Source organism: Polypterus senegalus, chromosome 10 (genome assembly GCF_016835505.1).
Source record: "Polypterus senegalus isolate Bchr_013 chromosome 10, ASM1683550v1, whole genome shotgun sequence".
Lineage (NCBI taxonomy): Eukaryota > Metazoa > Chordata > Cladistia > Polypteriformes > Polypteridae > Polypterus > Polypterus senegalus.
Genome location: NC_053163.1, coordinates 11,338,148 through 11,626,505, shown reverse-complemented (window position 1 = coordinate 11,626,505; position 288,358 = coordinate 11,338,148). Strand labels below are relative to the sequence as shown.

Genomic DNA, 288,358 nt, shown 5'->3' with positions numbered 1-288,358 from the left:
CCGGTAAAGTGGACGACTTTGTGGACAGAACGCTCCCAATGCACAATTCATATCAGAGGACTCATGTTTTTAACATCGCTAGGTAAAGAACCCACTAGAGCCTTGGAGATCTGCATACAAAGGGTCCACGCCACGTGCTAAATGCAATTCCTGTACTTTCGTTTCTATTATTCGACACGTTCTCGACATTTGATCCAGCTTCAGAAAGACTCCTTGACAGAAGGACATTTCTCTTTAAATATGCCCTCCAATACTGAATGGCTATGCACCGTTTGTTCAAACTGGGCCTGATAACAATGATCACCCCAAAACAAGATGAGGTACAGAGTTCCAGCCCTGCTCCAGTTGTGGCCCTTCCTTACTCTGGTTGCCACCAAGATTCTTTTCTTGTTTAGGCGAAGAGGCAATAGTCATGTCACTAAAACGCATGTGGTTATTTTCAGGTGACAACATTAAGTAACTGCAGAAGGCATGTCTGTCTCTATACATTTTCCTCACAAATCTAATCCCGTGTGAATCCATGGTCAAAAACTGCCGACATTGTGTGGTGACAGGGACTTTACAGAAAGCTTATCCCGTTTGATTAAGAATATAATAATATTTTTAAAGCATCACTTTGCTTGTTTTTTAAACAATTTCCAATGAATCAACCTACACAAAGAATCGCCAGCTTGGAGCTCAGGACCCTCTGGGTAAAGACCGCCATCTAAGAAGGCCTGTTGCGTGGTGCTGCCCCCTTGTGTCTAGAGGTGTCACCGCAGATTGGCATAATGGCTGAGGTTTTCAAAAATAAACCCAAGATTCATGATGTAAATCACACCAAGCCAATCATGTAGCCTGTCTGAGCTCAGAATAAACCTTATTATAATAAGCATGGAAAAGGTCTTGGGTTGGTGTTCACTATGGTAAGGGGCTTTATAAAATAAGGTTTTCTTTCTATTGGCTATTGAACAGGATCCCTGGGTTTTCCACAGATATATGAAAAAGTGAAAGAAGTTCATTCTGGTTCTTCAGCCCCCTGTTGTTCTGGTGCTATGGTGAATAATTGACATTGGGGAATTTCCACCTCCTAGTGGCCTCTTGTTGCACATCTTGTCATCTGGAGTGCAGGACAGAGAAAAGCCAATCTGAAGCGACTGACGTCGGGTTTGATTACTGCCTTATCACTTACGACTGCAGACTCCTGACATTTCCTTGTCCTCTTGTGTGTTTCAATCCTTTTCTACAGTATTTCTTTCATTTCTTCGATGCTCTACCTTGTTATCCTGTTGCTTTATATTGTTTGTAAAACACCATGTGATGGTGCTATGAAAGATGCCATATAAAATAAAGTTTGAATGACTGATTTATGGCGTGACTGGCATTCTAAAACAGTTAGGAAGCCTTCAAGTGGACCTTCCTGTGCCTAGCAAACCGCATCAGAGTCAAGTAATGAAGAAGCCACATCAATATTACCAAGTAAGTGACATTAAATGGGCTTCAAAATAGAGTGAAAGGGGTGTAGTGCCACGTCATGGATCTGAGTTCAAATCCTATTCAAGGTCATTGTCAATGTGGAGTTTGCATGTTCTCCCATTGTCCTTACAGGTTTTCCTCTCACTTCTCAAAGGCACGTTGGTTATGTTCATTGTTGATTCTAAATTGGACCTGTGGCCCCCTAATAAACAAAGGTGCCAAAGCAATTCTTCAATGCCATTTTTGGTTCCTAAAAGACCCATCCATAAGAAGGTTTTTAAAAAGAACTTTTATTTATTTAGATTCTTAACAGGCTCCATACAGTAAAGAATCATAAATAGATGGTAACAGATTTGTTAAATACCAATGGGTCATGACTCTAAAAGGATTCACAAAGCACACATACAGTAACTCAGGCAAAGTACCAAGTTTTCATAATCTGTTAGCATCCTGTTAGGCAGTATATGATACAATAAAAATTTCATTTTTTTTCAACATATTTGGAAATTTTTCTTTCATTAGAACCTTTTTGAATATTAGAACAATTTAGATGAGAACAGAACATTCAGTCCAACAAAGCTGGACAGTCCTATCCACTCCACAAAAAAACATCAAGTCGAGTTTTGAAGGCCAATGAAGTCCTCCTCTCCACCACACTACTTACTTGCTGGTGTCTGTGGTTCTCCTTGTAAAGAAGCTCTTCCTAATGTTTGTGCAAAATTTACCCTTAACAGGTTTGCAGTTGTGTCCCCGTGTTCTTGATGAACTTATTTTCAAGTCCCAGTCTTGATCCACTGGACTAATTCCCTTCAGAACTGTAAACACCTCAATCGTGTCTCCTCTTAATCTTTTTCTGGTTTAACTGTAAAGACTTTTTTAGTCTTTCTTCATAATTTATCTCCTGTAGTGTTGGAATCAGCCTAGTCTCTCTTCTCTGGACTTTCTGTAGTGCTGCTAGGTCCTTTATTGTAGTATGGAGACCAAAACTGCATATAGGACTCCAGATGAGGCCTCACCAGTGTGTTACAAAACTTGAGCAGAACCTCCTGTGACTTGTACTCCACACATCAGGGCGCTATATAGCCTGACATTCTGTTAGTCTTCTTCATGGCTTCTGATCTCTGTCTAGCAGTTGATAGTATCAAGTCCACTATGACTACCAAGTCCTTTAATCTTTCCTCATAATTCATCCTCTATAGCCTTAGAATCAGCCTAGTCACTCTTCTCTGGACATTATCCAGTGCTCCTATGTCCTTTTTGTAGCTTGGAGATCACAACTGCCTACAGTATTCCAGATGAGGCCTCACCAGTGTGTTATAAAGGTTGATCAGAACCTCCTTGTGACTTGTACTCCACACGTCAAGGCACTATATAACCTGACATTCTGTTAGCCTTCTTAATGGCTTCTGAACACTGTCTGGAAGTCCACTAAGACTCCTAAATCCTTCTCATAAGATTGGACTTTTGATTTTCACACCTCCCATTGTGTATTCCATTCTAACATATTTAGTTCTTGAGTGTAATACTTTACATTTACTGACATTAAATTTCATCTGCCATAAATCTGCCCAAATCTTCATGCTTTCCAAGTCCTTCTGTGGTGACTCAATGGATTCCAGGTTATCTGTCAAACCACATAGCATGGTATCATCTGCAAACATAAGCAGCTTGTTATTTATATTCTTATCCAAATCATTTATATATATTAAAAAGAGTAGCGGTCCCAGCACTGACCCCTGCTGGACACCACTCTTAACATCACCCAATTCTGATAAGGTTCCTCGTTCCATCACCCACTGCTTCCTGTGTCTGAGCCACTTTTACACCCATCTGAATACCACACCTTGAACTCCTACTTCTTTTTTTGTATACAGATAACCCCACCTAGAATGAAACTGTGTTTTGTCACACAATAGTTCTAGGAGGAATCACATAACCCAGTAAAGAACCATAAAGAGCCATTAAAGAACCAGAATTTTTAAGTGTGTGTGGGTTTGTGGGTGAGCCGGCTCTGAGATAGATTGGTGCTTTGCCCTGGACTGATTCCTGCTGCTAGGATTGGCCCCAAAAACCCTAAATTGGATGAAGCCTTTTGAGAAGGTTATCCATCATTCATCCAACCCGCTATATCCTAATACAGGGGTCTGCTGGAGCCAATCCCAGCCAGCACAGGGTGCAAGGCAGGAACAAACCTTGGGTAGGGCACCAGCCCACCGCAGGGTATACACACACACGGGACAATTTAGGATCGCCAATGCACCTAACCTGTATGTCTTTGGACTGTGGGAGGAAACCAGAGCACCAGGAGGAGACCCACACAGACACGGGGAGAACATGCAAACTCCATGCAGGGAGGACCCGGGAAGCAAACCCTCATCTCCTTACTGCGAGGCAGCAGCGCTACCCATTGCGCCACCGTGCCGCCCGAGAAGGTTATCTAATGTTATTTTGAGAAGAATATATGCTTGACGCTGGGGCAGCAACCACTGCCTCCTGAAAATCTGAGAGAAGTCAGAGATACTCATTGTGATGTTATTGCCTCCAATAACTGAGAACAGAAAAATAAATCATTATATTTATAGACTAGCTGTGCCCCGCGGCTCTGCCCGCATATTAGTTAAAAAGCTCCCCACTCCTGATGTCATGCTTCCCCCTCACCTTGGCCCGCAACCTCTGTCTCTGAATAGCGCAAATATTTCTCTCCTGCAAGTGAACTTTGATTCTTAGTGCGACGAGAGAAGTCTCAAAATCAACCAGAATGTTCAAGCAAATTATAGAAAAGAAAAACAATCTAAATCAATCCTTTCTTTGGCTATCCTTACAGTCATGGATTCAAACAAGTACAGTGATTCTGAACCAAACATGATGTTGTCATTTTAGGACTCCTGAGATGCGTTGTGGACACTAAGGAATTTTGTGAGGAAAGCAGAACAGGAGATGTAAAACAGACAAAGGTGCAAATTTATAGTCAGAGGCCAGGAGAAATGTGAAAACCCAAAACTGCAGTCAATTAAACAGAAATAAGGAGTCTTTAAACCAGCACCTCTGTCTTTTTGCCCCTAAGTTTCTTAGAAAGCACTTCTTTGATGCGAATGCTGCCATTTTACACCAGAAGGCAAACACCGCGTCACCAGCAGCTTGTGATAGCAAATGATCCGAGTGGTGAAAATGACATGGAAGGGACAAAAATGTCACACAATGGCATCCAAAGCAGTAAAACAAACAAACAAAAAAAAAATGGCTGCAAGTCTAAGTGAGTTAAACAACCTCCTGTTTTTAATATAATTTTTACTTCTAATTGGGGATAAACCCCACAGTCAGTGTTGAAGATCTGTGTTTCTCTTACCCCAATTGAACTTATTTTATCATCATCCATGGGAAAAAATTGGCTTTCATGGGTTGCTTTTTTGGGCTACTTTTTTTTTTTTTTTAAATGACTAGGTATTTTGGACTATTTTCAACCCCCTTCTATGGTTTTCTTACCATATTTTTCATCCACCTGGCACCACATCCCTTCCTATTTACATTTCTATATGTTCTTTACTGCTGTAAAATCTCAGCCCCAAGGGGGTTTGATGGAATGTGCCTAACCTTCTAACTTTAAATAGATAGATAGATAGATAGATAGATAGATAGATAGATAGATAGATAGATAGATAGATAGATAGATAGATACTAGAACAATTTTTTCTTGTATAGCCCAAAATCACACATTGAATGCCACAATAGACTTTAACTTTTTGACACCAATCCCCTCGCCCCAGCCTTGACTCTCTTTAAGAAGACAAAGAAAAAACTGAAAAAAAAAACAATAAGAAAAACAACAATGATATTTATTTCATACGCAAAGTGCTTTACATGATTACAAAGAAATAACTGCAAAAAAATAGAAAAACAAATTTAAACTAGGTAAGAACAATAATAAATAACATACAAAAAATTACAGACTGATGTATAATATCTTCAGAAAGTATTCAGATCCTTCACTTTTTCATCACTTTGTTATGCTTCAGCCTTGCGCTAAAATCATTTCAGTTCGTTTTTAACTTCACCGGACAGCACTCAATACCCCACAATGTCAAAGAAAAAATAGGATATATTGGAATTGTTTGCAAATTTATTTTAAAAAAAACACGATGAATTAGTGTCAGAACCATGTCCGGTTTTCGGGATGAGCAGATGGAAGTTATTGCATTCTTAGTTTTGTCAGTTTTTTCATACTTCAGATAATAGCGAAACACACATTACTGAACAAGAGGGTGCGGATTAGTAGAATATTTTTGCACATGTTTAGTGATCTTCATAGTTGGGGCGGACACCACAATTTTCATTCTTGATTATCTCTCACAGCTTTAAGTCGTTAAAGCCGACTTAATTTTAAGAAAATCAGACGTTATTTAGGTCAGACATATAGGCGGGGGACGTAGCTTGTGGCTTTGCTTAATGTGCGCGGCGGGAGTGGAGGTGGAGGGAGGTGATTGGCGTTTGGCAGTGCCGGCAAGACGGCTGCGCGTGCATGTCCGCAGAAACAGATGTGCGCGCCCCCGGCTTTACTTTGCACGCATGCGCCCGTAGCAGTCGATCCTGACATCTCCACTTCCGTTCTTATCCAGGATTGACCTGTGGTTCTGCTAGCATGGGCAATACGCAGAGAAGATTTGCTGTTGCTTTCCGACTCGAAATGCCTGGCTAAACAGTAAACTAACATTTTAATAGCTGGGAATCTCCTGATCCGGATTAAATCCTTACTGCAGAGGAGAGTTGGACATCCACCAGTGGCCAGCAACCCGGCTAGTTCAACAACGGGCGGGACACAGTCACAAGATTTCGGCACTGTCGGCGGTGGGCCACCAGCTGAGCTGATTATTATGGACGTCCTTCAAGGTAAAAATCAACGAAATTAAGTGAACTCAAAGCTGATTGTTTGAAAACCCATCCGTCTGTTAACACTTAATTATGAAATGACCTTAGATATTGCCATATACCTGCTATTTTCCCGGTGAGGAAGGTTAAAAGTGTTGGTTCAGTTTTGATTTATTACATTTTAGTACTATTGATTTATAGCATTTTAAAATTGTGCTTTATAATTATATGAACTGCATGGAAAAAGTTGTATACCCTACTCTATCTATCTATCTATCTATCTATCTATCTATCTATCTATCAATTCCAAATTCTTCTCTTGCACTCCCTTTAGTGGCTATGTCTCAGCATATTGCTGGTCTTATGACTGTCTTAAAAACCTCAGTGTTAACCTTCACCTTAATTCTTTCATCGCACAATACTCCCTTCCAATTGTTCCATCCACACTGCACTCCATGGTTTATCTCTGCATCTAGATTTCCATCTTAGGCTACCACTGATCCTCAATGTTTAAACCTATCCACTCTATTCAATAGCTCCTCCTGAAGGTTATGAATCCTGCCTGATTATCATTAGTCCTCATATACTGTCATCTTCCTTTCTATCTTCAACCCTCTATCTTCCAAAGCCCTTCTGCATTCTTCCAACTTCCTCTCCATTTCCTCTTTTCTGGTGCTACACAAGACAGTGTAATCAGCAAAATGTATGAACCAGAAGGAACGGTCTTTTATCCCACAACTCAATTCATCCATAACCAGATCAAAGAGGTAAGGACTTAAAGAAGATCCCTGGTGCAGACCTTGCCTAACTGGAATCTTGTCTGTTACCCCAACACTGCCTTTAACCTGAGTCCTCATTTCTTCATACATATCCGCGACAAAGCACACATACCTCTCTTGTCCTCCTTTCTCTCTCATGCACCTCCAGACCTTTTGATGTGGCACGCTATCATAAGCCTTCTGTAAATCAATCTCTCTATAGATATAAAATCCAACGTCCATCTGTCTGTCTGTCTGTTTGCATGTCCGTCCGCTTTTCACGAGAGAACTACTTAACAGATTTAGATTTTTTTTTTTGTATAATCTACTTGAACATTCCGATAGATTCTGCAAGTATTATAGTTCGGTAGCAGCACCAATTTATTCACACAAATCCGAGAGAGGCTGTGGGTCAAAGGGAGGAAGGGCAGGACCTCGGGAGTAGGGGGCTGTGTGGGGCCCATCCTCACTCACATGCCAGTCTCCGTTTGATTTGTTCTACCTCTCGCCACATGGTGGAGCGTACCATGCCTCTGCTTAACTAGCGATACCTGTTTGTTCAGCAGACAAAGAGTAATGTTTGATATTTTTGAGAGAGAGATCAGAGCTACGTGTGTCTTAGAGGGTTCCTGCTCATTGGCAGAGATATCACGGCCACGTGCTTTTCTCCCCATGCGGGGGACACTCTCCCATCAGAGCTGAACACAATCAGATACAGTGACAACATTTAATGGTAGAGCGTACCTACCTTACGCTGATAGCAAAACCAGAAATATTGTATATTGAGAGACCCTCGGATGTGAAAGCTGTCGATATAAATTCTTATTGATACAAATTATTACATTTTTTTTAAATTGATTTTTCAAGTTTGTTCTGATTCACTACTACTTGGGTGGAGCCATGGGGGACAGCTAGTAAACAATAAATTAACTTGGAATTTTCACCAAACAGTCCTTTCTATTTTGATTATTACAATTATAGACTTTGATCCTTCTGTTTTTATTTACATAATTATGATATGCTTTGTACTTGGATTTTAAAGATGATCTAAAGCCCTATTAGGGTAGGATTAGTTTTACACTCAGAGGTGGGGTAGAGTAATTATTATAAGAGGATGCTGAAATTTAAGTTCCACCCAAATCGCTCATGTCATTAACTTCTTACAGTCCACATGCTCACATCTCAGTGGAGATTATGGAGCCTTTTTCTTTCTGTAAAAAAATCAGTAACAAATATTGTGTATCTTATGAAGACATGTCTATCTCAGTAATTTTTCCATGTGTAAACAACTTAGACATTGCCAAACATTTTTTGTTTGTATATATAGAACTTAAACAAGCTTAATCTACTCATACCAGGTTGGCACTAACTCTCTTTGGCAGATTGGCCCTTTCCAGTTATCTTGTTATTAAATAAAACATCTATTGGGTATCGGGCTGCCACAAAGTTAGAGCAGTTGTTGTGAATTCACCATACATGGAGAAGGAAACCCTTAGAAAAGCCTGATCACAACTCTCACTTGTCTGTGGAAAACATGAAAAGAAGAATCTCCAGGTGAGCTTCCTCATCAAATAGTGAAAACTCTGCTCTAGCTTATCATCTACTAAAACATTGTCTATCTGCTTCTACAAAATGACAACTTTTTAAAATTATGAATTTTTATTTTTGTTGAAAATGTGTATACGTTTTTGGACACTTTTGTATTTCCAACGTGGCACATGTATTTGTTTATAAGGTGGTAATTTAGCAGATTTTGGTAAATGGTTAACAATAATAGCAATAAAAGGAAATATGGCCAAATATTGACCAAATATACTAACCAAATGTGCAATGTTTTACATTTTTCCGATGTGCAAATCACCTTCATTTTGTGAGACAATTTTCTTAAAATACAACTGATGGAAAATATTACAGTTAAACAAAATAAATGGGAAATGCTAACAGCACACATGAATGTAGGATTGCACTGTCTAAATAATCTATCTTATTTTATTGTTACCTTTATTTGTAAGGCGTATTGGACCTTTATCCTTCACTTTGATATTAAGGTGTCATAATGATTTTCATAGTCAATGCTGCACTTTTTTATTCTAGATAACAAGGAGGTTTCTGACAATGAGGCTGAAGAGGTGGAAGTAGTTCATATAAAACAGGAAGGCACTGATCAGCTGTTCTGCACGACCCTCCAGAGGGCAGTACACCGTATCCTTTCTACAGGAGAAGCTGTCATTAAGCAGAACTTCTATCACAGTAGTAAAGAAATTACCACCGTGGACTTGACCCGACATGCAGATGTCGAACCACAGAGGAAATTAGCCCCCGTTAAACAAGAGGATTGTGGACAGGAGCCCATCTGTGTTGAAAATGAGCCTGGTGAATGGAAACTTGTTGCCATTAAGGAAGAAATCACTGAACTGACTTCAAGTCTTATAAAGGAGGAGATGAGTGAATTGGAATATGGTCCCCCTAAAGAGGAAATTGGTGGGGTGAGAATTAACCGATCCACAAAAGGCATGTCAGAGTGGACGCCTGTGAGAATTAAAGAGGAAGCCCTAGAGACTGAAGTCTCCTCTTTATGTAGCACACCAGAGCCTTCTGACAATGTAAATCTAGAAAATGGAAATGATCCTGTTTATGTCCAGCCTCAGACTAGTCAAGCCCCACAAACCAAACGGACAAAAAAGAAGAGGCGAGTCATTGAGGATGAGAAGCACCATTGTGCTGAATGTGGTAAACATTTCACAAAGAAGACTGGCTTAAGGATCCACCAGAGAATTCATACTGGGGAGAAGCCATATCAGTGCACTGAGTGTGGGATGAGCTTTAGTGGCTTAGCCAAACTCAAAAGACACCAAGCAACCCACACTGGACAGAAACCACACCTTTGTTCTGAATGTGGGAAAGGGTTCATCACTTTGACAGAACTCAGAACTCACAGGCGGATTCACTCAGAGTCAAGGCCATTTATTTGCATGAAATGTGGAAAGACTTTCAGTCGAGTGACTGCTCTGAGACTCCATCAGATAATTCACACCGGAAACAATACAAATAGTTACATTAATTGTGAGGAACCCGAGGTTAGTGTAGAATTTCTTCAGAAACACCAGACAGAGCAAATGAAAGAGAGAGCGCATGTCTGCTCCTGAATGTGGAAGAGGCTTCTTTACCGCAGCAGAACTGCGATCGCACCACAGAATTCACACAGAGCAGAGGCCACACATCTGTCCTGAATGTGGAAAAGGCTTCTTCACTTCATCGGAAATCAAGCGGCACCAGAGAGTCCACACGGGCGAGAAGCCAAATGTCTGCTCAGAATGTGGGAAGGGTTTCTTCACTTCGTCAGAACTTAAGAGACATTTGAGGATTCACACAGAGGAGAAGCCACACATCTGTCCCGCCTGTGGGAAGGGATTTATAGGTTTACCTCATTTGATGTCACACTTGAGAATCCATACCGGAGAAAGGCCACACCTCTGCCCCAACTGTCCTAAGGGATTTGGAACAGCAGCAGAGCTGAAGAGGCATCAGAAATTCCATACTGGGGAGAAACCATTTGTTTGTCCTGAATGTGGGAAGGGCTTCATTACTTCAACAGATCTCAGAACGCACCAACGGGTCCACACAGGTGAGAGACCATATGTTTGTACTGAGTGCGGAAAGACGTTCCATCGTATCTCCAACTTCAAAGCACATCAGAGGACACATGCCGAGGAAAAGACATATGGCTGCACCGAATGTGGTAAAACATTCACTACTTTATTATATCTTAAGCGCCACAAAAGGATCCACACAGGTGAGAAGCCACATGTGTGTCCCGAGTGTGGAAAGGGCTTCATAACCTCCTCGGAACTTAAAACTCACCGACGTGTCCACACAGGGGAGAAGCCCTACAAATGTACCGATTGTGATAAGAACTTCAGCCAGATCAACAACTTGAAGATACACCAGAGGACTCACACTGGTGAGAAGCCATATTTGTGCCCACAGTGTGGGAAAGATTTCATAAGTTTGGCCCAGTTCCAGTCGCACCTCAAAACACACTCTGGGGAAAAGCCCTACATGTGTTCCGAGTGTCCAAAGAGATTCAGCAAAGCTGCTGGCCTGAGAAGACACCAGAAAGTCCACAGCGGAGAGAGGCCTCATCTCTGTGCTGACTGTGGTAAGGGCTTTTTTAATCTGTCAGATCTGAGAAGACATCAGAGGATTCACACTGGGGAGAAACCACACACGTGTTTGGAGTGTGGGAAGACTTTTGTCATTTTGGAGCACCTCAGGAAACACAAGAGAATCCACTCAGGTGAGAAGCCGCATGTCTGTCCTGCATGTGGGAAAGGATTCATTACATCGTCGGAGCTAAAGGTGCACCATCGTATTCATACTGGAGAGAAGCCACACCTCTGTCCTGACTGTGGGAAAGGGTTCATTAGTTCCTCAGAATTAAACCGACACCGGAAACTTCATGGGAAAGAGAAACTTCATGGGTGCCCAGAGTGTGGCAGAACCTTCATCGTTTTAGAATATTTGAAAAAGCATCAGCGGATTCACCGAGGTGAAAGAAGGCACCCTCTAAAGGGAAAAAGCACAACATCAAGCTTGTGAAACACCAGCAACTGATAATTAGGTGACTGATTTTAGAATGTACTGAAATATCGATAAGGCCTAGCATTATCCATGTTGGGTCAAACTAACTTAACCATAATCAAAAGTCCCAAAACAGTGAGCTATTGGTTGTATTTTGCCAGTTTTCACCTGGTGCATAAAGGTGCTCTTGGCATGATTTTATGTGTGTTTTTTTGTTTTTTTTTTCCACACTGAACAGACAGACAGTGAGTCGCAGTACAGTAGCTGTCTGTCAAAATATTGCAAAAAATGTACAAAACATATTTTCTCCATTTCATGTGTCTAACATAACACAGAACATATTCATAAGTAGCCATTAAGAAACATAAATGATTATGCAGTGTAGTATTTTCCATCTTTTTTTAAAATACTATATGTTCTATATATATGAGAGAGAGACGGATGCAACAAGGAAACATGATGATATTAATCTTCTAATCAGACGTCTTGTTGTGTATATTTGAGCAGATTGAATCAGTTGCATTGTGCAGTCAGCACGGGATCATCCTACGATCTCATCTTAATACGTATCGTAAGAAAGACGCTATATAGCGCCTGACCCAACACAGACTGGACACGGGAGGCACATGTAAAAGAAAAAGAATTTTATTACTCTTCAGCTGGAGGGCACGTCTTCCCCGTACTCCCCCCAGCCGCAACTCAGTCCCAAACACCTGTACAGCACAAGCACTCTTCTCTTCCTTGGCACCACCACTCCTCCCTCGCAACCTTGTCCTCCTCCACCCGACTCTGGCCGATCAGTGGTGGTTGCTGGCTCCCTTTTATAGGTCACCTGGAAGTGCTCCAGGTGTTTGATCACCAAGATCCGGCGGCACTTCCAGGTGTGACGAATCTGTTGCTCACAAGGGCTCAGGAGTCCCAAACACAGCACCCCCCTGGCGGTACCTGCGGGACCCAACAGGGCTGCCCCCAACTCCAATTCCCAGGGAGCCCTGTGGGAAACCGTGGCACTACACCAGCCCAGGGGGGCGGCCATGTAGCGTCCAGGGGGAGGTATTGCACTGTCCAGGGCTGCTCTCCTTGAATACATTGTTCAGGGGCGTCCCGGCAGGGCATGGACGCCAACCGCCTGCCACAGTATTTATGATAACAAGACTGTCTGTTTATTGCTATCACAGTGTACACTAGCGTACAAGCAGTGAATCGGACTAGCTATAGACTGAGACAAACTGACCGGTAGATAGTGTAGTTGGCAGGATTCTAAACACAGATAGATTGATGTTGCTGTATGAAGCTTGGAGTAGAACAGTAAATTAATTGACTTCACGAGCAGGTCTAACTGATTTAGTATGGGGTTAAAAGATATAAAATAAATAACTGCATGTATCATACAGACTTGTAGGGACGCAAAAGCATAAAGTATAACCATTGCAAAATGTGCTAATTATATACAGTGGGATGCAAAAGTTTGGGCAACCTTGTTAATAGTCATTATTTTCCTGTATAAATCGTTGGTTGCTATGATAAAAAATGTCAGTTAAATATATCATATAGGAGACACACACAGTGATATTTGAGAAGTGAAATGAAGTTTATTGGATTTACAGAAAGTGTGCAATAATTGTTCAAACAAAATCAGGCAGGTGCATAAATTTGGGCACCGTTGTCATTTTATTGATTCCAAAACTTTTAGAACTAATTATTGGAACTCCAATTGGCTTGGTAAGCTCAGTGACCCCTGACCTACATACACAGGTGAATCCTATAATGAGAGAGTATTTAAGGGAGTCAATTGTTAATTTTCTCTGAAGAGTAGCAACATGGGGGTCACAAAACAACTCTCAAATGACCTGAAGACAAAGATTGTTCACCATCATGGTTTAGGGGAAGGATACAGAAAGCTGTCCCAGAGATTGAAGCTGTCTGTTTCCACAGTTAGGAACATAATGAGGAAATGGAAGACCACAGGCTCAGTTCAAGTTAAGGCTCGAAGTGGCAGACCAAGAAAGATTTCGGATAGACAGAAGCGACGAATGGTGAGAACAGTCAGAGTCAACCCACAGAGCAGCACCAAAGACCTACAACATCATCTTGCAGCAGATGGAGTCACTGGCATCGTTCAACCATTCGCACTTTACACAAGGAGATGCTGTATGCGAGAGTGATGAAGAGGAAGCACAAACAGAGCCGCTTGAGGTCTGCTCAAGCACATTTGGACAAGCCAGCTTCATTTTGGAATAAGGTGCTGTGGACTGATGAAACTAAAATTGAGTTATTTGGGCATAACAAGGGGCGTTATGCATGGAGGAAAAAGAACACAGCATTCCAAGAAAAACACCTGCTACCTACAGTAAAATATGGTGGTGGTTCCATCATGCTGTGGGGCTGTGTGGCCAGTGCAGGGACTGGGAATCTTGTCAAAGTTGAGGGACGCATGGATTCCACTCAGTATCAGCAGATTCTGGAGATCAATGTCCAGGAATCAGTGACAAAGCTGAAGCTGCGCCGGGGCTGGATCTTTCAACAAGACAACGACCCGAAACACTGCTCAAAATCCACTAAGGCATTCATACAGAGGAACAAGTACAAAGTTCTGGAATGGCCATCTCAGTCCCCAGACCTGAATATAATTGAAAATCTGTGGTGTGAGTTAAAGAGAGCTGTCCATGCTCGGAAGCCATCAAACCTGAATGAACTAGAGATGTTTTGTAAAGAGGAATGGTCCAAAATACCTTCAACCACAATCCAGACTCTCATTGGAACCTACAGGAAGCGTTTAGAGGCTGTAATTTCTGCAAAAGGCGGATCTACTAAATATTGATTTCATTTCTGTTTTGTGGTGCCCAAATTTATGCACCTGCCTGATTTTGTTTGAACAATTATTGCACACTTTCTGTAAATCCAATAAACTTCATTTCACTTCTCAAATATCACTGTGTGTGTCTCCTATATGATATACACTCACCTAAAGGATTATTAGGAACACCTGTTCAATTTCTCATTAATGCAATTATCTAATCAACCAATCACATGGCAGTTGCTTCAATGCATTTAGGGGTGTGGTCCTGGTCAAGACAATCTCCTGAACTCCAAACTGAATGTCAGAATGGGAAAGAAAGGTGATTTAAGCAATTCTGAGCATGGCAAGGTTGTTGGTGCCAGACGGGCCGGTCTGAGTATTTCACAATCTGCTCAGTTACTGGGATTTTCACGCACAACCATTTCTAGGGTTTACAAAGAATGGTGTGAAAAGGAAAAACATCCAGTATGCGGCAGTCCTGTGGGCGAAAATGCCTTGTTGATGCTAGAGGTCAGAGGAGAATGGGCCGACTGATTCAAGCTGATAGAAGAGCAACTTTGACTGAAATAACCACTCATTACAACCGAGGTATGCAGCAAAGCATTTGTGAAGCCACAACACGCACAACCTTGAGGCGGATGGGCTACAACAGCAGAAGACCCCACCGGGTACCACTCATCTCCACTACAAATAGGAAAAAGAGGCTACAATTTTCACGAGCTCACCAAAATTGGACAGTTGAAGACTGGGAAAATGTGGCCTGGTCTGATGAGTCTCGATTTCTGTTGAGACATTCAAATGGTAGAGTCAGAATTTGGCGTAAACAGAATGAGAACATGGATCCATCATGCCTTGTTACCACTGTGCAGGCTGGTGGTGGTGGTGTAATGGTGTGGGGGATGTTTTCTTAGCACATTTTAGGCCCCTTAGTGCCAATTGGGCATCGTTTAAATGCCATGGGCTACCTGAGCATTGTTTCTGACCATGTCCATCCCTTCATGACCACCATGTACCTATCCTCTGATGGCTACTTCCAGCAGGATAATGCACCATGTCACAAAGCTCGAATCATTTCAAATTGGTTTCTTGAACATGACAATGAGTTCACTGTACTAAAATGGCCCCCACAGTCACCAGATCTCAACCCAATAGAGCATCTTTGGGATGTGGTGGAACGGGAGCTTCGTGCCCTGGATGTGCATCCCACAAATCTCCATCAACTGCAAAATGCTATCCTATCAATATGGGCCAACATTTGTAAAGAATGCTTTCAGCACCTTGTTGAATCAATGCCACGTAGAATTAAGGCAGTTCTGAAGGCGAAAGGGGGTCAAACACCGTATTAGTATGGTGGTCCTAATAATCCTTTAGGTGAGTGTATATAACTGACATTTTTTATCGTAACAACCAACGATTTATACAGGAAAATAATGACTATTAACAAGGTTGCCCAAACTTTTGCATCCCACTGTATATCCTGATTTGGGCAGAACTATATGGTGGTAAAGATTCACTCATAATTACAATGCCTCTAAAACATTTTTAGAAAAATGCTGAATAACGGCAGCGCTGATAGAGACCCCGCAGTGGTAGCGCTGCTGCCTAGTAGTAAGGTGACCAGGGTTCGCTTCCCAGGTCCTCCCTGAGTGGAGTTTGCATGTTCTCCCCGTGTCTGTGTGGGTTTCTTCCGGGTGCTCTGGTTTCCTCCCACAGTCCAAAGACATGCAGGTTAGGTGCATTGGCGATCCTAAATTGTCCCTAATGTGTGCTTGGTCTTGGTCTTCACTTTTACATTAATGAGTCTTTTTCTGTTGATCAGAGTCGAAAAACCCAAATTAAACCCACTTTAATTCAATGTTATATCACAATCAAATGTGGAACCTTCCAAGGAGGTGAATACTTTTAATAGGTACTGCAACTCAGTGTCACAGAGAACAATATGAAATTCACCAAAAATATAATATTGATCAAATACTCCTGCCAAGTGATAAAAAATAAGAATTGTTATATGCATTTGCCATGATTTATTCTTCAGTATTGTTAATTTTGTTAGTAACGTGTGCATTAAAAGACGAAATTAGTTTATTTCATGTCTCATTTCTCTAGAAGTATCTTTGGCGATGTTGTCCAAGTCTGTTATGAATTTTTTTGCATTCTTTACAAATATCAGCCAGCAACTAAGAAGGCATTACATACTTTTTGGTGATGTTTGGATTATTAATGTTATGAGAATAAGCTGCGTGCCTAATAGCTGATGAGTATCAACATTACCAGGTACTTAGCAGCTGGTTATATATACAGTAGATAAATAGATAGGAAAGGCACTATATATCATACATGTCAACAGATAGGGAAGATTTATAGATCTGCAATGGACTTGCACTCTGTCCTGGTGTTGTTCCTACCTTGCACCCTTTGATTGCCAGGATAGGCACCAGCTGCCCTGCAACCATCCCTGGATAAGCAGATTAGGAAGATGGATGGAGATACTATAGATAGATAGACAGAGAGATAGATAGATGGATATCAATTCTGGTATAGAGGGAGGATGCTAGATAGATAGTAGTTTTGATACAGTTGGCAGGATAATAGATAGATAGTACTTTATTTGCCCCAAGAAGGGGCATTAACATTTCAGAAGATAGGGAAATATAATAATCATAATCCCCTTCAATTACAAAGAAGAGGAAAACTTTTGCCTTGTCTAATGATAAGAGAGCAATCCCAGTGAGGCACTATAAACGTGCATTGTCATAGGGATGTAGAAGACTATAGGATGTGAATTTCCCCATGGGATTAATAAAGTATCTATCTATCTATCTATCTATCTATCTATCTATCTAACAACATTTATTTCTATAGCACATTTTCATGCAAACAGTAGCTCAAAGTGCTTTACATAATAAAGAATAGAAAAATAAAAGACACAATAAGAAAATAAAATAAGTCAACATTAATTAACATAGAACAAGAGTAAGGTCCGATGGCCAGGGTGGACAGAAAAAACAAAAAAAAACTCCAGACGGCTGGAGAAAAAATAAAATCTGTAGGGATTCCAGACCATGAGACCACCCAGTCCCCTCTGGGCATTCTACCTAACATAAATGAAACAGTCCTCTTTGGATTTAGAGTTCTCACGGAAGGACTTGATGATGATGATGGTCACGTGGAGTTCTGCCTTTTAATCCATCCATCACTGTTGGAGCATCATGAAGCTTTGAGTAGGTGGAGGTGGCGCAGGCCGCCACCTCAAAGACACCGGAAAAAGACCCAACAGCTATTTTACCATCTTTTCTGTGTTATCAACAAAGCTGAAAAGGGGAGCGATAAAGCTTAATGTGTGATTCCAATAACATGTAGCTATCCAAATCCTTGTCAAGGTGCCATTTACTCATTTTTTTGTTTCTCTTAATTCTGCTATGATAATGGTGCTTTGATCACAGCATTTAAACTTCACATTTACTGGATAAAACTTCTCAGTATCAAAGGTGAACATAGTAAGACAGTTCTAAATTCCTGATGTTTTAGGTGAATGGTTCTGAAATGAGAATTTCGGCTTCTTTTTATTAGCATACTTTGTTACTTACTGGTGCCCCTCAGTTAAAGGGGAATGAAGCACACAGCTGCCCACACTGATGGTAACACCAGAAATGTGATAGGAGTGACAGTGGATTGGTTACACTTGGGCCTGAGCTTCTTCCATTGTTCACCTCAACAGCACTTACAGTACAACTGAGATGCTTTTTTCTGGCCTTGAACAAGTGAAGACTTAATGTCAGATACCGACACCATGAAGAGGCCATTCCATTGTTCTGAGGCCTTTATTACTTCAAAAGATCTTGAAGTGAACCAGAGAATCCATTCTACACAGTGAACATACATTTATGCATATTCTGCATAACCTCCGAAAAATGGGAAAATTCACACAAGAGATATGACGTGTTGTTGAATTGAAAGTATGACTTGGCAGAATTTAAAGATTTAAGAAACATGTTATGCCAGATGGCCATCCGAGAAACTTGGAATCTCTGACCCAATGAGAGGAAAATGACACATTGCACTGCAGAAATGTGGGTTTTCCAATTCACTTGAACTTTCAGGGCTCCACTCATGGTTGCTTTGCTGTAGCTGTCCACAGAATCACAATTCTCTTTATTTTCCTAGCCGAGTTGTTTACTTTTGAAAGTCACATCAGTATTAGTTTAGAGTGATTAATAGTCTGCCTTCCACATCTTTTATTTGCCTGTGGTGATCGCCGTCAGCATTTGCACTCAGTTCAACAAATCTGCTGAAAAAAATTATGCTTAACTGTAGAGATGACAAGGAAGGTGATGAGCAGTGCCTGGACTTCACCAGACTTGGTGTCTGTAGTTCTTCCCAAAGAAATGCATTTTTGTCTCATAAGACCATGCAGAAAATCTTCTTCTTCATGCTCTCCGAGTCCTTTAAATACCATTTGGAAAACTCAAAGTGGACGTTAGCCTCTTATGATAAACATCTAAATGGTTGAGTGTTACTGAGATGGTCATCCTTCTGACAAGTTCTCCCATCTCAGCCAAAGCACTTATAAAACTCTTTTAGAGTGACCATTGTGTTCTTGAGAATATCCAAAAATAATTTTAGGAAACTGAAGCTTAAAAAATCTATTGCTTCTAATCAAAGCAATGACCTAAAGCATACTGTATGTCAAAATCTCCTCTGAAGTACCTTAAGAAACACAAGCTGAAGATTATTGAATGGCCATCAACATCTTGAGGATGTTGAGAACCTGGGGGTACACGAGACACCCTGGGAATATCTTGCAACTGGGAAAGTGGGGGAAAGTGTCCAAAACAAGAATTCAAAGTCTCTGCTTACAAAAAATGGATGCAATTGGTTTTTGCTAAAGGGGGTATTAAAATGCCCAAACATCTGCAAATGCTACCATTTACTCTTTTTATTTTTTATTCTTTTACATTTTAGCAGTACATCAAATAAATCATAGCTGAACATTCACATTTTTGTAAAAATGCATTTTTTGGTTTGTTTATTGACAAAGTTGTTTTTGCTAATTTGTACCTCAAAAAGGTCAACAAACTGAGGTCCAGACTTTTGCATATATATTATTAGATTTCATATATTTATTAAAATGTTTCCCAACATCTGTGCTTTTCTCGTAGGTTATGATTGGTCCTTCACAAGTAAGGCAGTGTGACAGCCAGACTCCCGCATAGAAGAGCAAATGTCTATTGACAGTCGACTCGGAAGCATAGGAGTGGTGTTGGCTTTTCACAGTTCACTTCCTTCCAGTTGCCCATGACATATATCAGTGGGTCATAGGCTTGATACGGGTACTTCGTGAAAGGGATTGGCACACAGATAGAAGGTATTTTCCAAACATCTGCCCGTTTTTTAACTAATTATGATAATTTCAGGATTGTGGGGAACTGGAGTCCATCCAGGCAACATCCACACTCCAGTGGCGTAGCTCAAGTTTGTGCCGCTCGGGGCAGTGCTTCAATTTGCCGCCCTCCAACATATCTGAATACGTTAACCTATTTAAATAGAAAATGTAAATGATGTAGAGAGAAAAATTAAGATACATTTTGCATAGATTTATTCATATATATATACAGTGGTGTGAAAAACTATTTGCCCCCTTCCTGATTTCTTATTCTTTTGCATGTTTGTCCCACAAAATGTTTCTGATCATCAAACACATTTAACCATTAGTGAAATATAACACAAGTAAACACAAAATGCAGTTTTTAAATGATGGTTTTATTATTTAGGGAGAAAAAAAAATCCAAACCTACATGGCCCTGTGTGAAAAAGTAATTGCCCCCTGAACCTAATAACTGGTTGGGCCACCCTTAGCAGCAATAACTGCAATCAAGCGTTTGCGATAACTTGCAATGAGTCTTTTACGGCGCTCTGGAGGAATTTTGGCCCACTCATCTTTGCAGAATTGTTGTAATTCAGCTTTATTTGAGGGTTTTCTAGCATGAACCGCCTTTTTAAGGTCATGCCATAGCATCTCAATTGGATTCAGGTCAGGACTTTGACTAGGCCACTCCAAAGTCTTCATTTTGTTTTTCTTCAGCCATTCAGAGGTGGATTTGCTGGTGTGTTTTGGGTCATTGTCCTGTTGCAGCACCCAAGATCGCTTCAGCTTGAGTTGACGAACAGATGGCGGACATTCTCCTTCAGGATTTTTGGTAGACAGTAGAATTCATGGTTCCATCTATCACAGCAAGCCTTCCAGGTCCTGAAGCAGCAAAACAACCCCAGACCATCACACTACCACCACCATATTTTACTGTTTGTATGATGTTCTTTTTCTGAAATGCTGTGTTCCTTTCACGCCAGATGTAACGGGACATTTGCCTTCCAAAAGTTCAACTTTTGTCTCATCAGTCCACAAGGTATTTTCCCAAAAGTCTTGGCAATCATTGAGATGTTTCTTAGCAAAATTGAGACGAGCCCTAATGTTCTTTTGCTTAACAGTGGTTTGCGTCTTGGAAATCTGCCATGCAGGCCGTTTTGCCCAGTCTCTTTCTTATGGTGGAGTCGTGAACACTGACCTTAATTGAGGCAAGTGAGGCCTGCAGTTCTTTAGACGTTGTCCAGGGGTCTTTTGTGACCTCTCGGATGAGTCGTCTCTGCGCTCTTGGGGTAATTTTGGTCGGCCGGCCACTCCTGGGAAGGTTCACCACTGTTCCATGTTTTTGCCATTTGTGGATAATGGCTCTCACTGTGGTTCACTGGAGTCCCAAAGCTTTAGAAATGGCTTTATAACCTTTACCAGACTGATAGATCTCAATTACTTCTGTTCTCATTTGTTCCTGAATTTCTTCGGATCTTGGCATGATGTCTAGCTTTTGAGGTGCTTTTGGTCTACTTCTCTGTGTCAGGCAGCTCCTATTTAAGTGATTTCTTGATTGAAACAGGTGTGGCAGTAATCAGGCCTGGGGGCTACAGAAATTGAACTCAGGTGTGATACACCACAGTTAGGTTATTTCTTAACATGGGGGCAATTACTTTTTCACACAGGGCCATGTAGGTTTGGATTTTTTTTCTCCCTAAATAATAAAAACCATCATTTAAAAACTGCATTATGTGTTTACTTGTGTTATATTTGACTAATGGTTACATGTGTTTGATGATCAGAAACATTTTGTGTGACAAACATGCAAAAGAATAAGAAATCAGGAAGGGGGCAAATAGTTTTTCACACCACTGTATATAGCAACAGTAATAATTTTTCACATATAATTATTTAAAAGCATCAACAAGACAAGAATATAGTAGAGACACACTGATAAGCCGTGTTCTGATTATTAGTTTAATATATTTACGCTGCGCAAACTAGAACCAGTGTAGTGTACAAGTGATAGCTGGGGATGTTTTCTGCACAGAGCAAGAACGCATTCGGATTGATAACGAGACGAAATTATAAATTGGTTGTGTATCTTCCTTGAAATTATTATCGGTGTAATGTTTATGAATATTTTTGCCTCCATCCATTATCCAACCCACTATATACTAACTACAGGATCATGGGGGTCTGCTGGAGCCAATCCCAGTCAACACAGGGCGCAAGGCAGGAAAGAAACCCCGGGCAGGGCGCCAGCCCACCGCAGGGCACAACACACACACACCAAGGACAATTTAGAATGCACCTAACCTGTGGGAGGAAACCGGAGCAACCGGAGGAGCACGCAGACACGGGGAGAACATGCAAACTCCACGCAGAGAGGACGTGAACCCAGGTCTCTTAACTGCGCTACCCAATGCGCCACCGTGCCGCCCTTTGTTATTGCCTCATAAATTTCAACTGCTATGTGTGATGCCGTCACAGGACGACAGTCTGAAAATGATTTTTGAAGCATTTGTGGATAAAAAATCAAAGAGAATTTTACTTTTTTCATTCATGAGTGATATATTTCCGAACCCTGCTGCTTACACACGAATTGTACTGAGCATTTGGGCCAATAATGCCGAGCCCAAAAATGTGCCGCCCGGGACGGACCGCACCCTCCGCCCTGTCCTAGCTAGGGCACTGCCACATTCATTCATGTCAGACCTGCTTGTTGTCGTAAATTACCCTGACGTGTTGAGTCTTTAGGTGTGTGAGGTGGTGTATCCAGGAGAGGGGTACGTGCTCTCTGGGAATGTGTTCTTAAAGGTCGTAGTCGGATAATGCAGCCCTCCCAGCACGAGATGATAAAACATTGTAGTTGTGGTTTAAAAGAACGTTTTTGTGGGGTGGTCATCATTTGTATGTCCATTTGGAAAGGACTTGGAGGCATTGTTTATATGTAATGTTTTCAGCGGCCTTCCGTCAATTTCGGGACCCCCATCCCCTTATTAAGGTAAAAGTTATCTTGACCTTCGACATTCCTTTGACATTCGGACTTTGAGGTTTCATATCTCCGAAACGAAACTAGCAATGCTATTAAAACCGACCATTCCCACAATTTCTTTAAAAGCGTGCCTTTTTTCCAGTAATGTCCCTTTATTGGTAAAAAAAAACCAAAAACAAAATAGCTCTTAAAACGCAATTAAAGTCCGAAATCGGTCCGAAACGGGTGCAAAATACACGTAAAATCGGCAGCAATGGACCGAAAACTACTGGTGAATTTTGTGACAGTTTTTATATTTTTGTAAACATTATACTGATTATCCATCCATCTATTATCCAGCCCGCTATATCCTAACTACAGGGTCACGGGGGTCCCAGCCAACACAGGGTGCAAGGCAGGAAACAAACCCCGGGCAGGGCGCCAGCCCACCGCAGGAAGCACACACTAGGGACAATTTAGAATCGCCAATGCATCTAACCTGCATGTCTTTGGACTGTGGGAGGAAACCCACGCGGACACGCGGAGAACATGCAAACTCCACGCAGGGAGTACCCGGGGAAGCGAGGCAGCAGCGCTACCCCTTACTGATTATTTTAAAATAATTTTTTAAAAACACATAACTTAAAGTCAGCTGCATAAAGGCGCTAATTCAAAACTGATTTTTTTCCAAGGTCAATGTTACATTGTGCACATTGCAACTCATATTTTGCCTTTTAATTCAATCGAAGACCCTTAAAATGGCCAAATGGCACGTATTTTTAAACACTTTTATTATAATTATTCAATACAACATTATCAAATGTACCATTTATACATTGTATCACTGCAATCTATATAGCAAAATATACATAAAACAAAATATTCTTAGAATAACATAATGCAAAATGACACCAAAAAATACCTGGCGCTACAGCCTCGCTTCACAATCTGTAGGTATTTATTTCAAAATAAAGGACTTCCAATAATAACATGACAGTATTTCATTTTGTAAGGACTCTAATTGCGTTTTCAAATGTATTTTAAATTTTTGCAAATTGGGACATTTTCGGAAAAAGAGAAAACTTGTAAAAAAAAATTGTGCAAAAATGTTTTTTGCATAGTCGTTTTATTTTTTGGTTCAGATATATGAAGGCTCATTCTTGGAAAATCAAACAAAATGTCGAACTGATAAGCTAACTTTACCTTGGTCCCCCCCTTTAGTGCTGTTATAATGGACTATTCCAGTACTGACGCACCGCCGCGCAATTGGAAATGAAGCCCGAAATTAAACTCACACCATAGCGATGGCGACAAGCTTGAAGTGTAGCAGCGTCAATTTCGGGACCAGTACGTAGTCGTACTACAAAACACAAGCTACGAAAAGAAAATGAAAAACAGCTAACAAAGGTAACCACTTTTTATGTAAAATAAACAGCTACTTGATACAAGCCTTTTTTTTGTTTTATTCTTCGAGACTGGGAGTAAATGAGTTTGCGCGTGGCGATTTTATTCGCGATAGATTTCGTTAGCAGTTGTTCCCCGAAAACTGACCTTCGGGTGTCGTTCCGACTCTGGGTACAAATCAGTTTAAATTGTGCAGTTTACAAATGTAAAAAGAAGGACACTAAAGGGGGATTGATAAAAACAGATTTTTCCCGTACTTACCGGACATGCAGCTCAGGTCGCCATCCTTCGTTTTGAATTTGAATTTTCGACTGTTTTTGGCAAAGAGGCATCATAGCGACGAGTTTTCCAAAGTGTCTTTGCTAGATTTTTCCATTGGTCTTTTTGATTTATTTATGTTACTTATTCATTAGCATTATTATTGGCTAATTAACTTGTTTTTCATTTCTTGTAACTATTTCTGTAACATCTTGCAAAGCACTTTAAGCTACAATCTTGGTATGAATATGTGGGTTAAAAAAAATGTTGCTCAGGATTTCTTTCCAAGACTTTGTACACCTATTGTGCGTGTGGCTTCAGTTTCAGTTGTTAGCAGGTCTCTGAACTGCTTGTTGTTCATCTTTTCCCACTTCCATGTTGTTGACTCTAAACAGCTCCTGTCAGACCCGTTTCCCCTCAGATCTTCTTTTACTTTATCCATCCGCCTCCGCTTGGCTTCCCTCCCATTCTCTTCCCCTGTACTTCCATTCCCATCACCCTTTTCCCCCACATATTCACTGTCTGTCCTCATCACATGTCCATACTGCTTTAACCTGATTTCCTGAACTTTCTCTGATAACTCTTCCCACTTTTGCTGTACATCTGATTGGTCTCTTTTTATTATTCTGTCCTTTTTTTTTTTGTAATTCCACACATCCACCTCAACATTCTCAGTTCTGCCACATCAAACATATCTTCTGCTCACCCTTTACTGCCCATGTCTGAGCTCCATACATCATTGCCAGTCTTACCACTGTCTAGTCTGAATCATCATTAATCCTCATATCTTCTGTTTTCCTTCTTTTTACCTTTAGTTCTATTTCTTACAAATCCTTTCTCCATTCTTTCAATTTCCTCTCTTCCGGTGCTACACAACACAATGTCCTCGGCACAAAGCCTGCTCCAGGTGACTGGTGTTTAATCCCACGTGTCAAAATATCCATAATCGGATCAAAGAGGTAAGGACTTCAGGAACATCCCTGGTGCAGACCTACGTGGGATCTCGTCTCTTACTCCAACACATGCTTTTAACCGGAGTTCTCACTCCCTCATAGATATCCTGGATAGTCCTCGCATACTTCTCTGGTCCTCCTTTCTCTCTCATGCACTACCAGACCTCTTGGCGTGGCACTCTATCGTAGACTTTTTCCAAACCAGCAAACATATGAAGAACTGTTTTTCTCCGTACTACTTTATGAGCTGTTGCAATGCAAACTCTACGATGTTTTCCCAAATTTTAATTGTGTGTGACATCCGCTTTATTCTACTATAGTTTCCACAATTTGTGTGACATCCGCTTTATTCTACTATAGTTTCCACAATCTTAACTCTCTCCCTCCTCTTTATAAATGGATACACTCACACTGTTCTTCCACTCCTCTGGTATTCGCTCCTGTGCATAGATCTTCTGCATTAGATCCCACGGCACGTCTACTCCCTCTTCTCCTAAACTCTTCTACTGATATTTCATATGGTCTCGTTGCCTTTGCATTCTTCAAGTCTCCTGTAAAATAATTTTAATCTGAGTCATGGTCATCATTTCACAGAAATAAGGAGTCTCCTGACAGACTGTGGAAGTGACACTGAACTGTATTAGTAAGAAAATTCATGAGAACCCTTTGGAAATCACCATTTTTATGTATTTAAAAAAAAAATATGGTCAGATCTTCAACAAACACAATCCGATTTAGCTAATAACTAGGGGGCGCAACGCACCAGCCACTTTGCGTCTCTGCCTCTCGCATTGCGAAGAGGGGGCTGAATGCATGCTATGGAGATGTGGTTGCTCCTCCGAAGCCCCCTCTTAAACGGTGATAGAATGAGCAACAGTTTATTTACCTCCTCTATGCTCGATCAGTTGGCCTGCTGCTGCTTGTGCCGTGCCGCGTAATCTGCATGTCGTGCAACGCTTCACACATTGAAAAGCCTCTAGAGCAGCTGTCGTCCTTGTCTTGTGGGACGTTAAAGTGTCTCCAAGAAAATTGTGTCTCGACCCAAGAGTTTTTTATTCTGATAGAGAGATGTACAAATTATTGTGCTCTTGTGCAGTACATGTTAAATACATTATTGAAATATTCACAGTGTAGGTAGGGAAGAGTCTGTGAACCCCTAGGCTGATGATTTCAAAAACAGCTGACTGGAGTTCACAAGCCTGGAGTCCAAGATAGGAGGTATGGTTTAGAGATACTTTGACCAACAGGAATAAGACTCGAACATTCTGAGTTTGGTATTCACCATAAAGAATCTACTGACGTGAACATGCCTCGCACAAACTCAAATCTGAGATGAACTACAGTAAAGAATTGTTGGTGTGCATAAAGCTACAAAGGGTTACAAAGTCATTTTTAAAGGTTTGAGATATCCATCAAATTGTGCATAAATGGAGATGATTTAGCACTGTGGCTGTCCTCCCAAGAAGAGGGTGCCCACCTAAATTGACTCAAAGAGAACAATACAGTATGCTCAGTGAGGTAAACCCTGGAGCACCAGCTAAAGGCTTGAAGGATTTACTGGAATGGGAGAACATCTCTGTTCACGAGTCTACCATAAACAAAAATAATAATAATTGGGGGTGGCACAGTGGGTAGCGCTGCTGCCTCGCAGTTAGGAGACACGGGCTTTCTTCCTGGGTCCTCCCTGCATGGAGTTTGCATGTTCTCCCCTTGTCTGCGTCGGTTTCCTCCTACAGTCTAAAGACATGCAGGTTAGGTGCATTGGTGATCCTAAATTATCCCAAGTGTGTGCTTGGGTGTGTGGGTGGCCTGGCGCCCTGCCCAGGGTTTGTTTCCTGGCTTGCGCCCTGTGTTGGCTGGGATTGGCTGCAGCAGAATCCCATGACCCAGTAGTTAGGATATAGCAGGTTGGGGAATGAATGGATGAATAATAATTGGACAGGCATGGCATCCTTGGCAGAACATTGAGATGCTGCTCTCCTAAAAAAAAAAAATACTGCATGCGTGATTTGCCATCTTCACACTCTGCACTGTCATTCGAAAAAACATTTTGTGGACCGATGAAGCTAAGGTTTGTTTTTCTTAGGTGTGGCCCACTCCAAGCACAACTTCAGTAGAGCTGTTCACACCAGACCTACCAAGAATATGGCTGAGCTGAAACAGATCTGTAAGGTGGAACGGCCCAGAGATCTTCCTGTACATTGTGCAGGCCCGATCTGCTGCTCCCAGAAGTGCTTGCTTTAAGGATTGACCACTTATTAATTCCAAAGGCTGGCTGACTTTTCTTTCTATATCAGATTGTGAATGTTGTGGGGTGTTCAATAAGAACATAAAAGATTATAATCGTGTGTTATTAACTTAAAAGATATTTGTCGATAACCCTGACTTAGATGAAGATCACATAAACCCCACTCATTCCAAAGAGTTCACATACTTATTCTTGTCACTGTAATGACTGATGATCCAAGGGAACCACCTTCGATTACCTTCAAATCTATATTACAAATATGCCAGGACTAAAGAAAGACTTCTATACTTTATCGTATTACATTTTTAGTTATTCCGGTGTGCATTCGAGAGGGGTTTGTTGTTTGTCATAATACAGGGCTACAGTCGGTCCATCCATTATCCAGCCCACTATATCCTAACATGGGGTCACAGGGGGTCTTGCTGGAGCCAATCGCAGCCAGCACAGGGCACAAGGCAGGAAACAAACCCCAGGCAGGGCGCTAGTCCACCGTAGGACACAAACACACCACACACTAGGGACATTTTAGGATCACCAGTGCACCTAACCTGCATGTCTTTGGACTGTGGGAGGAAACCCACGCAGACACGGGGAGAACATGCAAACTCCACGCAGGGAGGACCCGGGAAGCGAACCACCCAGGTCTCCTAACCGCGAGGAAGCCTTGCTCAACCACTGTGCTGCCCATGAAAGAGCAGATTGAAAATCTTTTTATTTCAAACCAACTGTACAAGACAGACACACATTCTGCACATCACTGGATAGAGGAAAGTTCAAAGTTAAAAAATTCAACTTCAAGAAGATCTGAGTGACTTCATTTTCATGCAAGATAAGATGGTGTCCGACCTCATTTCCACTTGGAGGTCTGGCGTTACCTGAACACCATTCCATGACGATGGATTCGAAGAGGTGGACAACAAGATCTTGCTCATCATCTATGGCCTTCCCTGGTCTCCAGACCTTACCACCTGTGATTTTTACCTATGGGGGTACATTAAAGAAAGTGTTTGTTCCACCTGTGCCCACTAATCTTCAAGATTTGCGACCTCAAATTGAGGAAGCTGTGAATTCAGTAACTTGGGGACCAATGGACTCGTGAGTGGCAAGAAACGGCCTATCGTTTTGATGTTTGTTACACTTCACGTGGTGCTCATGTTGAATGTATGCAATATTATGGACCATAGGACCAAACTTTGAACTTTCCACTATCCAGTGATGTGCAGAATGTGTTTGTCTTGTACAGTTGGTTTTAAATACATTTTTGTAATGTGCACGTTCATTTTGAATAGCCGTGTATTATTATTCTAATTCTGTCGGTTGCTCCCGATAGGGGTTGCCACAGCAGATGATCGTCTTCCATATCTGCGGGCGGCATGGTGGCGCAGTGGGTAGCACTGCTGCCTCGCAGTTAGGAGACCCGGGTTCACTTCCCAGGTCCTCCCTGCGTGGAGTTTGCATGTTCTCCCTGTGTCTGCATGGGTTTCCTCCCACAGTCCAAAGACATGCAGGTTAGGTGGATTGGTGATTCTAAATTGTCCCGTGTGTGCGTCCTGCGGTGGGCTGGCACCCTGCCCGGAGTTTGTTTCCTGCCTTGACCCTGTGTTGGCTAGGATTGTCTCCAGCAGACCCCTGTGACCCTGTAGTTAGGATAGATGGATTCAACTTCTGTAAAGAGTTAAATTTCTCCCTTAGTGCAAATAATGTTCTTTTATCTATGAGGCTGTCCCCTGGGTAAAGGTATCTAAATAATAACACTACAATAATATTCATCATAATAATCTAGTAGTAGTATTAAATTATGTCATTCAAAAGTGTAGAAATATTGGCCATAAAACCACTTGACATATCAATTAGATTCAGATATTTAAAATATTAACACTCAGTTTCAATGATAACATCTATTTTTTTATATAGAAAAATCAGATTTTCACGTACATTTCAGAAGGTAATAATTCTTCCGTACCTGCTTATGGATCGTCCCCGTCGAGCGTAGACAAGTCACAGACTTTGTCATAACTGTAAATTCTGGACCCCTTCATCAGTATGCGTCACCTCCCGGTGTTTCATGTCTTTGGTAAGACTCCTGGTTTCTCGGGGTTCCTTTCAGATTCCTTTCATCATTAAATTAGTGAACTGCAAGATGGCGGGCCAAACACAACAGTCCAATAATTAAGCAGACAAAAGCAACAGTGACCACAAACACTGGACGCATTGGCTCATTTATTTAAAAATAAAATCGGATAATATATAGGGTGCATTTACTCATTTCTTAACTTTTCAAAATAACCGTGTGTGTCTAACGCAGCCATATATGACAGACTTTTTTTAATGCTGACAGGTGGTTGTAGTGGTTAAAGCTTTGGACAACCCTGAGGTTGTGGGTTCAAATCCTTCTACTGACACTGTGTGACCAGCAGCAAGTCACTAACACCTGCGCATGCTCAGAATGCAAAAAAAAAAAAAAAAAGACTTGAGTGCAACCAGTTCTATTCCAGATATTGTACATTTCCCTGGGAAAAGGCAGGCAGGGTAGTGCAGTGGTTAAGGCTTTGGACTTCAAACTTTAAAGCTGTGGATGTTCAGATCCTACCACTGGCTCTGTGTGACCCTGAGCAAGTCGCTTCACCCACCTGTCCTCCAAACGGAAAAAAAAACAAATGTAACCGATTGTATCTAAAATATCTCTAAGTTACTTTGGATAAAAGTGTCACCCAAATTTAAATATACTGTAAAGGCATTCACCAAATAAGTTGCCTAAATTTGCTTTTTGGGGGGGGGGCAGCACCTTGTATGATCAGTCCGTTAAGAAGATTGTATCCAGTAATAATTATTCTAGTAAACCTTTTGTAAATCAAACACAAATGTTCCTAAATTCATTCGTTATCGCTGATGTAACAGAGAATCACAAAAACGAGTGTTCACAGGAGCATGCAGATAAAATGCTGCGGTAAATGAAATGGATTAACATTTTTAAATGACATGCGCAGTTTGACACGAGGATAGCAGGAAAAGTGAACGCTCAGCGCTGTGCAACGTCCAAAATAAACTTCACAGTCTATTAGCAATACATTTGTCAAAGATGTAAAACTGATCACTATAAATTTGGGGTCTTGTTCACAGAGCGGACAACAAAAGCCCTTACTACAAACCCTAAACTTAAGGTTCGTAGAGGTAAGGCCAGGTACACCAGGGTCCCTAATTTTAAAATTTTAGATTAGGTGCCTAATCTTAAAGTTGAGCCCTAGTGTATTATAATGGTGTCCACTTTTTGAACAATAAATTTGAACAGTAACACTGTTTAAAAATAATAATAATTATCTGATGACGGGATTGCCAAAACCAAATAAAATGTTAAAGTTAAAAAAGTGACACCCAAAGGAAAAAAAAAAAAAAGCTAACTTAATATTAGGAGTGTGGAAAAAGTCACGTTGACACAATAAAAACTTGCAGGTCAGCTGCCATCATTTCAAAAAACATCAGCGCTATTTACTTTAATCAATAGCCTGTAAAAAAAATATGAAAACCAGAACCCCCTCCTTAATTTTAAACGAGGTCAGTGTGCTCACGATTTGTCTTTTACGTTACGTCTGTCAGGTGGTCTTCCCGTTTGATTGTCCTTTATAGTAGACTGTCAGTCCGTTATTATTTATTTATCATAGTGGTTTGTATTTCTACTTACTATAGCATTAGTGAACGGATATGTTCCTGTACATGTATAAAATGAAAAAGCAAACGTTATCATTATTCTAAAACTTTGGAGACACAAAGTATCACATGCACAGCCGTCATCTGGTGCGATTCACTTGTCTGATCCTCCCATTACTGTACCGATGTCCAGTTGTCCATCTTTCTGATTACTTATCGTTATCCTTCCTAAACTTACTGTAATAGGTTTTCTTTCCCTGTGGTTATTTTGTCCATCGGTCTGCGCTGTCTAAATTAGCGCCCAAAAGTGTCAAACTCGGCTCTAAGGGGGCTGCAGGTTTTAGATTCAGCCGCCTTCTCCATTAGTAAACTGCTGCTAATTGAACAGATTAGATTGTCTTTAGTTATCTTTGATTAACGCCTCTTAATTTTTTTTTTTAATAATAAAATATCTAAACAGAAATGAAATGCAAAGTGAGCCAACAACATGGACAACTAAAACGAGCAAACTCAAAATCCAGCCAGTTTTTTAATTAAAAGCTATAGTTCTCCTTGCTAGTCAAACCAGTTATTCAATTGCATGGCTTGTTGTTGCTCATATTCTGCCAGATCAGACATTTTCTTATCTTTTTTTTTTTTTTTTCTGACGGCACCATCTAAAAGATTCAAAGGCCAAAACAGTTCGATATTTCCCAGACGTTCACCTGATAAACGCACAGATGCAAATCTAAGCAGGTTGGCCCGCTTTGCATACCATTATGGTTTGAATTCTGATTAAGGAAAAAACAATTAAGTCTTGAAAGGCAAGTCAGTTAAAATTAGTATCATAAAGGATTCATTTCATTATCAATAGTAATTGGCCAATAATTAACAGGGTTGGTGGAATGAAAATCTGCAGCCAGTGCAGCCCTCCACGATCGGAGCTGGACACCCCCTCTCCTTTACATTCTAAGCTAACGGCAGTCTCAATGTCGATTCAGATGACGCAAGACAAGCGGGGTTCGTCTTGCAGGTTCAGCCCAGTCAATCTGCAGTCTTGTAGTTTCTTTCAAATTTTTGATGACCAATTCTCTTGTGCTTACAGAGCCAAATCAATTGTTCTAAAAGGTCATACATAATGGATCTCCACCGCAACAAAATATTTTCCAACTGCCCGTTAAGAAAAACTGAGCCGAACTTTGAGTCCTGTCCGTTAATGCTTTATAGAAGACACCCAAGCGCTCACTTCTCAACCGATCGTTTTTACAACAGCACATTTTTCATATTCAGAAAAACAACAACATTAAATGGGAACAGGAGAGCATTTGTAAGGAACCAAAAAAATGTGATGCTTGTTGTCCAGTCAAAACGTGTCGCTCCTCAGTTCATTAGAAGCAGCTCGGTGGCCGATTCCACATCCCAGGACTTGGACGAGAGGGCAGCGATGACGGCGTTTCTGTCGAAGCCCATCCCGCAGAGCTTTTCGATGTCCTTAGTGTACTTGGGACTCGAGGGGGGTGCACCGGCGTACACGTGTGCCCAGAGGCGGGCCGTCTGCTTGAACATCTCCGGGTCCTGCTTCAGCTGATTAGCCACCACCGCATCCTGAGGGTCGTCCGGTTCCGCAGCCGCCAGCAGCGCTTGCAACGATAGCAACACCGTCCGGAGGGTCATGGCGGCTGCCCACTGATCCTTGAGAATATCCAAGCAAATCGCGCCGGTCACTGAGCTGATATTGGGATGCCAAATTTTAGTAATAAACCGAACTTTTGGAGGGCTGAACGGATACGGCTCGGGGATTTTGATTTCCAATTGGTACCTCCCTCCTTCGTATGGCGTGTCCGGAGGTCCTGCGATTTCTCCTCTCAGTTCGGTGAAATTTCCGTCCACGAGATCGACCTTGATTTGATTTCGGCTTATCTCCTCGCTCTTGAGGACTTCTTTAAATTCACGTTTAATTCGTTGCACTGCTATATTGGCCATTCTGGTCACTCCGACTCCTTTTCGACAGCTCCGCAGGGGATTCAAAAGCTCAATGTAACAGAAGCCCGGCTCTGCAAACTCCTCGGCTCACAATAACAGATACACCACTCGGTGGCGGCTTCAAACCTCGCTGTCCGCTTGGGACATTTGAGGAGATTCACATTTACCTAACGGTAATTCAGAAGAGCAGCAGACATTCGACAGCCTCTGTGTTGTTACGCTTTGTTCTTCAATCATCTTTCATGTTGCTATACCCATAATGCCGAGTTGTATATTTGCATAATTTATCATATAGAAATTCCCAGACTGTTTCTCTCACCGCTCCGTGCAGGTTTGCTCTCCAAATGCTCAAAGGACTCGCGTTATTTGGGTCAACGCGCCGCGTGATTGGCGGAAGAAGAAAAGCGACGCACTGCGCCATTCATTTACGACGGGAACTCGGGCGTCTTGTATCAAGCACACCAGATTTTTCATTTGGCACATTTTTTATCATCAATTTGAGACTATACATTTTTTTTTCCTGATATCTGCTTATTTTCCCCAAAGGACGCTGCAGTTCTCCTCTCAACTCAACCCCATGCCCGCACGTGTCGTGATTTACAAAACAGAGAAAGCGAGAGATGAAAGGCACTATATAAGATATGGATACTTGGATGTGAAAGGCACAATAGAAAATATAGATGTGATCGGCGCAATCTAAAAGATGGATGGATGTCAACGGTACTATACATCTCTTCTGTACCCCGTTCACATCTTTCTAAGAGACAGATGTAAAAGGCACTATATAATTGATAGATACAGTCTACAACATACAGGTTTATAGATAGACTTTAAAGGAATTATATTACATATGGGTGTGAAAAGCCACAGTGTGGCGTAGTCTTTAAAACTTTGGATTTCAAACCCTTAGGTGCCTTTCACTTTCCTGTGCTCCAGCTGGAACGAACAAAAGAAATTTAACAATTGTATCTCGAATGCTGCAAATCGCCTTGGATAAAAGGTGTCAGGCATGTAATAAATAACAAGATATGAAAAAAAAGATATCAAAGGTAGATATATATCTAGATGGACATATGTGTTTTGGCTCGCACTGGAATGTTTCTACTTGCATTAATTTTAATTCCGGATCGGCGCAATAACTACTGTACAAATTCCATCTTAAGTGCCACCCAAGACAGGAAGCACGAGTCCCTTCATTGGCTCCGGCGTTAATATTCGTCACGTGACCTGTGGGAGGGGCTGATCAAACGGGTACTCGTAGATAAAAGGTCTGAACCGGGAGAGTTACACTGCAACACCAAGCGGTGACAAGCTGGCGCCTGTCCAGTTATTTAAATAAAGTTTCCAACCCAACTTCCGGACTACTTTTCCCAGTTGTGTTTTGTTTACACAAAAAGTATTAATAGGGTACTGGAACACTTCCATAATTAAAAAACGGACATTCAATTGTGTTTATTGCTGTAAAGTTTTGATGTCGTTGATCATATAGTAAATGAACCGTTCTAGAAGCGTATTAGCCAGGTGTAGCTTGTATTCACATTCAGTCAAGACCTGTTATAACATTTAGCTACCTTAGGTGAAGCTGTAAATGTCGCTCTCCAAACACATATAATGTACATGCTTATAGGGCCCCTCTACATTTTGGGGTCATTGTTATACGTTTATTGCAGTTCATGGAATAGAAAAGTTAGGGGTCGTCTTTGTTTCGATTGCATCAAAGTTAGAAGGGCGACCGCCGGAGTTTCAGTTTAGTTTGTATGGCGCTCTTCACTGTTTGAAAGACTCCCAGCTACAATACAGGAACGGCAAAGGTCTGAATCGTCATGTAACCTCAGCAAACACGAACACACAGTATTCCTTTTATTGAGTAAAACGGAAATGACAAAACGCCTTTTTCGCTGAACCTGTGTAAGATGTCAATGAGAAGGATTCTGTATTAGTAAGTGGGTAATGTTTACTTATAATTTTTTTTTTTTAATTATGATACAGATGGCACTTAAACATATTGTCAACTGTGTTTATTATGAGGAATACATATACTCTTCATGACTTTCATCCTGATAATATAGTTACTTTAGAGTCATTTAAGATTGGTTCTTTAAGCATCATTTTATAAAAGCATTAAGGAATAAGCTGATCCCCAAGATGATAAGGTACACATTATACATAACTTACCTCTTTCGTTTTTAAGCTCAAATTTAGGTTGGATTCGATCTGTGGAGTATCATATTCAAACCTTTTTCACTGTTACCTAACATGAAATTCAAATAGTGTGCCTACATATAATTAATCACATTAGCATACCAGTAAAGCATTCCATACAGTGTGTCTGTATATTTTTAATCTATACCTGGTTTAAAAGTATACTTAAATAAGCTTAATGGATGTACCTTCCTCGCTCCTGAAGCCTGGTGAGAATCAAATTTGATTTTACTGTACTGACTTTTTACTCCATCCCTTGCTCAATATCAGTGTTTCCCAAACTCGGTCCTGGGACCCCCTGTGGCTGCAGGTTTTTGTTCCAATCAACTTCTGTTTTTAATTCGACTCCTGGGCTAATTAAGTGATGTGTTATTTCCAAAGTTCTGTGTTTTGGGAACAAAATAGAAATTAGAAAACTAAGCTAGCTATCTATCTATTATATAGTGCCTCTATCTATCTATAACAATATTTTCATCTTGATTTTCATTCTACTTTTCTAGGTGTTCTAATTGTTTCATTCATCCATTATTTACTAATTAGTGGGTCTGACGCTAAAGTAGTTGCAGCCTTTGATTATTTTGTGTTGTCTGCTCTGCTCATTTTTAATTGTCATTAATTAGATACAACGAAGGGAAAAACTGCACAGAGAAAAGAAAGGCAAAATAGAATGAAATCAGTAAATGAGAGTTAAGCATTTAAATCTATGGCAAAAGCAGAAATATTTCTAAATGTTTTTATAAATGTAAAAATCATGCTACTGTGCTTTTCTAAATGTAAAATAAAAGAAAAAATAAGACCAGCTAATTAAATGAGATCAGTGCTATCGGGTGTTGTCACAAAAACCTGCAGCCACAGGGGGTCTCCAGGACCGAAGTTGGGAAACACTGAGGGGGTCTGCTGGAGCCAACACTGGGCACAAGGCAGGAACAAACCCTGGGCAGGGCGCCAGCACACCAAGCACACACTAGGGGCAATTTAGGATCGCCAATGCACCTAACCAGCATGTCTTTGGAGTTTGGGAGGAAACCCACGCAGACACGGGGAGAACATGCAAACTCCACAAAGAGGGAGAACCTAAGAAGCAAACCCAGGTCTCTTTACTGCGAGGCATCAGCGCTACCCATTGCACCACCCTTGCTGTAGATTTATCCATCCATCCATCCATCATCCAACCCAATATATCCTAACTACAGGGTCACAGGGGTCCGCTGGAGCCAATCCCAGCCAACACAGGGCACAAGGCAGGAAACAAACCCTGAGCAGGGCGCCAGCCCACCGCAGGACACACACACAGGGAGGACCTGGGAAGCGAACCCAGGTCTCCTTACTGTGAGGCATCAGCGCTACCCATTGCGCCATCGTGCCACCCTTGCTGTTTTATCCATCATCCAACCCAATATATCCTAACTACAGGGTCACGGGGGTCCACTGGAGCCAATCCCAGCAAACACTGGGCACAAAGCAGGAAACAAACCCCGGGCAGGGTGCCAGCCCACCACAGTGCTGTAGATTCAGTTTTTCTTAATTATTTCAATGGTTCAGAAGTGAGTCCTATTTTTCTTGCCTACATTTGCTGCACTATAAGCTCTCCGATTCTCAAATAAAACTGGGCTCTTCCAAAAGTCAGGGTCTTAACACTTCGCTGTATTGTGTGTTCGGTGTTATAGTTATTTCTTGATAAAGTTAGCTAAGTAAGATGCCAGTTATATGATGAGATAAAATAATTGCAAATGCTAGTTCTTGTTTTCAGATGAAACATCACACTTGCGTGTTTGCAACATACAGTGGTATTTGGTCATAGAAAATGACAATAATTTAGTAAGAAAAAAGAGACCATCCAGGATCAAGGCAAAGCTGTGAGCCATCTCGGCAGAAGCCAGTCGTGGTTTGGACCCTTTTCAGTTGTAATGCACACGGCAGCAGTAACTCGGTGTCTGTGTATTTGGGAAGAAAAGCCTTCATTAAAAACAACAATACACACCCCAGGCACAGGCCGTGATTGACTCCATTACTCTTCAGCTTATCGAGGTGGTAGCGCCAACTGTTACACCAGGATGATGCAATTTGTTTTAGTTTGCAGAGATGCATTCTTTACACAAAAATGAAGAACAGAATCGATTTTTTTTTTTTGTTAACTGCAACTGCCTCTTTAACACAGCATAGAAACAACCCCAGTTTGTCTTTAGTATGCTGCTCAACAAAAGCACCGTTAAAATACGGTTCACGTCCATGTTACATTGCATGTGGAAGGTTACAGTTCTAGAATGTTGTTCAAGAAATTTTAGTAAGAATTGTACTTTAACCCTAATATTTGTAAAGTGTTCTTTCTAATTCATGATTCCTGAAGATGCTTTCATTCTTAATCTTCTTCTTCTTCAGTGGATCATCTGTCTGCATATGGATTTGGCAAAATTTTACACCGGATGCCCTTCTTGACATAACCCTTTATTCTTAATCTAGGCTTCAATTTCTCATCGATCGTCTCTTTGACGTACAAATATACAAATTAAAGCCACCGTCTTGACTTTAGTATTGCCCTCAAAGTACTCTTACTCTGGAAGACGCAATAAAATGACTGTTCCAAAGCATACGTCATGGATTACAAAACCAAAACTCAAATCGCATCAGATTGCACAGTGGTGTCCTTTATAGGCGGCTGTGCATGGCACTACAGTCGGAGTACACAGCATGCATACAAATCAATTAAACATTACATCAAAGTACCTATCTTGTCAAGTCAAGTATTATGTTGAAAATCCACATGGTGACAGATGAATAAGGCCTGTCCTTCAAGGAACAATAACCACAACAAGCTTGAATAGGACAAGAACATCCTGACTGAAAATATGCAGTCCTTTAAAAAGTGTGCAGCCCAAGCACGTTTTCTTATTTTATTGATATACAATATTGCATCACTGTGAGATTTCTTGGTCTTTTTTTGATACTGGTCAACTGAAAACGACTGTTGAAGCAGAAGTAACCACTATGCCAAACTGCAATTTTAAATGCCATATAACAATAAAATGTGAAAACCACAGTAATTAAAAGTAAAGGTCATCCCAGTAGCGACATCCATCTATGACAGTAAAACCAAGCAAAAGAACTGCTTTTTGATTTGTGCTAATGCAGAAATATTGATTACTGTGCAAGTGATACCTGGAAGATGAGCAAATTACTCAATCTTAGAGAAGATCAAACCATTCTGCACTTTACCTACCACGAAATGCATGAAGTTTAGGACATCGTGAGAACAGGCTGTTCACTGCAGAACTGCAGAAATTCAACTCTTAGAAAAATAGTAAAACAGAAAATGAATGGGTGAATGCTATTATGGAAGATAAAGAAATAGTACATGGTGACTGGCAAGACATCATCATCAGGGATGGAGAACTGTTAAATGGTTAATGCCATAATAATATGCAAAATGCAATCAACTGGCAGCATCTGCTGCGGTGGGCTGGTGCCCTGCCCGGGATTTGTTCCTGCCTTGCGCCCTGCGTTGGCCGGGATTGGCTCCAGCAGACCCCGTGACCTTGTAGTTAGGATATAGTGGGTTGGATGATGGATGGATGGCAGCATCTGTGAGCATGTAAAGCATGATAGAAAATGAAGCCCGTTGGTTGGTGTCAAAACTGTGATTTATAGCCTTTGTAAATGACCGGAGTTGTAAACAACACATTACGCTTGATTTAAAACTTAAACTGTTAAGTACACATTATAACTTGTGGAATACCTGGCGTACATTATATAGTTATACATATGATGAAGAAAACACCTTGGCTGTATTCGCCTAATTCATAAAGAATATAGAATTCCTTGCATATGGATATAAATGAGTCTACATGTTTCAAAGAGTTTGCCACGGTCAGTCACAGGAATGCATGAGGCCAACACGACGGGTCTGCTCCACACATTGTCTAAGTCGGTTGCAGTGTGTTGAGTAGTTTACTATTTCTTCACCTCGTCTGAAATTAAAAAAAATAAATAAATAAAAGACACCATTGAAAATGTCTGTCTGTTTTTTTTTCTGAGAGATTTATCAAGATATATCTATTTTTTTAATTTAGATATTTTTCTGTTTTTTATCTCATAAAGCCTGTAAGCTCCTCCACAGTAACTGAAAAGTCACAAAGGAGGGGATGGATTTCGAACTGCAAATTTAACTTGTAACAGGAAATCTTAAACTTTTCAATGTGCCTTTCTTATTCAAGCGAGTTTTGTCAGAGCTCATTTTGCATTCACAGATGAACATGGTGATTAGGGCCACTCCACACACTGACCTGGAACATAACATGCACACGCCATGTCCATTTTAATACATCTTCTGGCACATTTTGTTTTTTGCCAGGTGCCATGACAGAAGTCACTCTGCTTTCCCTGCATGTATTCTCTGGTGTTTCCTGAGGCGACACCTTTGACTAAAGCCCTTCCCACATTCGGGACACCCATATGGCTTCTCTCCTTTGTGAATTCTCTGATGCATTCTCAGGTTGGACATCTGATTGAAGCCTTTGCCACATTCAGTGCAGCTGTACGGCCGCTCCCCCGTGTGGGTCCTCTGATGGGTTTTCAGGTGGGCTATCTGAATGAAGCCCTTCCCACATTCTTTACAACTATACGGCCTTTCGTCTGTGTGGATCCTCTGGTGGATCTTCAGACACTCCAAGGTCGTAAATGTCTTCCCACACTGATCACAACCATAGGGTCTCTCTCCAGTGTGGATCCTCTGGTGTATTCTCAGGTTCGTCATCTGACTGAAGCCCTTCCCACACTCGCTACAGGTATATGGCTTCTCTCCTGTGTGAGTCCGCAGGTGGATCCTCAAGTTGGCAATCTGCACAAATGCTTTCCCACACTCTTTGCAAGAATAGGGTCTTTCTTCTGCATGCGTCCTTTCGTGCATTTTGAACGTCTTGAAGACCGTAAAAGACTTTCCACATTCATTACAACTAAACGGCTTCTCTCCTGTGTGAATGCTCTCGTGTTTTTTGAGAAGGATCTTCTGACTGAAGCTTTTCCCACATTCTGAACAACTGTACGGCCTCTCACCGGTGTGGATTCTCTGGTGTATCCTCAGCCGGGCCAACTGTTTGAAGTCTTTCCCACATTCAGCACAACCATAAGGTCTTTCTTTTGCATGCACTTTCTGGTGCACCTTCAGGCTGGTCAAAAAGCTGAAACTTTTCCCGCAGTCACTGCAAGTGTGTCGATTCTCAGCCGTGTGACACTTTTGGTGATATTTAAGACATTTGACATTATTAAAGTTCTTCCCACATTCAGCACAGCTGTAGACCCTGTCCTCTGTGACGTTCTTCTGGTGTTCTTTCAAGCTGATATTGTGAATAAAGCTTTTCCCACATTCCTGGCAGCTGTAAGGTCTTTCCCCCGTGTGAATGCCTTCGTGTATTTTTAAACTTTTGAAAACGCTGAAGGTTTTTCCGCATTCCGCACAGCAATATGGTTTCTCGCCAGTGTGAGTTCTCTGATGATATATCAGATGGGTCCTTTGATTGAAGCTTTTCCCGCAGTCGGCACAAATGTAGGGTCTCTCAAACGTGTGAGTCCGCTGGTGACTCTTCAGGTGAGTTTTCTGATTGAAACCTTTCCCACAGTCGCTGCAATTATAAGGCTTCTCGGATGTGTGCGTTCTCTGGTGAATTGTCAGGTGCGTCAGCTGAATGAAGCTTTTGTCGCATTCGGCGCAAGTGTACGGCTTCTCGCCCGAATGACTTCTCAGGTGATTTTTCAGGGACGTCATATGACTAAAACACTTCCCACACGTGCTACAACTATAGGGTTTTTCTCCGGTGTGAATTCTCAGGTGATTTCTCAAGTGGGTATTCTGAGCAAAGCTCTTCCCACATTCTGTACAAGTGAAAGGCTTCTCTCCCGTGTGAATTCTCTGATGATTTCTTAGGGCACACAGTTGGCCAAATGCTTTGCCACATTCATTGCAGGAATAATGTCTTTCTTCTGTATGAATTTTCTGATGGTTTCGAAGTGCAGACAATGTACCAAATGACTTTTTACAATCTGGACACCAATGTGGTTTCTCGCCCATTCTGCCCTTTTCTGTTGTTTTCTTCCCCCACTCATTCACTGCAGAGGTTGTCAGGTCCTCGGGGACCACCACAGTACTACTTTGATAAAGTTTCATTAAGTCTTCCTCAGACTTCATGCTAGTGAATGAATCCACTGACTGAGGCTGGCCAAACACATTCTCCGATTTAATGTTTAAAGGAAGGCTTTTCTCATAAGCCTCCTCCTTTATGTGGGCAAATTCCTGTTTGGGAAATTCTTCTTTACAATATGCGGACATTTGCTCCTCTTCGGAACCTCCAGGCATGGCGGCATTCCTTCCTTCACCGTGTCTCACAACTATCGTTTCCTTCAGCAGAGCATCTTCAGTCTGACTCGGTTGAGGAGAATCTTTGGCCGTCTCACTGCACTCCTGCTCCACAAGCTCCTCTTTCATAGCGATGGTTTCATTAGGAAAGTCATCTTTGGCACTGGAACGGGCAATTTCCTTGTTTTCTGCAACAATGAAACATTTTTTTTAGAAAATTAAAATCGTCTGAAATAAGACTTTTTAACTGTTGACTGTTAAACCAACAATATAGAGTGCCTACAAAAAGTATTCACAACACATTCTCAGGCCATGTAACATTTTTAATCTGTTTTATCCAAGTGAGGACTATGGTTAAGATGGAGGCTATCTTGGCAGTACAAGGCTGTAAGGCAGAGATCAACCTCGTTCTGCTTTGGTCCTCAAAGGATACTAAAAATGAATGAGGGAACTGATGGTGGGATTGAGAACTAACAAGCGCACAAGTACCAAAGTGGTCTCCAACATAATTTCATGGCTCTTCCAAGTGAGAGTTGAGAGGTTTACTTACTTTGGCAGTGACGTTCTTTCTATGAAGTCAGTAGATGGATTGGGAGAGCATGGGGGGAATGGGGAGGTCATGAGGTTGCTGGACAGGGGTGTGCGGCGCTCCCGATATTTATGCAAAAGGACGAAGGTCCAAGTCTTTAGAGTCCTGGTGCTTCTTGTCTTGCTATATGGTTGCGAGACATGGACGCTATCCAGTGACCTGAGACGAAGACTGGACTTCTTCATGCGTGTCTCTCCAGAAAATCCTTGGGTACCGTTGGTTTGACTTTGTGTTGCTCTTGGAGTCCCGAATGAGGCACATTACCTGCATTGTGAGGGAGCGTCAGTTACGGCACTACGGCTGTGTGGCGCATTTCCCCGAGGGTGATCCGGCTCATAAGATCCTCATTGTTGGGGACCCAAGTGGCTGGACCAGGCCAAGGGGTCACCCATGTAACACCTGGCTGCAGCAGATAGAGGGTCATTTCCAGAGGGTGGGACTGGACCGCGTGTCTGCCTGGAGGGTTGCCAACTGGGATCCCGAGCTGTTTCGATGTGTAGTGGGTGTGGAAACGTATTGTACCAGTGTAGGCTCCCCAACTTGACTTGACTTCCAAGTCCATCCATTGTCTAACCTGCTGAATCCGAATACAGGGTCACGGGGGTCTGCTTGAGCCAATCCCAGCCAACACAGGGCACAAGGCAGGAACCAATCCCAGGCAGGGTGCCAACCCACCACAGTGACTTCCAAGTCACTTCACAATTTTTTTTTTTTTTTTCTTTAAGATCAATAAAGGATTTTTTTTTGCCATTGAGATTAACATGGAAGGATTTCAGCTTTTGGGATAGCAGGTATAAAAATAAGAAAGAAAGAGAAAGAAGTTCAAAACCACCAGGACTCTTCCTAGAGCTGGCCGGCCATCTAAACTGAGTGATCGGGGGAGAAGGGCCTTAGTCAGGGAGGTGACCAAGAACCAGATGGTCACTCTGTCAGAGGTCCTCTGTGGAGAGAGGAGAACCTTCCAGAAGGACAACCATCTCTGCAGCAATCCACCAATCAGGCCTGTATGGTAGAGTGGCCAGACGGAAGCCACTACTTAGTAAAAGGCACATGGCAGCCCGCCTGGAGTTTGCCAAAAGGCACCTGAAGGACCTTCAGACCATGAGAAACAAAATTCTCTGGTCTGATGAGACAAAGATTGAACTCTTTGGTGTGAATGCCAGGCGTCACGTTTGGAGGAAACCAGGCACCGCTCATCACCAGGTCAATACCATCCCTACAGTAAAGCATGGTGGTGGCAGCATCATGCTGTGGGGATGGAACTGGGAGACTAGTCAGGATAAAGGGAAAGATGACTGCAGCAATGTACAGAGACATCCTGGATGAAAACCTGCTCCAGAGCGCTCATGACCTCAGACTGGGGCGACGGTTCATCTTTCAGCAGGACAACGACCCTAAGCACACAGCCAAGATATCAAAGGAGTGGCTTCAGGACAACTCTGTGAATGTCCTTGAGTGGCCCAGCCAGAGCAGAGCCAGACTTGAATCTGATTGAACATCTCTGGAGAGATCTTAAATTGGCTGTGCACCGACGCTTCCCATCCAACCTGATGGAGCTTGAGAGGTGCTGCAAAGAGCAATGGGCGAAACTGGCCAAGGATAGGTGTGCCAAGCTTATGGCATCATATTCAAAAAGACTTGAGGCTGGAATTGCTGCCAAAGGTGCATCGACAAAGTATTGAGCAAAGGCTGTGAATACTAATGTACATGGGATTTCTCAGTTTTTTTTATTTTCAATAAATTTGCAAAAATCTCAAGTAAACTTTTTTCACGTTGTCATTATGGGGTGTGTTATGTGTAGAATTCTGAGGAACAAAATGAATTTAATCCATTGTGGAATAAGGCTGTAATATAACAAACAGTGGAAAAAGTGAGCGCTGGGAATACTTTCCGGATGCACTGTAAATGCCAGCTTAAGTGAAAAATTAAGGAAAACGTACTAAGTGATTAGAACATAAACACTGACTTAATCAATTTTAATGCAAAAAGATGCAGACTCCGCTGGAGTGGAGAAAAGAAAAGAAGAGCCGCCCAGGAAGCAGCAAGCGTATCAACCTCTGAGCAAACGAATGATAAACGTACAGAGAAAGAAGAGGAAAACTCAGTCAAGTGTATTTGTGCAGTGCGCCATTACTGGCTGTATATCAATACTAACCATTTGTGATGAGCAGTGCAGACACAGGTTTGACACTAAAGGGAATCGGCTATGTTAATATAAAATTCACTTGAGAGCTAATCAATGGAAAAGGCTTAAATGACCAGAAATAATAAAAAAAAGAAAAAGAACAATAATGTCACGCCCACAAATGCTTGCTACATGTCCTTTTAAAAATGTAGCAGACCCATTTTGTAATTTCTGGATTGACACAGAAATTGGGGAAATAACAGCTTGTTTAATAAAGGCAGGAGTCCAGTTAAAAGTAGAAAGTGGGTGGGGATGAACACCGGCAGTTAAGGTGGTCCGCACAACTGAACTTGGAGACCACTTAGTTAAGCCTTTTCACAAATGAATGTGACATTGAAGTAGCGGCTCTGCTTTAAAATTTAGGGTCACTTTCACCGGTGTCCGCACTAATCGTCAGTATCTGTATAACATTTTAAAAAGCAAACTTCACAAAAATACATTTAGATTTTTTTCCCCCCAATATCATTACATGTTACCTTTTTATTTTAACATTGTATTTCAATTTATCTTAAGTGTGTTTAAATGTAAAAATACTAGCGCATATTTCTAAACGGAAGAGTAAAAAAAATCTAATTTAAACAATTCGATCATTTAGCAGAAAGACTGAAACATTAATTTATGAAACCGGTTAGAACGAAAACCCGCTGCCTCAGTAGTGAACTTGAGGACCTCCATATGGTGGTCCAGATCTAATTATGCAATTTTCATTACGCAATAATTTAAGTTTATTACAAAGAAAATCACCCGGAAAATCCCGGACCATCGAGAAGTGTGCGAACTGACGACATGAAGAATCATCTCTGCGCCGAACTGGAATCGTCAGTGTCATGCAGACGATCTGCATAATAAGATCTGGACCACCCTGTAATTTAGACTATAAATTGCGCAGAATTAGAAGCCACGAACATGCCACAGAACTCAGCCCATCATTCGTTGTCTCCCCAAACATTTAAGGGGATTGAGCAGCGGTGCCTCTGAAGGTTTCTTGATACTTCCGAAGATGTGACTGCGTGTGTCACCTGTCACCCTGCCTTGCATCCTTCCGTGGCCACCTTACCTATGCTCCAGCTCCGTTCATCCCGGTAAGCCCCGGTGAGTAACGGGCATCGCTGGATGACCGACATCTCGCTGCTGCTATTATATGCCAAGCTCTCGGGGCGCACGATTCCCGCTTCACAATGGGGCGTTTCTAATTGCATGGTAACTTCCACTGTCCCGTGTTGAAACAAGGTAAGGTCTTCCCGTATGCACTCCAGCCGCGATCCTCCCTTCGTAAAGAGGAACTGGGGCCAGCACGCGTCACGTGACAGTAGCGCTCCGAAGAACCATGCGCTATTTTTTAAAACAAACTTTATTGGCAAGAACGGTACTCGCCGACAAGATTTAAATGTCCTGAACTAAAACAAAACGGTAAATTATTATTAATGTATTATTTTTGTAGTCTCCCCAACAGACGTACTTTGTGTTTGGAATTCGATTTTCCAAAACATTAAAAAAAAAATCTTCAAAAACTCCTGCCAACCAGCACACACAATTTAAAATTGTAAATCCGTTATCTACTTCAGTGGTTCTCAAACGTTTTCTTTCCAGGGATCCTTTAGATCACAAAATGCCTGAACTGTTGAAAGTGAAACTCACTTTCAGATTGTTTTGATTTTGACCTGCACCACGCCACATTTTTTGCATACGGTGATTTAGAGAGATGGTGCGCTTCTCTACGACTGCATAGTTTCTCAATTCTGGGAATGATGGATGACGGGCAGACTCTTATTATTATTATTATCCTGTACATACAAATGTGTCCTGCACTTTGCTTTGATAGCAGTCAATGCTGAGAATGAGTATTCACAAAGCCAAACGCTACATAATTGTCCTCGTATTTTCCGTTCTTGCATGAAGTTGGCTTATTTTCACTTGTCGATGTAGACACTTGACCCGAGATTCTATCCGTTACTTAAGATTTGAGCGACTGAGTAAATCAGCCCCACGAGTGATTGATTGGTGGTGTGACCGACAGCAGTATTTACAATGAGACATACGAGGCTTCACGGTCATTTGTTTCTCGCTCAGAACATTATGGGAGTGACTGGCACAAATTTAAACTTTTGCTCATGTTTGGTGCAAGGAGTCTCGGCCAGTGGCGGTTCTACATTAAATTCCTCCCCGGGCGAGACTCCCTCCCGGCGCCCCCAAAAAAAAAAATAACATGACAAAACTACACATTTTGTACACACCACACGTTTTATTGTAGTAATTCCGTCATTCCGTAACAGACCAATTTTTGCAAAAAATAAATAAATAAACTGCTCATAACTTAATTATACTCTGTACAAACCAATATTATTTAAGAAAAAATATTTAAAATTATTACGAATAATATACAAATAAAATATAGAATAAATCACACTAAAGAAAATTAAACTATTTTACTGCAGAACAGAAAACACAAACTGAAACTAAAATCTGACATTTCTGGCCTTTCTAGATGCAAAGTCATCAATAATGGCATCATATGAGATATGCTCCCCTACTGAATGATTAATGCTTATGACAGCAAGGCCAGTGAGCCGTTCCTGAGACATGGTTGACCTCAGGTATGTCTTGATTAACTTCAGTTTGGAAAAGCTCCTCTCTGCTTGAGCCACAGTCACTGGCAGGGTAAATGCAATCCTGAGAGCAGTCCAAAAGTTGGGGTAGATCTCAGATAGATCCTTATCGTGCATGAAAGTGATAAGCTCAAGGAGGCTCATGGTTTTTGATGGCAGGTGAGGGAAGTTCTTGATTTCCTGCAAAAGCTCTCTACTGTCCAAATCAGAATGCCCTTCGAAGTGCAGTGTGGTACCTAGTGCATTGCACTGCTCTGCCAGCTCCTCATCTGCAAGACTAGGGAAATTTGTCAAAACCCCAAATTTGTTTTCCACATTTTCCAATGTGGTAAATCTCTCCGCGATGGCTGACAGGGCTGCATCAAGAACAACATTGAAGAATCCAATCTCCAACTTCCTAAGGGCATCACTGAAAGGCTCATCATGTGATTCATATGAGAAGTGGCGCTTTGTGGACAACAGAACCCTGCCCAAAAATAACAGAAAATGTAATGGATCTAATGGTTATAATGGGAATTGTATTGGTTTTAATGGTAAGTATAACAGTGTCTGCTGGTATATGATGGATTCTATTGGTGGGTGGGATGGTAAATCCTATTGGAAAAGTGTCCAAAACACACTACAATAAGGAATTTTGTAATAGTTTCACTGGAAAAAAGTTAATGGTTCACAATGGTATTTAATAAAAACCATTAGAATTTCTGTGATGGTTTGTATATTAGGCTTTTCCTGTGTTTTTTTTTTAGCAAGGTAAGCATAGCATGCATCATAAGCAAGAAGGCTAACAAAGTAAGAGTTAACGTTATACCACTAATTGACACAATGACATGAATACCTTAATCATACAGAGAGAATATTGTTGCATACCTTTATCTTTTGCCCGTTTCTCCTCATCATCTTTTCTTTTTTTCCTAAATTGGGCACCTGACAGCTTTGGCCTTTTTCTCTCCATCGCTGTGTTTACTAAGTAATCGGCAATCAACAGATTTCCCATCATCCCCAACGCTGTCACTCACGACCAGAAGTCAAGATTAAACCAATTCACCTCCACATCATAATCATTTTTTATTACCTATTTTTATTAGCCATTTCACACAATTAAATAAATAAATAAAATGTGCCAATTATTGGTCTGTGTTTAAAATATTTTGAATGAAATGTGCGTTATTTGTAAGAAAGTCAGGTGTCACTGACATAGTTTAGCCCCCCTCCTTGTCCGCTTCATTTGGGACAGGTGAACTGTACTCACAGTTGTGCGCCTCCACTAACCCCCACCGCCCCTCATCCCCTCTCCTCTCCGCTCGCTCAGCTTCTGTGCGGCTCCTTCAGCAGCAGGGGCGGCGCAGGTATCATAGATAATAGAAAACCGCTTAGCGGCACAGATGATTTTTTTTTTCCTCCAAGTTCGTGTGCCGCCCCCCACGTGTCATGAAAAAATGCCGCCCTGGGCGGCTGCCCCGTTCGCCCATGCCTAAAACCGCCACTGGTCTCGGCATTTCGTAGAAAGGTTAGTCTTCTCGATTACTGTATTCCCCAGTTAAAAGCCAAAGCTCGGGAGAGAGCGACGCAGAGTGACAGCCAGTCGGATTTTGATTGGCTGTAGGGAAAAGGGGATATGTGGCCGTCACCGCATGCGCAAGTTGCCGTGCTGTCTTGAAACGTTTTTAACGCTTCTTTCGTTTGTTTAGTTAAGAACATTCAAATCGGAGGACACTTGGTGATTGCTTAAAATAAGTGAAACGGGGAATGAAAAGAATAAATAACTAGACTGTTGCTACACCAAGTATAAGTGATTTTTATGAATTACGTATCTATTTTTAACTTTTATTCTATTCCCTTGCCCTGTATCACGTCGGACGCCATTTTATAAAATGGTGATCTAATGGGCCTAGCCATTGATCGTTTATGCCACCTTTACTCCCTCAGTGCTTTTAGAAACTTCCTCTACTTGTTCTGGGGCCAAGGGCATATAGGCTTTGCAGATATTAGGAACTTTTTCTCATGTGCAATCCTACTCCTATTGATATAAAATCAATGAGCTGGTATGGTGGGTGAGCGGCGGGTTAGCCTCTCAAAGATCAGGAGTCTAACGACACTGCTGTCTGAGCTGTCCAAGGTGGCTTCTCTTTGGTCTTGTGTTGCCAACTCTCTCTCTTTCTCTTCAGTTATTTCCCCGCATATCCGTCTGCCTTGCTACAACTGGATATTCCCTCTTTGTCCTTCTCTCCTGTCTTGTGTAGGTTAATAATAATAATGATGATGATGTTGTTGTTGGCATCATCCTGAACTGTTCTATTCCTTCACCTGGAAGTCTTGTTTCCATGATCTCTTTCAGCTGAGCAGATCAACTCCACTGCTTAGACTTGAACTAATGCAATCCAGTTAGTTAAATATGGGAAAAGGTCAGGCCGTGAAAAGCGTTTCCATCAATTTCTGTTTTGTTCATATAAAGTACTTTTTTCCAGCACCTCCTGGCATACTGATATGGCAATACGATATACCATTCGACTTTTCTTGATTTATGCAAGACATTTAGACCCGAAAACTCTTTGTTTTAGGCAAGTTTTGTGAAGGAAATGACTCCTTTATGATAATGAGTAAACCAATTGGTGACTTCAACAAAAATGATCAGAAGGACTTGAAGTTGTGCCAGCCACATCAACTGACCACTGAGGTTTTCACCCCTATTGGAAAATGAGGGATCAAAGTTACTCCTTTTCACAAAATTTTTGAAAAAAAAAAAGGGAATCCGTAGTATCAGCATGTGGAGTGTCTATTTCGAAGTTGCTGGTGACAAATATAATATTTTTAAATATTTGCTTCTTTATCAGTGGTCCTAGCCCCTTCTAAGTGCCACTCCTGGAAGGTTAAAAATGACAAATTTCAAACATAAGCATGTGGGGTATCGTTTTAGACTCGGTGATGTAGAATATATTTTTAATCCTTTAATTAGGATCTAATCCTCTATGGACCTCTTCTCGGAGAGTAAGACATGACACGTTTATATTTACAGTTGAGAGTATTTATCCAACCCGCAATATCCCAACTACACGCAGGTCTGCTGGAGCCAATCCCAGCCAACACAGGGCGCAAGGCAGGAAACAAACCCTGGGCAGGGCGCCAGCCCACCGCAGGGCACACACACCAAGCACAATTTAGAATCGCCAATGCGCCTAACCTGCACGTCTTTGCCTGTGGGAGGAAACCGGAGTACTTGGAGGAAACCCACACAGACACGGGGAGAACCCGGGAATCGAACCATGCCGCCCGGTATTTAGACTTTGAACATTTAAATTGAAGAACACATTTTAATATTACAGATATCTGATGCCTCTATTCTTGTTTATTATGTATTACTACCTCATCAAGTTAATAATTACATTTCTTATGAACGCCCTAAATTAGGTAGGTTTCTGAAAAAACAATCAAAATGATTTGTAGAAGAGGGCAGAATCATTCTTAGCCTTTCAATTTTCTGGTTTAATTTCTTCCCAGATATATTATTAAATCCGATACTTCATAATGAACATCAGTGTAAATGATTCAATTTTATATGGTGAACTAGCCGTCTCCCGCGGCTCCGCCCACGTAGTAACGAAACAGGACAGTGAGGAGGGCCCTGACGTCACGTTTCACCCGCAGCCTCGGTCTCGGATTAGCGCGAATACTGTATATCGCTCCTGCAAGCAAACAGTGACACTCGGCGCAATGAGAGAAGTCGCAAAATCAATTGGAATGTTAAAGCAACTTATAGAAAAAAAACAAAACGATCTAAATCCGTGAAATAGTTCTCTTGTGAAAAGCGGACAGACAGACGGAAGCTGGAAGTTGTATGCATCTATTGAGATGTTTTGTGTTATTTGACTCTCCTTGCTAATTAGCATCTGATTACAAAAAAAACATGAAGAAACAATGGGCTGGGAATCTTAACAAGGGAATAAATAGGAGTGAAATATTGCTTGAGCAATAACTACCTGTAATTAAACCAGCGTTTTCTCAACCTTTAAGTATTTGCGACCCGAGTTTTTATGAGTTTTTTAATCGCCCCAAGGTTTTTAAAACCCTACTAAAATATATTTCCATACTTTTTGCTGCCGATGCACCGCTACAAGTTTTATTATACCTACTTAACTTTTATCGTAATTTATCTAACGCTGTATTTTTCTGGTATCCGAATGTAGTTTAAGTTAATTTGTTTTGGTTTCAATAGATGTATTTTTCATATTTTCGATTCTTTTCTTTTTTTTTCACATCTTCGCGCACCACAGATTGAGAACCGCCGAATTAAACCACTGCAAACCCAAACACCCCCAGCTTCATAGCTTCCTCTTTACGTGCGTGTATTGATGTAGTGCTAGAGAAGGAACACACTGCCATCTAGTGGCTATAGATTTTTTAAAAAATCGGGGAAACGGCCTACAAAAAATATTCACATCAAATATTGTTAAGACCCCCACACCTGCTTATCTATGCACTCAGGTAATCAGCCAATCATGTGGCAGCAGTGCAATGTATTCAGTTCTGCAGATACATGTGAGATGCTTCAGTTAAATTTTACATCAAACACCAGAATGGGGAAAAATGTGATCTGAGGTTTTTTTTGACAATGACAAAATAATACCTGTGGAGTTTAACGTCATGCTGCTCTGGGTGTAGCCTTTAGGCCAGTTGTTCAAAAACTCTGTTGTGGGGACCCCCCGGGGCGGCAGGTTTTTGTTCCAACCAACTTCTGTTTTTTGTTTTGGGGTCAATGAAGAAAGTACAAAAGTACGTGCGTTAATATGTTTTAATAAAAATATCTATATGTATGTTCAACCTGATTTCCATTCTGCTTTTCCATTATTGACTAAATTAGTGGGTCTGACGCTGAAGCAGCTGCAGCCTTTCATCATTGAGTGTTGTTCGCCCGGGTGTCTGCTTTGCTTTGCATTAGGGAGCAGACTACACAGAATAACAGATAAAACAACGGGAAAACAACAAAAAAGAGTTAAGCGTTTAAATCCTATAGCAAATAAACAGACTTCTTTGTAAATGTCTTATGTAAAAATCATACTTGTGTGTTTTTCTGAATGCAGAATAAGAGAAGAGAAAAATGACCAACTAAATAAATGAGATCAGTTATTATAACTTATTGTGAATCTGGTTGAAGTAAAAACCTGCAGCCACAGGGGGTCGCCACAACCGAGTTTGGGAACCACTGCTTTAGGTTAAATGTACTCAATTGACGTGTTTCCATTTTGTGATAATATAAATGCTTCCTGTAAGGAAATTCTTTTTGCAAATGGTCTTCCTACTGTAATTTCTTGGAATAAGATTGTGGGGTCCTGTAACCCCTAACCCACATAGACAGGGAGAGGTTAAAGCCCCAATATAGGTATAATTTTAAGGCCCCCAAAAGTCTAGAAACAGTCCTGGCTCTTCTGAGTTTTGGGAGCCTTCACAGGTAATGTTGTTGACCAGTTTCTTCGCTGCTTCTATCGCCTCTCCCTTCATTTTGTTATACAAACAAACAAAAGCTCTGACAGAGACGGCCCCTTGTTTTGAGTACAGTAACAGTTGCTTACTTTGTTTCCTTTGCTTTTCGTTTTTACTAAAAAACGCATATGAAGAAAATACAATCTTCTTCCTGTTTTGGCTGCTCGCGCGAGAGGTTGCCACAGCGGACCTTCCTCCTCCATCTCTATTACTAACAGCATCTAAGAAAACTCCCATTACACTAGTGTAGAGTGCCACAATTGTCTTTGATTTAGAGTATGGAAAATGTAACACAAGGTTGAACTCCAGGTTAGGGCCCAGGTCTTAAACCCTAACCCTAACCCTAATTTCTCCAGGTATTAAAAATCCCCAGATGCATCGAGAAACATAATTTGGCAAACTCCTTCTAGCTAAACAGTAAAAACAGGCAGTCATGGAGGCAAAAGGGAAAAACGTTTAATATTGAAAACTGGAAGCCCTCCTTCACAGAACCTGAAGCAGGCACCCATGCTGTATGTTAAGAAGAGACCAGACACCTTATTTAGTGTCATCTGCTAACTAAAACGAGCGTTTGGACTAAGTGCTACTCATTTGTACTCCAAAACAAAGTCCTGGAGTTAACACCATCTGATAGCTTCTAATGTATTCTACTTTCATCTGGAATTATCCAAATTCATTCATTCATTGTAATTCATTGATTATTACAATACAGCCCATAGAATTTAACACCATCCTATTGTTTCTAAAGTTCTTGGGTATTTATTCAATTAGTTGTGCATAATTAAACCCAAGAGACTTTTCCTCCGCCATATTCAAAATCAGAGAGGTCTTATATCAACTGACGGTGACCAGGACATAAAGTTAAATGAGCCCGCATTCCTCAAATCTTTTTAGATCAACTGAATCCATCTAAACCAAAATGTCAATGTCTCACGCTGATAGGGAGCTCGAAGGAAATGGTACCAAAGGGAATGGCACGACTGCCTGTCCCCCAGCTCCGGGCTTTTCCCCAGTATGAATTCTCCGATGGCGCTTGAGGTGCTCCAGAGTGATGAAGTTCTTTTCACATTCCCCACAAGTGTATGGTTTCTCTCCAGTATGAATCCTCTGGTGGATCTTGAGACTGCCTAAACGCCGAAAGTTCTTCCCACACGTGTGGCAGCAATATGGCTTCTCGCCCGTGTGAATTCGTAAGTGGATCTTCATGTGCTGGAGGGTGACAAATGCTCTCTGGCACTCAGTGCAGCGGTACGGTTTTTCTCCTGTGTGGATCCGTCGATGGATCTTGAGGCTACTGATCCGTCGGAAGCCCTTGCCACATTCAGGACAAGTATACGGCCTCTCGCCCGTGTGGATCCTCTGGTGCGTTTTTAGGCATTTTAAAGTTATGAACTTTTTCCCACAGTCTGTGCAGCCATAAGGTTTTTCTCCAGAATGAATCCTCTGGTGTAGCTTCAGGCCAGTTATCCTCATGAAGTTTTTTCCACATTCAGTGCATCCATATGGCTTCTCCCCGGTATGGATTCTCTGGTGCCTTTTAAGGTATTCAGAGGTTATGAAACTTTTTCCGCAATCGGTACAGCTGAACGGCTTCTCTCCAGAGTGGATCCTTTGATGGGTCCTAAAGTAAGAGGCTGTTAGGAAGACCTTTCCACATTCAGGACAAAGATGGGGCTTCTCTCCCGAGTGCATTCGCTGATGTCTTTTAAGGTCCGCTGCTGTTCCAAACAGTTTGTGACATTCAGGACAGCTGTGTGGTTTTTCAGTGCTATGGATGTGTCGGTGTGATTTAAGCAAAGTCCGAGCAGTGAAACCCTTTCCACAATCGGGACAGTGATGCACCTTCTCACTTGTGTGAATCCTCTGGTGGTTTCTGAGACTGGTTTTCTTACCAAACATTTTTCCACATTCGGGGCAAACATGAGGTCTGTTGCCATTGTGAATTTTTCTATGTCTTTTAAGACCTTCGGAAGTAACAAAGGATTTGCCACATTCACAGCAGCTATACCGTCTTTCCCTTGAGTGGACTCTCTGGTGCTTTCTAAGGTTTGTTATACGACTGAAGGTCTTGCTGCATTCACCACACCCATAAGGTTTCTCTCCTGTGTGTATTCTCAAATGCTTTTTAACATCAGATATACTAATGAAGCCCTTCCCACATTCCGGACATACATGCGGCCTCTCCCCCGTGTGAGTTCGGTAGTGTTTTTTGAGGTCCGAGGCCATGATAAACCCCTTCCCACATTCCACACATGAATGTGGCTTCTCTCCCGTGTGAGTCTTCTGGTGCCTTCGTAGACCGGATTTCTCCTTGTAACTCTTTCCACATTCTCCACAGAAGAACTTTCTGTTGAGGTCATAAAATAGCTGACGCTGTGCAGCAGTCCATTGGACTGACTGTTCATTAAGATTCCAATTTCGGGGTTCTTTTTGTACATCCTCTTCCATTTGGTAGTTTGGCGTCCATTGTAATCTGCCATCCTCATACGAAATGCCAGTAAAGAAATCTTCACCCTCAGGTTCCACATCAGACATCTCGGATTTTATCTGAACAGGAAGAACCTCTTCCTCATAGAACTCCTCTTTAACACTGACCATTTCATACTCGGGAGCCTCATGTTTATTGAAGAAAAAGTTATTTTCACACATCTCCACTTTAATGGGAGAAGACCCTTCTTCAGAATCCTCGTCTTTAAAGTGATTTGAGTGTTCGTCATTGGTGACTTCTTCTTTAAGGGGGGCCGAAATGTTCTCACACATTTCTTCTTTAATTTGATGCGATTCAGTAGCAACAGGGCCGACATCATTGCTTTCCAATTGCGAGAGGTGCATTGGTGAAAATGTCTCGTGTCTGGTACTGAAGCTGTTTCGAAACAGCCGATGGTCAACTTCTGAAGAGATCTGCTGTAGACATGCATTTGGTTCCCAAATCTCATCTTTGATGGGAAGCTTGTTATATTGGAGCATTTTTTGTGCAGTTTGGAAAAAGCCATTCTTCATATCTGTAGGTAAAAAAAACATACAATCTTGTCAAAGATTTAGATTACATCAACTTTATTAATCCCATGAGTGTAGTGAGAAGTCTTTTATTGGCTAACTAAAAAGATTACAATATGCAAGCTTTCGAGGCAACTCGGGCCCCTTCTTCAGGCAAAGATGTAATCAATCTTTTTAGTTAGCCAATAAACAGTGTCATTTTGCTTGACTTCTCACTACATTCATAATGGCTAACGTGGTACAACACCCTATTAATATTCAGATGCATACAGCAGAAGAAACATAAACAAGGATACAGCCAATAATCAATCAATCGTAAAATTAATAAAAAATAAACTTAACGAGTACATCAAGTGGAAGCTTTGAATTGCCTGACCAGCAGTGGGCAGAATAGACCCCCAAAGGCACTTCTTATTTAGTTGTAATAAATACCCCCAACCAAGACACTCGCTCAACATGTAACTGCACAATACCTCTTTGGAAGCACAGACGCAGCATTTTTCTAAAATACCAAGAGCTTAGAACAAGCATCCTGACTCTAAAGGTCCAGATTGTTCACAGAAATCCGAGAGAATCTTATTTCCTGTGAACAAGATAATCAATTCAAGTACCGTTGTTAGAGGCATTAATAGGCTGTTGACCTGCAACGTAAGTGGTGTGTTTTATAAATGAGCAAACATTCTTCTAGTATATGATCGTGGAATGAGTGGAACTCCCCAAATTCGTTATTGGATTGGTTAACTCTCATACCCTAAACACACACCGATCCTATCCATGTAAGCAATGAGTAGGGCTTGTACAGCCTGTCACTCCTCGGAAGTCTACATAGCAACTCGCTAGCTATGGCGTGAACAATGGGCAAGTGTCCCCGGGTATAACCTACAGCTAAGGCTACCTTTGGTCCCCAAGAATATCGTAGGCCGGCGGTTCTCAACCTGTGGGGCGCGCCCCCCTAGTAACGAAAAAGGGCCGCAAAGATGTGAAAAAAGAAAACAAGCATCGAAAATATGAAAAATACATCTATTGAAACGAAAACAAATTAACTTAAACTACATTCTGATACTAGAAAAATAAATATAGAGTTAGATAAATGTCGATTAAAAGTTAAGTAGGTATAATAAAACTTGTAGCGGTGTATCGGCAGCAAAAAATATAGCAATAAATTTTATTAATTTCAAAAAAATCTTGGGGAGGGGAGCGATTAAAACTGTTATGAAAACTCGGGTCGCAAATACTTAAAGGTTTAGAAAGACTGCCTCACCTCCACGGTGTCCCTGAATATAACCTACAGCAGACCTACTGTAAAAGCGGACACACCTCGATCCCCGAGAATAAGATAGAGACGCACTTGGTTAAAACCACTTCTCCACCGATCACCATGATTTTCACTCTGTTGGTATGTTCCCCTCAATCTGCTAAACCCTGGGACAAAGAGAGTGGTGATCTCCTCACACTTCATTACTTCAGCCACTCTAGATATAAACTCAAAGTTTAAACAAGTGGAAGCAAAGCTGTATTTATTAAAGTAGAATAATAGAAGTAAAAGACAATTTTAGCAAAGTCTGGATATACACGCATTACTGTACACCTCTAGTTTATTATAGGATATTGGAAGAATAAGCGCTTACCCTTTAAGATATTCATTCATTTGTTTTCTAGTACCCGGACTTCTGTCATTTCAAGTTCAAAGGTAGCCTGAGACTCTCCTGGAAGAATCGGCCCAAAGGCAGTAACCAACCATGGATGCCATCACAAGGCACTGTCGGCTCACACACTTATAACCACTAGTACTGGCCAATGTGAAGTTGCTGATTGAGTTGGCATACACAGTAGTCAATCAGTCATTTTGCAACCCACTATATCCTAACACAAGGTCACGTGGGGTCTGCTGGAGCCAATCCCAGCCAGCATAAACAGTAGATCTTCAAAATATGAGTGGAAACATAAGCACCCAGCGAAAACCGTGTGAGCAACCAAACTCCAATCTTATGTTTCAGTCAGGGTCCAAGGGTCAACCAAATGCAGTTTTTATTTCCTTCTTGTGCATTATTTAAACTTGACTTTTTAATGGTACTCCCCTTCTGACCAAATGTTTGGAATACAAAATAAATAAAGCAGCATGTACTGAAATGTAATAAGATTTTTGTAGATAAGATTCCTTTAGTTATCATTTGAAAACTGATTTTGATAAATAGTTCTTATTTTTCGGTCTAAACCATTTGCTAGATATATTCCTATAGCTTTCCCTAACAAATGTAAATTATGATTATTTATTATGCAAGGCAAATTATGGTATTTGGGTTGCATTTCATTTGTTTTTCCAAGTGGAGCAGTGACATGTGAAGTGACTTGAAGGGGACGCAGTGTCATTTGAGAGATTTGAACCCAAATTGTTCATTATTATTATAGGTTATATAGATTTCGACAACCATCATTTCAAAACATTTATAAAATGCATTCCTGACATTACAGATGGATGGAAGGGCTTTAAATAATTGTCTATGCTAAACTCTTGAGGTTTTTTAACATTCATCACAAACTGTTGCAAATGACCTTGACATGAAGGATGATATACAGTATAAACACTGCCATTCTGCATTTGTGCTGTACATCTGATTTTTTTTTTTTCCTGCTTTACATGGCTTATATGTTCTTTTCTATAATGTATCATTAATGTTTAGTTTTTGCCTTGTATTGCTGGGTATTAACTTGTAAACCAATTTATTGATGTGCTTACTGTAATTCTGCCCGATTTTTTTTTTCATTGGGTACCTCTAATTCAGTGTGTTACCATTCCGTCCAGCAAAGACCAATGTTATTTATTCATGTGAGCATTCTTTGCTTTCTTTTACCTGAATGGATTGAACTTTACAGGGTGGTCCAGATCTAATTATGCAGATCCAGATCGTCTGGATGACTTTGACGATTCCAGTTCGGCGCGAAGACGATTCTTCATGTCGTCGGTTCGCACACTTCTCGATGGTCCGGGATTTTTCGGGTGATTTTCTATGTAATAAATTTAATAAGTTATAGCGTAATGACAATTGCATAGTTAGATCTGTGCCACCATATAGAGGTTTATCCACATGGGTCTGTAGTGTATGTGATCGTATGATATTTTGCTGGTGTAATAAATATAATAGCGAAACGGGAGCAAAATGCTCGTAATAACATCCATCGGCGAACTATATACGGACAAGTGAATATTGAAAATACAAAATAAACGGTGGTGCAAATAACATCACTCACATTAATTAAAGAAAAAATCAAAGCGTGTAATGAACAAAAGTAATCTGTTTAACATCTGCTGTCACCGTCTCACCTCCATCCCTGTCCCATTCATCGCACTTGCTCACAGGACGGGACAGCGGACACATCTTTCCTCCTAGTGCTCCGTCAAGTCGGTTGTCAAGCCAGACATCGAGTCCACCCTGGTCTCTTGGATCTGTGGCAACTCCGCTCATGCCAGCCACGGGGGGTGAAGTGATAATCACGCTAGCCCTGCTCACTGGTTGCAGCTGAGATCGGGAGCGGTCCATCGGATTCCGCGACATGACAGGCCACAGACAAGAAGCGCATCCGTCTGGGAGTCGAGCACAGGCAGTCGCGAGGGGGCCGCTTTCTGCTCCTGAACTCGGACACAAACCGGAAGTGGAAAAGAGGGAAAGGGGTGGGCTGCTTTGGACGGATTGCGACTCGCTTTGCGTGCGGATCATAAAGTGACCCGCCGGATTTGAAGTTTCGTGACGTGTCGTTGTACAGTCATAACTGGACACTAAGTAGGCTCAGAGTAATCAGTTTGTTAATAAGCTCACCACGTTTTAGGGACGGATGGACTTTTGTGGCAGTTTGCTTATTAACGACAAGAGCACACAAGTCCTTCATGTCCCTCGGCCAGTTTTATTCCATACAGTACCCACTTTTTTCTTGAGTGGCACGGCGGATGCAATGGTTAGAAACGATGCCGGTGTGTTACAGCGCCCCGAATTACTGTCAGATAAGATTAGCACTTTGTAATTGTTCCTCTTTGGGTTTTTTATACGTTGGGTGTTGTACCGTGTTAGCCGTTATGAATGTAGTGAGAAGTCAAGCAAAATCACCCGTTTTATTGGCTATCTACAAAGATTATAATATGCAAGCTTTCGAGGCAACTCGGGCTCGTCTGAAGAAGGGACTTGAGTAGCCTCGAAAGCTTGCATATTATAATCTACACAAACTCTAGAATTTAATCTTCTGCACATGTGAAAGACACGCATGTTGGAATAATTGGGGATTGTACATTTGCTCAGCTTGGGTCCTATAATGAAATGAGTGCTGGGTTGGTCCTGCCTTATGCCCAAGTGTTGGTATGCTAATTCATTTTCGTAAAACATGCAGTGGGTTGGCACCCTGCCCAGGATTGGTTCCTGCCTTGTGCCCTGTGTTGGCTGGGATTGGCTCCAGCAGACCCCCGTGACCCTGTGTTCGGATTCAGCGGGTTAGAAAATGGATGGATGGACTGGATTATACTGGGCAGCTATACTCGCAGGGGACATTGAGAATCCTTAATATGGATTATGTTTGAACTAGCTATGTAAATTACTGTGTTCAGGGCCGTCTTAACGCATTGGCCCGCTGGGCAGTTCCCCCATAAGTATAGGGGCCCCATGCTAATCCATGTACGTTGTGACTTGCTGTCAATAAATAAATACTACAGTACACTAAACTATGAATATTTGTTGTTGTGTTACATTCGCCTCTGGTTTAGTATCACGGTCACCTCTGCAACCTCACGTGCCGGTCAGTGTACGGATCTCACACGCCACATCACGTAAACGCATATATGTTAACGTCACTTCAACCCAATTTTCTGCAAGGAAATTTTGCAAGTGTTTGTGTTGAAAGCTTGATGAATAATAAATAATTCATAGTAATTTCGTACTGTGCCACCTCTGTCTGTATGGTTTACCAGCTGAGTATCATTTATAGGTTGAATTGTTTGTGTTTTGCAAGGATCATGTTATATTGTTCAATCATTTGTGTTGATTAATCTTTGCTGTACAGCATGTTTCTTAATGTTTAAACACTGATTTTGTTGGAAGTACCACTACAACAGATATGTTTAATTTTGTCAACCATTTACATTAGTATTCCTGCGAGTGGTGGTGTAGGGAGGAGGCCTATAATGCGGTTAAGACGGCCATGACTGTGGTATCCGTTTATAGAGCAGAGGGCCCCGGTGGCTGCAGGTTTTCATTCTAACCATTTTCTTAATTAGTGACCTGTTTTTGCTGTTAATTAAACTCTTTTGAATTAATTGACTTGCTCTTGAAGACTCAGACCCCTTAATTTATTTTTTCCGTTATTAGCAGCCAAACAATAATGAGATATAAAATGTGTGAAAACATGACCAGCAGACTGTGACCATCATACACTATCTGAAAAGAAACAAAGGTGAAGGACTCGGGAGTGTTGATCTGCTCAGGTCCCCAGTGCTCTTAAAAAAGAGAAAATCAACAATTTCAGAAATGTCTGCTATTGCACAATGAGAGCAGAAACAAATTAAATAGTGGGTTTCATTAACAACAAGAATCCGTGCCTAATTAAGCAACTGTTTGGAGTGAAATTGGTTGGAATTTCAGGCCCTGACTTAGTTGGTTTTCTGTCGACTCCTTCACTTCACATTTCATTTCTGTTTGGGCGCCAATTAAGGAAAGAAATGAAGCAATTCAGGGGAACAAATCTTAAAAAAAAAAAAAAAAAGTCAATTAACATGAAAGGAAAAGGAGTTAATTAGCAGCAAAAACGGGTCACCAATTAAGAAAACTGTTAGAATGAAAACCTGCAGACACTGGGGCCCACCAGGACCGGAGTTGGCGACCCCTGTTATAGAGACTTTAACATAAACTGAAATTAATTAATTAAAAAAAAAAAAAAAAATTAAAAATCCAATCTCTTCCAGTACAAGAGAGTTAAAAATATAGTGAATCCAAAGTTGCTCTTTTGTGCATTCATTGTAGAATTGAGATATAAATATTAAAGGAATGCTCAACCTAGAAATAACATATTTTTTTGATGTTACGTATCCCATGTGGCTTGTAATGATGGCCAAGAAATTTTTTTTAATGTCACGTTTTCATGCTGAGTTGAAAGAAAAAAGTGATTATATTGAATAAAGTACTGACCAGTCCAAACACATGCGGGTTAGGTGCACTGGTGATTCTGAATTGTCCCTGGTGTGTGGTTGGTGGTGTGTGTGTGTGTGCCCTGCGGTGGGCTGGCACCCTGCCCCGGGGTTTGTTTCCTGCCTTGTGCCCTGTGTTGGCTGGGATTGGCTCCAGCAGACCCCGTGACCCTGTAGTTAGGATATAGCAAGTTGGATAATGGATGGATGGACTGACCAATGCTGTACAACGGCAAATGAGAAACAACATTGGGCCAAAAAAGAGAAACAAAAAAAAAAACTTGGGTTATTTGTGTCACATAATCCACATGTCACTTATCCAATGTTATGCTCATAACATGCAAAATACACGTATTTATGCTAAAATAGTTAAATCCATACTTCTGCAATAATCAGCCGACATTATTAACCAGAAACTAAAGCCTAATGGGAATGACTTTTTGAAATGAAGACTTTCCCCTTATTTATTGGTCAAGACTCCTGTTTTCAATGCAAAAATCGATCCCATAAGCCTTTAGTTTCCCATTTATGGTAAAGGCTGATTTTTCCCAGAAGTAGTTATTTAATCATATTTTTAGTACAGTGTAGCTGCAGACCTCCAGTGCGCCACTTCATGGAGAAGGTTATCGCTTTGCATTACACACCAGTGTGGTTACACAATACACCTGGTTAAGATTAAGGTTGTGGGAGGATAATCGGACTCAAATAATGATGAACATTGCATAAACCAAGTGACATGAACATTCAATCCAAATGGCCTCCTATAGCCTTTGATGAGTGTCTGGATTCTGGATGGAGGTATTTCTGACTATTCTTCATACAAAATCTCTCCAGTTCAGTTTAATTTGATGGACAGCCTGCTTCAAATCATCCCATTGATTTTCGATGATATTCAAGTCAGCGGACTGTGACGGCCATTCCAGAACATTGTACTTCTCCCTCTGCATGAATGCCTTTGTAGATTTCAATCTGTGTTCCAACCCCTGCATAACTTCAACTTTGTGACTGATGCTTGAACATTATCCTGAAGAATTTGTTAATATTGGGTTGAATTCATCCGACCCTCGACTTTAACAAGGGCCCAGTCCCTGAACTGGCCACACAGCCCCACAGCATGATGGGACCTCCACCAAATTTGACAGGAGGAGGTGTTTGTCTTGGAATGTGGTGTTCTTCCGAAATGCAAAGCGCATTTTGTTCTGACCAAATAACTCCATTTTTGTCTCATCAGTCCAAAACACTTTGTTCCAAAATTAATCTGGCTTCTCTAAATGAGCATTGGCATACAACAAGCGACTCTGTTTGTGGCGCGAGGGCTTCTTTCTCATTTCTTTGGGCAAATTGCGCTGAATTGTAGAACGATGTACAGATACACCATCTGCAGCGAGATGTTCCTGCAGGTCTTTGGAGGTGATCTGTGGGTTGTCTGTCACTATTCTCACAATCCTGCCTCTGCATATGTCGCTCCTGTACTTTTCTTGGCCTACCAGACCTGCTGTGTTGGTTTAACAGCAACTGTGCCTGTGGCCTCCCATTTCCTGATTCCATTCCTTACAGTTGAAACTGACAGTTTAAACCTCTGAGATGGCTTTTTGTAGCCTTCGTCTAAACCAGGAGACTCAACAATCTTTGTTTTCAAATCTTTGAGAGTTGCTTTGAGGATCCCATGCTGTCTGTCACTCTTCAGAGGAGAGTCAAAGGGAAGGAAGCACAACTTGCGACTGACCACCTTAAATACCTTTGACCGCTCATGACTGGACACTCCTGTCTATGAAGTTCAAGGCTTGACAAGCTCATCCCACCAAGTAATCCGCATTGAGCAGCGACAGGCATTCAAATCAGCACAATGATAAGGGGACCCACATTTTTACACAGCCTGTTTTTAACATTTGATTTAATTTCATTCAACTAAATACTGCGTCACTAAAAATCTTTGTTCGGAAAACACCCCAGTACTCCAGGTCCGATGTTCCTAGGAAATGAAATACATACCGCTGTTATCTTTTTTTTGTTGAAAGTACTGTAGAGTCAATTATTATGCAGGCTGAGAGGGGTTCCCAAACATTTTGATATGACTCTGTATGTGTGTGTTTCTGATGATGTTTTAGGTCATATTTATGCAGAAATATAGAAAATTCTAAAGGGTTTACAAACTTTTAAGCACCACTGTGTGTATAAAAAAAAAAAAAAACTTTTTATATATATATAATAAAAAATACAGTAGTTTTTTTTTTTATCAGTTGTGTGTATGTCAATTATGTAACATATTTGTAGAGGCACCAAAGTCAAATTCCTTGTATGCATGCATGCTTGGCCAATAAATGTGATTCTGATACTGATTAAATATTAGCACATAGATTTACATTTTCGAATAAGAAAACTCTCTACTTTTTTTTTTTTTTCGAGAATATGAAATGTATGTATAAACTATAGGATTCTTCCTAATGGGGAAAAAAAAATAAAAAAAATTGGGGTTGGTCTCCCCTCGACTTTCTCCTATATTCCTATATAGAGATGGCTATTTGAGGAGTAAACCGCAAGACAATAATTATATTTTTAGATTATGTACATTTAAAGAACCATCAATAACAAATCCAATTCATAATATATTGAACAATTATTATAAAAGTAAAGTTGAATAAATTGGACTCCTGCAGATGCATGAATAAAAAAGTACCACTTCCGGTTAGCGGAAACCACAAAAGTTGATAGGAATCTGTTTTGTACCGAATTCTTGTATGCAAAATATGGTTGATCTAAGTGAAGCGTACTCAAGTTATCGTGTTTATACACACAGACAGACACACAGACATAATTCCAAAGATGGTATTTTCGGACTCGGAGAGGTCTAAAACGTCTAGATTCATCAAATCTTTGGACGATTACAATACTTTCCCTATACTTCGTATACGAGAAAGTAATAATCAATACAAAGTCTACAAATTTGTAGAGAATTGACAGCTTTTGTTTAATGTTTACAACTATTTGCAATTACTGTTTTAAAATAATGTTTATTTCCTGACATTTTGCTTTATACAGAACTGATGTAAGTTTTCTGTGAAATTGATTTGATATTTCTCTCAATTAACGTTTGGCACGTGCAGCCAATTACAATGCTTTCTTTACAACACATGTCGCGTGAAGTGACGTCACACAGGTGGCGGAAGTGGTTGCATTCTGCCGGAAGTGTAGTTGAAAAGTCGGGTATTAACTTCTGTTCATCTAGTCTGCCCAGTTCGTAGTAATGTAAACCTGCACATAGTATTGTTTGCTCGGCTAGGCATTGGAAGGGGTCTGCTCATAACAAACAGACTGTTGCAGCGACTTAGAAATGGACGAGAGGGTCTCCTCTGGAGTGTTTAAAGAGCAGTTCGCTTTTCTGCGAGCGGCTATAGAGAATGTGCTATGCGAGTTCACCGATTCCGTCGACAAAAGTTTTTCTCATTTTCAACTGGAGATGTGCCGCAAAGAGAAGGAAATTGAAAGCTTGAGGCTGCGCCTCGAGATCTCGCAGTCTGAAGTGAGAGCCGAACGGGGTCACGCGAGCCCGGCGCTCAGAATCCTCACAAGAGGTCCCAACAAAGGGAATGAGAGGGGCGTAGAGCGCACACCGGGGGTCCAGTTGCGGACACCAGTCATCGGCAGGCAAGCAGGCCATAAAGAGGGTGGCCAAGTGAATCAAGAGCTGACATTCAAGAAGAAACCGGCGTTGTTGATCCCAGATCGTCTCACCGGACAGATTTCCAAGTCAGTAGGTTGGATTCAGCGCGAAGACGGTGAGAACGAATTCTTTCAAAGCAATTTTTGTGAAATGGACAGTTAATTGCTTACTTTAAACATCTAGTTTTTCAAACCAATGTGAACTGAGTGTCTGTGTTCAATTGAGGAGTAAACCGCAAGACAATAATTATATTTTTAGATTATGTACATTTAAAGAACCATCAATAACAAATCCAATACATAATATATTGAACAATTATTATAAAAGTTGAATAAATTGGACTCTGCAGATGCATGAATAAAAAAGTACCACTTCCGGTTAGCGGAAACAACAAAAGTTGATAGGAATCTGTTTTGTACCGAATTCTTGTATGCAAAATATGGTTGATCTAAGTGAAGCGTACTCAAGTTATCGTGTTTATACACACAGACAGACACACAGACATAATTCCAAAGATGGTATTTTCGGACTCAGAGGTCTAAAACCTCTAGATTCATCAAATCTTTAAACGATTACAATACTTTCCTATACTTCGTATACGAGAAAGTAATAATCAATAAAAAGTCTACAAATTTGTAGAGAATTGACAGCTTTTGTTTAATGTTTACAACTATTTGCAATTACTGTTTTAAAATAATGTTTTTATTATTTCCTGACAATTTGATTCATACAGAACTGATGTAAGTTTTCTGTGAAATTGATTTGATATTTCTCTCAATTAACGTTTGGCACGTGCAGCCAATTACAATGCTTTCTTTACAACACATGTCGCGTGAAGTGACGTCACACAGGTGGCGGAAGTGGTTGCATTCTGCCGGAAGTGTAGTTGAAAAGTCGGGTATTAACTTCTGTTCATCTAGTCTGCCCAGTTCGTAGTAATGTAAACCTGCACATAGTATTGTTTGCTCGGGTAGGCATTGGAAGGGGTCTGCTCATAACAAACAGACTGTTGCAGCGACTTAGAAATGGACGAGAGGGTCTCCTCCGGAGTGTTTAAAGAGCAGTTCGCTTTTCTGCGAGCGGCTATAGAGAATGTGCTATGCGAGTTCACCGATTCCGTCGACAAAAGTTTTTCTCATTTTCAACTGGAGATGTGCCGCAAAGAGAAGGAAATTGAAAGCTTGAGGCTGCGCCTCGAGATCTCGCAGTCCGAAGTGAGAGCCGAACGGGGTCACGCGAGCCCGGCGCTCAGAATCCTCACAAGAGGTCCCAACAAAGGGAATGAGAGGGGCGTAGAGCGCACACCGGGGGTCCAGCTGCGGACACCAGTCATCGGCAGGCAAGCAGGCTATAAAGAGGGTGGCCAAGTGAATCAAGAGCTGACATTCAAGAAGAAACCGGCGTTGTTGATCCCAGATCGTCTCACCGGACAGATTTCCAAGTCAGTCGGTTGGATTCAGCGCGAAGACGGTGAGAACGAATTCTTTCAAAGCAATTTTTGTAAAATGGACAGTTAATTGCTTACTTTAAACATCTAGTTTTTCAAACCAATGTGAACTGAGTGTCTGTGTTCAATGTATAGCTAAGCGTGCTACACGGTGTGACCGTGAGCAAGTCATTTCAGTGCTGCACTTTGAGCTACATTATTTGTATGAAAATGTGCGATAAATAAATGTTGTTCTCCAAATAGGAAAAGCCAAAAGAAACGTACACAATTGTATCAAAAATGTTGAAAGTCGCCAAATAATAACCACAGGCTAGTTTAGGGAGACGCTATGCATTTAAGTAGTTTAAGAATCCGTGTATCTGATAAAATCATAATTCGAGTTTATTATGTGTTTAATTGCAGTAAAACAAAATGATAGCTTGTGCAAAAGGAATGTGTTTTTTTTTCACCTATTAGGATATGTCTTTATTAAAACATGGCATCTGATCTCGTTCATTAAAAGTATGTATTACAACTATACTTTTTTGTCAGATTTTAACACCTTATACTTTAAATAAAAAAGCCATCCTGAAATTTAGTTTATGTGCGCATATCTCTGGTAGATTTAATATTGTCAGTCACGCCTGTGCATTGGATCACCGCACTGCAACACATGCATGTCTTTTTAGTTGTTCTTTATAGATTTCCGGGTGCTGAATCCAAATTTGACAACCGAATTGCTCGACCATGTCCAGTTTTTCAAGAGATAAATGTTTAAAATATTAAAAACCCAGTATTTTAAAATTAAAAAAACAAATTCAAAGTTCCCAATCTTTTAACCTCATTGATAACTTTGCTGCTAAAATAAAATTGGTAGGCCTTTTAAGCAAGTAATGTAAGCAACTTGCACTGGTTTATGTTCTAGAAATTTAGCAATTTGCTGTCTGGTTTGTTTCTGCAAGCAGTTGATGTACAGTAGTTCCCTTCCACAAAATCATGGCTGCTCCTGTTAGACAGCAGTGGTGGTGTTAATCTTCTGAATGAAAGGCAGTGTTTGGTTTGCTGTGGAGACTCCCCTGCTTTTCTTCATCACTCTCTATTTCTGTTATTTCACCGAGGAATGATTTCCGTTTGTTTACGCTAATGCGGCCTTTACTTTCATTTTTTTTGGCACTTTCAAATTTTCTTACTTTCATTATCGCTAACTAGCTCTGCATGTGCATACTTGGAATATTATTTGAAGTATATCCTCATTCTTAACGTTAGTTGAGATGGAAAACGGTTCTGAATTATTTACAACGTTCTACTTTGTCATCTACTCTGTCTTTTATTTCAGGCCCCAGGTGGTGGTAAATCTCTTGGTACAAAGTCAGATGGTGTTGTGGGGATCTCCTCCCAGTCTGGACCAGGGCATCACTGAGCTCCTGGACAGTCTGAGGTGCAACCTGGTGGCGTGAAAGTGTCAGGAAAGTGTGGTCTCTGAAAAATCACGCCTCTGTACCAGCATAGGGTCCTAGACCCAGGATTTTTGTTGTTTATAATAGAGAGATCTTTCATACTTGGAATATTATTTGAAGTATATCCTCATTCTTAACGTTAGTTGAGATGGAAAACGACTCAAACTCAAGTATTATTTTGTTCCTCTCAAAGACTGATGGGTTATGGACCTTCTATGGCCCTCTCAGGATATGAAAGTGTCACGCAATGACTCATCTCTCGCTTGTTGTATCGCCTCATGCTACCAGTTTTTATAATATATATATATATATATAGTGCAGTGCATCCTGATTAACAACCCCTCTGAAAGTATTCACAGCGCATCACTTTTTCCACATTTTTATGTCACAGCCTTATTCCAAAATGGATTAAATTCATTTTTCCCTCAGAATTCTACACACAACACCCCATAATGACAACGTGAAAAAAGTTTACTTGAGATTTTTGCAAGTTTATTAAAAAAAAAAAAAACTGAGAAAGCACATGTACTGAAGTATTCACAGCCTTTGCTCAACACACACACACACACACACATATATATATATATATATATATATATATATATATATATATATATATATATATATATATATAAACATTCCTTGATTGGCCCCTTAAGGTTTTGTGACAGGAGAATACCCAGAAACTTGAAAAATCTGACATCCCAATGGTGAAGCCATTAATAAAATCGGAGAGCAGGTGACTGCTTTCTAAAATCTATAATCCTCTCCTGAATTTTTTGAATGTTAAAGGTCCAAATTATGATGGCTGCACCACATTGTCAGTAGATGGGCTCATCATTGTTTGAGGCCTATTAATGTGATGTCATCTGTAAATTTACACACACACAACACAAACAAAAGAACTTATAATGATAATGAGTAGCTGGTATCAGTAACAGACTTGTAGGTGGCAATAAGATGGTGAGACCTGACTCGTTGCACCTACTATAAGTTTAAACATTTAAAGGCATTAATATTTGATTATGGCAGATCCAACTTGCTGTGTGTGTGTGTGTGTGTGTATGTATATATGTGTGTGTGTATATATATATATATATCTATCTATCCATCTATCCATCCATCCATCCATCCCAAATTTAGTTTTTAATTTCTATATTGTTCCCGAAACACAGAACTTGAAAAATACGAGTTCATATAATTAGCCCACAGGGGTCTCCAGGACAAGTTTGGGAAGCACTACATTATGGTAATGTTTTGTTATTAATGTTAACGTATTGTCTGACAGATGCCTTTATCTAAGGTGACTTCTGACAATTGAGGTTCATTTGGTTATATTTCTTTTTGTTTTTCTCATTGGAGCACAGGGGGGTATTTTTCGTACGCAGATTACTCGTTTAGCCGGATGTAATAGTTGACGATTTGGCCTGATCCTGGATCTGTCGGTTTTTCGAAACTCTAGCTGGATGTTTTCCTAGCAGCACATCCTAATCCTCAAACCTGCTCAGAGCAGGTTTGTTCTGTGTAAACAAGGATTAGCTCATACACTTATTCAGTGTCCGTGCGTGGAATTCATTCAGTCGTGGCTTCGCCATTCATAAATGAGCGACCAATTGATATCGGTGCGCAAATTATAAGAGAATTTCATATAGAGAGGGTTTTGTGCGATCGGCAAGATCCTTTATTGCTCCCAGAGGAAATTCTTTTCTAAAGATAACGCTTTAGCTGGGAGAGGATTTTGTACCTCAAGCAATTATTAGCACCTTTATATTTGAAGTTAAACTAGGCAAAGTCAGGTTCTCACAACCACACAGACAGTATGCATTGCTATATATCTGGTAAACCAAACACTGCGGTGGGCGAGCACACCGAGCAGGAGCGGAGCCCCCCTAGTATTCCAATATTTACCAGTCTGAAGTATATTCTTGTACTTCACTTTAACCTGTTCCCATGTTCTCCTTGTGCTCACATTTGATCTGGAATTATGACATATTAAATAATTAATCTGACACATAGGAAATGAAACACTGCATTCAGTAAGTACAATGCACACTACTTACGCATTTAATTTGTCGGCCACTTTTTGCCAGCCATCTTTTCTGGTTTGGTCTGCTTTTGCACTGTTACCCCTTGTGCATTTTAAATCTCGAAATTCTTCATATCCTTCGAATAAAAGGTCCTGCTCCGCTTGTGTGGAAAAAATGCGCCAGTTCTTGCGTCATTTTGTTGCAGCCTCTCAAAGACTTGCTGATCATGTTTTCTAGACTCGATATATATGAACTTTTCAATCAGTGCGGGCGCACGTAATCATCTTGGATGATTTCATCCAGCTAAACTAATCTACACAGCTGTGTTTTGAAATTCCAACTAATCCCGGATGAGTTTCACTGGCATTAACTCATCCAAGATGAGGCATCTGATCTCGGATGAGTTAAGCGACGTACGGAAAATACCCCCGCAGGCCTGAGAAGTGAGCTCGCTCGTGGTCACACAGTGTCAGTAGCAGGCTAGCAAATCCAAAGCCTTAAGCACGACACCTCACTGCCTAGCTGTTTTGGGGGGGGTGAAATTTCCATTTTATAAAAAAAAAAAAGACAATACAAAGACGGCATTCGTAGCCCTCATTGTAAGTTGTTTACTAAATGTAATAAAACCACAATATTACCACCAGCTTTTGATACTGTCAGCTAAGGTGATTAATGCACGGTGTTAAGTAAAGCAATACCACATCTTGATTGTATTCATTTGAATATCCTGGTAAATGTGGCTAATCATGTACTCTCTTGACTCAGATCACACTGCAGCCCTCACAAAGACGTTTTCCAAAAGCTGTGAAGTTGGCGCTCCTGTTCGTCTGTCTCCTGATCGTAATGGTTCCAGAGACAAGTGGCCATCATCTGAGTGGAACAGAAAAGACAGCAAAGCGGACAGTCGAGTTCCAACTGCCGAAGAGCTCGTTGACCGCAAACTGGTGTTTATTAAAGAGGAAGGCCAAGAGCAGTGTTCAGGTGACTTTAATGTAGAACTCTTTGGTCAGCAGGCACTGCACCTCAAGGTAGAAGATCCCGAACAAAGCACAGAGTTGGTGTTGAAACACAGCAGACCTGATCAGTCTTTAAGCAGAACACATGGAGAGGATGCAGTCTCTTCTGCAAGTGGCGTAAGAGGTAAGCGAATCCTGTAAGTTTGATTAAACCTTGTCAACAAACTCCATTAATATAATACATTTAAATTACGAATGTGTACATAATAATAATAATTTGCATCTACAGCGCCTTTCACAAACCCAAGGTCGCTTTACATACAGAGTAAAAAAAAAAAGACAAAAGTTCATAGAAGAGGAAAGTTTTCAGTTGAGATTTAAAGGTAGAGAAAGAGGAGCAAACTCGGAGAGACTGAGAAAGAGAGTTCCAGAGTTGAGGGGCCATAACACTGAAGGACCTCCCTGCCCTGCCAGGGTGGAGTGTCTGGTGTGTGGGACAGTCAGATGGCGCTGAGGTGAGGTCGAAGGGAGCAATGGTTGTATAGGGATTTGAAGGTGAGAAGCAGAATCTTGAATTTAATCTTGATGGAACTGGTTTAAAAAACAAGTTCTTTGTGAAAAATAATGTTTTTGGTAGGTGGAAATAAAATTCTAAATGTTAACAGGACAAAAACAACTGGTGAGCAGAGCTGCTCACAAAAGGTTTAGAAATTGGAAGCATTGTTAGTAATGGGTAGTGTGGTGTAGTGGGCAAGAAATTGGACTGTAAAATTCAAGATTGCTACTTTAGTCCAAACTGCTGACTTACTGTGTGAGTCTTTAAAAATCACTTAACTTTCAGTGTTCAAATACAAAAGTACCAGTTACTTTGGATTTGTATTATCAAAATTCTTTTCAAGTCTCTAAGTTATTAATACTGGTTTTGTTTGAGGTTTTTTTGCAACCTGCTTGGGCTCGGATCACATTCAGCAGATTCATAAATGTTAAGCTGTACCCAAATCTGCACCTTCTCTAACCAAGATGGCTTCACGTGCATTAAAACTGCTTTAGGTTCTGCAGAATGTTGCCATTTTAGAGAGCAGATCAGTAAAGTTGAGCCTGTTCTGAGCTCGCCTGTCCATTAAGACCAAAATCAAATTATTTTATTTATTTTATTTTTCCTTTTTCACTGAAACAATCTGATAAAATGGCACTCTCTTTCTCTTTAGTATCACGTAGTTTTAATTAGTAAGAAAAAAATGCTGATATTGTTGGCATATTTTGTATAGAAATTCAACTTATTCGTAAGAAGGGTATTTGCTGATTCTCGTTTCCATTTTCTGTCATCACATATATTGTATTAAGTGCTATGTAACTTTATGATCATTATTTACATTCGTAAAACTTCTGAAAGGACACAACACCTGTGGATTTTCTCCCTTTTTCCTCCATGATCTCAGGTAAGATGAAGGAACTGACCTGTAGGTACAGTATAATTAATATCACTAAATGTAAAATGTTTATGGGTACGGTTCTGGGGTCTTGTTTAGAAAGTGGACACCATCTCCTTCTTGTTGTTTTGTTTTAGACTGGCCTACCCCTACCACAAACCCTGAACTTAAGGTTTGTGGAGTTACGGCCAGGTACCACCAGGGTCCTTAATCTTAAAATTTTAAAGTAGGTGCCTAATCCTAAAAACAAGTGGCATCGGCTTTTCGCCAAGTGGCGTCCTGATCAAAGCACCGTGATGTCCCTACATTGATGGATTAAAGGCCAGAAGTTCACATGACCGTCACCATCAAGTTCTTCCATGAGAACCCTGAACACAATGAGGACTGAAAGTGAGGTCATTTATGTTCGGTAGAATGCCTAGAAGGGGCTGGGTGGCCTCGTGGCTTCTGAACCCCTGCAGATTTTTTTTTCTCCAGCCGTCTGGGGTGTTTTTTTTTTCTCTCCTCCCTGGCCATCGGACCTTACTTTTATTCTATGTTAGTGTTCCCTAATTTTAATTCTTTAGTCTTTTTTTCTGTTCATCATGTAAAGCACTTTGAGCTCCATTTGTATGAAAATGTGCTATTGAAATAAATGTTGTTGTCCACTTTCTGAACAAGAGCCCAGTTCTGATGTATGAAATCAAATCAAACTTTATTCCGTTTTATTGTAAAAGAATTCAGTTTCCTCAGCAATTGGTACTGTAGGTGCATCTTTTCCAGGTTCCCAAAATTAAGCATCTACTGAAGTGGCAAGGTAGGATCCAGCGTAATAAAAGAAATTTCTCTGTCCAATAAAGGATTATTTTTTTTTTTTTTTAAAGGTTTAATGGAATTTTTTTTTAAATAAACAAATCTCAAAATAAGGAGTTAATACACATGCAGAATAAAAAGGGAAAATGGTTGTTTCTCTGTTTCTTTTTGTTCAACTATGGCCGGTAAATTTGCCATTGAAAAAGTAAGTTGGCATCCCTCAATGTTGAGCCCAGATTTAGGAGGATTAGGATTGTCCTCTCTGAATGGCACACAACCAAATAAAGACTTCTAAGAGTTCTGTGGCTTCTTAGTTTATATACTCTACAAAACTGTGCATGTTAATCTGCAGAAAATGAACTGAAAAATGTTTGTTACCTGTAGGCAACTTATTAAATTCTTCTTTTTCCTATTGAAGATGAAGAAGAAAGAGAGGCCTCCTCTGGACTGTCATTCTGTCAGATCTCCCTTCATAATGGTGCACGATACAACCATCAAGAACATGGAAATCACAGCTGTTTGAAAAGTTCTCAATCTGGGGCTCCTAATGTCCAGGGTTCATTTTCACTTGGGTTTGCTCCGTCTCTCGCATGTACACTGGGGCTTGAGGCTGGTGAATCCCAGAAACGCCTCTTCTCGGCTCCTCATTGTGTTACAGAAGCTGTGACCTCGCCAAAGCCTACCCAGAACCGTGCAGAGAGGACGTGGCCTGACTGTGATGAGCATGGGCTTATGCAGAATAACGCGGCACCCAAAAAAAAAATCTACAACTGCCCAGAATGTGGGAAAGGGTTCAGGTGGAAGAGTAAGCTGCGTGAACATCAGACCATGCACTTTGGGGAGAAGCCGTATTTCTGTGCTGTGTGTGGGAAGCGATTCAGTTACAAACGAAGCATTCAGCGTCACCAGGTCCTGCATACTGGGGAGAAATGCCACCCATGCCCCGAGTGTGGCAAGCTGTTTACCACTAAAGAGTATGTTCAGAAGCACCAGATTACTCACACTGGAGAGCATCCTTATCCATGCACCCAGTGTGGGCGGAGGTTCAAAAGTAAGCCCAACCTCAAACAGCACCAGAGAATCCATGGCATAGGGAAGTCCTACTGCTGCAGCAAATGTGGGCGAAGTTTCAAATGGAAGTCGAGTCTCTCGGTTCACCTGAAGGTTCATTCTGCAGAAGTGAGTGAAGCAGCACGGTAGTGAGGTGTCGGTAGTAATACCATTTTGACTTCCGAGGCAACCCTGTCTCCGTGCGACCAGATGTGATTTGTCATCCTAAGTGATGGAGGAGATCGACCCAAATCGGGATCACTTCATTTATCAGCTGCTTCTCTCTCTCTCTCTGCAATTTGCACGTAGCATTTTGGTAATGAGAATTTTCATCAATAATGGACGTGAATTCTTAAATGATGTAGAACACCTTTTTTCCTTGTACTGTAATTTTTAACAGAGTATTTTAAACAGCTTTGCAAGTAACTAACGGCTGTGCTTTCAGTAGCACCTTAACATTGAAGCACAACATCATATATGTTTATCTCCTTTTTCACTCCTTGTTCGTCACACCGCCTTTTGGGTTAAACAAAACTCCTCAACCAGTCCAGTACTAGAGGTAGTAGTAGTAGTAGTGATGTCATGTATATAGTGATATATGTCAACCCGACATGGAACACCTCACAGATGTCGACGAGAATATGTTTAAAATCTCTCCACAGATTAAAATCCTAAATTGTGTCTACACCCGTAATGGCTCCTTTAAACCAATTAGCGTTCCTTTAGTCACTGACGGGCATCTTGAGAGTGTTATGAAAAGTATAAATGTTTTTCTAAAAGGCGGCTCTCTCGGTGCTGAACAGTTTCACGTGTTGAAGGAATCCATTCATTTTCTGAATTGGTTTGAGTTTAACAAATGGTGGTGGTTCACAGGCTGCTGTATGTTTTGCAGATTATGTTGGCAGAACCCTAATTTATGTGCTCCGATGCCCCCACTGCCTACTTCTGTCACAGTTGCCATGGTAACCTGAACTTGAGCTGTACATTTTGAGAAAATGTGTTCTTCACACCAAGGTCTGCTATTCTGTCCTCTGAACAAATGGAAATCGGCCAAACAAGCGGACTGTGTCTCGATTTTAAGTTGAAGCGTACGTTCTGTAGGCCTTTCATCTGTCAGCTTGAAGGCTATCGCACTTTTAATTTATTTGATAGCATTAATAGAACGAATTCCCATCGCCCTATTTGCACCATGAAACACTATTTATTTATTTATTATTTTGTATGGATGTATGTGATTATTTATTTAAAAATCAAATAGACATTAGGAAAGTTTCAACCTGAGAGTGATGGAGTCCATTACTTGGATTCTGGGGCTGTGATTGGGCAGTGCTTAGACCAGGGGGTCCTCAGTCAGAGTCCTGGAGGGCCGCAGCGGCTGCAGGTTTATATTCCAACTTTTTAAAAAACCGTCCGTGCTGATAATGAAACTTGCTATTAAACTATTTAGCTTGTTCATGCTTGCATTCATCCAAGAGCAATTTGAGTTGCACTGTAGAGTTTCCTTCTGTCAGAACATTAGCCAAGTGTTATGTGGACCAGAACAGATTTTAAACTTCACGGTCCTTCCGATTCTCCTCTCATTCGTTTCTAAACATTTTTTTATCACAGATACTTCATGGTAAGCACATGAGCCGGGGTGTTGCTGGTTTATTGGTTATCTGCTTCTCATTATCTAATGTCTGATTAAGAAACTGGGCAACAATTACAACTTAAATGTAGCTTTCTAAAATAGGCAATTTAGGGTTCTGAATGGTAGCAGGCAAGATAACTAAAATTAAGCCCACATAATGTACTGCTTAAGTCGTAAATAAAAAGGTTCTAATTAAGAGATTGGTTAAAGTGAAAACCTCCAGAACTGTAATTGAGGACCTCCAATCTACAAAGGAACTAAAATGTGTCTCTGATGAATAAAAGTACTAACAAGACATCGAGTTAAACACCAGCAAGGACTGAGTTCTAATTCGGGCGCTGGCGGGATTGAAAACCCGTAGCCACTGCGGCCGTCCAGGACCGTGACTGAGGACCCCTGGCTTAGACCCACCACTACCCCCCTCTCCTCCCACATATGTGTGTGGCAGGTGAATTGTTGACCCTTTGTTGGCTCATTATGAGTGAACGTGGCTACAGGTGTGACTGTGCACTGTCAGGGTCTGGTACCCCAAAGCTGGATAGTCGGCCCGTCCCACTTTGAAAATGAATGGTCACATTGTAATGCAAGGGTCTCCAAGTCCAGTCCTGGAGAGCTACCGTGGCTGCAGGTTTTCATTGTAACCCTTTAATTAGTGACCTGATTTTGCTGCTAATTAACTCTTTGCCTTAATTTTAATTGGTGCACATCTTAAGACTCTGGCCATGTGATTTATTTTTCTTCCTTAATTAGCAACCAAACAATATTAAGACACAAAATGAACCAACAAATAAGCAACAACCTGCGTCCATCACACAATAACTGAAAATAAAGAAAAGTGAAGGCCTCAGTACAGTGATCCCTCGCTATATCGCCCTTCGACTTTCGTGGCTTCACTCCATCGCGGATTTTAAATGTAAGCATATCTAAATATATATCACGGATTTTTCGCTGGTTCGCAGATTTCTGCGGACAATGGCTCTTTTAATTTATGCTACACGCTTCCTCAGTTTTTGCCCAGTTGATTTCATACAAGGGATGCTATTGGCGGATGGCTTAGAAGCTACCCAATCAGAGCATGTATTACATATTAACTACAACTCCTCAATGATATAAGATATGCTTCCCGTGCGGTGCTTGATTTTTTGCTTTTCTCTGTCTCTCTCACTCTCTCTGACATTCTCTGCGTCTGACGGAGGGGGTGTGAGCAGAGGGGCTGTTTGCCTAGAGGATACGGACGCTCATCTAAAAAATGCTGCTTTATCGCCATACTTAAAAGCCCAAAAGCACATATTGATTTTTGATTGTTTGCTTTTCTCTCGCACTCTCTCTCTCTCTCTCTCTGAAATTCTCTGCTCCTGAAGAGATCTATTTGCATTCTTTTAATTGTGAGAAACAACTGTCATCTCTGTCTTGTCATGGAGCACAGTTTAAACTTTTGACTAAAGGGTGTTATTTCATGTCTAGAGGGCTCTAATAATGTTAACAGTGTGGGAGAGTTTATAAGGACTTAAAATATATAAAAATAACCATACAAACATATGGTTTCTACTTCGTGGATTTTCATCTATCGCGGGGGGTTCTGGAACGCAACCCCCGTGATCGAGGAGGGATTACTGTAATGTCGATCTGCTCAGGTCCACAAAACATTTTGACAGCCAGCTCTCTTAAAAAAGAAAATCAACAATTTAGGAAATGTCTGCCATGGCGGAATGAGCACCATGGAATTAAATAATGGGTGTAATTAGCAATGAGAGCTGGCTTCAATTTAAACTGAATGAAGGTTGGAGTTTGAGGCCCCAGACTTAGCCGGTCATCTGTTGGCTCACTTCACAGCAAATGTATGTTTAGGTGCCATTTAAGGAAAAAAATCAATTCAGTGGACAGAGTCTCAAGAAAAGTCAATTTAAGTAAAGGGGAATATTTAATTAGCAGCAAAAACTGGTCACTAATTAAGAAAAGAGTTAGGATGAAAACTTGCAGCCACAGTAGCTCTCCAGGACTGGAGTTGGAGACCCCTGTTGTAATGTATAGAAACAAAATGAGCGATCATGGGGGGGGGGAGAATGTCTTGGCGCTGCTGTCTCCCCACTGCAAAGTTCTCGGTGTGAATCCAACTGTCTGTGGGATGTTTGCACACTCGCCCCTCATCTGCCAGGGTTCACCTCTCATATCCCGACGACATGCATGTTTAGGTTAGCTGCCCTTCTAGACATTTCCCAAGGGGAAATTCACATACTCCAGCAGCAGCAGCAGCATACTGATAAAAAACAATATTAAATTAAAGAGTGATAACAATGCAGGTGTAACAGACAATAACTTTGTATAATGTTAACATTTACCCCCCAGGTGGAATTGAAGAGTCGCATAGTGTGGGGTCTCCTCAGTCTGTCAGTGGAGCAGGACGGTGACAGCAGTCTGTTGCTGAAGCTGCTCCTCTGTCTGGAGATGATCTTGTTCAGTGGATTCTCCATGACCGACAGGAGCCTGCTCAGCGCCCGTCGCTCCTCCACGGATGTCAAACTGTCCAGCTCCGTGCCTAAAATAGAGCCTGCCTTCCTCACCAGTTTGTCAAGGTGTGAGGCGTCCCTCTTCTTTATGCTGCCTCCCCAGCACACCACCGCGTATAAGAGGGTGCTTTCACAACCGTCTGATAGAACATCTGCAGCATCTTATTGCAGATGTTGAAGGACGCCAGCCTTCTACGCAAGTATAGTCGGCTCTGACCTTTCTTACACAGAGCATCAGTATTGGCAGTCCAGTCCAATTTGTCATCCAGCTGCACTTCCAGGTATTTATAGGTCTGCACCCTCTGCACAGTCACCTCTGATAATCACAGGGTCCATGAGGGGCCTGGGCCTCCTGAAAATCCACTATCGGTTCCAGAGGGGGCTGGGTGGCCTCGGAACCCCTGCAGATTTTTTTTTTTGTTTTCTTCTGGCCTCCTTGCCATCAGACCTTACTTTTATTCTATGTTAATTAGCATTGCCTAATTTTATTTTTACATTTTTTTCTTTTTCCTCATCCTGTAAAGCACTTTGAGCTCCATCATTTGTATGAAAATGTTCTCTAAAAATAAACGTTTTTCTCTCTCGGATGCTCTCCAATACTGTGACTTGTGATGCACCCAGGTAACACTGCACAATCTCTCCAGTCTCATGGCGCTTGTACATCCTTCGTTTCTCGAGGGTCTCGTGGTGGCCTCCCTTACTCCTCCTCTTCAGATTTTGCAGCTGTGCCTTAGTCTTTCCATTTCTTCCCAACTGCTTAAAACTGGAGACTCGTGACTTGAGAGATCTTCTTGTTTCCAACCACGATTTGTGTTTTTCACTTGAGTTATTTTTTTTTTTGTTGCCCGTCTTGTCTTCGTTATTTAGGCAAGTCCACCATCCTGCCTCACCACAGGTTGTCCCCTCCACATTCAGGTGCCTTTAGACTGCAATCAGTGGAGAGACCCCAGCCAGGTGATATCCACTGACCCAATTCTGGGAGATCTAAAACTAGTTGGCTGCAGCAGTCATGATTTAGGGGTGTCGTTGCCAAGGGGGTGAATACTTAATGGCATCTTTGTATTTCATTTTTGTAATTTAGAGCAGTTTGCAGAGATCTGCTTACATTTTGACATTGAAGGGGCCTTTTCTTTTGTCAAAAAGGCAGATTCAGTCCACTGGGGCTCGTTGTTGTACGGCAATACACTTCTTTTGCTGTCTTCTTCTTTTGGCTGCTCCCGTTAGTGGTCACCACTGCGGATCATCTTCTTTCATATCTCCCTGTCTTCTACATCTTGTTCTGTTACACCCATCATCTGCATGTCCTCTCACCACATCCACAAACCTTCTCTTAGGTCTTCCGCTTCTCCTCTTACCTGGCAGCTCTATCTGTAGTACCCTTGTCTCAATATACCCGGCATCTCTCCTCTGCACATGTCCAAACCAACACAATCTTGCCTCTCTGACTTTGTCTCCCAACCGTCCAACTTGAGCTGACCCACCTAATGTCCTCATTTCTAATCCTGTCCATCCTCGTCAAACCCAATGCACATCTTAACATCTTTAACTCTCCCACCTCCAGCTCTGTCTCCTGCTTAATGGTCCGTGCCACCATCTCCAGCCCAGATAACCTAGCTGGTCTAACTACTGTCCTGTAGCCCTTCCCTTTCACTCTTGCTGATACCTGTCTGTCACAAATCACTCCTGACACTCTTCACCCATTCCACCCTGCCTGCACTCTCTTCTTGACCTCTCTTCCACATTCCCTATTGCTCTGTACTGTTAAGCCCAAGTATTTAAACTCCTCCACCTTCACCAATTCGACTCCTTGCATCCTCACTATGAAAACTTCTTTTGGCTGCTCTTGTCAGGGGTCGCCACAGCGGATCATCTTCTTCCATATCTTTCTGTCCTCTACATCTTGTTCCATTACACCCATCGCCTGCAGGTCCTCTCTCACCATATCATTAAACCTCCTCTTAGGCCTTCCTCCTTTTCTCTCAACTGGCAGTTCTATCCTTAGCATCCTTCTCCCAATATACTCAGGGTGCACATGTCCAAACCAGATCCTCACTATGAAAGCTAAAAGGAGATAAATATTTTAAGGCACATGCTGGCCAAAGCGGGTTCCTGCTTTAAGCCCAAAACCCTGAAGTCGATTAGTTGCTTAGAAAGGGGGCGGATGGCCGAAGGATTTTGAAAATGATCAACGTTCTTGTGTAACTCTATTAACCATCCGTTAGATGGCAGTCAAGACACATCACTCTTTAATTTAATATTGTTTTTTTATCAGTATGCCGCTGCTAGAGTATGTGAATTTCCCCTTGGGAGAATAATAAAGTATCTATCTCTCCATTTAATCCAAATCCTCAACACACTAGTAGGTTTCCATAAATCGTTTCTTTCTGTCGATCTTGGCCACATTTTATTGATGACTTACTTGAGTGCAAGTCGCAATGCCTGCCTGCCTGCCATTTGATGAATACACCGGATTTTAAACTGCCATCTTTGCCAGTTAATTCCCCACCTCCAACTTACTGTGCGATCCTGCAATCCCACGTTCTCCTAATTCATTCTAAGAATATCCTCCATGTATTTTCTAAACCAGCTTAATCCAGTTTTAGATTTATGCAGGGTCGCGGCCTTATCCAGTAGTATAACGTGTGCAGAGCCGGTGCCAGACCTGGACAAGGTGCCAGTCCACCGTCTCCTGCATTCACCAGGCCAGTATAATGCACCCGAAATAGCAGATCGAAATTCCAAACTACTGGAGAAAAAGGACACGTTCAGAGTGCCGGGATAGTCGGACGGCGACGTTAAACGCGGTGCCATCCTAGCTGGTGGTCCTCCTGTTCGTTCGCACCGCTGATCTTAGGCTTTGCACGTTCTGCCCGCAGCCCACTTGATGGTTTTTTATTTATTTTTTTTTTAATATTAATTAACTGTGGATACTGAGAGAGGTGTTGGTCTCATTTACTCTTTACTTTAAAATTGCATTGTTAACTTTTTTGCGGTGACAAGCTAATGAAATGCTTTTCAACATGTTCAGGTTTAAAAACAATATGTTCTGTCGTCTCCGGTCATTTTTTTCTGTTAATGTCTGAAGAATTGCGACAGAGCAACGTAAGTGCTGAATAAGCCGTGGTAGAATAAAAGATGGAAAGACAGGAATATTGGAATAAGCTGCAGTGTATTTACGTCACTTCTTTGTTGCGTATACCCATTTTTCTAAAGCCACATTGTGGTTTTCAAGCGGGTAAATTCTACACTAGGAGCACTGAGGGCAAAGCTGGAGTCGACTGTGGGTGCCAGCTCGTCACATGGCAGGGACATTCACATAATTCACCCATCCAAAGCTGAAACTTGATTCATCCCTGCAAATTGTGGAGAAGATCGATGCTAAATCGTGGAATTTTGGGAACAGAAGCCCTTCAAATTTAAATCAGTGAGAGTTAACACGTGGGTCCACTAGGGGGCGTCAGCCGCACAGACGGAGAAAATTCACTGCTGGGAAAGACGCCAACAGCGCTGACACAAGTGAGCATTCATCAAGTGTGGGGACATCGGAAGTAAAAAGAAACGGAGGAGAGAAAAAATAGGAAATTCAAGTGCGACAGCAAGCACACTAAAGCAGCAGTTTTAGTAATATGTTTATGTACAGTTAGAACTTCACGCACCGAAAAATAAAAATAGAGCAAATGTGGCATTCGATGGAGATGGAAGCCATTATATAATATATGTGAAAAGTACAATATAATTGAACTGATAAACAGATGTGAAAGGCACTATATAGTAGATCTCTGTAAAATGGATTACTGTAACAGACAGTTGTGAAAGGCGCTACCGTATATAATGGGTAAATATGAAAGGTACTATACAGTAGATAGATGTGACAGTTGCTACTTTATATAACATCAATATTTTTGAAAGGCACTATATAGTAGATAGCTGTAAAATGTACAACTATATATAAAGCAAGTTGTGAAAGGCACTATATAGTAGGTAATAGATGTAAAAGTTGCAATTGTATATAATACTGTAGCTCGATAAATGTGATAGACACTAAATAGTAGACCGCTGTAAATTGTACTGTTGTATGTGACAGCTAGACGTGAAAGGCACGATATACTGGTAAATGCATAGCTGTGAAAGGAACAATATAATAGAAAGTTAAACAACAGATCTGGCGGCTGCGAAACAGAAGGATTCCCGATGGATGAGTGACGTAGGAAAGGGCGAGTGTAGCCCTTTTTCATTTAATTCAATCTACGTCAGAATAATTGTGCAAAAAGAGAAGGGGTCTGAATACTTTGGGAATCCACTGTTTCTGTGTACCCTTTGCAGGGTGATTTTTGGAACCGTTTATTTCAAATGAATCCACTAGATAGATTGGCCATAATTAGGGCGGTTTTGAATGCTGTATGTGGTATAAAAATTACGAAACCTGTATAACTACCTCTTATACTAGACCCGCTTAACCCAGCGCAGAGGGCCTTAATATCCATTTGCAATTAATGCTATAATTGAATGTTCCGTCATTTTTCAGTATTTCTGTTTTAAGAGGTAATGACACAGTCGTTTTGTATTTCGCCGTTACGGTAGGTGGCGCTATTTTAAACAACTAACACTAGCACTAATGGGCGGGTTTCCTGGAGCTGTCCTCCTTGTAACGGTAGTCGTAGTGATGTCATTCTCCTTTTTTTTTTTTTTTAAAGATTTTTGTCTTGTAATGTGAGGAGAAAAAAAGGAGAAGCGGCTTGGTAAAGCGGTCCTGGTTTGGAGTCCTGGGCCCGGTCGTGGCCCGTGTGGAGCAGCAGGCTGCATGTTCTTTCCATGTCTTCGTGGGTTTTCCTCCCACATTGCCAAAGACTATAAACAAAGGCTATAAACTGACCACATGTGGCGGCTGAGTGGGCCATTCCCAATGGGGTCAGTCACTCTCCTCCTCGTAACCATACCGACTAAGCAGGTTAGAAAATAGATGGATGTTTCAATAGAGGCACAGAGAGGTTCTCATATTTCTGTTGAGATGGCCGGACGTGTATGCTTCAAGTACAAAGACAGAGTCTGGTGACTGGGATATGTAGCAGCACGAGAAACGGCAGCTGACAAAAATGAACTGCGCGTGTGGGCATTTAACCAGAAGAAAGGGTGAGTCAAGGGGAAAAACTTAGCAAGAGTCGCCTCCAACGGGGGCAGCCCACGACAGGAGCGGGGATAGCGACACGGGCGCGTGCGCGAAGGCGTGTCAGGTTACGTGAGACCGACGCGTCTCCATAGCAACCCTTTTCCGTGTTGATCTTATCGCCAACGAAGGAATGCGAAAGGAATTGCGAAAACCTAAACAGGACTTTCCGCTAAATTAGTTACGATTTACAGAGAAGGAGATGTTCAGCTTACCGTTTGAAGGTGGAATGTGAAATGTGGTGTTTGCATATCTATCAGCCATATTGTGTTCTCTGTCTGTCTGTCAGTTATATAGTGCCATTCCTATCTAGCTATCAATCTGTCGGTCTGTCAACATATATTTTTATATAGTGCCTTTCCTGTCTGTCTATCAGATAGCTAGATAGTAGTGGCACTATATATCTCACTGTCTGTGTCTATCTATTTTATCATTCCTTTCAGAACACTTTTATACAGTGCCTTTCCTGTCTGTCTGTTTCAAGTTTATCTATTATTTAGTGCTATTCATATCTAGCTCTCCATATGTCTGTTTGCATCAAGCGATTCTATAGCGCCCTTCATATCTGTCTTCCTGTTTATATAGTGCCACGCCTATCTAGCTATCTATTTTGCTCTCTGTGTCTATGTATTATATTGTGCCCTTTATATCGATCTTTTATATACTGCCCTATCTGATAATTAATTATAAAGTGCCTTTCCTATCTATTATAGTGCCATTCATATCTAGCTATCTATCTGTCTGTCTGTGTGTCAAGCTATTATATAGTGCCTCTATCTATAGGGTGGTCGAGATCTAATTATGCAATTTTCATTACGCTATAACTTAAGTTTGTTACACAGAAAATCACCTGAAAAATTCCAGATCACCGAGAAGTGTGCGAATTGACAACATGAAGAATCGTTTTTGCGCCGAACTGGAATCATCCCCACATAAATCAGTCATCCAGACAATCTGGACCACCCTGTATATGTCCAATACATAATGCTTTTCATATCTGTCTCTGTATATAGCACCTGTTGTATCTATCTGTATTATATACTACCTTTCATATCTGTCTTTATTATATAGTGCATTTCATATCTTCTGTCTGTTATAGTGCCATTCATATCTGCCTATCTATCTTCCTGTCTGTGTCTGTCTATTATGTAGTGCCATAGATCTCTAGTTATCTGTCTACCATATAGTGCCATTCATATCTCCCAGTCATATTGTGCTGCTGTCTTCTTTTTCTGTCCACCGTGTCGCCTCGTTTCCCAATCACTTTGGCTTAAAAAATCCTCAAGTGCAGCTCAGTTTGCAGAGGTTTGTTGCTACCTCAGATTTTTTTGAATTTTCAGCACATATTGGGGTCCTAAGCTTTCAATAAAGACCATGATCAAGGTTCCAGCCCCAGTGATTTGCAAGTAATCACATTATAGATGAACAGACCTCGGCTTTTTATATATAAAAAGGGCCCTGTCAGATAAGTGAACCAGCTGCCGTGGTGCAATGTCAGAAGCTTTGCCTCAGGTGCTGACATATGAGGTTCGATTGCCGTAAGGGGATACAAAAGTGCGTACACCTGACGAGCCCCAGTAAGGGCGAAACCCGTGTCGGGTCCTCTTTGTATTATTTCACAGATACTTTAATCATATAGATAGATCTAGATAAAACTAGGGATGTAAAACCAAAATCATTGTAAAGATAACCGAGCAAAGGGATCAAAGGCAAAAAAGTTCCACATATCCCAAGCTATAACAAGAGACATAAGTTAGAAATAAAAGGACCGTAGCCAGAAAATCGAGAAGGACTGTAAAAAACTAGCACAAGGTATTTTAGTGAGTATGTGTTACGAGAGACGCAGTCTCTTGCGATTATTGTGAGCAGAAAGGAAGGTCCTAGAGATGAAGAATGTGAATCCAAAACCGTAGACGAGGACAGGCAGAGCTGAAAACCAAGAAGGAAAAGAAAATTTACAGGCAAAATATGAATCAAAATTTGAAGATCAAAACCTTTTGCTAATAGTCGAGATGAGTAGAACGTGTTCACCACGGGACGGCAAATGTGGCGATTACCACCATGTTTATAGCGTTTCTTCCCGTGATGTACAGAATCTAAATAAAAGATACTTGTAACAGTTTTGTTCTTTGCTTTCCCGATCTCTCAAAAACGATTCATTGGTTAAATTTTAAATGTTAAGGAACGTCTCCACAAAAAATTAAAAATTTAATTTGGATCATAACAGGACGTTTAGAGTATTTTTTGGGGTGTTATTGACTTTGGTCTTTTGTTTTTTGCATTTACTCTTTTGGTTTGGTGAAGTTTTGGATTACCTTTTGTTTACTTTGTATTAAAAATTTTCATTCTGTTTTGGTCTTCAGAAGGATTACTTTTGGCCTGGTGCCTGCTGGCTTCCGGGTACGAGGCAACCCCCACATATGATGAGCTGTTCAACTCATCTTGATGTCTAGTTGTGCAAGGTGTCGAGCTCTTTGGGGGTTCCCCTATTTTTGGTCCTAAAGACCCCAAAAGCTCTCATTTGGAGACCATTTTTGGATTATGTTTTGTACAGGAAATGATACCCTTTTGATGAGAGTAAACCAATAGGTGTCTTCAGCAAAATTGATCAGAAGGACTCGATGTTCTGCCTGTCATCTCAACTGACCACATGGGTTCACCCACTTATGGGAGACGAAGGGTCAAAGTTACTCGCATTCACAAAACTCTGAATGGGGAATCAATTATATTGGCTTGTGAAATGTCGTTTTTTGCTGTTTTGATGACGCTGTTCACAAATGTGATTGTATTTTCCATGTTTTGATTCTTAGCGGTGGTCATAGCCCTCAAAGAGCTTGAAGGTTACAACATGACATATTTCAAACATAAGCATGTGAGGTATCAGTTTAGACGGTTTTGAAGTCAGTGACATGAATATGATTTTTTTTATTTTTAATCATGCACTAAGTGTCTAGCCCCCTCCAACCCAAATAAAACTCAATCATAGGATGACGGATGAAATCGTATAAACTGCTATGCGTTTTCACCACTCTGTGGTAACTCATCAATATTCATGAGCAGGGTGGAGCCTTCAACCAAAACACAATGGAGTGTAAACGAGAAGCTGTAAAGCCAGTTTTGCAACAAACTGAAACAAGAGCCACTGGTTGGAATAAAGCGCTAGTGATGACAGTGTGAATTGGTCACCAGATGACGACAAGGATAGTAAAATCAATGCAAACGGCGCACTGTACAACCGAACCGTTGTGATATGCTTGGTGAGTTCAACGAGAAGAAGGACAAGAAGAACATTAGCCCCCTCAGCTCTGTTCACAACACAAACTGTCAGTGGTTGTATTGGGCAGATGCGGAAGTCACAAAGCCTGGTGTTGTGGCAGAATATAATAACAAGGGGTGCGTTGATCGTTCAGTTCGGGCACTGACACTGTACCCCCTCATGCTCAAGCAATGGAAAAAAAATATAAGAAACGTGCACAAAAAAAAAGACATGTCTACTATCTCAATCGTGATGTCGGGCTGTGCGTGTACTAAATCTACATCAGTACAACTGTGGAGACCAGACAGACCTCTTCTGCTGTATTTATGTTGATGTTATGACCACCAGGGGGCATAGCAGCACCCCAAGTCCAAACATGACCACACAGACACAAGTCTCAGTTTGAATAAAAATGTTTACTGTGCACAAATACCTCAATAAGGCTTCTTTATCCACACACCACTCTTCTTCCTTCTCTCTGCCTTGCTCTTCTCTTCCCAGACAAGCTCCACCTCCAACTCCTTTTATCTCAGGCTCAGGAGTACGTCTGGTGCTAGGACAAGGTCCTTTGCAAGCACTTCTGGGTCAGGCAGAGGTCCCATAAAAGTAGGGATTGTATATCCCCATAGCACATCGGGGTGGCATCCACAAAACCCAACAGGGCTCCACTCTGGGACTCCAATTCCCAGCATGCCCTGTGGAAGTCCAGGGACACTACCATCTAACATGATGGATGAAATAAATACTTGAAGTTGCTCTCTCTCCCCTCAATGGATTGGGTAAGGGTCCCCATTCCAACCCAGTCAGGACACAAGTCGATGCGTGCCATCTGTTAATGACATTTTAATACTTCAGGACTACAATTCTGGGACTCCAATTCCCAGCATGCCCTGTGGGAATCCAGGGACACTGCCATCTAACATGATGGATGGGAAAATACTCAAAGTTGCACTCTCACCCCCCATTGTATTGGGTAAGAGTCCCCAGTCCGACCCAGTCGGGAAACAAGCTGATGCGTGCCATCTGTTAGTGACATTTTGATAGTTACATATTTCTGTTGCACTTAACATTTTCTTGTTGGAAAAAAAATTCAATGTTTTTGACTCTATAGAACAAGAAATTTGGCAAACAAGAGGAGACCATTCAGTCCATCAAGCCCATTTGTTTAACTTATAGCTCTATAAGTCCAACCTTGTTGCTGTCAAGTCTAGAGGTCTCTCGAGCATGAAGCTTTTACAAGATTTGAGGCGTTTGGCGACATTGATATGGCCGTAGAGTGGGTGTCTGAGGACCTGTAGTTGCTTTAGGTTTTCCTGCTTACTCGCTACATTTCTTCTTATGTCGGGGGGAGCAAAGCCAGCCAAGATGTAGAGGACATTGACTCGGTTTTAGGCATCCTGTAATGTAGCGCAAGCTTTCATTAAACACAGGTTAGAATTTTTTGGCATGTGATGACCGCTACCAAACTGGTAGCCACTGGCGGTGACCTAGACTGGCCACTATGGAAAAGCCTTAACCACCTGCATACCAGGACTGGCAGATCCAAAGTCCATATTAGCCAAGTGGGGATACACTGACAGCGATCTGTGTGACTGCTGGGAAAGACACACCATGGAACACCTCCTGATCTGCCGATTCCTGGACAAACCATGCCACCAACGGTTCTGGTTTTAAGGACTCGAGAAGAAGAAGAAGCTAATAGCTAAGCTAGCTCAATAGATACATTATTGATCCTTAGTAAAGTTTAAGACAAGCTGTCCCAAAGCAATCCACACTTCTAAAATTACTGCACCAAAACACTTCTGAATTGCAACAGGAATCCTCCGCCAAATCCATTTCTCTCAACGGCCTTGTCGCTTTTCTTTGCCCCTCACAAAAATGTCTCTTTTCGCGGCTTTACTGTTCCGCCCCGCATGCTCTGTCCGCCCCCTCCAGGTCACGTGGCACGCAAAGGCGCGAGGGGAGGAAGTGACCCGCCCTCATTCCAGGACGCTGACGTCATGGCTATTTCTTTTTTTTATGAATGAAAGGAATCCTGGTCGTGAGTAAATTGAGGAAAGGCGAGCTGACACTGTAACTAAACAAGGCGGCCCTGAACCGGAGCGGAGCTTTCAGGACCGAGGCGGCCAACTCACTACGCAGCTACCGCTCCAGTAAGTGACCGCGTCTACCGCTCGTGTGTGCGGCGCGACGCGACGCGACGCGGGCGGCGACGGCAGATGGGAGTGCGAGTCAGGCTGCTGACGCCGTTGTTGACATCGAATTGCTGCTCGGAACGCGGCGTGCGACCTGTTGGACGGGCTGGGGCTGAGGAGCCGACGGCGAACCGCTGAGATGTGCGTGCTTGGTTTTCAGGTGTCGTGCTGTATGTTTGTCTGTTTGTTTGTATTTATGGTGCGCTGCATTCCAGGGTTCACCTTCGCGGCGCTCGCGTAACACGGTTAAGCGTCCCGAGCATGTGACTGGGTGGCAACGGAGCTTGTTTACGGGAAGGAGCAGGGAAAGGCTGCCAAATGGGGTTGCGCTCGGGGCGGGAGAGGGGCAGCGATCGATCAGTACGAGCTTCTGCACGGGGCCAGCATTTGGAATTCGGGAAAGCTACGATGTCAACTTTTCCGCGAGTGCTCTCCCCCACCGGTCAGTAGGAACACTAGTATCAATAATAAAGCAAGCGAATGCAAAGCGTACATGATCATGGATACATAACATGTGGTGGTCGGTCTCCGTAAAAGGCAATGGATTGAAAAGTCCATCTCGTGACGCATTTATTTATTTAAATAGACTTTATAGTTGTGATCGAAGCGAGAAAAGGGTCCAGCAAGGCTGGTAACTTTCACTTCAGTGGCAGCTGAAGAGAAAGGGAAAGGAGTTGCCGATTTCGTAAAGTGGCGAAAGATGAAATGTCACTGCGTGTTGTGTTAGTAGTATGGCTTTTAGTATAGTATAACGGATCGCTGAAAAACAGCCGTCCGGCCGGGATTGGCACCTACGGTCCAGGTCAACTGCAAAAAATAAAGCAGAGCGCAGAAGAGCTCTGGAGCGCTGCCAGTGCGGTGCTTTCTGTTTACTGGGCACGTCATTGATTTTGAGATCACCGTCCAAATAGTCAATAGAAGAGTATTTTTAACATGTTCATTTTCTCCTTGGCTGTCTTCTTTTCATTTTAATAATGTGAATCGCGTGGGTTGGGCGTTTTATGCTGAATCACTGTGAGTTTGGCAGTTATTCCTACAGACTTTGGTTTTTAAAACACACCTCTCACTTCTGCTTCGAGGTGCCCCGCCTCCGTTTTCCGATGGCACTGCCCTCCTCTTCGGAGCGACTCGGGAAAGATCGACCAGCCTTGTCGCCTGCCTGTCGTCTCGGCGAGTTGCAGCCCACCCGGACGGCGGGGGTCCTGCGCGTAGGTCGTTGGAAAACTGACGAAAGGCGTCGTGGTGGTGCTGAGTCATTATCTGTTCAGAACCGGCTTCTCTCTTTTCTTTTTCCATTTTTGAAGTCAACTTTGAAGCCGCCCACCAAACATAGCCTCGTGCGCATGGATAAATAGAACGGCGATTATTTTATACGTGGGAAAACTGCAGAGCGCTGAAACGTTTAAAATTAGCGCACGCGGAGCCGAGGCTGGCGGCAGCCAATCCTGGACGGGACGGCACGGCACGGCAGTTGAGTGTTTTGCAAGATTAATTAGAAACAGCTTATTTAAAGAAAGGAAGAATTGCACAATACTGAATGCTGTCAGCATATATCCTTGGGGGTTTAGATCGTGTAAAGTAAATAAACGTGAGTCATTTTGTGCATTTCTTTTTAAATTTCTGAAGATCTAGGAATTCATATGGATGTTGTAACTTAAGCTTCCTCAATTGCATTTAGTTTAAGTTACTCACCTCGTTTTAATTTGTCTTTGGACGTGTCATGCAGGTTTTTATTCATTGTAATGAAAATGTGTTTTTTATAAAGGAGAAATGGTGCGATGATGTTAACTAGGCGGGTGTGATAAAGCGGGCTGGGTATGTGTATATAATGAATATACATGTGTATCAGATTTCTAAATACTGTTTACATTTCAATCCGTATGTGTGTTTATGTGTGTGTGTGTGTCCCCTTATCAATATGCATGTTAAATATATCCAGATCATTTGGGACTGTAGTATCAAAAATACCTGAAGACTTGCCGCATGTACTCAATATTTGTATTTATATCCATTTCGTGAAATCTCTTTTTTAGTGACGACTTCCAGAAAGCAGCCCCCAACCAAGCGTATTAGAAAAAGACGTTATATTTTTGTCACTACTCAAAGCGTTTTAGAGGGGGAAGCCACTTCAGAAACCACCAATGTGATGTGACGGCAGCCTTTTTTTTTTTTGCGCCATCCATTCGCTATTAGGTGGTAAAGGAATAAAAGCGACAGTAATCAGTTAGGGATGGGGGTGATTAGTGGGCCAAAATGACCAGGCTCAAGTGAACCATTTATCCAGGACATCGGGGAAACACTCTACTTGTTACAAAGGATGTTCAGGGATCTTTTATGACCACCGAGAATTTGGACTTCGGTTTGATATTTCAAATGAAGGAGAGTGCCATTTTTACAGCAAAGTGAGATCCACACGCAGACCACAGGGTAAGCCCCCCACAATACCCTCACCAACACTTCTTCTTGTAGCACTCCCAAGTTTTTCTTAGATGGTCTCCCATCTTAATACTGGTTGGGCCCAGACGTACTTAGCTTCAGGTGGATGACCTTTTCTGCAGTGCTGCTGGTGTGGACCTCTGTCCTTATTGTCACATAGGGAAACTGGCCAAATTATGATTTATTTTATGTACTGAGCACCTTTCCAGTGCTGATGGTGCTAAACAAGCCCGTTAAAGAGTCTGAGTTATACTACTGTTGGTTGTTTATGGTTATATTGGCTGTGCTACACGTCTAAGACAGGATGAAACCCTAGTAATCCCTGTAGACCTTAGCATTAACATTTGCAGTGCAACATCTACTAAAATATATTTTGTAATGTATTTATTAATTTAGTAGTAAAATGCATTGCATTAGTCATTTCAACAAATGACACATTTCCAACTTTTGTAGTAGTTTGGGATGCGTCATCTGTTGGAATGACAAATGCAATGCCCTTTCAGCAAGTATTCAGATCCGTTCAATGTCTGCGCATTTTGCTGTGTTGTGCTAAAATTGCTTTTTTTCCCCTAGTGAAACACTCGACACCCCAGAAAAACAAGATGAAATGGGTTGTTAAGAGTTTTTCGGCAATTTATTTTAAAATAAATAAATATTCTGTTGAGACAGGTATTCAGACCCTTTACTCAGGACCTCGTTGAATTGCCTGGGGTAGTGATTAAGGCCTTTGAGTCTTTTTTGTGTCTGAAGTGACAAGCTCCGCTCACTGGGATTTGCTGCCATTCATCTCTGCAGATCCTCTCAAGCTCCGTCAGTGTAGACGGGAACCATCAGTGGGCAGCTGTTTTCAGGTCTCTTCAGAGATGTATGGTTGGGTTCAGGTCACTCGAGAACGTCTACAAAGCTGATGTGAAGCCACTTCTGTTTTGTCTTTACTTTATGCTTAGGGTTCTGTTGGAAGGTGAATCTTTGGCCCTTCTGAGGTCCAGAGCACTTTGAAGCAGGTTTTCTTTGAGGATGTCTCTGTTTTGCTCCATTCAGTTTTCCCTCAACCCTGTCTAACCTTCCCACTCCCCGACACTGCCTCCACCATCCTTCACTGTTGGACTGGTATTGCACAGGTGGTGAGCGATACCATGATGCTTAGAATGAAGACCAAAAAGTTCAATCTTGGTTTCATCAGATCAGAGAATCTTGTTTTTCTTAGTCGGAGAGTCGTTTAGTAAGCTGGCTTTATACAAACACCTGAGCAGATGTTTTTTGCGCCCTTTAGCCATTCTGCCATTCAGCTTAGATAAGTGGAGTTTCACAGTGGTGGTTATCCTTCTGGAAGTTTCTCTCATCTCCGCAAAGATTTTTTTTTTGTTTAAGACAAAATGACAATCAGGTTCTTGGTCACCACTCTTTATCAGGGCCCTTCTGTCCCAATTGCTCAGTTTGGCCAGGTGACTAATTCTATGAAGAATTGAGGTTGTTTGAAACGTCTTCCATTTAAGAATTATGGAGTCCACTGTGCTCTTGCCTACCTTCCGGGGTGCAGATTTATTTTTGTACACCTCTCCAGATCCCTGCCTTGACACATTTCTATCTCTATGCTCTGCAGCAATTCTTTCAGCCTCATGCCTTGGTTTTTGCTCAATTGCAGGACTTTTTATAGTCAGGCGTGTGCCTGTCTTGGTCTAGGCTCTTGGTGTGTAGCTTCTAGCTGGTAGTTCTCTTTTCAAACTTGTAGCCATCTTGTATTTTGTTCTGAACTCTTCACTTGTGCTGATGAATCTTGTAACCTTGCCCTGTGATATTTACTCCCAAGAATTCTCCCAGAATGATGTCTACTCAGTAATGCTGACCTGTTTTGTAAGTCATTTCGGATAATCAAGAATAAGTAGGCAAATTTTGGCTGCCATGACTTTGAAGAGGGTTAAGCAAGGTTGTAATGGATGGTGATATTGTCCCAATGTTTTTGGAGGAGAATGTAGTATATACATGTCATTTATTAAATAATATGTCATATCCTGTCTGTACACTGGTCATTTGTTATATAACATATATAGATTCATAATTATTATGTTTTTATATTGTACAGGTCTGAAGTGGTTATGGTCCTCTGCAGTTTTTTGTACAGCTTTTTTTTTTTTTGGAATTTTATTAATTTTATTGCAATCATCTCATACAAATCAATCAATTTTTACAAAAAGTAGGATTGAGAACAAGTCGACCCCCACCCCTGAGTGAGAGAGCAAGGCCAACGGAGTAAAACTTAAGGCTTGTAAACACACCTAAATTGATGAGTTTGATAAGCCAATAGAAATGAATGGAGAAGAAAAAGAAATACAGAAATAATTGCTTCCTCTGTGCTTTAAGAGCTTATTCTAAAATATTACAGATTAGATCCTGCCATGTTTTGAAAAAAATCTGTACAGATACTTTAACTGAGTATTTGTTTTTTTCCAATTTCAAATAGTATAAAACATCGGTTTCCCACTGACTTAAAAGAGTAGAGTTAGGATTCTTCCAGTTTAGCAAAATAAGTCTGCGTGTCAAAAGTGTAGTGAATGCAGTCACAGTTTGTTTGTCCTTCTCCACTTTAAACCCATCTGGAAGAACAAACAACACAGCTGTTAATGCATTAGGTGGGATTGTGACACCGAGGCTGTCTGAAAGGTAATTAAAAACTTTGGTCCAGAATGATGTTGAAGTTAATGTGTACAGCTTTTAAAGGTTTTGCACTCAAAATAAGAATGATGGTGTCTTCAACTGGGCATCTGTTTATGGAACAGACCTCTAAAGGCATGTTCCTTTTGTAGACACAGCAAGTTGGATCTGCCATAATCAAATATTAATGCCTTTAAATGTTTAAACTTATAGTAGGTGCAACGAGTCAGGTCTCACCATCTTATTGCCAGCTACAAGTCTGTTACTGATACCAGCTACTCATTATCATTATAAGTTCTTTTGTTTGTTTTGTGTGTGTGTGTGTGTGTAAATTTACAGATGACATCACATTAATAGGCCTCAAACAATGATGAGCCCATCTACTAACACTGTGGTGCAGCCATCATAATTTGGACCTTTAACATTCAAAAAATTCAGGAGAGGATTATAGATTTTAGAAAGCAGTCACCTGCTCTCCGATCATTTGCTATTAATGGCTTCACCATTGGGATGTCAGATTTTTTCAAGTTTCTGGGTATTCTCCTGTCACAAAACCTTAAGTGGGACAATAACATCACATGTATTATTAAGGGCCATTCAAGGAATGTTTTATATATATATATATATATATATATATATATATATATACACAAACCGGATTCCAAAAAAGTTGGGACACTATACAAATCGTGAATAAAAACTGAATGCAATGATGTGGAGGTGCCAACTTCTAATATTTTATTCAGAATAGAACATAAATCACGGAACAAAAGTTTAAACTGAGAAAATGTATCATTTTAAGGGAAAAATATGTTGATTCAGAATTTCATGAAATCCCAAAAAAGTTGGGACAAGGCCATTTTCACCACTGTGTGGCATCTCCCCTTCTTCTTACAACACTCGACAGACGTCTGGGGACCGAGGAGACCAGTTTAGAAATAGGAATGCTCTCCCATTCTTGTCTAATACAGGCCTCTAACTGTTCAATCGTCTTGGGCCTTCTTTGTCGCACCTTCCTCTTTATGATGTGCCAAATGTTCTCTATAGGTGAAAGATCTGGACTGCAGACTGGCCATTTCAGTACCCGGATCCTTCTCCACGCAGCCATGATGTTGTGATTGATGCAGAATGTGGTCTGGCATTATCTTGTTGAAAAATGCAGGGTCTTCCCTGAAAGAGATGACGTCTGGATGGGAGCATATGTTGTTCTAGAACCTGAATATATTTTTCTGCATTGATGGTGCCTTTCCAGACATGCAAGCTGCCCATGCCACACGCACTCATGCAACCCCATACCATCAGAGATGCAGGCTTCTGAACTGAGCGTTGATAACAACTTGGGTTGTCCTTGTCCTCTTTGGTCCGGATGACATGGCGCCCCAGATTTCCAAAAAGAACTTGAATCGTGACTCGCCTGACCACAGAACAGTCTTCCATTTTGCCACACTCCATTTTAAATGATCCCTGGCCCAGTGACAACGCCTGAGCTTGTGGATCTTGCTTAGAAATGGCTTCTTCTTTGCACTGTAGAGTTTCAGCTGGCAACGGCGGATGGCACGGTGGATTGTGTTCACTGACAATGGTTTCTGAAAGTATTCCTGAGCCCATTCTGTGATTTCCTTTACAGTAGCATTCCTGTTTGTGGTGCAGTGTCGTTTAAGGGCCCGGAGATCACGGGCATCCAGTATGGTTTTATGGCCTTGACCTTTACGCACAGAGATTGTTCCAGATTCTCTGAATCTTCGGATGATGTTATGCACAGTTGATGATGATAGATGCAAAGTCTTTGCAATTTTTCGCTGGGTAACACCTTTCTGATATTGCTCCACTATCTTTCTGCGCAACATTGTGGGAATTGGTGATCCTCTACCCATCTTGGCTTCTGAGAGACACTGCCACTCTAAGAAGCTCTTTTTATACCCAATCATGTTGCCAATTGACCTAATTGGTGTTTATTGGTCTTCCAGCTCTTCGTTATGCTCAAATTTACTTTTTCCAGCCTCTTATTGCTACTTGTCCCAACTTTTTTGGGATTTGTTGACACTGTGAAATTTTGAATCAACATATTTTTCCTTTAAAATGATACATTTACTCGGATTAAACGTTTGATCTGTCATCTACGTTCTATTACCAATAAAATATTGACATTTGCCATCTCCACATCATTGCATTCAGTTTTTATTCACAATTTGTTTAGTGTCCCAACTTTTTTGGAATCCGGTTTGTATATATATATATGTGTGTGTGTGTGTGTATATGTGTATTATATAGTTTTACTGTCAAATAATGCAGAGTACGCGTCACGTGTTTCGCCCTTATTTGAGCTCATCAGACGTACACACTCCACTGCATCCCCTCGCGAGGATCAATCCTTGGACGTCAGCGTCGGAGGCGAAGCCCCTTTACGCTGTGCCACGACGTGTGGTTTGTTTATTTGACAGCCTGGAGATCAGACTAATTACATTCATAGCATTCGTAGTCTGAAACATGATCTGATTGTATGGGTGGTTACCTACGAGGTAGCACATGTGGTTGGTCTGCAACTATATAACATTCTATGATCTGCTTCTCGCGACTGAGAGGTATGTTTGCCGATTTGTAGGCCAACCACACGTGTTAACTGGTAGGTAACCACCCATACAATGCTATGAATATATAAGTGTATTTTTTTTTTTTTTTGTAAAGTTTTAATTTTCCCTTAGGGGCATCCTAATTTTACCTAATCTAAAATGATCAGATGTTATGAGCAACTTTACCACCTTCAAGAAAACCCTCCTGTGCAGTGCTGAGTGAGTGTGGTGGGGGGCAGCTTCAGTCCTGGAGGACCTCCATGAGTTCTGCTTTTCAGTTCACCCACTCTGATGATCTGAAAGTAGGCTTCACTAGAAGTGTGTCCAGTGTGGTTTTATATTTTGTATTCATGTTGTAACACATATTTGCAGATGTGTGTCTTGTGTTTTTTCCTCTTAATGTTTTTATGTAAAAATGTTACAATCGAGTAGTAGATTTTTTGAAGATTAGATACTGGGCTTAACAGTCACTCTGGTGTTCAATAATCACAGATGGTCTACTCTGAGCCAAAACCAAAGCAAGTAAATACAGCCCTCTAAGCCATTCCGTATTGTTGACTCCCTTGTTGTGCTTTACATTTGAACCCTCAATTAGGCTAATGTCTTTTTAATACAGCAGAGGTAGTTGACCACCAACAAAGTAAATCACAGTGGTGGTTTAGCCTCCCTGACCCCTCAATGTGAGAGATGAAAACTGCTGAGTCAGTAAATGTGCAGATAAGAAGTGGCCTCATAACTGAGCCAGAATGAACTCTCCCAAACAAGGTTAGCAGGTAATGTTTGTGTTCAGGCCAGCAGTCATAACTCTTGTCAAACCAGCATTCTTCAGAATAGATATGCATACCAAGAAGCAACACATTTATACAGCCTGTATAGCATTTGATTTGGTAAAATGTCAAGGTGTAAAGTTACAACTGGCAGGTAATTTGATTAAAAAAACAAAACAAACGAGGTATAAAGTAACAATTGAAGAGCTTACATGTGGTACTGATGAGTTTGACTTCCAAGAAACTACTGATGCATTTTGCTAGAGCAGCATGAATGTACAAGAATGTGCTTCCCAAACTGTTTATTAGTCACTGGATGACTAGCAAGAGGTCTAAAAAAAAGAAGAGCAACGGACGAGCAGGCAACGCTTTAATAAGCAGATGCTGACGCATAGCTTGTATTTTTAAAAATGGGGTAATCTGTGGTACCGCAATATTTTTGTTGGACTTGTTAGTGAGGTGGAATGAGTTATAAATGAGTTCATAACTACAGTTAAAACCAAAGGTCTGCCACAAAGAGTCAGTAAAGCAGCTCTGTGAAGACGTTACTGTAGGACAGAGGTTAGTGCTACCAACGAATCCAAGTTAGTCTGAATGATGGCATAAAAGAGTAATAGATACCAGTTTTATTATGGTGACCTTCCTTTTCATAATAGTTTAGACACATGGAGTGCAGTACTAGTGCATTTACAGCATATAAATTATAATACAAGTAGGCCTGTTCAATGTTGCTTTCAGTCTGTGCCCAGTGAGATAGGTGGACCTGTTAATCAATTCAAGTGTTTTAGTCAATGGATGATTTACACTGTTACAATGCCTCCCCTCATGACCCAGATTTGGAAATGGAAAGTTTTTTGCTGTAGGTTTAACCCAAAGAGTCAATATTATCCAATGTTGTTTTACTAGCATAGAGAAATTACCATCTATAAAAACGGGCTTAATGGTACAAAAGTAGCTCTGTCTCTTTCAATTGCTTCATGCATTTTCAGACCTCTGTTTAATGGATATGCTAGCCCTTACATCCCTCTTTCTTTGTGCTTCTTGTTTCCTTTCTTTGTTGGACATTCCAGCCTTGGTGTGGATGCCGAATGACGTGATGCCTAGACATAGCCCACATAGTTTACTGCCTTATGCCAGTCCCATGGCTTTGTTCATCTGTCATTCCCATCCCTTTATGGATGTTATATGACCATTACACCCAGGCACAGACGCTGGATGTTTTATCACTTTTATTTATTTATTTATAAATATACCAGCTGTTATACAAGTCTAAGATGGACTGAAATTTAAGTAATCAACATAGACTTCAATAGTAATGTTTGCAGTGCACAATGTAATGCATATGTCTCTATTATATGCCGTTTGGTATAGGATTCGTAAAAGCATTGTTGACGTTTGTGATGTGTTATCTGTTGAAATGACAAAAGCGCAAAAATATTTGTGATGCTCCATGTTTTGGAATGAGAGAATCATGGCAACTGGGCAGACACGAGAGGCACACAGATACTTATTATTTTATTATGGGGCACTAGCTATATTACCTTTGAAAGATGGGTTGAAATCAAATTAATTAATATAAACCTCTGCATTAACGTTTGCAATGCACCATCTATTGAAATGTATTTTGTAATGCATGTAGTAATAAAAATGTTTGTGAAGTGCTATCTGTCATTGACAAATACAGATGTATGCATCTCTGTTATGTCATTTCTAATAATAAAATGTGTTACTACAAATGTTTGTGAAGTGCTATCTGTTGGAATGACAAATACAATGTATGTATCTCTGTTATGTTATTTGCTGTGGGACACAAAAGCAGAGCTAATGTTTGTGATGTGCCATCTGTAGGAAATGACAAATGCAACTCATATGTCTCTGTTTTATGCCATTTGGAATGGAATTCATAAAAGCAATGCTAATGTTTGTGATGTGCCATCTGTTGGAATGGCAAATGCAATGCATTTTATTAGTACACATGTCTGTTATGCGCCTCCTCCAGGAACAGAACATAGCAATATTCGGGCACTAATCCTTTAATTAACGTTGATAGAAATTACAGCATGCATGTCCATCTATTTTTTTTTAATTCATATTCCATGTATGAGTGTGAGTGAGTGTGTGTATGTAGCGTGCTACCTCAGGATGATTCCTGATAGTCCTTGGCCCCCTGCATTGTCGTTCACAAAATGGACTGCCTTGTTTTTTTTCTTGCCTGTCTTACGTCATAGTGTGTGAAATGATCCATATCATACCTTTGATTTCTAAGCTATTTCTTCCAAATAAACAAGTGCAAATGTAAACACCATTGGGTCTTTCTGGGAGCATATGCATTTCAAATTGGTGAATCCAGTACAATTGGGGTATGCATATAAATCTTTAAATGACCGGAGTTCCAATAATTTGTTCTAACCAAAGCATTTATGGGAGACAGGAAGCGGCCTCTGAAAATGACTTTGGGTTTATGCTGACAAATTGTAATCATCTAAACAATGTGCAGAAGCAATTTAAAAAGGCAAATGAAATGTCAGGTGATATTGTAAAAATATACAGTGAATCAAGTGATGCTATCCTCAGACAGTATAATGCACTAGTCAGACTGCATTTGGTGTGCTGTGTGCAGTTCTGGTCATCACACTACAAGATCGACATAACAGCACTTGAAGCTGTGCAGAGGAGAGCAACCAAGTGAATCCCAGGACTTCAGGACATGTCCTACTAACTCTGATTATTAAATGTGTTTAGGCTCGAGCTGAGGAGGCTGAGTGGGGACCTAGCCCAGGTCTTCATAATTCTCAAAAGTTTCATTTAAGTAGGTCCAGCAAAATTCTTTTAGCTTAAGGGTGAATCTCATAATGGAGGACAGCAATAAAAATGAAGGGGAAGTGAATTTAAGACTAAAGCCAGAAAGCACTTCTTTACACAAAGAGTTGAGGAAATCTGAAACAAACTACCAAGGCATGTATTTGAAGTAGAAACCTTGATAACTTTAAAGAAGTGTCTGAATGAGATATTGGCACGGCTTAGGTTTTAGCTAAACAAACAAGCCTGATGGACTGAATGGTCTCCAATCCCGAAAGCCCGTTTGTCAAATGTCTTATGTTATACATTACAGTCTCAAGATGCCCGACTTCTAATGGTTCCTAATAATTAGTTATTTTAATAGGTTTCAACCTTTAGCTGCCAAACCCCAAAACCATGGAATGAGTCACCATCTTCTCTAAGGGATGCTCAGTGAGGTCTCCCTATTTAAGTCCAGGCTGGAGACTCGCTATTTTGTTCTAATGTTCCCCAATTCAAGTCGCTAACTAGCCGCCCATACAGTTAGGTCCATAAATATTTGGACAGAGACAACTTTTTCTAATTTTGGTTCTGTACATTACCACAATGAATTTTAAATGAAACAACTCAGATGCAGTTGAAGTGCAGACTTTCAGCTTTAATTCAGTGGGGTGAACAAAACGATTGCATAAAAATGTGAGGCAACTAAAGCATTTTTTAACACAATCCCTTCATTTCAGGGGCTCAAAAGTAATTGGACAATTGACTCAAAGGCTATTTCATGGGCAGGTGTGGTCAAGTCCGTCGTTATGTCATTATCAATTAAGCAGATAAAAGGCCTGGAGTTGATTTGAGGTGTGGTGCTTGCATGTGGAAGATTTTGCTGTGAACAGACAACATGCGGTCAAAGGAGCTCTCCATGCAGATGAAAGAAGCCATTCTTAAGCTGCGAAAACAGAAAAAAACCCATCTGAGAAATTGCTACAATATTACAAGTGGCAAAATCTACAGTTTGGTACATCCTGAGAAAGAAAGCAAGCACTGGTGAACTCAGCAACAAAAGACCTGGACGTCCAGGAAGACAACAGTGGTGGATGATCACAGAATCATTTCCATGGTGAAGAGAAACCCTTCACAACAGCCAACCAAGTGAACAACACTTGCCAGGGGGTAGGCGTATCGATATCCAAGTCTACCATAAAGAGAAGACTGCATGAAAGTAAATACAGAGGGTGCACTGCAAGGTGCAAGCCACTCATAAGCCTCAAGAATAGAAAGGCTAGATTGGACTTTGCTAAAGAACATCTAAAAAAGCCAGCACAGTTCTGGAAAAACATTCTTTGGACAGATGAAACCAAGATCAACCTCTACCAGAATGATGGCAAGAAAAAAGTATGGAGAAGGCGTGGAACAGCTCATTATCCAAAGCATACCACATCATCTGTAAAACGGTGGAGGCAGGCAGTGTGATGGCTTGGGTGTGCATGGCTGCCAGTGGCACTGGGACACTAGTGTTTATTGATGATGTGACACAGGACAGAAGCAGCCGAATGAATTCTGAGGTGTTCAGAGACATACTGTCTGCTCAAATCCAGCTAAATGCAGTCAAATTGATTGGGCGGCGGGCATTTCATGATACAGATGGACAATGACCCAAAACATACAGCCAAAGCAACCCAGGAGTTTATTAAAGCAAAGAAGTGGAAAATTCTTGAATGGCCAAGTCAGTCACCTGATCTTAACCCAACTGAGCAGGCATTTCACTTGTTGAAGACTAAACTTCGGACAGAAAGGCCCACAAACAAACAGCAACTGAAAGCCGCTGCAGTAAAGGCCTGGCAGAGCATTAAAAAGGAGGAAACCCAGCATCTGGTGATGTCCATGAGTTCAAGAACTCAGGCTGACATTGCCAGCAAAGGGTTTTCAACCAAGTATTAGAAATTAACATTTTATTTCCAGTTATTTAATTTGTCCAATTACTTTTGAGCCCTGAAATGAAGGGATTGTGTTAAAAAATGCTTTAGTTGCCTCACAATATTTATTCAATCGTTTTTGTTCAACCCACTGAATTAAAGCTGAAAGTCTGCACTTCAACTGCATCCGAGTTGTTTCATTTAAAATTCATTGTGGTGATGTACAGAACCAAAATGAGAAAAAAGTTGTCTCTGTCCAAATATTTATGGACCTATCTGTATTGCCTCTCTGTTTGTTACTCATTTGTCCAAAGGTAAAGCTTTTTGAGAATTGTGAACTGCTACTGACCTTCCTCAATTCTGTTTCTTTTCTCTGTATCCTGCTGTGGCACATGGTACCACTGCTTCATTGTTAAGTTTCTACTGCAGTTCACGGGATGTGAGAGACTGTGAATCTTGTGATGAATGATGAAAGGATGTCCTCTTCATTTTCTGCTGTTCAACATGTGCTTATGAAATTGTAGAATGTCCAGTTGGGGACACTCGGCTGCTTTGTGACTTGTGTCGGGTATAACAACAACAACAACAACATTTATTTATATAGCACATTTTCATACAAAAAGTAGCTCACAGTGCTTTACATAATGAAGAATAGAAAAATAAAAGACACAGTAAGAAAATAAAATGTCAACATTACTTAACATAGAATAAGAGTAAGGTCCAATGGCCAGGGTGGACAGAAAAAGAAAAATAAATAACTCACTGTGTGTGGATTCTGAAGAGGTTCACTTTCCCTAGCAAGTCTGTCGACTTTTGTTTTTATTTCCTCTCCCTCTCTCCCCCTGGCCATATTTCATTTATGAAGGACTTTACATTGTCATGATTTGTTTATGTTAATCAATTTTGAAACTGCTAAGAAAGTATTCAGAGACCTCCAGTTTTTCTCATAGTTTATGTTGCAGCAACACTCAATACTTCTGAACAACAAAGTGAAAAGAAAGTTTTTTAGACATTTTTGCTAGCTTTTCCAAATTAAAAAAATAAAAATAAAATTTAAATATCCCATTGACACAAGTTTTTGGACACTTTGACTCAGTGCATCCTCATTCTGTTGACTATCTATGGAGTCAACCTGTGGTGAATTCAATTGATTGCACATGAGAAGGAAGGACACATAGTTGTCTATAGGCAGTCCCACAGCTGAACAAAACTCAAGACATGAAGTTGAAGGAATTAACTGCAGAGCTTATCTGAGGAGGGCCACCAAAGAAACGTCTGCAGCATTTGAAGGTTTTCAACAGTGCAGTGGCCTCCATAATTCTCAAGTGGAAGAAGTTTGGAACATCCATGACTGTTGATAGAAGTGGCTGCCTACTGAAACTGAACACCTGAAGGAGAAGGGCCTTGGCAAGAGTGGTGACCATGAACTCAATGGTCCACTCTGGCTGAGCTGTAGAGAACCAGTGTGGAGCTGGGGAAACCTTCCAGAAGGACAACCATCATTGCCATGTAAGTTTGCATGGTATACCAAAAACCAAACTTTTGAACTGGTAGGGTACCAGCACTTCCAGATTTTCAGTACCGGAAGTAAATGTAAGCCTTCATCCCAGTTCCATGGCCCATTCCCTCAACAGTCGTTAGTGGTTATGTGGAAAAATGTGCATTCAGTAGGCTTTATGAAACAAAACTACAAGCTTAAATGCAGTCTAGACTCTATTGAAACTCCCCATGGCTTTAATGTGATCAGGACTTCATTACAGACCCCACACCCCTTATTGCTTCCACGTGATCGGGACATCACAGGGACCTTCCCACCCCCGACTTCATGGGTGAATACCTCGGCCCATACCCCTTCCCCAATCTGCCTTGACGATTGCACACTTCATGCTATCAGGATGGAAGTGGTGTGCAGTGTGACATGATGTCGTGGTACACCAGAGAGACAGGAATAAGAAGGAGAGGTTTTGGGGATATCCGTTATTTGCTTTGGAACCGTTTTGGTGCTGTTAGTGAGGTCCAAAAGCTGGTATCCTTCTATATAAAAGCGGTCGGGATTGTCCTTCCGTCCCGTGAGTGCTAAGCAGGCGCAGAGTTTCACACGCCCCGTCCATTTTGCAATGCACGATGGGATTTGTAGTTTCGTTTTTTCTGGTTAAAGATGATTTTCTACTCCAGACTGTGCGATATCTTATTCTTCTTTCTTACTATATAAAAGCGGTCGGGATTGTCCTTCCGTCCCGTGAGTGGAAAGCGTGGCGGTATTCCGCTTATCACAGACTTACTACTTGCAGCTTGCGGTACGAAGCGACATGATGTGAGCAGAGTTCTGGTGCTCCCATCGTTCCCTTGCTTTTGTGCGCGATGCACTGGAAAAATAGACAAAATTATGTCTCTGGAAATAATTAATGTTGGTGGAGTACAAATGCCTCACCGCGTAGTAAATATCAGGGGGGTTCAAAAGGGCAACCTCAATATAGAAAAAAAGTTTAAATTTCATCACAAAAATAACAGAAACTACGAGTATTAAAGTAATACCGCTCAAATGCAATATAACCAGATTAATGAGTTTGTATAAAATATCAAATTGATCTACATATTGAATTGCCTTAAGAAGTGGTCAACTTAAGTCGGTCACCTTAAAAGGCGGGTCAGCCTAGTCAGTTATAATTTTAGAACCAGTCTAACTGTACTGCCACACTGTAATGATGTGGTCTTTATGACAAAATAGCTACATAAGAAAGCCCACGTTGACTCTTCAACAAGACACCTAAAGGGCTCTTAGACCATCAGAAACAAGATTCCCCGATCTGATGAGACCAAGATTGAACTGTATGGCCTCAATTCTAAATGTCATGTCTGGAGGACACCAGACACTGCTCATCACTTGCACTGGGGGATCATCAGAGAACAGTAGCAGAAAATCCCCAAATCCAGGGGTGCAAAGTTTGTCATATCAAACCCAAGAAAACTTCGGGCTGAAGTCGCTGCCAAAAGTACTTCCAACTAAGTATCGACTAAAGCACGGGTGTCGAACTCCAGTCCTGGAAGGCCGCAGAGGCTGCAAGTTTTCATTCTAACCATCTTCTTAACTAGCTACCAGTTTTTGCTGCTAATTAACGTATTTTGCCTTAGTTTTAATTAACTTGACTCGGGCCCCTTAGTTTATTTTTCCTTAATTAGCAGCCAAACAATGCGACACAAAACGAGCCACCACGTGACCAGCTCACCTGTGCCCATCTCACAATATCTGGAAATAAAGAAAGGTGAAGGTCTTAGTAAGGCTGATCTCTCAGGTCACCAAGACATTTTGATGGCCTTCTTAGAAAAAACAGAAAAATCAACAGTTTTGGAAATGAGAGCAGCAACAAGCCATGGAACTAAATGACGGGTTTAATCAACGGCAGGAGTTGGCTTCTCATTAAGAGATTGATTGGAGTGAAATTGGTTGGAGTTTGAAATCCCAGTTTAGCTGGTCATCTGTTGGCTCGTTTCACATCTCATTTCTGTTTGGCTGTCATTTAATTATGAAAAGAATAAATTCAGAGGACAGAATCCTTAAAAACAAGGCTATTGAAATGAAGGGAAAAGAAGTTAATTAGCAGTGAAAACTGATTAGGAGAAGGGTTAGAATGAAAACCTGCAGCCACTGCGGCCCTCCAGGCCTGGAGTTCAACACCCCTGGTAAAGTGTTTGAATACTTTTTTTTTTTACATTTTAATGATTTTATTAAAAGTAAATAACATTCCATACAAGCAAATTAAATTTTACAGATCTAACTTCAAATCAAATCAAACCCACTCATCAAGTGTCGGAATACTTAAGTTAATGTAACATTTCAGTTTTTGTTTTTTTTAATAAATTTGCAAAACAATTTCTAAAAAACATTGTTTTCACTTTGTCATTCTGGGGGTATCGAGTGTTGCCTGATGAGAAGGAAAAACATCATTTAAATGATTTTAACATGGTGGTCCTCACCAGGAAAAGCACAGGAGAAGATGAGATGAGGCTGCAACAAAACAAAATGTGAAAAAAGAGGTCTGAACACTTTGTAAACACACTGTATGGTAGGTCGCACAGTTTAGTAATTCGTCCTTAGTGTGTTTATAGCTGTACATTTACGCCGGTGTTATGAGCCTGAAGCGCACAACACCAAAATAGACGGACTGGAGTAGCATCTCTTTAGTTGATATTAATGGAGATGGACCTCCTACGTTGCCCTTTTTCTACAGTTTTTCACCATGGACTAAACCACTGGATTCCATGGTGCAAGGCTTTTTGTTTTTTCTGCGTAACCCCAAATCAGTCAGTTTAAGCTGTCCTCCAATTGTACAAAAATGCATGCAAATAAGAGTAGTATGGCTTTGTACTTCGATACACTTCAATGGAGTCTGACACCGAACATTACTATATAAAGCTGAGACTGGTTGAGTGCGATTATTACTTGGCAGTCATACTTTAACTCCTTTTGAAGAGCACATCATTAGAGTCAGTTCTGTGACACATTTAGTCTGTGAAAGTTTTAGTTTGGTCCTCTTTTTTTTTTTTTTTGAATTTGCAAGCTTTGTTCCTTGTTTTCAAAAGTGTGGTGCTGCAAACACAAGCTCTGCCTTCTGGCTTTGGCAGATAAGGGCCTTAGCTGCTGATAAAAAGCCGAAGGCTGCTGCTGCAAGCCCTCAGTTCCTCTCAATACTCGGAACTGGTGGCACAAACCTGACTATCGCAGGTCATGTTGCAAAGCAAGTTCGGCACAGACCATGGTGTAGCCCTGCTAGTGCTAGGGTCCAGCTTGCCATGCCTCTGCCCCCAACCCCGTCACCCATTTTTTGAAAAACCTCGATCCTATCCTATAAACAGTTTGAGGCGTGCTGGAAAGTCCTCTTGGTAAGTTTAGGAATAGATCAGCTTTGTGCTGTGAAGACAAGAGGTATCCTCTTGTCACATGGTGGTGCATGCTGCGAATTGTGGTCCTTTTTAAATTGCATGTGTTGGTTTATTTAGTAATTCAAACTGACACTGTGTGGGTGTTTGTGATATGACTAGTTCTGGCAATGAACTGGCATCTTGTCTGGGGCTGTTTCCTGTCTTGTGCCAAGTGTTGCTGGGATAGGCTCTGGCACACCACCAGGTTCGCTGAGTCGGTACACAAAACTTTTGACTCTGACTTTATAATTTCTGGTACCTCCGATTCCTCGATTTGTAATTAGAATCTGACTTCTAGGGCAGCACGGTGGCACAGCATCAGTGCTGCTACCTTGCATACTCCACACAGGAAGGACCCAGGATGCAAACCCTGGTTTCCTAATTGCATGTTCTGCCCATGTCTGCATTGGTTTCCTCCAGGTGCTCCGGTTTAATCCCACTGCCCAAAGACATGCAGGTTAGGTGGATTAGTGATACTAAATTGGGGCGTGTGTGTTTACCCTGTGATGGACTGGCACCCTGTCCAGGTTTTGTTCCTGCCTTGTGCCCTGTGCTAGCTAGCATAGGCTGTAGCATCCCCTGCAACCCTGTTCAAACCTGCTTAGTCCTGAAAATTACTGATTGACTGACCAACTCCTCAATTTATGGTTCCTCAGAATTAATTTAATATATTTACTATGTTGATTGAAAGCAAACAAGATAAAAGGCACATCATCACTGCCAAGTATAACTTTTAACGCGTTTGGGTGAAAACGCTCAAAAGCTTTTTTTCAAATTGGAGGCTCTTGTAGGTGTCGCCTTTTCAGAGTGAGTAAAACTTCTGATTTTTGCATCACATACATTTTCACCATCGTCCTCTACACTGCACTGACACAGAAATGAAATTCCTGTCTGTTGTGACTGTCAAGTGTTCAAAAACTGCCGACTCTGTTAAAATTTGGAAAAAAATAAACCAGTTTTCAATGTAAACTTAAAACATATCCTGTAAAGAAAAACAATGTTTAATAACCCAATTAGTATATGTGAAATTGAAAATTTTAACACATTATATTACAATGTTCATGTAGTCTGTACATTTTTACTGACTCCAGCATTACTTCTGACTTTGACTCCACAGCCCAAAACTGGATTATGCAGGCTTAAGGCTGATTTATATTTCTCTATCGAACCAACATCACTATGTAGGCTGACACGCACCTCCTCAAAAAACCCTATGCCAACCCCTACGACTGGCCAGTTTGGTAACTACGTATTTCTTGAAACGTGTTTCTGTTCATCACCTGTGGCTAAGGAACTACACTGGTGTCTGGCAGGTTGCTGGTTCAAATCCCATTACCACAAAAAGGGACCTCACTCCATTGGACCTTTTGAGCAAGGCCCTTATCCTGAAAACTGCTTCAGGGGTGCTGTACAATGGCTGACCCTGCGCTCTGACACCCACAGGTCATGCAAAAAGAACATTTCCCCCTCAGGGAATTAACAAAGCGTACCAAATCCAAAAAAAAAAAGGTGTGTGGAAAAATGTGAGGGACAAATACAGTACATTCACCTATGCAAGAAAAGGTGTAGCAATAGGATCAGTGATCCTGGGGGGCAAAAACTGCCTGCCTTTTATTGGATCGTTCGCTTTTCTTGCATTGTGCACACAGTGCCAGGTAGTGCCTAGGGATGTCGCGATGCAGACGTATAAAATGCTTTCGACGGTGCAGTCTCCACTCATAGCTACGACGGTGTAGACTCGACGCAGAAGTACAAGCGTGCTTTAAAGAAGGTTACGTTACTTAACATTTTTTTTCTTTAGTTAGCCATATTTACTCTGAACTGACTCTGCAGACTGCTTCACAACAGGTTTTGCTCTGTGGTGATCTGACCAGCATGCTGCGTTTCACCTCTGGAGGAAAGTCTGACTGCTTGCTTTCTTAGAAGCTGAAATTTGGATGTGAAACCAACCATCCACCTGATTTTTTTTTTGGGGACAGGACAGGACAAGGGGTGGAGGGGGGTCAAAAAAAAAAAAACGGAAATAGCTTTAGCAATGAGAGTAATGTTGGCTTGACTCCTCGGGAGCAGCCTGTTAGTTTCAATTCCTTTTTTTTATCTGCTGTTGCCGTAATCAAAGGCCAAGTTAATTATTTGCTTCCTTACTTTCTTAACCCGTAACAAAAATGTAATTGTAGTACAGGGAGCCATCTTGGACTGTGATTTCCAGCTGCTGTTTGTGTCTGTCCTCTGGCTAAAACTGTCTTTAATTGCCAGAAAAACCATCCGGGGAACAGTTTGTAATTTTTTGTTGTGCCTTTAATATTTTTGAACATGCATCATAGAAAAATAATACATTGCTGATCCAGAAATCTGTTTTATAGAAGACCTTTTATAGCTCTTGCAAGAAAATGAGGGAAATCTATAAAAGCAGGCCTGTCCTGTACGATATTTGGAGGATGTTGCAGCCATTAGTGGTGCTGTACTTGCCCCCGATGGACAGACACTTTTTTTTTTTAATGATGATTTTGCAAAACTGCTTTGGTTAATGTTGTTGCCTCACCGCTTCAGGGTTCTGCATTCAGATCCTTTCATGGAGGGAGTTTGGCCGTTTTGCCCAGTGACACTATTTGTTTTGTTCTGCGTCTTTGGTTTCTACCCAATCTTCAACATGTCCAGGTTAGGTTTATGAGCAGCTTGTTTTTAACATATCATAACAGAATTGGGAGATATATATATATATATATATATATCTGTGTGTGTGTATATATATATATATATATATATATATATATATATATATATATATATATGTATATGTATATATGTATATTATTCCCTGCGTGGAGTTTGCATGTTCCCCCCGTGTCTGCATGGTTTTCCTCTGGGTGCTCCGGTTTCCTCCCACATGCCAAAGACATGCAGGTTAGGTGCATTGGAGATCCTAAATTGTCCCTAGTGTGTGCTTGGTGTGTGTGCCCTGCGGTGGGCTGGCACCCTGCCTGGGGTTTGTTCCTGCCTTGCGCCCTGTGCTGACTGGGATTGGTCTCCAGCAGACCCTGTGTTAGGATATAGCGGGTTGGAAAATATATAAAATATAGATAGATAGATATATATATAGATATTGATATATATATACAGTGTGTGTGTGTGTATATATATATATATATATATATATATATATATATATATATATATATATATATATATATATATATAAAAAGGGAGGGGCTGACCTCGCCCTATCTGTAAATGCTTCATACTGCAGAGACCTCATCAGGCAGCACGTTGTTGGCTGTCGGAAAAAGGGATGAGCATTCAGTTCTTTGGAAGTGTGAAAGTGTGCTGGAAAGTCGTTACGCTGTCATGTAAATTGCTGTGCTTCAGCAGTGGCAGGAATTAAGGTTGACATCCCCTCCGACTAGGAGGCCGTGTAATGTGACATCGACTTAAATCAGCATTTGTATTTATGTGTCCTGCACAGAAGGGAGCCATGTGCCAGTAATATTCTAAGCTGACATCACCAAACCTCCAAAGAACCTGGCAGCCCTGGAATGAACAGGTGCCATAACAAGTTGATATGTTGCTAGTGATAATGAGCTCCACTGATCCACTCATAGAAACTAGTAAGCATAGATGGAGTCATTTAGATGTTATTCAGATGGCCAAGGAATTAAAGTCATTGGTGAGCCATTTTTATTGATTGCCAAGGTGTGTTGTGCCCTCGCCAGGTCATTTGGTAATGGTGACTCAAAGAAATGTAAAGCGTCTGGCTCTGTCCCCTGCATACATGTTGATTCAGATAGGAGAGTGTGCTTACTATAACCAGCTCCTTGGTTTTTCGGACATTACAAAATAGACTGTTGCTCTGGCAGCTCTGGGACAAAAAGCAAATCTCATCTCTGTAAGCTGTCTCATCACAGTTGTGATTAGGTTTATGATGGTGGTGTTACTTGGTGATGGGCTGTGTCTGGCCACACGGAGACTCAACACATTATCTGTGCGAAATTAGTGATACTGTATGTTTGCACATACTAGGGGGCTTCCAGCTAGGAAGTACAAACTTCAGCTGCAGAAGGTCACACTAACCCTTGGTGATCAGCCCTGACAAGAGTTGCATTGTTGAATGCTGAGCTTTAGTCCTATGAACAGTACTCCAGTTTTTGTTATCCAGGTGTGCCTGAAAGGTAAGAAGCGCAAGGAATATGGTCCATTGTGGCCTGGTTGTAACAAGACGCAAATTAGAGGTGGCTAATATGGAATACCATATTTACAGTGCCTGAACATGAATCTATGAAAGCATTTCATCACAAATGACTATGCCTCAGAATCCGGACTCCAGTTCATCCTCACTGACTCCCCCAAAAACCAACCAACCAATATCAGTCAGGGGCTTAGGGCACACTGTTTGGAGTCCATACTGACACTAACACAGTAATGTGTGGGACATTTACCACCAAGGTGAACACTGAACATGAATTCTGTAAAGGACAGTACAATCTGAGGGTTAGAACAAGTTAACTTTCTTCTGTTTCCCCTCTTTATTTCAAATTATCAAACCTTGGGTCTCCAGCTGGGTGAAAGCAAAATGCTAGCCTCTTATGTATGGGAGCATTTAAATGGAGGCTTACTTCTTGTTAACGGAATTATTACCTGTTGTGCTAACGTCAACATCTAGTGACTGGTCAGTTTCAACTCCCACTACATGGGCAGTATATGGCCACATGATGGACAGGACGTAAGCAGCTAAGTTCTGCTTTGGGTTTTTTTGAAAATCCCATCTTGTGTATGGCGGTGGCTTATTGTGCTTAGCTGAATCATTTCCCCATTCGTTTGCATATTTACCACACTTGATCGTTTTATTGGATAATCTCCTCCCAGCATCCTCTTCAGTGTCTTAACAGCACTCCCATCTTCCAAAATAGTGCTAGCAGCACCTTCTCACTCTTTGGTTGGGTAGGGGCCAAGGGTTATCGAATCAACATGCAGGCAAGATTTGGATTTCATAATCCAGGTGTGCCTGAAAGCTGGCAGAACAAAAACCAAGAAGAAATAGGAATGAATAAAAATGGACATTGAGAGAGCAGGCCAGTGTAGAAACAGCCACAAGGACAGAATCTCCCCATTTCCCTGTCTTCCTAAGCCTTCCCTGTTAGGCACAAACTGATTTTTTTCTAGTTGAAGGTGACTTAAAATGGAAGAATGAATTATTTTGGAAGTTCACTTTGTGGAAGGCTTAGGTAAGTTTATTTGTTTTCTTGTCGGCTGTTCTGAGGAAACGTGCAAGTACTAGGAACACATGACTTAACCTGATTGTTCCAGGTAAACTGAGGATTTTCACTAGCAAAGGTTAGACAGGGGGGTCTGCTTTCCTACTATGCAATTTGTATTATTTATGCCTGGATTTTACGTTCAGGGTTTTCTGTGAGATTAAGGCTAGATATGGTGAAGATCCTAAGTGCAGCATCTGTGGAAATTAAGCCTGGATTGGCTGTTAAGCTCCTGCGGTTTGGTGTACTTTAGGGTTAGATATGGCAGGGAGATAGCATTCACACAGTACAAAACTAGAAGTTGCTGGATTTTTAACCATGTCTTCTATTTTCCCTACTTCCTTTCTTGTCGCATCTTTTTGATGATATAAAAGCCTTTGGTTGGATAAACTTTGCTACAATCATTTCACTACTTCGAATCAAGTAGGGTACTGACATAACATGTAGGGAAATGACAAAATTCAGCACATCATAGGACAAGTTAATCTGTATTTAATACTACAGTGCCTTGCAAAGCTGTTTGTCCTGTTGTGCCGCATTACAACCTGGAATTAAATGAGATTTTTGAGGTGGTTAGCACCACTGGATTGACACAACATGTCTACCATTTTGAAGGTGCAAAATATTTTTGATTGTGACATAAACAATAATGAAGACCCCAAAAAAAAAAAACAGAAATCCTCAGCATGCAAAGGAATTCAACCCCCAACTCAATACTTTATAGCGCCCCTGTTTGCTGCAATTTTAGCTAAAAGTCTCTATTAACTTAGCACATCTCACTACTGGGATTTTTCACCCATTCCTCAAGACAAAATTGCTCCAATTCCTTCACATTTGATGGGCTGCGTTAGTGTCCTGCCATCTTCAAGTCATGCCACAGATTCTCCATTGGATTGAGGGCTGAGTTTTGACAATACCATTCCAATACATTTCAATGTTTCCCATTAAACCACTCCAGTATCACTTTAGCAGGACGTTTAGGGTCATTCATTGCCCTGCAGGATGGTGAACCTTTGGCCCAGTGTCACATCTCTGGCAGACTGAAACAAATGCCCCATATTTAGTGTCATCCGTCTTTCCTTCGATCCTGACCAGTTTTCCTGTTTCCACAGCTTGATGCTGCCACCACTATGCTTCACTGTGGGAATGGTGTCCTCAGGGTGATGGAAAGTGTTGGGTTTGCACCACACATTGTTTCCCATGATGGCCAAAAAGTTCAAATTTAGTCTAATCTGACCAGAGAACCTTCTTCCATGCGTTTGGGGTATCCGCCACATGCTGTTGGGCAAACTCCAAATGTGTTTTCTTATTCCTTGTTCTTTAAGCAGTGGCCCTTTTCTGGCTACTTCTCCTTAAATCCCTGCTGTCCGGAGTGTACGGCTTAAAGTGGTCCTGTGGACAGATACTCCCATCTTTGCTTGGCAGCTCTTTCAGTGTTATTCTTATCTTTGTTACATATCGAATTAACACCCTCCTTATCTGGTCTGTGAATTTTGGTGGGTTTGTAGTCGTGCCATATTCTTTTAATTGTTTTGGATATAATGGGTGCTTCATGGGATATACACTTTTTTTTTTTTTTATAACCCATCTCTACTTCTCCACAATTTTTGTTTCTGACCTGTCTGGTGTGCTCCTTGGTCTTCATGTTGCTTGCTTAGTGGTTTTGCAGAGTCAGAGGCCTTTCAGAACAGGACATCATGTGACAGTTCGATTACACACAGTCAGACCCTTAACTTCTCAAGTGGACCAGATCTTATTGAGGGGTCTCACAGCAAAGAGGATGAATACATATGAAGTCACAACTTTGCAGTTTTTACTTAATTTTGTATACATACACAACGTATTTTATTTTCATTCCACTTCAAAACTTTGGACTACATTGTTAAGTCCATTACATAAAATCCAAATGAGAATCAATTTTAATTCCAGATAACGTGACAAAACGGGACAAACGCCAAGGGGTTGAATATTTTCACAAGGCACTGTATGTCCTTCATTGTATACTCCACTTTACAGCTTTCAGACACTTTGCAGGTCGATTGCTCATAGGTGTGCAATCAATTAGCATTGATTTTTATGAAAAATAACACTAAATAATAACGGAATGTGAATGCTGACATATTGTTGAGGAATTAAGAGTTTGATGTTTTGGCAGTCGTCTTCATTGGTTGTATGTCCCTAGCGATTTAAAAACAGAAAATCAATTGACTCTTTCCTGCCAGTTCTGGGTCTTTTGCGTGAGCAGCTTGTCTTTGGCATGGAGAAATGGTTTACTCATAAGAGACATGGGCTTCTGTTGCTTTTTAAGATGGCAGAGTCTCACCTGCTTCCCCAACCCCGATAGGAAGACAGTGCTGCTTGAGGCCTTTTTGCAAGTTTAAGGCTGGTAGTAAAACAGGGTGTGGTAGTGCAGCCAAAGACGGTGTATTTTTGTAAATGGAGCACGCTGGTTTTGTGGGGTAAAACTTGAAATAGGAGAAGGAATTCCATTAGCGTGCAGTGATGTGAGCAGCAAAAAATGCATTTGATTCATTCTTCCCAGCAATTGATACCATCATTTGGAAATCATGGTGGTTCTAGTGAAAAGTTAACAGAGAAATTATAAAGCTATGCAAAGCACCTAATAATCCATCCATCCTATCCTAACTACAGGGTCACGGGGGTCAGCTGGAGCCAATCCCAGCCAACACAGGGCGCAAGGCAGGAAACAAACCCCAGGAATGGCGCCAGCCCACCGCAGGCACCTAATAATGCTTCTTGGAAATTGCTATCACTGTAGAATTGTATGTATGGTGTAGAAACAAAAATATATACCCAAAACAACGAGCTTGTCCTGCTTATGTTCTAAATATCAGAATTGGGACAGCATGGGTGCAGATATTTCCAGTATATCCATCTGGTATCAAGTTTTTCTTTTTTTTTTTTAAACATTAAATTGTCTGAGCAAGTCTATTCCAGCAGCACTGGGCATGAAGCAGCAACTACTGTAGTTGACTTTGTAGGATCGACTCCTGCGAGTAACAATCAAGAGCCTGCAGTTTACAAGTTTAGAATGCGCGTGGAAACCGGGGTACCCAGAGAAGAGTCCACAGGGACACAGAGCGAATGTGCCAACCCCATACAAAAGGGACTGTGGTGGATGCTGTGTCCACGGCTGTCTTTTTAAAGTGCTTTGGCACAGTAACCCCACTGTCCAATAACTAAACTTCACCCACCCAGCTGTAAACTGTGTAAACATCCAGGCATAGGTGAATCGTTCAGTGCATCTTCAGGCCAGTCTGCTTGGAGGCATCTGGGCAGCACCATACTTAGATAAGGCACATACATTCCATTCCAAGGTAGGGTGGTACTTGTTGGTTTGCCTGGAATGTTCCCAGCATGCATTCCGCTGAGGAAGATTGCATCTCCTGGCCCTCAATTTGAAATGCCAAATTTTGTTTCACATTACTGTGTAACTTTATGAATCCCAAGTGCCTAGGATGGTGAGCAGCAAGCATGCATCATTACCCGCTTCCATCTGAGATGGTTCACACTGACAACCCCCTCACTATCCTGCAACTGATCCATGATGTGGAAAGAGCGTTCTAGTATGACCCTCAGGATTGTCTGCAGGGTAGGTGAAACCTAATAGAGCAGATCTGTTCTTTATAAAGTGCTTACCACATTTTGGATAGTGACTATTGCAAACGCTCAGTATTGATTCATGGTCTGATGCCATCAAATCAACTTGTCAAATCCTGCAAAATACGAAGTAATCGCATAACACCTTGTGCCTCTTATACACAAGGCAGCACACTTGCTTTTACCAGCGCTATGTGGCCGAGCGGCTAATGTTTTAAGCTCTGAAACTACTCCCTGTTCAGTCCCCACCACGGTGGTAAGACATTTCTAATTTAATTGTACTCGCATTTTACAAGTAAGACAGTTGACAAAAGAAATAGTTGTGTGCAAGTTGTAAATAAATCTCTTGTGATCTACAGAATGTTCAAAAAAGGAAATTGGACCCCTGTGTGGGTTTGTGCTGGCAGGAGAACTTGGAATGCTTTAAAGTGGTTGTTCTGATATTGCCTCTTTTATAAACTCTTTTTCCCTCCATCGTATTACAGGTATTGGGACAGCAGAAGCAAGCAACGAAAAATGACTAGCGACAGCAGATCCAGCAAAGCACTACAGGTGAGTGATTTTTTTTATTCATGGTGCCTGAGGCCTTTAAAGCCAGCACACCTTTTGAGCAAATTATAAATGATCAATAGATAACAGGAAAGTCATCTATCCATTTTTAAACCCATTTACTACAGTCAAGAATTATGGTAACGGATACTTGTAATGGCATCACTAGACAAAGGGCAGGAAACAACCCTGGATGAGGCAGCAGTCTTTTAATATGGCCCAATCACACGCAATCTCCTGCAACTACTCACATTGTGGGATGTGAGAGGAAGAGCAGAACAAACCCCCGGTAAAATAATCACCAAAGTCCACATTGAGACGGAGCTGGGTTTTGAATGTAGAACTCTGGAGTTGCAAGGCAGCAGTGCCAACACTATGATGTCTCCTGTCTGTAATCTGAGAGTTTTAAGCAGATGACATTAACCTGCCTGATATTCTGGTGAAACAGCTCCGCTTTTAGGTCATTAATTAGAAATGAATTATGGGGACACCCACTGAATAGCTAAGTGTTACTTCCCAAAAGTCTGCAGTTCTGCTTTTCCTTAGTTTCAATTACAGACCCCCCACTGACGTAACCACAATTACTGTACTGGGGTTACAAATGTCAGCCCGTGCCTTGTAGTTAAATGCCTTGATCTTCCAAATCCAGTGCTCAGACTGCTGACACCTGGTGTTCAGCAATTATCTGGTAATTGGTGCAGGCACATAGTTAATTATACAATTAAAAACTGATTATAAGGCTTTGTGCTAACTGAATATAAGAGAAAGAATAATTTATATTTATTGCTGCTAAATTCTATATTTTTCATTTAACACAACATTCTTCAACCTGCTTAATTTGATTAAGGGGCACAGGGCCTGAGACTATCATGGCAGCATAAGGCAGGAATCCATTCTTGAATGGGACACCAGTCGATCATAGGACCCAGTCAAGTGTAAATCCATGGGGCCAATTTGGAATCCTCAATTAACACACACCTTTAGGATGTGGAAGAAAAACCTCAGCAAACACAATGAGGTTCACATAATAATAATAATTTTCTACATTTATATAGCGTTTTTCTCACTACTCAAAGCACTTCCATGCAGGGAGTACCCGGGACATGAACCCATGTACATGCAATATACAAAATTTTATACAATTACTGTACATGCAATTTCTACACAGATATTAATGGTGGACAAGATTCAAACCCAAGACAGTTACCATTACACAAGTGTGCTGCAGTATTTTAATATATTTTTAATACTGTTTGCTCGACTAGTGTTACTCATCTGACACTTCTGTTTTGTAAATAAACTGCAGCTCTGTGATGCTATCCATGGGTTAGAAATATAAAACTCATCGCTAGTTAAAAGGATAAGTCAGTTATTTGTTCACAGATATGATATAAATGTTAATTTGCTACCTAAAACTGCTTTCTAAAGTGAAGCATTTTTATTAATGTTATGCAATACTCAACTTTTTGTAGGGAAAGTGAAGGGAATTGAGATCCCAACTTTAAAACAAAAACCTTAAATCTTCCTGAAAATGTCCACTTTGAAGCAGCCAAAGTAGTGTGTTTCTAAGGTATGCGCGTGACAACAAAAATAAACAGGAAATACATTTTTTTAATCACAGATTCTTGGTACTGTTCTCTTGAGGTAAGAATATGCTTCCTGTATGCTTCTTTGGCCCAAGCCAGGCATCACTCCTATTAGATGTAAGCACTGTTTCTGACTGACTCCCAGTGTGGTCTTTGTGGTCCACCACCAGCATTTATATGCCTGATTTTTTTGTAATGAGGTCAAGTGCCATCCAATTGTGATGCATGTTAACACAGGTGTAAATAGATGTTACTTTGGTTTAGCTACAAATTCTCATATGTGTCTGTATCACCATTCTCACTCAAATTGTACTGACATTATTTCACTCAAAGTTAACTTTGGTCCTGTGACCACTGGTGATTTTCACATTCAGGAGAGACACAAGGAAGAATACACAATTCCTGTGTCTTGTTTGTAAAGAAAACTAAAGGGTTTTGCCCCCTGCTCGCTTCGCTCACCATACCCATTCCCCCCCTACCAGAACTACATGCCGTTGTAAAGAAGGGGGCTGAACGCACCCCAAGGAGACGCGGCCGCTCCTCCTAAACCCCTCTTAAATGGGGATGCAACAACAGTTGTTTTTTTTACCTCCTCTTTGCTCGATCAGCTCCTGGCTTGCTGCTGTTGCAGGAGCTGCATTTTGTGTGGCGCTTCGAATGTTTAAAACGCCTGTACAGCAGCTGTCCTATTGTCTCACTGCCTTGTTTCTCTTCTCCCCCAGACATCCTCAAACACTACTCGATCTCTTTTCGCTGTTACCTTATTTCACCGAGTAATATTTTCCATTTGTTTGTGCTAATGCGATCTTTACACTCATTTTTTGAGACATTCGAAGTTTCCTACTTCCATTATCTCTAACCTTCTCTGCATGTGTATCACCGGACTTGCTTCCAAAGGTTGTAAGCGTGACGTGACTGTCTCGCGCAACATTAAAGTGCCCCTCTTCAAAAGATCACGTCTTGTCGTAGGAGAAAAGTTTCGTATCATCGCAAGTTTTTTTTTTATAACCGATATGACGGAAGTTGTCCAACTTATGCTGGGCTAAATTGGGTATATAAAGTGCTATTTGTGGGTTTCAAAAAATAGGAGTTCGACAACCCTAGAACTAAAAGAAGTCAAGGGTAACCCATTTTTGTTTGTGCAGTGTCCTGTCATCTCTTTAAATCTGGTACAACTGCTTCAGCCCTCTGGAACTGAAATATTAGAAAGGTGGACAATTTGTTGTGATGAGGCTTTTGTGAGACAGTGTGTCCAAATTCTGTGGAGAAGCTGACAGTAACTTAAATCTCTTCTTGCTATCCTATAGCCTTTACCTCAAGGAATAATTCTGCATCTGAAATTAAAAATTTAGGCTGACCCTTTTTTTTTTCTTTTGTACCTTACAGGTGAAGAGCGAGTCTGGGGAGAACGTACCCATCCTTTCAGATGATCAGCTGATGTCCCTGACTGTACGAGAGCTGAACCACCACTTGCGGGGCTTGTCGAAAGAGGAGGTCCTTCGGCTAAAGCAGCGTCGTCGTACTCTAAAGAATCGAGGCTACGCAGCAAGCTGTCGGGTGAAGCGGGTCTCCCAGAAGGAAGCGCTGGAGCAGCAGAAGCAGGAACTGCAGCATGAGGTGCAGCGGCTCAGCTGGGAGAATGCCAGTATGCGCCAGGAGCTGGATGACCTCAACGCCCGATTTGAAGCCCTGCAGAGGTTTGCACGCTCTGTGGCACATGGGCCAGTTACGCCACATAAAGTGAACAGCACCAGTGTCATCACCATTGTCAAGTCAGGAGTGCAGCAGAACTCTTAGGATGAGATGACAAGAGTGGGCTTGGGGAAGGGGTGGGTGGGGTGACCAGAAGAGAAAGTGTGAATGAGAGGAATCTCCATGGCAAGGTGTTTCCAGGTAGTGGTTGAACACACTGTACTAGACGTTGCTAGCCAAGTAAATGGCATTTTTCTGGCTACAGAAAGTGAATTCACTTCCTTAGCTTATCCTATGAATGTTTTTTCCCTCTGTTAGAAAGCCCTTCCCACCCAAGAAATACTTCATTTGGCCGAATTGCCCCAGATATTTTTGAAAGAGTTGTTAAGGACTTGTGGGATTACAAAGTGACGTCTGATGAATAAAATGGCAACTGTATTCTAGCCAACCTACACAAAATGAACTATAACTAATCCAGAGAAAGACAAGATGCCATCTGCTGTAGGAAAACTAAATGACAAAGGGATGTGACTAAAAGTGCCAGGTCTGTTTTGAAAAGGCTTGGCAAACGCTCCCTGCTGTATCGGCTTTGCCTTTAGACAATAGAAGGGTGTCTGTCTTTAGCATTCTGAGATCAGTTCTTGTGTGTCTGTTTGTGACAAAAAATAGAAACAAAAGACAAAAGGTTGCAGGTTTTAGTTTGACCCTCTGATATAAAGAAACAAAAAGGAGCTGCTTGTAGCTGTGCAGCCTTAGAATCTAGACTGTTGTGCCGAGTTGTTGTTAACATTCTTACAGTGCATTATGTTGTGCAACAAACAGGAATCACTATTGCCAAGAAGCAGGTATCCATTTTACCATCCCTTATCTACTGTTCAAACTTGTACTGCTAGATTAATCAATAGTCAACGCTAAATTGGCTTATTGTGAGCGGCAAGATATTTTTACCCTCTATGACAAATACAATTTGTAATGGGGCTGCTTTATTTGTCACATTCCTTTATATTGCAATAAATATGGTAATATCGAATGTAGGCACATTTAGCTCTTTGAGGTTCAGGCTGATTATCAGAAAGAAAACAGAACACAACTACTTTACAAATTCTTATATTTTGTGCACTTTGACTCATTTTAAATGATTTATGAAAATATTAAAAATGTCTGAATGAAAACTTAATCAATTCTACCAAAAGTTTCAGGATGAAATTAAAGCCCTTAAAGACGAAACAAATGATGCACACAACACATGTTCACACTAGTAGGCATTATTTTTTGCGTATCATTAACTCCTTTTAAATTTCTAAATTTAAACATGCCCACTATTTCCCAGCACTCTCAGTGTGATGTAGCCCTATACCGTATATTCTACACAAACCTTTGACTATATTTACATTTTCAGCTAATTTGGATTCCTTGTCACATACAAGACTTGTCTATTATTTTTCTGTACCCTACTCCGACTTATGAGGTCTGGAGCCTATCTTAGAAACTTCAGATGCAAGGCTGCCAGTCCATTATGGGGCCAATTTACAATTACCAATTAAAAAACCACTGATTCATTAAGTTCTCTTTAACATACACTAAATCTAATTAAGAATAGGAAATGCGATCATTCTACTACAGTTGAAACACACTGTTCAGCTGAACAAACACAGGAGAGAATGTCTTAATGTGCAAGAGTGAGGTACTAAAATAAATTCTAACCAAGTGACTGTCACTGGCTAAAAGGGCACATTTTGACACAACTAACAAACAAACTACTTTATAAAAAAAAAAAAAAAGTTTTCATAGTTTTATGATTGAACTCATTGTTGAGACTGAAAGACGTGGCTCAGAAGGCCTGGAATGAGTTAAAGCATAGAATGCCATGCACTGTTTCTCTGCCTCTAACTAATGTAATTTAACAAATTATTTATTCATTTATTTTCAATCATGCAAAATGGAGTGAAAAGAAAATAGAAATAAAATCCCAAAATGCACCTTTAGAAAACAACTCACACAAACAACAGTGCCATTACGTAATCCGGCAAGGCTCTGCTGACCCCTGCTGGTCAATCCAGTGTGTTCATCACCTCTCAGAGATGAGCTGGAGATTCCTCAGCCCCGGTGTGTATGAGTTATCTGTGTTCTCCTGCCGGCCAACTTTGCTAGAGGAAGATGCATCGGCGGTGGTGGACACGTTAACAGTATCAGCGTCAGTTCATTTTAGTCTGAACAAGGGTGCAAGTGTTAGATCTTTATACCCCCAAACCACTGCCCCAAACAGGAAAAAACAAAAAAATGTGGATTAACATTGCTGTCATTGGTCCTTTCCTTTTACGTGAGGGGAGGCCCATTTTGTTCTGTGCGTGTTTTTTCAATTTTTTTTTTTATTTCTATTTTTATAAATGGACAATTTGTGAATACAAGATGATTTCAGCACTAAAGCAAACTCTCTGTAACAGATGATCTAAAACCCACAACACCTTTTATCATTCAATAGCAGGTAGATGGTTGTTACTTATAAGATAAGACATTATTTATTATATAAATCCGAGTCTATGGCATTAAAGGATAAAAATGATCTTTCTGGATACAGCAGTTTCTTCATCAAATTAATTCCTAGTAAGGTGTTTTGCTTTGAGGTTCTTTCATTTTAATTATTTGTAGAGAATCATCCTGGTTTTTATTTGTAGTTTGCTGTGCAAAAGAAGAAAAAAAAGACGAAAAAAAGAAAAACGTTTCGATTCTGATGCAGCTTGTGCCGTATGCTATTTGTGCTTCTGGCGCTTTGAAGCCTCACAATCGTTTTACAGTAAGATTTAGAACTTTTTGGTTTCTGTTTTTGACGAGGCCGATTAGACATCGGTAGCAGGAAGCCCTTAAAAACGGTAAAACATTTATATATATATTTATGTACAGAGGGAAATTAAAAATATTTATAGACTTGCTTCTACATAGAGCACTTGCAACCAATGGCAAATTAGGTATGGGTGCAGAATGAACGTTTAAACTTTTCCACTGGGCCCTTATGAGTTCTCGAGGTAACTGCTCATTTGGCCTGTGCTCAGTTTTTTAGCTGTTTGTGTTTTTTGTATCTTTTGTGCTGCTCTTCTCAAATGTTATCAGTTGCCATTCCTTTTGAAAGGTGTTATAAAAGAGACATTTTCTTGTAGTAGGTGATGATTTCGTTTTGTTGATGGCTCTCCAGAGGTTTAGTAGAATTTCTAGGGATGTGCACGGTTCGAAGTCGGGTGTTGTATGAAGGTTGAGGCAAGTGAAGTGATGGTAGAGAGGATGATGGGAGAGATGAAGAATAAGGTGGGTTTAGTTAAGGAAGTGGCCACAAAGTGTTTTAGATGCAGGGAATCAAAAGGACACTGGAAAGGGGGTTTCAGACTCTGTCTTTGGTAAGGCTTAAACATTTACATATATATTTTTTGAAAAGTCTTATTTTTGGGATAGTATAAACACATTTTGATCAAAATCTGTTAGAAGAGGACACAACAATTGGCCCAAATAATTGCCTAAAACTCGGTGCAGTTTCAGGAAGGTGATATTTGCTTATACAACAAGGGTCTCTGGGTAGGTGCCGCTGTTTCAAACTTTCACCACTTGGTGGCACTCCTTAGGTGTTTGGCTGTAAGTAGCACGCAAACTGCCAGTCAGTTCAATTTATTGTCACTGTAGTTACAGCACAATGAAATGAAGGGTTGGAGGTGGGAGAAACATGAAGCAACAATAGCATACGATTTTTAGACCCCCTCACTTGTGGTTGCATTATATACCCATGCTGCGCTACTCGCCATATTCATCTGGTAGGTTTTATTTATGAATAAATGTCTAGAGCTGTTAATACCGCCTTGGGTTTCTGATGTAAACAAGCCCGGTCTGCTTAAATGTTGAAATCTTGCCATTGAGTTCAGCATAGGAAATCTTTCTAGTTTCCTTTTGAATAGTCTGTTTTCCGAAGATTCTTTTTATTAACATGTTAAATTAATTGATTTTTTTTTTCAATGCAATGAAATTATTTTCTTATCTGGATCTTATCACCAGTTGTTATGTATATGTTTATGTCTATCAGGTGTTCACAACATACATAATATATTGTATCTAGAGAATTATATAGAGAGAGTTAAAATAAAGTGGAACAGCAATAAGGAGCAAAGGCCTACAGCCCGGTGGTATCAAATACACTTCTATTTAGTCAAAAATGTCAGCCCAGCCCAGGAAGCTTTTTTAACAGCTTTTGTTTCTTAATATATTTGTGTACCTTTTTGTTTTGATTCTTATTTAAAGGATTGGACAGTACTGGAAAAGGAAAAAAAAAAAAAAGATAAAAGCCGTTGGTTGGAGGCAACAAATCTGGCCAGTGCCGTTAAGGATTAGTGTTGTCTTTGCTCCATTCTCAAATGTACCACGTCTAATTTTTATACCGTGATTTTTATTCTAATTTAATGTTTGTGTCACAGCTTTTGACTACATATATATATTATATATATATAAAAATATAGAAGAAAAAAGTGCTCAGATGTTATCTTTTAATAATGTGATGTTATGTGTTGCAATAGCTTTGAACTGTGCCTATTTATTACATTTTTTAATGTGACTTTTTATAATAATAAAAAATATACACTGCATGTGTCGGATTACAATTTGTATTTTTTAATAGAAGAAAAGACGGTTTGAGGAAAAAAATGTTGGCACTTAGGAAGAAAATGACTGAATTATGTGCTACAGAAGATACTGAAAATTAGCTGGATAAAGAAGAGTGCAAATAAGGAAGTCATGAAAAGAACTGATATGATGAAATCAGTTCTGGTGGAGTTTATACTAATGCAAAAAGCAAAACTCTTTGGCCACATTGCTAGGGGTTCAGCTGTTGAAGGAGGAGAGGAGGATTTGAGAGCATGCGCTGAAAGTGCACTGCCACACGACAAACCACCTGGTTTGGGACCCGAGTGCAGCGGGTGACAAAGTGTGCAAAATTGTGGAAGAGACCTGGAAGAAGATGAAGTGGTGGATGGATGATGTAGAATAGGTGACAGACAGCCAAGATGTGAAAATTAACATCAAAAAGTTAGAGACAACATCAAATGGAAAAGATGCAAGATGCCCAGTTTGAAGACACGAAGGATCGATCGCATGCAATCATGTTCATGCAGTGGTAGTGAATGAAAATAACCACAATAAAGCAATTGTTACTAAAACCGACCCACATGCTTGTCCACACTGTTTACCTAGATTTTCCAAAATAACATTTATATCTGAAGTTCCTTAAAATCCTTCACTCCGCCACACTACTTGGCAATTTATTCCACATCTCTATGGTTCTCCCTGTTGATGAAAAAGCAAACATTTTACAACAGTATCCCCATGCACTTGTTGAATACTTGGGATCCACCATACAAATTTCCTTTGTAACTTTTTAAACATTTCAATCACGTCACCTTTTTATCTCCTTCAATCTCTCCTCATAGGTCATACCTCAGAGTCCTGGTCCTGTAAATCAGACCACTCACTCTCCTCTGGACTTTCTCTAGGACTGTCTCTTTTTTCGTAATATGGAGTCCAAAACTGTACATAGTACTCCAGGTGGGTGTGTTATAAAGTTTAAGCATAACCTCTTCACACTTGCACTTCACATCTCACAATATATAATCAGGTTTACAGTGGTGTGAAAAACTATTTGCCCCCTTCCTGATTTCTTATTCTTTTGCATGTTTGTCACACAAAATGTTTCTGATCATCAAACACATTTAACCATTAGTCAAATATAACACAAGTAAACACAAAATGCAGTTTTTAAATGATTGTTTTAATTATTTAGGGAGAAAAAAAATCCAAACCTACATGGCCCTGTGTGAAAAAGTAATTGCCCCCTTGTTAAAAAATAACCTAGCTGTGGTGTATCACACCTGAGTTCAATTTCCGTATTCACCCCCAGGCCTGATTACTGCCACACCTGTTTCAATCAAGAAATCACTTAAATAGGAGCTGCCTGACACAGAAAAGTAGACCAAAAACACCTCAAAAGCTAGACATCATGTCAAGATCCAAAGAAATTCAGGAACAAATGAGAGCAGAAGTAATTGAGATCTATCAGTCTGGTAAAGGTTATAAAGTCATTTCTAAAGCTTTGGGACTCCAGCAAACCACAGTGAGAGCCATTATCCACAAATGGCAAAAACATGGAACAGTGGTGAACCTTCCCAGGAGTGGCCGGCCGACCAAAATTACCCCAAGAGCGCAGAGACGACTCATCCGAGAGGTCACAAAAGACCCCAGGACAGGTCTAAAGAACTGCAGGCCTCACTTGCCTCAATTAAGGTCAGTGTTCACGACTCCACCATAAGAAAGAGACTGGGCAAAAACGGCCTGCATGGCAGATTTCCAAGACGCAAACCACTGTTAAGCAAAAAGAACATTAGGGCTCATCTCAATTTTGCTAAGAAACATCTCAATGATTGCTAAGACTTTTGGGAAAATACCTTGTGGACTGATGAGACAAAAGTTGAACTTTTTGGAAGGCAAATGTCCCTTACATCTGGCGTAAAAGGAACACAGCATTTCAGAAAAAGAACATCATACCAACAGTAAAATATGGTGGTGGTAGTGTGATGGTCTGGGGTTGTTTTGCTGCTTCAGGACCTAAAAGGCTTGCTGTGATAGATGGAACCATGAATTCTACTGTCTACCAAAAAATCCTGAAGGAGAATGTCCGGCCATCTGTTCGTCAACTCAAGCTGAAGCGATCTTGGGTGCTGCAACAGGACAATGACCCAAAACACACCAGCAAATCCACCTCTGAATGGCTGAAGAAAAACCAAATGAAGACTTTGGAGTGGCCTAGTCAAAGTCCTGACCTGAATCCAATTGAGATGCTATGGCATGACCTTAAAAAGGCGGTTCATGCTAGAAAACCCTCAAATAAAGCTGAATTACAACAACTCTGCAAAGATGAGTGGGCCAAAATTCCTCCAGAGCCTGTAAAAGACTCATTGCAAGTTATCATAAGCGCTTGATTGCAGTTATTGCTGCTAAGGGTGGCCCAACCAGTTATTAGGTTCAGGGGGCAATTACTTTTTCACACAGGGCCATGTAGGTTTGGATTTTTTTCTGCCTAAATAATAAAAACCATCATTTAAAAACTGCATTTTGTGTTTACTTCTGTTATATTTGACTAATGGTTAAATGTGTTTGATGATCAGAAACATTTTGTGTGACAAACATGCAAAAGAAAAAGAAATCAGGAAGGGGGCAAATAGTTTTTCACACCACTGTATATAACTTGGAGATAATGGACGCATCTTTCAAATCTCACTGACAATCAGTTGTTTAGTGAAGTGGGCTTGAGCAGGACACTTAACATAGCCCACTGTTTTAATGCTCTGTAAAATCAAGTTTACACAGGACCGCATCTCTTGAATTTGTCTGGACCAGTAACATTTCCTCAAATCACAAACAGCTTACCAAGTGCTGGCAAGTTACCAGGAAGATCTGGGCATTTTAAAAATGTAGTTCCACTGTTTTCTGAATGAGTGCATCAGCATTAAAGTTTACTCCGTCATTTTGGGACATGTGACAAGTAGCCTAGGGATGCAAAAAAGAAATGTTTCTCTATAGCTGATAGGACATTGATTGACACATCAGCTCGTCTAACAATCCAGCCAACAGTTTTTTAAACCTGCATTACCTTGAGCAGGGTCATAGGGAAGCTGAAGCCTATTCCAGCAAGCACTGGGTACAAGGCAGGATAAATCCCTAGACAGGATGCAAGTCTATCTCAAGGCGGGCACAAAGACACAAAGACACATATACATACACATACTAGGGCCAGTTTGTCTTAACAATTTCATACAAATAATAAAAACAGTTCTGGGAGAGATGACTACTTAAACTGCTAATAATACAAACAAGAACAGACTCCAATCTTTATAAATTATTCAACACAAAATGGTAACTGAGATTTAAGTTTACTGAGTAATGGGAGGTACAGCTTGTATCAAATACAAGCAAATCTGCAGGTATTTATGATTTATTGCTAATTTAGTAAATTTTAGGAGAAACTGGTAAGCATTGAAAAAGCCACACAAGACCATGGAGACAGAAGTGCAAAGGTATTTACGTTATTGGCAAGGGTCTTAAACTCTGTTCCTCTGCAGTTTTCTATTCTAGCCATTTTATAAATTGGTAGACAAATTACTGCTGCTAAAGAAACGCATGTTGTTGCCTTCATTTTAGCTGACTTGCATATTAAGACTACAAAACTTTAAATTTTCCTTAGCTAGCCACAGGTTACCAATTAGCACTGAGGTGTTTCAGTGGTGGTGCAAATGGCTTCTTGGTTTTTGTCACAACCAACCTTACAAATTTATCCCAATTTGAAATGTTAACCATATACAGGTGGTCCTCGGGTTACAACGTCTCAACATACGTTTCGAGTTTACAATGTTCACTCCTATAACAACTTTAAAAAATTGAGACGTGAGTGATCCGGCTTACGTTGTTAGCGTCGTACTTAGACTACATAGGCGAAATAGTTTGGTTGTGCGTGGTGGAAGTGTTCCATTTGTGTTGCTTTGTTTGCCGACTTTTTGGCCCTTATCATGGCTCCTAAACGAAAGTCAGAGTCTTCAGATGGTTTGCTTCAGAAAAGAGAAAATCCATCACGATGGAAGTGAAATGAGACATTTTAAAGAGATCAGAAGGAATAAAGATCAGGATTTTTTTTTTTTTTACACTCAATTTTCTGTCACTACAGTACAGTGTACAATACAGTACATTTATGTTCTTTTCCTTTTTCTGTAGCTTAATTGTGTTTTTATGTTCTAGATTATGATTTTGCAAATGTGTTGGGATAGGTAAGTGACTTAGGCTAGGGTGTGTTTCAACTTACACCGAAATTTGGGTTACATCACTGTTGTAGGAACGGAACTGTGTCGTAACCCGAGGACCCCCTGTATATTCATTTAATGATGTGTTCTGGTATTGCAAAGTCAGTTCATTTACCATCAGCAATTGTCTGCTAATCTCGCCATAAAAAAATCCTGGGACGAGACAAGACTTTTTTTAAACAGATTTTTTTGAAGTCCCGCGAGACAAGACTTTGGCCATAATATTTTTTCAAGTCATGCCCTCCTTTCAACCATATTCAACCACGCAAACGGTCCTCTCTCCTCTCGTTTGTGTGAATGCTTTTGTCAGACACAGTTCCTGCTCTCTCAGCTCTATGTTTTCCTCACTTTAAGTTCCCAATTAAAGAAGACATATTATGTCCAAATCTTATTAAAGAAGACATATGTCCAAATCTTATTAAAGAAGACATATTATGTCCAAATCTTATTAAAGAATTTCATCCTGAAGGGTTATCAACAGAAGAAATGAGTAAATGGGCAATCCTAGCACCGAGAAACGATGAAGTCAAACAAATTAATGCCACAAATGTTGATCGGTTACAAGGCAAATTGGTTAAATGTGTATCAATAGACTATGTGAAACAGTTGGTGGTGATCGTGTGGAAGATGAAAACATCAACTTACAATATCCTGTAGAATATTTACAACCGTTAACACCGTCCGGTCTTCCTCCGTAAGAATTACTGTAGAAAGAAGGATGTATCCAAGAAAGGTAATGTAGTACATCTTCAGGGGATAACACCAAAGGAGATCTTGATATGCCATTTGTATTAAAACGTTAACAGTTTCCCGTTAGAATAGCTTTTGCAAAGACAATTTACAAATCTCAGAGCCAAACATTCGAAAAAGTAATTTTATTTAATAGAGAGAAAGAAACAAAATTCAATTACAGGCGGTTATACGTTGCGTTATCATGATGAAAGTCCAAACACGGAATCAAAATTCAATGCGATATTGACAGAAATTTAATTTAAAAAACTGCTTTTACTGAAGTTTTACAGTAAAAGTGTAAGTTTAAAAAGTTTTTGCGTGTTAATTTCAAAGCCAAACAGAACAAAATCGTATTACATAAAGAATAACTAACACAACATGAAACAATTTACTTTCAAATTATTATGTTTTACTATTTTTTTTAATATGGTTAATTACTCGCTGTAATGTAAAATACTTAGTTCTATTAAGGATGTGTAACAATTTCCATTAAAATAACAATCTGTTTAGATTGTACATTTGCATCTCCATACACGAGAGGCAGAACTGCAAAGAGGCTAGTGGGTAGTGCAGGCCTGGGGGTTGGCGGGCAAAGCGAGCAGGGGGCAAAGCCCCCTAGTTTTTTAAAACAAAATGGGTTTCAATAACAACCTGCGGCAGAACCAAGTTTAAGACCCTTACTATTAATGGAAACGACTTTGCACAGTACCCTCTTCTGTCTGAATGGCATAATGTGTTTTTTTGCAATGCTCACCAGTTTCTCTAAAAAGGACAAAACAATCCATAAATAATACAGGCCTAATATAGTTACTTGTTTTTGATATAAACTGTACCTTTGACTACACTGGCAAAAAAAAAGCACTCTTTAATTTTCCTGTCATAAAGTTGTATTGCTTTTTATTTCTGTGATTCCTCATCAAATAAAACTTGACCCAATAAAAAATTTAGTGAAAACAATGAACAAGAAAGGTGAAAGATTTTGATATTTAAGACAGATGTTTCCATGAATAACTGATGACAAAATACAGTCATCTTTGGTGATTAGCAAATCAAAAAACTTCATCAATGAACAGCATTTTAAAGATCTGCCAGCGGGGTTGGAAGAACTCGCATGGAAGACATTGCGGTTGTTGTTGATAATGTTCTTGGTAACTACAGAGCACCAAAATACATCCACCTTGTTGACATGTTTCAAGCGTACAAAACCATGAAGTGCAAAATGTTGCTAAAGGTTAATTTCCTATAAATTCACACTTAAGACCATCTTCCCTGCTAAACCTGGTGGAGTAAATAATAAAGGCGGTGAAAGGTTTCACCAGGACAAAGCAGTGTCAGGGCAAGTGGAATGCATCAATGCTATCCAATTACTGATAGACACTAAAACAAGAAGAATTAGATGCGGAGTATAAACAAAAAGTACTAACAAAACATTTTTAGCTTAACTGTCAGCATCATTAAGTGATTAAAACCACTAAATTCAATAAATGTAAATTTTTAGATAGTGTCGACTTAAAATTTGATTTTTGTTCATCTTGAAGCCGACTACCGTTTTTTGCAAAACTTTTTCAGAAAGTAAAATATTGGGGAAAAAAATCTGTTGCCCAGGTAGATTATGAAAATCTACAGCCACTGTGACCCTCCAGGATCCGAGTCCAAGACACCTGATTAATGGGAAGCAAGGCACAATACTAGATTCATTGCGGGAATTTTGTGAAAATGAAACACCCGAATTTACCATCCCAACAACGCATCCATATATGGTGGGGTTAAGCAGTAAGGCGTAGGTGGAGCGGCTGAAAAAACGGACTTTAAATCCCAAAGACTGCCAGTTCAAGTCCCACCTCTGCCTTGCTCTGTGACCCTGAGCAAGTCAGTCGTAGATCACCTTGGATAAAAGACTCCGTCCAACATATAATAATAGAGAGTGAATGATGGAGCCCAAACAGTATAGGACAATCTATCATGTTTATTTTGACCCGTTCATGACATCAATGACGAAAATATAAGCAGATTCTCTGAAGCTTTATGTTGATATACAAGAAAAAAAAAGTACATAAGTACAATGACAGTACAAAACTAGGTGTTTGTATCTCTGAGATATCATACATTATTCCAATATTTACATACAGATTCCTATTTCTCCATAATAAAATACACATGTATTGTACACATTTTCTGGGTCAGAGTTACTGCCTCTGTTTTGAAGTGGAGGGCAGCTGGGAGCAAATTGCTTTCATAATTATAATAATAAACAATAACTACAATGACAATGACGACGATATCCTCACCTTGCAGCAGATGCTGAAGCACATGCCACAGCAAAGGACTCTGTGGGCAGCTGTTACAGACAAATGAAGTCCGTGACAGAGGAATGAGACAATTGGCTACTTCCTGTTAATGTGTGGTCAACTACCCGGGGGGCCCCTTGGCACCTTCAGTAGCAACACATATGATCTTTAGAGACTAAGAGAACCAATCTGAAGGCCAAACAGAAGAAAAAAGAAGAAAAAAATAAATTAAATATAGCAGCCCCTGGAATCTTGTAGTGGGGTTAACTCCCTGGAGAATAAAGCTGAAAAAAATGGGGTGGGTTTTTCAGCTTGACGGCAGGTGCGAAGTGCAAAAACGACCAAATCACTGTCACTGCCTGCAGCTATTTAAGTATAGCTTAGTCACATTGAAAGACAGCAGGAAGGGGTGCAAGTGTTACCAAACGTTGCTCCTTTCTTCAATACAAATTGCACAAACATGTATTTTCCACACTAAAATAAAAAAACATGCACATACTTGTAACTACAAAATGGGGGATTGTTTGGCTTTTCTTTTCATTAGCACTCTAGTACAGGCAGCATTGGTTCATGGGGCTTGGAGGGAGTGATTTTGGCAGAGTCAGAAAGGAGGCACATACAGTCCCAGGTGACATCATTTTGTTTTTTTCTTTTGGACTGGTTCAGGTACTGCAAGTAGACCAAAAGGAAAGTGCCACACTGCAGTACACGTGAAGGCTTAACTCCAGAAATAAAAGCAAGACTTACTTGGAGATTAAATTGAAAGCAATCTTCTATGAAAACCTCTCTCTCAAATGCAAAGATGAATCAACTTATGATGCATGTATTTATTTTTCACGTCTGCACCGAGCATTCAGAATCATTTTATGCCTTCTTGATTAAGGCTACTGTACTGGTGACTTAAAAGATGAATGTCACCTACAAGCACTAAAATGGATGGCATTCTGAAAATGCAGCTCCTATTGAGAGGAGGGAAAAAATGCTAATTATAACTACGGAAACCATCACAAATTATGTGCATTTCCATAAACATTAGAAGGTTGTAATATTCCCTGAAGCTAAACTGGGCTCCTTTTGCAAATAAGTTACGTAATTTTATAACTTGCTATTTTAAAAATATTTACATAGTATTTCAGGGTCACAACTTTTCTATACAATTACTGCAAAAGAACATTAAAAATGTGCTCAGATAGCTAATATGGCTGGGTGTTAGTAACAGATTTTCCTGGCTACCATATGGATTAAGGCCAAGAAAAGCCACTGAGGGTTTCTTTCTTGCAAATGCAATGTGCCTCGATTGGCAACCTATCTTAAGTAACTGAGCTAATAATTTCTTATTTCAAAGATATCTGGCGCTAGTTCAGGTACCTGAGGACTTGCGTAGGAAGATAAACTTCACATCTCAGAGTGCAGCTACAGCTCCTAGTAAGGTTCAGACAGTATGAAAACAGTAAACTCCCAAACATCAATGGCTAAGCCATGTCCACTTGAATCTGACACCAACTGCTGTGGAAAGGTCACAGCTTGGAACTGAGCTTGTGGGGTGCGCTGTGACAAGACTAATGGGGAGGCTGTATTTTCTGCTCAATATACTTCATATTAAAATGGCCCTGCCCACTCCGGGACTGGCATGAAGGCGTACAACCAAGACATAAGCATGGTGAACATAAGGAAAAGGAAAGTGGGGCTTAAATGGTGTTGCAGTCGAACACTGAACTAAAAAGCATTTAAAAATGGTGGACTAGCTCAACAGATAAGGCTTAATCGACTGGCATTCTTCATTTTAAATTAAGAATTCTTCACAGTTCGTATTCATATTCTTAATAAGCCTCAACAGGACGAGGCATTTAGGAAGAGGATGATAGCATTCAAGTTTTACAAAGCAGATTTTGTCAGCAGAAAGTCTTTCACTTCAATCACTCCAATTTTAAGAGGGGGAAGGGGAAAAAAAGCACGCAGATAAAAACTCAGCACCCCCACGAGAAAGACATTTTGGTTGCCCCTGTGGTAGGTCGCATCATCTTACATAATATACTCTGGGAAACAAGGGTCCCTAGTCACAGACGTTAACCAAGCAAGCCTTGCGTCTGAGAGGTCTCACTACCCAACATGCACAAGTGGCCCCCCACAAAAAGAAGAGAGCAAGTTGGAAAGATGGGGGGAAAAAAGAAAGAAAAAAAATGGAAGGCAGTTGGGACACTCAGAATTCATCATCGGAGCTAAGCAGCAGTGTCTTCTCTGTGTCACGCAGGCTAGCGACACTGTGGGTCCTGGAGACAGCATGCCCATTACGTTGCCAGTTGGGGCCCTGCTCAAGTGTGGACTGCTGTGTGTACTGCTGGTAGGCTGGTGAGAAGTTGTGGATAGCATCTTGAACAATGTCTCCAGGGTTCATAGTCTCTTTGAGGCTGCTGGAGATGCTCTTCATCGGGGCACAGCGGCCTGTAAGATGGGATTTGAGAGAGAAGTACAGCAACACATGAAAACTCTGGTAACGGCAGGTGATCAATCTACCATTTCCACTGAGAAAAAAATGCTTGTTTAGCTGCTAAAAATCAGAATGAAGGTTTTACAAAAGCTCAGCGCTAAAGCAGGACTGCACCAAACACATGAAAATCACATTTTTTAAAAAGTATACTATACAGTCACCCATATAGTGAAATCAGTGTGGGAAGCACTGTCCATATATCTACTAGCAATAATACCAAAATCACTCCTTGATGATCAATGTAACTCTTCTATCAACAACACTGCATGGGTACATAATGTCTTTGTACCTCTATCTGTAAGTGAGCAGAGAGTGGCTACATATAGTAATTGCTGCACTCCACAATCATATTCTAGGAACTGAAGAAAGAATCACTCTGATGCTGGTATGATTCAGAAAAAATAATGGTGGGAAGTATGAAAGCAATATGTAAAACCAAAAGTTAACAGCCAAAGAACTGTCTACTGCACTAATACGTACATACAACATAGTCAGAAGCATCACCGCCCATTGCACATCAACCAGCCAGTCAAGCCCCTTCTCCAATAATGATGCTAGGGTGTGGTGTTATGGGTCCACAGCTCGTGGAGAAAAGGCCATTGATTTTAAATAAATAATCACCGCACCCGAGGCGGCTTCGTGAGGGCGTTGTTGTAGCGAGCCGCGGGGCAGTCGTCGATGTGGGCGTTTCTCACCGTGTGCACAGGTGAGGAACTGCCCACATTCGTAATTGCTCCCGTGGCTAATGCTGCAGCTGTGATGGCCCCTCACATTTTTAAAAGAAGCGCAAGTCGGTTGGGGGGAGGGAGAGAATCGATCGGAGAGAAAGGAAAGGAGAGGACGGAGGTTACAGGGAGCGTGGAAGCAAGCGGTGCAGGAGAGAGACGGACACGCGGAGCGTGTGGTGAGCGCGCGATCGAGCGCTCGTGGGCAGCTGCGAGGAAGCTGGGTGTTGGGCCGACACCCAGGTGTTTGTGTAGATGTCGCTCCCGCTGAGTGATCTGGTAGCGGGAGTGACAAGGTGAAAGCGACGGGCCGCAGAGAGGCCATGGAAAAGGCAGTGGAAGTCGGGAGACTTGGTGATGGAATCCCCAACGTGGGCGACCTGGCCGTTGAGGGTAATCAAGTCTCGGGGACTGGGATGAGTGCCAGACCGAAGCCAGGGATCGGGAGGTCTCCAGTCTCGAGCGTGTGATGTAGGAGGGCAGCTGCAGAGAGCGTCTTGCCTGCTGCTAAGCCCATACGGGATAAGCAGGTGAGACGCATACAGAAAATAGGCACCGGATTTGTTAGTGTTTAAAGACTGCTTCCACAAGAAGATTTTAACCTCACGTTTTAAAGGAATGTGTTTTTTTTCCAATGGTTTTAACCTCCACGTGTTTCTTTTTATGGATTATTTATTTAATGAATATGAAGAACTGCACTATTTATTTGAACACTGTTTTTGTTTTGTTGACTGCTTTTAATAAAAGCACTATTGCACTTTTTGTATACCACCCCTTGCTCAATTGTTTATTTGCCTCCATTGACTAGCTCACTCGGCAACATTATCGACGGTGTTGGGTTCGAGTGCTTCCAATAGCAAAGGGAGTGTGGAGCCAGAACCCACATCGTCACATAGGGATGCACGATAAACTGGCCATCATGTCAGTACCAGCCAATAACACAGTAAAAATAGTTTATTAATATTGGATCAGCTGTCAAGTTTAGAGATACCAGACTAACAACACATTAAATCAGACTTACAGGTGCAAGAATGCTCACAAGACACAATGCATTTTTGTAGTTATATTCACCAAGGCAGCTAGGGTATGCTAAATAGAAATATTCGTTTGTTGTTTAAAAATAAAATTAGAGTTATATTGTACATAATTATATAAATAAGTAAATGTCAGCATCTACATATCTAATTAAATCTTTCTAGCTATATACTATGCATTCCAGCATTTAGTTTCTTCACGAGAAACTTTATTGTTGAAGGTAGAATTGACATAGGAGGAATATGAACATGCATTTTAACTATGCCCTTGAGGGACTGTGGTCATTCGAGTGGATGTCATGGAGCTTTTGACATTTGTTATCTCCTCTTTTGGCCACCCCACAATACTGCTGCAGTACAGTACTTGGGCTACCAGGGGCTTCACATTCTCTCTTCTGCTTCATTCACTGTCTAAACATTCATTCCGCCGACTTAACCTCACTTAGGCGCAGTGGCAACACCATCTGCCTTGTTTTCCCAACTTCTGTGAGATCCTAACTAGGATGCATAAGGAGACTTGTTGGTGGGCATATATCCACAGTATTAGACTTGAGCAGCAAAGTAGCATCTCTGAAATATGTGTAGGTAAGGGATCTCTATTCATGCCGCCTCTTCCACATTCTGTATTGTCTCCTTTCATGACAGAGTGCTAACCCTAATGATTCTGCTACAAGGCATTTCTACCCTCTTCCTATTATCTGCATTTTACCTTTTTTGAAGATATTACTTTAAGTTTTTGTGACATACTGGGCAAATTATACAGATTACTTTCTCATAAATAATATAACTACAGTATACATTTTATAAGTATTCACATAATAATGTTGCATTGTACAGCATACACAGTATCAACAACAGAAAACGTGGCAGCACTATAGCATACTGGTGTTGGCTTCTATATAAAGGAGCTTAGTTTTTAGAGAATTCATTAACTAAATAATGATTAAATATAAATAAAAAATACTTGAAGGCAGCAATGAAATTTTAATCTACAGTATGTTCAATAAAATGCTGCAGTCTGTATTTAGTAAGCTTTGAACTTATATGCGTAACCTGCTTATGAATCATTCTTTAATGTACCATATATTTCAATTCAACTTATTATGACTTTTTATTACACTGCTTGCTTTTCCTTTTTTTTGACTCTGATGCTTTATCAGTCTTTGACAAAGTGTTTTTTTGCTTCTGTAATATTTCTAAAACTTTACTTTGTTTCTACAGATTTCTAACAAAAGGGGGGTGAAACTCCCGATTGGTTTAATGCATAAAAGCAATATTATCTTAAAGTTTTAAGAAGCATTACCACACCATGGCACTTTAAAAGCGCAACAAATGTGGGATCTCCAGTCACACTGGAGCATCATATATCCTAACCTGCTCAAAGCCTAGGATTCTGAATTGTGCCCTCCTTAAACATGCACCTCCAAATTTCTTCATGCCATGACAGCACTTGATGAATATAACAGCCAGAATACAGAGAGTATTTCTATTATAAATAAGGCTGAGATAAAAAAGTTCATCCCTTCCACTGCACTCATCCTTGTAAATTCCAGTGGGATTTTTGTGGCACAGCCACGACACATGCTGAAAGATTATTTAATACAAGGTAAATACAAAACTATTGTATGTCTTATGACTGGTGGTGGTTGTCATTAAGGTAAATAATATATTGCAAAGAAGGAAGTAATAAACTGAGATGAGTATCGGCAGATACAAAACAGAGAAGATCAATTATCATTATTGGCCTGGAATTTGTATATCAGTGCATCCCTAGAATGCACAGAAGAACCCAGTTTTGCATATTTCCTAACAATCACAATTTCAAGATGACTATACCATCTCAGTAATATGAAATACATTTTCATGACACTAAACAAAATCTACACGCAGGACATGCACCATACAGAGACAAGACAGGTACAGCATGAGCATGCCGATATGCATTTTGTCTGCTTAAAATGGCTGACAATTTCTGCTGCAAGTGAACTTGGCTAAGCGTTGCTTAAATTTACTACAGGCCTAAAAAATTAAAATTACAACCATAACTGTCCTACCACTACAGAATTTCCTTGCCTAGATTTTGCTATATTGATAAACAATGTGGTTATACTTCTAATCTGTCTAAGAAATATGACATTTATTTTTTCCGCTAGATGTCATTACGGAAACATTAAATGAGACATGTTTTTCACTGCATAGAAAATAATCTTTAAAGCATTGGCTGAATGATGCACACAAAGAACCATCCTGTATTAGCAGAGTTAATGGATGGTAGTTAGTCTACAAAAGCACACTTTAGCAAAAGAATAAGAGCAGACAAGACCTACCATAGGGCCCATAAGTAGGGACTGTGCCATTGTGAACAGAGCAGCAGAATGAGAAAAAAAGAGAGAGAGGGGGTAGGAGACAGAAGCAGAAACAAGTAGAGTAAGGTTAGTCACATACTTCAAAAATGGAATAAAAAATTATATCATCTGTATGGCCTGGTGCCTTCACTTTTTTTAGGCAGACAGATGGGACACTAACAGACAGCAGTCAAGTGAACAGCTGTCTTCTCTTCTGTTCAGTGTGACGGATAAAAATAGCCACAAGTGATCGGGTTAAGGAGCAGTTGCCATTTTGTTTGTAGTTTAACTTACAGGGTGGTAATCTTCTCCCTTGGTGGAGTTCAGTTTCACATGAAAGCACATTTCTACACTGTACAAGGTCACTGAAGCCATGCTGTTGTTGTATTTATAAAGTCAGTGCTGACATTCATTGCATAACGTTTTATGCAAAAAAATAAAGGAATGGGCTAGTGAAGAAAATAGCTGTTTGAATGCTGTTTGTAGAATAAAAGGATAAAGGGTCTTACCGTGAGCATCAAGCCTTTTGTCTACATATACTTTGTATGTGAAAGCATAACGCAGGGCAATGGCAGCAAAGAACATCTCAATGCAGATTATGAAGTTCTGGTATCCAGCAGCAACAGTACCTTCACCAACTGATACCTCAGCAGAGCTGATTTTGGGAATGGCACCACATTTCTCCAGAATGGCAAGAAGCATTCCTGCAGAAAAAAGAAAGTGAAATGAATTAGTCTTCTTTGAATGGTAAGGTCCTGCACTTCATGCACCCGTGCAGCAGAGTACAGAATTCATCATTGACAAGAGTCTGCAAACCCCAACAAGAGACTCAGGGTCTCCAGATTTGCTTTGTGAGTTGTCTTCCATACCAAATATTAACAATTAAGGATTGTTTTTGTAGTTTTTCCTGTGTAGGCCACAGCCTACTTAATGTTTGGGGGAGAAACAATTTTGAAAACTAGACTTCAACAAGCCTGGACATATATTTTTGGAGGCTTGGCCTCATTTTGGAATATTAGGGCAGGAAATCACAATAAAGTTAATATACCACTTAATATCAAATGTGTTGGGCATTTCTGGCTAAATTTCAGCCACACAGTGAAAAGCTACTCAGGTGGTCATCTAATAAGAGCAATGGCCTCAGCCACAGAAGTTGACCCAGTCCTAATAAAAGCTCTTGGAACTGTCTCCTTGTAGTTCTCTGTTCAACTCTATACATAGTTGAGACCAAAGTTTCTCTAGGTTAGTACAGAATAGCGTAAATGAGGACTATGAGCCAACTACCTCTTATGTGTCATTGAATGATTTGCTAGAGGCCCTTTGAGGTTTTACACAAGTTATTCTCCAAGGGCATGAAATGTTTTTCCTTTGTGTGGTTTTTCTTCTTTTCCTGTTGAAGCTGCTGCTATCTTGGCTGACTGGTACCACAAATTTAAGGACACTCCTGCTAACCTTTCATGGGTGGCCTCTACCTTTAATGAAAACCACTTTACTCATCACTTTCGTCTGCTAATAAGTTATAGGACCACCTTTCACCCACAAGTTTCTGCAGATGTCTGCACTAGTGAACTCTTGAAAATGGACCATTAAGATTCCCAGTCAACAGACTCACTAGTAACTCATTTGGCAGTAAGAGTTGAACATAACCTTAAAAGGAAGCATCTGCCAGCCATTCCATTCCTTAATATCTGTGAGGTCAACCAGGACTGACCGGTACACACACCATCGGTCTTCTGCCAGCTTAAAACTAGCAGCATGCTTTGCAGAAACTAGATGGGTTTTCAGTATTTGTTCCTTCTTGGTCAAATGCTTTCCTGTACAGTTGGTGATATTGCCTGTAATTAACTTTGGCTCAAGATAACTGATTAGCTGCCAAAAATCCTTACTGTCAACCACAGTGTCCGGAAACATTTCTAGTTCAATCACTTTACATGCCATGTGTGTGATTTGACCGATGTTAATCAGTTCTTTTCTGGGTAGTGCTGCTGAAACAAAACCTAGCTGCAAGGAAACCTCACAAATGGCATGCTTGTTTTGCATATAGTAATGCATTTTAAATTTAGTGCTTCTATATTTCACCACAGCATGACAGTTATCAGCAAATTTTTCAAACTTTTACTCGAAATTCTTCCAAACTAAACTATTTAATTCACTATATTTATAATGAAGACATTTTTCTTTATGGACGAAAAATGATCTGATGTGTAGCCTAAATACTGCCCTCATGTGTCTATTTAAATAAACAATATGTCTAAAAGGAAGCCAATGCCAGGCATTAAAATGCAGCAAGACAATTACATTTTCCAATGCAAATAGTATAAATTAATAATTATAGTCATTAAGATTAATCATCAAAATCCCTACTCATCAACCATGACCCTTTGGCTCTCTCTGTAATTTTCCATCTAAGTTTGGAAATCTCCTATGTAGGACTAAAGAGTCGATAGGCAGCACATGTTCACCAACAAATTTACTCTCTTTCAAAAAAAAAAAAAGGCTGAACACTCTAGATAATCATTAAGTGCACACAGTCAAAGACTTTTTTGGAAAATCAAAGTAATACTGAGGCAATCTTCATCCAGTGGTACAAACTCCAGATACACAACGTGCAGCCAGGGGCTTACGAGTACATCTGCCACAGCCTCTGCCTTGAGTAAATTCCAGGAATGAGAAGAATGGAGATTATCCACAGTCAATCAAGAAGTCTGGTCAAAGAAGTATTGCTTCTTGGGGTGAGTCTATTATTTAACCAGTATGTTTCAATTTCATGAGTTCTTACATCTTCACCACCAGAGAAATAACGGCTCCTGTCCAAAGACCAAGTTTCCCTGACCAATGCCTAGTCCCATCCATGAATCTACCCCCATTTTTAAATTAAACTAGCCAAAGCCAAAACACAGTGATTTCAAAATGATACATTAAAGCATCACTGAAGCGCATAGGCCCTGCGTCCTTCTAAAGCAGGAGTCCTCAATCACAGGCTTGGAGGGCCACAGTGGCTGCAGGTTTTTGTTCTAATCTGGTTGCTTAATTAGAAAGCAATTCTTGCCAATAATTTAATTTCATGGCTTGGTGGTGCTTTAACTCTGCTATGTCAGGTAATTCTCCTATCCTAAATTTTCTTGCCCATTCTAAGGATATCATCCAAATTATTTGAAGGCTAAAATGGACGAGTAATTCTTAGTCCTTCACTTTTTTATCTTCACTTTCCTTCCAAGTACAGTATTTATTTAAACCCAAGAGTGCATGATAAATACACACAGGTGTAAATGGTAACAAGCTAAACAGAGAAATGCTGGCCTTTTTTGTCATTTGCATGTTATTGATAATAAGGAGCAATTAAAAACCAAGAATACAGCTGTTTAAGACTAAAATAAGCAATAAAGGTTCAAAATCTTAAGGAGTGAGACAACTAAAGTGAAGCAGAAGTATTACTTGAGCAATAAGGGCAAGGCAACTGGGTTGGAACAAAAACCTGCAGCCACTGTGGGCCCCAGGACCCCAGGATCCCAGTTCTATAGTCACAATCTGTGGAAAGGATGTTCAAATAAATACACACAAATTCCTGGCTGAAAACAGTAACGTGGAGGAGACTATTGAAGAAAACAATGTTAAACAATTGTGTGCAAAAAAAAAAAAAAAATCAGACACTGTTAGTGGTGATAGAAATAATCTCTATGTGCTACTCACCTTGCCAGAAGGAGAGGAAAATGACTGATTTGACCATGAAGAACTTGAGCACTGGACTGTATGAGCTAAGCAGCTCTCGTGTAGCGAAGTAGAACAGGAACAGGGCATACAGTGCAAGACTGACTGAGATGTTGTAAATGATGGTGATATAGAGGTATCCACTGGCCACGCTAGAAGAGAAAGTCAGACAAGTTGGCACCCTTCCCACTATCCAGGAAGCTATGATGAGAGACTAATATGCCAGAATTCTTATGACCTGTATTTCTGGAAATTGTATACACAGTATGTGCTTAATATTTAGAAAGTGAAATACCAGGAAAGCCCTGAACAGTCACACACAAACTAGGATTTCAATTGAAACATTTCCAAAGGGTCCAAGAAGTAGGTTGTCAGTAATGTAAAAAATGACATAATTGTGCTAGAAAAAACAGTTACATCATATGAGTATTCCTTTAATGAATACTTATCATGTAAACAATTTGAAAAACATTCATACTAAAACTGAATGCAACTGAATACCATACCAACTGAACTAAAACTGAATACCATATATGAACATATTAATACTATTATGTTTGTTAATACTTAAGAATAAACTAATTTAAATCATAAAATGTGGCATAGACCTCCATTTTGTGAGAATGGAATAGACAGGCAGAGAAACTCCACACAGATGGTTCACCAGATCTGGAATGACTAGGATTATAAATATCAACTACCAAGCCAATACAACCCTTTATTTTCACCATGAACACCATAAGAACAACAAAAAAATAAAATGACCAACCAGAGATGCTCAGCTTTTCACAACAATGGAAGTGCCACTTACTTGAAGTCTCCATCTCTGTACTTCCCAAATGCCTGCAGAATCACAGTAATCATTGCCATCAGGGGTTTGACAACACAGAACTGCAGTGTGGCCTAAGAGGGTGGAAAAAACAAAGAACCTCAGGGACAAGCGACAGCCAACAGAACAGCAAAGTTCCAACACAACAGCAAAGTTTCAAGACAGATGGTCTGTATGCCACTGTGGGGAAAAAGCAAAACCAGCACACCTATGGGAAGACCTATACTTTTGCAGCATTCTTAAAAAACAAACAAAAAAAAAGTTTTTAGTTTGCAAACTGTGAGAAATATCTAATAACTAAAACAGGAATCATGCCCCAATGGCTGTGCTCTGTATTTCTGAATTACATCTTTAAATTAGCTAAATTAATTTTAAAAATAAATGAAGAATTACAATTTAATTCTCAAACACAGCATTTCAGTAAACTAGGATTTTCATAGAGTGCATTTGTAGAGGAATAGTCATGAAATTTGGTCATGTTTCACTATTTTGTTTTATATTACCTTTATTTGTGGTTCTTAAAGCACCATGTATGGTTGCGTTATATTTATGAAGAACTTTTTATTACTTTTGTTAAGTTGATTTGCCCACAGACATACTCCAAAAGCCCCACAGGACAAATATGCCGCTTTAGTAGTCGTGTGCTGCTGCTCACCTGTTTGCAGAAGCGTAGAAACCCAATTGAGTAGGTCTTGCCCCACAAACAGCATGTTCCATACATGCAACTGGACCTGTAAATAAAAAAGGATAGGTTAGAGAAAGCATTAACATCTGAACTAACTGCAGGGTTGCTTAAAGAAAATTATCAAGATTTCTAACTTGTCCAGACTTTCTACATCACTTTTTCCTTCAATCTCCATATTATTTATTATGCTTTTATCTATGTGCATGTAAATGTGTTTAAGGCAAAACAGCATACTGTACATAAACTCCAATTTACACAAATCATTCAAAATCTGTAACTTTAATGTTTTACAGTTCAAAATTCAAAGCTTGCCAAATAAAAATGCATCAACATATAATGAAGTATTTTACTTTTGAAAAAATGAGACTTAGAGGGACTTTTTTAAAATTAATTTTGTACTATTTTCTTTTGCCAGAAAGAAACCAATTTGTACATTATTGTAATGAAAATGGCCTCCCAGTCTCCCATTCTTCATTTTCATACTGAGGGAATAATGCACAAAGCGCATCAGACTTTGGCACAGTTGCTTACTCAATGGGCTTTCCTCGGATTTCTGACATGATGGAGCTTTCTCCTCCAAGGAACTCGTAGCATAGGCTCAGGAAATTGTAGATGACAAATGCTACAGAGAGAGAGAGAGAGAGAAAGAAAGTGAGAGAGTGTTATGAGAGTGAAGAATTCAGATCAGTAAGTAGGAAATTCCAGTTGCATTCTTACTTAAGAAGAATTAGATTCAATATCAAAATGTGAGCTCAGAAATGTTTACAAAAACCCATTGGCCTAGTGGCAGCCGTGTTTGCTTAGTCCCTATTATGACTCACTGTAAGACTGCAAAAAAATTACCGTGCACATATCACTCAAGGCTCAGTTTAGATAAAAGCTTTGGCTGATAACAACTGTTGCTGGGTATAGCAGTGGCAGTGTGGCCTAATAATTAAGCAAGTACATAATCAAGTGTTAGGGCTTTTGTGTACCTAAAAAGTTAGGCTTCACCACCGATTTCTGTCTGACCTTTAAGCTACAAATGACGTATTTGAAGAAAAAAGGAAAAAAAGAGGAGATAAAGAAATAAATGTCACATTGAAGCAGACAATGGTGTTCCCTATAGGATTCAATGCTTACTGAATAATCAAAACTAACTAAAGCAGCCATGTTAAATAATAGATGTCTACTGGCTTTGAAAACAAGACCAGTGAATGAAAATGGTGTTACCAATGTTAGCTTAGTTTTAAAGTCTCCTGGTCCAAGTTTAATTAAAATTAGGCAGCTCAAAACTTAAAGAATACTTTAAACCTTAAAGAATACTAGGATTTCTTACCCCATAACAATGGCCACACATTTAAGGGCCACAGGCTATGTTTCTTATGCAGCTGTTAAACCAATTAAAGACATTAACAATATAACAATTGATAAATACATTTTTAACATACTTAAGTTTAGGAAAAACGTCACCTTATAAATTTAGGGTCTTGCTTATAATAAGTTAAGAGGTAACGGGCCTGTCACTTTTATGCACAGGTTACCTAATATTACCATATCTGTTTGTATTGGGGACAACTCAATATTTCAATCAGTAATAACTAATTTTAACATTTCATTTGACTCCAAGTAAAATATGGGAAAGCACTGCATTATATTGCTGTCTTGGTTCATTTCCTAGTGAAGCACACTGTGTTGATGCTTGTTGTGAAAGGCACACTACAAAGATCGGCCAACAACAATTTAACCATTGTTCACACTCAAAGTAGCAGACAGCCAGACGAACAGGAACTGCTGCCTCTCCAAACCTCCATTTTGCTATATAGCCACTGTGTCAACATGACATATGCTGCTGTTGAAATGTGCTGACAATCTGCTTCCTACAGTGCGTGCACTTAGACCATTATTCTCAGCTTGCTATGCTTGTTAGCCTGCAGGCCATCGTGAACAGTGAAGCATGCATTTAAGCAGCAGATGTTCCTCTTTCACCACTTTGTGCTGCTACCCACCCCCCAGTTGTCCCTTCATTTAAAAACCAATGACAATCAAAGAATTAAAAAGAAAATAGACAGTGTAAATCTAATTACTGTACATCGGCTCTCCATACAACTAACTAGCCACAATGTACAGCCTCCTCAAACAATTTATCATTTGCACAGTGCTATCAGTATGGCCACCATACTATAAAACAGGTCTTTTTCCAAGCTTACTTTATTGTGCTCAAAAGAATTATGAATTAATTTAGTGTTTCTAGGTTTCAAACCATTTTTGGCATTCTAGACCCCAAAAATCTTAACGTTTAAGCCATTTTATAACCATATTTTGTGCAGACAATTACACATTTATGATAAAAGGGAAACCAATAGATGTCTGCAATAAACATGATTAGAACTTGAGGTTGTGTGTGTTTAATACCTAATGGGATATGAGGAATCAAAGTTACACCTTTCACACATGCAGCCATGTGGAGAGCTGTTTCATGTTGTTTCTTGGTTGCTAATCACAAATATGATATTTCTGATATTTGGCTTTTTCCCTATGGTACAAACGCTCTAATAGCCACCTCCATAATGTTATAAATGACACGTTTCAAACACAACCATGTGGGGTACATTTTTAGATAATTTCAAGTTCAGTGACTATGAACACGAAGTTATTTTTGATTTGTAAACGTTTACTGGGGATCTAGCTTTCTACAGAGCGATGAGGAGGTAAATGACAAATTTCCATTATAATTTAGATTATTTAGAATTTAAACGTTTAAATTGAATCATACATTTCAATATTTCAAATATTCCATGCAACTATTCTTATTTATTATATACTTTTACCTCATTAAGTAATGAACACACTAAACTAGGTAGGCTACACTAATTTAGACTTATTATTGTATTTGGTTGATTCCATTTATCCAGGACAACTCACAAGATTCAACTTAATTCATAAGAAACAAAAAATTGGAAAAACGAGAGGAAACCATTCAGTCCATCATTCCGGTTTGTTTACCTAATAGCTAAGCTGTCCCACTATCTCAGCTCCTTCCTTAAGGAAGCAATTCTTGGCTTAAGGCTTAATTCCGCTAGACCAGTATACATTTAAAGTGTTTACAATTTTTTTTTTTTTTTTTTACAGTTGAATCATGGGAAGGTTAAATAACATGCATCATACAAGCGCACAGAGGAGGCAGACAAGGGGCTTAATCAAACATACTAGGCCAGATAGGGGGTTGGCAGAGTGTACTAATGTCTTTTTTCCTCTCCCTACAGAACCACAAAACCTGCATAATCTGCTCACCAGTTCCTCCAAAGATAAAACCGCCGGTCACAACCCTGATCCTGATGATCCTGACTAGAGCTGCTGATTAACTGTACATACTGCATCTCTGTTGTTAGTCATTAGCACTAGAACATAAGTAACATGATAATTATATTTGAATACTAACCCTCACCTATTCTGTTTCTTTTCTCGGTACCCAAATGTGGCAATTGGTGCCACGGCCAACCTGCCAAGTTGTTTGCCTGCCTATGGTAAAGTCATCCCTGATGGAGGATCACAGGAATCATGGGAAAGAGGGGTCCTTTCATCGAGCCGTTTCAGCCGTGGCATGGCCAAATGGGGAGGCAGCTAGATGGATGAGGTCTCCAGGACTCTAAAAATATCCAAACCTAATTACAGTATGTCATATCAGCTACTGTTAAACCGTACTTCTAAAATTTTTATTATTATGCTGTCTTAAGGAATTGTTCTGTTCTGTATATTGTATTGTATTGACCCCCTACTTTTGACACCCACTGCACGCCCAACCTACCTGGAAAGGGGTCTCTCTTTGAACTGCCTTTCCCGAGGTTTCTTCCATTTTCCCTACAAGGTTTTTATTGGGAGTTTTTCCTTGTCTTCTCAGAGAGTCAAGGCTGGGGGGCTGTCAAAAGGCAGGGCCTGTTAAAGCCCATTGCGGCACTTCCTGTGTGATTTTGGGCTATACAAAAATAAACTGTATTGTATTGTATTGATGTCACTTCCTGCTACTGCTCCAAAGAACTGCCTCTTCTTTCCTCCCAGCTATAAAAACCTTCAGCATTCCAAACTCAGCAGTCCTGTTTTGAACTCAGTCTTTTGAGACAACTCGGTATAATCGCCATTTGCTTCATAGCAGTCTTTATGATAAACGGGCGGGTATGGGGAATTGTGGGAGAACCCAAACCTTTGTCTTGTTTTGTCTGATTTGTTACACATGCTAAAAGGTGACAACTGGTAACTTTATGTTTCAAGTCTTGTTCATTTGTCACAGCATCACACTGCCTGTTTACACATTAAGGAGTGTTTAATCCTGGCCATGGCCTGCCATATATGATGGGAATTTTACACTTGTAGACATTGTGTTATAAGGCCTCAAAAGCCACAAGCATGGCAAATTAATCTTCTCTGCAAGGGCCCTGTAATTATTTTGAGTTTGACATGGAAAGAGGACTACTGTATAGTTGATCAAATGAAATCACTTACCAAGCCTGTTTACATCTTTTAAAATAACAGGACACATTCAAATTAAAAAAAAAAAAGAGCTGAACAAATGATATGTTCATGGGGCTCAATCATGCTTAATTAAAATCAGCCTGGTCAGCCTCTGGATGTACACTGCCCGATCCCTATCTGTTGCACGCAAGTTTTTTTTTTTTTAATCTCTCACTCTATGGGAGCTGCATTTACTGATCCCAGAAGATCCATATTGACATTGAGAAAGTGTGCCTGGGGCCTAGATCTTGACTCTACACAATGACAGCAGATCTCTAGAGAATTGTGGGCTCCTGTTAATTTAGAGGTGGTTGTCGTGCACTGCTTTTCCCCCTTTTTCCCCCCTTGACAAAATTCAATTACAGCTTTACAAAATCGGATTAATAACTGACTGATTACAAACACATCAGCTTGACAGACACAAACATGCATCAGAGTTATAAGGAAAGATACAGAGAGAGATAGATTAAAAAAAACAAAAAAACACATGACTAGAAAACAACGATTTCTTTCCCAAATTTGATTTTCACAGTATAACCTTTTTTGTGTGGAATTAGGTAATAAGGGAATGAGGATAAAACCTGGAGTTTCAACAAGACCTGCCTAAACAGGATTCTGCAGCTGCCACAGGGCTTAGAGTACACAGATTATGCTGCAGCTTTTCTCTCCACTAAACCTTAATCTGACGGACAGTATCTTCAGATTTAGCAGAATATCTGTAAGAAGGAAGAAGATTTACAGCTGTCTCCACTAACCTGCGAGGATCGGATCACATGGCTGTTCCACAGAGGCAACGGGTTCCTGATTCTATATTCATCTTATTTGACCTCCCAGAGGCAAAATGCTTTCCAGTGTCTACATAATTTGTTTTCTATCACAGTACATACAGTATGACTTCGAAGCTTTAAGATGTGGAGGCACAGGATAACATTTTCTCCACCAACCAGGGCTAATTTAAGGCATCAGGAATGAGTTTTTGAGGGGGATGGTTGGGTTGGCCTGTCAGATTAAAAGGTGTCAACAGGATGTTAAAGAGAGGGTACAGGCAAGGAAGACAAAGTGGTGGCTAGATCTATTAACCTTTGCTTAGCTGGAAACTAACAGGTCAACTTTGTAAAAATGTTGGAAACACCGAGTTCGAAAGAGGAGGAAAAACAAATTAATAAGAGACACCCTGGAAGATGACAGGATTGACAAGCCCTTATCCTAGACAGAATCATTAAGCTACCATCAGGAGACTGAAACAGACCAATTCTTCCATTAACCATATATTTCCATCAGACTTTATTAGTTAACAAACTGGCTCACCAACACACCAAATCACTTCCCAATATTCCTAAAATAAATAACTAACCCTAAATAGATTTTATTCTGTGTCTTTTTAAAATGTTTACACCAGTTTATCTTTAGGATGTTCTCACACTCATGCAGTTTTAATAAAACAATTGAAAAGGTTCTTATTTTAATCACATACTCCAGTACAGGAAGACTATCCCAGTCTGAAATGCCCGGGACCAGAAGTATTTCAGGTTTAGGAATTTTTAGGAATTTTTGAATATTTGCATAAACATAATGAGATATCTTGGGTATGGGACCCATGTCTAAACACAAAATGTATTTGTTTCATATGCACCTTAAGCACATAGCCTGAAGGTAATTTAACACAATGTATTTAATAGATATGTGCATGAAACACAGTTTGTTCACAGTACCATTAGTAGAATACCTGTATTAGTTGGTAAACAACAGTAACAAACAAAAGCAGGCTTTCATTCTCCACCTATGATCCTGTGTTTTGATTAAAAGTTTGTTGTACACAGTAAATATACAAAAATGACAGAGAGTAATGCATGTAGGTCCGTCCAGCAGTGATGGTTAGTAACAAACTCTCACCAACAAATCATCAGAGCCTATGCTCCCTCTAAGCTGTGGTGTGCAGCACTTTTGAAACACACTACTCACTCACCCTCCAGCACAGTGGTTTGGAAGTGCTGGGCAGAGCAGCTGTTATCATTATGCGCTAATCATTTGGTAATACTCTGAATAAAGCAGATATGATTAAAATCTACAAGATTATTGTGTAGTTGGGTTTCCAAATATGTCAGCTATAATTTGAGAAAGAAAAGAAAAATTTGGTTGAATTACATGGTACAGTGCAGAGAAGGGAGGAGATTTGGGAACAAATATCATCAACACAGACAAAGTCTGTAATATAACTATCATCATACCACAATTACATTTTGTAGTCCATTGCATAAACTAAGTAGACAAAAATGCAAATGTTTCATGTGGGAAAAGCAAGTATACCCCTATATTTATCACTACCTCAAATACATAAAATTAGAATTAGATGCACCATATCAGGTGCAAATGATTATAACATTATTAGAGAGGGTCTTACCCAAACCAGTCTTATTTAAACCTCATATGTTTAGTTTGGTTCACTCTCTGTTGTTGAAGTTTATGTTATCACTATGCCCAGAATGAAAAAGCTCTCTAATGCTTTCAAAAAATAAGCCATAGATACATATGAATTTGAAAAGGAATTTAAAAAGAATGTCAAACAAATGGAAATAAACCATTCCACTGTCTGCAGGATTATCTATGAACTGAGAAGATTTCAAACAATTCTCAGCTTGTTCAAGTCAGATCTTCCCAGCAAGTTAGCCCAAGAGTAGGATACAAGATGCTGAAATAAGTCTGTAAGAACCCAAAATTTCATCATCGACACGTAGCTCTTGCTATTGTTAATGTCAAAGGGCATGTATCTACCATTAGAAAACAAATGCCCAAATTTGATTCATGTGGGAGAAGTGCCAGGAAGAAACCAAGTGCTGTCCAGAAAGAACAACAAGACCAAGACTAATTCGCACATGAGCACCTAGACAAAGATCAGGACTTCTGGAACTATTTGACCATAGAATCAGGAAACATTTTAGCAAAAATGACTGCATTTGACTAGAAGAACCTGGTTCCAAATGGTTTTGGGAAATATACTGGTTTGGGGCAGTTTTGCTGCATCAGAGCAGTGTAGCTCACAATCCTGGAACTCACCAAGAAATCTTCAAGAAACCTGAAGGTGATCGAGGATAATGTGAAGCCATCTGTCAGAAGATGGAAGCAGCGCCGAAAGTGGACCTTGCAACATGTCAATGATCCTAAACGGCCAGTAAACCTGCCAATGAATGGCTGAAGAGAAAGAAATTGAGGGTTCTAGACTGGCCAAGCCAAAGCCTGGATCTGTAACCCATCGATATGCTGCTTGGCGATTTGAAATGGGTTGTGCACGCAAGACATCCCTCAAAACATCATACAGTGGGATGCAAAAGTTTGGGCAACCTTGTTAATAGTCATTATTTTCCTGTATAAATTGTTGGTTGTTACGATAAAAAATGTCAGTTAAATATATCATATAGGAGACACATACAGTGATATTTGAGAAGTGAAATGAAGTTTATTGGATTTACAGAAAGTGTGCAATAATTGTTTAAACAAAATCAGGCAGGTGCATAAATTTGGGCACCGTTGTCATTTTATTGATTCCAAAACTTTTAGAATTAATTATTGGAACTCAAATTGGCTTGGTAAGCTCAGTGACCCCTGACCTACATACACAGGTGAATCCTATAATGAGAAAGAGTATTTAAGGGGGTCAATTGTAAGTTTCTCTCCTCCTTTAATTTTCTCGAAGAGTAGCAACATGGGGGTCACAAAACAACTCTCAAATGACCTGAAGACAAAGATTGTTCACCATCATGGTTTAGGGGAAGGATACAGAAAGCTGTCCCAGAGATTTAAGCTGTCTGTTTCCACAGTTAGGAACATAATGAGGAAATGGAAGACCACAGGCTCAGTTCAAGTTAAGGCTCGAATTGGCAGATCAACAAAGATTTTGGATAGACAGAAGCGACGAATGGTGAGAACAGTCAGTGTCAACCCACAAACCAGCACCAAAGACCTACAACATCATCTTGCAGCAGATGGAGTCACTGTGCATCGTTCAACCATTTGGTGCACTTTACACAAGGAGATGCTGTATGCGAGAGTGATGCAGAGGAAGCCTTTTCTCTGCCCACAGCACAAACAGAGCCGCTCGAGGTATGCTCAAGCACATTGGACGAGCCAGCTTCATTTTGGAATAAGGTGCTGTGGACTGATGAAACTAAAATTGAGTTATTTGGGCATAACAAGGGGCGTTATGCATGGAGGAAAAAGAACACAGCATTCCAAGAAAAACACCTGCTACCTACAGTAAAATATGGTGGTGGAATCTTGTCAAATTTGAGGGACACATGGATCCCACTCAGTATCAGCAGATTCTGGAGATCAATGTCCAGGAATCAGTGACAAAGCTGAAGCTGCGCCGGGGCTGGATCTTTCAACAAGACAACGACCTGAAACACTGCTCAAAATCCACTAAGACATTCATGCAGAGGAACAAGTACAACGTTCTGGAATGGCCATCTCAGTCCCCAGACCTGAATATAATTGAAAATCTGTGGTGTGAGTTAAAGAGAGCTGTCCATGCTCGGAAGCCATCAAACCTGACCATCCAAGTGGAATGGTCCAAAATACCTTCAACCACAATCCAGACTCTCATTGGAACCTACAGGAAGCGTTTAGAGGATGTAATTTCTGCAAAAGACGGATCTACTAAATATTGATTTCATTTATTTTTTGTGGTGCCCAAATTTATGCACCTGCCTGATTTTGTTTGAACAATTATTGCACACTTTCTGTAAATCCAATAAACTTCATTTCACTTCTCAAATATCACTGTGTGTGTCTCCTATATGATATATTTAACTGACATTTTTTATCGTAACAACCAACGATTTATACAGGAAAATAATGACTATTAACAAGGTTACCCAAACTTTTGCATCCCACTGTATAACTGAAAGAACTGTGCATTGAGGAGTGAGAAAAAAATTCTCCCAAACAATGTCTGAGGCTGGTAAATAATGGCTACAAAAGGTAAAGGTGGGCTTACATTTTTCACAGATGAAAAAGGCATCTCTGTTTATTTTTCACAAAAAAAATTGCAGCAAAGTAGAATTTTCACTGTTTCTTTTAAAATTCACTGTTTAGATATAGGTTAAATCTTGCTTTTCCTTTAACATGTGTAGACATACCATTTCATGGGTTGTACTTTTTCATATAGCTGAATACTAAAAAGTCAAAAATCTGATGAAGACAGAGATCACACAAATTTACTTGATGGAAAATGCTTTGCATGGCCTGTCTGAAAGCTCTTCTCACAGACTGACACTTAGAAAAACAGAAACAAACTTTTCCATATCAGTCATGGCACCACAATTAAAAGCAGAGACATTCTCTGAATGGGTGCTGCATATCATAGTCCCAACCTTAGGGATATATTATACAGCTAATATAACAAGACACAGACTTTTCTTTGAGGTATCTTTGGTTCACCTTGACGCCCAAGCATCTTACCCTCATAGCAGTCCCTCACTGTGTCAAAGTAGACATAGTACTGGTCATTGGTGAAGAATAGTAAACTAAGCCAGGAATCAAATGCGTAGATAGGCACAATGAAGAGGATCCTCACAATGTAACGCTGCTCATTGGGGGAGCTGTAGTAGCGCAGGTGCATGTATATCTGCAGGAGACAAGTACAGGAGGATCATAAGACGGCCACACAAATAATTCCTCAAAACAGGATGGTCAAACTGAACATAGATGCATTCACCTTTGAAACTGAGTAACTAATGTTAGGAAAGAAGATAAAGATTGTACTACATTAAACAACAATTGCCAAGGTGCACATCTATTGTGACTCTAATCAGAGGCTTTGACGTCTGCAGTTCCAACTGAGTGAAAACAAAATCTCACATGTGCAGAAAAACGTATACATTTTTTTTGCAAAGTTGGCCAAGACCGGATAATTTGGAAATGCATGTCAAGATGGCATTTATTTTACATTTGTGGGAATTTAACTGAATGATTCACAGGGTGACTGGTCTCTCAGGCACCACACCCATTTCGGTGAAAGAAAGCAGCATGTTGCTAGGAAACATTGCCTCTGAAGTCAGTGATCCAGCAGGTGCCACCTGTTGCTAGAGCAACTCTGCTTTGTTACCTCTGTGCCCCGCCCAGAGAATCATATCAGAGCAAGAGGTACACATGCTGCAATAAAAAGCTGAAAAAAGAGCCAATGGAAGCAGGTGGGAAACACTAATCATTGTATGTAACACTCCTGTACCAATTAATGCTTTAGAAAGGCTCTCTGTAACATGACACCTCCTAAAACATTTTAACACATAATGATGGAAGAACACAAGGCTCTGTATGCACTAAATCATCTTTTGTCAGTCAGTTAGCTTTATGCCACTAGATGTGAGGCACTCTGTAATGTAGCCTTAGATGAATGGTTTAGAAGGAAATCTCAGTATAGCCTTACAGTAGATAAAAAATGTGGGGTACGTACTGAAGAAATAAGTTGCCAAGACTGCACAGTATAAAGGTTAGTAGAGGTAGATTATCAGTATGAAATAGTTTATGCTTGAAAGGAGCAACAAAAGTGATATATTGACAGGATAAGATAGCACACCTACAGTCAGTTGTAGGTACCAATTTTCGACAACTTATAACCTGAGTTATAAAATTCAGTGCAAAGGTATTAGGGTTTTTAAGTGCAACATCTGAAGCTTCCAAATCTGACCCTTTAGAACCTTACCTGGTGGCAAGTGATAAGCAACGCCGTCCAAACAAAGAAGCCAGAAATTGCCTGTGCTGATGTGGTCATCAGAAAGATGGGCTGCCCCACTGCTGTCATAGGGGCATCAGAAAGCCAAGAGAAGTTAGGGCCAGCCGGTGTGGCAGTGAACTCTGTTCCAGGTACAGCTCCACCTGCCAAAGAGGGGTTGAGGCGGGCCTGCTGTGGCACATCTCTCCTTAATATCCTGCTCATCTGAAATGGCAAATAGAAAAAGTTATAGTCAAAAAAGTTAGGTAAAATGCTAACTTAAGGGCATTAATGAAGTACAACAACAGGACTAAAACACATTATGATCTACAAGCAAAAAGAATCATCCCTGCTCTGCATATACACAAACATTTCTGGCTGGAACCAAGCTATGGCCTATATTAGCAGAAAAAACAGGCCACTAATTAAGAAAAGAGTTAGGATGAAAACCTGCAACCACTGCGGCCCTCCAGGACTGGAGTATGTGAACTCTGGCCTATTCCCTACTTTAACTGCTACTTGCAGTACATAGTTTTTAAAGGTAGTCTGCTATTTCTTTGTTCACATTTCCATCTCATAATTGGACTGCTATTACAATGCACTTTTCCAAGATGAAAGAAGCAGAAGCAGTGGGGCCACTAGAGATATGTTAGGGCAGATCTTTAGGCCTCATCCATCATCTCAACTTGGTATGTGCCTCACGTGGAAGGCTCCAGCTGTTTGAGACCTTAAGAAACACATTAATTGCATATGAAATTTAATACTGTAAGTTTATGATTATTGGAAGATCAAGTGCAAGCTTTTCATAAAGAGGCACTATGCACTTGTAAGACGCAACAAGATACTTATAAAAGCAATGATGGTGTCAGGCAGCAGACCAAGGTATCTATCTAGCAGCTCTACACTTAACAGGATCTTTTTTTTTTTTTGCAAAACAGAGGCTCTAATGCAGCCGATACAGGAAAGGACAGATATTTTACATGAGAGAAATTTGCTTAGGATGAAACTGAAAAAAATGTATGGAGAAAAATGAGAAAGAGCATATAGACTCAATTAACTGAATGCCAAGTGAAACTATTTGGTCATTCACATATGTACTTATTAATATCCATATACACAGGCTCAATGACTAGTTTACTAGATCTAACAATCTTTAACAGAAATAGCCTGCTCTTCTAAAAAGTTGTGGATAGAACCATATACAGTATATTATTATGTAGCAGACAGACATGGTCAAGAGGTTTAGTTGTTGTTTAACCAAACATTAGAATGGCCAAGACGTGTTATCTAAGAAACTAAGATGCCAGACGTCATGGATCCATCATCTTAGGAATGGCTTCTCCCCAGGGATTTTCAAACAATAGTCCCTAGAGTTTACAAAGAATGATGTGATAAACAAAAAACAAGTAGTAAGTGGCAGTTCTGTCAGAAAACAAAAACACCTAGTTATTAAGGGAGATCAGGGGAAAATGGCCAGACAGGTTCAAGTTACCAGAAAGGCCACAAAAATTCAAATAACGTTTCACAATACAGGTTTGCAGAAGGGTGTATTTGAATGCACAAAGCATTGGTGCTTGAAGTGGACAACCAAATTGGGTTACACTGTTGTTATCTAAGATGATGAGGTTAAAGTGTGCATGTGATTACCAAGACTATACAAATGAAGAGTGTAAAAATGATGCATCAATTTCTGCATGGACATGCAAATGGTAGAATTATTTGGCGTAAAATGTATTTACCCATCCTGCCATGTATCAATAATACAGGCTGGTGATAGAGTGAGAAATGTTTTCTTGATATGCACTGGGTGTTTTTAAACCAAATGAGTGCCATTTGGATGACATATCATTAGGTTGGATTTGTAATAAAATTTTGACTTCAGTATTGATACCAGCCTTTGGACCAAAATAGTTCTGAAGCAAATAAAGGATAACCACAAAGATCCTCCCTACCCCGTCTTACACAGGCTTCCTTAGTGCTTCGGGCCATTGTGCCGCACTATGCACTGCTTCCCTTTTGATTGTATAAAGGGTTCACAAAAGCAAGATGTATCCCTCAAGACGAACTGAAGGAGACAAAGTGTGTAGTTTCATGAAGTCTCTAGCACATAGTACATTTTTACCCAGCAACTCTACTAAGAATCAATGAGAAGAGCTTGGGTACAAAGGTGACAATTGTTTCTAGTACCCAAAATTCTGAAATGCTGGTATTGTACCTTTTTAAAATTTGTTTTTTTTTTTTGGTAGAGAAGCTGCGCAACTCTACACAACAGCTTTATGGGCATAGTCTCCCCTTTTAGATGCATTCACAAACAAGGTTGTCAGAAATACTGAAATATCAAGAAGTTTCAATTTTAACATTTTAAAATGACTTTAATACTCATTTTTCATGGAATCGATTCTACAGTCTACATTAGAAATGCGCTTCCAGTTCACAATGACTTGAGGTGCAACTCTGCTTGCATCCACTCACAAGTGTTATTACAAGATGGCAGTTTCAGCAGTGTTGGAGCCTTCACCAATATGTTTAACTAACAAAGAGGGCAGCTGCAGTGATATCTGGAAACACTTTGGCTTTTTAGCAAATAGGAACAGAAAACCACAAGATACATGCAAGCCTGTATGCAAAAATTTCAAGTGAATCAATACAAACAATTTAAAGAGGTATCTCATTTCTAAATCACGGAAACGTAAGCTTCCAAAATGAAGCATAAACCAGTATATTTGTGTTTAAAGTAAGGATGTGATGTTTATTTTTTCTACAGGTTAAAACTTTTTTTTTTGTCAGTTTTCAATTATTTGTTTTACCTTTGAATCAATTTTATTCCATGCTGTTCATTCAGAGGCAATACTCTTTAGTTCTATAATGCTCTGTTGCGGGCGGCACGGTGGCACAGTGGTAGCACTGCTGCCTCGCAGTTAGGAGACCTGGGTTCGCTTCTCGGGTCCTCCCTGCGTGGAGTTTGCATGTTCTCTCCGTGTCTGCGTGGGTTTCCTCCAGTCGCTCCGGTTTCCTCCCACAGTCCAAAGACATGCAGGTTAGGTGGATTGGCAATTCTAAATTGGCTCTAGTGTGTGCTTGGTGTGTTTGTGTGTGTCCTGCAGTGGGTTGGCACCCTGCCCAGGATTGGTTCCTGCCTTGTGCCCTATGTTGGCTGGGATTGGCTCCAGCAGACCCCCGTGATCCCGTGTTCAGATTCAGCGGGTTGGAGAATGGATGGATGGATGCGCTGTTGCTCACTCCATTTTTAAACCCTCGCCACAAAGACTGCTGCCACTGTACGGAACTTTCTTTTATTTTATTATGTGCAATTTTAAAATTATATTTGAACGTAGTTACTACATAATGTAAGGTGTTGTAACATTTTAGTGCTCAGCTGGATAGTGCCACTACTCCTCTGCATGCTCATATACTTTCAGCTGTGCTTCAGACAGTATATTTTGTACATCAGGATTCATTTGCAGCCCAACAAAGGCACACAGCGGCCTCACAGATGAGCTAATTCACGTGCTAGTCATTGCAGATTATTTGCACAAAAATGCAATGTACACTATTTGCATGTATACAGATTGTTTAAGTGTGGTAGAGGTCTGCTTGTGTGTTGCTTTTCTGAACAATTGTTTACAAAAAGAAGACATTATTCATTTTACTTTAATTTTATTTAATGTTTGCTTTAATTTTTTATGTACGCAGTTTACAAAAGGTTGCAATACCTATTTAATTTACTTTTAATTACATTTTTGTAACATTTCTTTGTACTATCTCAGTAACAGCCGACAGACAAATTATGCTTTATTTGTCCCCAAGGGGAAATTAAAATTTTACAGGAGCTCCCAAGAATAAATAAATAACGAACACACACACACACCCCAACACACATAAAACGTCTGGCGTGGATAATAGAGAGGTGTTGCTGTCAATAACAGGCTTGTAAGTGGCAGAAAGATGAGGTCAGACCTGTTTGGATTGTGCAACAGGTTTAGATTTAGAGCAATTAATATCTATAATAGAGCATGTCCAGCTTATAGTGTCCATGAATAGAACATGCCTAATAGACACTTGATTCCTCTTTTGAAGTCACCAGCAAGAAGAATGATTCATCAAAAAGATATTGGTACAGGTGAATCATTTCTGTTGCCGAGTCAGCCAGGATAATGTACATTACTTTCCTGGGCAGTGACATACTGTAGACAATCCCAGTCCACATTTCAATGTCTTGATCACACATTCTAGTTTTAATTGTACTGTGTTCTCTTTTTCACCATTGCAGATTCACAAAAATCTCTAGTTCCCCACCTACTTGTTCCACTCAGTCTGATGAAACCCATCCAGCATTAAAATAGCAATAAGTTGTAAGCCAGTTATGTGCAGCACCCAAAAGATCATAGTGCCTGTATTTATTTTCATCAATGTAAAAACACTGTTGACCAGATTTAAATGTCTTTACTTTTGATTTATTTACAGAACATTACTCTTACTTTTTACAAAAGATTGCAACACTTTAAATATTTGCATTTAAAGACAAAAATTTGTATTGTTCGTTTTCATCAATATAAAGATTTTAATAAATACATAACAGCAATTTATTTAAATACATTTTTTACTCAGTTACATAATATACTGTACTGAGTATCAAAAATGGTATTGAATTTCAATAGTTTTCTTAGTATCCTATTGGAAGTTTGAAATTTTGGAATTGTTATAATCCTATTCAAACATAATGTGAAAAGCACATACTGTGATTGCCAAGACAGTCTGTTCACATGAAACTATGTGCCTTACTTGTTCTTCAAGGAGATTTGCAAGGAAACGTCAGTTTTTGCTATGATATTTCAAGCACAGTGTGCAGTACAAATTTCTGAAATGTCATAACTTAATATTGATAACTATGAGGGAATTTGCAGACTTGTCTATCTTAAAACAGAGTAATATTTGTGTGACTTCAATTACAGATTAATTTACTGCTTCATATTTACTTTGAGAGAGGTCACTTCAGCTTGTATATTTTGTATACTTTCCTCTTTTACTCAACCAACAGCTGATACTAATGACAAAACAGATCTCCAATGAAAGCTAAAGGAATACTTCACCCAAAATAATGTACAGTAACATAAAAGGTTCTGGAAAAATCAGCACACTTCATAAACAGGAAACACAAGTCACACATGACTGAGGTTTTTGAATTGAAGATCCACCTCCCATCATTCATTGGTCAAGAGCTATCAGCAGACCAAAGGTGAGCAAGGAACCTTGAAATGACAGAGCCTGAGAAGCAGGCTTTACAGGAATGTGCTCAAGAGAGGGAGCGACAAGCAAGGGAGGTTCAGACATACAAGGATATTGAGGAAAATTACATGTAAGGCAAAGAATATCAAATATTTTAAATTAACTCTACTGCCTGTCTTTGACAGTTAACATGGATAGTATTTAATAAACAAAAATGTTATAACAGACTATCAGAAGTAACATAAAAATGTAAAATGCTCCAACCTTCAAATCAATTATGTAAGTCTTTGAATATAATATTGCACATACATTTTCTAACTTGTTTCAAGCGGAAATGTCTACAACGGTAATGCCCCATGTAATAAAGCAAGCATCATGTCAGTGTTGTTTCATACAACAAGGCAATAACTTTAGTTTGTTTCAATGACCTGCCCAGTAGCAAGATCTCAATTCAATTGTGTGCATTTGAAAAGAAAATGGAGGTTTGTTCCAGAAAAATCAACAGGAACTTTGTGATACTATCAAAGTCAACAATGGCCAAAAATACATTTTCAGCACCTTAGTGAATCCATGCCTCAAAGAATTCAAGTCGGAGAAGATTAGGTATCCTGTATGTTTAAATTTCTACAAACCTTACCCATTTTTTACCTTTATGTCCTCACCATCCAAAAGCAAAATAAAATTTTAATTGTGTTGACAAATTGTAGCACATAACTTGCAAGTTTAAAAATGTTGGTTCAATTTTCAGAAATATCAATATAAAACAGTCACTGTTTAATTTATTACAAGTCAATTTGAGAGATGAAGAGGCAGGAACTAAACTGGCAGCCTTGGGATTAAAAGTCCAAAGCTATAACCACTATAGGCATACCACTGTCATAATACGTCTGCACCAACAAAGCACATCTAGACCTGGCAAAGTTTGTCCGTTTCAAATTATTTATGAAAAAAAATTGCAGAAACTGTTGATGAATTGAAGTGTTCTAGTCATTACACAGATTTTTTTCACCCAGTTGGATTTAGTAAATACGAATGTTCTGTTTTACAGGTCTGGCACTTAACTGTTGTTTGTGTTGCTTAATTTGTTTTATTTCAGGTTTCTTTTCATGCTGTTGTCTCTGCATCTTGGTCCATAAAGTTTCCCTTCCATCCCTAATGCACCCCTAAAGCAAAGACAGAGCATCACTTCCTCTATGCATTCTTTGGATATGAGATATGTCTGTTCCTCAACAAGTTATATTTAAGCTTAAAGAATTTCTTTAAAAATTATCCTGGGCAATTTGCAAAAGCTCCTAGTTGCCTAAAGAGGACTGTTTATTTGAGATGCACTGTTCAGTACATAATACCTACTGGAAAAACAGATCTGATGCTGAAATAATTAGTGTCATTACAGATATCCACAGGTTGGGATTAATTAGTCTCTTCTGTGATTTAGGCAGCAAGTGGTGACAACAGAGCAAATTTACAATTTCTGCTATTACTGGTTTATATCCTGGCATATGATGTGCAGAAAAGACAGATAAAAGATTAGATTTCTGAAAGTTGCTTAATGATGATATTTACCCATGGCTAAAAAAAAAGGTTCAGCTGTATTAAATCTTTACCCCTACATTCATTATAGCATATAAATCATTATTTAACAGAAGGGTGTTTTTATACCACTAATGGAAATTAAGCTTAATGTACATTTTTGAAACAGCCCTTATTTATATTAAACACACTGTGTTTTGTATCAGGTGTATTTCAATACATAAATATTTTCAGCATTAATATGGATGCCATATTAAAAATCAACTATATACATATGTTGCTGTCACATCATTTACAGTAAACTTTAATAGCTGTTTTTAAAGAATCCTCTTCATTTGTCTTATAAAGACTACAACCTCCCAAAGTGATAGGAGATGCTAAGTGTTTGGCTTATTCACACAATGTAAATATTCTCTTCAAGGCTGCTCTGGCAAAAAGAAAACATTGCAACCAGATCAAATCTAAGATAAAGAGGCAAGGCACACAATGTCAGGAAGAAAGTTATTACAATTTGCTGACTGACGTGACTATTTACTCACATTCAGAAAAATGTATAACTAGTGGCAACAGTTATTTAGGGAAAGACAGAATATAATACAGTAAAAGTTATCTCTCTATTATAATAAAAAAAAAATCTTAGGATGAGAAGAGACTTTTTAGCCTGGGATGAGATGCAACCTTTTCAGAGAGATACTTTCACGTCCCACGTGATGAGACTTTGTGCCAAAAGATTTAACCACAATGGAGCCAGAAATAAAAGACAAAAGGGTAGATGACAAAGTAGAACATTGTAAAGAGGTTCAAAAATGTTGGTGCGATACACATGAAGAGCAGGTTAGAGATAATGAAAGTACTAAAATTCTAAAGTAAAGATCACATTAGCAAAAACAAATAGAAATTATTACTCTGTGAAATAGCAGAACAGAAAAAAAAAGAGATCGAATATATTGTTCTGGTTTAAACTTTAAGTTGGAGACTTGTAGATCGTCTAATTCATGTTGCTATCAGGGAAAAGTAGTGTTTCTTCCCAATGAAGAGGCGTATCCGTGAGAATTTAAAGATTTGTTAATGGTGAAAATGAAATTCACATACGTGAGCGACAGAGATGCAAAGTGGCTGGTGCGTAGCGCAGGCCGTTGGGGGTTTTTGAGTGAAGCGAGCAGGGGGCTAAGCCCCCTAGTTTTCTTTAAGGAAATGAATAAAGTACTTGATTAGCCATATTTCCAACCTAAGAATGTCACTGACTAAGGCATGTGAGACTGGATACTTCAATGATACAATGAATATTTTATGTCATTACTGTTTTTAACAGATCAAACTCTAAACTCACTGGTTGCTACCCTTGCTGTTTTTAATGTCATGAGATGCGCATGGGTTGCTGAGAAAGCATAAAATATAATTCATATCACAACACTGACCCAAGTGAACTCACATGCGCTCTTCGGCGGAAGGCCAGAGGAGCTACAGTGTTAAGACAATGAACACACATCCTAAAGTGTTAAGGGTATAGGCAAAGACTCTTGATTGATTATTTATATATATATATACAGTATATATATATATATATATATATATATATATATATATATATATATATATATATATATATATATATATATATATATATATATATATATATATATATATATATATATATATATATATATACAGTATATATATATATATATATATATGCATGCACACAAGTTTTTTTAAAAGATATCTATGATTTTTAAGACCAAATTCTAAGTATCTTAGGACATCAGCACTCCCAAAAGGATAATTTTAGTAGGCAAGTGACAAATACAGTATTTCATTCAGATAGATGGCGTGTGAAAATAGGTCCATTAAATGTCTCAAAGCACCTACTCTAAAGCAGACCAATTACCACCATGAACAAAAAGAGAAATAAAATGCAAAAACATTAAAGGCAAATAAAGATTTCTGGTTACTTTATACATCATACTAGTGCAGCACTTCAGATTCATTTGCAACACTTTCCTTCAAGCAAAACTGCAATAAATAATAATCTCATATGACCTAAAAACTCTCTCTTATTATTTTACATGCAAAAGAGATAACCAACGGTGGCAAGAATTTGAAAGAAGATGCTTATCTGACACTGACCCTTTATTATGATATAGTCTTATCTGGTAAAGCTAACCGTACAAGTTATCAACACACATGCACAAATAAGAATATGCTTTAAGCACTTTAACAACAGTATCACAGTGGTGCAGTGGTTAGGACTGCAGCTTTCCAGAACCACCATCCTCCTGGGTTTGAACCCAGTGCCTGGTTATTGTATGTGAAGTTTGCTTGTCCGACATGCATGTGTATGAGTTTCTTCCCACATCCCTAATGATGCCGATTATGAATGGGCTGTTTTGAGTTTGACTGTGAGTGTGTGCACAAGTGGTACCTATCGTTTGCAAAGCCCATGTCCAGGGTTGGTTCCCGCATTACACTAAATGCTGCTATTATAGGCTTCTGAACCACTATTCCCACAACACTGAACTGTATCAAGCAGACCCCAAGAAGTTACATGTGAATAAGATAAAAGTGTGCTGGAACATTTCTCACAGAGTACGGAAACTATTCAGGGCCCCTTCAATTTTTCACTCTTTGTTATATTGCAGCCATTTGCTAAAATCATTTAAATTAATTTTTTCCCTCATTAATGTACACACAGCACCCCATATTGACAGAAAGAAAAACAAATTTTGAAATTGCTGAAAATTTATTAAAAAAGAAAAACTGAAATATCACATGGTCCTAAGTATTCAGACCCTTTGCTCAGTATTTAGTAGAAGCCCCCTTTTGAGCTAATACAGCCATGAGTCTTCTTGGGAAAGATGCAACAAGTTTTTCACACCTGGATTTCGGGATCCTCTGCCATTCCTCCTTGCAGATCCTCTCTAGTTCTGTCAGGATTTTGATTTGGATGGTAAACGTTGGTGGACAGCCATTTTTAGGTCTCTCCAGAGATGCTCAATTGGGTTTAAGTCAGGGCCCTGGCTGGGCCATTCAAGAACAATCACAGAGTTGTTGTGAAGCCACTCCTTCGTTATTTTAGCTGTGTGCTTAGGGTCATTGTCTTGTTGGAAGGTAAACCTTCGGCCCAGTCTGAGGTCCTTAGCACTCTGGAGAAGGTTTTTGTCCAGGATATCCCTGTACTTGGCCGTATTCATCTTTCCCTTGATTGCAACCAGTCGTCCTGTCCCTGCAGCTGAAAAACACCCCCAACAGCATGATGCTGCCACCGCCATGCTTCACTGTGGGGACTGTATTGGACAAGTGATGAGCAGTGCCTGGTTTGTCTCCACACATACAGCTTAGAATTAAGACCAAAAAGTTCTATCTTGGTCTCATCAGACCAGAGAATCTTATTTCTCACCATCTCAGAGTCCTTCAGGTGTCTTTTAGCAAACTCCAAGATAGAACTTCTTGGCCTTAATTCTAAGCAGTATTTTCTTTTTTAATAAATCTGCAACAATTTCAAAAATTCTTTTTTTTTGTCTGTCAATATGGGCTGCTGTGTGTACATTAATGAGGGAAAAAATTAATTTAAATGATTTTAGCAAATAGCTGCAATATAATAAAGAGTGAAAAATTGAAGGGGGTCTGAATACTTTCTGTACCCACTGTATATCCCCAAATTGACAGCAAACAAATGAACAATTCTGTTTGAAATAAACAAGTCTATAAGGGAGAAGAAGGCAGATCTATAAGACAGTATGACACAGAAGCGAAAGAAAAAAAAAATGTGTGATTTTCATTGACAATCTAACATTGTTTATGCAATGCTACATTTTATCCTGGAAAGCTTGTTGTTTACAGCTAGAAAAAATAATGAGCATCTAAACAAAAAATGTAAAAAAAAAAAACAGAAAACCATTTACCTTGGTTATAGTGGTGCAGAGAAACTCCAGCTATTCCATCAGTAGCCTCATTGTCAGAAACAAAACTACTGAGATGAACTTACAACGTCTCAGTAATGCAAACCTGAAAAACTTGCAGTTTTGCTATACTGCTCAAACAGGCCCTTAACAACACAAGCTACATAGCAGCAATGTTCATCGCAGCAATATTCATAGCAGATACAACTTTTTACAAATTAGTATAGAAATCAAATAAAAGAGAGGCTCTGCTATGCTAGATGCCAAAATGCCTCCTTATAGCCCCTACAACCAATTGCCATTTTTGCACTAGCACTTTTCTTAGCCCTACATTGCATGGCATACCACATTTGAATTCATGCAGGTGACAAATACTGTATAGGAATAGGGAAAATGTTTTTATTTTAGATTCAGAAAAGGTTTTTCACACAAATTGAGAAAGTACTTGTTACTGTAACTAATTTTAGGAGCAAAGACCGTTGTCAAGAATTTGACCGATGTACTAACACATAAATGAAGGCATTTAAATTGTGCAAGGAAAAAGAAAAACAGAACAACACTAATCACTGGTGAGTGACTTATTGTGGCTAGAGCAGAACTAAAGTGATACCATGAAAGAAAATACTTAGCAAACAATAAATTAGTCAAATAAAATGGTGCTTTGAGTGTACGAAAAAAAAATGCATATTTGAATATAAAAATATTCAATAATAAAAAGGCACATTGTCTAAATTGTGTTTAAACAAATTACAACCAAACCCTGTCCTCATATTAAGAAATGGTAAAAAGAATAATGCCACAAGCAAAGCAAAATCATGCCTGTAGTTACTGCATTCTACAGACTGCACATTATAATCGTACATGATAATTTTACATATACACTGATTAAAAGGCAAGTTGAAATTTGTGAAACTCTAACCTTTGTCATTAGATAGTTGTCCTAATCACCCCATAAAGGTGAATTAAACCATACAGCCTTTATATAGTATATGGATGTGTGTTTGAATTTAGTACACAACTCAAAAGAATTCCAGGACTGCTGGATATGCAAAAAAATTAGAAGAAGGAAAATCAGATAACAACAAAAAAAAAGAAAGATACTACTGAAATATTTGAAAATATCAAAGTAGTTAAGATGGATGTCAACTGTTAAATTAAAATTAATTATTTCTGTTCTTGTTACACAGAGGCACAAGAGGAATTTAGTTAATGGTGAATTTGGTATTATGTAAATTGTTCATGGAAAGAACAGATACATAAAATAAGTTACTAAGTTGTGCAGTTGATAGCACAGTATATGACGGAGTCTTTCAAAGGGTAGCAAATATTTAAAACAAAAATTAGAATTGGGACTAACAAGGTATGTTCGGCATGAATGGCCTGTTATACTATGTGCTGCTTGCTTTTGTTAGGTATAATCTTTAAGTTGTAAGGAAAAGCAAACTATTTTATGTTTTGTCACACACTTTTCTATGTAAATGAAAATATATCTTCAAATTACAATGTTACTCCTATTGCATTCAAAAACACATTGGACGCCATGCACATTTTGCTATAAAATACTGATCTGAACTTCATGATCTAGGCATTCAATTATACCAGTGAAACCTAGTCTTATGCTCTAAAGCGTATTTTCTTAAATTACAGGGCGTTGACCCAAAATGGGTTGAGGGTTGGTGCAATTTGGGTTGTGCAGGGTCATGACTCACCATTGTATTCAGTAGGAAAGGCTAGCATATTGTTTGCAAAAGTATCTCACAAAGGGTTGCCAAAGCCAGTTGAACTAATCAACACTGGCCTGCTCCGACTGTCAGCGGCAACTATTTAAGGTGGACCCCAAACCTCCAAACCTATTACTGTCCGCGGCAAATCTCTAAGGGTAGAGACTACTGTGGATGAGACTGAGCGAGTGTTACGCAAACACCCTTCAGTTCTCTCACCTGGGAATAGTGGTGAGTGTGAGAGATGGATAATGCAGTGGTATGCATTTCTAGTTGTTTTGTTATCACCACATGCCAGAGTGAGTGAAATATAGCAAGAGAATGTGCACTGATGTGAATGTCGAGAGAGAGAGAGTAAGAGAGTAACCTGAAAGTGCAAAAGTACAACATAAACTCATGCTGTATGGACTGAGACAGACCAGCAGTACAAGAAGCCCTTCTCGCACAACATAAGATTCTTTCAGTATTTTAGTAGTAAAAGAACAGTCAAGGAGGAGGTGAAGTGCATCAGAAACCGTAAAAAGGAATTAAAAGATACAGACAATGAAATAGCGGACACTCTAAACTTGCATTTTTCTGAGGTCTTCACAAGAGAAGAAATAGATCACCTCCCAGAGGTGAACATGACTACTAAGGAGGTGCTTACGGATTTGGAAATGGTAGAGGAAGAAATACTGCTCAGATTAAATAGGCTGAAATTAAACTAATCACCAGCACCTGATAATAGTTACCCTCGAGTTCTTAAAGAGACTAGTGAGTACATATAAGCCCTTGGCACATATTTTAGAAAGTCACTGCACACTGGGGAGATTCCAAAGGACTGGAAAATGGCAAATATCTTTTTATATAAAAAATGGGTGACTGGGAAGATCCAAGCAACAATAGGCCAGTAAGCTTAACATGCATCACAGGAAAATTAATGGAAGGAATTAAGGATAAGATTGAGAAGCACATGTCACGTACAGAAGTTTTGGGTTTTTTTTTTTGGTTTTTTTTTAAAGTCAGCATGGGTTCAGAAGAGGGAGGTAATGTTTTACTAACATGCTGGAATTCTATGAGGAAGCCACAAAAGAATATGATGAAAGTGGAGCATATGATATTATTTACAACATCTTGACGTTCAGAAAGCATTTGATAAGGTGCTACATGACAGGTTGGGCATCAAACTAAAAGAATTGGCAGTTCAGGGTGATGTTTTAGATGGGTGCAGAATTTGCTCAAACACAGGAAGCAGAGGGTGACAGTGCGAGGAACCTCATCAGAATTGGTCAGTGCTAGGGCCACTGCAATTTTTAATATAAATACATACTTTAGATAGGAATATAAGTAACAAGCTGGTTAAGTTTGCAGAGGATACCAAGATAGGTAGATTGCCAGATAATTTGGAATCTGTTACATCATTGCAGAAGGACTTGGACAGCATACAGGTATGGGCAGATTTGTGACAAATGAAAGTTAATGTCAGTAAATGTCAAGTATTACACATAGGAAATAAAAATGTTAGGTTTGAATACACAATGGGAGGTCTCAAAAATCGAGAGTACACCTTACGAGAAGGATTTAGGAGTCATAGTGGACTCGACGCTATCAACTGGCAGACAGTGTTCAGAAGCCATTAAGAAGGCAAATAGAATGTTAGATTATATAGCACAAGTCCAAGGAGGTTATGCTCAAGCTTTATAATGCACTGGTGAGGTCTCATCTGTAGTACTATGTGCAGTTTTGGTCTCCATACTACAAAAAGGACATAGTAAAAAGGTCCAGAGAAGAGTGACTAGGATGATTCCAGGGCTACAGGGGATAAATCATGATGAAAGATTAAAAGAGCTGAGCCTTTTCAGTTTAAGCAAAATAAAATTAAGAGGTAACATGATTTCAGTGTTTAAAATTATGAAGGGGATTGTACAGTTCATTGTGACTGTTACTTTAAAACGAGTTCAACAAGAACATGGGGGCACAGTTGGAAACTTGTTAAGGGTAAATTCCGCACAAACATTGGGATTTTTTTTTTACATAGAGAATCATAGACACATGGACTAAGCTAGCTACCAAGCACTGTGGTAGACGTAAGACTCGACTGTTTTTTTTAGAAGAATTAAGTGGACAGGACTGGCGATCTTTGTTGGGCTGAATGGTCTGTTCTTGTCTACTGTTCTGGGTGGGTGAAAGCATGTCACCCTGCACCCCAATATTTTACATTTCTGTATTCTTTTTTTTCTTACCCTTCTTTCCTTCTGGTTTGACTGTACTGACATTAAGACAAACAATAAATATAACTTTGGAAACAAGTTGACAGCAGTGGGTGGCAGCTAGGCAACAATGGCTTTAAGGAAGACACAAATAACTGGACCCTAACAACCACACAAGGTTACAGCAAGCAAAGCTTGTTAATCTGGTCCCAGACAGCTAAGCAACTGAACCAACTCTATTCTCCTATTGTACTCTGTTCAGAACTGTCTTGGCAACCACTTTTTTCTTTTTTGCAATGCCTTTCAAGGTGAATACTATTCCAAGGAACATTTTCCTATATGGTACAGATTCATCAAAGATGTTCATTTTGCACAACTAGTGGGTTGGGTATTTTGCTCAGGATCACATAGTGATGCAGTACTAATAAGCCTCCATTAACACTGCCAGTCACCACAAAGAATGTTTAAAGAAGGCTTTGCTGTAAGTTGGATTTCTCTCATGCTATGCTCAAGCAGATCTACAAAAGGTTTACACATTTAAAGGTTTATAGGGTCATCACTGTCAAGTGTATACAGGTCAGTGAAATTCCTATTTGCATGTACTAATCATCATACAAAATGTTACCACTCCCTGCTACCATGAGTGGCAGTTAAAGAATGTAATGAGGATACAGGAATCAAAGAAAACAAATTCATGGCTCCCGCTTGGGATGCGTTATTATATGTAACAGTGCCTGCTATTATTTGATATTTTTCAAAGGACACAATATTAAAATATATGCAGATTACATAAGATTACCTTGTAGCTACTTAAACCTGTTTAAACACCTATAAAATTTGTTCTGTTGTAAGACTCCTGCAGGTTGCATAGATCTATCTGTGTTGTTCAAATTTTATACACTATTGCTTGCAAGAGCAACACCTTTGGGCCCACATGTTTGTGATGAAAAATTAATTATAAAAAGGAAAAAAAATTAGCCAGTTTCTCTCTCTGTCACAGTGCATGATCCATTCTATGTAACACATTGTACAACAGAACAAATCCTGCACTCTTCTGACCTTGCAGGTTGGGCCCACAGTCCGTATAAAGGCCGGCAAATTATCCAGTGGCTTTTGCTTTAAGAAGTGCTGCCAAAAAGAATCAAATCAGAATACTGTCAACCCAAATTCATTTCAAGTGCAGGTTAAAAGCAGAGTAATTTTCTGAGCATCTGGCAACGATCAAGAAAGTAGAATGCATCACAAAATGAACCAGTGCTTCAAGGAATGAATCAATTGGGGCGTCTATTTTTTTTTTGGCATTATTTTAACTCAGATTTGACATGTTCACAAAAATGTAGTTCAGTGTGCTGCAGAGGCAGGCAAAATCCAGAATAAATGATACATGAATGCACGTGGGGGAAAAAAACATGTACATGGATCAGTGGAGAAAATAACCCAATAGAGGTCAGAGGCAACCAGAATGAGTTGAGGTCTAGGGATCCCAAGTCAGAAATTCTTGCCTAGGCACATTACGTAATGCAGTACAAGAAACTTTAGTGTCAATCTAACTAATATCACTTTAGGCATTGTTCAGTAGCTTGAAGAGTCACTTTACTAATGTGATTTGAATGGGATTACATTACAAACAGCTGTCACCACCCCAAAACCAAAGATCAACAGCTGCCAGCAAGGAAATGCTGAGCACAGAGGCCTAATAAAATGTACCCCACATCTAGACAAGATTATAACATAACTTCTGAATCTTAAACAACTTCTAAATTTCTAACTCTGGTTTGCAAAAACAATAAAAAAAAAAAAAACCAAAGCAAGTAGCACCTGTCACTCCCAAGCTACTGAAAAACATTTCTAGTGTACTTCTACCTTACTTATGGGTGAGCAAATGAAATATGAGCATCGAAAGGGATGGTACTCTTCTTGGTCAAAGTCTTTCTAACAGTAGAAATATAAAGAGCTTTTAAGGTCATAATCGAACTTGGCCAAAGTTACATTATCAAGCAAAAAGTGTTAATGATAAAATTAAAAGATGTCAAAATTAATGCTAGGATACTTACCACAACAGGGATACCACATTTTTGGGTAACAGCACAGTACAGCATCTGATATTTACTTCCTGACCAAATGTAACTTTCTGTATTTTGCTGAACTGTGAAAGCCTGGTTCTCTTACTTTTTTACATTCTGGCTATTTGGCAAGTGGGCTGTTACTACCACGACATATTACACGATCTGTTAAAAAACAGGAAGGGAGTAGTATAAGTATACATTGTGATAAAATGGGTTGTTCTATAGACTAACCTCTAAATTCAATTTTAGACAGCAGCTTTGTAGCATCGTGAATATCACATAAGAATACACACATACATTCACACAAATAAATGTCATGCAAATGCATCATTATTAGTAAGGCCAGAAGCCCTTTTGCCGCTTTGGTAATGAGCTTTTGCCTCCATAGGGAGGCTTGTTATTCTAAGTTAACTCTGATCAGTACAATTACATGTTTCTTAACATTAAACACATTCCTTTTGCACTAACCTTCCAGCAACTCCCACCCATAGACTGCACTCTGCAAGACACTGCAGTGATGAGTCACACAGTGACGGAAATGATTTTATCTGGATCTTAATTGTCTCATATCTCCTTTAAAAGTGCGACACTGTTCTAATCCGATTGTTGCTTTGTAAAAGATTTTATTTGGCAGTTTTATTATATGGAGGTCAACCACTCAACAACCACAGTTTTAACAAGGTCATCCGTTCACATCCCATTTTTGCAAATGGCTACACCCTTTATGAAAACGAATGCCGGGGGCAAATTGTGAAACACAAAGGTTTTAACATAATGGCCTTTATGAGATGTTATTATAGAAGTGCTCCTTTATTCTAAAGAGTGCAATCCACAGGAAAGACTGATGCACCAGTGGTTATCTGAATAAACCTTTTCAAAAAATAAAAAAGAAGAGACCCAGAACAATACAATGACATAATTGTGGCCCAGCATTTATTGCTGATAGCTCACAGCTCCAGAGCCTAACTAGATCATTCCTTTTTTAAGCATTCTTCTCCTTCAAGAAATCATGGACCTTCAGCCACCTTAATATGCTCCATGAAGGATGTTTAATCTTGTACCAGATATTTAAATTTATGATGCACAATTTACTGGCCTTGTTCCTCATAAATGTTAGGGTAGAATCTTGTTTGGATAAGAAATTAAATGTTCACCCCCTATGTAAAAATAATGGAAACAAAATCAAAACAATATTTAGGTTTACCCCTAAATATTGATATATTAAAATGTCCTTTATTACTGGGTACCTAGTGCCCTAGGTTTACCATCCTTCCGAATTTCAGCTTTTTTAATTGAACAATTATGATTCAGTAATAAAGGACATTTTAATATATCAATATTTAGAGGTAAACCTCCTTACAAATCAGAAACTAAAAACTGTAAAAATCTCAGAAATGCTTTGACTGATTTGATTGAAATTAAGTAATATTTGTAGAAAAAATAAAATAAAATTACCTGACATATGTCAATACATTTTTCAATATTAGATAATATTATGCAGACTTGCATGCTCTGTGCTATGCTGAGTGTGTTTTATGCAAATGAAGGACGTAGTAGATGCGATTGACAGGCCACAAAAATACCACCACTAACCAATAGGGTGGTCAGATGACTGAATAGAAAGCAGCATCATGGACAGAAAAAAGAGACATGATTGTGTTGTGAAATGAAAAAATGAAATTCGGTAAAACTCAAGGAAGATGCAAAGCTCAATGGTAATCAACACTGTTTTTTGGTCTTTACTACTGGCACTTTTATATTCATTCCAGCTCTCATCTTGGTTATCCATACTGCTCCTTTGACCTCTAGCTCCTAGTCACGGCACTGAAAATCAAAGCCCTCTCTTTGATCCCAGATAGGGCCACTTGAATTTATAATAAGGAAATGCTTTGTGCTCCTGTTTATGTTAATACATAATTATAACAAACAGATTATCAACACTTATATATATTCAATCCAAGCACTGCTTTGCATTTAAATTCAGATCTGTGGACTTTAAAGACAAGCTACATAAAACTGACAACAAACACAAAAAAATACTGTACTTCAGTGAATCACATTTTTGAATCATATTTGACATTCCCCAAAATATCATAGTTTGAATTCGTCAGCAAAGTTAACAACTAAATATTTCAATACGTTGAGTGCAGGTTTGTGCAAGAGTGCCCTGAAACAGGATGGCAAACTGTCCAATGCTGGTCCCTGTCTTAAACCTGAAACTGCCAGGATACGTTTCAGTCTCTACAAACCTATAAGTGGGTTAAGCAGATTCTGAAGTGCATGGGTGGATAAACTTGAGTAACCAAGCTAACAGGGATATTTTATACAAGGTACAGGATTCCTTGGCTCAATCCATAAAAAGCTTTCTGCACAGTATGGAGACAGTGTTTTACCCCACCAGAGTGTTTACAAATGGATTAAGAAGTTCAATAACATTTGGACAAGGTTTAAGCAAGAAGTGGGAAGCAGGACAACCATCTTACATCCACTACCAACGACAACCTTAAGCAAGTCTGTACCATGATTCTGATGAAATGACGAGGATTTCAGACACCTTAACCCCATGAAAAATGGATCGCTGCTTGCTGCTCTTTTTTTGGTAAAAATGGATAGTAGAGCAGTCATGTTTACTTCTATAAAACAAGAAGAGAAACAAACCAATTAAGGTCAAAATTTTACCACTGTGACCACAGACACACCATGTTTCCACATGTGCATGGGGGAAAGCGGTACAGCCAACCCAAACAAAATCATCGTAAAAAGTGCAGATAATACTTGACTTACCCATGCATACTAATATATATAGTATATAAATTTGACTCTATGAATAAAATACTAGTGATAAACAATAATGTAACTAAAATACTGAATTTGTGAATGAAGTACTCAGTGCAGAGTTTGTTACTAGAAGTCTGAATAACGAAAGAACTTAAAATGCACTTGACCTCAAGAGAAATGTCAAAGTCTTACAGGGAAGTACCTTGTTAAGACAGTGTGAATAATACAAGATTTAAACCGGGGTCCCTGTGAAGTCTATATACTACTATACTGAGCATGTGCATATACATTTTGATTTAAAGATCATACTAGGTGTTGTTTAATCCGCGGTAAAGCCTACAAAAGCACATGAGATTTCAAGCATTTTAACAGTATTTCTAACAGGACGGCATTAAATCAAATCTGAAATCTGTTGACTTGAGCAAAATCCTTTAAGGTTTAGCTCTGGAGGATTTTCTGTAAAAAACATACTGCATTAAAAATAATGTGGTATTTAAACAGACCATCCTTTGTTTCTTCCAGGAAATTTTCATTATAATTTGAATAAAAGCTACAGTTTTTCATACTATATTTCTCTGTAGTCCTTTCTTGTACCACTTTAAATGGAACACAACCGTAGTTGTTTCATAAAAAATAATACTGTAGGTGTTTATAATTAATGGACTAACCTTACCTTCAAAGATGACCAATGCAAACCTCTTATTTGTGGGTTATTGCTGCTTTGTTGGTTAACCCAATTTTCCAATAATTGGGCTGAGATTTAATCAATTTGTAGTAATTGCTATGTGTCTACAACCAAAGACCATCTCAGTTTATAAACAAGACATGGGAATGCTTGGTACCCTTGGGTAAGGATGCCAGGAGAAACGATGAGCATTTGAAATGCCAGGAGGCAATTTTCCTCACCAATTAGGACAGAGGTAGCAGAGGGGCTATCTGAGGGTATCTTCCCTCTGGAGGCCAGCTGCTTCTTCTCCTACAGTGCTTAACATCCATTGCTCAGCATTATGTCAGTGCTCTCATGTACTGCTTACAGTCTATTTCTGGACAACAGAAGGAGGCCGCATTAGTTACACAAGGCCGGTTGACAATGCTCATCTGAAGCTATCCAGAAAGCTCTCTTTGACAAAAGGGGTTTAATGTTGTATTGAAAAATCAAAGCAAGCTACCCCAGGCAAATGCCACTGAAACTGGCTTTCTGCCATCTTTCTCACTGGCACTTGGCTGGCACTTCAGACACAATGTTCACTGCATACTGGAGCTGCTACCAGAATCCTCCATACCCAACTACACAGATGAAATGTCTTTTTTTAAATTGCCTCTCGCACACAGAAGGAGAAAAAAGAGCAACATATCACTGCTAGTTCTTGGCAGAAACTCTTAAAACAGTTTAAGCGGATGACACAACTGAAAGATCAATTTGTCAAGAGGAGCTGGGGTCAACCATGGATGGGACTCTTTTTTTTAGCCAGTGCCTCTGTTGTAAGCAGGGTCTAGATTTGCATGTTAAAGAAGCACTTAACATCTATTTCGTTTGACTGGGATAGTACAGAATGCATTCTAAAAAATTAAGAATACTAAAATATAAACCATTTTCACAGTTTACTGTTAAATGTGCAACAGAATGCTGCTTTCTATAAAGCATCTCAAAAAATGTGGTGGCTGGACAACTAGTACAGGACCCTTTAATGGGGGAGGGTGATAAGAAAGGCTTTCAAACACCTGCTTCTACATTTTATTCTTACAATCACATAACATTTACAATAATCAGCACTTAAACGTTTAATTTCCCTTTTCTGCTAATTCCATAATGGCAGCTGACTGTGTTTCAGTTTTAGTGAATATGTGCAGATCCTCTAAGTCAAGGTCCCTTAGCCATCGAGTGTCCCAAGGGAATGACATGACTTTACTGCAAGAAAACACATTGTCATGGAAACAGCAACATGAATTCCAGCTAAGTTTTTGCCCTGGGAACCCAAGAGAGCCCACACATGAATATTCAAATGTATCAAAAATTTGTAAAGGAACACCTTGCAGTGGGTATTACTAGACACAATAATTACAAAATGCATACCATTATAATATAGCATTCTGAGAATAAATAAAATACAACAAACTTTAAAATTTGGGAATTTATCACTCATCCCCTTTACCTGATATGAGACAATGCATAAATGACAAAAGATATATATTTTTAAGAAAAACTATTTCAATACCAAAAAGAAGGTATAAATAAATAAATGAGGAACAACTTGGAACATTTTAGAGAGAGAGAGAGACAAAGAACAAGACGGATGCGTGTCATCAACCCATCATGATGTTCATCCATCCATCCATTACCCAACCCGCTATATCCTACTAGAGGATCACGGGGGTCTGCTGGAGCCAATCCCAGCCAACACAGGGTGCAAAGCAGGAAACACACCCCGGGCAGGGTGCCAGCCCAACGCAGGGAGTGCGCACACACATACACACACACACACACACTAGGGACAATTTAGAATCCCCAATGCACCTAACCTGCATGTCCATGGACTGTAGAAGGAAACTGGAGAACCCAGAGGAAACCCACGCAAACACAGGGAGAACATGCAAACTCCACACAGGGAGGACCTGGGAAGCGAACCCAGGTCTCATAACTGCAAGGCAGCAGCGCTACCCACTGCGCCACCGTGCATGATGCTATTAGATGAAAATATGAAGTAATCTTTCCTGGACTAAAACAGTTTACCACTTTTTGAAAAGTTAAAACAACAATATATTTTTTTGTATAAACCAAAATCACACAAGGAATGCCACAATGGGCTTTAACAGAGGCCCCTATGTAGTGGGTATGGCAACACGCGATCACCACATGCTCCCAGCCTCCACCCCAGCCGTGACTCTCCAAGAACACATGAAAAAACTTCCCCGCCCAAGAAAAAAAAAACCAGAGTTGGGCAAATCTCGAGAAAGGCAATTCAGACAAAATACTCAAAAAATCCCCTTCCAATAATCAGAAAAACAGAACACAAGTAATCCTGTTCACATAGCAAGATGTCCAAACCACCACTGCCACTTGACAAATACAATAATACAGGCTACAAATCAAAATGCAATACTCACTAAATGCATACACTAAATACACTCACTAAACATTATGCACATAGACAAGCACTTGCTAAAATGTACAGACTTCAGTTTGGAATTCAGCTTAACACACTTAAAATGGACAAGATGTAAGCAGTTCTTGAGCAAAATAAGCATACACTGGGAGAAGAAATGTGGCCAGTTAAAGCACGAAGGATAGGATTTCAGCTCACCACATTCTCCTCCCCCCCCCAGGACTATATGATTTTTAAAGGCCAGAGAACCTCCATAACTGAACAACTCATGCATGTACTTCATTACTACCAAAGGTAAAAAAAAAAAAAAGTCCTCTAACTCAGAAAGTTAACATGGAAAGATCTGATCACTCAGGATTATCTCTGGATTCTAAAGAGAGAAAACAAACACATTGCAGGGATATATATTACTGGTTTTTTTTTTTTTTGAGGTGGGGGGGCATTTTACTAATACAAAAAGTAACACATTTTTAATTCACCATAATAAGTCTCTCAAAAATTGAAATATATTGCAAAGGAAATCAAAACTGCAGTAAAATGCAAAGAAAACAAAAGCTTGTATTATACTTGTGTAAAATAAAAACGTGTCATTCTTTTTGAGGGGGAAAAAAAACATTTTTGGGCAGCATAAGTGCAGGCGACGCAAATTTCCTCAAAATGCAAATCACCATATATATTACATACATATACATATATATTTCACGAGAGAACTACTTAACAAATTTATATCGTTTTTTTTTTTTCTTTCTATAATTTGCTTGAACATTCTGGTTGAGTTGCGACCTCTCTTATCGTGCTAAGTATCATAGTTCACTTGCGGTACCAATTTATTTGCACGAATCCAAGAGCGACACAGTGGGCTGAGGGGAGAGGGGCAAGGCCCTCCTCACTAACGTGCCAGCCTTGGGGTGTATCTTACATCCACTTAGCTAGCCAACGAGAAAACTACTTAATGGATTTAGATCTTATTTTTCTAGAATTTGCTTGAACATTCTGGTTGATTTTGCGACTTCTCTCATCACGCTAAGAATCACCGTTTGCTTGCAGAAAGAATATGATGCACTGGTAGCGCTGCTGCCATGCAGTAAGGTGATCATGGGTTTGTGTTCGGGTCCTCCCTGCAAGGACAGCACTTTTAATAATGAGAAAAGAACTATATAAATATAAAGAATTATTATTATTAAAATACCAGTGGCCTCAGCATTGATCCTTGAGGGACACTACTCTTAACTTCACCAAATGTTGATAAAGTTCCTTGCATCCTAACACTCTGCTTTATGTATTCAGCCGATTTTGCATCCATCTAAACACTCCACCCTGAACTCGCCATTAAATTTGATGCAAAATCTCAAAATGTGGAACCTTACCAAATGCTTTACTAAAATCAAAACAAATATCATATGCACCTGTGCTGCTCGATCTTTTCCTTAATATTTCCTTCCATATTTACCTGTGATGCACATTACGTTCACTTGCCTAATGTTAACTGGGTCTGCCTGATCACCCATTTATATAATTAATAAAGTTGATCTGCATAACAGGATAATATTGTGTATTTTCCAGTCCTCAGGAATTTCCCAGTGAGTAGTTACTTAATAAATAATATATATATATATATATATATATATATATATATATATACACATATACACAGTGGTGTGAAAACTATGATTTCTTACACACAAAATGTTTCTGATCATCAAACACATTTAATCATTAGCCAAATATAACACAAGTAAACACAAAATGCAGTTTTTAAATGATGGTTTTTATTATTTAGGAGAAAAAAATCCAAACCTACATGGCCCTGTGTGAAAAGTAATTGCCCCTTGTTAAAAATAACCTAACTGTGGTGTATCACACCTGACTTCAATTTCCGTAGCCACGCCCAGGCCTGATTACTGCCACACCTGTTTCAATCAAGAAATCACTTAAATAGGAGCTGCCTGACACAGAGAAGTAGACCAAAAGCACCTCAAAAGCTAGACATCATGCCAAGATCCAAAGAAATTCAGGAACAAATGAGAGCAGAAGTAATTGAGATCTATCAGTCTGGTAAAGGTTATAAAGCCATTTCTAAAGCTTTGGGACTCCAGCGAACCACAGTGAGAGCCATTATCCACAAATGGCAAAAACATGGAACAGTGGTGAACCTTCCCAGGAGTGGCGGCCGACCAAAATTACCCCAAGAGCGAGAGACGACTCATCCGAAGGTCACAAAAGACCCCAGGACAACGTCTAAAGAACTGCAGGCCTCACTTGCCTCAATTAAGGTCAGTGTTCACGACTCCACCATAAGAAAGAGACTGGGCAAAAACGGCCTGCATGGCAGATTTCCAAGACGCAAACCATTGTTAAGCAAAAAGAACATTAGGGCTCATCTCAATTTTGCTATGAAACATCTCAATGATTGCCAAGACTTTTGGGAAAATGCCTTGTGGACTGATGAGACAAAAGTTGAACTTTTTGGAAGGCAAATGTCCCGTTACATCTGGCGTAAAAGGAACACAGCATTTCAGAAAAGAACATCATACCAACAGTAAAATATGGTGGTGGTAGTGTGATGGTCTGGGGTTGTTTTGCTGCTTCAGGACCTGGAAGGCTTGCTGTGATAGATGGAACCATGAATTCTACTGTCTACCAAAAATCCTGAAAGAGAATGTCCGGCCATCTGTTCGTCAACTCAAGCTGAAGCGATCTTGGGTGCTGCAACAGGACAATGACCCAAAACACACCAGCAAATCCACCTCTGAATGGCTAAAGAAAAACAAAATGAAGACTTTGGAGTGGCCTAGTCAAAGTCCTGACCTGAATCCAATTGAGATGCTATGGCATGACCTTAAAAAGGCGGTTCATACTAGAAAACCCTCAAATAAAGCTGAATTACAACAATTCTGCAAAGATGAGTGGGCCAAAATTCCTCCAGAGCGCTGTAAAAGACTCATTGCAAGTTATCGCAAACGCTTGATTGCAGTTATTGCTGCTAAGGGTGGCCCAACCAGTTATTAGGTTCAGGGGGCAATTACTTTTTCACACAGGGCCATGTAGGTTTGGATTTTTTCTCCCTAAATAATAAAAACCATCATTTAAAAACTGCATTTTGTGTTTACTTGTGTTATATTTGACTAATGGTTAAATATGTTTGATGATCCAAAACATTTTGTGTGACAAACATGCAAAAGAATAAGAAATCAGGAAGGGGGCAAATAGTTTTTCACACCACTGTGTATATATATATATATATATATATATCTGGATGCATATGCACTCATTAACCTCCTTAAGTATGTGAGGATAAATGTTATCTGGTCCTGGTGATTTGTTTGATTTCAGCCTATATAATCTTAGCAGTACTTCTGTCTTTACAACTTGCCAATATGTAAGTGCTGTACCTTTTCCTTGTTATTGACCTTATCCACTTCCTCACAAATGAAAACTTTAGAAAAATAAAATTTCAAACTATTTGCTAATTATTACTATTTAATTTCCTTTAACTTTTCCTAAAACAACATTCCTCCTCCTTAACTGTTTTTTATATACTAAAATACTAAAAGAATATCTTTGAGTCATTTCTCACCTCAGATATGAACTGTATATTTTACATGTATTTACTGAGTGTATGCATTATTCAAAACAAACTTATACATCCCATGAAAACAACAGTGAAAGACACAAACTGAACAGTAAAGGCTTTAATTATATATTTTTTGTTTTGCAAAGCAACCAATAGAAGGTTAAGAGCCCTACTCAGAGCAACAAAAGTAGGTATGTAATGCAGACTGAGAATGTAACATTCTGTTTTACTACTTAACCTTTTAGCCACAATGCCTAAAAGGTTATCATTTGGCTGTGTGAAGACACTGGACCTCTGGAGAATGTCCACAGAGACTTCCCTCTGCAACAGGTTATTCCTGTAGCAAAGCAACTAACTTAAGAGCTAAAAGACAAAAGCATCTAAGCCATCATCTGAATGAAGCACTATTAACCCAATTCAAAAATGACACTTATGGAGCTACAAACCAAATAGTTCATACAAACACATTTTAAAGCATCATATCTTATTACAGTCAGAAATCACAACAAAAGTGGATGTCATAATATTGTCTTTAACACACCAGCTATTTTAAACCAACAGAACCAAAGAAGGTGCTTCTTACTATCAAAGAAATGTGCAACAACAAGAAATGTTGCCAAAGATTATCAGTTTTCAACATTCAGTATGTGTGACAAAGATAAGAGGGAACTGAGAAGCATTAAAAGATAGAGTCCCTCTCCAAAACATTGAGTGCAGAGCACTGCCATAGTGAGAAATATCTAGCAATTCAACACATAGACATTTTGTTTTTCAAGCCTTGAAAACCAGAGCTTAAAAAGTAAAAGAATAAAATCAATGTTTGTTAAAACCCAGTAAAGTGTATTATGTAATTTAATATTAATCATAAAGTAAGTTGGCAAGAATGCATAGGCACGCAGATCTAAATACATGAAAGAATTTCACAAGTAGTTAAACTTAAGCGTGAACAGAAAAAGAATGGGGCATTACTTTGCATTTTCACCAAAAGAGTAACAAGCAAATAAACACAAAATAACTTTGATATTTAAATAAAGAACAGATATTAGATATTAATAAAAAAGTAATTTTCTGATGTAATAAAAATGTAATAGAACAAAATTAGCAATGGAGATCAACAGAATAATGTTTAGATGTGAGCTCAATTAAAATCTCCACTATCTGTTTAGGTATGAAGCCTGTCTATGGATATCCCCCCAAAAAAAACAACATTATTACACAGATTATAGCACTACATGTAGTACCACATCACACGAGTTTGGCATCACTAACAAAACAGACACAGCATTTTATTTTGGTTTTTACTATGGGTACCTGAAAATAATAAAAATAGAACTTACAAAAGATATTACTTCTCTCCTACACCACCCGCCTTCCATTATACTGTATTGCCACTACTAACTCTGAGGATTTTAGAATCTGTATCACTATATGGAAGAACTATTGTCAGCACACCTTTTAAACAAGTCATTATTAGCAAATTCATAACTACTTATGATATTTTCATGTTCCAAACTTCCATTAGTATTTTACACTCACTCGCATTCCTGTAAATTTACCATTGCCAAGCTCAAAAACTGTGCTTAGTTTTACATATTATGGAAATTAATGAAAAAATGACTACCATTTGACAATGCATGCTTATTGCATGCAATAAAGTCAATTTATTTTTAGCAATATCCTCTTCACAGCAAGAATACCACTCAGCACTTCAATGTGTAACATACACAGAATAGATAGTAGTGCTGGCGAAAACCATTTTTTATTTTTGTTATGATATGGATTTTTCTTATATTGCAATTCCGGTTTAAAGAATCTAAACAACATTCGGAACGTGGCGCAGCGGGAAACTGTTTAAGGGGGGACCTTTTTCACTGCTACATCGCTAAACATACATGCAACGGAGTACATGCGTTAGTGGTGGTATTGAGCAGTTAAAATGGGCAGAGAACAGTCCAAAACTGAAGCTGTAGCAGACGATAAAGTTGAACATGATGACACAGAAGAACTTTTGCTGAAAAAAGGAGCTGCGTCTGTTCTCTGAAGATTTTGGTTTTAAAAGGTCGGATGTGGACCAAACAACTATTTACTGCAAATGCTGTTGAGCTAAAGTTGTCACCAGAGTCGACAACACGAGCAAGTAGATGCACCACCTTAGCCGCAAACATGCTTTGGAGTACCATGAATGTGTGGAACTAAGATTGGCACCCTCCACGTTCTCAGGTAAAACTGAAAAAGCTAGAGGACTCTCAACTCAATCATCTCTTGTAGACGCATTTGTTAGAGTACTGCCTACGACAAAAAAAAAAAAGCAAGCAGTGGATCGAGATAACCAGCGCCATTACAATCCATATAGCTAACGTGTCAGTGGACAGAGATTGTTAACATTAACAGAAAGTGTAACATTTACTATTTATTCCTTTTCTAAGACATGTTCAGTGCAATGCAACTTTTGACAAGCATCTCTGAATATTTTACTAAGTCTTTTTACGAAGTGCCTCTTTGGATGGTTGAAAATATGTTATCAAAATTATAGTTTAAGTTGTTTGAAAAATTTGTTCAATAAAATGGTTCTATATTTTGACTGCAACTGTAATGCAATGTGATTCCTTCTCTTCATTAGTGCCACCCCCTTGAAAACTATCGCTTTATGGGGCCATGCAAACCTGTATTAATACTTGTGTGCACATTAATTTTTTTTTGTACAATGTACAATTCTTATGACAGTGGAATAGGTTATTCTTAGTCAGTCTACTGAAGTAATTGCAGTGGAAAATGTGGTTAACATTCACTCATGCATGGTGAAAAAAATACCGTTGAATACCGTGAAACTGGTATCATTTTTAAAAATACTGTGATACAGAATTTTGGTCATACCGCCCAGCCCTAATAGCTAGGCGCAGTAAAAACAAATTCCTCACTAATCCAGGTACTGAATATGTTAAGTACAATCTAAGAAAAGATACAGACTTTATACTTCATTAAATTTCAGAAATATATTTAATTACGTTGCTGAAGGACTTGGCATTTCTCCCTTCTAATTTCTTCATTTGTATTTCACTACTCATGTCATTACCGCAGTCAGAAGCCTGCTGTTACTTTTATAATATTCAATGACCTTATTTGCAGTACTACTGAATTACCATCATTTATTAAAGTCATAGAAAAAGACTGGTTTTTAACAGTCTAACCTAATATTTTAACTGTTCACCTCTCATTTCACATATAATTAGGTAAGTGATACTCTTAGTAATTTGCACCTTATTCCTATCCAGTGATACGAGATATAATCACTTGATTGTCAGAATGTGCAACTCCAGTGACTGAGGTACAGTGGAATCATTCAATTACATAATGTACGCACGGTGTAACTCAAATGCTGCCCACTCGACCCATATAATTAGTTCGTCTACACAGGCAGTCCTTTACATAATAAAGCAAATTGGCTTATGTTGTGTTGGGTGTGAAGCTCAGTCTTGCAGTTATTTTACTAAAGAATAGTATAAACAAATGAAAATATTCTCTAAACCTGTGCTTTTTCTATAAGATTTCACATCAGACCATTTTTAAACAAAATGCTGATTCTTACAGCTGAACTCGTACATGAACCTAAGATTTAAAAATAAGCTGTGCACTTCAAGATTAACAGAAAAGATGCAAATATGACAAGAGGTTTTCATTCAATTACATATACTTTCAAAACTCCTTTGGTTTTTGTTCAAACTGTTTTAAGGAGGGCTTATGGTGGATGCTCAAGGGGAAAATGAAATAAGACTCAAAGATGTATTCTCTTACTTTTACCTGTTAACCGAAAAAATAACTAAGAGTAAGAAACAGAATTAAAATAAAGATAGATCCTAAATCAAGAGCAACACACTAGTATAAAAAAATCATGGCAGTAGATAAAACTATTTTTGTGTGATGTAAATTACATGCTTTAGCATGTCTTTCTATTAATGAAGACCAGGGACAGAAACCTCCAATACAACACAAAAAACAGCAGCAGCAGAGCTCTCCAAGGAAAACTGTTTAGAAATACTGCTTTGAGCAGCGAATGGACAAACAGAAGAGCAGACGGTGCCTCTATCCTCCAACAGTAGCCCTTGGATTTGGCATTCTAATCCCAAACATGCATTTTCGTGATCTGGATTAAATGATTTGTTGATGGATGATGATGGGGGGGGATGTTTTTCCATCTCCATATACTTTCATCCAAAATTCAGGAGAAACGTAACAAGAAGTCACTCAAGTTGTGGCCCAAAACAAAACACAGATCTACTTTAGGGGAAAAAAAAAAAATAGAGCCCACTATTTACAATTCCACAGAACAACCTTTATATAACAGTACAGCTGTCCTGCAATGGGGAGAGATGTATCTAGGGAAAAAAACAGCCTTAGTGGCAAACTGCTGGAAGCAATGAGGAAACAGAATGGGTAAGAAGCTAAACAAAAGGAGATACATATGACAACCTATTCCTCTAAAGCTGTTCGATCAGTTCAACAAAAATGGAACCTGCAGTTTTTGTTTTGAGTAATCTTCCCATAAAAAAAACACAACTACAATAAAAAAAAAAATATGTGGCCTATGGATGGATGGATAGATAGATAGATAGATAGATAGATAGATAGATAGATAGATAGATAGATAGATAGATAGATAGATATGAAAGCATTGCATCAGTAGTCTTCAGAAATGAGTGACTTTCACAATGATAGGAAATGGAAATATTTATATATGAAATTTAAACATGTCAGGCAGACAGTTTTCTTTTTATCGTATTATAAGGTAGTAGATATACTGTGCATTAAACAATGCTAAAAGTTAAAACAAACTAAGGAAAACAGTTTCTATTACATCAGATTAATTTATTACTCCAAGTCTGGAATTAAATGCAAAAATGAGGATGCAAACACAAAATTAAACCCAAGCAAATATTGTTTATTAAACTCGTACTTTGACATCCTAGTCAAGTGCAGAAACATAGATACTTGATAATTAGTTACCGATACCTTAAATTTGAACATATAAATTTTAAATACTCAATGGAATAAGAATACTCAATACTCAATGGAATAAGAACTGAAAATTTACATAGGTAAAGGAATACTCCATTCTCCGGAAAATTCGGCACACATCATAAACAAGAAACTAAAGCCTCATGGGAATGACTTTTTGAATTTAAGAGAGAACAGCTGACCAACAGATGAAGAGGACAGAATAGAATTTAATTTCCTGTTTATGATGGGCACCAATTATTCTAGAGTATATATTAACATTATTTTATCAAAAAAGTATGTGTTTTGCATGTTTTGAGTATTCGATTGGATAACTGACCAATGAATTAGTTTTTCACATTGTTTGTATTGTACTGCATTTATCACTTATTGGCTTTTATCGTATCAAACTTTTTGCTCTCCATTCTGCATAAAAACACAAGACTAAAATTTTTCCTCGGCAACCACTAAAAACTACATGGGGTAAAGTAACATATATAAAAAATATTACTTTTGGGTGGAGCATTCCGTTAATGTTATAGTGGTAACATTTATTGCAATGTGATGTAATGTAATAATGATGTAACTCTTGATATCCTTCTGCTGTGAAACATTCTGATCGGTCATTGTTTACACGTCTTAAACAACTATTTTCATACACTGAATTTCTGTATTATCTATATGTATTATTTATTTATTATATTACATATCTATTGACTATATTTATGTATCTAGATTTCAAATACCATACATTGCATCAATGTTCATATTGCTAACTACACGTCAATATTGCAGCTACTTCTTAGTCTTGTCTTTGCACAATGTCTTGTGTTTTAATTTTAATTTTTAATTTATTATTTGCACTTCACGTTGTTACACTGTGGACCCTGAGCTTCACAATTTTCTCTATCTGTATACTTGTATTTGGTTGAGATGACAATAAAGTTCACTTTGACTTGATTTTGAAATTATACATAGAACTGAAACATTCAAGTCTCCAGTCAATCTGAACTTGATTATGATGTGTTGCAAAATTTGTTATAAAGATGCACTAACTACACAAGGACTGTTTATAAAGTCGACGGTGAAATAAGTTATAATATTGTTATTGAGTTTTAGTAAATATTTCTTATGAAACAAGGAACGGCAGGCTCCTGAAAAAGTCATTTTTAAGCAAGGAATGTTTGATTACTTGTATATAATTTTTATGTCTATACCAAGACATTATTCTTTTATTCATCCATTTATTTTCCAAACCCATTTTCTCCAGTTCAGGTTCACCGACAGCTTTAGTTTATCCCAGGAGATAAAGGTTTAAACGTGAATTTAAAGTACCGCAGAGGTCGATGAGATTATATTGGACAAATTCAAACATTCCAGTAGTTACATACTGGAGCAGTTCAAAAATCTGAACGATAAGAGAGGTTAACTAAGGTCTCTGATGTTACAATAGGTGGCTAGAAGACACACAGCTATGAAATCCAATTGTCACGTAAAATACTCGGTGCCTCTCCGATCATACTATTTACCCTTTACACAGAATTAAAATAAAAGCATAGCATCTCATTATATTTGCTTGTTGGGAATTCCTGCGCATGATTACTTCTGCTCCTTCGCAGTATACTATTACAGGTCAATGCCAACCACCACCTTATAATTTTGGTTTGTGCAGTTACAGGCCAAAAAAATGTGCATTTGAATTTAATGTCCACGGATTTGAGGTAAAAAAACACGGACTGAAATATTCCAATGACCTACTAAGCCATTACACCCATGCGAAAAAATACGAAATTAAAAAATTCCTGGTCAGAATGTCACTTATTATGCAGTATGAATTTACTCTCAATGCTCAGATTAACGGCAAACACAAAACGTGATGTCTCGCCATTTGATAAAAACGCGGCCGGTTACGAATATTAGTACAATATATTTTATGTATTTTTTCATAAGATTGCCATCAAATTAGTACAATATAATTTTTGTATTATTTTCATAAGAGTGCCATCAACTCTGTTTAAGAGCGCAAACTATATACAATATATACACATATTTTACGCCACCTATAAACCTGAAAAAATAAGCGACACAAAAAACTTGAAACGCCTTCAAAGTGAATGAAGCCACTTTCCAATAACTTGAAACGCCTTCAAAAGCGAAAGCCTTGCTTGATTTCATGTGCATTCTGTTAACTGAGACTACCCAATGGGTTTTCTCACTTTGTTTTCAACGTGGGCGGTAGCGAGGCTCAAAGACCGACACACGAAAATTACTGATAGCGTGAAATGGTTCGATGGAGCCGGGCGAGACGACAAAGGTGGAACCCGTCGACTAAGGACGGACTGAGACTATAACGGTTCTTTAATTATTCGTCATTATTTTCACACTCCTATGAGACCTTCGCTGAAGCGCAATCTCTATCGGAGGCGTATGCCGCTAAAGCGCAATCTCGATTTCTCTCTCGGACAATCTGCAGAGCTAGAAGAGAGCGTGGACCTCCTCGCGCCATCGCCTGTATCGCGATGCCCGACCGCGCGGGATACTTAGGCAGCGCGCGCCCTGACATCACCCCATACACACACAAACCCCGAGGACACGGCTTGAGATAGTCGCCGGTTCCGAGGACTGTGAGGTCGAAAACTGACCCAGCTCGAAGGGCGTACCCAAAGCCCAACAGGAGGGGTGACGGTGCCAGCGACTGCCAACAACAACAGTCTTCCTACCTCTGCAGGATCCAGGGAAGCCGAACCATCCACGTCGCCGCCTGAGGTGAGCGTCTCTTTCTCTCTCTCTCTCCACTAACGTCGCTTACTTCAGCACTTGAGTGCAAAAAAACGCTCAAACAAAAGGACTCAGCGCATTGGCACCAGTTGCCGCCGCAGCAAGCCGTCTCCTCGCTCCATAGTCTCGCCTGGATGTGGCAGACTCGGCCGCCGCTGTTGCAGCTGGGATGTATTTCTTTTCTATTCTGTTAGTTCCCTGTCAGTCTCTGAATCCACCAGTCGCTCCAGCCTTGTCTCTCTGGATTAGAGCCCGGGGCGCCGCCGCGCATGCGCAATACCAGCTTCGGCTGACGTAACGGAATTCGTTTTAAAGAGACGACACAATAAGTTGAGTGAAGATCTGACAGCGTGGCAGCCCACGGAACAAAAATAACAGAAAACGAAGAATTCCCAGGAAAGAGTCAGATCTTGAAAAGAACGAGCTCACATAATATAAAACAACAACAAATGACTGCTAGAGTACGTGAAAGCACATTTCACGGTACAAGCAGGGTATTTAAAAGTGGAGCAGCTCTTTATTTCTACTTTATCCAGAAAACAAATGACTTGCGGGAAGTGAGATGGAATTGCGTATTGAGGGTTCATTTGAAGTTCCTTGTTTTAAGTTTTAATATATCCTTTTTCCAAATTTGCTCTGCCCTTGTCTCAAAGTAGAACTATTAATAAATCGACCAGTGTGGATAAAGAAGACTTTTGATGACCTACTAAATATTTCAACATATATAAAACATAACCTTCAAGCTCTCCACTGGGTCATTATTTTTGTTTTACAATAATTCCTCATATATGGGATTGTCAGCTATAGTAATGTGCTTTAAATCCATATGTATTTAAAAACCTGCAAAATCCGCTAACTTGATCTGTTTATGAATGATCTTACTGGGTCTACATAATGTAACATTCTCAAACCTGCTTAAACCAATTCAAAGTTGTGGGTGGCCAGAGCTGGTTCTGGAGTAATGAAGAAAGCAGGCATATAGATATATGAACATTTAGATAGATAAATAATATCTTATTTGTCCCCAAGGGGAAATTACAACTTTAAAGAAGCTAAAGAAAAAAATACAAATATCGTAAACAACAGCCACTTAAACACACAGAATAACTTCTAACTTGGATAATAAGAATATTGTTGCTGTCAATAACAGTCAGGTAGGTAGTAGTAAGATTCAGCCCTGCCCAGTTGTGCCACAGGTTCATATATAAAGCCATTAACATTTGAGTAGAGTAGGTCCAGCTTGTCATGTCCACTAATGAAATGATTCATTATTAAAATATTAGAAACTGACTGAATAATTTAAATTAGATTATATTATTAATCCCAAGAGGAAATATAGATGTACTGTATACAGCAGCAAAAACATTAACAAACAAGTTGTTACCTTAACAAACATTAACCTGGATGATGTAACTTATCTCTCTATGCGGTAACATAGACAAATTCCGTCAGCATTTCACTATCTCAATCACATAATTATATATTAATTATTTGTAATTAATATTTTAATAATTAAAACAGAAATGTCATTCACATGTAACTCCCGTAGAAATCCAGGTCACCTTTTGCTTGCTCAACTTCCTCTGAATGTATCAGACAAAACCCGCCCTGAACTCGCATAACAGGGTCAATTTAGAATTGCACAGTCACCTAACATCCACATATTTAGCTATATGGGGTCAAACCTGGTGTAACCAGTGGTTAACTGACAGTGATACAGAGAGAAGATACAAAGTCCACACAGGGAAAGCCTAGACTGTTTTGATTCAAGAACTCTCAAGCTGTGAGGCAGTGGTGCTAACCACTGTGCTACTGTGCCACCCACTTAATGTAAATAAATCAGAGCAACCTGTCATCTTGTTTTGTACTTTTGATATTAACAACAGAGCCCAAATACAAACACAAGTGACTATAATCAACTCTACACACTCTAGAGCTCTTTAATGTGTTTATAATTAAAGGTACATGGTTCACTGGAGCAATTAAAATCACCCATCTGTCATGTGTCCCAGTACTTGCTCAGCTAGAATTGGGGGACTAAACACAACAAATGCAATTTTTTAATATTACTTATGTTATATGTAGGGCGACACGGTGGCGCAGTGGGTAGTGCTGCTGCTTTGCAGTTAGGAGACCCGGGTTCGCTTCCCGGGTCCTCACTGCGTGGAGTTTGCATGTTCTCCCCGTGTCTGTGTGGGTTACCTCTGGGTGCTCTGGTTTCCTCCCACAGTCCAAAGACATGCAGGTTAGGTGCATTGGCGATTCTAAATTATCCCTAGTGTGTGCTTGCTGTGTGGGTGTGTGTGTGTGTGACCGCCAGTGAGATGGCACCCTGCCCGGGTTTGTTTCCTGCCTTGCGCCCTGTGTTGGCTGGGATTTGCTCCTGCAGACCCCCATGACCCTGTAGTTATGATATAGCGGGTTGGATAATGGATGGATGTTATATGTAATAATATTGCACAGAAATAAAATCTGACATTATGTACTTTTGTGTCATACTCATCTTTTCTTCTTGAATTCATATTTTATAAATTTATAATAAAAATAACCTACGTTACCTTATTTTCCCTGTATTTTCTGCAGTGTTCTCACTGTAGCTCTTTTTGCTAAACGTGAACTAGCCTTTAACATATTCTGAAAGAGTCTTAACATGCCAGACAATAGGATATTTCATGTTTTTTAAAAATTGATTTCAGTAGAGAATGGGACCCTTGACGAACAATCTCACACCAGTGATTCTACAAAATTGTTTATTGTTTTTGTCATATTTTGAAATTAAACTTCATTTAATATTGGGCATCATTTCTCTGATTTTTGTTAAATTTTACCATTGCCTTGTACTGTAGCTGAAAATCTTTTCTGCATTACTCTTAATATGGAATTACTAAGTGAAATATAATTCATTACTAAGTTGCCTTTTCTATGTTTTGTTTTGTCTGAAACATTTGATGTATGCAGGATCGCAACTGTTTTTTTTCCACTTGGGAGTATATCATTAGGCTAAATAATTAGTAATTAAAACAAAATATATGATAAGATTCATGCATTTTGTTAAAAATGATACCCAAAACATATATGATGAAAGTAGTTTACTAATGCCATCAGCTATACAGATCAACTAGACTTTTAAATTAATAGCTGCATTCATAATAAAGTGAACAAAATTTTCTTTCTAAGCAAAGTGTTGGCCTAATTAAAAACACCTAATCATGCATTTTCAGAAGAAATGGGAATCAGAGTGACTTGTGTATCCTGTATTGCTATGCTTTCAGTTGAGCCTCTTATATAGTATTCGAATATAACCCATCGGTGGGTTATACATCTTGTTACTGTTTCGGACTACATACTTTGATGAAAATATAAATGCATACTTCCTAGTTGCAATCTTTAAAAACTTGAAATTACATAGAAATTTAAAATGTTGCTTGTCGGATTATATGTTTAGAAAAGTTAAATTCCCTACAACTCTGAACATTCAACAAATTGTTGCATGGAGCTATGTAATGCCTCCAAAACAGACTAGAGTATCATCCATCAATAGGACACTGTTGCAAAGCTGAAGATAATGCAAATATTTTGTTTGTTTCTGATGTAGTATAATGAAATGGTAAGCAATAAAGGCTGCAGAGAATTCAGTAAAATTTGCTAACCCCTTTCGTGTTTATATTTTTTGATCCCACAGTCCAGAGACATAATTGATTGGTAATAGCAGACTCTCAGCATATGTGAGTATTTACCTTGATGGACGAGCATCTCATCCCAGGTTGGTTCATGTACTGTCTTCATTATTTCCAGGATCTGTACAAGATCTCCTGCCTCAGTAATGTACAAAATGTTTCAGAAATAATAAAATTAAGTTAATTGTCATTTTCATTTACTACTATTAGTTTATTTTAGGTCCACACATTATGTTATTAGTGTGTTTGTGGGGATGTTAAGACAGTTGTACAACTTTATCTTTTATTTTTTTGGAAGAGGATTTGGTATGATAGTCAAGAGAGGTATAAATATTGCTCAACTGTGATATCATCTGGAAGTAGTCTGCTAATCATTAATAAACTGCAGAAAGTGTGGTTTAGTAGCTAAGGAAGTTAAGTTCAGCAGGCTGAAATCTCACCTCCTCCTTAATGATGCTAAATAAATCATTTTACCTTCCCCAAAGTGTACCTAGGTTAAAAAAAAATCATACCCTACATGTATGAGGCTTTTTACATGTTCACCATGAAGGATACTAAAGAATTCTTTACTTAATGTATTTTTTTCAATACTAAAGACATTTGCTATATATATTTAATCTTGGTTTCTTGTATTTTATGCATTTATTAAAGGTTTATACACAAATGTAAATATACATATGTGTTGCCTGTTCTGCACATACATGCATGTTTTCTTAGATCTTGTTTTGAACGTAATTAAAAACTTTTCTACATATCCACTCCTGTATAGTTTTGTTGGTGTCTGGTAGGCTTTTAGTGGCACACAAGGCCTGTTAAGAGAGGAAAATTTTAACGGGAATGTAGAAATTTAGCTGCATCTTACCCCAACTGGCATTTCAGATAAAATGGCTAAACTGTAGCTGTACCAAACTTTGGTCAGGTCTGTACTTCCATCTGATAACAATGGTGTAAATCAGAGTCGAGTAGACAACTTTGCAGAAGCTCAATCAAACAAAAAGGCACCCAAATGGACTTTTATCTTTGGCATTTGACCACAAACTGAATCTGCATGAATATGATGGGCATAATAACATTCCTATGAGCAGGAACTGGTTCTGTAACTGGAAGTGACATTGACTCAATCACCAGAGGTTACACCTTTCTTCAAAACTAACTGCACTCATTACTTTTGGCTCTTTGGAACCAAAAAGCTGATGGGGAGATGGAAGCCGACAAGTACAGTACCAGAAAGACTCCTGCTTTTCCATATGAAGCTGCGGAGGAACACTGCAAAGAGCTTAACAGTGAGTTGAGAAAGGCAGCATTGCAGCAAACCGAAAACAAAACAGCATGTAGCACTGAGAAATGCTAATAGAAACGTCCTCCACTTGAACCTGGAGCAAAAATTCCACACAATATTGGATATCATCCTTAAAGACTTGATATTGTAAAACTGCATCTGTGGCAAGATAAATTAGAACTTTTAAAGGCATGTAAACTATAACCTCCTTTGTATTTCGATATATATGCTGTTATGTTTTCATAATTGTGTTTTTCTATAAATTGTATTCTGTTTCTTAAAATGTTTGCTTCAGTTAACTTGATACAAGTGTAACGGCACTCTCATACAGAAAAATTTAAGGAAATTAAACAGAATCCTTACCAAATTAATTAATTATTGACATTGCCACAGGCAAAGCTGATAATTAACTGAGTTAAAATTTTCTTCTCTCTCTACATTGGGTTTCCAAAAATTAATACAAGGGGAATTAAAAGCACTTTATACGTATTTTACTCTGGTTAAAAAAAAAACTACTAATATAGTACATGCATAATGGCTTAACATTCATAGTCACATCCACTTTTTCACACCAAAACAGTAGAGCCATGGGGTGAGTTTTTGAAGGTAAAGCAGGCACATACACCCATTTTTGTGCATGTTTTTTATTATTTATATGTTTTTGCAGGTGGCCTGGGATATTCTAACAGACCAATATGACCTCCATAAAATTAGGTCACTCAGATTTGAAGTGAGTTGGTTTTGACAGTGTTATTTTAACTCAATGGTTAGCAATGTTGCAACAATTTACAGGGATCAAAGTTTAATTTAAGAATTGGTCATTGTCCTGTAGAGAGTACAGTTTGTCTCATAGCATTTGCCTAGGTATTCTGATTTCCTTCTGCATGCGCAAGGTAGACAATTCTAAATTGGCCTGTAATGAGAGACTGTGGGAGTGCTAACACATATGCCTTGTGATGAAGCATGTCTTATCCTGCTGTTGAGACAGGCTTTAGCTTGCAGTAATGGGACAAATGGAAGAGTGGCCTTTTTTGAAATGTAGATAAATAGTTTTAATTTACACTTCATATTGTCTCATTTCATTTAGTCATTTTAGGTGTATTCATGAGAAAAGTTGAGCATAACCTTTATGTTTACATTTGTCTGATTCTTGATGCTTTTACAGTTTATTGTACAGTAAATCAAGAAGTAGGCTTTTTGGAGAATGTACAATAATTAATGTTCTTCACTAAAAAAGGAAAAATAATCAAATGTATGTTCTGTACTAAATTATAAGTAGAGCAAAATTCAAATATATATATATATATATATATATATATATATATATATATATATATATATATATATATATATATATATATATATATTGGGGAAGACCCACTTTCTCTTCCCCAAATTTAAAATACAAAATTGAACCATTATCATTAACAATGGGGTAGTATTCTTTGAATGTGCACACCAATTGAAAAACATTAAAGCTGTAAAATGGGCAGGGGCAGGCTAGTTTCTCCCAAGCTACAAGGAGACTTACAGCCAAGCAGTTGATATGTTTATTACTGTTGGCTAATAAAGCAGGATGTTATTTAAAGAGTTGGTGACACCCTTTTATAGACATGTAGGAGTGAACCAGGAACTGCAAGATCAGGAAAATTAGTAGCACTTTAAGGTGGTCAACTAGGCGAGTTACACTACCTGGCAGACAGTATTAAACATCTGTTAGCAGAGCAAGACTAGCCATAGGTAATGTATTTTATTTGCTACTGTGTTTCTAGTATTCATCCATCCTAAGTGTAATATATTATAAATCCACTTTTGTAAATATGTCTTCTTTGTTATAGATTCTCTGCTTATTTTTTCACCCTCTCATTAGACAGGCTCTGAGTAGTGTACTTTTCCAAATATTAAAATATAATCAAAGGTTTTTAGTCTTTGTTTCTCAAGATTGTTAATGGAGGTAATGTAAATTAAAGAGGCCACATAAAGCCAGATGAAAGAGAAAAACAAAATTGCAGACCACACAGATGTTAGAGAAAGTAATCAAACTGGGGTATAAAATAGTGTTTAGGAAAAAGTACACTATATGACCCAAGCCAAAAGGCCATTTAGGCCCTCTGTCTGTATTGTGCAGTAAACTACTGTACATGTTTATTGTGACATTTGTTAACTGATTGGGTCCAATGGCACGCTGAGTGTATAGTAGATGCTGCACAAAGAATACCAAACCTCACCAGGAAAATATGTGATACTGCTATATGGGAAAAAAACAACTCAAAATTTTGCTCGATGATAAATTCAGTAAAAGGATATACTGAGTAAAGAGCAGCCCCTGGAGGACTATTTAAACAGGCCATTAATAATAATAATAATAAAGGTTTCTGATAAAAGTTAAGCTAATAATTTAAATGCTTTTTTTTTTCTTTCAACCCAAACCATTTATATTTAAATCCCTTCATATATGTTCTAAAGAGCCTGTTCAAAAACATTTCAGCATAACATTTTTTTTAAATAGACATTTGATCCAATAATGCTGCTTGTTTTTTTATCCATTTATTATCCAGTCTCCCTAATCCAGTTTAAGGGCAGGGGGACAAAGCCTAATCAGGTAGCAGTTCTGCCAATTTCTTGATACCTTTTCAATATTTCTACCTCTGTTAATAATACCAACAGTAGTCTTGTTCTAGAAACCTTGGTGTGATTTTTGACTCATATTTCAAACATATTAGACAAATGCTGTGTTTAAAAATAGCTTTTTCAGCTTAGCGCCATCATTAAAGTTACACCATTTCTGACTTTTCAATGATCTGGAAACATTTATTCATGCTTTTGTTTCAGCCTATTTAGACAACTGTAGTTTTCTCCCCCTAGGATGTTGTTTGCCACTCATCTCTGTCCCAACTACAACTAATTAAAATGCTGCTGCCAGAGACTTAACTGGCACTTAAAACACATTCCACCTGTATTAGCTTCTCTTCTTTACCTTCCTGTGAAATACAGAGTGGATTTTAAGATTTTATTGCTTGTGTTCAATGCTTTACATGAGCCTGCTCTTGCCTATCTTGTTGATTTCTGATGGCCCTGCTCATCTGGATCAGATCCTCTATAAATTACTACTGTCCGTTCCATGCACACACTTGAAGCTGTGGGGTGATCACGTTTTCTATGTAGTGTGTCTTCCCAATGGAAAAGCCTGCTCCTCTGAAGAACATCAGCTCCCACAACTAGTTTTATATCATAGTTAAACACTTGAATTTTATTCAGTTGCTTCCAGGTCACATTGACGTAATTGCTTATCTTTGTAGTTTAAACTCTGTTTTCTAACTCTATATCTATTTTTCTGGTTGTTCATTGTGCACCATTTGTCTTGGCTGTCTGTTAATTGTGCCTTTACTTTTTTATCCTGTTATTTGAATGTAATTTTAATTCCTTTTTCTTACCCATTTAGTTTACTGTTTTAAGGCACTTTGGTCAACTATTAGTTGTTTTAAAAGTGCTATGTAAATTTGACTTGAGTTTAATGGAAATCCAAGTTTATTAATTTTTTTGATTAGTATACCAAGTAACAAATGCAGGAGTGTACTTAAAAAAAAAACAAAAAACTAAATAGTTAAAGAAAATATCAGGTCATCACAGAGCAATTAGAATCCCAAGTTGAGCTGGATGCAAGCTGTTGGACTCTGCTAGGCAATTAAAGAAGACAGAGGAAGCCAAAATAACTGACAGGCTAGGTTGCTATGCTAAATTAAATATAAAAAATAAATGTAAAGTTATGATAAATGTTCCTAAACACAACTTAAAAAATATTATATATAATTTAATAGCACTGGGTCAGTTTTTACGAAAACTACCCACAAAGCTGTCCAATAAGTAGTCAACCACTGATATCCTACCTACGGCTTGCTGTTATTCTCTCTCTGGAGTGACAAATGCCAATGTCTGTTTTTTGTACAATGAAGGGAAGAGGCTGACAGGTGATACATATTAGTATATTGCTAAGAGTACATTTCCATCCCCCCTCCAATAAACCAATAAAACTGACAAATGTGTTTTGAGCTTTTTTTATTTAACTTTTAATTATTTCATAAAATATACACAAATGCTGTTGTAAATAAAGTTAAATAGTGTTAAACAAAGAACTGTACAAGATTCATCACGCAATACAACAATTGTGTGTCCTGGCTGAGACAAGGGATGTGTCACTCGTTTGAATCCGTACATTACTACTACAGAAACCATCTGTTCCCTAACCAACCTCCCCCCCACCCCCCAAATTGCAGAACTCCCTTTACACCCCCCTCCCACAACTGCCACCACCACCCCAGGCTTCTCCCTTCCCACGCCAAGATAAACAGACTACAATAACATTTCAAACATCTACAGGCGCAGCAAGCCAACAAGCGATCTGTAAAGCCACCACATTTTCCAGCAGTCCAATCAAATGCATCTTCCCACACCTAACCAATCAAACCTATCTTATGGTTCATCAGACCGATTCTCAAATTCAACAACAGCTTCTTTCCACTGAAACAAAGCCCATCGCTATCTTTCCCAATATTTTGGGTGGTTTGGAGAGACAGCAACGTTCTGTCTAACCCATGCCACTCTCAAATGTGGATACTATATAATAAGTCCAAATTGCCAGCTCTACGAATTTGAGACTCTGTCTAGACAGGCTCCTGAAACGCAGCACCTAAAAAAAATGCTGTCCTCTAACTTTGTGTCCCTTGTGTCATGTTGACCCTTTTAAACTTCTCCAAGAATCCAAGGACAACACCTTTAGTGAACCAAAGACCATCCAAAAGTGACCTTTAAAAATGAGCCAAAGACAAATTCTGATTATCCTTCAAATAGGGGGAACAGGCTTGAGGTTATGGCAAATGTGTGTTATATTTTTTGTCTTAGGATTTGTACTGGGGGGAAAATAGATACATGTTGTATATTGGCTCAGTTTGGCAAATAGAGGTCATTTATAGGAGAATAAAATGAGGCACCCTGGGCACCAGTCTGGTATGGTTAGACACAATTAAATTGTTGTCCCTGAAGTGGGAGGAGAGGCATCCCAATTAACTTTAATAATAATTATAGAAAAGGAAAAAAAAAGGCAGGGAGGTCAAGACAAAGGAGCACATACGGTTAAGCACAGCTCCAAAATTCCACGTACAGCCAACCGCAACCAAACATACAAGAAAATCTTCAGTGGACATTGTGATCACATCCCTCTGCAAAGTTACCTTTTATAAGTCTTTGTGTGTTTTATTTAAACTCTTCCGTTTTTAATTTCTCTACATAACATCATTAAAACAATCATCACGTTTTGTCTTTACACTAAAAAAAATATTTACACTTAAGTAAAAAAAAGTCCTTCTCTTCCACCCCTACACAAATATTACTTAAATTATTCAGTTATTATGACAGTAAACATAAGTGAGAAATTCAATAGAGTAAATAAATAGGTGGGGGTGGGGCACTGAAAAAGTGAGTGTGTGCAGAAAGAAATAGAAATACACAGCTCAAAGGAAAAAAAAAGTGTAAATGTAAAGGCTGGGAATTTTTGCCATGGGCATGACATTACAAAAAGTAGATATTAAAAAAGGGGGGAAAGGGGGTGTTTCTACATTCTCCATTGTGAAATATTCCAGCTGTTCCATAAACATTAGATTTAAAGCAACTGCTCGAGTAAACACATGAGGGTAGTTCAAGCACAAAAAAATCTGAAACTGAACAGTAAGGGGTTGCAGTAGGGTATGTCAGATGACAGAAGTGAACAATAAAATATATGGAAGGATTTCATACAATTAGTTTCTCTGATATTGTTTTCCCCTCCCTCACAGATTCAAGAGTCTGGAATTGCAAACTTGCAGAATGTAGGAGGAAAATCAAAACTACTCTTGGTATTTTTTTTTTGGTGTTAACTGTCAAATTAAGTAGTCCAAAGTGGCCTCTGCCCACACACACACACGCGTATGTACTTGGCCATCAGCTCAAGGCAAAGTGCCTCTGCATATCATCTCATAATCACTCATTGCGTTATTTGCGCCAGCTACCGAAGTAGGCAGTAAGCCAGTTTTTTTTTTGGTTAAACAATTATGGGACGCATTCAAGATGGGTTACTCCCCCTTAAAACATTCATTTTCGGCTTCCTCCTCTTTGCCACAGGGGAAGAGAATAATTGCAATGTGTCTTTTTATTTATAGAAATTGGCTAAAACAGCAGCATGGCAAAAAATCTTTAGAAAAAAATATATATAGAATATTAAAAAACTGAATACTATTTTGCTCTGTAAAATAAACAAACAGCAGCTATACATTAAAATCCAGATGCAAGCAAAAGGTTTATACAAGAGTGTCACATAATCACATGTATGCTGGTGCAAATAATCCAATCAATGCCAATGGAAATGGAGTGTGGTGTACAGGAAGCACCACTTTCCTGGGCAACAATCTTGACAGAAGAAGCAAAGAGTAAGTCTTGAAGAAAATGATTATTGTTAAATTGGAGCAGTATGCCAACTTCGAGTGGGAACTCGACATTGAGTAAAGATAGATAGAAATAAATAAATAAATAAAAATGGGCAGAACTGGCCAGCTTTGAATGCTACCCTATCCCTCTGCCATTTAAAAAAGCCACTTTCCAGATTTGGGAGGAGTTGGCCGTTTCATACAGAATCCTGAATAAATGTTGCCACTAAAGGGAACAAATCAGAGGTAATGTATGATATCTTTTAAAAGCAGCAATTAAAAGCAATTAAGTGAGGCGATGATCTGTGACTGCTAGACAAGACAGCAGAACATAAAAAGGAATTCATTATTTCTGCAAGGTGCTGTGCCAAAAGGAGTGCAGCACCCCACCTGGCATCTGAAAAACCTGTCAAAAATGAGGCAGATAGATGTGTATCCACGCCCTCTGATTATATCATGTTTTCTGTGCACTAGATTAGCCTCAACACTAATGTTCCTATCAACAATCCTGCATGCTGAAGTGATATTTAAACAGAAAAACAAAAAAAAAAAAACAAAAAAAACAAGATTTTGTCGACACGTGACCAGCGCTGTCTATTGTCAGTCCCAATGACATGCCTTTCCCAGTCAGTGGAGAAGACTTGCAGTGAGGTCCATTCCCTCAGATGAGCAAGAGGGTTCTTCATGTTTATTGCCAAGCAAATGGGCTCCAGCTGGCGTCAGGCAGGAAGGGGGGGGATGAGCTGTTCTGTTCTGCAACCCCACAACTTAAACCAACAAAAAAGGAACCAGGAAAAAAATCCTGCAAAAGAAGATAAAAATATGATCAGAGGATGGCATGACTTATTTTTTTATAAAAAATAAAAGAAATGGCACATTAATACACCCTTAAAAATCAATAGGAGAGGCATCCAAATATTTTGAATAGTAGGAGAAAAAAAGATTATGCATAAGTAGTATACAGATAAAAATCTGATGATTACACAAAGGAAAAACCACCAACTTGATATACTGTAGTGACCTGAATTTACACTTAACACACAACTACCATTTATACAGCAGATAATCAACGATTTTCATTTAAATTAATACAAAAAGAGGCTTGTTTCCTACTTTTATTTCTAATGCGCTAATTACAAAACTGACATTGGGAAAGCTGTTCTACTTCCCAACTTTGAGCCATAAGGTTGATGGAGTTAGTCTGAACTCTGTCCGAGTCACTTCAATGGACTACAAAAAAATAGGCATGTTTCTAAGAACACAATTACTAATCAAGGGGTCAGGTCACCAACTACTAAAAGTTGAATGAATTATATAGGGCACTAGAGTATTAATTTGAATGCATTCATACTGTATCATTCGGAGACATTAGCAATATTCAAAAAATGAAATTCTTTACCACAAATTGAACGTTCACAGAACAGTTCTTTAGCATGCCCCATGTTAACCCATTTTGCATCTATTAATTGTCACATCTTTGGCCATTTTCTTTCAAGATACAGACTTTCCACACATTACTTTTACACTACTGTAGTTGAAATCTGCCAAAAACTTTTTATTAATATGTGTGCCCCATCTGATTATATATGCACACAGTAAAAATTACTTAAAAATATGTAAAAACAATGCAACCATTTTAAATTGCACAACATCACCAGCGCCTGTGTATATTGCCCAACATAAATTACTGTAGGATATAAATATTAACATCATTGCAAACACATTCTCTAGTATTCTTTTGAGAAGAAATTGCTTTGTTGAATAACACAGTGCAGTGAATCCTTTGTGTAGCAATTTTTTAGTTAATGACAGACTTTTAAAATGTAAGCTCACTAAAAGGAATAAAACAACTTAAGTCTGTTATACAATTCATAACAATTTAGACACAAGGGAGATGTTTTTAGATTAGAAATTGTAGCAAACTGACTGGCAATCTTGAAATTTACAAATTTCATATATAATGTTACAGTTTTGTTTTCTTATTTCTTTCTAGCAGATATCCGAGTAAAAGGATTGTAGTCTCAAACGACCGGCACCCAGTCTATGGTTTGCTTCTTCAAAGGCACCAAGTGCTTCCAGGACAGGCTTTAGTGCTGCAAAAGCAGACGAGGATTAAGCAAGTTTAGGAATGTGTGCAGGATCAGTCTCTGCTTCTGAGGTAATGTTTTTTTTAAATCTAATCATGTCAAATGAAGCATTTGAACTATATTAATATTAATAATCAATGGAGGACTTCAGCAGCAATACTTCCACTTCTGTGAATGTTTGTTCACTAGTAATACTTTCAGATTTATTCCACAACACAGCTTTACAAACAATTGAAATAAAGATTAAAATAAAATACATAAATACTCATTTAAAGCTGTTTTTGTAAAATAAAAAAAAAAAGATAAAAATAAGAAAGGAATTTGAACACCACTGTCCTCACAGTGGAATCAGGTAAGCTTTGTTGTTTTTCTGCTTTACAGTGCTCATACTTAAGTCATTATTCATTTTAATGAGGATGCCAAATTTACTTCTTTTTGATATGGCAAGTTACCTAAATACAAACCAATGCTTAGTAAGTAGAATATTTCCTCTAACACACAACCCTCAGGACCCAGAAGAATAAATAGAATAAAAAAAAAAAAAAAACACTACGCAGAGTGAGAAGATAAAACTCATCACTTTGGAGCTGTAAAGCCAATGTTACCCCTCAACTAGAAATCTGTAATGTATGTTAGATTTTCCAAATGCAGTAGTTGATCTCGTCACTGGACCATGTCAATTCACTCAACTGAAAACTGTTGGGCATGTCACATTTACCAGCTGGTGCCGACCCTCAAGCATAGTTGTGCTGCCTGACTGAGCCTATGTTGTACGAAGGGTTAGCAGGTAGGGCAAGTTCAGCTGCAATTTCAACCCCTAACCTCCTTTTTCCATTCTGTCGTAGCATGGAAAACACAAGACAACTGCCCACACACTATTATTATGTAAATGAAGGTTATAGCAAAGTATGAGCCCATAGAAATTGGCTGCAGAGGATTTGCAGGACGCTTACTCTACAGAATCCTCACATGGCTGAGCATAACAGGAGCGACCAAAAAGAGGGCCATTAAATCCGCAAGTGAAGCTGCAGAGAAAGCCTCAAGGTGGCTTTGGATAAAGAGGGCTGATCTGTGGATCGCTAATGGGCTGCAAGTTGGGGATTGATCAACCCCGGCTGGGTCGCCTGAGTGAGGGTGTATGATGTTGCGAGACCTGAAATGCCCGATGACCTCAGGATATATCACTGATGATGTGTCCTAGTGCACCCAGGTGATGTTTCTTATATAGTCTTCAAATGTGACAGCAGTAGCACTATCCACTGTACCACACCCAGAGTTAAATGTAAAGCATGCATTGGATCATATTACCACATATTTAAATTATGATATTTTTCAAATGCAAAACTCTGGTGTTGACTTAGTTATTTTGTCATTTTCTCCATTTGAAAAATGAATAGGGGATAATTGTAAATGCAGTTAGAGAGATTAGAGCTCAAGATTTCATGCTAAATACTAAATAAATACACCTTTTAAAGTGGCATTTCTCCACACAGTTTGTCAGCTCAATAATCTATTACTTTCCAGCAGCTGGTATCAACAGAAGTCCAACACTGTTTTATTTAAATGTTGAGAAGAGCAGCAGTGGCTGCTCATTCTTAGCTGCCTCAAACAAGAAATTTGCATTTTTTTATAGCTTTCCAGTAGCTGTAATTGATTATACATTTTAAAAGTTTCAATCCAAACTTCTTGATTTGGTAAACCGGTAAAAATTGCAAAACAGCATATAACCATTAATTTAACCCACTTTGTGCAAAGCTCAAAAAAAAGTTACACTTTTGCTCTCTTTATGTATATCAGGCATATCGGGTGTATAGCAATAATACTGGAGGGTAATACATGGCACAATGCCGCTAAACACTATCTCCCTTAAGGCTTGAATTTGGTCATGAATTAACAGTAAATATTGCTTGGTGTTCATGAATACTCACCAAAAATATTGTCTCATGGGATGCTGGCTTTGTGTTCATTTTCCCAAATGGTCAAAGGGCATGCTGGCCTAAGAGGAGTGGAAGCATACATTTACACAGATGATTATGTACGATTTTGCACACACATGCATGAATAAAATAAGATGTCCTCCAAATGTACAGATAACTAGTTAGAAAGATAATCTACAATTTGATTTATTTAATTATTTATTTTAATCTTGGTAAAGTCAAAACTGTCTACAAAGAAAAAAGGAAATTCAGGATACCATTTCTGCTTGCAAACAAGCCAATAATCCAGTTCAACAGGATTAAACAACTAGAAAAATCACCTGTGGTAACCACAATAGTCTCTGTTGCCAGGTTTAGTCAGAACAATTTTTTTTTAAGTTGTAAAGTGGTTATTGAACGTACACACTACAATCAGCAGTCTGTCAAGATTTTCTTGTTAATGAAAAGCCTGACTAAGAGCCTACATATCATATTCTTCATTTACATTTCTCATCTCCTTTTATCAGTACAAACCATCAAGTCAGGTTAACTGGTTCCCTACTTGGGCCACTTACCTGTGATGCAGAAATTCGGGCCACCTCTTGTCTAGCTGTAAGATCGGAGGAGGAGATGTTAGCGGGTGCCCCACGATGCAAACGCATGCTGACTTTCCTCTCTCGTTCTGCACGAGAAATTGCTCGAGGGGAAGTGTTCCCTGTTTTAAGGGAGTGAGACAAGAGTAATGTATTCCAGACCAAAAAAAAAAAAAAAACACGACAAAAAAAAATTCAGCATTGGGAAGGAAAAACGCTACTGAATAGCACCTGCACTGTCTGACTGGCAGGCCATGACCGTTCCCACACACCCAGTATTCCCAAAACTTAACTTCTAGGCAACGATACTAAGGAGGAAATCTTCTGAACACCAACACAAAAGTGACTTAGCTAAGGCATAGCACATCTCTAACATTTCATAAAAAAGTATGCTGTCAGAAATACTCACCTGACTGCTGTACTCGGGACACAGGTGTAGACATCACGGGCTCAGGTCCATTTCGTACACGATTACTAGCTGCTCCAGCTGCTGGCCCAGGTGGAAGAGCCCGGGCTGCCGAGCTCCTTGTCTGCACAATACGCTCTTCTCTGTCATGCTCTCGTCTTTCTCTGTCACCCTCCTCTGGTGTTCTCCCAGCACCCTGGATAAATGAGAATGCAAGGGACAGTTTCTTAAGATTACAACCAGTCCAGAGCATTTCACAAATGCTGTTTTTGGCTGCAGCACTTCACGTCATGCCCTGACAACAGAAGGGGTAAATAAGGCCCTACATTTACCTTTGTATTTCATATATAACCTTTCATTGTACACAGCATAACAAAGCTTCTCTTTGTACAACACAGTTTCTATAAAAGGTGAACTTTCAGGTTACACGCCCCAGTATGTCAGTCTCCACTACTTGAGCCAGCTTGCTTAGTTTATTTAAATACAAGTTGATAAAAGTCACTTTTTAAAAATGTCAAACTATTTTGAATGAAAATGGTAATTCTCAAAATCCAACTTATTTCAAAAGAAAGGGACCATGTATAAGAACCCCTAGTTATTATTGTGCTTTAGCATAGTAAATAAAAACTAACATGTCTCAATGTAGTACCATTCATATACATATTAAAACTGCATATATTTTTATATACTTTATTAGTTCCTAAGGAGAAATTTTTTTTATGCTTGACCTTTGGAGGTCAGAGCACAGTGTCAGCCATTGTACAGCATGCTGGAGCACCAAGTTAAGGGCCTTGCTCATTGGCCCAGTTTAGTAATGTAAATACCCAATTTTAAACAACAAGTGTTCCCAAAAATGTATTATTCATTTACCTAGCATTACTAAATAAGACAATGTTAATTCCATAGTGATAATTTAGGAAAAAATATTTTTCTTTAGACTGGCATGTATTCCAAGGGATTTCTTATCCTGTTCAGTATCCTATTTAAAGAACACAGTGATTGAATGGGGGCCAGAAAAAGATCAACAGATCAGAGTGAAGCTGTGACAGTGTCAGATGAACTTTAGGAGAAGTGTTGTTACTATCCTTAACCATGTAACAAAATTCTGATCTTGCAGAATCTCAATAGAAAGGTGTGAATATTGTGCATTAACAATTTCATATTATAAAATCTGTGTATTTAACAGCTATTTCACAGGGTCAAATGTATTTTTATGTATAAAAATGTTTATTTTACAAATAGAGGCAACCGTTTTTAACTCCATGACACTCAGTTATTTTACAAGTTAAGTACAGTGCCAGTGGAAAACTTTGTATGCTTTTGCAAATGCATTTGTGATCGGCTCATTTTCTTAAAAATGTATACATTTTTACGTCATTTACAGCATAGTTCTGCTAAAGTAATTTATTAAAAATATTAATATTTGATTACTAAAAATAACTCTTTACAATATTATTATTACACAGATAAAGTCTGTTTAGAAGTTGGACAATTGCTTACATTGGCACGATAAAGTATACAGGTCCCTAACCAGCCAAAAAGAAGCTTACTACTTACAAATTTGAGCATATTCCAGTCAAACACATAGTCATACGAGAATCCCTGCCGGTGGAAGAGGTTTCGAAAGAGTTGCCTCAGGTATGAATAGTCTGGCTTGTCATCAAACCGCAGCGAGCGGCAAAAGTTCAGGTAAGTTGAAAACTCAGCTGCAAGGAAGCAAACAAATCAATAGACGTAAAAGATGAATAGGCAAGTTTAAAGGCAGAAAAAGTAACACTCTATATATTGTACATCTACAGGCTTCCTATTCTGCAGCAAACAAAGCATTTTTTCCAAGATGATTTTGCCTTGTTATAACTTTAAATACATAATAAAAATAAAAAAGACAGTAATATACAAAAGTTAATTGTAATATTTTAAAATACTTATTGCCTCCTATAATACATGTGTAGCTCTTTGTATATCTATATACTGCATACTCATTTTTCTACACTTTTCCAGATAATACAGAGACACATAAATTTTGCTCATTAATAATTGTATTTCAATTTTAAGTCTGTTATAAAAATAATAATATCATTAAACATTACATTTTTACAGAATTATAAATGCACATCTCAGTCACACAGTTCATACAGAATACCTGCAGAGTGGTCTGGTACCTAATGAAGTGAATTTTAAAATCATAAGTTTGCCAGCTCAACCACTGCCTCTCACAGTATGTATATGTACATAAACATACTGTAAATTATTCTAATCTTATAAATTGCTGCAGATAAACATCTGCCAAACAATAGTAATTACCAATAATTGTTCCCTGTGACCCTGTAATTTAAGTGTTTTTTGAAACTGGAGATATACACTAATTTAAGAAGTCTCTTAAAAATGTTATATATATTCTGAATTTACACTTAAATCTGCTCCATGGATTCATATTATAATAGTGTTGGCACAGTGGTGCAGTAGTGTTGTATCAAATTAACTCTAGTTTGATTCTTGGTTGCTTTTTGGTGGAGTCTGCATGTTCTCTCTAAATTCATGTTAGCTTTGTTTTCTAGGAAGACCTTCTTCTGATAAACAAGAGACATGCAATTATGTGGACTAGCGATTTCAATTTGTTCTGGTATAATTACATGTATCATATGCTTTTTTGATGAGCTGTCCAGGTTTGCTCCCTGAATTGGAAATGTTAGTTCTGGAAATTAGTTGATCAAAGGAAGAACTATCCACACTATGACCAGGAAAGAGAATAATGAACTTCATTAGCAGTAAAAACTTGGGATTTTGTGATCATTCACAGATGCTGCCTCAGACATTTTTATGAAAACAGTATAATACAATCTTCCTCACATTATAAAATATACCCATCAGTCAATATAGAAGGAAAGTATGCAACCCAACTTAACAAGACACATTAGCTTCAACAAAGATTAAGATATATTCTCTCTTTAATTTGTGCTTTAAAATTGTAACTGTAAGCCATATCTCCAAATTTACTGTCAATAATGTAAATACCTTCTTTGTAATATACCAAGGTGGAGAATGTAATACTTCCTCACTAGGGCAAAAATTTGTATGATGTAATGTTATATTATCTGGATACAGTGTGTTTAATATCGTAGTCCATGGTACAGATGCAAAAATTGTGGAACCCCGTTTTAACTTTTATTTCCTCTCAAGATTCAGCAGTTTGGTTAAGTCTAATACAGTTGTCATTGGTCTTTAAACAATATGGAGATTATGCACTTGACATGTTATTTCTACTCAATTCTTCCGTAAGGATGGATCTGTGTTAAAAAAAAATAAAAAAAAATATGTGGAAATGACATAGGGTTGAGGGCAATGTGATAAAGTATGAGAGGAGTATCAGCAGGTGCTATGGCTGTGACTAGCAATGCAGACTCCCTTACTATTATAAAAATAGTAGGTTGCTAAACCTGGTCAATTTCTCTTTTTATCGAAGAGGAGTTCACAATAATGCAACAACAAGTATGAGCGTGTCAAAATAGTGGTACAGGTCTGTGAGACATCATGAGGAGCAAGTTAGGCTGCTTCACACCATTCCCAGCCAAAGCAGTCTATCCAATAAAGGTACAACTCAGGAAAGAGCTTCATAATCAAGCAGATATTAGGACAAGCAGACTTTGGTAATACAGTGCAATCCCTCTTAACCGGCCACCTCGGGACTGGACCCATGGCCGGTTGCTGTTTTGGCCAGTTAATCCGACGCATACCTATTTTCATGTAGAAAAATGTTTCTAAAGGTATGTACTGTACCTGTACGATGTTCCTGAAGAAACCAGATCCACATGGCTTCAACCACGATTTCGCAGACGGGGTATTTTATTTTTCGTACAATGAATGGACAGTGTGGTGTAGCAGGACCACTGATGAACTCAAAAAGGCCACTTTTTAAATAAATAATCGCCACACTCACGGCTTAGTGAGGAGGCGTGGTATGTGTGGCCAATCGGTTCCCGGGGAAGTCGTGATGCGGGAGATCCTAGCTTAAGTGCACAGGTGAGGAGTCGTCCGCACCCGTTGTTCCTGGGAACTGCTAATTGCTACATCTGATCCACATCTCCGTGATAAATAGGTGCGCGAGGCGGCTAGGGGGAGAGAACAGGAAAGAACGGGAGGTTAATGGAGAAGGAAGCAGGTAGAGGAAAGCCGGTGCAGGAGAGCGAGTGAGAGAGAACAGATTTGATGGAGCAAAGGCAGGCAGCTGGAAGGTGAACCCCTGCAGAGGAGTGTTTGGCCAACACTCAGTGGGGCTAAAGAAAGCGGTCACTCCAGCTGAGCGATCACGGAGCTGGAGTGACCGGTATTGAAGATGACTGGCCGTCTAAAGGCAATGGCAGTCATGGAGGCTTTGGGCTGGTTTAGCCCCAGCATGAGTGCCCTGGCCGCTGGGGAAAGAACCCAAGTCTCGGTCCGGATGGAGCCCAACATAACCAGGGATTGGAGAGCTACGGGACCAGTGTGGAAAGCAGCTGCACCTGTAGGTAGGGCGAGTCTCCTGTTGCGAAGCCCAATGGGAGAAGTAGGGGAGCCGCCAGATAGAAGGCGGCACTGTGCTTTGGATTTTAAGAGACTGCTTCCAGCCATTGTTTTAACCTTGTTTGCGTTGCTTTTAAAAGGACTTGTTTTTTTACTAATGGATTTTAACCTCCACTAATTCACTCATTTTAATGGATTTATTTATTTAAAGAAGACTTTTGATACACTGCACTTTATTTAATTTGAACACTGTTTTGTTGTTAGCTGGTTTTAAAATACCTTTCACCTTCCAGGAAAGAAGGAAGTGTATACATATAATATAAAGAAGAACTCAGGAATAATTTTTTTTTTTTTTTAATTTTATTTTATTTTAACAGGCTGGTTAATCCATCGGTCAGTTAATGCGAGGCCAGTTAAGAGGGATTGTACTCTAAATGGCTAGCATCTTATATCATAGTACTATATTCTATTTCAGCTGACAGGAAAGCATCATCTGTGCTAGATAATACTTTTATCCTTATAATCCAATACTTACAAGGGTAGCCCTTACAGAGCACCTCAATAGGTGTGGACATTTTCTTCTCACTGATTCTCTCATATTTTTGTCTCTTGGTGGCAGCTTTGAGGCCCTGCCAGGGCAGGGAGCCCAGATTGAAGTACATGAGAACATAGCCCAGGGATTCCAAGTCATCGCGTCTGGATTGCTCTACAAAACAAACATGTGAGGTGATCAGGTTTAGGCTTTTCATAAGTAACCTAATGTATGCACCCTAGATGACAAACAAAGAGGAGTATCAGCATGCATACATACAAACAATATTTCTCTCAAGTCTGTCATTTTATAGACAAAAGGATCCAAATTTGTTTGCCATACAGTCATCTACGTCTCCACAGGTACAACGGGCAGAGTGGTGGCTCTGAGGCTAGAGATCTGCACTGGCAATTGGAAGGTTGCCGGTTCGAATCTCGTAAATGCCAAAAAGGGACTCTGCTCTGTTGGGCCCTTAAGCAAGGCCCTTAACCTGCAACTGTTGAGTGTTTTGAGTAGTGAGAAAAGCGCTATATAAATGCAAAGAATTAAGAATTATTATTATAACTTCAACATTTAGCCACACACTGCCATTTAGTTGCACTGTGTTATTTATTACATTTTAAGTTTATATTTTTGAAATATATACTTTTATGCTGCAAAATGTATAGTCATGTTTCTACATTTGTTAACACTTATATACTACATTGCTTCTATGGCATTAGTTACATACACTAATTTTGAAATACTTCTTCAATATTTTAACCTAATTGCCCATTACTACTGTAATGATCTGTATGCTCTGGTCATTTTTTTTCCTTACCTTTTTTTAGACTTGGTTTCACAAAATGTGTCTTTTAAAGACTAAGTTTTTAGAAAAAATTCTATACCCAATAATTTAAATGGGACATGCACTCACTGGATAAAATAATTGATCTGTGATTGAACTTTTGTAAATTCGACCGGAATTCTACAGTTAAAATATTCATCCCAAAGGAGATCTATCGAGTTCTAAATAATACATGTCAAATATTCTCCTGATAAAAAGCTAATGAATATTTTTTGCGTTATTTAAAATATTCTTATTCTGAATACAAGAACACTGGAATTATTATACTTTAAAAGTAACATTCTGGGGTTAATTCTTATTTTCAAACCCCCCATTTGTATTTCTATTTTTTCATTTGTATCTCTTTTTATGAATTTTTAAGTAAATGGCGGAATCTGTTGCGTTATTACAGTATATTTGTTTGCTTCAGTGGTATGCCACTATCATGTTCTGCTTTTTGAAAATAAAAAAGGCAGAACGAGTTGTTATTCTCCATACGGTTCCACATAAATAAATGGCTTGCTAAAAATTAACAAACCTGTCGATAGAAGAAATCACAAACCTTCTTGTCTCTGTTTACTAGTGGGTAGTTTATCAGTTGCCTTGAACCTACTCTGTTCTGGTTTTACTCCCAGGAATTAATTTTGATACATTTATATTTCATGTCGATTAGTTCACCTTTAAAGTGTGATTTTTAGTTTGAGAGATTTGCAATTCCTTGGATTGGAAATATCCTCATGCTCAATGATTCATGCAAAAAAGTGTGAAGTTCTGTTTAGTGCGATTAACTTGCAATAGCTTTAAATATTATGATTGGATATGTGACTGAACATAATGAAAATGTAAGACATATCCTAATCAAAGACAATTTATGCCACAGAACTACCTTTACTTTTGACTCACTAATTTTACTAGGATATATTAAATATTGGTCAGGTCTTATCTTTGGGCATAAATAGAAATTACCCAAATTTAATGCCCCCTGGACATTTGCTACAATTCTTTTTTCACTGCATATTTTGAAATAAGCCAAATATCTGCATGAATATGATTTAACAATTTTTGCTCAGTGAAATGGTAACATATTTCAATTAGCTTAAAAAACAACACTAAAATGTAGTATTTTTTGATTGCAAAACTGTTCTAATAGAAGAGATTTGTAAATCCACATTTCTAATAAAATTCATTTCCAAACTGCCTGACAGTTTACGCTCCTTGAGCTTCTTTAAGACACAGTTTTCCCTATTCTTACAACAATTGTGGTTATTCCTTTCACCTAAGGAGCCAGTGGTTTTACTGACCCAACTCAAACATATTTATTAGGATCCTCACTTGCCTCTGAAGCACTCCCCGTACTTACCAATGCCAAGATGGGTGTTGATAGAGGCATAGCGGGCCGTGCCAGTAAGGTTCTTATTTTCACGGTATGGTATGTGCTGGTGTGTTCTGGCATCACGGTATTTCTTAGCAAGACCAAAATCAATGATGTAAACCAAATTTCCTTTTTTTCCCAGGCCCATAAGGAAATTGTCTGGCTTCACGTCCCTGTGGATGAAGTTCTTGGAATGAATATATTCAATCCGACTGATCTGAAAATAGGAAATTCAAGAGATATGCAGGAAGATAAAGGTAGATTGAGAATGCAAGAAATATTAGAAACAGCTGAGAAAATAATTACAACCCTTCTTTAAGAATAAAGACAAACTCTTGTCAAACATTTAACATAGATAAACTTTCCATATTTAACTCCCCCACCCACATTCCAAGCTAACTGGACATGCACATATGGATAAACCAAGTGTTAACATGACTAGCTTTACACATTCTGGTAAACCACATAAAAAACACACAAACATGCGCTTCTCCCTTGATTTACTTTTTTTTGGCTCCCAATTAGTGTAATATAAATATCTGTCCATTTTACTAAGAAAAACCATCCAACTTTGTGCCAGACTCAACACATACAACATTTGGTTTCTGAATGTGCAAACTTGCACAAAACATAAAACAAAAACAACCACCATGTAAAGCCCATGAAAATGGGCAACAGTAATGTTTAGAATATGCCCCAAAATCTTACTATTTATGACTAAAGTCATTGCCAACCTAGTGCCTAATGAGAGCAGTGACTCCCTAAATTCTCATTTCCATATGACATTTGATTATTGTGGTAGAGAAACCAAATTAAGACAATTACGCAACTACTTTGGTAGAGAGGTACTATATTGTGTTTCCCGGAATCAAGCTTAACAAGGTTTTATAAGTGAAATGGAGTGGGGCACATACCATCTGGTCAGCCAACAAGAGGACAGTCTTCAGGCTGAATTTGCGAGAACAGAAATTAAAGAGGTCCTCCAGACTTGGACCTAGCAGTTCCATCACCATTACATTGTAATCGCCCTCTGCACCGCACCACTTGATGGAAGGAATACCCACTGAGTGAGTGAGGAAGGAAAAAGACAAAAAAAAATAAAAATACAAACAGATTAGATACGACACAATGAGTATTTTTCATACATAAAATCCTAACACCATCACAATACTTTCAGTATATGATATGTTAGTACAAGTTGGCTAAAAATGCTAATCTGTTTACTTTCTCTGGCACTGGAATGCTGTGTGGCAAGATACAATTATGCCACATGTCCTGAAAACACAGAGGTGTGCTGGTAGCAGGGATGTACAGGCACCAATGGCCAAAAGTCACTCTGGGAAAGAAATATTTGTGGATCCCTAAAGTAGATAATTACGAAAAAAATACTTTGGATAGTAACACTAATTATTGTACTTTGCAATAAAAAGATTACTTTGTTTATTAACTGAAGTGTCAGAATGATCCACCAAGATTTGTATTGCATTTTAAACAAATAAAATAAATATACCACTGAACTAAGAAAGTGGAATGAAAAAGTGATGTGATATTCATACGCATACATATTTATTCTTCACAGTATTTAACTTAAAATTTCCTGTAAACAGCTTGAATGCAGTGGGATGAAGGAGGTCTATAAAATGGCCCTTATTAAAATTATATATAAATAAATAAAAAGTTGCATGGCTGTTTCACCACTCATTTTTCATCTTTCTCACTGTGCTAAAAAGCCAGAATGAGAATTAGCTTGCTAATTACCCAGTATGCCATATTACTTAGTCTTCTCTTCTGCTATGTTGCTGATTGGCCAACATGATCACATAACAATGTAGCCCTTCATTTTTTTGGCTGTGCATGTTTTTGCACAATGATCAATTATCTTAATTCTTTGAAATGCAGGGCCATAATGGCTTGAGGAATAAGATACAAAATTGAACTAATTCACATCTTTAAGTATAATGCATCAAATGATAAAAAATAATGTTTTTAAACTGCAGGTGGCAGTCTTGGGTGATCTCTGACAACACTTCAGCCAATGAGAATGAAAACACCATTAAAAGACTCATAACAACCACTATTCAATTTCCAATAAAATAAAGTTTAAAAAAAAAAAAAATCAGTCATATGGTCGTAATTTACAATGGTCATTGGTAATAGAAGAATACCAGCTGACATTTAGTTGCTATGCTATCTAAGTAAGCAAACTTGATCATCAGTTGCTGTTTAAAAAAAAAAGTAGTACACAACACACTGTGCTGATATGTACAATAAATGCCAGGTGACTTATACATACAACAAAAAAATAAAACAAAATAATGCATGGATTTTCTTTTTCCATGATCTTCCTCATTATGACAACTGTTTCTGACAAAGTATTTCACTGAATATGTGCAGCACATCATTGACATTTATAGGACTGCATCCTACAACATGAATTGTGCACTACAGAAGGGCCTAAAGTTTTTAAGTGGGTGGGAAGATGGACACAGACATAGGTTTTAAAATAATTTATACAAATACATTAATAAAAAAAAGTTCCATGTAGTCCTATAGTTCAAAAAGAACTTCAACAAATAAATGACCAGCCTTATGGTTGTTATTATTATTATTAAGGTGTTTTATTACAGGTCACAAAAGGGTAAACGTTTGGGAGATGCATCAATTAGTATTCCACCTCTCATTTCTTAAGACTACCAAACCAATTTACCTTATTCAAAGTAGCATTTCATCAAACTACCAGGTTCTGTGCTACATTTCCCTGTCAAAAATGTCCCTCCAGACAACAAACTTTTTGTGCGACTTGCTGTATCTTCTAGTCTGTTCTGCAAAGTTCTGTCTGTCTTTTTCCATTGGAACAATAAAATGTGTAAGAGGCCAAACAGTTAGTAAAATAACTTTAGTTCAAACAGCATAAACATTAAATGACCACTTCTATGTATCCAAACTGTATTGTAAATAACTTAATACAAACATTTTAAAATAATAAAGACTTGCTCACTTCCTCTTCAAATTCTTAAGTTCAGAAAAGTTTTCAGGCTCAAATTCCATTTGAAAAACAATTCAATACACAGATTGTCAGTGTATAACCCAAAGACTGGGGGCAAAACACACTCAAATTAAAAAAAACACAGTTCATCATAGCTATTCTCTAGTTATTGCCCATATATCCTTTCTACATGTTTTAACCATAACAGTTTTATTACTTGAAATCAAAACTGGACTAGAAACTAAACAAAGTTGATGCAGACAAATGTTAAACATTTGCCTTGCTGGTTTTGTGATTCCTCTCGTACGTACCTATGGTGTTGCGTTTAATCAGCACAGTTCAACCTGCATCTCCAAACACAATTCAGAATTACACACCATTTGTTGGAATGCTGATGTGAAAGGGTCTTGACTCACTATGTGGTCTGAAGGAAGTCAGATCACACAACAGTGCCATATATGTGTATTTATAAAAAAAGGGGAGCTTGTTGTATGGAGGGCAGTGCATTATAAATTAAAAAGACTGTGGAAACTAAAACAGCTTTTTAATAATCAGCATTTCTCTATAAACACTTTAGAAATCTCATTAATTATTTATATTATTGGGTTAATGGCTAAAAACAAAACACCAAACAAAAATAAACATAATTTTTAATCAACACTCATTGAACATCTTCTATTGTCCCACCATCATTAACTTTATTGAACTTGCATCCACAGAAATAGCAAATTATCCACCATTGATTACAGCTTTATTGATTCCTTTTATTCTAACACCAAAATCTTTGGCACTGTAACACAGCAGTGCTAACCACCGTCCTGTGGTGCTGCATTCTTAACAGTACTAATGGAAAGAAACTATAATTAAAAAGAAAGCAGAGTAATCTAAGACATGGTCCCAGACCAAAAAGAAAACATATATTTAGGAGCTATTGGATCCTAAAGTAAAAAACGTTCAGAAGCCAAATATACTTGGGTTTTTCCTCTTTGTGGGTCCATACAATGGCTTCTATGTTAGGCACAGTTTCAGACAATTTGGGTTCAAGTAAAGTTTTAGGATGTCAAACATTTGAGGCTCTCCAGAACAAATTTCAACACCCTACACAACCAATAATAATATTTCATTTAATGCACACATTTTATATACAATATGTATTATTTCAAAATTGCAGATATGTAAACCAAACGCACTAGTGAATAATATTTGAAACCTTTTTAGAACTTCAGTGCCTTCTAAATTCTATTTTTACCTATATTCACATTAAATTAGAATTTCCAGTTGTTTTGTTTGCCTCAGCCTTTTTTTTTTTTTAAACTAAAAGTTGGCTAATCTTCCCTTCTTCATTTTACTAAGTGGACCATTGTGTATCTTGCAGTTCTTTATTAAGGTAAGCACCATGTTTTAATTGTAGAGGTTCCAAAATTAAAATAACGACAACAGTAATTATTATTATTGATGTACAGCCTCATCAGAGAAGGCATTTAAAAAAAAAAAAAGATTTTCCCCTCCATTTACCATGTTGTACCCAAGTGAAAGGATGACTTTAAACTTGTCACCACCTTTTGCTGCCCTACTCTGAACTTAATCATATGAATTTACTTTTAAAACAGGACTTTTCATGGAGTGTTTCATCATAAAGCAATGCATCCTGTAACTATGACTGTTAACTATCCAATTTCTTGACTAAAATGCATCACTAATTGTGAATTTCCCCTTGGGGATTAATAAAGTATCCATCTATCAATACAAACAGGTCTTCACCTTATTATTCACTTAGCTTATTCAGTGATGCAGTTCTTGAAACCAAAACGCACATTTAATGGATAGAATGCCATGGAGTTTTTTGGAGCTAAAAATGACTAATCTGTGAGGTTAAACAATGTTTTGTTTTTTTTTTTTTTTAAGCAGGAGACTCATCTGCAAGAGAGCAGGAGTGAATTAACTTCTACAGATGTGGCTTCAGCTCCACTGCACTATGTACATAGGACCTCGAAAGACATTTTGTAGGTATTCAGCTACTTAGTTATTACTTTTTCACTTATGTAATATATAGTAATATGTATATACTATCTGCGGTGGGTTGGCACCCTGCCCTGGATTGGTTCCTGCCTTGTGCCCTGTGTTGGCCGGGATTGTCTCCAGCAGACCCCCCCGTGACCCTGTATTCGGATTCAGCGGGTTAGAAAATGGATGGATGGATGTATATACTATGTGTGTTTTATGAACTATAATTCAACTTAATTGTACTGATTCCCATTCAAAGACTGTACATAAATATGAACGTAAAAATGGATGTATGCATGCATGTAGTGGCCCTAATTTCAGTAGCAAGTCAGAGAATGTGTGAATGTTTCCATTCACCTGTCTGACAGTTTTGTATATCCATTTCTGCTGGGCTGAAAACTCTATAGCTGCTATTAGCTGACCCTAAAATTTTATAAAGTGGGTATACAAGTTGGCTGGATGGTAATTTACTTAAGGACTTTAATGAAATATCCTCTATATATTTATAGCAGGTTTTGGCTGGGCGCATGTCAGTTAGAATTTCCATAAGTCATTATAAGGACATAAAGAAAATGCCGTACAAAATATTGTTAACTCCCTTAAATACCATTTAATCTGTTAAATTCTGATATAAATTGGACAGAAGTACTTTTGTCATTTAATCTGACCAAGTCTCTTCACTCAGGCCTTCAATTACATTTATCTCTGTTCAGTCCTCAATAAATATGACTAACAGTCTGCATTAATTTCCAGCAATCTCTATAAGCAGAACCCCATTAAATCATAGATAGATACAGATATAGAGAGATAGATGGATATTTTAGTATAGTAGGCCGGATAACATCATATGATAGATAGAGAGAGAGAGACAGATACATACACAGAGCTGCTGTAAAGGCTGCCACTCACGGCGGTGCCTAACTACTGACTATTATCCTGCGTATTTGAGGGAAAGAGATTAGTGTGCTACACATGTCTATTTCTGTGACTGGTTCAGAGCTTCTCTAGATGTCAATCAGCAATGCAGAGTGTAAAATAAGAAAAACTGTCACATTGGCAATGCTTATATCAAAAGATACAACATCACTCATTTCATGTGTCTCAATGGGGAAGAATATTTTATTTAACTCAAAAATGCTACCACCAGGTCTAAAGTAAAACATTAACACTTTTTTTTCAGTTACTTAACTACAACTTACAAAACAGATGTATATGAAGCTACATTTAAACTTGTTTAAATTGTAATATGTGAATAAAATAACATTTTAGACAAAGGATACATTTTTCTGGGTTGCTGCCATGTTCTGCTCAACATGGGTGTCCAGAATGGCAAAAAAAAAAAATCATAGACACTACATATTTGCCGATCTGGGTTAAATGCATTGGATTCAATTTTCCCCCGATATTCACTAGTAAAGCCATACGATTAACTCAAAATGTATCTCCACAAAGAAATTGGTGTTTCACTAAAGTCAACATGTCCACAATGCAAAAGTTTTCTTTAAATATCTGGAATGCCTCACCCTTCACCTATCCACCCCAATGTGAGCCTCTGGACATCTTTGGACTCAAACTGAAATTCAAACTAAAGCTGACCCTTTCAGGAAATTCCACATAATGTATAGCCAAGACTCTGAACTATAAACCAAAAACCTGCCAGTTCAGCTCCTAGTTCTGCAACTAGCTTAACCTGCATATTTTCTAAATGAAGAAAAAAAAAATATATATATATAAATAAAAATATGAATCTCTTTAACCATTTGTTAAGTCACCCTGAATATTAAATTTGTTCTTACAGCACCAAATGTTTTTTTTTGATTCACCATACCAAAAAGTTGTACTGTTTTTATGTATGGTATCATCAAAAGAAAAAGAATTCTTGTCGCATGTGAACTTGTGAAAGGAAGGAAATCTCCCATATGCATGGGCTTGTGAAGGGTAAGCAATATCAAGGAAAAGTAATTCAGAGTTCAAACCTTATCTAGCAATTCCACAAAAAAGAGGAGAGGGAAAAAAAAAAAAACTTACTTGCAAAATCTTGTAAATATCAATAATTGAAGTCTTTGTTTATAAAGGGGTGTGTCTTAAATTGGAAATGATACAGAATACTTTAAAGAGAAATGGTGTCCAAGCACGTTTAGGATTTCTTACCTCCTCCTTGCATCATTTTATAGAACTTGCTCTCGATGTGGAGTTGCGGGTGTTTTGTTTTCACACATTCCAGTTTAATGGCTACTTCCTCTCCCGTTGCAATGTTAGCACCTGAGGGAAAAAAAGAACATCTTTTTAATGATGAGACAACTTGCACCTTCCAGAGTGATCTTTTTATTAAATCTTATAAATCAAACAAAAACTACAGCCTTCTTCAGTCTAGGCCCACCACCTAAAACTGCTTTCTCACATCTGACTGTATCATTTAAAATTGTTATAGGCCACTTTTTCCCTTATGAAATGCTTGCAAAAGAACTCACCAAGTTTGCCTAGGGACATGACATAAAACCAAAATTGTGACAAAAGCAATAGCGCATGAAGTTAAATAACCTTTAAAACTACAGCATTTGTTTCATTTCAGAAAAGCTGTAAACAAAGTAGAACATGCAAAGGGAATTCAAGATGGACTTGCACTTTATCCAGGGCTGTTTAATGCCTTGCACCAAATGCTGCTAGGACTGGCTCTGAGCCCCAAGCAAAAGCCCCATACCCCCAAAAAATAAAACAAATCTGAATGCAAACATCCTCTAGTAGTAGGTCCACCCAACTTAGTCCTGAAGAGCCACCTTTTGTTTTTTTTTGGCTTAGGTTTGTAGGGGCAGTATTATCATATGTACAGTGAAATTCTTAAACTTGCATGTGCTCTGGCTTCTGTGAAAGCAACAGCCTTTTTACAAGAGGTCTGTGTTATCTCGGTTTATCTTTGTTGAGAATATATACATACGGCAAATACACAAAATCTGGCAGGGGTGTGTAGACTTTTTATAATATTAAGATAAATCCTTTCAGAGCCAATTCCACCTTTATACAAAGAAGGTGAAAACAAACAGTGAATAAAGGAAAAATAAATAAATCACACAAAAACCTGGTGTCATTAGTGTGCAGACCCCTTAATAATCAAGGACGTGGTTGCATTCAGAATCAACCAATCACAATAGGTTTTCTCTAAAATAGTAGTTAGTATACACTTGACATTAAAGTGGCTCTGATTGAGCTCAGATAAAGTTTGGCTGTTCCTGTAGGATTATTCGGATATCCTCTTGGTTGTAACATTCAAGCTTTTAAAACATGAATGGCACCTCATCATTGAAAGGTATCAATCAGGACAGGGGTACAAAAAACAAGTGGAGAAAATATGGCTCAACAGTGACTCTACTAAGATCAGAACGTCCCTCCAAGATTAATGAGAAGACAAGGGGAAAAATTGGTCAGGGAGACCACTAAGAGGCCTACAGCAACATTAAAGGAGCTGCAGGATTCCTGGCAAGTACTGGTTGTTCCCTACATGCAACAGCGATCAGTCGTATTGTTTATATGTCTGGGTGGTGGGGTATAGTAGCAAGACGAAAGCCTTTTCTGAGAAAGAAAAACATCTAAACGTTGCCAAACAAAAAAAAAAAAATATATACTCAGTCTCCAACAACCATTCAGGAAAATGAATTGTGCTCTGAGGAGACCAAGGTTGAACTATTTGGTCATAATTCCAAAAGCTGTTTTTGGTGCAAAAATAACACAGCACATTATCAAAAGAACACCATATACAAAATGAAGCATGGTGGAGGTAGCATCATGCTTTGGGACTGCTTTTCTTCAGCTGTAACTTGGGATTTAGTCAAGGTGGATGGAACCATGAATAGCCCCAAGTATCAGTCTATTTTGGCACAATACCATCAAGGATCTGCTAGGAAGTTGAAGAGGAACTTCACCTTTCAGCATGACAACGACCCAAAAAAATCAACAAAGCAATTGCTTCTTCAAAGGCGGATCTATGTTCTGCAATGGCCCAGGTAGAGCCAGACCTTAATCCAAATAAAAATTTGTCGGGTGACCTGAAGAGAGCTATGCACAGGAGATGCCCTCATAATTTGATAGATATGGAAATGTTTTGCGAGGAGTGAGTGCAAAAAAAAAAAAAAAAAAATAAACCTCCAGATGTGCCAAACTGACAAGACTCTTTCCCAAAAGGTCTGAGTGTTGTAATAAAATCAAAAGGTGCTTCAACTAAGTATCAGATTAGGGGGTGTGCACACTAATGTAACCAGGTTTTTACATGATTTTTTTCCCCCCTTTTATCACTAAACCGTTTCTGAATTGATACGGACTGCAATTTTATGATAAAGGTGGAATAGGTAGAATAATTCTGACAGGTTTTTTCTTGGTTTCATTTTTATTTTATTTAACACAACATCTGCGATTTTGACAGGGCTATGTAGACTTTTTATATCCACGGTATGTATACATACACATACATATACACAAACACATAAATTAATGGACCTTCTGGAAAAAAAAAACTAATTTCCCTCCAAGGATTAAAAGTTTGATCTCTCCATCTAATCAACACGTCACCACTTTTCAGTGCCATGCAAGTACAACTATATTAGAAGTAATCTAGAACCTTACTTTCCCCTCAGAATTATAAAAAGTAAATTGGGATTATTTCGGATGAGCAAAACTTTTCTTTGTATCTAGAACCATTGTCCTATAATACAAGTTTATTTTCTGTGAAAATGCTGTGGGTCTCCACTCCACAAGAAGCACAGTACACCACTCCAACAACAATTCATTCCAATGTTCAATAAACAGGCACTCTTTAGTTTCCTATTGCAAGGGAATCTCAATTGTACTTTCACCAAATTTTAAAATGCTTAAGTTTCCCTTGTCATTGTCCAATCAATTTGCCCTCCTCCGCAGAACTCGCTCCCCTCAACTGCATGCAAATGCTGACAATACAGATTTTTACTTTAGACAATTTGACAACTTTATATATATTAAAAAAAAAGCTACCTTTGAGTCACTGATGGAAACTCTTGCCCAATTGTTAGCCTGGATTACTAACTCCAGGTGTTAAAACAAACTGAAAAGGATCAAATTGGGGAGTAGGCAAAATATCAAACATGCACGCGTGTCATCTGGCAAATTACTAAAATTAAAAAGGGGGGGTATACCCAAATATATATCGCCAAAAGATCCACTGCCAATCTTCCTCCCCAGGCGATACTTGTTCCCCACTCGAAGCTCCATCTTCGGTTCTGAAATGGGTAAAAAGTAAAAATGATTATGTCTCACTCATTGTTAAGCAATAACAAACAAGGCTTTTTAAACACAGTTCATGTTTTAAATTGTCATTACAACAGGCTTTCAAGTATTCAGTAGTTTGGAGCACTAGGAACTAACAAAGCCCAAGCTGCATAGTTACAGCACGTCCACCTAAAATCATATCTCAAAACAAAACAAAAAAAACACACAGAACAGGGTCAGCAAAAACACTCTCTAACACTGTATTTAGTGCCTGCTAATCTGGAAGCTGGTGGCAACATTTAAATAACATAATCATCTAGTAAACTTTAAAGACAAATGACATGCAAATTAGAGCCAAGAACACAACATATGCATGCAAGCCTACGGCCATGGAAACAAAACATTTCAATTACTTTCCATAGGAGAGGTACATATTCCAAAAATATTTCTAAAATTAAAAATAGATTAAACTAACTCTACATACTTAAGTTGCATGGTATACCGGTATTGAAAAAATACAGAAAAAACACAAGTTTTACAATGTATTTCAGGAGTTTCAGTACCGAAAGTAAATGTCAGCTTTCCTAGGGAGACCTCACTGTTACTACTTCGACATAATCGGGACTCCATGGTTATAAAGAGGAAAGCAACACATGATGTGGTGCATTAACACTAGAATTACCAAAGCCTACCAAAAAAAAAAAAAACAAAAAAAAAAACACACCTCCTTAAATCCCTCAGCACCTCTCCGTTATCTTTTGTCTTTTAAATGCGTCAATAAGCAGCATGCAGCCTGCTATTACATCCCCCCACCGCCACACAAAGTTTTCTCAGCTCAAGACTGTTTACCTACATGTCAGTTGCTTATAGTTGTATAGACTAAAGTAAATACTATATCGTTATTTGGAAAACATGCATTTAATTTGTGTTCCATGTCTACAACAATCTATGTAAACACATTGTTAAAACAAACGTTTTTCATGTTTTAGTAATAATTGACAAAATGTACACATGAAGCATAGAACGTGTGAAGCCTGAAGTCAAAATATCAAATAAACACTTTCACAAAAGGTACAAGTTTAACAAAACAAGTGTGCTTTTATTCAAGAATCTAACTGCAGAAAAAGAACCTACGTTGGGGTGCGACATTGACACGTCTTTAACATGACTGCTTTGGTAGAGTAATGGGAAGAACTGCTGACTGGTAATCAAAAGGTTACGAGTTTGATCCCACATGACTCCGTTTTGAGAAGTGAACTGCTCGTATTCTTACTATTTTAGAAAAAAAAAACAACATACATTTGATTCGAGTCTGTAACAGCCGGTGTAAATGTATGGTACTTGTAATAGTTAGCGTTGTTTTCTTTTTTTATTCAGTTTTATTCTCCCAGTTACGTTCACACTTCTCCCGATCTGATACTGCGGTTTTCACATAAAGACATGCTATAGCAGAGGAACTCGGATGATAAGGGTTCTACATCTGAGAAAGAATGCACGTTGCACTTTTGCCGTCACTATACTTTGTATATAAAAGCCAGATCGAATGTTATTTACCTTGATTTATTTACTTACTTCCTACAGCGTAAAGTCACAAGTAGACTGCAAAGCTTCCTGTGTACATATTTCAACGCATTTACAAGACAAAAAACGCTGGCGGAGAGGTGCAAAGGGATTTAAGGTGGGATGGATTTACAAGTTTTTTCGTAGGCTTTGGTAATTCTAGTGTTAAGGTGTCTGAAGATAGATCATTGGGATGGGGGGGTGGGGGATTGGAGTAATCAGTTATTTGCTTCTGCACTGTTTTGGTTCAGGTACAGGTATTGATATTCATAACGAAGTCAAAATTTTAATACCACTACAACACTATAACACACACCATATATTTTCAGCATCCAATTGGGTGTTAATACTGTTTACAAGTACACACACATACATTATACCAACACACACACACACACACACAAAGACACCAAATACATATATTCATCTCTCTATATAGAACTATCTATAAAGAGACTGTGACGATGAAAGGATTTCCTTTAAATATTTTTAGTCTTATCAAGAATTATACATAAGCTTATCAATTTAACAACGAAACTGAAGTAAGCTGATCTGCAGACACTGTAGAATTAAATAATTGCAAAGAGACCTTCACAGAATACAGATCTGGGTAGATTTCAGGCAGGGGTAATACTTTACATTGACTTGCGTTAAATTTCACATAGGAATCAAAAATGTTGGATTTGAATAAACAGTAGAAGGTCTAAAACTTGAAAGTATGCTTTTATGAGAAGGACCTTGGAGTAGTCACTATCAACTGCTGGTGTATGGAAGTGATTAAGTAGGACAAAAGGATGTTAGGCTATCTGTGAAGTACAAGATAAGGAAGGTTATACTTGAGTTATACATGGCACTAGTGATATCTCATCTTGAATACTGTATGCAAAGTTCACCTCCGTATAAAAAAAAACCTAACACAGCTGCATCACAGACAGTCTAGGGAACAGTATCTTGAGATATGAGAAATGACTAAAGTTTAACCAATGGTGATTAAAAGGTCTCATGATTGACTTATTTAGAATTAGCATATTGGATACCAGCTAATGCTTTATAAGGAGTTCTTCAACAAGACGACAGGGTCTGACAAATATAAAAACTTGTTAAGGCTAAATTTTACATAAAAATTTTTAAGGATGTCTTCACAAAAGATTACCACAGATCTATGAAACAAGAGACCAATGTGTGTGGTAAACAGGAGGATTTTAGAGATATTCAAAACTCAATTCAATGTTATTTTGGAGGATCTGGGTAAACAGGATTGATGAGCTTTGTTGCGGTAAATGGCCTGTTCTCTTCAAAATGATTTATTCTCAAGTCTCATGGTCTCTAAAAGTTGTGTCTGTGCCTACATTTAAGTGGAGGATCGAGCCTATTTATACACAAATATTGATCCCAACATACACTGTGTTAACACATATAATACATACAAGTTGAATTTGTTAAAAGTAAAATGTTACCGAAAACACAAAGGATTATTAACATGGCTTTTCAAGTATTAACACTTGTGAGCATTTCTCATTTAATAATAATAATACATTTTATGTATTTGTAGGCGCCTTTCTAAACACTCAACACCGAACAATAGATAAAACAGTTTATAAACAAAACTAAAATACAAAAATTAAAATCAGACAGAAAGGTCACTACTGAGCCTAACCGTACGTAATCTAAAATTTCATTCAACTGTGTGGATGAAAATATTTATTTTACATTCTGAAATACAGCCAAAATATAGTATAAAGTTACTTTATTTCTTAAAGTAGTTTTACATCTTTGAGACAGCCTATTACTCTCTCCTTTGTATATAAACAAAGCATATTTTGGGTTTGAGAATGTTGTGTATATTGCTCCTTTTATATTATACATACACACTAGCTTTTGCATTGACATATATAGGCCAAAATCCACATACATCTTTACATGTACCCCTTCTCCTTCTATGCGTTCAGCCAACATATACACTATGCTGATAAACACAAACAATTGAACATTCCTAGACACACGTGGAGTACTGTATAGATATGTACGAGGAATAATCAAGATAGGCATAAATGAGTGACAAACCAAAAGAGGGAGTGAAATAAAAAAATACGATAGACCAAATACGATTAATGCACCTTTACTACTACAAATCTGTTCTAAATATATCCCGTAGTATGTGCCTCAATAGATAACCTCCACTATCACACCCTCAACAGCTATAATGGAGGACTCACTCATTGCAATAAACAGGTTAACCAACCATATCAGCGTGAAACAGCAAATGAATATGTAGCCAGTCATTACTGCATGTAGTCATTTGAAAAAAATAAGTACACGCCAATGAAATCATTTTTTCTTTTTCAACATATGTGGACATATGAAGAATTGATGTTCATTTAAACACTACCTTTAGATAAATGTGATATAATTGGAAAAAGAAATAATATTTGACTGTTAGTTTATTCAATGAAAAATATGCCATTTCCATCTGTGAAAACAGTTAAGTCCACCTTTGGTTCTAATAGCTGGTATTGCTCCCTTCCCCTGTGGAGGATGATTTCTCGGTGTGCCCTCTACTTGACATTTTTGGCTCGTATACAAGCATGCGAGAAAACCTGGAAACATCTTTGGCCGAACTAAGAAGATCTGCAGACATTTCTTCACACACACACACACACATATGTAAAAGTATCTATGACAGAACACCACCTTCAAACAGGAGAGAGGGAGTGAGTCTTTCAAAGAGACTCCAGCCCCACTGCATCACTACAGACTCCTCTACTTTACCAAATGTTAAACTAGACATTACTAGCCATGGACACTAAGACAGCTCTGCTACTGGTCATCAACAATAAAACACAATCTCAAACTAGTTTATCAACTTTTTTTCTCTTACACCCCAACTTTAAGATATACCTGCCACCGCATGAGCAGCAATCATCACCCTATGATATAAAAATCCACCCACGGACATCCTGTGTGACCCCCAAGATGTTCTTTAAGCCATCTGCCCTCCAGATGTGTAAACATGTGCTCATGAAAACTATGCTTGGTTACTCAAGAAAGGTTCATTTTAAAAAGACAGGTTGACCATGTGCAGAACTGCTTCTTCAATAGGCCAGTCCTTCTAATCTCACAGCACTCCTGCACACACTTTGGCAAGGAGTAGTAGGCTGCTCCCAAAAATTAAACCACACAGGGAGAGACCACTAACAAACATTAAATGTCAGCCTTGTCTTGATTATGGGGAAAACCCATAAATGCCCAGGGCTCCATAAACTGCATAATAAGGGTGAGCGAAAAATAGGCAAAAGCACAGGCATGTGTCAGTCTTTGAAGTCTCTCTTCCTACTTTGCTTCTATGTCAATACTTTGGCATACAAATCTGGAATCCAAAAGATGCTAAATAAAATACCTCACTAGTTTCCAAGTCTTTTTTTTTTCTCTCTTTTTTTTCATTTGTGTTTACTTCTTATCAGCTTGTGTTGAGACCTTCCTCAAGGCACAGTAACCAAATTGCCTTCTGGGACTAAGAACAGCAGCTGAACAAAGACAGAGAAGGAAGAGAGGGAGGAAAGGAAGTCCACAAAACAGTAAACACTCGCGGCTGGCCAGCGCCTTCCCGCCAGTATGTCTACAGAGCTGAGAGATAATGAAGCCAGTTTCCGACCATTCGCTCTTACAGGCTCATCTTGGACAGCAGCAATCTAAAATCTCTCCCCACCCCCTCCAAATTCATCAAGCCATTTGCATCTCCTCTGCCACTTTCTTTAAGCATATTCTTTAAAAAGGACAACACACTGCAGGGTAGTTAACACAGATAAAACACATCAAAGAAAAAGACTGACTGAATTACAAGGACTGTCTACAGTGGAGGCAACCAGACTCCTGAGCTACCTCGAGGCAGCAAGCTCACACTGGGTCAATTTAGCTCTGGACTCCTTACACTACCACCTTAGCCCAAGAGTCCTGCTGGATACCTGCGACGACAGCCGAGTGTCATGAAAACAGGCAGAATGAGAATTCCCTTTTATGCGTGGGTATTACAAGTACCCAATCCATCCAAGGGAATAACAGTAATGCACCTGAAGTAGAAATATACAAACAGGAGCAGCTGACAGTAGTAATGCAGTAGGGTGCATGCAGTACTGTAATTATCAATTTTATATAGCAATTTTTGTTGAATGTGCCAATCACACAATCAGATGCAGGTAATCAATCAATCAACATTTATTTATATAGCACATATTCATACAAAAAAAATGTAGCTCAAAGTGCTTTACAAAATGAAGAATAGAAAAATAGAAGACACAATAAAAAATAAACATAAGTCAACATTAATTAACATAGAATAAGTAAGGTCCGATGGCCAGGGTGGACAGAAAAAAAAAAAAATTCTCCAAGAGCTGGAGAAAAAAAATAAAATCTGTAGGGGTTCCAGACCACGAGACCGCCCAGTCCCCTCTGGGCAATCTACCTAACATAAGTCAAACAGTCCTCTTTGTATTTAGGGTTTTCATGGAAGGACCTGATGATGATGGTCACGTAGACTTCTGGCTTTCAGTCCATCAATGTTGGTGCATCATGATAATACCTTACAATGATATATATATATATATATATATATATATATATATATATATATATATATATATATATATATATATGATATAATGAGGTAATACCTTACACTGTAAGGGAAAGAACATTCATTTTTGAAGATTTCCCATTTAAAACTGCCTTTGACCATCCAGTGCTCTTTGCAAAAATGAGTTCACAATCAACCAATCAATTATAAACATTGTTTTCTATTGAGGTCACGGTCTCTGAAAACACACACAGAAGCACTCCCGTATCAATACATTTTAATACATAATCTTGCAGCTCGTTGCAGACGCTTTTATCTATGATCAACCAACTGATTGGATTATCCTTTGTATTATTGTCCTTTTACTATCATCATCTTTTTAATGATTTTTTTTTTTATTTAAATTGTAGCCATCATCCTAAAGCTCTTTACGAATCATGACGGCAATATCTTCTTCTGTAGAGTCTTTCAATATAAGCTCTATTGTAGTGAGGTTTATAAAAACCAAGATAGATGCAATCAGCTATTCAAAAGGCCTTCTTCTTACAATAAGCTACAACTGAACCTTTACCATTAGCTTCCTTCGCTATGACTCCCATCCTAGAGTTTTTTAAAAATAATACAGTGCCAATCATTGTGATCAACATTCTTCAGCTCTTTACAAGTTCATCTCACCAGATGTTACACAATGAATGCAATTTCAAAGAAATTTTTAAAAACAAGATACATTAAATCAGTTATTGGCACATACCAGCTTCTGTAACCCCAAACAAACATAAAAAAAGGTATGAATTGATTGTACACAGTCCAAAAAAAAAAAAAAAAAAACTTTGAGATTAAGGCTACATCCCCACTACGACATTTAAAAATGGCAATTTTAAACATTAATGATCTCTGCCTTCTACTGTTTCCACATTGTTCACAAAAGTATCTCTGCCCACAGTAAAATGACTAAAAACACATATGATGTAGCTGTTCATCTACACTGGGCATGCATGCATTGGCAGAAAGAAGAAATGGAAGCATGCTACATACTAGACATTTATTTGCAATTTGCATTTACACACAGAGAATAGGAATTGAAAATACAAAAAACAAAATCAGTTTTGACTGACAATACACAATATACATACACACACACACACAGTTGTACCCATAAGTGTACATACCCTAGCAGAATTGGTTCAGATGTCTACCATACTTTAATTTAAAGAAAACATGAGTGATCTGGCAAAACACATCCAAATTAAAACTATAAGGCATCACAGAATAGCACAACTATTAAACAAAAGATAGTAATAAGGAAAATAGCGAGATAATCTCTGTTCAAAAGTTTGCACATCCTTAGTTCTTCATACTGTGCATTGCACCCTTTAGCATGAATGATGGCATGCAGTCTTTTGTGATAGTTGTTGACGAGACCTTTGATTTTCTTGACATAAAATCTCTAGGTCCTGATAATTCTCTTGTTGTGTGGCATCAACTGTAGTGGCACAATGATATTGAGGTCAGGAGACTGCAATGGCCACTCCAGCACCTTCACTTTTTCCTTTTGTAGCTACTGAAGGGTTGACTTGACCTTATTTTGGATCATTGTCAAGTTGGAAGATCCAAGTGCGTCCCATACACAGCTTCCAGACTGATGAATGCAAGTTGTCCTCCAATATTTTCCAGTAACATGCTGCATTCATATTGACATCAATCTTCACCAAGTTATCTGTGCCACTGTAGCTCACAAACCCTTCAGAACATTAAGATCAACCTCAATGCTTCACAGTAGGGACAGAGTACCTTTCGCGATGGACCTTGTTGCGTCCTTTCCAAACATAGTGTTTATGGTTGTGACCATGAAGTTCAATTTTGGTCTCATCACTCCTAAGAACTTTGTTCCAGAAGCTTTGAGGCTTGTCTAGATATTGTTTGGCATATTTTAAGCAGGCTGATAGTGGCAATGACACAGTAAAGGCTTTTTTCTTGCAGTCCATTTCTGTTCAAGTACCTCCTTATTGTGCATCTTGAAACAGCAACACCACTTGTTTGCAGAGAAGCCTTTATCTCAGCTGAAGTGGCTTGTGGGTTTTTCTTGGCATCTCAATGATCCTGACAGTTGTGGCAGAAATCTTGGTTGGTCTACCTAACCGTTGTTTGGTAACAACAGAACCCCTAAATTTTCACTTTTTTTTTTTTTTTTTTAAATCAGAGTTTGAACACTACTGACGGACATTTTCAGATCTCTGGATATCTTTTTATATCCTTTCCCTAATTTATACAATTCAACAACCTTTTCTCACAGGTCCTTTGACAGTTCTTTTGCTTTCCACATGGCTTGGTATCTAGCAAAGTAATTGCAGCCTGCATGAAGTTAAACTGACTATTTATACACAGACACTGATTGCAATCAAGTAAGTTACAGGTGTGGACACTCTCCCTTAATTTGAACCTGTGTGTGTCAACTTATGTGCATATTATAAGGCTATGAAAACAATTATGTGATAAATAAATTGCTTTGCCTGAGCACATTCACCAATTAAAAAGGAAAGCTTTCTGCATAATTACTTAAATTTTTCAAACAATGGACAATATTTCACCAATTCTGTCAGAGTATGTAGACTTATGGACACAACTGTATACACACATACACTAACTGTATAAATCATTTATTTATTTATATATATATTTATATATATATATATATATATATATATATATATATATATATATATATATATATATATATATATATATATATATATAGCCCAGTAGACAAATAAAAGCTCCCTTAGCAGCACCCACAAATATGAAAATAAATGTTTACCAGTAGCCATCTGCTTCAGGTTGTGCGAATATTAAAAAACCTGCTGGGGCATGCAATTGCATATGCCATATGTTATAATATATATATATTTAAATATATATATATATATATATATATATATATATATATGACAGAATTTCTTTAGGCAATAGGGGGAACAAGATATTTGAACTTTGCACCAATACAACACTGATATTCTTCTAATATGGCAGTACAAGACTCAGTTGTAGAAAATAAAAATAAAAAAAGAAGAAGTAAAAATAAGCAAACCTGGCCCATGCCAGATGAAGATACAAGAGGATGTTGACAAAATCCAGCCAAGACAAATTGCCTCTGGCAAATGTCTATTTACACCTCATTGCCTTCAAATATCTTACATCATTTGGCTCCACGTGTTTTGTTAATTCACAAAATATTAAAATGTTCTTAAAAATCATATTCCACACAATGGAGATGCCTTGTACATTCTATGACGGGACTTTAAAAAAACAAAACATGCTTTTCCTTTTCAGGGTCACAAGAAGCTAGCGCTTATCTTTGTAACACTGGGTGAAAAGCAAAACCCAACCCTGAATGGGGCTCCAGCCCACAGGGACAGTCTCCCTCCCACCTACATTAATCCAACTTTACACACCACTGTCTCACACACACCTAATCCAATTTAGGGTCATAGGCGGTAAAAGCCTACAACACGGACATTGGGTTGAAGACAGGAAACAACCCTTGATGGGCCACCTAACCATTGCAGACTCCGGCACTTTTAATATATTTTTTTAGTTTGTTATTTAGGAGAACCCCAGGTGGCCCTGTTTACAATCAATTTAAATAAGAGGGGGAGTATTAATTAAGACTTCATTGTGTCCCAAGATGGAGCAGAGCAGGTCAGACTAAAGACAATCAATCAAATGAAAAGATTACATGAATGCACGACTCAGAATAAAATTGAATACCCTGCTTATGTGTCCGTTCAAGGGCCTAATCTGTTTTTTACAGTATCTTGCACATCAAGATGAGATTCATTTCACCAGTCAGGTAACTATCACACGGCAAGTATCAGCATTTCATTTTGACAAGAGCTGTCACAAGTACGCAGCTGACCCAAAAAAACCCTGGATCCTCACCCAGTTTCCTAGGACACATAGGTAAACAAATATCTGCACCCTCCCAACCCTCTGACACACATCATTACAGAGGACATGACTAAATAGTACACAAAAAAGTAACACCTTCAACGGAAACGCCTATCCAAATGATACTCGGCTCCCGAGATGAACACCATGAACCACACCATGATGCGATGCCACACTACGCCACTCCAGTCCAACCACTCCACACCGAATAAAGCACAATCTGAAGAAATCACTTTACAGAACCCCTATCAATTCTCTTTGTAGCCATTTCTTGTTTGTTTAATTGGTGCTCTATAAAGGCCCAGTGAGCACATGATTGAATGGGTGTATGGGGCAGCATGCTGTATAATAAACTGGTGTACCATCCAGGGTTGATCCCACCCTTGTACAGAAAGCCGTCATGAAAGGAAAAGTCACTCAATAGCAATGCGAGTCCTATTTCTTTCATGAAAATGCATAGTATTGATTGTTCACTATGAAAGGCACAATACTTTTTACAAAAAGTTATACAAATAAATACATATAGATATACATACATAAAGACCTGTATACAGTGTTCAGTTTAAAGGGTGCTACTTTAGTACTGCATTGAAAAACTGGTTGCTCAATATTAAAGACAATGCATACATCCTCAGCAATTAAAAAAACTTTTCCATAAAGGTAATCTCAAAGTTAAAGTTTAAGTTTCCTTATTAGATACACAATAATGGAGCAGGACAATATACAAAACAAAACACCAACCAGCTTGTTAAACAGTATCTATGTTTGAAAGTTATCATTTAATGCTCAACTGCCTTCAAAAATGCTACACAACTAGAGGCAAGGTGAAAGGGGCTCTATTTAACAAAACAAAAAATCACTCTGTTAACTCACTTTAGATAATCTTTTATGTTAAACTCTAGCATGCACCTCTTTCTCAACACAGTGCCTTTCAAGCAGAACTGAAGCCCAAATATCTATTTGCATTAAGAACCCTGCATGAAAGGCACTTTTTAAAAAATTAACCTGAAAATGCTGAGGAGTTACTTGTGACACAATGAATTAAATGCCAGAAACCCTGATAAAGGTGCCAATTAGTAACCTTTAATCAGCCAGTGTGTAATAAATGACCAAAAAGATAGAACTTCATAATTTGCACACAGCTCTAAAGACACGATTGTCCTCACTATTTTTAGAAAGTATTGATAGGCAACCAGGACTTGGATTAAATGAGTATGAAAATATAGGTATAAATAAAATTTAGAACCCAGCTCACACAAGCAAAGTACTAGCCTACTATAACAACCACTAAAAGTGTCAGAATAATAGAACTGTATTTACTAGCCTCATCAAGGGCTATCTAGAGTGCATGTCTGGGTGTGTGCACACGTAGGCCCTTGTCCAGTAGGTTTCTGCCTTGCACCTGATGCTGCCAGGATAATGAAGAAATAAAAAAACCTTTAAGGCTGAAAGCATATTTCCAAGTAAAGATGGCCCATACTTAATGCCATTCCTATAACTGTGTGTGCTAAAAGAACCCAATTCCAGGTTCAACACAGCGGCTCTAGTGTAGAGATTAATGTATTCCTGAAGAAGGAAAAAAAAAAAAAAAACTTCTAATTAAAATGATAAAAATATTGGCAATGTGGCCAGGTAGTTTGTTTTTTAAAGCAAAAGATTACTGGCTTAATCCTCACAACTGAATAAGTGACCACAAGTTATTCTCCTACCCTGTTTTGGTCCAAACAGAATACTACATGGTGACAAGGAATTAAAAATCTACTCTATATTGACCCTTTGTAATGGTGTTTTACTGTAAATTACGCTATATAAAATAAAGTGTGTGTGCTTGTATAATTAGAACTACAGTGAATGCAGGTGCAGTGGCTGTGCTGCTGCAACGCAGCAAAGACAATGAGGAATGTGTGTCCCAGGTGCTCCCAACATGGAGTATGCATGTTCACCTCATGTCTGCATGGGCTTCCTTTGGGTGCTCTGCTTTCCTCCCAGATTGCAAAGGCACGCAGGTTAATCGGATTGACAATGCTAAACTGACCCTGGTGTGTGTGCACAGTTCAACCTGCAGTGGACTGGCGGGCTATCCAGGTCTTGTGCTGCCTTGTACTTGATGCTTGCTAGGATAGGTTCCCTGTGACTCTGCTCAGGATAAGCACATATGAAAATAAATAGATAGTTGAAGTCAATGCAGTAAGTTTTACTGCCAATAAATAGTCTGGATGTCTAGAACCAATCATTAGACTTTTATAGTTGGGCATTCATTTCTCATGTTGCAATGCTATGAAAATAAAGAGGCATAACATCCCTGTGCTCATTTTTTAACGTCACGTGGCAATCCCCATCCAGCAGCAAGTACCTCATACTTCCTGTATAGGGAGCATCTGAGAAGCAGATACTCAAGCACTTCATCCTAATAATATTTACTTTCTTTTATTATTAACTAAATGCAAAATTACTGATCAGTCTTATTTATGTGTGTAAAGTTCTTACTCCCCCTCTCTCTCCATTTCACATTATAAAGATCATGATATAAAAGGTGCTTAAAAAATATAATAAAATTACACCCATAATTAAATGCTATATAAACTTAAAACCGCGCCTATAACATAGGCTCGTCAACAAAATGCTTCACATATTATACAAAAAAAAATTACTAGCCTACAAAAGAAAAGTGTACGTATGCCTTTCAAGGGCTGCCACTGAAAACAGCCAAACAGTTTACTCCAGCTAACCCAAATCCCAACCCATTGCACACACACACACACACCCACACAAACAGCTCTAAAATATACTGAAGAGAGGCAGCTGCAGCTCCGCTTTTACTTTACAAATCATGTTGGTCATTTCCAAGATTTCTGTAAACAGTCTGTATTCTGTTCTAACAGGACATCCACAAATGGAAAGCACTTTTACAATGCACCCAACTCAATTTTAACCCCTTCTTTCATACTCTGAAGACATCCCAGTCGTGCTTACTTTAATGTACTGAATATATGTTAAATGTACAAAATGCATGGTATAGCGTATATTAAGATTTATTCCCATACTTGATACATATCCAAACATATATATATAAATACAAACATATATAAATACCAAGAAAATTAGACACACACAGTAATAAACTTTGCAATAAAATTCCCAGCCCACTAGTATGCATTCAGTTTACTTAATTTACAGTACAGCCTCTACACGCAGTCTGTTATACAAACACAGTACAGTATGGCCTCTCTAATATGCACACACACACACAAAGTAAAACAGATCGCAGGCTCTGCATACAGTCTAATAACATTTTCCGATACGGCGCATTTTCTTCCTAGGACAGCCTCTCCTATGTTCTCTGTGGTCTAATGTAACATAATCTATAAAATATTCTCAAAATCCATTTAAAATTTACAAGTACATACACAGTAATTACTGTATAGGATACAATGTGTACAGTCTGTGTGTGTGTTTCTCTCTATAAATATCTGTATCCCATATAAACACAGTACATGAACAGATCAGGGATATACACTCACGTTCCAGTACAGTTAATACAGCTGGTTGGTTACTCTTCCTGCAAAACTCTAAGAGCACAAACCCCATGTGTTCTACCTCCAAAACAACAGGAAACAAGCTGCCCCTTCATTTCTCAGCTCGGGGCCCAGTTAAGAGGTCAGCCTACAGATTCTTATCACACTCCCCTCCTCCTCCTCCTCCCCCCCAGCCCATTGACCCTCAACTGCTCTTGGGGGTGGGGGCACTAGGATGTAAACAATTTGTTTTACTATCAAAATTCAATCACAGTTGATTCAATTAAATTAAAATTGGAAAAAACACTCTCAAACCAGTGGCAAATGAAAATGTGCAAAAAAATTAAATAAAATAGCTGATATTGGTTTGTAAACAGACAGATGGAATTATTAGTGCTGAAATGGATAAATGAGTGATAACCAAGAAAGTAGAAATCACTGCCACCCATGATTTATTTGCTGAAACTGAAGAACTACAGAAACGTTAAATGTGGGAGTAGAAGGCAGTGGAGAGGAGGGAATAAACCTGAATTGCAAGAAAAGAGTTAGTACAGTGTTTACAAAAGTCACAGTAGTTAGTGCCAGCATGCCAGTTAAAGTACAATCTGAAAATGTCAAGCAAGTGAATCACTTTTATTATCTAGGTGGCATGTTAACACAAGATAGAAGAAGTGGTCAGGAAATCAAAAGACTGATATGGCAAAAAAAGTTTTTATGCAGCTAAAACACATACTTATAAACCAACGCAGAACAATGAAAACAAAGGTGAACATTCAAATATATTACATTTGAAACAATGGAAGGAGACTAGAGTCTGCGAGATGCTTTTCTTTTTTTTTTTTTGAAGAATGCTAAAATTTTCGTGAACAGACAAAGTAGCACAGCCAAAAAGACATTTACTGTGTGAGACAAAGAATTGACAATTAAATTATTTGGGACAAATCAAACCTGAAGGCATTGGAAGTGTTGCATTGCTGGGCAAAATCAATGGGAAGACAGCAAGAAGGAGGCGAGGAAACACCACCAGCATCAATGCTGTGAGATGGTTAGGAAACAACAAGAGTTGTAATGAGATTTGTAATATAGCAAGGGAAAGAGGCAGATGGAAGACCAGAATCGCCACCGTCTGCATCCAACGTGGCACTTAGAGAAAGATGTGCAGCACTTTCCTTCAGTAAATCATGAAGAAGAACTGCCTTACAGACCTACATAACCACTCCTTTAATTGCTTTTTCACCCCCAATGCCATATGGCATTGAATAAACAGCACATTTTTAGAGCTGATGAAATGTTTTTTTATAAATGTGGTGAATATGTCTAGCTGGAATCTTTCAATGTTAGAAATAGTTATTATAGGATTTTTTTTCAGAACAACAATGCAAATGTGACTGCCTTTGAACCTTTGTCAACTGTTTGAGGGGTTTCTTAAATAAGCCATGTGTCTGACTTTTGTTAAAATGTCTAGTATAGTATAAATGTATAGTACTTCCACGTCAACATAAGTTTGGTGATGGGGTCAATAATTTGCTATCAAGATAATTTCAGATGCTGATCCTACGATGTCCAAGACTTTGAGAGAAGTTGATTTTTACCACAGAGTCTGTGGAAAATTGAAACGAATTTTCAGATCTTAAAATTACCATTTTTGTTGGAAAATTGTGTTTTTTGTTTTTCTTTTTTGCCTGATGTGTAAAGCTCTTGGACAACTATAACTTAGGAAAAATAAAACGTAGGGAAAAGCAGTTTCTGGGACATCTGTCCCAAATACGGTGACCTGTGCACAACAAGCACTTCTGAAAAAACGGACCTATCATCTTCAAACACTTTGCATTGCATTTGCCTTCTTACAAGCTTCTGTTTTTGATCCAGTACTTATGCTCATATCCTTCAAAAACCATCTTACTTATGCTGTGATAATGGCCTTATAATTTGTTGACCTTAACCAGGATTTTTGCAGTCCGCTCCATTTTAGTTTTACCCTACAAGAGCACATGATGGATGATGAAGAGAAAGAAACGAACACACACACACACAAAACACACCACATTAGATCTATAAAGGTCAACATGGACAGAGGCAATAAGCTATACATGCACCAGTACTACTAATGCAAATTATTCAATTAATTTGACCCAATGTGTTCAGCTTCAAAACAAATCTCACTAAATGTATTAGCTTCCACACAAATGTAATGTACTTCATTCCATATTATTGTACAGTACAATCAGTTTTACTGACTTGTAAAATCTTCCCTTCAATAATTTCCTATGGCAGCCCTAAAGTAATCAACATGATAGTACTGTATGCACCATTCTGCACCAATTTTCCTTTAATGGAAGTTTGGTGATGGGTCAAAAGTTTGTTGAAGAGTTAGGCACAGATTCTGATTCTATGATGTACAAAACACCAAGAAATGTTCAGTTTAGCATGTTGTCTGTATGGGTGTGTGAGTTGAAAAATATGTCCTGCGAGTCTGTATCCTTGCTTTTGTTTCATGCTGCTGTATGGATCTGAATTTCCCCTTGGAATTAATGATTTATCTAATCTAATAACTTCTGAAAAAAAATGTACCTCTCTTTTCCAAACAAGTTGCTCCAGGTTTGTCTTCTTACAAACTCTAGGCCAATAGATTTTTTTTTTTTTTTGCCGTATTTATTTCAGTATCCTTAAAAAACAGAGTGCTCTATATCCAATGATAACTACTTTAGAAATTGTTTAAATTAACCAGGATTTTTGCAGTCTGCAATATTGTAATCTAATAACTACTTTATAAGTTTATGTACATGGATAGATGTTATTGTACAGTACAATCAGTTGTATTATATTGTAATATATTCCATTAATTGAAGAATGAAATTTACATACAAGTATTATATGGGTCATTCCCCACTATGTGTAGGTCTCTGTATGCGCACATATAAAGCCTCCTACCTCTCTCCCAAAGGAAAACTTTTTCTGCCATTACTTCTGTTCTAATCCTTAATTTGATTAATCATGTTTGACAAAATTAAGTTAATACACAACATTTAATCCAAAAGTGAATTGCATGAATGGAAACCCCTTGATGTCTCTGTTACGGATGTCGGCTCTCGAATCAATCTAACCAACCAATCACACGAGTTTGTCTGGGCGCAGCACGTTAAACTTCCAAAGGACGCGGTGCCACTCGCCCATTCACATCCACGCCGCCGGATCCGAACTCTCGTACACTCCTCTCGAGCCCAGCAACGAGCTACCCTGTTTGTACTTTGTGTACCCAACGTCTGGTCGCGCAATGCCTCCCCAAGATGAAAGCCAACAGAGACAGACAGGGACAGTCACACACGGATGCTGTCACGTAATTAGGAATCGTAAGAAAAATGGACCAGGAAAGGGGGGGAGGGGGAAATTGCTTAAGAAACATTTACTTAAAAAGCTCGGACATGCGGGTACGCACATACACACACACACACACACACGAGAGGTAATTGGGGAGAAGCGAGAGGGCGGGTTCTTTACAAGATTACCTTTCTGATAGGTGATCGTGTTTGGAATGCTGGGGGAGGTTGGCATACAACCACGAATGTGACAGAACGAGATTTTCCACCGGCTGAGCCTACAAGTTGGAAATTCACCGTAAACGTCAACGCATTTTCAGAGCCGCAGACTCACAACAAAAGCCTAATCCCCGAGCGTGTCAGTCAAGCCGGGCACCCGAACATCACGCAAACCCTCCCGTTTCGCTCGTGACACAAGTACAGGGGAAAAAAATAAGCAAACACGCAACCAATCCTGGGCTCGAACGAGTCGATCTGCCTCGCTTTCCAAACTGACTTAACACATCCACCAAAAGATCCGTACGTCTGCGTGCATGTTGAAAGAAAAAGAAGAAGCAAAAACATTTGCTAAGCCAACAGCGTGTGTGAAAGGAGGCACAATCCAGATAATCAATAGCTTATCTCGTATACAACAGGCTCTGGCACATCCACATCTCCCTGCACCCTTTGCGATACCGTGATATTCACGGAACATTCGGCAGCACTGTATATACAGCCTGAACGTTTTTATTACCAAAAGACATTTGCGTATATTTTTGCACATTTCTGTATTTTGAGCGAGATGATCTACACACAGCATTACAACAGCCATTTCCTACAAACCAAAAATCGTGTAATGTGTCCCGAGTCAACGCACAAAAGCTGACCCTGAACGAGACAGTTCCTGATTTATAGCCATATGTATTTCAATAACTCCAACTGCGTTCCCGATCAGTCTCTTCTGTCTTTTTTTAAAATAATTGAGCCGAGTATTAATGTTGGACTCATGACGTTCCAAACAAAAGGGGGAGGGGGTGCTTCCTTTACCAAGTTTCCTCCTCCTCTTCCTCCGCCGACCCCAGCTGGCTTTGGATCGACCCCCCACCCAAGCTTCTGAACCCCTCGGATAAAAGCCGCACCCCTCCCGAACACGGACACCCGGGTGACCCCTTGTTTCGTGAGGCTACCATTCGAGTTCCTCCTCTCCCCCGTACCTTCCTCGGTTCCTACCCACGGAAATCAGTCAGTCATTCAGTCCGCCCGTCCGTCCAGTTCAGTCCACTAAGGAGGGGGTGTCTTTCCCCTCGGTTTTCGTAACCTTCTCCGTCAATCACCTACCCGATTTTGGAGTTTTCGTAACGCAGAGTCTGAGTGGGTCGTGATCGGGTGGTTGTCAGGCGGCTGGGATGCTCGGGAGGGATGGATGGCAGCAGATTGGGTTGGATCTCATACCCCGTCTCTCCCGCGGCGCTGTCCGCTCAGTCCCTGAGTGTCGGCAGCTCGCTCTCGCGTTCTCTCTCTGAGCTTGACTCGGGGACGCGCATCTCTGCTCCAGCAGGATGGGAGGTGACGTCAGGCCTCGAAACAGAGCCCGGATCTTCTTAAAGGAGACGCTCGCAGTCTGCAGAAAAATCGGTGTACTCATGTGACTAGAGCTCGTGTTGCTTCGCTGAGGTTTACGTGGCAAACTTAATTTGTCAAAAAGCAGTATGGGATCTGTCCTCTGTCTCTACCAAATGTAACAAAACTCTGAATTAACCTGAACCTATTTTATATAGCGCCTTTCATGTCCATCTATCATTAGATTCCGTCCTCTATAGTGTCTTTAACATCCATTTATTATTATATTCTGTTTATCCTCTATAGTGTCTTTCACATCCACCTATCAAGATAGATTCCGTCTATCCTATATAGTGCCTCTCACAGCCATCTGATCATTAGATTCCATATTATATGTTGCCTTTCACAGCCATCTCTGTCTATCTTACATAGTGTGTTTTCACATCCATCTATCATCACTATGTAAAGCACTTGTAGAAGGTTAAAAACTGATATATGCATGTGACTAATTATTATTATTATTATTATTATTTGGCATTTATGCTCCACATGACTCAATTGAAATCAAACTCAATTCAGTTTATTTTTGTATAGCGCTCTTCACTGAGTGTAGGCTCAGAGTGCTGTAGCAATTTTACAGGTAAGTGCAATTACAAACTTTATAAATTACTAATTGCATGCTGTGTACAAATAAAGACATAGATTGGCTTAAATAGGTAAGAACACAAATTAGTTTAAAAAAAAATAACAAAAATGGAGCCTAACAATATCTGTCCTTTAACGAATTGTTAAACTTTAGACAATTGACAACAAAGGAGAGGAAAACAAAAACTCCAGTCAGTAGCCAGAAAAAAAAAAACATCTCAGTGAGTTCATAGTCAATTATAATAGACACAGTCAGACACTGTAACATTCTGGAGACTTTTTTGGCCAACTGATGATACTGTTGCTGGGTGCTCATGTAAAATGTGCCGACTCAGGATGAGACAGTATGGATTTTTAATGAAAATGATCAGGGAATGAAATGTAGTTAGTGAACAAGTCATACTGAAAGCCAAAAGTCAATTTGATCTGTCAGTAAGTAACCTAAATACTGAGATACACAATAACAATGGCAATGATCTAAAGGCAGCAAGACTTTAACCAAAGCATTTATCCACAAACACGGGGACTTATCCACAAACTCAGATTAGAAATGGCGGCCAATTCTGACCTTTCAGCCTTTTGCACTGAATATGTTAGATTACCTCTGTGAACACATGTACATTTTGATGATGAGACCCAGAAAAGTCTAGCACCCTTTATCAAAACAAAAATGGACTCGCAGCATAAAGCCAAAAAAATGTCAAACTTTCTCAGGCAAAAATAAATGTAATTTTAGAAATTATTTGGTTTCAAAATGCCTTAATAAATGTATACTTGAAGTAATATCAGTTCAGGAGAATCCCCCAAAAATTAGTAAGAATTGCTGATTACAGAAGTGTATCAAATAATTGTGTGATGATTGGAGGCCTTTTCAGAATTCTAAGCCATCTAATAACAGGGAGAGTTATAAGATTATAACAAATATATTTTCTATACATCCATCCAACAATTTTCAAACCCACTTATCCTGAGCAATGTCATGAGGAAGCTGGAAGTTGGCAAGCATCAGGCACAAGCCAGTTAAGCAATGCTAATTCACCTAACCTGCATGTCTTTGGACTGTGGGAGGAAAATAGAGCAAACCCATACAAACACAGAGAAAATATCCAAACTCTACACAGGGAGCAACCAAGAAATTAACCCTAGTCTCCTTGTTGCAAGTCAGCAGCATTACCACTGTTACCAATTTTCTATACATATTTATATTTAAATGTTTTTTTTCTATTTACTTTATTATTTAATTAAATCATCTAGTTTTTTAAATAACATATATGCTTATTTTTAGAAGAATAGGAAATACACATCCATGACATTCTCAGACTTAGAGTATTTTCTAATTCAGGGTCATGGCGGGCTGGCAGTTGCAGATCCTGAGCAGAATGGCAGGTGTGAGAGTTGTGAGAGACAGAAGCGGCAGAGTAGGATGACAACAAATGCTTGCAGGTGCCCTCCAATTTATTTATTTATTTAGCTGACACCTTTAACCAAAGTGACTTACAACATTTGAGATACAGTCAGGTAGATATCGTGTTTTTCCAATTTGAACACTGACAGGTGAAGTTATTTTCTTATAGTCACACAGTGCCAAGTAAGTGGGATTTGAACCCACAACTTCAGGGTGTGAAATCAAATACCATAACCACTATGTGGTGCCCTGGATTGCAGAGATAAGGGAGAGATGTACAATGGTGGCTATAAGACGACAATAAGAGTGCTGTTGGCCTTACAGAGTCCACTGTGACACAGTCATCATTTTGATACTATCTACATAACATTCTCAGAATCACATAATCCAGTCTGATATTGTAATTATCCAGAGACTATCTTGGGAGCTGTGAGAGCAAAGCAGGATATCACTGTGGATGGAGCACAAGTCCAACATGTGATCCAACTATGCACTCACCCTCACTGGGCCAGTTTAGAATATTCAATCAACCTAACCAGCTTATGTCTGGGGATGTGGAGGGAAAGCCAGAGATTCTGATGGAAAATACCCCCGCAAACAAAGAGAACATACAGCAGGGGTCCTCAATCACAGTCCTGGAGGGCCACAGTGGCTGCAGATTTTTGTTCTAACCCAGTTGCTTAATTAGAAGGCAATTCTTGCCAATAATTTGATTTCATGGCTTGTTAGTGCTTTAACTCTGCCATGTCAGGTAATTCTCATATCCTAGATATTTTTCTCCTTTGTAAAGATATCATCCAAATGATTTAGAGAATAAAATGGATGAGTAATTCTCAGTCCTTCACTTTTTTCTCTTCACTTTCCTTCCAAGTATTTAATCAAACCCAATAGTGCATGATAAATACATACCGGTGTAAATAGTAACAAGTTAAATGGAGAAATGCTGGTTTCTTTTGTCATTTGCCTGTTATTGCTAATTAGTAGCCATTAAAAACCAAGAATACAGCTGTTTAAGATTAAAATAAGCAATAAGGTTCAAAATTTTAACGAGTGTGACAACTAAAGTGAAACAGAAGTGTTACTTGAGCAATAGGTGCTTCTTATTAAACAATTGGGTTGGAGCAAAAACCTGTAGCCACTGCGGCCCTCCAGGACCGTGATTGAGGACCCCTGACATACAGATTCCACACACAACCACTGCATATGGGTTTTGTAACCATACAGTGGATCCTTATGTCAGCAGTGCTACCCACTGCACTTCCATGACTAATTTTCAAGGAAGAAATATAATTTCACCACACTGAAAAATACTTAAAAAAGCTAATAGGCCAATGACATAGAGTGATTCAAGACTGCTTTAACAGAGTCATGTTATGCTCATTAACAACTGATCAAATCCGTAGTGGCGAGTCGTAACAATAAGATAGACCTTTGCATCTGTCTGAATGTATTCTTGTTCCCTTTGTCTCAAATTATTTAAAGGCAGCTCCATTTTTTTATTTTTAAGTAGACACACTACACCATGCTGGCTTAAGAAATCAACAATGCCATTCAAAAGCATCTCTTCATTTGGCCCATAACATGCCAAGGAACTGCATAAATGCTGACAGGCAATTTCACCTTGCAGCATTTATTTGGCTGAATGTGACCTGGAAGCAGACATCTCCATTGATCCATCTCCTAATGTGCTTATCCAGTGCAGATGACTGGACACAAAGTCGGGACCCAACACTGCGTGATGGCAGGGAGCATTCCGTCATGATGATCCAACCTAAAGGCATCAATTAATTGTACTTTTTAAAGTTGAATTAAAAGCAGTAGACATAGAGGAAAGCCAGCACATAGAGCATGCAAATTCTACATGGATAGTCCTCAAGCCAGAATCTAACTCTGGATTCTTGAGACAGCATCTCAAATGACACCTGGAAGAAGATTTATGAGATAATAAAATATTTAAGGTGTGAGAGGATAGTGAACAAGAAGCAAGGCAAATGTAACACTTGACTGCGAAAAGAATTGTTATAATGTCATTAAGGGCTGGAAAGCCTCAAGTGTCAACTCCAGTGCTGACTCACCAAAGTCTGTTAAGTTTGTGAGCACTCAGTGCAAGGATGGCGTGTGTTGTTTACTAGAATTCTTTTGTTCTCTTTGAATTGATCACCTGCCATTTGCCTAGTCCTTCAAATTAGAAAACGTGATTATAGGTAGAAAATACGCAAAATGTATAAACATCTTGGACTTTTTCACATTTTGTTGTGGTACAGAACAGAAAACTGATAGATAGATAGATAGATAGATAGATAGATAGATAGATAGATAGATAGATAGATAGATAGATAGATAGATAGATAAAACACCACAGTGTAATCAAAAGTATTCAGACACCTTCACTCTCTGCCCACTTTATTGTGTTTTAGATTTATGGATACATTTTTGCCCATCCATCTATACTCAATAACCCATAATGACAAAATTTTAAAATATTTGCAAATGTATTAAAAACAAAGGCTGAAACCTCTCATTCATAGAAGTATTCAGGCCCTTAAATTCAATACTTTGTAGAAGCCCCTTTGGCAATTCCAACTTTGAGTCTTCTTGGGGAATTCTCTACAAGCTTTATACACCTCAATCTCTGTTGGAGAGGATAGGAGATACCTGTAAACTGCCATCTTCAGGTCTCCGTGGGGTTTAAGACTGGGCTTTCACTATGTCACTCAGGAACAGTCAGGAACTTGTACCAAAGCCACTCTAGTGTGGTCTGAGCTCTATACGTCATGTCATTGTCATGCTGGAAGGTGAACTGTCACCTCAGTCTGAGGTCACATGCACTCTGGAGCAGATTTTTTTAAGGACCTCTCTGTATTTGGCTGAATTCATCCTTCCCAAAATTTCGCCACCATGCTTCACTGTAGGGGTGGCATTTGATAGGTGATGAGCAGTGCCTGGTCTTCATCAGACACAATGCTTGGAATTGTGCCCAAAGAGTTCAGTTTTTATCTCATCAGACCAGAGAAACTTTTTCCTCATGCTCCCAGAGTCCTTTAAATTGGCATATGCCTTTAACTCAAGAGTGGCTGCCTTCTAGTCACTCTACCATAAATGCCTGATTGATGGTGTGCTGAGAGGTGGTCATCCTTCTGACAGGTTCTCCAACCTCAGCAGAAAATATCTAAACCTCTGTTATAGTGACCATTGGGCTCTTGGTCACCTCCCAGACCAGGACCCTCCTTGCCTGGTCACTAAATTTGGCCAGATGGCCATCTATAGTGGTGGTTCCAAACTTCTTTCATTTCGCAATTAGTGACAGCACTGAGTTCCTGAGAACAATCAAAGCTTTAGAAATGGTTTTATCCTCTCACTGTGATCTGTGCCTCACCACAATTTTGAGATCCTTGGACTTCATGACTTGGTTTTGTAGTGTTATGCAGTTTGAATTGTAGGACCTTCTATACATAAGTGTGTGTTTCGTTAAAAACAACAACAAAAAAGTAACAACCACCTGCATAATGGATGAATGGAGGGATATTCGGCTTGCTAAGTTTAACCAACTTGTGCCTTTAATGCCCAAAAACTTAATACAGGTTATAGAAAAGAAAAAAAAAAAGTGGTGATGTTATATAGTACTAAACACTCAACTGTTCCAGCTTTTCTGTAGCGGGTTGCAGTCATCAGATTTGAAACGAAAGTATATACTGTATTAAAAAAAAGTCCACTAGATAAAACAATAAGTAATGTGTTGTTGTTCTGTTATTAATATAGTACAGGGTGAACAGAATTTAAATATCCAGCTTTTTGTTTGAATTAGAATTTTCCATACTGTTCCAACATTTTTGAAATATATTATCCATCCATCCATCCATTCTCTTCCGCTTATCCGAGGTCGGGTCGCGGGGCAGCAGCTTAAGCAGAGAGGCCCAGACTTCCCTCTCCCCGGCCACTTCTTCCAGCTCTTCCGGAGAATCCCATGCGTTCCCAGGCCAGCCGGGAGACATAGTCCCTCCAGCGTGTCCTGGGTCTTCCCCGGGGCCTCCTCCCGGTTGGACGTGCCCGAACACCTCACCAGGGAGGCGTCCAGGAGGCATCCTGATCAGATGCCCGAGCCACCTCATCTGACTCCTCTCGATGCGGAGGAGCAGCGGCTCTACTCTGAGCCCCTCCCGGATGACTGAGCTTCTCACCCTATCTTTAAGGGAAAGCCCAGACACCCTGCGGAGGAAACTCATTTCAGCCGCTTGTATTCGCAATCTCGTTCTTTCGGTCACTACCCATAGCTCATGACCATTGGTGAGGGTAGGAAGGTAGATCGACTGGTAAATTGAGAGCTTTGCCTTACGGCTCAGCTCCTTTTTCACCACGACAGACCGATGCAGAGCCCGCATCACTGCGGATGCCGCACCGATCCGCCTGTCGATCTCACGCTCCATTCTTCCCTCACTCGTGAACAAGACCCCGAGATACTTGAACTCCTCCACTTGGGGCAGGATCTCTCCCCAACCCTGAGAGGGCACTCCACCCTTTTCCGGCTGAGGACCATGCTCTCGGATTTGGAGGTGCTGATTCTCATCCCAGCCGCTTCACACTCAGCTGCGAACCGATCCAGAGAGAGCTGAAGATCACGGCCTGATGAAGCAAACAGGACAACATCATCTGCAAAAGCAGTGACCCAATCCTGAGTCCACCAAACCGACCCCTTCAACACCCTGGTTGCGCTTAGAAATTCTGTCCATAAAAGTTATGAACAGAATCGGTGACAAAGGGCAGCCCTGGCGGAGTCCAACTCTCACTGGAAACGGGCTCGACTTACTGCCGCAATGCGGACCAAGCTCTGACACGGTTGTACAGAGACCAACAGCTCTTATCAGGGGTCCGTACCCCATACTCCCGAGCACCCCCACAGGATTCCCCGAGGGACACGGTCAATGCCTTTCCAAGTCCACAAAACACATGTAGACCGGTCGGGCAAACTCCCATGCACCCTCCAGGACTCTGCTAAGGGTGAAGAGCTGGTCCACTGTTCGCGACCAGGACTAAAACCACACTGTTCCTCCTGAATCCGAGGTTCACTATCCGACGGACCCTCCTCTCCAGAACCCCGAATAGACTTTTCCAGGGAGGCTGAGGAGTGTGATCCCTCTATAGTTGGAACACACCCTCCGTCCCCTTTTTAAAGAGGGGGACCACCACCCCGGTCTGCCAATCCAGAGGCACTGTCCCCGATGTCCATGCGATGTTGCAGAGACGTGTCAACCAAGACAGTCCTACAACATCCAGAGCCTTAAGGAACTCGGCGATCTCATCCACCCCGGGCCCTGCCACCAAGGAGTTTTTGACCACCTCGGTGACTTCAGTCCCAGAGATGGGAGAGCCCACCTCAGAGTCCCCAGGCTCTGCTTCCTCATTGGAAGGCATGTTAGTGGGATTGAGGAGGTCTTCAAGTACTCCTCCCACCGACCCTAACGTCGAAGTCGAGGTCAGCAGCGCACCATCCCCACCATATACGGTGTTGACACTGCACTGCTTCCCTCCTGAGACGCCGGACGGTGGACCAGAATCTCCTCGAAGCCGTCCAAAGTCGCTCTCCATGGCCTCCAAACTCCTCCCATGCCCGAAGTTTTGCCTCAGCAACAACCGAAGCCGCTCCGCTTGGCCTGCCGGTACCTATCAGCTGCCTCCAGAGACCCACAGGACAAAAAGTCCTATAGGACTCCTTCTTCAGCTTGACGGCATCCCTCACGCCGTGTCCACCAACGGGTTCGGGATTGCCGCCACGACAGGCACCACCACCTTGCGCCACAGCTCCGTCAGCCGCCTCAACAATAGAGGCACGGAACATGGCCCATTCGACTCAATGTCCCCACCTCCCTCGGGACGGGTTGAAGTTCTGCCGGAGGTGGGAGTTGAAGCTACTTCTGACAGGGGACTCTGCCAGCCGCTCCCAGCAGACCCTCACAACACGCTTGGGCCTACCAGGTCTGACCGCATCTTCCCCACCATCGGCCAACTCACCACCAGGTGGTGATCAGTTGACAGCTCCGCCCCTCTCTTCACCCGAGTGTCCAAGACATATGGCCGCAAGTCCACGACACCACCACAAAGTCGATCATCGACCTGAGGCCTAGGGTGTCCTGGTGCCAAGTGCACATATGAACACCCTTATGCTTGAACATGGTGTTCGTTATGGACAATCCGTGACGAGCACAGAAGTCCAATAACAAAACACCGCTCGGGTTCAGATCGGGGCCATTCCTCCCAATCACGCCCTTCCAGGTCTCACTGTCATTGCCCACGTGAGCATTGAAGTCTCCCAGCAAAACGAGGGAATCCCCAGAAGGTATGCCCTCTAGCAACCCCTCCAGAGACTCCAAAAAGGGTGGATACTCCAAACTGCTGTTCGGCGCATATGCACAAACAACAGTCAGGACCCTTCCCCCCACCCGAAGGCGGAGGGAGGCCACCCTCTCGTCCACCGGGGTAAACCCCAATGCACAGGCTCCGAGTCGGGGCAATAAGTATGCCCACACCTGCTCGGCGCCTCTCACCGGGGGCAACTCCAGAGTGGTAGAGAGTCCAGCCCCTCTCAAGGAGATTGGTTCCAGAGTCCAAGCTGTGCCGAGGTGAGTCCACTATATCTAGCCGAACCTCTCGACCTCGCGCACTAGCTCAGGCTCCTTCCCCTTCAGAGAGGTGACATTCCACGTCCCAAGAGCCAGTTTCTATAGCCGAGGATCAGACCGCCAAGGTCCCCGCCTTCGGCCACCACCCAACTCACATTGCACCCAACCTCCTTGGCCCCTCCCATAGGTGGTGAGCCCATGGGGAGGAGGACCCACGTTACCTCTTCGGGCTGTGCCCGGCCGAGCCCGGCCACCAGGCCCGGCCACCAGGCGCTCGCCATCGAGCCCCACCTCCAGATATATTATGCTTACTTCCATTAATTTCATCTGCCAAATCCTGCCCTTCAATCTGCAGTAGTATGGTATTAATCATGTATTTCATTTATATATATAGCTGTGCAGCAGGTGATAATATAAGTTATTTTTATTTAGACAATTTTTTGCTTATTTTGACATTATAGAATACTTTGTGTCAGTTACAGTAAGGGTTCTATCGTGTAACACACCTTTGACATTATAGTCAATGTAGTGCTTAGGATTTTATGTGACGCTTAATAAACAGCTGATTACCTCTTGGGCTCTAGCAGGACTTTAATGCGATGCTTTCTGTCAACATCAACAAGGGCATTGGCCTTAGAATGAAACAAGACCGGGCGAATGGGAGTGACTTCTCTGCTACTGCCCTCTAGCGAGCAGAAAAATGAATCGGTATTCGAACGTACAGAACTTTTTAATTCGCGACTCATTTGCATCGCTTTTATGTTACCGGATCCAAAGACAAGCCAGCTGCTGCAGACGCGAAGTCCTGCAGTGTGTGTCAGAAATGTGCGCCTGTTCGCGTACTCTCGTTTCCAATTCCCTAGGCAGCACCGTTTATACAAAACAGGAAGAACGCTTTTAATGGTCCTCGACCCTGGCTGCGCACCATTTGAAGCAAAGATTCCATTTTCTTCTGTTTAACGCGTTGTGCACGTTGTTGTCCAGTGTGTAAGAAATCATTTTGGTAAAGGAACCTTTGTTTAGTGAGTGAATGGCTCTTGAACGCCATCTTTATACTATTTTAATCTGAAATCTCCTTCTGTAAAAAAAAAAAAACAAAAAAAACTTTTGTTCCATTCCACTCGAACTAGTGTGGTGCTCAAGTGTCAACCGTTGCACGGCTGTGCTTTGGCCTTAATTCGGGATCCTGAGGTGGTTCGTCGTGTGGCGGGTGTTGTATCAGAGCAATCTCTCTCTCTTCAGATAAAATCATCTTAATATATGACTGCTCACAGCATCTGAAAAAGAATATTCACACGCTTGAAAGTTAAAATGTTATTATTATGCAACTTTTTTGACAATGAGCAACTGAGAACGACTTTTTGATGCCAACGTGAAAGAAGATCTCTGCAAAGTGGTCTCAATTAATTACATATATAAAACACAAAATCATTCATCACGCAAGTATACACCCCTTTCGAGTCACATAGGTCTGTATTTATCAGATTAGTATTGTACAACTGCACACTGCCATTTCCCTCCAGTCCGTCTTTTCAAAATTGTTAAAGCTCTGCCAGGTGTCATTTTGATTGTGAGGGACCAACCTTTGTCAAGTCTAGCCAAACAGTCTCTCTTAAATTGAGATCTAGACACTGACTATGTCAGTCTAGGACATTAACTTTGTTGTTTTGAAGTTATTGCTGTGTAGTTTTGGCTTTATGCTTGGGGTTATTGTCCAGCTGCAAAGAAATTATGCCATTGTGGTTTCATCAGTCCACAGAACCTTCTTTCAGTTGACATCAGAGCCTGCCATGTGCCTTCTAGCCAGGCTATCACGCACTTTTCAGAAGGATGCGACTGGTGAAGTACCTGGACAACAGTTGTTGGTTGTGTGCACAGCCTCTCCAATGTTATCTGCTGTAGCTTGTAACTCCTTCAGAGTACTCAGAGGTCTCTTGGTGGCCTCCCTGGTTCACCTTCTTCAGTGTTTGTGGACAGCCTGGACTAGCAGATTTACAGATGTGCCATACTCTTTCCATTGCTTAATGACCAATTTAACTGGGTAATCAGTGACTTAGACATTTTCTTGTGTCCATCCCCAGACTTGTACTTTTCATGAACTTGCCTGGAATGTTGCTTTTGTCTTCATTATGCATGCATAGTCAAGTGCATTTAGACCACAATCAACTGAATCCCCAGAGAGGTGACCTCTACTGAACTAATTCTGGGACCACTAAAACCAATTGGCTGCACTGGTGAGGATTTAGGGGTGGTCATAGTAAAGGGGTGAATACTATAGTAAAGGGGTGAATACTTATGTGATCAATTATTTTTTGTTTTTTATTTGTAATTAATAATAAAACTTTGCGAAAAAGTCCTTTCACTTTGACATTAAAGAGTCTTTGTGTTGATCTGTGTCATAAAAGACGTATTAAAACCATTGAGATTCAATGTTGTAGAAAAATAAAATGTCAAAACATCCAAGGGGGTAAAAACACTTTATATAAACACTACGCATATAATGCAAATCATTTAATAAATCCATCACCATTGTGCTGCTGACTGTGCTGCTATAATTAATCCTTACAGTAATACTCAGTTAACACAGTAATATCTAATTATCTTATGACAAAATCGGTAAGGAAAAAATAATCAAATTAACTGGAAATAACAAAATGCTTAACAGTACATTACAATACTATAAAACATCTAACTAGCATCTCAGAAAAAAAAAAACAAATACACAAAATGGGGACACTTCAAAAACAAAACAATAATTTAAATCAGAATAGCAGATAAGTAAAGTTATAAAAGAAAAAAAAAAAAACACATGAAAGACATTAAAACCAAAAGCTGGAAACCTGAAAATCAGAAAGAGCAAAGAGAAACAGCGATCAGACTTGCTCCAGAGATTTAAAGATACTAGAAAAACAGGGAGGATTCAATCATTGCTTCCTGGGGCTGACCCTACCATTTAAACAAACTAGGCAGTCACCTAGATTGGCAAAATGTAGAGGATGGCATCTTTTTAAACAATGCAGACTCTTATTCACAAACACACAGACTTAGTACAACTGTTTGACTTCTATTAACCTCATTATCCATCCATCCATTATCCAACCCGCTATAACCTAACTACAGGGTCACGGGGGTCTGCTGGAACCAATCCCAACCAACACAGAGCGCCAGCCCACCACAGAGTGCACACACACACACCTACACACCAAGCACACACTAGGGACAATTCGGAATCGCCAATACACCTAACCTGCATATCTTTGGACTGTGGGAAGAAACCTGCGCAGACACGGTGTAGAACATGCAAACTCCATGCAGGGAGGACCCGGGAAGCGAACCTAGGTCTTCTAACTGTGAGGCAGCAGCGCTACCGTGACGCCCTTAACCTCATTATATTCTTTTATATTATTTTCACACAATGTACCAGTGATCTTTGGTCTTAACATACTTTAAACTACACAAGCCCTTTTGCAAGTGATCATCCAAACCTCAGGAAGCACCTTGGGCACTAATTACAGCTTTGTCTAGGGCAGCACAAATGCTAGAGCTGGTCCTGACGCTGCCTCTAACAGTCCTGCCATAGCATGAACAACACCACCTGAACAAAACCACCCATAGAAGGGTTTGTCTTAAATGATTTACTACCTCAGTTATGAATGTGGACACAGCCAAATCTGATTAATGGACCACGAGAGGTTGGGGAAGTGGCCAGAGGTGTGGGCCAAACTATAACATCTCTTGTAATTCTAGTCTGCACATACTCTACTGCTGCCATGTCTTTTTTTGCATTGTTGGTGGTCAGAATTACATGAGAGTCCAGATGCACATTAAAGAGTCAGGGCATAACATCTGTTGATTTGTTTCTCTACAATTTTAAGATATAACATAACAGTTTATTTATTTAAGCTTCTTTTTAGCAGCGGTTGCCCGTATCAATATTACACTGCACTTCTCAATTGTTTCTTTTGCTTCATCATTATTTGGTATTCCTTTTATTTTCTTGTCAATGCTTACAGGGTCAGCATGAATATCATTAATATAAAGTACAGATGGTGCCAGCCATGATCAACATTTTTTTTCTCCTAACCACTAACCAATTTCCCCCTCTATGTTGCTCTTGATAGCTTTTCAGTGCGAAAGCATATTAGAGATTTCTCCAAGAGCCCAGTAAGCTCCTGTCATATTCCCTGATCTTGCCTAGTACTCCCATCAAAGCACATATGCACAAAAATGCAAAGTGACATTCTAGACTTCTGTATCGTCATCATCTCCCTATTTCAAATTATAATTGCATGGGTTATTCACTATTTTCTCCTTCAGGGTAGACCAATGGGAAAAGAACACCCACTCAGTGACTATTTTGTCTGTTTTTCAGGACAGGACAGAAATCCCAGAGCCTGAGAAACACCTCAGAAGGGCCACCAGAAGTCAAGAGATCTCAACCCAGTCCAAAAAAGAGCAAAATGTCTCTCCAGTTAGAAAATGAGGCAGCAAGCACCAAGGACAAAGAAATTGCTGTTGCACAGTAATTCTGCTTGAGAGAAGGACAAAGCCAAAGGTACAAACATTGACTCTTACAATATACAAAAATCTGGCCTACCATCCTTAGAAGTGAACAATAGTCTTGTCGGATTTACTAGTTTTTGAGTGCCTCACTACAGGTCACAACACGACAAACAGCCATTTTATCTTCACAGCCCCAATATATACTATCCACATTCTCAAATGCATTTCTTATTTGCACATAGTACACTGTGACATTTTAATTAAATTTTGTGGACAACTGTAATGGACAATGTTGTCTTCTCACACCACTTACAGTCCTTTTGCTTGCTATATCCTAATCCCACCATCATCCATTTTAAAGTTAGGGGGATGCCAAACTCCATTGTGCCAGTCCTCGAACACATCTCACTGAGACTCGCACTGACTGCTTGGTTGACTCAGAAGCTCTTCCTTCTCTGGCTCAGTGTCTCTTGAATGAAAGAGCAATCGAATGCCTGTCCTCACCTTGTTTTGGATAGCCTTTACCCCTTTGACTGCTCCTAAAAAGATTTTTAGAAAGATGAGGCTGGAAACAAGTATCGCCTCCTGAGTAAAGCTGTTCCACCTCTCCGCTTCCTCTCTGGTCTGCATTTTGTACTCCTCTTTAGCCATCTGCTCATCTCTCTGAAATTGCTCCTCCAGACACTTCAGTCTCTGCTGCAGGACATCCCGCTCCTGTAGCTCCTGTTCCGCAATCTCTTCCTGCTGCTGCCAATTATTCTCCAGACTTGTGCACTTATCCTTCAACTTTTGAACCTCACTCCTATGCTCACAGTGCAACCACTCCAGCTTGGCCATAAGCAACTCTGTCTGCCTTTGCTGGTTTGCTTGTTCTGCCATTTGGTACAATTCAGAAGTGTAATAACCGCCATTGAGTGAGACCAGGTCCTTCACTTTTTGGAGGAGCTCCTGGACCTGCACCCGGTCACCCATGTCCTGGTTGTTAAATGCATGGTAGCGGTTTCCAAATTTTTCCACAAGTTTCATGGCCTCCACACTTCCTTGCACAAATGCTTCAATCGACTGGCCCTTCAGGGCATCTCGATGTGTGAAAAGAACAATGGTGTGTTTATAGGCATCACCATCAAAACAATTCATGATACTACCCATAGCCTGCATGTCCCATTTGTCATATCTCCATAACGGTATCACTAAAAGGAAGGCATGAGGTCCTGGTGAGGAAAGACAGATGCAGGCCTTGATCTCCTGCTTTACAACCTCTTCACTCAGATCATTGTCAAACAGACCTGGAGTGTCAATTACTGCTATCTCTGTGTCACCCCACTGGACCCGACACTTCCTGCATTGACTTGTTATCCCAGTTCTAAAGTAGTCCCTTCCAAGGATGGTGTTTCCAGTTGAACTCTTCCCAGATCCAGTCTGCCCTAGCAGGACAACCCTGAGTTCCTGGACATCTTTTGCAGTGCCCTTAGAAGTCAGGTCCAGCCTTCGATTACTGCCAGACACTGGAAAGAAAACGAAAGCTTTATTAATGCAAACTGAAAATTCTACATACTGAATTAATCTAAGGCTACATCCACAATACTACATTTTTTTATTTAAAAAATTCAATTTTTAAACTAAAATGATCTCCGTCCACAGTAGTACTTTCTCATCACTTATGAAAGCACCTATACTAAAATGACCGATAATGTACATAACATACACTGGACATGAGTGTCCTGCGAATGTCGAGGTCCCTCTGGCCAAATGACATATTTTGTTGACAGTTGAAGTAAAAAAAAATAATAAATACAGCTTTGACAGCTCATAAACTAAAGCCATGACAACATCACTCTGAGATTATCAATTTAAAGGAATACTCCCCCAAAAATTATTTTTATATATGTTCCTAACTCCATGTAGTTTGTTGACATGGCTGAGAAAGGTTTAATCTTATGTTTTCATATACAACAAGAGACAAAAGTTTATGATATAACAGAATCCAATGCTGACCAGCGCTGTATAATGGCAAATGATGAGAAAAACACCCATGGAAACAGAAACAAAAAATTCTTATGTTACTTGTGTCACATTATCACAAGTCATTTATCCAGTCATATGCTCAATCCGTGCCACATATATGCATTTTTTCATAACTTATTATTAAGGTGAATTGAAGACAGGATTCTTTACCAATAAATGAATGAATGAAGGGGATAAGGCAGACCTTCAGTTCAAAAGCACAATATTATGGGAATGCTTCCTATTTATCCGTATATTCCTTGTACAATCCTATGCTCTTTTATCAAGCTGGACCACATTTTGCATATTTGCTCTCTAGAACCATACAGACAAGATGGACCACTTTGAACCCATCATTTTGACCCTGGGAAAGTCCCAATTTTTTTTTTTTCTCTTGCCACCAGAGTAAGTGAAACATCTGAACAGACTGAAGCCAAACTAGCAAAATAAATGAGCAAAGGTTACCTTTCCTTAGCTAGGCAATGCCATGTGCTGCTCCTATCTACTGTAATATAAAAAGAAGCATTGTGTGCTTTTACAGGAGTGTACTGGGTGAGGTCTGTTTAAGAGCTGAAGTGAAACAACACAAAGGAGAATCAAAGGGATGCTGTTCAACTCCTTCATGCTTTGTCGCATTTTCTTCATAATTTAAGCACTACAAAGCTGTCCACCTTGAACTAAGAGAATCCAATGAGACCAAAAATTAACAAATTCTTGACTCATGAGAGCAGAGATATGGATAGAGACAATGTGGATGACAGATGGGACAGCTAACATTAACAGGGTCACCACTTCAAAAATGCATAAACCTTTGCTTTGCGTTAACATATTCTACACATTCGTCTAGCTAACAATATTTTAGCAAACAATGCACAGTTTGACCACATGGCTTGATAACAGATGTGAATTATGTGACACAAGTAAAGTAAGAATTTTTTCCATTATTGTTTTTTACATCGTTTGCCATTGTAAAACACGGGATGCCATTTTTTCCCCATTCTACACTAATTTTGTTTCTCTCTGTTCTACATGTTCTGAAATTAAAAGTGTTTTTCGGCCATTACCACAAACTACAAAGTGTAATATATAAAAATATATATTTTTTGGGTGGTATATTCCTTTAAATACAATATATATTTCTAAGGGATGAAAAGGGAAAAACAGAGAAAATCCGTGCAAAATCCACCTACAGTAGACATCGCTCAGCTGGAAATTAAACCCGGCTTCTATAGGTGCTGCGGCAACATACCTCACAATTACAAGAGTAATTAATTAACAAAATACCATCTCAACTGCTCATCTGACAATTTTGATTTATGGAAATAATTTTTCCCCTAGGGACAAATAAAGTTCTATATATTTAGCACTGTAATCCAACATTTAATTTATTGACGAACTCCACTTAACTTAATAGAAAGTACTGGAATATTATACCTTACAAAAACCCGTCTATTTAATAATCCATTTTTTCCCAGTGTCTGAGGGGGTCGGAGTCCTCTTTTGGGGGGAGGTTTTGTTGTGTTTGAACCCCGCCTGCAGTTTATTTTATGGCCTTTCCTCCTATTGGAACGGAAATTCTGATTCATGTACTCTGTCGTCTTCCCCTGCTGATCACACTTACTTTTTTACACACGACATCAATTTAGAAACGACATTCAGCTTAAACGGCACCTCTTTCTGATGATTATGCCTCCACAAAGTGACACCCGTCACTTAAAACGACTTTTGGAATGCATAATTCAGCGCGAACGCAATATGTCCTGTCATTTAACAGCATTACGTAGTAATGACGTGATCCAACGGAGATCCGAGACAAAAAAGCTTGACCGGAATTATACACCCTGTGAGGAAAATCAATTTACTAATTGGATCGAACTCCATTTTTATTTACTTAGGGGAATTAGTCGTTGAACACGAATAGTTCTAGAAGTGCGGTACATTGACTGTATATCCTCTTAAGGAACCCTTAAATCAGTTATGAATTCCCGTTAGGTTTATCGTTCCCAACCAAACCCGAACTCTGTAAACCCGTTAAAACTGCAGCAGTATGCGTAGTTGTGCTTCACTCACTGTTAAAGTCATCGTTCTCGCAGCATAAGATATCCAAAGTGTTGCAGCTACAATTGGCTGACGCGCCGATGATCGCTGCGTGCTGAAGCTTCGCGGAGGATTATTGAAAGGCCGTAGTGTCCATCAGCAAAAATTGCCAAATCAGCGTTCGCTATGTGAAGCCCAGCCCAGTTAACATGCCAACGTCAGTACCTGACGAGACAAATAGATACTGCTGCACGCAGCCCGCAGGATGGAAGAGAATGCGTCGCTTGTGCTGTACGGAGCTCAGCCTGGGCGTGGTCTTCTCGTGTACGTCTGTAACGTAAGCAGGAAGTGGGTGGGAGCTGTCGATGACGTATGTGTTTACATCTTTTCACACAGTGCACGACTAGAGCTGTGCGTGCGTTTGACAGACACTAATGTCAAGACAGACTGGGAGCTTCATTGTGGTGCGGCTTCCACGAGTTTTAACCACCTTTAGGTGCTTTTCCCTTACCTTACACATAGTTTAGGGTAAAGCTGACTGCTCTTTCGTAACTGTCACGTTTATATCTGAAAGCTGCCGGTCGGACCGTCGCTGGTCAGTTTTTACGTTTACTCACATTACAAAATAAGGTCCGCAGCTTACGGGAACTGTTCATGGACCTTACAGTAGTCTGTGTTGGGCAGTGGAGTTGCCAATTTAACACAATGCATCTGCCTTAATTAATTAATACGTGCTTAACTTTTTTATCTGAACCTGTAGGTCCGTAGGAAAATAATAAATAGATAAAAAAACAAGTCAACAAATGATCAGCTAATATTGGAGTCCCAAACAAATCTACATTTTCACTCCAGCCGATTTACTATTTAGCTATTCATGAAACATGTTATTGTATTCCATGGCTTGTTAGATTGATAGAGAGAATTTAAATTGTCCCTGACATTTGAAATTGTATAGCAGGTCAATAAATAAATCAAATTATTATTATATTAAGATAAACAACAAAGAATACCAAAATGAAAACTAGGAAAAAAACGAAACAAGAGTTGGAAGGCCAAGTGAGGCGCTATACAGGCATATTCCTGTGGGTATGTAGAAGCCCCAATCACATGTCTTGACACACTTCTGCCGAACAATTCGTTGGCTGAAAGTCCACAGTATGTCAGATAGAGGATGTGCAGCATTGTTCAGAATAGCACTCAGTTTTGCTTTAACTCTCTTCTCCTCGTCTACCTCCATAGCGTGTTCCGTCACTGAGCCTGCCCTTTTAATTTGGACTGGCCATTGCAGAGTTGTAGAAGATGCAAAGGATGTTGCATCCCAAATTAAAGGAACACAGTTTCCACAGGAAGAACCACCCGTTTTGGCCATTGTTATATACTATACAGGGTGGTCCAGATCTAATTATGCAGATCCAGATCATCAGGATGACTTTGATTTATGCGGGGACGATTCCAGTTCGGCGTGACGGCAATTCTTCATGTCGTCATTTCGCACACTTCTCGATGGTCTGGGATTTTTCGGGTGATTTTCTATGTAATAAACTTAGTAAGTTATAGCGTAATGAAAATTGCATAATTAGATCTGGACCACCCTATAGTTCTTCTGTGTCTTAGACCAGTCCAGCCCATCATTGATGTGGAACCCCAAGGAGTTGTAGGAGTGCACCGCGTCTACATCCACGGTCTGAATAATGATCGGGCGTGCAGGATCGTTAGTGTAGTGAAAGTCAGGAACCAGTTCTTTGGTTTAGGTGATGTTAAGTTGCGGACAATTCTTCCTTTTCCAAGAAACAAAGTGCTACACCTGCCTCCTCTCCACTGTCTCATCCTTCTTATCAATATACAGGTGCATCTCAATAAATTAGAATATCGTCAAAAAGTTTAACAACTGAATTACTGAAATAAATTAAGTAAAACTCATATATTATATAAATTCATTACACACAGAGTGATATATTTCAAGCATTTATTTCTTTTTATTTTGCCGATTATGACCTACAGGTAATGAAAACCCAAAATTCAGTACAGTAGCTCAGAAAGTTAGAATATTGTGGAAAAAGTTCAATATTGTAGACTCCTGGTGTTCCACTCCACTCAAGTAATTAACCAAAAACATCTGCAAAGGGGTTCTGAGCCTTTAAATGGTCTCTCAGTCTGCTTCAGTAGGCTACACAATTAGACAGCTGATTTGAGACCCTCCACAAGGAGGGGAAGCCACAAAGGTCATTGCTAAAGAAGCTGGCTCTTCACAGAGTGCTGTATCCAATATATTAAAGGAAAGTTGAGTGGAAGAAAAAAAAAATGGGACAGCAGAAAAAGGTGCACAAGCAACATGGATAACGGCAGCTTTGAGAGGATTGTGAAGAATTTGGGGGAGATTGGCAAGGAGTGGACTGCGGCTGGAGTCAGTGCTTGAAGAGCCACCACACACAGATGTATCGGGGACGTGGGCTACAACTGTCACAGCATTCCTTGTGTCAAGCCACTCGTGAACCGGAGACAACATCAGAAGCGTCTTACCTGAGCTAAGGAAAAAATTGACTGGACTGTCGCTCAGTGGTCCAAAGTCCTCTTTTCAGATGAAAGTCAATTTTGCATTTCATTTTGGAAATCAAGGGTCCCAGAGTCTAGAGCAAGAATGGAGAGGCACAAAATCCAAATTGCGTGAGGGTACAGTGTAAATTTTCCACAGTCAGTAATGATTTGGGGAGCCATGTCATCTGCTGGTGTTGGTCCACTGTGTTTTATCAAGTCCAAAGTCAGTGCAGCCATCCGTCTACCAGGACATTTTAGAGCACTTCATGCTTCCCTCTGCTAACCAGCTTTATGGAGATGCTGATTTCATTTTCCAGCAGGACCTGGAACCTGCCCACACTGCCAAAAGTACCAGGCCCTGGTTTAATGACCATGGTAGGTATCACTGAATCTGTGAGAAACAGGAAGATGAGACACCAGAGCCAACCATGCAGACACGCTGACGGCCGTGAGCTAAGCATCCTGGGCTTCCATAACACCTCAGCAGTGCCACAGGCTGATCGCCCCCACGCCACGCGTGTGCATTGATGCAGTCATTCATGCAAAAGGTGCCCCGACCAAGTTTTGAGTGCGTACATGGACTTACTTCTGAGTAGGCTGACATTTCTGTATTCAAAAAAAAATTTTATTGGTCTTGTGCAATATTCTAAATTTTCCGAGATACTGGTTTGAGTTTTCATTACCTGTAGGCCATAATCAGCAAAATGAAAAGAAATAAACACTTGAAATCTATCACTTTGTGTGCAATGAATCTATATAATATACAAGTTTCACTTTTTGAATTGAATTACTGAAAGAAGTGAACTTTTTGATGATATTCTTATTTATTGAGATGCACCTGTACTCCATATGTGACTCATTCCTCTGAGAACTCCTGCTGTTCTAGTTATAGTCAGAGGTGTACAGAGTTCAGAGATGAGCAGACCGGCCTGTTCCTTGTCCTGCTCGAGTGTTGCCCACACAGTCCTTGAGTCTCACAAACTGCAGGCTGTCTGACAGATGGCCAGTCCATCATCCAGGACACCACAGGCTCATTCATCCAGCTGCATATCACTGAAGTTAACCTTTAACATTGATGGCATTAAATGACCTGGAGAAATCAAAATACATAATTCTCACAGTGCTGTCAGTGTCGTGGAGCAGATAAGATGACTGCATCTCCAACTCCAATCTTGGTCTGACTGGCAAACTGTACCGAGTCCAGGTGGTCTTCTACAAAGATAACTTATACATTACAGGTCTCAAAGGTCTTCAACATATGAGATGCAAGTAGCACCGTGCTGTAATCGTTAGGTGAAGGACTGTTTCCAAAGAAGTGGCACCTTTTGTAGAACAAAGACATACTGAACAGGTGACAGAGGAGACCATAAAGCTGGTCAGCACAGACCTTAAAAACTCAAGGGCTGACACCCATCTGCTCTCACTGCTTTTCCCCGAGTTTGGTCTCCTCACTTGGTCATCAGTTATGGACTGCACACACTGAAGGACTCAGCACTGGCCATTCCAGATAAAATGGTAGTAATTGTCGATGTAGCAGGAATGTTGTGAGGGCTGGACCACTGGAAAAAAGGTAGCAGTGGGAGGAGAAAACCTGTTTAAAAACTGGTTCAGGGTGTTAGCTTTGTCCACATCTCCTACTAGCACCTGCGTCTCGGATTGCTTGAGTTCAGTAATTAGCGACCTCATTCTGCCCGATTTTCTTTTTGCTGCGATCACCATCCAAATATTTTGTGGAGCAGAACAGAACACTATTTTAGACTTTTATTTTTTCTGTTCAGAGATTTTATTGAGACAGATATTGTATAAAAGACACAGGTGCAAATTAGATTTACAGTCAGGCCCACAAGTATCTGGACAGTGACAATCTTCATAATTTTAGTTCTGTACAGTACCACAATGGATTTAACTGAAGTGGACACCTTCAGCTTTACTTTAAGGAGTTTACCAAAAATGTCACAGGAGCCATTTGGGAATGACAGCCATTTTTCTGCCTATACACCCCAATTCCCGGGGCTCAAAAGTATATGGACATTTGACTGAAAAGGTGTTCCATAGCTAGGTAGGAGCAGGTCCCTCATTACTTCATTAACCATTAAGCATGTAGAAGGGCTGAAGTAGATTCCAAGTGAGGGAATAGCATTTGGAAGCAGTCGCTGTGATCTCTCAATATGAGGCCCAGAGAGATATCCATGCATGTAAAAATCATTAGGTAGAGGAAATAAAACAAGTCCATCAGAGAGATAGCAGAAACACCAGGAGTGGTCAAATCAACCATTTGGTACATTCTTAATGAGAAGGAATACACTGGTGAGCTCAGCAACTGTGAAAAACCACAGAAGACAGCTGTGCTGGATGATTGCAAAAGAAAAACCACCACCACCACTTCACAACATTTAACCAAACCAAGAACACTCTCTGGGAGGTAGACCTACCATGGCCAAAGTCTACAATCAAGAGAAGACTACAAACCACAGGTAAATCTCAAACATAGGAAGGACAGATCAGACTTCACCAGAAAGCATTTAAAAAATAAAAACCTGCCCCGTTCTGGACCAGATTTCTTTGGACAAAGGAAACCAACATCAATATGTACCAGAATGTTGGAAAGAGAAGAGTATGGAGAAGAGAAGAACCAACTCACAATCCAATGAATACTACATCGCCTGTGAAACATGGTGGAGGCCGTGTGAAGGCCTGATCATACATGGCTGCCAATGGAAGTCGGTCCCTGGCGTTTACTGATGATGTGACTGCGGACAGAAGTAGCAGGATGAATTCTGAAATGTCCAGGGCTGTACTCCGATTCAAACAAATGCTACATAACTGATAAGACGACACTTCACAGTACAGACGGTTTGTTGTCCCAGTGTGTTTTGGCTCCTTGTCCAAGTGCTTTTCAAGGCAAACAAGTAGAATATTCTTCAAAACGGCCAAGTCAGTCAACTGACCTCAAGCCAACTGGACGCGCATGTCACTTACTGAAAACACAATGGACGACAGAGTTCAGCAAACAAGCAGCACCTGAAGATGGCCAGGGGTTTCAGACTTCAGGCAGTCACTGATTGGAAAGGATTTTCAAACAAATATTGAAATAATTGTTATATTTAGGATTGTGTTAGTTTGCCCAAACAATTCTGAGATCCTCAAAATAAGGAAACTATGTATAAAAATGGCTGTCTTTTCCAAAGGACTCCTATGAAATTTGTGTTAAACCCTTTAAATTAAAACTGAAAGTCTGCACTTCAATCACATCTTGATTGCTTGGTTTCAAATCGACTGTGGTGGTGTACAGAGCCAAAATTATGAAAGTTGCATCACTGGCCAAATGCTTACAGAGCTGCCTGTATCCGCAGACTCGCTTTGCATTTCATTACCGTTCAGCTGCTCGTTGACAAAATGAAACAACTGAAATGGAAGTCAATTAAAATCAAGGCAACACCGTCTGTGCCTTTAGCATTAGTGAGTGGATGCTGATAAATATTGTGGTTGAAATAAAAATCTGCAACCACTACAGCCCTCCAGGGATGCAAACCTGACATCCTATATGTGGGGCATAATAACAAAAAATTAAATACCTGGAGAAAATCCACACACACACACACACACACACACCAAAGTGTTACCTGGTTTGCATGTGAATGTAGAATAACTGGGCAGCTGTGGCACAAGTAGGGAACTCCTTAGTCGGTAAGGCCAGGTCCACAACAGAACACAACTTGTCACCTGGAGGATGTGAAGCTCAGAAGGACACCGCGGGCTGCCAAATCTGAACTACAGCGGCCGCACGCCATCAGTCTATACCTGTGACCCTGTAAGATGGTGTAGTGTTTAGAAGGACTTTTCCAGAATCAATTGAAGTGAACATTTTGATACCAATCCAACACTAATACATAACCCCCAAATTTAAGATGTACAGACCAATAAAATCTTAAAATAATCCATAAAAATAAATTAAACCCACAGGTATACATATATTTAATTTTTTTTCTAAGCACAATAAATAAAAACACAGCTGCCCATGTAATTGGTCACAGTATTAAAACTAACTAACTCAGTATAGTACAAAAAACAAAATGGAGAAGTCATTTTAAATCTATATAAGGTAATACACATTTACAGTTGAGGCCTTCAGTTTAAATACAACTTCAGTAAAAACAAACAACTGCCTCTCACATACGTTAGCTCAGCTCCACAAGCGCCAGTGTTCAGACCAACTCCACCAGCAGGGTGCATTTGTACCGACGGCTTTCGGGTTTTGTTAATCTCCCTGCAAGTCCACAATGCAGCAGTCGTAAGCGATCGAGGCAGCTCTGCGTCTGCACAGAACTTTTAACGCAAAACGTAGCCTTCGCTTAACTCCCCCTGTACGTCCAATGTCGACACGTGCAGGCCGTCTGCTTTTATACGCACAGCTAGGCGGCCACTTCAGTGCTTACTTTTTTATTTTTCTATTTTATTTACATTGCATCTTCGAAATAAAGAAACACTGACGGTTAAAATTTGACAAAAAAATACAAATGTGTGGCCGGCGGTCCAATGTTTACATTCTTTATTTTGACATTGTAAAAATGAGAGGACATTTGAGGCTGCTATTGTCAGAACAAACATTTGTGTTACGTTGTCTGCTGTGTTTAAAACACCAGCTAGCTGGTATTCTTTAGACTTTCTGTACTTTAAAAGGCAACGACAATCTGATCTTTGACATGCTTTTGAGCATCGATGACTAACACGTTTGATGGAACACACAGTGCAAGTCTTAAGATGAGAATGTGGTCAACTTTCAGGAAAATCTGTTCAAGTATTTCATATTAACATTACGCACACTCACAACATGTCACTGCACTGCAAACTCAAATTGTTTTGCTTATCACTAGTTTTGAGGTAAGGAGGTTCTACTCTGTGATTGATTAGCACATGCAACGACGTCGTCACTGGACTCTGTATCTGTACGCCTGGCAGTATGGATCCAACAAAAATCTTACAAGATTTTGAACCCTTATTGCTAATTTAGTCTTAAACAGCTGTATTCTTGGTTTTTAATGGCTACTAATTATCAATAACATGCAAATGACAAAAGAGACCAGCATTTCTCCGTTGAGCTTGTTACCATTTACACCTTTGTGTATTTATCATGCACTGTTGGGTTTAATTAAATACTTGGAAGGAAAATAAAGAGAAAAAAGTGAAGGACTGAGAATTACTCCTCCATTTTAGCCTTCAAATCATTTGGATGTCATCCTTAGAAAGGGGAAGAAAATCTGGGATATGAGAATTACTTGACATAGCAGAGTTAACAAGCCATGAAATCAAATTATTGGCAAGAATTGCTTTCTAATTAAGCAACTGGGTTAGAACAAAATCCTGCAGCCCTCCAGGACTGTGATTGAGGACCTCTGATACATATCAATGAAACCTGCTTATCCAGAGCAGGGCTGCTTAAGCCCACCTCAGCAAGCATTGGACGTAAGGCAGGAATACCACCCAGACAGAGTGCCAGTCTATCACAGGGTGAACACCCCCACAATTTCACTCAAAGGCCAATTTAGTAATGCCATACCATTTTCTAAGCCTATTTAATCTTAAGAAGGGTTGAGGGGGGACTGGAGCCTAACAGTGATTATGAGGTGTGAGGCAGGAACAACTCGTGGACAAAGTGCCAGTCCATCACAGGGTGAACACACACACACACCCCGCTACTAGGGCCAATTCACCTAACCTTTAGGTCTTTGGACTGTTGGAGGCATCCAGAGGAAACCCAAATGGACATGGGGAGGACATGCAAACGTCACGCAGGGAGCAGAAACCCCCGAGTCTCCTTACTGTGACACAGCAGCAGCTCTATCCTGCTCTCTGGTATATCTTGTGCAGATAAGAAAACAAAGGTTAAAAGTCACTTCAGCGCTGAAAAGAAAAGGTGAAACACAAGGTTTGGGTTGTATAGCCGTCATCGTGTGTGTGTGTGTGTGTATATATATATATATATATATATATATATACATATATATATATATATACACACACACATATACACACACACAAATGCAGCGTTTTAAAAATGCAATTTCTGACAAACACTGAGTAGGAAAAATCTGTGTGCAAATTATTTTAAAATATTGTTTTGATTTCACATCTCATTTGCCGTCTTGCCTTAATCTGAATACTCTGTGCCTCCATCAAACATGTCAGACGGATCTGTTTATTTATTTCAATCATTTTACATGACCTTACGCAGGCTGCACTGAACATTCTCCACACCAGAGACAAATTTCCATCTTACACTATGTGACATTGGTCGTCTCTAGCAGACTGTAAAGTTAAGGCAGTGTAGTAGCAGTTGACTTAGTACTCTCAAACCTGCCGATTCAGTTCAGGGTCACAGAGGATGGGGGCTTATCCTGGCAGTGCAGGACACAGCCCTGAACTGAATGCCAGTCTTTCGTGGAGCCCACTCACTCAACTCCGGGCCACTTTGGAACTGCTAGTCAACATGGCCCATGTCTCTTCAATGATGTTGGATTAAAATCAAAGTACTCTGAGGAAACCCACACAAACTCTGCACCAGAGCTTTGGCTCCATGAGACTGCAGCGCTAACCACTTCACCAATACCAGCCAATGGAAACTGGCGAGGACACACATACACACAATTCTGCTTGGCCAGTTAGAAGACATCTTACTCCAAATATCTTAGGCTGTGTGACCCCTCATTTGAAGGATTTCTGGTATTCACCTTTGGTTGATTGCAGGACTCAAGGGTCACCACAGATCTTTTGTGTATATACTCTAGATTTCTAATGAATGATGTAGGAAGATGTTTCAATCTCCAGTTACAGATGTTACTTATTTCTTTTTTAATAAAACTCCTTCCAAATGTTGTAATATCATCTCGATACCCACATCTTGTTTTCAATCTGTCTCCGCATATTATTTGGCTGATGCCTTTATCCAGGGAATCTTACAACACGTGAGATACAATGGGCTGCATTTCCTTTGTTTCTGTGATTTGAGCACCGGCGGGTGAAGTGACAGCGCTAGGATTAGAACCCACAACTTCAGGGTCTGAAGTCTGAAACCTTAACCGTAATGCCACTCTTATGCATAAAAAAAAAGGGAAATGCAAATTGACAGCCTGCCACTGATCAAGCCAACCTCCATTTTGCAAATGACCCTCAAGTATCCCGGAGTGCTGTACTTGGCAATTTCCCACAACAATTTCTTCATTTCCTGCCTCTGTTTCTATGTGAACAAGGATGTAAAAATTCAGAGTCATGCACTCAAAATGTCACAACCGCCTTATATTATATTATATGTGCCAACGGTAATACAAGTAAATCATTTCACGCACATCTGAGCAATGGTGTATACACATTTATGAATAGCTCACAACTTGTTCACTCACCAGGGAGAATTTGAAGGTACTTGAGAAATTTGTGGGAATCGTACAGACTTCATAAAACCAGGGATATACTCAAAACGAAAATTAAAAACATAACTGTCAAGCCTCTTTACTACTTTACACAGCTATGCATGCTAGTTTCTACAAGGCAGTAAATCACAAGTTCACGTGGAAGCCGAACGTCACGCAGCTGCTGGGAACAATAAGTGTCATTTTAGACTACACCTTCAGAGTGTTCAGATGTTTCATGTATAGTTCTGTTACTCTCCAGTTTCTCATCCAAAATTCTGATTATGTCTCAAATGAACTTTAAAGGATTGACAGCAAAACTTACACATACAATCAGATCAGCAATTTTCCATCAATTCCCAAAAAGCAAGGAAGGTTTGGAGCCGTCTACGAGTCTAGCCAATCCCAAAACTGAACCTGAACACTCCACGGTGCTGCCGCTTCCTCCTCCTTTCAGAGATGAGTTTTCTTGTGCTTCTCGAAAGTGACTTTCCCTTTGAACCGACTTCCACATTCATTGCAAGTGTACGGCTTGATTTCTGAATGAATGAACATGTGCCTGTTTAGATGGCTTTTTTTGGTGAACGCTTTGCAGCATTCGCTACAGACGTACGGTCTCTCTCCAGTGTGAACTTTCAAGTGTTTCTTGACGTCACTTTTCCACTTGAACCGTTTACCACACTCTGGGCAAGGATGCAGTTTATCACCACTGTGACTCTGCTGGTGGATCAAGAAATCTTGCTTATTTAAGAACTTCATTCCACAAGCCAAGCAACAACTGGGCCGCTCGACAACGTGCATTTTTTGATGCTTATGAAAAGACAACTTCCATCTGAACATATCTCCGCACTGCGCACAAGTGTATGGTTTATCCGCTGTGTGAGTCTTTAGGTGCCGAATCAGGTGGTTTCTCTTGATGAAACGCTTCCCGCACTCGTCGCAGGCGTGTGGTTTCTCACCCGTGTGAATCTTCTTATGTTTCTGAACATCTCCTTTCCACCGGAAATGCTTCCCACATTCAGAACAGGGGTACGGTTTCTCCCCGGTGTGTATTTTTTTATGTTTCTGAACGTCGCCTCTCCATCTGAAGCACTTCCCGCAAACATCGCAGGAGTACGGCCGCTTTCCAGCATCGACTCGGCGGGGATTCTCAACGGCTCCAGACTCATTTAAGTCACTTCCCGACTCCGTCACGATATATTCAATCCACTGGCAGCTTTCTGCAGCATCTCCTGAGGTCACTGCACTGTGCTGCTTAGAGTCTCTAACACTACCCTGTCTTGACGGCCAATCTTCATTGTCCGGCTTTGAATGAGAAGAGAAATGTGCTGCATATTCTCTTGAATCTAATCAAAAAAAGAAAAAATAATAATAATCACCCACTCATACTAATTGTTCCCACGGTCAAACATCTACTCTCAGGATTTACAGAGAAAACACAAACTTAGAGCTGCAGGTTATATATTTTTAGACACATGTAGCTCAGAACACAAGCACAGGTAAAGATATTTTAAACTTTTAACGCGTGACCGATCAGCCGCCGATCTAAGATGGATCATCTTCACTTCAAGTGACTCCATCAGTAGAACGGCCAACTGCAAATGACATTTTTTTTTACAGAATCAGCTTTTCTAGGCTTTAAAGTAATCTAGCTGTAATGTTCTTTTACACAAAGTATTATGGTATTGGAGGAAAAGCGCATATTGTTTAGCTGCCAGAAATTCCTGTAAGACACTGGAGCAACAAATTGAGGAAAAGGGAATCGGAGAAGTCATCCTCTGCATTGAGAGGAACTTGGAATGGAAGAAAACAGTGAAGAGAAGCTGCATTAATAAGTTCAAAGGTTTTTAGTTTTGTCGTTTAATTAAACCTTGTGTTTAGCACAGCTACTCATTTTGAATTCATAAAAGTGATGAAGAAGAAGAAGAAGAAGAAGATGCCCTTGCTGCTTAGTAAACGGTAGGCTTGCTAGCTTAACAACCGGATTGGTTTATTTCACGTGTAAAATTTTATTAGAAATGAGGCTTAACTGTAATTGACAAGCATTTTAGTTTCTTTGGAGCCAAATGCATAACAAGTTTTGTCAACATATTTTAAACACGTTAAGGGAATTATTTACTTTTATGGTTATGGAACATAAAACCTATAGAATTAATTTTGTTAATAAAAAATGAACAGGTTGGCAGTTTATTGTTTAAAAAAAAACAAAAAAAAAAACACTTTAGCTAGGAGGCCATTACACATCTGGTTATGTAGGAATTTATTGTAATAAAAACTTAAAATGATAAAGAACAGAACTAAAAATCCAGATTGAAGCACCCCTGCGTTAAAAATAAAATTATATAAATGCATCGTAACAAATTTTATTTAGATGTAGATCAAGAAACTCTAATGACTACACCACTCTACACAGTCCCTTGACATTGGAGTTTCTTGTACTTTTTCAGACTGCAGAGCCCCAGATTGGGGGAAAAAAAGAAGATTAAATCTGTGGGGCTCCTATGGAAAGGAAAAAAGGAAATTACAGAATAATCAGTTGAGATTAATCAAGACATTATTTCTATATGTACGTGTAAATAGCATTTATCTATGTAAAAAGACCCAATACTCAAAACGGTCTCATGTCTCAGGCACGCTAGATGTAAACAAGATGGACACGCTGACACTGCGCATCACAAATCTTCAAAGTTTGGTGTAAAGTCTGTTAAATATGACCTTCATGGAGGCATCACACCGTAGTTTGCCAGTTTTGATGTTGTGTTTTTATTGCACCTACACTTCAGAATCTCTGTTCACATCAGCGTGTAAAAGAAACTGGAGATCCTGAGTGCTTACTCTCAATATATGAAAGTCTCAACCCTAATGGTTAACATTGTCAAGCCTGCTTAACCACTTCTGGGTGCCATGCCATGTGGCAGCCTTTACTGAAGCTCTTTTTTTTTTTTTTTTTTTTAAACAATTACATTTCATTTTTGTATGTTATTAATTATCAATGTTAAGGTCTGCCGTCTGGCTTGTTACTATACATTTTTGAATGAATTTGTAAATTAAATTGAACAAATGCTCCTGTCAATGGAGATTTGAGCTTCAGCCCGTCTCAACTCTTATCTAATCCATCTATCCACCCATGTAAAACAGTTCAGGGTCACAGCTATACTGGCAGCATCTGCCCAAGACCATGGGGTTGGGGGGGCGGGGGGGTTGCCATTCACAAACACCCCTCAGAGAGCTAATTAATAACCTTAGCTGCACACATCTGAGATGTAGAAAGAGAACCAATGCAGACACACAGTGCGTTTATACTTGTGCCTTAATAACCCGGTGATTCGCAGAAATCTGTTCTCTAAAATGCTGATCTGTGCGAGGGTCGAACCCAGGAGGCCAGAGTTTTTTAGGTAGAATGGCCAATGGATGTGCCTGACCAAAAATATTTTAATGAAGTGAGAACACACACACGGTCCTCTCGCCTCTCATTCGTGTGAATGCTTTAGTCAGACTCAGTTCCTGCTCTCTTAGCTCTTAATGTTTGTTTTCCTCACTTGAAGTTCCTAATTAGAGGAGACGTATTATGTCCAAACCATAAAAAAATGAGTAAACGGATGAAGTCGGATGAATTAACCCCACAAATGCCGATCGGTGACATGGCAAATTGTTTAAATGCGTATCAATAGACTGAATAGGCTGAAACAGTTGGTGGTGATCATGTGGAAGATGAAATCATCAACTTACAATATCCTGGAGAATATCTACAATCGTTAACACCATCCAGTCTTCCACCGGCCAAATTACTGTAGAAAGAAGGATGTATCCAAGAAAGGTAATGTAGTACATCTTCAGGAGATAAGAGACACCAAAGGAGATCTTGATGTTCCATTCGTATTAAAACGTTAACAGTTTCCCGTTAGAATAACATTTGCAAAGACAATTAACAAGTTTCAGAACCAAACATTCGAAATTTTATTTAATAAAGAGAAAGAAGCGAAATTCAAATCACGGGTAGTTAGTTATACGTTGCCTTGTCACAATTCAATGCGATATGGACGGAAAATTAATTTAAAAAACTGTTTTTACTGAAGTAAAAAAGTATTTGCATGTTAATTTCAAAGCCAAACAGAATGAAAGCATATAACGCAACGAATAACTAACACAACATGAAACAATTTACTTTCAAATTACGTTTTGCTATTTTTTTTAATGTAAAATTGTTCCATTATGTATATGCAACATTTCCCATGAAAATAAAAATCTGTTTAAATTGTTCAGCCGCATCCCCATATGTGAGCAGCAGAACCGCAGAGAGGCTAGTGGGCTGGGGGTTGACAAGTGACACGAGCAGGGGACAAAGCCCCCTAAGTTTCAATTAAAAAACAAACCCTCTTCTCCTAGTAAAAGGCAGGGCTCTCGGGCACACAGGACAGTTTTGACTTCATTACTGCTCTCCACTTACCACTTCAAGGTTTTTCTGTACATTGTAAAAGGTTACGCCTTGACCTACCTGTCTGCACCATTCTGGAGACGAATGCGGAAGGTCCATCCCCATCTTTACTGTTCTCAGAATCCTCTTGGGGACAACAAAGTGCCGACGTGACTTGCTCAGTGTTCACAGCCAGCAAGTGAGACGCGGTGCCACCCCTTCTGTGAAAGCCACACTGGGCAGTGTTAACAGAGAGGGCATTTAGCACAGAATAGTCGTTGTTTAAATTGTGGACTGACTCCACCTCGGAGTCGACTGTGTGGCTAGGGATGGATTCCTGGTTGCTGTCCTCCTCTTTAATATGTACGAGGATTTTATCAAAGCTGCCACAACTGTCATCATCGTCGTCGTCCTCGTCCTCCTCTTTGTCATAAATGCCCACATTTGGAGTCCCAGTGTCAGACATACAGATTTCCTGGTGCTGGACCTCTTCCTTAACACATATCAGCTTGATATACGAATCATTTTCAGTGGTGAATGGTGCGTCTCCTTCTTCGCCTGCAAACATGAAAAAAATCCAAGACAGAAAAAGAGTAAACCTTGCATTACAACTGCAGATAGCTCACTGAAATGAAATCTGACACACACAAATGACCGACTCTCGGTAAAGACAACATGGACTCTTCAACAGACATGTTTGGCTGCTTCTTCTAAAGCACTTTGAGCAGCACACCCGCTATGAAGATGTGCTGTAGAAGTAAGTATTGCTGGTAAAATATCCCAAATGTGGAACTCTGCATATAAAATATGTAAAGGCGAACTTAACTAATAACCAATATGGCCTTATTACTCAGGGAGATAACCATAACATACTTTACTAAGAATTTCTACATTTACCTCGCCTTTTATGCCATGGCATTGTATTAAGTTAACTTCAAATGCCATTTCAGCAGGATATCATCCACAACTGTGGTTGGGGCTTTTGATGCAACAAAAACATTGTCCACTTTAGTAAATGTTTGTGTGTCCATTTGGCTGCTGTGCGTCTCTCTCATTCCAACAGATGGCGCATCACAAACCTCAACACGGAGTTTACGAATGCCATACCAAATGGCACATCACACAGACATACGCACAGCAAATGTTAACTCCGAGGTCTCCGTTGACTATTTAGATTTCAACCTGCCTTAGACAGATAGCATGGCTAGTTTCACTCTAGTTGATTACGTTTGGATTTTGTGCTCTGCTAGTTCCTAGCACAGCCATCTGACTGACACAGGATTTCCCCCCTAGCTGCGACTTGGCTGCCCATCTTGATAAGCAAAATGGATAGAAGATGAGAAAAGCCACACACATTAAAAAGAAGTTCAACATAAAATTAAGAGATGAATTCACTGCCAACGTCCATGTGGAGTAAATCGCTAAGTTGAAGACCTGGTCCTGGTGTACAATCGTAAGTGTCAGGGCTCATGGCAGCAAGTGAGGGAGTGAAAAGCCAAAACTGTCCCAACCTCCATCATCATTCTTCAAGAAATGGAGTGCAGGGTGGAAGCCATTTGGCCAGATCCTTCTAAACGGCAATCAACCCAACTTTCACCGTGGGCACAAACGCCTAGGCGACTGACCAACCAGCCTGGCGTGTGGAGTGGGAGCTTTGAACGCACACTCCCCTTTCCCGTTCAACTTTCTGCTATGAACACAGACGTGGAAAACACTGAGTGAACCGAAAGGAATGCATTTCTAAAGAGAATGTGTGCGGCTGATTTACTGATTATGCATGAAGATTAGATTAGTTAAACTTCCAGGGCAGAAACAAAGATGCACTCACAGGACAAATAATACATTTAATCCCGAATGCTTGTCTACGCTCCAAATGTAAAAAAAAAGCAAATTTCAAAAACTGTAAAAGAACCCTGCACTGGTCAAATGCAATTGGGTGGTGCTGACTGTAGGAAAAACAAGTGGTACATAAAACAGTTTTGTGTTAACAGGAATCACAATAAACGAGAGACATACATCAATATATACAACCTATTGTTAGAAGACACAATGCACAGCACAAAGCCTGTTTAGTATACGACAGTCTGCTACAACACCTATAGGCGCAGTGGTGGCTCGGAGGCTAGGGATCTACACTGGTGACTCAAAGACTGCCGATTTGAATCCCGTAAACGCCAGAAGTGACTCTACTCTGTCGTGCCCCTGAGCAAGACCCTTAATTGCTCCGTCCTGGGTATGACATTAATCTGCAAATAGGCCCTCCAACCTACAGGGAAAAACCTGGGGAATGGTGGCAGAATTGGCACTCCAGCCACCATAAAAAACCTCCCACTGTTCCATTCCATCTGAACTTGGGTCCCAATCTGGGATTGTGAGTCGGTTTGTCATGTGGTGGGTGCAGCAATGCGCAGTACCATCGTGTGCTCCTAACCTAACCTCTCCTCTCTCTCTACAACATGTATTGTGATTTTCTTTTCTTTCATTTTCAGAGCTACGCTTTTAATTCAATCATGTTGACCTCTTTAGTAGTTTGGTTTGTATGAAAGTGTCTTTTAGCAAATACATGTGTCAGAAGTAGAAGACTTGAGAACCTTTAAGAAGTATACGGGTGAGATTTTGAGACAACTTGCTGCACAAGTTCGATGGACTGGATGATCTCCTCTCATTTGTCAGATGTTAGGCTCCAGGTTTCTGCTCCACCAACTTCTTTGCTACTCTTGCTGCTAACTGAACTCCTCCGCTCACTCGCACTCTTCTACCTGCCAACGTAGAAATTACGAGACTCCTGCAAGACTGATCTGACACACTGATGCTCCAAGCGATGGAAAACTGTAGACGACCCCATCTGGTGATTGTTAACCGAGAACAAGAACTGAACTTGGTAAGAACATTGCTAAGATCAGAGCTGGGTGGAGGCAGAAGCTAAACAAGCTACAGCTAAGGGTCTCACAAAATTTCGGATGTTTCTCTGGCTTTTCGAGTGTACAATGTGTTCAATGCAGTCATGTGAAAAATTTCTATTGTTCACTTTAAATAAGTTGATGCTTTTAACAAGGCAGCTTAGGGCCTTCACTAAGTCTAGATTCGCCAGTGGCATAAAAATCCCGTTCTGGGTTGTTGCTTCATATTTAACTTTAAAAACGCACACGCAAGGCCATAACAAATAATCATTTGGAGGTGTCTCTGCAGACAGTGAGGCCCAAGGCTTATTCAGCTTATGCTCAAATCCACTCTGGCATTTCATTTTTCCTTTACGTGTTTTAGCTCAATTTTAATTCCCATGTTCTGTTTATAAACTCTATGGCAACTATCGAGGAGACACCTTCGCCCTTTATGTGTGTACTGTGCACAATTAAATTGAAATAAAGGAGTAGGGCAGGGCTGGATAAAGACCTTTGGAAGCCCTAAACAGCTAAAAGATTTTGGTGCCATCATATACCGAATATGAGCTGCACTCACTCTCAGTGGACGACTGAACGGACAGCCGACATGACGGAGAACAATCGCGCGACCCTCTGTGAAGCATGTGACAGTTACCAGGTTCTAATTTTGTACTATTCCCATGATTAGTACACATCACTAAGCTCTATTGTTACTATTTTTGCTTTTAAATGTGGCAACCCCTTTAATGGAACCTGTTTCAGCTGCACCATATGGTCCATAGGAAATCCGGCAATGGAAATTTGTTGTGGTGCCCCCCCTTCCCCTGATGCCCTAAGCACGTGCTTAATCCAGCCCTGGGAAGGATAGAAAGATGGTAAAACAACATTACAGAGTATTAATCCGTACTAGCCCTTTGGGTGATCTTCCCAAGAAAGCAGGAGCAGCACAACAGGTGAAAGAGTCACAACGCGGCACCGTCCCTCAACCCACTTAGGCACCTGGTTGGAACAAAAGCAAAGGCTGCCCACCCCCTAAAGTCCGACCAATTTACCGTTTACTGAGCTCGTCCTGTCCACTAAACCTTCTCTCCTCGGATGTGATCGCCCCAAACTGGAGGGCACACTGTCCCGTCTGAGCTGCAGACCCTCAAGGCAGGTGTCACGCACCTCGCCCTCGAGCTTCTTCTCCCCGACGTTTGCTGGCCGAGACCTTGGGGGAGAAGCTCGTGCAGAGTCCAGCCGTCGCCTCGCCAGCCTCAGTTCACCCTCCACGGTCTCCAGACGCTCGGTGAGCTGCTGAACTTCTCTCTCCTTCTCGGTGATCTCCAGGCACAGTGCCGTGTTCCTCTTGTCCGTGAAGCGCCTAAACTCTCGCAGAACGCCGTCCACCGCCGCTCTGAGCACCTCCTGCACCGAGGCGGCCAGCTGCTCTCGGAGAACCCGGCGGCGGTCATCGCCAAAGCACGGCCTGGTCGCGGAACAGCTCGGCTCGCTCTCGAGAGCCATTAAAAAGTGACCGACGACTAACGCCGCCGCTTCCCTCACTGTGCGCTCCACGAAAGAAGCGTCACCTTCCATCTTCCCTGCTCGCCAGCTGCCGTTAGGCCCTTCAAGCGCACACCGGACCGCCCAGAACGGCGCACGTGCAGACTCCTCTGTGGGCGGGGCGAAACGGTAACTTCCGGCTATCGCCTCTCCTCTTTGTGTTTGAAAGGCGCACGGAGATCAGCAGCCGTGTCCTGTTACTGCCATCTAGTGGATTAAAGATGAATTACACACACTCCGGTTAGTTGGCTCATATTCGGGACGCAGAAAAGGCCAACAGAAAAAGGAAACAAATTCGAAAATAAAATAACTATTGTGAAACGTGACAATAACATAGAACGTGAGTATAAATAATTAAAAGTGACATGAAATATTTGCTGCTTATTTCTTTATGTATTTATTTAATTACTTCAATGACACCACACGCAACAATAAGCCCCGAAATGAAAACGGTCACTTTAACCCGTCAAAGTTGAGAGGGAGCGATCTAGCGAGTCCTGTGTTTTAACTGGTGAACCTTCGGTAGAGGGGATGTAAACTTTCAAGTGCCACAGCTACAGCTGACATTTTAGATACAAACACCTAACGATGAATTCGGAGTTTCTTGAAGTCACCACTTCACACGGGAATTCTGTACGTTTACGTGCATTCGGCTCGTGCGCATGCTCAGAGTTGTGACTGTGCGAATCAGATACAAGTCAAAACACATTCACTGTCGGGATGATTCACCAATCAAAAGTCAGCACGCAGTACAACCCGCCCTCTAAAGTTTGACGAGTGAAAGTGACAGTTCTCTTTACACATTGGCTGCATGTCACTAAAATAAAATAAATAAGCAACAAAATTGTGACAAATTAACTTGTACTCCGTTATTACTTATAAAACCCATTTCACCGTTTTCCTTACGTATTTAGCATTTTTTAAAATGTTGTCATAAGTACTCCTCCATAGGTGTGCAAGTCCTGTGTTTTGGTGGGTGAATCTTCGGCAGACCGGATGATAGCCAAAGATTTGCAAGGGTGAAAGTTCAGTAGAAAATGCCCGATGGTGAAAGTTCAGAAGAAGATGCCCGATGGTGAATTCGAAGCTTCTCAAATTAAAGCAGCCACTTTGCACAGAAATTCGAGCACGTTTTTCTTCAACTTTCCACCACAGACGCGCACAGTCACAACTGAGCATGCGCGTGACTCAACGTACCAATCATAAAATAGGCCTTGCCAGAGACTACCTATGGAGGAATATTTATGACAAAATTCAAGTAAATAACTTTGATGCGTGAAAACAACAAGAGTATTTCAGGTTCCATTTATGGAGGAATATTTTGGACAAAGTTAAATAAGTAAATATGCAAATAAATACCGGTACTGTGAAATGTGACAGTTAATGAGTTAAACGTATTGCGAATATGTTTCTTATTTGGGGACTGCATCCACATGAGCGGTTTCATTGTGAACTGCAAAGCTGTGGAGCGGAGCCGGTTTGAGGATTTTTTGCTTCCTTAGGCGAAGTTGTAAATGGCGTTCCGCCACCCCTTTTGATTTGCCAGACTTGAACATTGAGACCTGGGGGACCGCCAAGTATTCAATTTGAGAATGTCGAGTTAGAGCAACGTCTATTTACAAGGAAGATACGCTCTTGAAGGGTGCCATTTCAGAAAATAAGGAACAATCGGGCTGTATTAGTAGTCTCTGTTGCTTTTAATGTTTCTCTGAATAAAAAAGCAGCCCGTTGTTGCTAAAACTACAGTTTAGGTTCCATAGTTGTCTATTTGATCTATTCGCCGAAACCTGTGTCTTTGGATGATAATGGCATTCTACAGATTTTAAACTAAGACGTTGCCGTAATATATACATGTCGTTTAGATTAATAAAATAAATCGAACACTTAGCATAATGCCAACAATCGGTGAAACTATATTATCTTTAAATAGGAATCTTTACCCACAATTCCTATTTACTGTATGCTCGTGTATGCACAACTGCCTTAGCGAGCACAGAGTGGAGCTCACAAATGGTGGCGAGCAGCTGAGAACGGTACGTGCTAAGTTTTACCACAAGTCCAACTGGGAGACGATCACAGTTTGGGTTAAATCAGCTTTTAGCGGTTCACTCAAGAGTTACAGTTCTGCTGCCGTTTTGACCGTTTAACTTGAATTTCGCCATGCCGGTTTCTTCTGTGCTACACTTCGAGGGATATTATAACTGGCATCATCATCATCATTATTGTTGTTCGCGTTATTGTTAAATTGTGTAGGTCGTCAGACATTAAGACCGGACATGGCTAGTATGCGAAAATAATAAAACAATATCATCGGCCATTCGCGGAGTCTGTCGTAGGGCTGTATTGTATGATTAAAAAAAAAAGTCGCATCGCACAGTGCCGTTTCAGGGCAACAGACCGTGTTGTGCATTGAGCAGGCGCACAACATGAACATTTCTGGCATTTTTTTTCTAAACAAAATAAAGAGGAATCGCTACTTGGGGCTGCAGTAATGCGCCCTGTCCACTAGATGGTGCCGCAGGCGCTTGCCTAGACCGCGTATGCCCAGCAACGGCCCTACTGTGCAGGCTCGCCACAATATACAAGACTAGGTCTGGGGTTCTCAACTTCGGTCCTTTGGGCCCACTATGGATGTCGGCTTTTGTCCGATTTTTTTATTTTTTTAAGCAAACTGTAAAGCCTGACATTTTAGAAAAGAATGACGTTTTCTACTCACTAATCTGGGTGTCGTTGATCGGCATGTTGATTAACACACACAAGCGAGAATTTCACTAGACTCGGTACACGTGACAATAAGAAATCCATCAGCCACAGGATGGTTGAGTTTGCATGTAAAAAGAACAAAGCTGAGAAGTGGTCGACTGTGAAATTCGACCCCCCTCTATTCCATCCATCCATCCATCCATCCATTCAGTACTTTGACCATCCTAAGCCAATTTGGGGTTGTGGTGATCCAGAGGCTGTCCGGACTGCATTGGGTTCAAAGCTGTAACAAACCCCGGAGGGGACGCCAGCACAGTGTAGGACAGAAGCGCGCACACCAAGACAGTGTGATGCTTACAGCTGGCATTACTCACTTGAACCTGGGACATCGATATCAAGAAACCGAGATGGACCGTGAAATGAGGCGACATCATATAGCAATAGATGGTACAAACGTTAGAACGTAAAAAAAAGCAACAAAAAACGTGCTCAAAGCAAAATGCCGTGCAGTTTCATTGAAAGAATAAATAAATAATCCTTGATAAATGCAGTGTTCGTGGAGGTGAAAAGCTCTTAACAGAATTTTAACCGTTTGGATCATTTAAGTAAGATCGGCCTCTTCAAAAAAAAACACCCGTGAGCCCGAGCGCGTTAAAGTAAAACGCCGGTAAGCGCAGTCGCCCTTCAAAACTGGCCCGTGTTCCGTCAGCGCGCCGCTGCCCGCGAGCCGTGCTCCTTTCCCCCGTCGCCACCCCTCTGCCTTCAGCGCTCGGTCGCTCGTCCCTTCTCGTCTTCACCCTTCCACTCTATGCGCTAATTTGCTGCGCTCGGTAAGGAGCTTTGCGGTGCGCACCAAACACACCGATGAACTTTCAAATCTGACCGGTAGATGGCAGTGTAAGCCAAGCCGCCGGGGTCTTTCTCTTCATTTTCTAACCGGCTTAGTCCACGTGACAGGTTGTAGGGGTCAGCGTCCATCCCAACAGCATGAGCCACAAAAAAGGAACCAACCCTGTGGGGGCAGAGTGCGCGAAGTTTACTGGTTCATAACTGGGTGGTCACGTAGGAGCGACTGTGACTGGGTGATGGTGACTTTACAAATGGCCCTATGGTCCACATGGACATTAAAAAAAATACAAGTGACCATGTGAGCCAAAGCGACTTAAAATGGCACTTAGCACTCAACCTTTGTCCAAAAACAAGTGAAGTATTGCACTTTATTTTTGTTTTTTTTTTATCACTTAAGTTCCAGCACTTGAAGCAGGTGAAGTTGACTCCCTCAGGATGTGACAGTAAACTGGTGGTTGACAATCTAGGGCATTAGCCAGCAGTGTGAGACGAGTTTAGCTTCGTGACATGGTGAATTATCACACTGGCCATGAAGGGAGGCACACGGTCATGTAACAATACTCCAGTAAGCCGTGGCATTCTGGCAATGACTCATTAGAATTAATGTGCCCAAAGTGTGCCAAGAAAACATTTCTGGACGCCCGACACAAGGCAGGTGGGGTGCATGGATTCATGCCGTTGGTGCCAAATGCTGACCCTACCATCTGTGTGCCTCAGCAGACTCATCAGACCAGGCTAAGTTTTTTCAGCTGTCCAGCTTTGCCGAGTCTGTGCCGACTACAGTGAAGCCCAACGGGAGCTTCTGCTGTTGTAGCCCATCTACCTCGAGCTTCAAAGTGTTGTGCATCCGGAGATGCTTTTCTGCTCCCTCTCCTCCAGTTTTACAGATGGGTGGTCCGAGTTACTGCAGCCTTTCTGGCCAGTCTGGCCTTCTCCTCTGACTCGTCTCATCTCAGCAACGAGGCATTTCTTCTATCCGCAGAACCGCCACTCTCTGGCTGTGTTTGGCAGCACTGGCCTGCTTAAAGATACCAGGAGATCAGCAGGTAGAGAACTCCTCAAACCCGCCCGCCTGGCACCAACAGTCAGAATCGCTGACATGAGTTCCACTGAACATCAACTGAAGCTCCTGACCTGTAGTGGGTATCCACAGGATTTGATGCATTGCACTGCTGCAACACGATTGGCTGATTAGATAATTGCATGATCAGCAGGTCTACAGGTGGGAAACTGGAATCCCCAGGGAGTAAGCTGGGGGGGGTTTGGGGGACATGCAAACTGAATGCAAAAATCATCAAACTAAAAAACACAAAACCTGGAGATGAAGTAATAAAAAAAACTGAAAAACGGAGAGAGAGTCACAAGCCCATCAAGTCCAAAGGACTACCATGGACCCAAGTAAAGCCTGTAGAAATCTGGCAAAGTCCTACATGGTGAGGGTTTGAAGAAAAGCACAGAATAAAAAAATGAATTTAGGGGGCCGAGATCTCACTGGTGTGCATCCCTCACCCTAAAGCGCTTTGATGTAACTGAAGCCGTGACAAGCGAGAGGAGTGGAGCAGCAGCAACCACCATGGAAAATTCAGATGGCCGTGCCAAGTGTGGCAGAATCACTGAAATCAAACCAGGCGGCTGGGGCCAGCAGCGACTAGCGTTACTGTGCAGAATGTCAGAACAGATTTAGCAGGCGGGACGGCGACCTGCTGAGCCTGACAAAAAAACAGTCAGGTGGTTCATGGGGGGCAGGGGTGGTGGTGGGTAGCAGAATGTTGCTTGTACAGCTGCTCAAAAGGGTCCGGGACAGGGGGCACCGTCTAACAGAAAGTCCTTTATATCCCCTTAGTCCAGTTGTTACTAATTATATAATTAATGGCTGACGTATTCATCCAAGGCAACTTACATTTCTTTTGTGTCCATCCAATCAGAGCTCATACAGGGGACGTGACTTGCTTGTTGTCAGACTGTGCAGCCAGCAGTGGGATTTGAACCCAAGTCAACTTACGACATTAGGGATACAACTGGTTACATTTCTTTTGACCTCCATCCCACCACTGTCAGAGCTCATACAGGTGACGTGACTTGCTTGTGGTCACACTGTGGTGTCTGTCAGCAGTGGGACTTCAACCCACAACCTCTCAACCACTACACCCCACTGCCTGCTGTAACAGGGTCAGAGTGCTATTTAAATAAAAATAAATAAGGTGACCCAGAACACAACTTCAAACTTTTAAGCAATGGATTACACTTTTAAGATGGAGTTTACATAAAAAAAAAAAAAAAAGTGAATTCATTTTATTTCAACATAAACACTGCTCCCACACAAATATTGCACATGCCACATTTCGGAGAATGAAAGGCATTTTGTAAATAAAGCGATTAGCTTACCTGAAGTATATTAATGGTGGTCTCGTTGGGTGCCAAGCAGAGCATGTGACTTGGGGGTTACAGCAGATTAAATGAAGAGCAAACATGCGCCTTTCAGAGCCAAGTGCATGCCGCTGCCCGAATGCTTTTTGCTCCAGTTTCCTTCAAGCGGGAAGATGACCCTCCGCCAGTGACACAGTCATCTGCTTCAGACAACACCTAATAAATAAAAAAATAAAAATAAAATAAAAGGAGAACCCCAAAGCATCTCTGGACTTTAACAACTGCATGTGCACACAGATTGCTGGTCCTGAAATGATGAGACAGCAGCAGCCAGCAAACTTGTGCCCGCCATCTCTGGATTATGTGGGATAAAATCAAACGACATGGGCCAACGGATTTAAAAAAACCCCAACCCCGATTATGATGGCGGCTTCACGTTGAACAGGAATATCATTTCAGAGTCGATCTGGATCGTAAGAGTTAGGTGAAATATCAGATAAGCTCTTGTTGAATTCAGTGTGTTTAATTGCTTCATGATGATCGTGACACGTCGGTTCACTTGAGCTCACAATGTTTTGCCGCTGGTTGTCGTTTGTGTTCCACATCTGACGCTTCTCTCGCAGTGTCCAACAAAAATCAGCCAGCACTGATGGATTCCAACTCTGTCTGTCAATATTCCTTATTCCAGGGCATTTCAACTCCGTATCACCATCCAGCTCGGCTCTTTATCCTGGACGACATTTTTTTTTTTTTTGTAAATGTTTTGCTTTCTGAAAATTTCTTGACGATTAAGGTCAACAACTTCCGAGCTCAACAAAAGTACAATTTCAGATTATCACGTGGGGATCTGGAGAAAGGTGAATTTTAACTGAATGTAGTGTGTTTATTCACTTAATGATGCGGACACACTGCATCAATTCAGCTAAGCTCTAAGTGCTTTTTCCGGCTGATTTTCGTTTATATTCCTCACTCTTCTCGTTTCAACACAGATGGATTCTGATCTTCCAATATAGCGATGTCCCACCGAGAACTTTCTCCATGTTCACCAGTGACATCACTACGATTAACAGGGAAGAAGTCCAAGTGCGAGGGCAGAAAATAAACCTTTAGCGACATCATGCACTTCGTGGTTTTTGTAAACTTGTGGCAGGTGGTCAATTAATGTTGCTGCGTAGTTGAATTCTCAACAAAATCCCTGAACGCCCTCGATATAACTTCGCCCACACCTGATGGCAGCAGAGCTTTGAGCCACCTGATATTGGTGATGCGTCCAATTTCTAGACTAACAAAAATGTCTTCCTTCACCTTAACATCAGTTATTCGTGGAGACGTCTGTCTTGACTACTGAAATCCTTAACCTTCCCTGTTCATCACTTGCACGAAATGTACAGTAGTCTAACTTTTAAACAAACAGGAGGCAAAAATCTTTGTTTATTTGGGTCGACAAGTAGTTTATGTGGCACACTTTTCTGTCCACCTAGAGGAGCCAGTTCTGTGAGGGGGCCCATCTGCAGACCTCCACAGTAGCCCAACTGGACAGCAGGTTTTTGTCAGCTGGTTTACTTGACTTGAGTCAGGTACCCCCTCTCCCCCAACCCTAATCTTAAGCAGAGCGTAACCAGACGTCATCATTGACGTAAAACAAAGAGATAACCTGCTGAAAGGAGCGGCGCTCTCGAGGTCTACAGCGAGAGTCTGTTCAGTTCCACTCGATGTAATGAGACAGATTAGCAAGCTTGTTTGAGTCACGAATGAAACAGGACTTGGGATATCCGAGCTGCGTTCCTAGTACCAGTGGTGCCGCTATTTTCAGACCAGCGTGCTGGATATTTCAACAACAGTTCCATGTTCTCAGAAGTTTCTTACATGTGTCCTGTCATTACCAACAGATAACAAGACATCTTTCAGGCTAAACAGGGATGGATCAACAAAGAGACCCATTGCTGTGGATCAAGCGTAAAACCTAAATCTGTGCCTGGACTAAACAAAAACAGCTACTTTTGTGGGCAACATATTAGAAGACTTAGACTATTAGAAAAAGAAAAAAAAAAACATGAATGGAAATCACAATAGGTGAAAAGTGGTACAATCACAGTTCAATTTTTCGATCAGCAGGCTAAATTCCATAAAATACAGCCTTAGGTGTGTACCGTATAGATTCGACAGGCCAAAACTGGCCGCAGATGGCCACCATTCCAATCAGTTGGATTGATCTGCAAAAACGCTTCAGGCCAAAAGCAGGAGAAGTTCAAGTTCGGCAGAAGTTCTTTATGCGTATACTACAGAGCTGTATACTCTGTTGGATTGAGGTGGCCAGGGACTGACTGTACGGTTAATATGGACCACTGAGGCAGGGAATCGCATGAAGTGCACACAAATTTGATCAGACCAAATGAGCCAAACGCAACACTATACAAGTGAAGCTGCTGCTGCATTGAGCAGCTAACTGTGGGAGGCCAAAACCATTTTCTTAAATTCCAAAAATATTGAGAGACTCACCAGCCTGATGAACAATTAGAACACACCTGCCACAGTCACGTATCACCCCCCTTCACATAACGCAACTTATTTAATCCTCTGGTTTTCACTCGGCCACGTCAGGTCATTTCTGAGGGTATCATCCAAATGAGAGGTGGCCCAGAGCAGAGTAATACTGTAATTCTCAGCCCTCCAGGTTTAGCTCTTTTCATTTCCCTGAAATTTTATTCAAAAAGATGCTTTAGGATGAACACACTCAGATGGAAACAGGACCAGGTAAGACCGCGAACTGCCAATTCCTTTGTTATTTGCATCTCATTAGAAGCTGGTTAAGAAAAGCAGCAGCAGTTTAAAACTGAGTAGTAATTTAAGATATGCAATGTTATTACTAGACAATTTGGATTCTTAAGTGTTATATTAGCGATGAGACGACCATTTTCTCTATGCGGGCTGGGGGCCCAGCAGGTTTGTAGTGTGGGGCAAGATGGAGAACAACAAACACAATGTTAAGACAGAGATAGTCCTTCCCTCCGTCTGTACTGCAGATTTATAGGGTCATTATTGGCAAAAGTACAAACAGGAGAATCAACATTACCAACATGAATATTCTCCCCCAAATGCCCGGCTGCATCAAGTGCCCATCAAAATGACTACAACATGGTAACTTTAATTGTTCCAACTTGCCAGCCGTTGTTATAAACTGATTAGCCACTCATCGTCTTTGTGTAAAATAAATATAGATGGCTATGGGCACTCACAAATATCCATCCCTATATCTATCAACACTTCGTTTGACGTTACACTCGCTTGTGACATCGATTACCTGGGATACAAAATGCCCTTGAATTTAAAAAGGAGACTGACTGGAGATCTAAAGCACTAATCCACTTGCACTCCTAATACTGGGCTGCAAATATTCACCCAATAAAATAATTGAAATCGCCTTAAATCCATGGAACTATGCTGGCTTATTTAGCCATGGAAATTGAAGATTTGGGACAGGATTCTCTAAATCCAACGTTAATTAAAACCAGTTTAACCAAAAACCCAGTGATTCAACATCCACTCAAAATTTGCAACACACAAATGACATTTTAAGGCAGTGACGCTCCCGTCTGTTACACGATAATCACGTAGCTCTTTAACCTAATGCTGCATTTAATCTATAGAGGCCTATAGGGGCTGCAATATCTAAAGATCTCCACCGATAAGTATGTGCATTTTTTTTTTTTTTTAATTTTACTCTCTAAATTGAATTTCCTAGCAATTCAGCCAAATTTAAAACATAACAAAAAAAGAAAAAAAAAAAAACACACCCTACCTGAGCCCTTCCATGTTTCACCTGCTTCTCCGCCCGAGGTCATACTGGTTAGACTGGATGAGAATTCCGACAGCATCTCCTGGCTATACAAGCTAATGTTAAATAACATCACCCTGAATGATTTAAGGATAGAAAAGGATCTAGTAATTAATATTTCAGAAAAGGACTGCGATAGAGCCATTCACAAAATACATCATAGTTCAATATGTAGCAAACAGGTCATAATTTAAATTATTCACATATATTTTATCTAAAGCCATTAAAGATAGTGCATATCCAAAGAAAGATCCAAAAGGTGCGAAATGTCTTCAAGATCATTTGGGAATGTCACTTAGTCTAATATGCGTCAAAATATTTGTGTATCTAGGATAGCCTGGGATTTAAAATGACGCCACACACATTAGCAAACCACCGTCTGGAGCATTTCCAAAAGACAGGAAATGGCATCTTGAAACAAAAGTTAACAAATACATATTGAAACATATTGTGCTTGCTGTCATTTCCACTTCAGAGATGTACTTCATTTTTTTTTTTTTTTAAACGACAAAGAAAAAAATAATCTGATTCAGAACGAACACCTGCAGCCACTACAGGCCCAAACTGTAACCAAGTGTGTGCAGACTTTCGATATGCAATGCATACACAGCCGATAGCCTTTTTCTCTCATATATAATATTTATGTATAAACATGTATACACACATATGTATATGAATCTACATCTACTCTGTCTCTATTTCTTCATATCTCCATCTATACATTTTCCTTTGACTAGAATGCCGCCCTGCCCGGGGTTTGTTTCCTGCTGTGTGCCCTGTGTTGGCTCCAGCAGACCCCCGTGACCCTGTAGTTAGGATATAGTGGGTTGGATAATGGATGGATAGAATGCCACCCCACAGGGTATATAAATGTATACAATAATATACACAGGCTGCCATTAATTGATTAGTCTGGAAATTGATTGTTTCTCACGTTTTGAATGTTCATATTTCTTCTACTAATTTGCAGCTCAGCCTCCCCAACCCAAAAGGCGGTGACCCTCATAAACGTCTCATCTGTTTACTAGTAAAACGGCTCTCACCTGGGCTTCCACCATGTTCAGCTTACATTTCCTCCTCACCGTGCCAGGCACACCTACTGCAGTATAACACCCCCCCATAAAACTTAAATGAAAAGAATTGTTTATACAAGAGTAAATTATTACTAAATTCAAACTTACCAGAGAATTGCCATTTAGAAAAATGAAAATGCAAAACATACAATTCTGGCAATGGAATATGGAACCAGCCTTGTTTTTACAGAGAAACACAAACACCAAAATTAAATGCTTAGCAGCCAAACATTTATTAATTTTTTTCTTTCCAAGAACCAATTTTTTTTTCTGTAGTTATAATGAAAAGCAACTGGGTTGCATGTAATACAATCTTCAAAAAAGCGTTTTTAATAAAAGCAAAAACAAAACAAAAAAAAAAAATCCAGAAA

The 288,358-nt window shown here is 39.7% G+C and overlaps 10 protein-coding genes and 1 long non-coding RNA gene across 22 annotated transcripts; 4 read left to right on the top strand and 7 right to left on the bottom strand.

Moving 5' to 3' along the window:
* The first annotated feature begins 5,976 nt into the window (after nucleotides 1–5,976).
* Nucleotides 5,977–11,855, top strand: LOC120536725 (zinc finger protein 420-like). 2 transcript variants are annotated; one of them, XM_039765188.1, is made up of 2 exons: nucleotides 5,977–6,339; nucleotides 9,171–11,855. In XM_039765188.1, the coding sequence occupies exon 2, from the start codon at nucleotides 10,209–10,211 to the stop codon at nucleotides 11,673–11,675; it is 1,467 nt and encodes a 488-aa protein (XP_039621122.1). In that variant the 5' UTR covers nucleotides 5,977–6,339; nucleotides 9,171–10,208; the 3' UTR covers nucleotides 11,676–11,855. The 2 variants fall into 2 exon arrangements, with proteins under 2 accessions (XP_039621122.1, XP_039621123.1); XM_039765189.1 differs by lacking the exon at nucleotides 5,977–6,339 and adding an exon at nucleotides 8,530–8,630.
* Nucleotides 11,856–29,834: 17,979 nt separating this feature from the next.
* LOC120536749 (ubiquitin-conjugating enzyme E2 K-like) lies at nucleotides 29,835–33,708 on the bottom strand. Its single transcript, XM_039765231.1, has one exon. It carries the CDS (start codon nucleotides 33,249–33,251, stop codon nucleotides 32,649–32,651), a length of 603 nt encoding a protein of 200 aa, XP_039621165.1. The 5' UTR covers nucleotides 33,252–33,708; the 3' UTR covers nucleotides 29,835–32,648.
* Nucleotides 33,709–38,955: 5,247 nt separating this feature from the next.
* Nucleotides 38,956–45,867, bottom strand: LOC120536715 (oocyte zinc finger protein XlCOF6-like). 2 transcript variants are annotated; one of them, XR_005635173.1, is made up of 3 exons: nucleotides 45,631–45,867; nucleotides 39,734–41,987; nucleotides 38,956–39,418 (listed from the first exon to the last, which is right to left on the bottom strand). XR_005635173.1 is itself a non-coding variant. In XM_039765173.1 (2 exons), exons 1-2 carry the CDS (start codon nucleotides 45,770–45,772, stop codon nucleotides 39,817–39,819), a joined length of 2,313 nt encoding a protein of 770 aa, XP_039621107.1. In that variant the 5' UTR covers nucleotides 45,773–45,867; the 3' UTR covers nucleotides 38,956–39,816. The 2 variants fall into 2 exon arrangements, 1 of the variants encoding a protein (XP_039621107.1); XM_039765173.1 differs by having other exon boundaries at nucleotides 38,956–41,987.
* A 7,227-nt stretch (nucleotides 45,868–53,094) lies between these two features.
* Nucleotides 53,095–59,285, bottom strand: LOC120536716 (zinc finger protein 883-like). Of its 2 annotated transcripts, none has more exons than XM_039765174.1 (2): nucleotides 58,974–59,285; nucleotides 53,095–55,656 (listed from the first exon to the last, which is right to left on the bottom strand). In XM_039765174.1, the coding sequence occupies exons 1-2, from the start codon at nucleotides 59,203–59,205 to the stop codon at nucleotides 53,585–53,587; spliced, it is 2,304 nt and encodes a 767-aa protein (XP_039621108.1). In that variant the 5' UTR covers nucleotides 59,206–59,285; the 3' UTR covers nucleotides 53,095–53,584. The 2 variants fall into 2 exon arrangements, with proteins under 2 accessions (XP_039621108.1, XP_039621109.1); XM_039765175.1 differs by having other exon boundaries at nucleotides 58,901–58,986.
* A 5,696-nt stretch (nucleotides 59,286–64,981) lies between these two features.
* LOC120536722 (zinc finger protein 33A-like) lies at nucleotides 64,982–78,532 on the top strand. 3 transcript variants are annotated; one of them, XR_005635174.1, is made up of 4 exons: nucleotides 66,337–66,945; nucleotides 71,151–71,525; nucleotides 73,982–76,832; nucleotides 78,233–78,532. XR_005635174.1 is itself a non-coding variant. In XM_039765183.1 (3 exons), the coding sequence occupies exons 1-3, from the start codon at nucleotides 65,146–65,148 to the stop codon at nucleotides 74,761–74,763; spliced, it is 1,602 nt and encodes a 533-aa protein (XP_039621117.1). In that variant the 5' UTR covers nucleotides 64,982–65,145; the 3' UTR covers nucleotides 74,764–77,041. The 3 variants fall into 3 exon arrangements, 2 of the variants coding, with proteins under 2 accessions (XP_039621117.1, XP_039621116.1); XM_039765183.1 differs by lacking the exons at nucleotides 66,337–66,945; nucleotides 78,233–78,532 and adding an exon at nucleotides 64,982–65,590 and having other exon boundaries at nucleotides 73,982–77,041; XM_039765182.1 differs by lacking the exon at nucleotides 78,233–78,532 and having other exon boundaries at nucleotides 73,982–77,041.
* A 10,562-nt stretch (nucleotides 78,533–89,094) lies between these two features.
* LOC120536750 (transcription factor MafK-like) lies at nucleotides 89,095–124,717 on the top strand. 4 transcript variants are annotated; one of them, XM_039765233.1, is made up of 3 exons: nucleotides 89,095–89,323; nucleotides 116,757–116,823; nucleotides 119,793–124,717. In XM_039765233.1, exons 2-3 carry the CDS (start codon nucleotides 116,788–116,790, stop codon nucleotides 120,201–120,203), a joined length of 447 nt encoding a protein of 148 aa, XP_039621167.1. In that variant the 5' UTR covers nucleotides 89,095–89,323; nucleotides 116,757–116,787; the 3' UTR covers nucleotides 120,204–124,717. The 4 variants fall into 4 exon arrangements, with proteins under 4 accessions (XP_039621167.1, XP_039621166.1, XP_039621168.1 ...); XM_039765232.1 differs by lacking the exon at nucleotides 89,095–89,323 and adding an exon at nucleotides 89,339–89,506; XM_039765234.1 differs by lacking the exon at nucleotides 89,095–89,323 and adding an exon at nucleotides 89,571–89,807.
* A 6,940-nt stretch (nucleotides 124,718–131,657) lies between these two features.
* On the bottom strand, nucleotides 131,658–189,119 carry LOC120536727 (transmembrane protein 184B-like). Of its 2 annotated transcripts, XM_039765191.1 has the most exons (10): nucleotides 188,805–189,117; nucleotides 154,997–155,230; nucleotides 153,754–153,919; nucleotides 144,340–144,430; nucleotides 143,779–143,854; nucleotides 143,106–143,197; nucleotides 142,277–142,446; nucleotides 139,096–139,290; nucleotides 138,569–138,589; nucleotides 131,658–134,436 (listed from the first exon to the last, which is right to left on the bottom strand). In XM_039765191.1, the coding sequence occupies exons 2-10, from the start codon at nucleotides 155,228–155,230 to the stop codon at nucleotides 134,195–134,197; spliced, it is 1,287 nt and encodes a 428-aa protein (XP_039621125.1). In that variant the 5' UTR covers nucleotides 188,805–189,117; the 3' UTR covers nucleotides 131,658–134,194. The 2 variants fall into 2 exon arrangements, with proteins under 2 accessions (XP_039621125.1, XP_039621126.1); XM_039765192.1 differs by lacking the exon at nucleotides 138,569–138,589 and having other exon boundaries at nucleotides 188,805–189,119.
* On the top strand, nucleotides 188,352–194,330 carry LOC120536761. The gene is made up of 2 exons (XR_005635188.1): nucleotides 188,352–188,850; nucleotides 192,545–194,330. It is a non-coding gene; the product is annotated as an uncharacterized LOC120536761 (long non-coding RNA).
* Nucleotides 194,331–197,859: 3,529 nt separating this feature from the next.
* Nucleotides 197,860–241,170, bottom strand: LOC120536730 (casein kinase I). Of its 3 annotated transcripts, none has more exons than XM_039765199.1 (11): nucleotides 240,952–241,170; nucleotides 222,655–222,738; nucleotides 219,647–219,757; nucleotides 213,420–213,568; nucleotides 212,494–212,722; nucleotides 210,311–210,481; nucleotides 206,833–206,981; nucleotides 205,279–205,471; nucleotides 204,852–204,886; nucleotides 204,289–204,356; nucleotides 197,860–201,075 (listed from the first exon to the last, which is right to left on the bottom strand). In XM_039765199.1, the coding sequence occupies exons 2-10, from the start codon at nucleotides 222,728–222,730 to the stop codon at nucleotides 204,324–204,326; spliced, it is 1,146 nt and encodes a 381-aa protein (XP_039621133.1). In that variant the 5' UTR covers nucleotides 222,731–222,738; nucleotides 240,952–241,170; the 3' UTR covers nucleotides 197,860–201,075; nucleotides 204,289–204,323. The 3 variants fall into 3 exon arrangements, with proteins under 3 accessions (XP_039621133.1, XP_039621131.1, XP_039621132.1); XM_039765197.1 differs by having other exon boundaries at nucleotides 204,852–204,991; nucleotides 240,952–241,169; XM_039765198.1 differs by lacking the exon at nucleotides 240,952–241,170 and adding an exon at nucleotides 227,685–227,706 and having other exon boundaries at nucleotides 204,852–204,991.
* An 11,962-nt stretch (nucleotides 241,171–253,132) lies between these two features.
* LOC120536736 (GTPase IMAP family member 4-like) lies at nucleotides 253,133–258,638 on the bottom strand. Its single transcript, XM_039765205.1, has 2 exons — nucleotides 258,415–258,638; nucleotides 253,133–255,845 (listed from the first exon to the last, which is right to left on the bottom strand). Coding segments are annotated over exons 1-2 (1,101 nt in total). The 5' UTR covers nucleotides 258,416–258,638; the 3' UTR covers nucleotides 253,133–254,745.
* Nucleotides 258,639–268,267: 9,629 nt separating this feature from the next.
* On the bottom strand, nucleotides 268,268–278,470 carry LOC120536718 (zinc finger protein 25-like). Its single transcript, XM_039765177.1, has 3 exons — nucleotides 276,668–278,470; nucleotides 272,815–273,291; nucleotides 268,268–269,665 (listed from the first exon to the last, which is right to left on the bottom strand). Exons 1-3 carry the CDS (start codon nucleotides 277,191–277,193, stop codon nucleotides 268,773–268,775), a joined length of 1,896 nt encoding a protein of 631 aa, XP_039621111.1. The 5' UTR covers nucleotides 277,194–278,470; the 3' UTR covers nucleotides 268,268–268,772.
* Between the last annotated feature and the right edge of the window lie 9,888 nt (nucleotides 278,471–288,358).

Excerpts from the sequence above, each read along its gene's own strand:
- LOC120536725 (XM_039765188.1), top strand. The coding sequence starts at position 10,209 with ATGTCTGCTCCTGAATGTGGAAGAGGCTTCTTTACCGCAGCAGAACTG.
- LOC120536749 (XM_039765231.1), bottom strand. The coding sequence starts at position 33,251 with ATGGCCAATATAGCAGTGCAACGAATTAAACGTGAATTTAAAGAAGTC.
- LOC120536715 (XM_039765173.1), bottom strand. The coding sequence starts at position 45,772 with ATGCAATTAGAAACGCCCCATTGTGAAGCGGGAATCGTGCGCCCCGAG. Across the intron at positions 41,988-45,630 it reads TGAACGGAGCTGGAGCATAG|AAAACAAGGAAATTGCCCGT; the intron begins GTAAGGTGGCCA and ends TCATTGTTGCAG.
- LOC120536716 (XM_039765174.1), bottom strand. The coding sequence starts at position 59,205 with ATGTCGCGGAATCCGATGGACCGCTCCCGATCTCAGCTGCAACCAGTG. Across the intron at positions 55,657-58,973 it reads TGAATGGGACAGGGATGGAG|ATATGAAGAATGGCTTTTTC; the intron begins GTGAGACGGTGA and ends TTTTACCTACAG.
- LOC120536722 (XM_039765183.1), top strand. The coding sequence starts at position 65,146 with ATGGACGAGAGGGTCTCCTCTGGAGTGTTTAAAGAGCAGTTCGCTTTT. Across the intron at positions 65,591-71,150 it reads TTGGATTCAGCGCGAAGACG|ATCACACTGCAGCCCTCACA; the intron begins GTGAGAACGAAT and ends CTCTTGACTCAG. Across the intron at positions 71,526-73,981 it reads TTCTGCAAGTGGCGTAAGAG|ATGAAGAAGAAAGAGAGGCC; the intron begins GTAAGCGAATCC and ends TTCCTATTGAAG.
- LOC120536750 (XM_039765232.1), top strand. Across the intron at positions 116,824-119,792 it reads GATCCAGCAAAGCACTACAG|GTGAAGAGCGAGTCTGGGGA; the intron begins GTGAGTGATTTT and ends TGTACCTTACAG.
- LOC120536727 (XM_039765191.1), bottom strand. The coding sequence starts at position 155,230 with ATGAGCAGGATATTAAGGAGAGATGTGCCACAGCAGGCCCGCCTCAAC. Across the intron at positions 143,855-144,339 it reads ATCCGAGGAAAGCCCATTGA|GTCCAGTTGCATGTATGGAA; the intron begins GTAAGCAACTGT and ends TTTTATTTACAG. Across the intron at positions 138,590-139,095 it reads CAAAAGGCTTGATGCTCACG|TCCCTACTTATGGGCCCTAT; the intron begins GTAAGACCCTTT and ends ACAATGGCACAG.
- LOC120536730 (XM_039765197.1), bottom strand. The coding sequence starts at position 222,730 with ATGGAGCTTCGAGTGGGGAACAAGTATCGCCTGGGGAGGAAGATTGGC. Across the intron at positions 213,569-219,646 it reads TAAAATGATGCAAGGAGGAG|TGGGTATTCCTTCCATCAAG; the intron begins GTAAGAAATCCT and ends TCACTCACTCAG. Across the intron at positions 204,992-205,278 it reads GTCCCGAGTACAGCAGTCAG|GGAACACTTCCCCTCGAGCA; the intron begins GTGAGTATTTCT and ends CCCTTAAAACAG.
- LOC120536718 (XM_039765177.1), bottom strand. The coding sequence starts at position 277,193 with ATGGAAGGTGACGCTTCTTTCGTGGAGCGCACAGTGAGGGAAGCGGCG. Across the intron at positions 273,292-276,667 it reads CAGGACGAGCTCAGTAAACG|GCGAAGAAGGAGACGCACCA; the intron begins GTAAATTGGTCG and ends TCATGTTTGCAG. Across the intron at positions 269,666-272,814 it reads CTCCAGAATGGTGCAGACAG|ATTCAAGAGAATATGCAGCA; the intron begins GTAGGTCAAGGC and ends TTTTTTGATTAG.